Raw genomic sequence first — 288,358 nt, 5'->3', positions numbered from 1 at the left:
TTTGATTATTTCAAATCAAATTTCAAAAGATGTGCAGCAGACCTGAGGCAACACAATATATTCTTCAGAAATAGCTGATATAAAATGAAATAAATGCTACCGCAGAAATGCATGCACAAAATATAGGCCTACACACATTATAAAGGGCATAACAAACAGAAAATATTATATTCATACTATATTCATTATCTTTGAGTTCAGTTGAAAATAAGGAACTTTTCAACATGAGTGCATTGCCATTTTATAGGCGTAGAGTCTATGGTGCACTGTCACTTGCCACACACATCAACGCCGAAGTTTTGGGAACACTGGATGAACAATGGATTTTATGGAGCAGCGTCGACCAAATATAACTGAATCGTGATTTACACGGCGGCAAAGTGTGATGCTGGTGTGCGGAGTTGTATTGAAAAGAATGGAATATAATGTAACTGAATGTCGAAAGCAGCCAAAGAGGAATGTTGATAACAGAACAAGTGACGGTGAAAAAATCTTTGGCGGCACACAACTAATGCGTCAGCCTAGGCTACTACTCTTTGGCCAGCTCGTAAGCCCCACCAAGTGTGTGCAGCATGCCTTTAGCCTACTAACCGCGCATCATCATAAAGATGCATTTAATCTGCATCACGCCCCATTTCAGCGGAAAACATGTTTACATTATATCATGGGAAAGACAGCTAGTAATCACACGTTGACGTTACATCTAGTTATTAATTCACAGGACATTCAATCATTTTACTAACATGGCAGTAATGAAGAATTATGTTTATGGTACTTACTCATGTCGAAACGATGTACATTACCAACCTAATTCGTTTGCAATACCCCATGAATTGTACAAATTTAGCATGTAGGTACACTTACAATAATATCCCAAAATGGTTTAGCTTGCTAGCTAGCTAACTGTGGAACTTCAGTATAACATAGCCAATTATTTCACCTAGTTGTAGGAAATAGGCTACGTTCATATTACAAGTGATTAATGACTGTGTGACTTATGTTTAGTTGATGTTATGACATATAAAGTTAAGCTTGCTGAACTTAATTATAGTCAGCCACGGGCAGTTTGACTGTGCCTATCAATAAATTTGTGACACTCCTGTTAGAAAACTGGAAAGCGCAAAACATAGGAACATGGTCACATTAATCCCATAAACACACAGATAACTCTTACACCAACCTTATTTTGTGCCTTTTATTCATGTTTGTTTCAAGATTTAGTAAGTTTACTATAAGCCCTTTTCACTCCCCACTTTGATGCAGCAGCATAGATTTACTTTATATCAGTCATCTTTCACCTAAAAGGGGGCGTGTACTTGCAGCACATACAACGTTCCATTCCATTCCTCAGTGCATGTTGTTTAGTTTCCGGTCTAGCTAGATCCGGTGTGGTTTTGTAGTTGTTCTAACGTTACTAGTTGTTGCAACAGCATGTGAAAAAACTACAAAGTTTGTTACACCAAAAAGAACGTTAATCTCGCGATAAAAAAATTGACGCCGTTAAAATAGGTTTACGTTAACGCCGTTAATAACGCGTTTAACTGACAGCACTAATTCAATGTATCATTGTTTTGATATCTGATCTATTCAAGGCTTAGTACATTCCCCATTTCCCTTAGCCACATCTCATAACTTTGTACAGAGTCACTTTTCCACATATGCAGATCCCCCTGCATATGTGGAAACTACTTGAGCTTTATTAGCTAAAAGTAGAGCCGTCTTTCAAGTTCTTGTGTGGACCTACAGTATTCCCTACACTACTCTTGGCTGCACTGAATGAACTGTATGATAGGGGACACCATGATCTTGAAACATCAACGCCATGGCAGAGTGAGTGATTTGCACTCTGGGCACCCTACAAAGCCCTGTTTGGAAGTTGGCTACTTTTTTTTTGGTTAGTAGCAGATCCTTTAAAATTTGTAAGCTATAATTACTAGTTCACCTACCACTATTAGGAAGCCCCCCCCCCAAAAAAAAAAAAAAAAAAAAAACTGTCTCAAAGCCCATTAGATTAACGTGAGCCTGTGGTTTAGATTTGTAAGAAAAATATTTGGTTAGACTAGGCTTGCTAACTTTTTATACTGACACAACGTAACAATGCTCTGAAGCATGAACATGAAATCCATGAAATCCATGAAATCCAAAACTTTTTGATCACCAAGTTGAAATTTCCAGCTCAATGACAAATATTTCCGATTCTTTTTAATATCATCCAATAACTAATTCAATGTTGATTTAGGCCTATAGGCCTAACTCGGCCTGCTTAGCAACACCATTGAACACCACTTAAAAGTTCAACGAAGAGTTGCCATTGCTGCTGCTGTGCTGAAGAGGACGGCACAGCAGGGCATGCCCAATGAAAATAAATTAACCAACGCAACACAACACAGACCCCGCTTCTCTCGCGTCAGTCACTGACAGTAGAATAAATGCATGGGGAAAAACACTTTGATGATAAGCGCCGCGCAGCAGCAGTTTGTGACGTTGTTTATTAGTGTAACCTCATGTATGAAAACTAGTATTGGCAGGCAATACTAGCCTACTTTGCAAAGTAGTATTGCCGTAGCAATACTGACGGCAGCCATGTCCTGAAGTAGCCTAAAGAATGTAGGCTAATGATTCCTAAAACATATACGAAGTCCATTCTGTGGCTATTGAAATTTGGGTATATATCGTGTTAACTGTAACTGTGCGCTCCTCCTCCGTCTACTGACAGCCAGGGCGTATACATTTCTTCTACGGCTGCAAACGGGATTCACTCGCAGTTAACCAAATATTTCTTTATTAGGGCAGGGCAGGCATATTTCTGGCTTCTGACTACATTATTTCTAAACCAGTCTGCTAAAGTCTGTAGTGAAGTCTGTGTAGGGTTTTCCAGGCTCCATTTCTTTTTACGAGACACCCTGCTCACCAGAGCCATCTGGCGGTTGTTTGGGTTGTTGCAGTGTCACTGGAGAAATACAAATTAAAGTCGCGTGAGGTCACGTGCGAACCTCGAGGGAAGCTGGCCAATTTGAAGTAATGCCCACTGTAACCATCAACACAAACATTTACAAAGCATGATTATTGCAGTACTTGAACAGTCAAGTCAAGTTTATTTATATAGCGTATTTCACACACAGAGGTCATTCAATGTTCTTTATGGTTATGGTTATGGTTATGGATTTAGCAGACGCCTTTGTCCAAAGCGACACATAAATACAAAACAACATAATAATATTTAAAATTGAACAGGGAACAGATTAAAATGTAGGTCAAATATAGTAAGGAGAATAGTTGTAGTACACAATAATATCAATTCAATCAATAGCCTAATAAAAAAGCAATGTAAAAAAGGGGAAAGGCAATAATAAAACAATAATGTCAATTCAATCAATAATATAAAAACAATGACATGCTAAGACTACATTAAGGAGAATATCAATAATAAACAGCCCAATTAAAATAACACAACATTATATAAACCATAACACATAAGCGCTTAAACAACTAAGTATATGTTGAATAGGAATGTCTTTAGACCCCTCTTAAACGACCCAAAACTACCACAGGAACGGAGAGCACTGGGCAGTTCATTCCACCAACATGGAACCACTGAAGAAAAGAGTCTGGAATTAGACCCAGTTTTCATGACTGGTCGACACAACATACGCTCACCAGAAGACCGCAGTGGGCGGTTGGGGATGTAAGGCTTGATTATTGAATTAAAATAACTAGGAGCATTTACATAAACAAAACCAAACAATAATAACAAATAAAAGCATAGAAGGGCAATATAGTCAAAGAATAGTTAAAAGGTAAAGATCATAATAAAAAGAAAACATAAAACACAATCATTTAAAAATAAAGAATAATTAGTAAGCAAAAACAAAGGCAAAATTTGTAAAAAAGTAATAAAAGACAAGGTAGAATCAGAATTTGTAACTCGGCGCGGTTAGCAGAAAGCATCTGAGAACAGTTTGGTCTTAAAGCGATGGTTCGGAGTAATTTCACCCTAGGGTCCTTTGCACCATGACCCCGATCCAAACACCCTCCCAGAACCTTTTTTCCCTTGGTCGAACCCTGGTCGAGTAGCGCTGTCAGAAACTAATGACGTTCTGCAGTCGTAATGGAACCAACTTTTATCTCGTAAATTACCCCAGTAATAATGCCCTGAATGGTACGAAACTTCTACAGTAGTACAACTATGACCTTTAGTCCAATAACGAGGCATTAGAAAGTTTGTAAGGGCACCAGGAGTTTTAAGGAGTTTATTTAAATAACACTTGCCTCTGCATCTGCTACTATACCACTGTGTCGACGTTTCTTCCGTGATTTGGGAAAAGCCCGTAAAAGTCCTGTCCTGTGAACAGTCCATTGCACTCTGAGTTTGGCAATATTTTTGAGGTGGTAAAAAGCTGATTTAGTTATCGCTTTCATGTGGCTGTTGAAATTTAGATCACTGTCAATTAATACACCAAGATTTTTAACAGTATCCTTTGCCTTCAACCCTTGTGTGTCAAGGAGAGTGGCAACCCTAAGTCTTTCCTCCTTTTTACCAAATATAATTACTTCAGTTTTTTCTTTGTTCAGCTGAAGAAAATTTTGAGACATCCAGGTGTTGATTTGTTCTATACACTGACACATAGATTCAAGAGGACCATAGTCGTTTGGTGACAGAGCTAAGTAAATTTGTGTGTCATCTGCATACGGTAGCTATGATATGAAATCAAATTATTTTGGATGATTTGTCCAAGTGGGAGCATATAGAGGTTGAATAATAGTGGCCCCAAGATCGACCCCTGGGGAACACCACAGGTCAAGGACGTTGAGGTACAGTTTCCGATGGCAACAAAGAAGCTCCTTTCTTGTAGATATTTATTTAGCCAGCTGATAACTATGCCTGTAAATCCAACCCAGTGTTCTAGTCTGTGTAGTAAAATATTGTGATCAACAGTGTCAAATGCTGCACTAAGGTCCAGTAGCACTAGGACTGATGTTTTACCTGAATCTGTGTTGAGGCGTATATGTCATTGGAAACTTTAATGAGAGCTATTTAAGTGCTGTGATTTGCCCGAAAACCAGACTGAAAGTAATCAAAATACCCATTTGATGTTAGGAAGGTGGTTAATTGATTAAAGACTACTTTTTCAATAAAAGGTAGATTGGATATGGGCCTGTAATTGTTTAGCATGGAGGCATCCAGGTTATTCTTCTTGAAGTGGCTTTACAACAGCTTTTTTCAGTGACTTAAGAAAAGTGCCAGACAGCAGTGATACATTTACAATTTGAAGGACATCCGCCGCTATGAGGTGAAAAACAGTTTTGAAGAAATTGGTAGGCAGAGTGTCTAAGACACATGTGGACGAGCTGAGAGAATAACAGGATTATTCATAGTTTTTCTTTCACCTTTTTCATTTACATTATTAGTAATTATTACATTATTATTAGAAATTGAAATGAAACAAAAATGAAATGACACAACAGAAAATTAATTACAAAAAATAAAGCTTAATCACAGGCCACTGTACAAACTGTTACTATTTAGAATGTACAGTGCTAAGTTAAGACATTTATTTATATAATAACAATTATTTATTTACGATACATGATACATTAAAAAAGAATTGATGTCCTTAAAGGTTTGATTTTTCATTTTTTTGAAATTAAGGCATTAAGATCAATTTCCAAAAGATGATTTTTATTCCTCCTTTTAGTCAATTTTAGCATTGGTGTCTTTTGCACAGCACTGTATAAACTATAAAGACTTCTCTTTCATGTCATTACACTGTATTGGTAGCCTAGAAATGTAGACACACCCTAGCGGCAGCAAATTACATTTGCTGCCAGGGTTAGTCTAGCAACTCTACGTTGGCTTGTGAGCTGGATAAATTAAACTTCTATCAGGCCAATCAAATCGTGTATAGAGACGTTGGGCGGGCTTAACATAATGATTGATGGCAGAGTTGCAATGGTTTGGCTTGAATTCCCTGCTACTTGAAAACAAAGAAGATGGATGTTGCTGTTGGCGAACAGCGTGACACGAGTTAAAGGGGTGATAGAATGATGATATAGGGTATTTTGTGCTGGTCCTTAAGGTCTCTGAATATGGTGTGTAACATTGGTTGGGCTGAAAATGGCATATGTGCTGTTCTATGCGCCCTAATGCAAGCCTGGTTAAAAGCCCTAGAATGAAACGAGAGGTGTTCTTCCTTTTATGGTATGCTCATGAATATTTAGATGAACTGCATGCTGATTGGTTGGTTTACAACGAGCGAAGCTCCGGAGCAAAGACGCAAACATGGCCGACAGCACTCACTGAAACAGCCCAGGTGGAAATACTATGGAGACATAGGTGTTGAACAGCATATTTGAGCCTGAATCAGAGGAAGAATCTGAAATAGAGGAGCAATCAGTCGCCCATAGATTGGAAATGACTACTTCAGAGTGGTAAGTTTTGTCATTTACTTGAGTTTGCCACACGTAGCCCAGTTAGCTAGCTGTAATACTAGTGCAATACTCGCACGTTAGTGTCGTAGACTAAGCTAAACATTGTATTAGGTTCGTTTTTAGCATTGTAAGCAACAGAAGTTATTAATTTGCACACAAACAAATGTTTTACAACTTACCCTTGTGCTGTAGTGAGTGCTGCTTGCAAGGAAAGTACTCGTTTTAGTCAGTAAGTATATTCTCCTGCTGAATAGGTCATCTGATTAGGAGTTGCATACATTATTGTAGTGGTAATATGCGATCTTACAACAGGACGTCCAGTTAGCTGGGCAGGAGCTCTGTGCAGTTCGTAGGCTATATGGCTGAAGTGAAACGAGTAGCCTACTGCTCGCGTCAATGAAAATATTGCGTTTGTGTCAGTAGGTCTAATGTACTCGTGTAATTACTATCCTGCTGATTAAGTCATCTGATTATTGAGATTTTTACCTTCTTTCCATGTAGTAATGTATGATCCTACAACGGGACGTCCAGTTAGCTGGGCAGGAGCTCTGTGCAGTTTGTAGCCTATGGCTGAAGTGAAACGAGGTCAACGAAAATATTACTAGGCCTACTCTCTTTTTTGTCAATTCAAAAACACTTATTTATCCCCAAGGGGCAATTTACATAGTACCATGGAGTAGAGTATAATAATCAAAAATCCTATAAATATCACTGTTTAAAATACAGTAGGTACGGTCAGTAGGTCTAATGTAATCTTGTAACTATCCTGCTGACATCTGATTGAGATTATTACCTTCTTTCCATGTAGCCTAATATGTGATCTTACAACTCTGGTAACTAAAACTGGAGACATTTACTTAAGCTACTTTGTGCTTCCTGCTCATTCAAAATTACGAAATAACAGCAGGGAAATTATGTTTGTTTTTACAGGTTATGAAAAGAATGGCCCAGGTTCCTGAGGAGCTGACCTGAATGACCATCATGGCCTCGATCCGTTGTGCCTCTATATTTATTCTTTGCAAAATGCAATGAATATTTACAGAGCTGACCATGGTCGTTTGAGAATCAGAGGGATGGAAAGGTGAGGACAATCTGATACAAGTGTTAGCAGTTACAGTATATAAATAAAATATTTTTAACCAATACACATTCATTATTGGTTCAGCATATTGCAAAAACACAGTTTGATCAACACCTCAAAATGACTATTTTTTTTTTTTTTTCAACAATCGTCCATTTATACTCTAATGTAAAAGATTGAAAAATAAATAGTAAAAAAAATGTGCTTTTCCACCCTGTTCTCGTTGCAGGCAATGAAGTGACTTGGCCTACAGGTCTTTTGTGAGCAGGATCTGGGGTTTCCTTAGAAGAAGCGTCCGTGTCATGATCCCCTCGTGTGTGGTGCTACGCATATGGAGGGAGCGTCCGGATACTTCAGGGCAGTACGTTGGATTCAGACCCCTTGTCGACTGAACCGTGACTCATGTTCAGCAACAGCATCCTCCATGGAAGGTCTGTCAAGCTGAGCACACAAGTTCTGGGGCACAAGGAATCCGCTGGACGGCATCCCAATAAGGATGATCTCGAAGAGGACAAGAAAGAGGACTTATATTGGATACTGTAATACAGTGCATTGTGGGCTGTATACTGTACAATAAACAAATTGTACGGCCCTCAACATTGTGCTTTGTTTACAGTACTGATGATGATTTCGACACCAGTAGCATCAGGTCTAAGACAGCCTGTTGTGTGTGAATCAATAAGTTCTTTTTAGTGCTTTTTAGTTGTTTGTAATAAAAAAGTATATTTTATTAAACTTACAAATTGTTTGGCAAGTCATAGTTTCTCCTTGGCTGTCTTCTGTTGTAGGGACTCCGCATTCTCATTGAAGTGCATGGCTGCAAGATAAAACCTAAACCAAACAACAGAAATGTGGTAACACAAGTGAAAGTCACTTTTGCATGCACACACCAAGCTGTTAACTCACAGCAAAAGCATTTGCTAATATTCTAAGCCCCGCAAGATGCCACACTTGGAGCATCTGTTTGGCATGCTGCGTTTGTCATTTTGTCGTTCTTGTAATGTTCTAAAATAAGAACGTGCAAATAAATCCATTGTATCTAGACAACACGGTTTTCAACATATTGACTAGATATCATTTGAATTGATAACGTGAAGTTGTTTCTACCATAGACTGTATATATAGAACTGGACAGTGTGCCGTCTGTTAAGAGTGATGCGAGCGTTAGTCCAGAGCCCCCTGGTGGCTGGCTGCAGTACAATGTGTAACTCCGCCCATCCCCATGTATTTCAATGGCCAAGTAGCCAACTTTCCGTGTCACTTTTCTCACCTAAAACTATTTTTGTATCTACAACTTTTTATTCGAAAAAATAGTTTTCAAGATGCTTCAATACACACAATTTTTCTTTTCTCGCTGAAATTATTTTTTTTAATGTTATATTCTAAAAAGGGCGTGTTTACACCTATGATTGACAGCTGGCTGGCAGTAGACACGACGCTTTGTCGCTACCTTATTTTAACGACACCTGATATCGACACGTAATCTAACCTAAATAAGTGTTGCTGTTATTATCATTAGGCTATATCTTATCAGAGTCTGACTAAATACATATTGATAGTCATACATTGTGTAGTTGTTTGTAAGAGACATCGTTGTTAGTTGTGACAGATTCTTTGTGAAAAAAAGATATGTGCTGTTCTTTCGTAGATGCTAAGTATATTAGCTCATAGCATGCTAAATCATGCTAGCATTAGCCAGTTAATAGGTAGCCTAAAGTAAAAGGGCTCTGCTATATTGATCCGAAGTTACGTTAGCCATACTCGCCATCATTTACAGTCCTACTTGTTTCAAATGGTTTAACGTAACCAGTGATTGCCGCCATCATCGTTGCAACTTTATTTGAATACACTTAAGTCACTGGGAGAAGGCGATGTTAAGTTTCATTAACGTTAACTCTTGCTTAGTTTTGCACGAATGGCAACAAACGTCACCTAGCCTGCTAGGTTGGCAACCTCGGTTTGACCATTTATTAATTAGCCCGACAAATGACGTTATTTGTTTTTTAGTGAACACATATTAGACCATAGCTTAACGTGAGGAGGGATTCAAAGTTACAAATGGACAATTTGTTTAGAATGCTCAGAACAGCGGTATCTGAAAATGCTGAGTTAAGGTAACGTTGTTACCTGCGATTGCACTGCTGGAGAAGCATTTTGCATTGGTATGATTTGATCAGGTCTTGCCAGTGATGTGTAAATCCTCCCGTAGACAAATAATACGTCTAAATTGAAAACTGTGACAACTCATTGATAGGTTCTCTCAATGTTTGTAATCGTATGCCTCTACCACAGGCTTGCTAGTCTTTCACCAGAGAGGGTGCTCCATTATAAATCAAAAATGTAATATTGCAGCCTTCATGTCAGCTGTAAAAATATGAGAACATGGACCTACTACATCAGGATAAACATTTTACACATAATCAGGAAGCTACTTTGCTGTTCAGTGTGTGATGTGCTAAAGTGGTACTACATTTAAAGAAACTTATTTTTATTCTTTGTTTCAAGTGTACAAGAAAATACCACATTATATGATGATGGTTATGGTTACGCTTTTGTCCAAAGCGACATACAAATACAAAACAATATACAGTAATACTTAAAACAGGGATCAATCAAAAGCCTAATGAAATAATAAACAATGAAAATGAGGGGGGGGGGGGGAAAGCAATAATAAGTAATAATGCCCATTCAATCAATAATATAATAACATGGTAAGACTACATCAAGGAGAATATCAATAATACACAATGTCAAATTAATCAACAGCCTAATGAAAATAAAACAGTACTACTGCATACAAACCATAATGCATAAGTGCTTAAAAGACCAAAAACTATCACAAGAACGAAGAGCACTGGGCAACTCATTCCACCAACATTGAACCACTGAGGAAAAGAGTCTTGAATTTGATCTAGCGTTTAAGACTGGTCTTGATCATTGAATTAAAATAACAAGGAGCAGATCCAGTCAGTGTCCTATAGGCCAAAGTGAGAGATTTAAAGTTAATTCTGGCTACTCTAGGGAGCCAATGGAGAGTAACTAGGAGAGGAGTTACAATGTGTCCTCTTTGGCTGATTGAGGACCAGTCGTGTTGCAGCATTCTGAATGATATATCAAACAAAAGGAAAAAAAAACATTCAATATTGATTTGGTATCAAATAATATTCTTCTAACTTCTACATCTTTGTGAAGGCTACTGTTAAATACTAAGCAATGGCCTCTGACTTTTAAATACCAAAGCAGTTAAATGCAGTGGTATAGTCTACGTGATACACAGGACTACACAGTAAACCCATTTAAAAAGCATCATCATCTCAGTGTACCCATTTAAAATAGGCAAGGATACATATTTAATAACAGTTGTGGTTGCTCACAGTATACCCACTACTACAGCTAACTAGACTACACCACTGATGGCACATTGCAATTTACAATTTATGTGAGTTCAGGGCATACAGAAAGTTGAAGTTTGGGTGACATCAATAAAGAAAACAGAAACAAAGTGATGTGTGTACAGCCTCAAGTATGAATCATGTCACATTAACAGAAGGTTCAGAGCAGCGGCAGACCTTTCTTGGTGCCACGCAAGTTATTGAAAGTCATGTGTTTTCAGAACGTAGTGCTACTGTGCCATGTCCCATGTATAAGGGGCTTCAGGTTGATCCAGTGACAGTGGGTGATGATGTCAGGGAGATGGATGTCAGGGGACTTGGAGAAAGGGGGAGGACATGCCACCTCAGACCACCCCAGCCAAACCACTTCATGTAGGCAGGGTGCGATTTGTAGGGGGGGATGGTGAGGATTTACCCCCCTCTGGTTTTCCTATCCCTACCTCTGCTAAATTATTTTTATCGTCGGGGGGGACAACATTTATCCCCCTCTGCCCCTCATATTGATTAATGCTACTTCATATAAGTAAAGCGCTGCAACGTGAGAACATTCTAGTAGGCTAGCCTACATAATAATCTGACATCAGAAACGCACCGTCACCGTCAGCACTGATGCTGCTGACACAGAGGCTGCGTGATAACTTAATTTGGCCTTGATCGTGCAGGACATTTCAGAATGTCGAGTGTGTAATCCATTATAAATGGCTAGGTTCAATGGAAAAGTTAGCTGGACAAATGAAAGAGAAAACGAGAAGGATTCAGTGAAGCATAATGATGTTTTAGAACCTTCAAAATTAGAAAACTGATGCAACTGAGATGGAGGACAACTGCACGTAGAGTAGAACGTATGCCTATTGTCTGAAGGAACTTACATTAAATGAGGAGATATTTGCTGAATATCACAAAAAGTGTTACAGAAATTGCTTGGCATCGCTTATTCAATGGCTCTCTACCGAAACACCTGTAGTTTGCGGAGGACGAACGAGAAAGCACTCATTTCATAAATCAGCCAGTAGTAGTAGACAAATAACTTTTAGAAATAATCTGTACTGCAAAAACGAATGTTGGTGGGTATTTAAACTATCTAGCGGATGTTTTAAAAGCTGCAAGAAATAGAAGCTTCATGGTCTTTATGTTCTGGTTCGTAAATTATTTTCATAAAACTTCAAGTTGCCCTATAACTTTACTCTCCAAACTCTTCACTGTACTGTAGGCAATTAACTGACAGTAAAAATATTTATTTTCTGTAGGCTACAATAAACACATTTATTTTTTCAACTTTTGCAATATTACGCACTTGGCTACTGAACGCAAATCAGCAGGAGAGAGAATGCGCCTAGCCTACGCAGCGTGTAGCGCAATGTGTAGGCTATTTGGTTACCAACTAACACTGTTAGCCAATTCACTAACTTAAGACTTCAGTGCCATCATATAGGCTACAACGTTTTTTTACACAACAAATACAGAAAGGATGGAGGCAGCAAAAGTAGAGAAGTCATTTCAGATGGGGCAAGAACAAGGTGAATTTGTATGCTTGTCAAAACGTAGTCCTACCCTGCATTAGAGGAGCTGATTATCATACCAAGCACACTCGCTGTTTAAAGTCATACACCACGGTAAACTAAAACTAAAATGTTACAAAGGTGGCAAAAATAATATAGGGTATTATTAGCCATGACATTACTAAGGTCCATGCTTCACATTACGTTAACGTTAACTTACGTTGCTTTATCACATCATAACTGTACTGACTGTCTAGTGTTAGTAATCCCCATGTACAGTCAATGGTTACTCCATGTTGAGATGGCATACATTAAGATTGAGATATTTGAAAACAGCAAAAACTAATAAAACCGAGTAAATCATGCATCGACTGTTACGGGAGCTGTGTGCTAATCTTCACTTCAACGACTAACTTAGCCTACCGTTGACGGTAACGTTAATGTAGCTGCTAACGTTAGCATGTAATTCGCTGTCCGTATTTCTGTTGTTAGCTCATTAGTATTCACCATACTAAATTGTCACAGTCTATAATCAACATAATAAGCTCTCTTAGACGTATTTAAGAACAACAATAGACAAAAAAAACTTCTCAGTTGATACGCAACACTTACCAGACAAGAACAAACCGAAGATTGTTGTTTGTACTGTTTAGCTAACTCACAGCCGCAAAATTCATCCAGCCAGCTAGCCTTCAGCGCCGAGTCGACCTCATTATCGACCTGCGTTGTGGAAAGGAGAAGGGGGCGGATTTCACTTGACAAGGGGCGTGTTTAACTCGCTGAGTGGGCGTGCCTGACCTCGACTCCTCTTCACTGCGCATGCTTCAACTTCTGCTGTGCAGCCGCACTTCAAATTGGCTCCAAATTTTCCAAGATGGCGTCGCCTCGGCGGCTTCAATTCCATAGAACACTGCAGAATGCAGCCACACTGTCCAGTTCTATATGTACAGTCTATGGTTTCTACTTCTGATGTCAAAAACTTATGTGGGTTATATTACAGCTTAGCAACCAAACTATCGTGTTACTCAGCTTCAGTTAGCTATCTTGCTGAGAACATAACCTGTCAGAGATCTCGACAAACATGCATAGTAAAATGTAGGTTAACATGACAACATAGGTTTTATCCGAATGACACACAGGAAAATTAAATAGCCTTGCCAATGAACTGAATCACATTCTACTTGCTAGATACATGTTAGCATGGCTAATAACTGCTTAGCGACAAAATAATACTTACAGCATGCGGTTGTGATGACCTTACGGTCGGAACAGCCCCTCGTTTCAGTAACAGCAGCTTAGCAAATCCTGCTTTAAACTGTCCAAGGTTTTGAAAACTGCCTTCGGTGAAATGTTTTGCTAATTAATAACGGAGTGTCGAACTTTGCAGGGATCTTCTGGTAGAAAAACATTATCCATGCCCCTCGAACTTTTGAATCCTTGGGGAGACTATGGAAAGTCTCCGCTTTCTTTGTAGCCTAAGTTTCAGCCTGGAACACTGCATTTACGACCGTGGCTCATTTTCGATATCCTTGAAGAACTGTCTGCTTTATAATTCCTGTGGAAGTAAACGAGCAGGCAGCTAAACTAGTTTTTGTCTCATCTTCGCTCTCCATTCACTTTCCTGGGCTCAGAGCACCAGTGGGCTGGTCTGTATGTAAATTTTGAGGCGTGACAAATGTACAGGCCAGAGTTTGCGTAAACTCGGAGCTTCGTTGGGATTCGCCCATTTTATGGCGGGAGTTTCGAATTGTGAGATTTGCATAGGAAGGAGGTGTCGATGGGGTTTTGAAGTTCTCTGTATGTCCATTTCACCCACTGAACTATCGCTATTCATCTATGACAAGGTAAACTCGGTTTTGCATTCTATGACCCCTTTAAGCTTTTTTTAAGTTGGCAGAAGTTTGAACTAGCCAACTAGCTCGCATGGGACTCATAGCGCTGTCCTATTGCGTGCAGAGGGAATTTGAAAGACCGATTATCCCGCCCCTCGGACTGAGCACTGCCAACGGTGAGTGCCCAGGCCCTACATTTTAATGTGGGTCTGGCTCGTCAGGCTACTGTATTGGTGCTGTGCAGGTCGAATTGAGTGCCTGTCACTTTAAGGCCGTGACGGCCCATGAGGCTTGCTTGATTCTCACGATTTGAAAGGAATTATCCAGAGTAAAATGCACTTTAGATCAATTTACGGATGATTGGGAGTACATACGTTGAGTTGACATCCAAATCATGTCATTCGGATGGGTTTTGAAAAAGTTCGATGTTACCGTTTTTAGTCAAAACTCGTTAGCCTGGAAGTGACGCGGGCATGTCATTTCGCCGCTACAAAACGCTATTTTTATACCTCTTCTACTCTGGAAATTCACAATTTCGTCGCCGGTTTTTAAAAAAAAAAAAAAATATAGTCCAGTATTTCTTTCGAAATTGAAATGAAGTTGTATGGACTGGACTATGTTTTAAAAAAAAAAAAAAAAAAACGGCGACGAAATTGTGAATTTCGTTACTCCACACTCAGCAATCGACTCCTACGGACTTTCCCCTGAAGATGGCAGCAAAGATGGCAACATTTCCGGAAAGGTACTGGCTTGATGAAATTTATTCTGGACTCTCTATCCGACCACATAAAGACCTCGGGATACTTCGGTTTGGCTTTAGGGACCCTCTATTCACTACCACGTAAGTGTAATGTTGTTTGGAACTGTAGAAGAGGTATAAAAATAGCGTTTTGTAGCGGCGAAATGACATGCCCGCGTCACTTCCAGGCTAACGAGTTTTGACTATAAAACGGTAACATCGAACTTTCTCAAAACACATCCGAATGACATGATTTGGATGTCAACTCAACGTATGTACTCCCAATCATCCGTAAATTGATCTAAAGTGCATTTTACTCCGGATAATTCCTTTAAGCGCTAACTTAGTAGCGTTGTTGTGCATCGGGCATAAGGATATGTGGATAAATTGAATTATGTTTTCAGTGTCATTTGATAAAATAAATACACTAAAAAGCCTAACAACTCGAAGAAAATCTATCCTATTACTCAAATTCAATTATACCCACCAATAGGCTACACCTTAGTTTCACAGCCTAGGTATGTTAGCAACACAGGGCTTGAAAGCATTGACTGTATAACAAACAAAAACAAAACAATGCGTGGAATTTATCTGGGAATAGGCTACTGAAGGTAGGGGCGAGCTACCTCGCTGGTGTGTTTAATTTGGTTCCTTGGTTAACATAATGTAGGCTACGTTTTTTGCACAAAATTGCCTCTGCTAATAAACTTAAACATAAACACAAACAAACAAACGTGATCTCCTGTGGAATCCCTGACTGCGCCTTCAACTACTACTATTTGTTGACATCAAACCTGAAAGAACGGCAGCTGTTCCTGAAGTTCACTTGCGTGTTTTTAAAAAAAAAATTATTAGGATACTTTTTTGCCGCAGCGCTTGAATTCTAGGAGCAGCGCTGCGCCGCTGCTGAATACATTGTAAGGGAAACACTGATCCATCCTGTCTAGTATCATTAAAAAGAAAACATTGATCAAGCTTTACAAAAATATACAGCAGTAGGAGTTTGTCAGACTTGGCCCTTTATGTACAATAGTAGAGGGTCCCAGTGTGTTCATTACAACACTGTTTCCATAATATTATTAATTCCCTTGCTCCGTTAAAAAACAGAACTGTTTCTTTTTCCGTTTCCGCCTCTTGGTTCCCCCCCGATCTTCTGCCAGTAAAGGCAACTCTGAGCCACTGTTCTCTCTACTTAACAATATCACCCAACCCCAGGACTCTGCCCCCTCACTTGTACACAACCTCCTTCTGCAACTCCTTAATGTCCTTTTTTATTGCAAAAATCCAGAATATCCACCAGCACCTTGGAACAATTCCTCACCTCAGCATCTCAGCCGACTCTCACCCATCCACATACTCATTCTTCTCCTTCCAGCTCCCCACTCTCAGAAATCACAGAACTCATTTGGAAATCCAAGCCATCCACTTGTCAACTTGACCCCCTTCCCACACAACTTGTTAAAGCCTGCCTCCCCTCCCTTGTCCCCTTCATCTCTGCTATCATTCACTCCTCTCTCACCACTGGAACTGTACCTACATCCTTCAAAACTGCTGCCATTACCCCAATTTTGAAAAAAACCTGGTGCCGACCCCTCCAACTTCAACAACTTCCGTCCTATATCCAATCTACCCTTCATCTTCAAAATCCTTGAAAAAACAGTTGCCTCCCAACATTCTCACCTATCCCATAATAACCTGTATGAACAGTTCTAGTCCGGTTTCCACCCACTCCACAGCACTGAAACAGCACTTATTAAAATCACCAACAACCTCCTTATGGCAGCTAGATTCTGGACTCGTCACCGTCCTTATCCTCCTCAACCTGAGTGCAGCCTTTGATACCATTTGTCACACCACCCTCCTCAACAGGCTGTCTTCCATTGGCATCACCCACACTCCGTTAGACTGGTTCACATCTTACCTCTCTGGCCGCACTCAGTTCATTCAACTTAAAGGAACACGCCACCCAATGTCAGTATTAATATATGTTCTTACCTTAACTTTCACAAGTTGAGTCATACCTGTACGGTGTCGGTACGTGCACTCAAACGCTCTGGCTTGCGGCGCGAATGTGTTAGCATGTTGCTATGCTAGCGGGCCCAGACGTAGCCGTAGAAGGGAGGAAGATAGCATTAATCAAACACATCCACGTTTTCCCTATTTAAATACAGTTGCACGAGTAGTTGATAAAAATGTGTGAGGTCACACAACATGAAACGTGGCGATTTTCCAAGCGAATAAACAGGAGAACTACAATGTGTGGCGCAATAGCACTTGGGAGTACTTGACCTAGCGTAGTAATATTAATTAACACCTAATTGTAGATCCTATCCACCACAGAGTTTAGAATCCATGCTTGATCGACCCCTCAGCCTCCCCCTCCCCTCTGAGCGAGAGAGAAGCACACACACTAGAAATGCGCTGATGGGCTATTATTTCAACCATAACTGCATAGCAAAACGTATCATCAATCCGCCATCCATCCGCACCAACGTTTTTTTTTACCAATTTTCAAGACTGCACCCGCCCACCATCCGCTGGTTGTTTTAATGTATATGGGTGATGCGGTGCTGCAGACGTGAGGCTAGAAAGCTCTTGCCTGTTCTAGAAAGACTGATCCAATGCAGCAAATATATTAAAAGGCTAAAGTCTTACATTGGCTATGTTGTAGCCTATCCCCAGAATATCAGCAGCAAACTCAGTCTCTGTCTCGCAAAACAGTCTCCAAATAAAACGCACATCGGCCTGTTGCCTATTCTGCCAACTTGTGCCAATATATCGTCCAAAATGCTTGATTGCATTGCATTCTCCACATTTTTAGCTACATTTTCATGTTCCACATCAGCATTTTTGTTCAGTGAATCTTTTGTAAATTGCTTTACAATAGCGTCGGGCCCTTGTCAGCAGCCTTAGGCTTGCCTCTTGCCACTATTCACTCCTTCGTCTTCAACATTCCCTTCTCAATATTTTTGGCCTCAATGTGTCCAGTTACATAGTCTGTCTGTTCTTAGTCTTGGATTTTGTGAAATACATGAAATATCACCTGCTTGCTGCAGCTTCCTTTTAAAACAGCATCTTTTTTTCTCTCGAGCATTTAATCTGCTGCCAGCTTGTCTCTCCACATCGTCCAAAATGCTTGATTGCATTGCATTCTCCAATTTTTAGCTTAATTTTTATGTACCACATCAGCATTTTTGTTCAGTGAATCTTTTGTAAATTGCTTTACAATGACCGTCGGGCCTATAGGCCTGATAAGCCAGGTAATAGGCCTATAGGCCAGACGGTCATTGTAAAGCAATTTACAAAAGATTCACTGAACAAAAATGCTGATGTGGTACATAAAAATTAAGCTAAAAATTGGAGAATGCAATGCAATCAAGCATTTTGGACGATGTGGAGAGTCAAGCCAGCAGCAGATTAAATGCTCGAGAGAGAAAAAGATGCTGTTTTAAAAGGAAGCTGCAGCAAGCAGGTGATATTTAGACATTTATTTCACAAAATCCAAGACTAAGAACAGACAGACTATGTAACTGGACACATTGACGCCAAAAATATTGAGAAGGGAATGTTGAAGACGAAGGAGTGAATAGTGGCAAGAGGCAAGCCGAAGGCTGCTGACAAGGGCCCGACGCTATTGTAAAGCAATTTACAAAAGATTCATTGAACACAAATGCTGATGTGGTACATGAAAATGTAGCTAAAAATGTGGAGAATGCAATGCAATCAAGCATTTTGGACGATATATTGGCACAAGCTGGCCAACAACAGGCAACAGGCCAATGTGCGTTTTATTTGGACTGTTTTGCGAGACAGAGACTGAGTTTGCTGCTGATATTCTGGGGATAGGCTACAACATAGCCAATGTAGGACTTTAGCCTTTTAATATATTTGCTGCATTGGATCAGTCTTTCTAGAACAGGCAAGAGCTTTCTAGCCTCACGTCAGCAGCGCCGCATCACCCATATACATTAAAACAACCAGCGGATGGCGGGCGAGTGCGGTTTTGAAAATTGGTAAAAAAAACTTTGGTGCGGATGGATGGCGGATTGATGATAAGTTTTGCTATGCAGTTATGGTTGAAATAATAGCCCATCAGCGCATCTCTAGTGTGTGTGCCTCTCTCTCGCTCAGAGGGGAGGGGGAGGCTGAGTGGTCGATCAATATAGAGTCTTTATTGTCCTATAAGGATATTCTTTTTCACACATGTGTGAATGATATGTATATCATTATATTCCATGCAGGATATCCACAGCCTCATACATATAACATATAACATAACACACCCCATGACATATAACATATAACACCCCCCCATACCCCCCCCCCCCCAGTATCCCTCCCTCCTCAACACCAAACAAGCAAAAAGGTGGACAGTACAGACAACATAAAACACAAAAGAATAGGGGGGGGGGGGATGATTGTCACAGGAGTTTGTTAAGTGCAGTGATTGCTGAGGGTACAAAACTTTTCTTAAAGTGCGCTTTTTTCCAGTCCAGGGCTCTGTATCTGCGGCCAGATGGGAGTAGTGTGAAGAACCGGTTCAGGGGATGATCAGGGCTGCTTACTATGGTGCGTGCAAGGCGTGTGGTGGCTGTGTCATTTGCATCAGTGAGGCTGGGGGTGGGAAGTTGTATTATCTTGGATGCTAAGTGTGAGATTTTAATGAGTTTGTTCTTGCTGGTGACATTTAGTATGGTGAAGAAACAGGGGGAGCAGTAGAGTAGAAGGGGTTGGATGATGCTTTTGTAGAGTAGCAGAAGGAGATGGGGGGCAACATACAGTGATCTTAGTTTGCGTATTGCATACAGTCTCTGCACGTTTCTGTGTGATGGTGACATGTTCATTGAAGTTAAGCTTATTGTCAATGGTGAGACCAAGATATTTGAAAGTGCTGACTTGTGCAACTGGTTGGCCATGGATGGTGATGTGAGTGAGTCCAGGGGGTGATTTTGATGTATGAATGACCAGTTCTTTTGTCTTGTCAATGTTAAGTTGGAGGTAGTTATCAGAGCACCATATTGCAAAATCTGTGATGGACTGGTGGTAAGCTGTGATGGAACTGTTGTCTGTAAGTAGTCCTACTATGGCTGTGTCATCTGCATATTTGTAGTAAGTGGTGTTGGGTAGTGAACTCTGGCAGTCATTTGTGTAAAGTGTGTACAGGAAGGGACTGAGTACGCAACTTTGGGGGGTTCCAGTGTGATGATGGTTGATGATGATGTTGTCCCTATTTTCACTGTCTGTGGCCGGTTGCTGAGAAAATTGTTTATCCAGTGGATGAGGGGAGGGGTGACATTCAAGTGCTGTAATTTCTTGATGAGTTGATGGCGCTGGATTGTATTGAATGCGGAGCTGAAGTCAACAAACAGAACTGAGGCAAAGTTATGGGGAGTCTGGAGGTGGTGAAGGAGGGAGTGGAGAAGGCATGCCACTGCGTCCTCTGTCCCCCTTTTCGGCCGGTATGAAAATTGGTATGGGTCCAGTTGTGTGCTGACAGTAGGTAAGATGAGTTGTAGTATGATTTTCTCCATGCATTTCATGATTATTGGGGTGAGTGCGACTGGACGGAAGTGGTTAGGCTCTGAGGGGCGTGGCTTCTTGGGTACAGGTGTGATGATTGATGTTTTCCAGAGGGTGGGTATATTGTTGCTGTCCTGTAGGATTCCCAGAAGATGGAGTGGAAGATGGGGGAGAGCTCCATTGCGCAGCACTTCAGCACCTTTGCCGGGATGCCGTCTGGCCCTGGTGCCAGAGTTGGGGTATCTTTTGACAGTTCTGGTGGGGATGGTGGTGTGGATACAGAACTTGATGTAGTCAGTGATGGTGGATACCCTCTCGTCCAGGGTGCCCTGAAAAATACCCCAGTCTGTGCAGGCTAGAGAGCCCTGTAATTGCTCAATAGCGTCCTCCGACCAGAGGGTGACGCTGTGGGTTGTTGGTTTGATCAAGCATGGATTCTAAACTCTGGTGGATAGGATCTACAATTAGGTGTTAATTAATATTACTACGCTAGGTCAAGTACTCCCAAGTGCTATTGCGCCACACATAGTAGTTCTCCTGTTTATTCGCTTGAAAAATCGCCACATTTCATGTTGTGTGATCTTACACATTTTTATCAACTACTCGTGCAACTGTATTTAAGTAGGGAAAACGTGGATGTGTTTGATTAATGCTATCTTCCTCCCTCTACGGCTACGTCTGGGCCCGCTAGCATAGCAACATGCTAACACATTCGCGCCGCAAGCCAGAGCGTTTGAGTGCACGTACCGACACCGGACAGGTATGACTCAAATCGTGAAAGTTAAGGTAAGAACATATATTAATACTGACATTGGGTGGCGTGTTCCTTTAAGTCCTTTAAATCCATCAGAGGCGGACAGAGTACACAGCTTCAGTACTTGAGTAAAAGTACAGATACCCTTTGCTAAATTTTACTCAAGTACAAGTAAAAGTACAACAGTCAGATGTCTACTTAAGTAAAAGTACTGAAGTACTTGTTTTTAAAAGTACTTGAGTATCGAGAGTACAAGAGTACATTTTCTAAATATTGCATTACTACTGCCACAGTGCTTACATTTATGTACAGAAACGTCCTACATGGAGTTATGAAAAATGTTTATGTTAATACCTTGGAGAATGTAAAAGGAATTGAAAGTAAAATCAAGTCATTTTCAACTTTTTTACCATGTTGCCAGGGATGGACAGTATTTCTAATACATGTATTTAAAATACAAAATACTATTTTGTAATTTAAACACTACACTAATTTAAACAAGCGAAAACTATCATTAACTTAGAAAATTGAAATAGGTTGGCACATTCCCGGGATGGACCTGCTGCGTCTTCATCCATTGTTTTGTCCATGGTTTTGTCTCTTATTTAAATCTGACCATGGAGTTGACTTTGGCGGAAAGCTGAAGGTGATTGCTGATAGGCTGTCCCAATCAGTGGCGCCTGCACAATCCAATCACGTTTGAGAGGGAAACAACAAATTGAGGGTTTCTGATATTTTTCTTTTTTTCCTTTTTTTTAGAAGAAGTAACGGGTACTCACGGTTATGGATAGAAATGTAGTGGAGTAAAGAGTACAATATTTGCCTCTTAAATGTACTTGAGTAAAGTCATGAGTACTCCCCAAAAATGATACTCGAGTAAAGTACAGATCCCTCAAAATTGTACTCAAGTACTGTACTCAAGTAAATGTACTCCGTTACTGTCCGGCTCTGAAATCCATCCCCTCCTCCGTCACTTCAGGTGTGCCCCAGGGCTCTGTTTTGGGGCCCCTACTCTTCATCATCCATCTCCTTCCCCTCGGCAATATCTTCCGCAATTTAACATTCATTTCCACTGTTATGCTGATGACACCCAGCTCTACCTCTCCAGCAAACCCTCATCCACTCTCCCGCCCACAAAACCGAGGTTCTCATCATTGGCACCAAATCCATATTATCCAAAACCGACAGGTTTTCTCTCACTATTGATAACTCCTCTGTTTCATCCTCCCCCCAGGTTAAGAGTCTGGGTGTCATCCTTGACAGCACACTATCCTTTCAATCCTACATCAATAACATTACCCGGTCTGCTTACTTTCACCTAAGTAACATCAATCGCCTCCGCCCCTCCCTTACCCGCCACACTGCTGCCATCCTTGTCCACAGTCTTGTCACTTCCCATCTGGATTACTGCAACTCTTTTCTTCGGCCTCCCTCACATATCCCTCCATAAACTTCAACTGGTCCAGAATTCAGCTGCTCGCATCATAACTCGAACCCCCTCCATCCACCACATCACTCCTGTCCTCCAACAGCTCCACTGGCTCTCGGTTCAGTTCCGTATCCAATTCAAAGTCCTCCTGTTTACTTTCAAGGCCATTCACAACCTCGCCACTCCATATTTGTCTGATCTCCTCCATGTTCCCACTCCCTCCCACTCTCTCGCCGCAGAGGTGTCCTGTTATACGGAATTAATGGACGAGGGTGAGGGGCAAAGAACTCCCCGACGCGCAGCAGAGCAAAGGAAACACGCGGTTCCGTTTAAAAAGAAGCTCACTAGTTCAGCTTGTTGTACAACTTTCGATGGCCCTATAACCGCGATAGCATGGACAGTTAGCTTGTTTACAGTTGATTCCATTGTTTTGAAGCCTGCCTCTAGGCTCAACCGTCGTCCTACTATCGTTGTTATAGTTACCATTCATAAGCATTGATATGGAACGGCGATTAAACTTTTTTTTACCAGATCTACTTCGTAGGTGTCCCGTTATTCAGAATTAAAAGCCACCCCGCCAGCCAATCAGAAAATAGTATTTTCTTCTCTCCGGATGATAAATACATATAATCGGTCATTCTATAATTCAGGGTACATTTCCCATCTTCATGATAAAGATTTAGTTATTATCAAAAAAATAAATCTTTATGGAATCAATTTTGAACAATTATTCTAATAAAACACCCTTTCACCAATAACAATGTTTTATATTTATTTTAGACCCAATTTATCCACAACATATTAATTAAATTACTTCTACACCCCATATTATTGACTGTCTCCGACTACAGAGTCATGCATTCAACTTGACTAAACATGATGTTATCAAGTCTAACAATCTATTTTTTGGAGATTCATTTACTAACTAAGGGGTTAAGTGCCTTGCTCAAGGGCACTTCAGCCATGGCCTACCGGTCGGGGTTCGAACCAGCAACCCTCCGGTTACAAGTCCGAAGCGCTAACCAGTAGGCCACGGCTGCTTTTTGCTTTATTGGAGTGAAACTCTCACTCAATTGTTAAAAAACAATAATATGATTAAAAGCCATGAAATTCTGGTTTTATACATATCATGCAGTAACTAGTTTGAGGTTAGGATGTGGACCTAAGCCACAAAATGATGGGAAATGTCAACTCTGTTAATTCTGTGTTGATTCTGTGTTAATTCTGCATAGATTAATGATAACAGAGTTGACAATGATGTGCTGTCAACTCTGTTTTCAGGTATGAAGGTATGAATTGAGTGGATGTTATGGACGCATGTGTGTCTGAACACCATTTCAACATCCATCGTTCCAGCCCTGCACGTCCTGGGGTTTGCCTATTTATTGCTCTTATGGCTGTCGGGACAAAGCTCTTACTGAGACAAACCTTTCTGCATATGGGTAGTTTGTGAAGGGTTAGTGAAGTGGGTGGTCTGGGTCTTGAGTTATTATAGTGGGTGGTCTGGGTCCTGAGTGATTATAGTTGCCTTGCAGATTAGGGATGAGATGACTTGAGGGGGGGAATAGCAATGAATTTACTGGCTTGAATGGTTGTCATGACCTCTTGTCATGCGAATGAAACTTGATGGTTAGTCCACATAGGCTTACCTTTGCACAACATTAGCACTGCAGAGTTTGCATGCCTCCTATAATGTCTGATATTTCCCTATCTGCTATGCGCTTTGGTTTTTTTTTTTTAACGGTAACTTACACTTGAATAACCAGTACTAAATATCAGTGCTGGCATCATAGGAATGTTTAGTCCTGCTATTTAACATGTTGCATTAAACAAGCAATGCAAAGTGTTTAAAACTATTGTACCAACTGGACATTCACAATTTTCTTTCAAGGTCCCTACATTAAATAACCGGCAAAGAGTGGGTCATTCTATGAGCAAAGTGTCTCTTGCATGAACTGTGGAAGCACTGAGCTTATCCATGTGAGCTTAGGATCTTGCATTTTTTTTTAATTAGCAAAATTGATTTAGCCACATTGTGGAATTAGCTTTAGTTAGACTTTAGACTTTGGCTGCCTTTTAAATTAGGGCCCCAAGGCTCACTCAAGTCTCAATCTGATTTTTCCCCCTTGACAAATCAATGTCCTTTGACTTTTGACTTGACTAAAACTACTGCTAAGTCTAATGCAGCTCAAGGACTTATGAATATGGTTTGTGAACACTGTATTTCCTCCTTGCTTACAGTACTGTCTATGTCCTGTCCACTCTGTTCTTAGGCTCTCTAGGCAGAAAAAGAGGATTGTTGCCACTGTGATGGAGTATTGCCCCTTACTTGACTCTTGCAACATGACCACTGATGACTGGGCCACCATTGCAAAAGACATTGAGGTACTTTTTAGGGTAGCATAATGTTGGTATTCTTCGGGAGAGCATAATGGTGGCATTAGTTCAAGTTCAAGTATTCTTCTTGTATTCTTCTAAATTCTTGTGCTCAAGAGCCAGTGTGTGTGTGTGGGGGGGGGGTAATGGGCTGTGTGGGAAGGGGGATGAGGAAATGGTTTGTGTGTGTGTGTGTGTGTGTGGGCGGGGGGGGGTGATGAAATGGTGTGTGTGTGTGTGCGGGGGGGGGGGGGGGGGTTGAGGAAATGGTGTGTGTGTGGGGGGGGGTGAGGAAATGGTGTGTGTGTGTGTGGGGGGGGGGTTGTGTGTGTGGGGGGTGTACCTGTGTGTGTGTGGGGTGGGGGGGTAATGGGGTGTGTGAAGGGGGATGATGAAATGGTTTGTGTTTGTGTGTGTGTGTGTGTGGGGGAGGGGGGTGATGAAATGGTGTGTGTGTGGGGGGGGGGGTAATAGTGTATAGGTGTACCTGTGTGTGTGTGTGTAGGGAAGGGGTATGGTGTGTGTTTGGGGGGGGGATTATTAAGTAAGTTGGGAGTTTATAAGTTGGGAGTTTTTTGTAAGTTTCCATTTGTGATTATTTTTTTAGTGGCAACCAGAGTTTGGTGTAATGCGTTACAAAGTAATCGTTACTGGACTCTCATTACATTTGTCAGTAACGAGTAACGTGTTACTGTTCTAAATTCAGTAATCACACTACAGTTCCTAGCAGTGTGTGAGCAAAGATTACTATATTCTACTATTTGAGAGCAGGGGCGCCGGAACGAGTTTCAAAGTGCAGGGGTCAGATAATGAACCCCCCCCCCCCCAACCAGAGAAATAAAAATAAAAAAATGCAAAATATTCCCGCAGTTACATTACCACATTCTACAGAGTGCCTGCTACAAACCGCTAATAATTTCAGATAGGACCACAGACACGCTTTTGTTAGGGCTTCAGCCCCACATGAAATTTCAAAAGTAGACAGTCAAAGCCTATTTGAAGCTAACACCATGTCCTAACCGGACAGTATGCGAGCGAACATTAGCGATAAAATCCGTTTAATTCCATTGTTTTCAATTGGAGTGTCCTAACTGCAAGCGAAGCGAGCAGCGCGACGTTTTGAGAGAACTTTTGTTGGAGAATAAAAAAAAAAAGATTGATTGGCCAGCCGATAAATCAGGCCGAATCAGGCTATGAAAGTTGAGCATTAGCCTTTTTGCGCAGCCTACACAATTATATTTCTAGGTCGTTTTACAGTAAGATACGCCTATTAGTGATAGATAAGAGGTAAAGGAATGTGTTCTTGGTGAAATTAGAAAATGCATCATTTTGTGATTTTCGACCCCCGCTGCATTCAACTCGCTATATCTCGAAATGGATTTCCGCGACTCAAGACTCATTTCGTCGTGGGACACCCCAAATGTATAATGTTCTACATAAAATGACTAGGGCTTTCAATCGCTTAAAAAATGTATCCTAATTAATTACATACTCTGTGATTAATTCATCTAAATTAATCGCATGCATCCATTTTTGCTATGAACATATCTTAAAAACAAGTTTGGCAGAGGAGTGAATCAATGAACAGCCAAACCAACACTTTAAAGTTCAACATGTCCCTTTGGGTCAGGCATCAGCATAGTTCCTGTTGTCAGATTATTAGCATGATAAATGCAAATGACTGAAGTTACCACTCACTGTCAATGACATACAGTACATGTATGAGTACCTAATGAGTACCTAACACCAAGGTAATGTGTGGAATACCACCTATGATTCATCCTTTTTTTGGCCATTCAAACATGTAGGTTTTTATTCACATAATTTTTAGGTTGTTGCCTTTTCTATCCAGTAGGTGGCAGTCCAGGATAAGAAATAGTAAATAAACTAAATAGTAGGAACAAAGAAATTAAAGCAGCATAGCCTACAAGTGCAAACAGAAATGTAATGTGTGGAGTTATTGGAATGGAAAAAAATGTAACCACCTTCTACATACTTTTGAAGACATTTTGTTTCAAGTGTGCAACAAATGTAGTCAATTTATTAAGGGAGTTTGTCAGTCAGTTAGTCGGTCATAGGGTAGGCTCAACAAAACGTTACCAAAGTTAGCTGGCGTAACTCCGGATTGTTTTGCATTGAGGTGCTACTTGACGAACTCCTATGGTAGGCAACGGAAATTCCTTACTGCAGAAATAGTAGATTGATGCTCCTGTCAACAGTATTGGTCTGGGCGTTCTTTTTTAAAATGTAGGCCTAGGCTAAATGTTTCATTCAAAGCAGTGCTTTCTCGTCTGCCTACTTCAGTCACGATAGCCAGACTGCACTGGGTCAAATGTCACTATGAAATGCGATTAATCAGCGTTACATTTTTAACACGTTATTTCTGTAATTAATTAATCGAAATTAACGCATTATTTTGACAGCCCTAAAAATGACATAACTTACAGTTACACAGAATATTATACAGTGTTCAACATAAGTGAATACACCCATGCTAAAGTTGACTAAAAATAAAAAATCATCTTTTGAAAATTGATCTTAATGCCTTAATTAAAAAAAAATCCAGTAGCTAGCTAGCTCGCTACTCCCTCCCCCTCCCTCCCGTGTAATTGAAACTCTCGCGCATCTCGTAGGTTATTGGTTGGAACACTTTATTTTGCCTTTGAGTGGTTGGCAACACTTGTTGGTAGCAATTGTTTTTGTGTGCAGATCTCAGAGCTTAGGCTGCCTACAGAGACACAGTTTTTTGACGGCCTGCTTATGGGGCGGGCAGCTAGCTTTTTTGGGCCTGTAATCGCTTATACAACCTTTAAAGCAAGGTCTATACAATTACTATGTGTGTGGGGGCGTGGCATCGCAATGATTGCTTCCCATCGTGATGATTGACGAACGTTGATGATATTGTCCATTGGCCCAACCCTAGTTCGGGCATAGTTGCTTCTCAATGGAACAAGCCCAGACTGAATTTCACAACCTTGTGGGCGACAGGGTTAAATTATCGCTGGCTTCCAGGCTACAACTTTCATGCAATTTTGGACAGACGTCCACTTGTTACTCATCCAAGCCACACCTGGGAAAACATAAACACTGACATGGAACTTGTGAAGTGTAGGCTATCAATTAATATACAAGTATGTAAGTAAGTGTATGTAAGTGTAAAGGGGAATTAAAGGGTCATCACTGTTTTTTTGGGGGGGAGGGGGCACATGACGTGCTGACGTCATCGATATGCAAATTAGTGTGTGGCGTCATCTAGCAATTTTTTTGGAGCTGGCTTTAGCTACTTTCCATTTGAAATAGTTGCCAACACTGCGTCCGGGGTGTAGAGATGTGTATGCCATCTGCAAACCTTGCATACGTCCCTCGGTTCCGACACTGCAATATGTGGACGACATTAGCATTCAATTATTAGGCTATTTAAAATTCCATGTGATGTGATGTGTGCATAATAAGCCTTTTGTTTTAGTTAGTTTTGCATTGTTCATTGTTGCCTTTAGCTTGTACTTGTTGAAAACTGATCCCTTTGGCAGGTGAACTCTTATTTAACAGGTCTATACATTGGAGGAAGCTCAGACAAAAATTACTGAAGCATGTCTGATTGGTAATAAGGTCCTGTTCCATTTAATGATAAACAAACAACTGTTTAGAAGTCAGTTTTGTGACTCTTGGTACTGCTTCCTAACAAACAGATGCAAGGGAAAGCTGGCTAGGATAATCAATCAGGTGGGCAAGATCATCAGCATCCCACAAAAATAGCTGTCAGATCTGTACATTCCGGCAGTGGAAAGGAAATCAAATTCCATTCTCCAGGATCCCTCCCACCATCTCCACCGATGTTTTGAGCTGCTACCATCAGGCAGAAGATACAGAGTGCCTCTGGCCAAAAAGTCACTATACACAAAATCCTTCATACCCAAGGCACACAAAACATACATCTTACACAAACATCACACACACATGATTAGCAACATGTTGGACAATAAAGCTTTTTGAATCTTCGAATATGTAAGCAATGGTGCCTAGTCATTCATGTCAACTGAGCTTGCTTCGGTCGGTTTTGTTTACAGCAAACCGCCTGTCGCTAGAGAAGCTAGACCTTTAAATGTTGCTACCCCATCTGTTGTAAAACATTGACAGAACGATTAAGGTATTTGTTGAGAAGCAGGATGTTTTGGCTGTTCTCTCTACATGATTCACGGTAGGCTATTTCATTGTTCTGATTGGTTAAGTCTATCCAATTGTGTGCAGAGGCATTTTTTTCCCTGTATCGGTTGAAATGCATCACGTGCATTTAATCACGTCCCAATGCAAGCTACATTGCTACAATGCTACATTCTGAATAGAATTGACAGGGTTCCCACGGGTCATGGAATTTCTGAAATATCATGGAATTTTGGAAAGTCTATTCCAAAGTCTATAACCTTGCCTAAATACATAATACAAATATTTCCATGCAGAATTGATGTATATCTGGTTATAGCTTTACTGCTTGCTTGAATAGCTTTGTCCATTTATTCATATCCTGCACTAAAAAAAGTAAAAGATTCTTGAACACTACAGTACATGGCTGCTCTGAAATCATTGGTTGGTATATTGTACCATTCATTATATACTAAGTCATGGAAATTCAGTTTTTTTGTCAGGAAAAGTCAGGGAAAAGTCATGGAGTTTTACATTTGACTTAGAGTGGGAACCCTGAATTGAGTGTGGCTACTGTATATCAGGCTAAGAAGCCAGTGCAGTGTTTGAATTAGTTTTGTCAAAATGAATGTTGTGTTGGCATGAATGTGTTTGTTTTGTATTTATATTCTAGAAACACTATGAGAAGTTTGATGGCTTTGTGATCCTGCATGGCACTGACACTATGGCCTATACAGCATCAGCTCTGTCCTTCATGTGTGAGAATTTGGGCAAGCCAGTTATCCTCACAGGCTCACAGGTGACAATTTCTTCTAGACCACACTGACAAGAAGACTCGATTGTGACCCCTTTATGTATGAATTATAACTTTTTAAAATCAAACATACATCATTGTAATATGTTAATATGTTTGTTTTACCCATTGCAACACTATTTATATCCATCTGCACCTATTAAAACATATTCAAATAAAATGTAAAAATATGTAAAATGTATCCTAATATATAATCATTTTCCACTCTTAACTGGGCTTTTAAGGTTCCCATATATGAGATGAGAAATGATGGTAGAGACAACCTGCTGGGAGCACTTTTGATTGCAGGACACTTTGTTATCCCAGAGGTGAGTGACACCACTATAGTGTAAATTTTTCACTAACATGAATTTTAAATTATATTCAGCTTAAGTACTGTAGGAGGAAACTGAGACATACAGCAGAGGGAAACTATTATCTGTTTTGTATACTTTGCTGCATGTTAAAGTCTTGTTGTCAATACATCTGCTTCTACTCAAACTTTCATTGACTATCCTTTTCTTTCCTTCCCATCCCTTTCTTTGCAAGGTTTGTCTATACTTCCATCACAATCTGTACCGAGGAAACCGTGTCACAAAAGTGGATGCTGGGAGTTTTAACGCTTTTAACTCTCCAAATCTTGCTCCATTGGCCACTGAAGAAGTGGACATAAAAAGTAATACTTTAAGCACAGGAACATCTGTTTTCAGACAAAAACATGTAGGCCCACAGTGGTTCTGCAATTCCAAATGAACAATTACAAGTTGTCTGGCAATATTTCTGCATACTCTGTAGGTCTCAAGGTGTTTTGAGGCATTTCCTTGCATTTTTATGGATTGATAAGAACAAAAATCAACTGATGTAACAAATGAAGATTAATACAACCTAGTGGAATATTTTCAAAACTGCATTTTGTGAAAGTTAAATGTTATTCTGTATTTATTCACTGTATTTAAATTTTAATAGCATTCTAAGCCGTTCTTGTAACAAAGCTTACCTGTATAATTTCAATGTGTTATCTCTTTGACAACTACAGTCAACTGGGACACTGTCTGGCGGGCCAACACTACAGCCAAGTTCACTGTCAACACTCAGATGAATCGCAATGTCGGCCTCTTGCGTCTGTTTCCTGGCATTACGGCAGAGACGGTAAAAAAATTTCACTATTCTTTCCCATCCGCTGTTGATCATTGGTTCCATTATTCTTTCTCCTCCACTGTTGATCGTTGATTCTTAAAATGTTAAAAGGTGCTCTAAGCGATGTTACGCGGTTCTAAGCTAAAACATTTTTTGAAACATACAGCAAACATCACCTCGAATTAGTGACTGTACACCAGTTGGGCTGTAGATGGTGGTGTTGATCGAAGGGTTACCAGTACTTACCGTATTTTCCAGACTATAAGTCACACTTTTTTTCATAGTTTGGCCGGTCCTGCGACTCAGGTGCAACATGTATATATTTATATATATGGTTTTTTCCTCTTCATGAAACATTTTTTGACTGGTGCGACTTATACTCCGGTGCGACTTATAGTCCGGAAAATACGGTACTTCATTTCTACAAGTACGCACACACACACACTAGGGAGGTGCATTTCTGGCAAAAATACTATTCGATATTCTCTGAAGTATTCGAATATTATTCGAAAATCTGTCAATCAAGAACTCCCCCACACATGCACGCACACACAAACTGCAAAATCATCTTCAAACTGATAATTTCACAATGTTGCCTCAAGCATTAATGATTTTAGGCTGCAGGAATGACGGTCTTAGACTACAACATGAACTTGACGTCAAACTCATTTCATCACTCAAAATTCAGTATTCAAAATTCGACGCGATTCCGACTATTCGACGACCGTTGCCCATCCCTAACACACACACACACACACATGCACGCACGCAAGAACACACACACACTTACACCCATGCACACAGGACGCAGTGTGCATTCAGCACGCAGGATACTATGCATCCTGATAAAGTTCCCATGGCCTTTGGAATTAAAATAGCCCCACATCATCACATACCCTTCACCATACCTAGAGATTGGCATGGTTTTATTTCAGTTAGCCTATTAGCTGGTTTGATTTGCATTGAGCTCTGGGGCTATGGTGAAGGGTTTTACCATTTATATGACATCATTATGGTCCTCAGACATTAAGTGCAGGATACTTATTGAGCCTCTGAATAAATACTGACACAGTTGCAGTTACCTTGTGATGTGTTAGTATTTGGCTATAGCCTCCTCTCTGGCACCAAAGGAGTAAACTGCCAGTGCCCTCCGCTCTTTTCGATATATGGCCTTAACAAAGTAGCAATACAACATTTATGTACACGCAAAACAGCTAAAATACAACATCAAGATAATATTATTGGCCAACTTACTACAAATGTCCGATGGTTCCGCTCACACACTGCCCCAATGAGGAGGTCATAATCCGAAGGACTGAGCTACAGAAATGGGATCTCTAGTCATGAAATGTGCCCAAAACACATACTTTTAATAAAAGCTGAACAATACTCGCCCTTCCGCAAGCTTCTGTGTATGTCAGGCTTCTCACACAGTGAAAAGTTGATCTGTAATAAAATATAAAAGAACACATCAGTAAGTAACAGTGTTTTAAAATGAAAAGCTTGATGACAGGACTTATTTGCTGAATTTGACAAGAAACACATGTGCAGGAGTTTGCACACTGTCTCATAACTAAGCAATGGTGACAAGCTACTGCACAAACCTTATTAACAAATCCTCTCCTCCAATCCGTTAGGAGCCCTTTGGGTGCTCCAAAGGTATAGAAACCAATTCAAAATGCAGGCAGTCACTTCCCTCACACTTTTAGATGTAAGTGGGTATGCCTGGGCCCACTTAGTAAAGTAGTCCACCATTACACAGATATACCTGTGGCCACTTTAATGGGCTTCAGTCTTCCCACCAAATCTCAAAAGGCTCTAAAACAGGGGTCTCAAACTCAACTTACCTGGGAGCCGCTGGAGTTAGAGTCTAGGTGTGGCTGGGCCGCATCAAGTATTCCATAAAAAAAGGGTTTCAAGTATTAAAAAAAAGTACAACCGATCCAATCATCTCAATCTTTACTAATAACAAGTCAGAACAAGCAGAACATGAACGGTTCTTCAGAACGTAGGTTTCTTTTACTTCTTCCTACTCCTTGCTGCCAGAGACTTGGCAGCGCTTCCTCTCACACAGCTGAGCTAAATTTGGCTTGAGGGAGAAAGCAACTGAGACCCTCAGTATGGCTTTAAGATGCTCATCTTTAAGTTTGGACCTGAACTTTGATTTATTAAAGTTCATTGTGGAGAAGAGCTTTTCACACACATAGGTGCTGCCAAAGAGGCACATGATCCACTTGAACATCCTGGAAAGCTCAGGGAAGGTGGGGGGCAATTCTCTCAAAAATTGTCCAAGCTTGTTTGTTTTTCCACTCACCTCCCTGAACTTGGCTTTAAGTTCAGAATTGCAATGCAGGTCAATTACTGTATTATCCGGACTATAAGTTGCTCCGGAGTATAAGTCGCATCAGTCAAAAAATGCCTCATGAAGAGAAAAAAACATATATAAGTCATACATTTATTTAGACATTTATTTCACAAAATTTCCAAGAACCAACAGACTATGCAACTGGACACATAGAGGCCAAAAAGATTGAGAATTCTACCAGGAATCCTAATGAAGACAAGGAGTGAATGGTGGCAAGCTGAAGGAAGGAGGTGGGCCCGACAGTAATTGTAAAGCAGTTTACAAAAGATTCACTGAACAAAAATGCTGATGTGGTAGGCTACATGAAAAGTTAGCTACAAATGTAGAGAATGCAATGAAATCAAGCATTTTTAGTTGGGTCATCTATAGCAGTTCCGAGACCGTGGAGAGCGAAGGTTCGTTTCTCACTAGAGTTGTCATCTATAAAGGTTAAAGAAAAAAATTAGCCGGGGTGCCCCTTGCAAAAATGTGGGGAGATTTTGTGAGAGCCCTATATCCAAAATGGCTGCCGTAAGCCAATGCTGGAAATTAACTTTTTAATGGTTTTGTCCACAGTGCTGCATTACACATGGTTTCTGAGACTATTTGGGTCAAGAAATTCATAAATGATGTAGATTTATTGATTTGACCTATTTTTGACCTTCAAATTCAAGATGGCCGCCAATTTTTGGCTCTTTAAATGTCAATGTTTCAAAATCGTCATAGAGTTGTAATATTAGGCTCAAATGGAAGCTCTGCTCAAACTAATTCACCCTTCGCTAAGCCACACCCAAAAACCGCCACAGGCCAATCGTGGCTTAGCAACCCGTCACTAGGCACGGGAGGTCTGACAAGCTTTTCGAGTTTTGCCATGTTAACCTGTGGAGACTGAAGGCCTGTGGGTCATGAAGGGCACTTATTTGGATGTGTGGTGCCCTAACCCACGTAAAGACACAGTAAAATAACATGTTACACTATAGAAACATAATATAATTGGGAACACATATTGTTCTAACTATAAAAAATGGCATATTGCATATTTCCATAACCGCGAGATACACGCTTCACGATAACGGCAAGAAGTTGCTAACAGACGTTCACCAAGATGTATAGCCCATCAGCAATCTATTAAAAATAACACCTATTTGAAGTACCATTCATGATATGTAGTCAAATATTGAAGTTGTGGGAAGTACATAGCTTAAATGGTATGTTTCTTTCGTCCCCCATGCCTGTTCCATTCATTCTGGCCAGGAGAGTCGAATGAAACAAAACGCACATTCGACTTCTGCTTAAATAACTCATGAACGGTTTTGTTCAGAGATGAAATTCCAACTGTATTTGACAGAGGACAGATGTAGGTTGCTAGTGACAAAATATTAGCTTTCAGTGTGGTACGATGTCTTTGTAAATTACATTTAATTGAAAAGTCCCGGTTCTCCCCCTATGTAATAGACGTGCAGGGTGCTAAAGCTTGTCAGGCATAGCAACAGTAACTAAGAAGGGCGGGACTTAGCGAAGGGTGAATTATTTATTTGAAATAACTAAAAAGACTCTCCATCTGAATCTGTTGAATCTCCACACTGACTCATTACATTACATTACATTTGGCAGACGCTTTTTTAGCCAAAGCGCTTTTGGACTTGACTCGGATTTGAACACTGGAGACTCGAACCTGGACTCGGACTTAATGCACAGTGACTTGACTACAACACTGGCAATATCCATAATACCATATTAGTCAGTCTGGACTAGCCTAGCTCCCCCCACTTAGCTCTGCCTGAAAGCAGGAGGGCACGCAGCGTTTACACTTGCGTGCATGGCGGGGAGTGTAAGTAGCCAGTTTAACATCCAAAGACAGTCATTCTAGGTCTACTTCTCAATAATTAATAACATAGAGTGACTCGTTAATAACATAGAATGACTCGTCGACTAAATAAATTGCCGTCAACTAATTTTCATGGTTGATTAGGTCGACTAAGTCAACTAATCGCGGCAGCACTACTATCTGGCCTAAATGACACAGACAAAGCTTCCAGTACGGTCAGATATTTAATTTCATGCTCCCACAAATGCGCTAAATCAAGTTAACTGGATCTGTATTTCAGTGCAATGTGATATTCAAAGAAGGTGGTGCATAGACAGGACAAAAGATGTAGTGCAGTGTAGACAGTATTATACAGTTGTTTTCAAAAGGTGGTTAAATATAAATATGTGCAGTGTATTAGCAGTAACCTTATAAGAGCAGAATAAATATGGCTATGTAATATGAACAATGTATGAACAACAGATATGTGCAATGTAGTGGCAGTACCGTTATAGTAGTAATAAGAACAATATAGATACATGCAGTGTATTAACAGAATATATTACAGAAAAAATGAATAAATATGGATATTTAGTATGAACCATATAAACAGATATGTACAGTTATGTGCAGTGTGGTAACAGTACCATTGTAGTTCAGAAACAGTAACATTTATAATAGTATGAAGAGCAGTAGAATATGGCTATGTATAAGTGTAATTACAGTATGTACATATATAAATAAATAGACACTATGGATGGGATAGGGTAGTGCAGTTGTGTGTGTGTGTGTGTGGGGGGGGGGGGGGGGGGGGCTGGGGGATGTCCGCCTCCTTGTTGTCCCTGTCAAGGCTGCCATGGTTGTGGACACCTCAACAGGCACAGGCAAGGAGGCATCAGGCGGGGGCGGGGCATGGGGTGATGTGGGCTTACTTCGTTGGATGTCACCGGCATGCAGAGCTAGAGTTTAGTAGGGTGACAGCCACAGGAAAGAAGCTTCCTCTGAAGCTGCTGGTTTGAGTGCGGAGAGACCTGTAACGCCTCCTGGAGGGGAGTGGGGTGAACAGTCTGTGGTTGGAGAACAGTCTTTGATGATGCTGCGCGCCTTACGCAAACATCGCTTGCCCTGGATGGCCTCGATGGAGGGGAGTGAGGAACCGGTGATGCGTTGGGCAGTTTTCACACCCTCTGCAGTGCTTTTCAGTCATGGGCAGAGCAGTTGCCATACCAAACTGTGACACAGTTGGTGAGGATGCTCTCGATGGTGCAGCGGTGGAAATTCACCAGGATCTGAGGAGACAGATGGACCTTCTTTAGTGTCCTTAGAAAGAAGAGATGCTGATGAGCCTTTTTGATCAGGGTAGATGTGTTGAGGGTCCAAGAGAGGTCTTCAGAGATGTGGACACCCAGAAACTTGAAGCTGGTGACATGCTCCACCTCAGTCCCGTTGATGAGAATCTGTAACAAGATAACACGGCAACCAGATAACATGATGAGCCATATTTACTTGCTACATTCATAATAACATTAGCTGACTTCTTTTAACGGTATAAGTCAAATAAATTTCACTACATACCACCAGCTGGTTCATGGCGCAAGCAGGTATCATGTAAGCAGTTTAATTTAGTAAGCAGTTCACGTGGAGTTAATATTACGCTATTTAGGTATTTTATTTTATTGGTGGCATATTCATGGTCCATTGCATGTAGCCTACTACAGACATGTAAATATGTCATGCATATTTGTATTTGTTTGTCTCCAGTTCATATCAGAAAGTGACAAATCTGCAAACATCACCCGTCTTGTCGCCTTGTTGCACATGCACATGCGTTGTTACGACTACATAAACAAATATTTGTCCGAACCTGACCCAACCCGCTCGGGTCGGGTAGCCACACTCTAGCTGAAACCACTTAGTATGCCTAAGACATGAAGCAAGCAAAAAGTTTGGCATTTTATTTACAATATATTGTATGTTGTTGCATATATTGTCCACATGTGTCTGTGGCTGTGATGCTGTGATTTTTGAAAGAAAATATAAATATGATGTTTACTACTTGCTACTGGACGTGTGCTGAATACTTTGATTTTGCAGTCACTGATTTCAGTCTTCAAATTTCGGAGCACATCAAAAACACAAAAGTACCTAAATCTGGCCCCCAGCTCAAGAGTTTCAGAATGTTTTTCTGCACCAAAACTTGGTTTTGTATTATAGTGATCATAGCCATAGTTACATATGCATTGTTACTTACTGACTGCTTACACTAAATCTTTTGATATGCCTGTTATTTGTTCATAAGGTCAGGGCTTTCCTGCAACCACCTATGGAGGGCATTGTTCTAGAGACCTATGGAAGTGGTAATGCTCCAAACAATCGCATTGACTTGTTGTCAGAGTTCCAGAAAGCCACCGATAGGGGGGTGATCATCATAAATTGCACCCAGTGCCTCAGGGGTTCTGTGACCACATCATATGCAACAGGAAAGGTGAGTATGCATTGAAGATATTGAATTAAGGTTATTTATTCATTTTAGTGGTGCACACACTTTCTTTTTAAATCTGACAGGCATTGAAAATGTAATGAAATTAGGCAATATCAATGGCAGTCACACAAGACCCCCTGTCACTTTTCCCTTCTGCAAAAGTCAGACAGCCCCATAACTCCAATTGCACACTTCTATTTATTTAAAAAAAATACTATTATTCTGGTGAAGCAGCTTAGCATCAGCAAAAAAAAAAAAAATGAAATGGCTGTTATGTATATATCCATTTGTGTTGTGAAAATGATACTCATGCCTTATTGTTGTTGCATCCTGTATGGTCTATACTTTAATCAGTGTTTATCTGCATACACTTTTTACAGTCCCTTAGTGATGCCGGTCTGGTGGCTGGTTGTGACATGACCCCTGAGGCTGCTCTGTCTAAACTTTCGTATGTGCTGGCTAAGGATATTTCTCAACTAGATAAGAAGAAGGTATGCAGGCAGATATCTCTACTTCAGCTTTTTATTAAACTATCAGTATTTCTCCACTAATGTGCTCCACTAATGTATAACTTATTGATTTTCTGTCTGCAGATGTTGAGCCGTAATCTGCGTGGTGAAATGATTGCTGACCTACGTGGAGCCAAGCTTTCTCTTAGAGACAGTCGTTTCATCCAAGTCATTGCTAAGTCCCTTAGAATCAGCTGCAAAGAGGTAAACTTTAAGATTTCTCTTCAACTGTGAACTTAACAAGTTTAGCTGGGTAGATCTCCTACTTATCCCAGAGCTGTGTACGAACAGTTGGTTTCATTTCTTCCCAGTATTGTGACAAATGGTGTAGCTTAAAGGCTTTGAACATTATTAGTCAATGCAATTCTGTTGTCAATACGTACAGTACCCTCCAGAATTATTGGCACCTCTGCTAAAGTTGACTAACAACCGGTATAAAAAATAATCTTTTGGTGATTTATTTTCATCTCACAATGAAAAAAATAGGAAAAATCCAACCTTGAAGGGAAGCAAATGTATTTTGAGAAAAGGGAAAATCTCATAAAGAAATTAATATTTTTAACAAAAACACATCGCTCATAATTATTGGCACCCCTACTTGTAATACCTTCTTAAGCCTCCCTTTGCCAATAAAACAGCTTGTAATATTCTTCTATGACACCCCATTAAGTTGGAGAATACAAAGCAAGGGATTTAAGACCGTTCGTCTTTACAAAATCTCCCCAGATCATCCAGATTCCTAGGTCCACACTTGTGCATTTTCCTCTTTGACTCACCCCACTGTTTTTCTATAGAGTTTAGATCAGGGGACTGAGATGGCAATGTCCGAAGCTTGAATTTGTGTTCAGCAAACCATATTTGTTTTGATCTAGACGTTTGTTTTGGTTCAAGGGTTTGGCCATAATTCTCATTAGGCATGGGGTTCTTTTCAGTATAGTCATTCTTCTATGTATGCCAAACACACCTAAAGTGTTTCTAGCCAAAGAGCGCAATTTTCATTTCATCTGACAATAGACCACACTTCCACAAAGTCACTGTACCATTCAGTAACTCCTGCCGTTTACATTGGTAATGAAATGACTGGACAGGCTTTTACCTGGCATGCCCTCCAAATAATCTATAAGCAGTGAGGTCACTTTTGAAGATTTTTTGGGGTACTTGGTGACCCGAAGATGATATCTGGGGGCAGCCGTGGCCTACTGGTTAGCACTTCGGACTTGTAACCGGAGGGTTGCCGGTTCGAACCCCGACCAGTAGGTACGGCTGAAGTGCCCTTGAGCAAGGCACATAACCCCTCACTGCTCCCTGAGCGCCGCTGTTGTTGCAGGCAGCACACTGCGCCAGGATTAGTGTGTGCTTCACCTCACTGTGTGTTCACTGTGTGCTGAGTGTGTAATTCACGGACTTAGATAAATGCAGAGACCAAATTTCCCTCACGGGATCAAAAGAGTATACTTTATACTTTATACTATATACCTTTGTCTGTATCTCTCCAACAGTGGTTCTTATGGAATTTTTTGCCTATCTTACCATCCTCCATACTGTATGTGGGGGCAAGATGACCACGGGTCTTTGTCCAAGCTTTTGTCACATTTCCAGATGATTAGAACTTTTTAATCATTGTTTTAACTGTAAATATAGGCATTTTCAACAAAGTACCTAGTTTTCATAGACATTCTCTCTGACTGTCAACACACTTTCTTTTTATTTAAGTTTAGTGTATTATCTTGTCTTTCTGATGTTGAAAAATGACTAGAGGATTTAGCCTCTGTGTGCCTTTATTTTCATACCATACTGAAAAAGAAAGTCATGAACTACTTCTGAAAGTTCACAGACACTCTGATTAACTTAAATAAATTGAAATTAGATAGGAAAATGCTTCTGTTTTGTATAAGATTTTTCAGCGGTGCCAATAATTCTGAGCAACATGTTTTTGTTAAAACTATTTATTTATTTATTTATTAATTTGAAATTAGGAAAAATCCAACCTTGAAGGGAAGCAAATTTATTTTAGAAAAAGGAAAGTCTCATAAAGAAATAAATATTTTAGATATTTATTTTATATAATATATTGAGACTTCAAATTGTGGGAAACATTAATAAACTGTATCAGTGTCAATGTATTTGAAGTTGAAATAGTGACTGAGACCAAATGAAAAAAACAAAACTGTTTTTAATACCCTCAATATCACACCTTGTGCACTTTTTTACCGAAATCTAGGGCCCTTTCGAGTCAGGAGTCATTAAGTACAGACTTTAAATTGTTTGCACATGCTTTTTGGTCTTCCACTTTTGAAAATTTGAAGAGGCAAAATTTGAAGAGGGAAAATATTAATGACCAAACATGGCACTTTTTACAAACTGAAAAATTAAAGAATTTCAAGGTCTGAAAAAGATATGAAGACATAAGATTTGCACAGAAATATTTCACAGGCCTTGGTTTTAGGACCCTAGGCCTTGATCTAGACAAGGATTGAACAAAATCTGAGATGGTGCAGCAACAACCTTATCTGATTTGACACAGAATGACCCAATTGATAAGTTTATCTTCAATCCCATCCACCAAAAGTCGTGGTAGTTAAATTGAGGGGGTCAGAAAGAATGTAAAGGGAGGGAAAATATTGAAAGCCAAACCCTTATGCTTGGCAGGAACAATATGTGACAATTCTGGTAGGGCATAGTCCACATTTAACATTATTAAACGCTTGCATTTTGTTACTGCTTGGAGTAGACATGCACCGACGTCCTCAACTTCAACCACCTCTAAAAATAATCCTGTCTTATTAGACCACACAAAACACACCACCTTTTTTAATGCGTTTAGTGGCATGTGACTCACCTAAATGTGGAAAAATGTGTTTCCATTTCATTTTTGTGAAATAGTGCTATTTTGATACGTCTGAAATACCACCTTTGCACATTTTCAATGTTAATGGAAATGAACCTAATGAAAAGGTAGAATTGTTTAAACTTGAAAGTTGAGACCTCACACAGCAAGAGGCTTGTTCACTGAGGGCAGATCTGACATTCTGCCGGTGCTTTGCTCCTTCCACCGTCTTGAATAATTTTGAATCATTCAAATATACTTTATACTTTTTATTGTATGGTGTTCCAACAGTGGGCCAGAAGTGATGGTCCAATATCTGGTAGTCCGATATTGTATCTGCTATGTCTGTTTTCCAAGGAGCTGGAGGGTATTCGTGATGCCCTGAATCCTACCCTGGCCTGTGCAGCTGCCAAGATTGGAGACGTTGAAGCTCTGGATGCCATAAGGGAAATGGTTAGTGATATTTTGGTTTGCATTGAGAACTCTTCCAATCGGAGCAGATTTAAAAGCCTCCGTGGCACATTTGAAAAATCATACCATAACATTTCTAAGGTAGTATTTCTAATGTGGCAAAATATTCTAATGTTCTAACAGCAAAATATTTGTATATGCTTACTTATGTAAATTATATATCTAACCATTTCAGAGTGTTAGATTGGCAGCTTGGCAACTCTAAAAAATATCTTCTGAGGCCGTGCCAATATATTACGTCCTCAAGGAGCCGACAAGCACTTAATAAAATCATACTTTGTTGTGATTTTAAAAAATTATCATTTTGGTTTTCAATGATGATTGGCTGAATCGCATTTGATGGTAAAATTCATTGTAAAACTCAACGCAACCTTCACATTGACTGCATTTAATTCTATATTACTGTGCCACGAATGGATACAAAAGTTAGTTGCTGCATCTCACCATTGCTTGTCTCAGCATTGCTTGCTTCAGCATTGCTTGCTAAAAAGTCCAAATATGGATGTATTCTTTGATTATGTATACCGTAATAAATTTGATAGCATTTCCCATCTTTGCTGAGCAAAATGTTTGTGTGAAAGGAATTAGACGCCTGTCCCAAGCATGAGCAGGTTGAGTACGGCGATTGAAGCAAATAAAAATCCGAGCTATTAATCAAGTTTTTACGGTAAGCTGTTGGTCTGTGTTGATTCACATCCTAGAGACAATCATAGCATAAACAAATTGCCCTGTAGCTGCATGTATGGCTTGAATGAACCTTTTGTGTATTATATGGTTGCACTCAGTTCAAGTACAAGTGAGATGCATCTAATTCTACAGTACCTATTACACTACTGGTATCACATTTTCTCTGACAGACAAACATTCTGGCAATTGATAGTATTGCATAATTCATCCAATGGCATGCCATAATGCCGTTATATAATACAGCAACTATAATACAGAAATACTGGCCACTGCTGGACAAAGTATCCCTCACTATTGCTTGGACAGCAGAATAGAGAAAATAGAGATAATGTTATTGTTACCATTCTGTGTACATATGGCTGAGATTATAGCTGTAAGGTTTTGTTTTTTTTAAACTCCTGGCAGTAGTTAGACTTTATAAACTCTAGTTGATACTTGAAGTTAATATTTGGTCTATGTGTTTCAGGGCAGCAGCCTTAGCATGGAGGACTATGATGGCCGCACACCTTTACACATTGCTTCTTGTGAGGGTCATCTCAAAGTAGTGCAGTATCTTCTTGGTCATGGTGCTACAGTCTATGCCAAGGATCGTTATGGTGATACGCCATTACGCAATGCTATGCGATTCAGGTGATATTGGTGTGTGTTTGTCTGTGTATGGCTTTGTGTGTGTGCTTGTGTGTGTTTGATTTGAGCTTATGTAGGGGATCATTTGTAGTGAAGGTTCATGTGTAAGAAGAACCATCCTTTGTGGCTGAAATAATCTTTCTTGGTTACATGGGTACATACACTCAATCATAAAACACTACAGTATGTGTCAGAGAAGGAAGGCGCTCAGCTGAAATAAAAATGAAGTTGTCTGCAAAAGCTCATTGGGACTTTCCATTATTCATAACAATTAGGGGCTCTGTGTCTATGGATGTCTGTGTGGTTTGCATGAGTGCCTTTGTCTTGAGATTGTTAAGGAGCATGCAGTTTTATGATTTGCTTTATGCTTAATGACCCAGTGAAGGCCCCTGTTGAATTTTTTTGTGCCATAGCAGGCCTGCCAACCTTGAAGAAAGTTTTCGAGTACCATCTCGATCTGGAAAGAAACGTTTTGGATAGCCAACACATTTACTCAGAAATGTCAGAAATCTTAATGCAATATAATATATGAAGTTCAGATGCAAAAGCCTCTAAACCCTAAACGAGATAACGATGGTGAGTGAATGCTCTGCTCTCCACACATAGTACACATTAATCAAAACTTGCTAAATACCACTCTCTTCCTGATCTGAAATATCGATTTGCAGGCAAAAACCTACAGGAGCCTGATTAAAAAAAAAAGGCTCATTTCAAAAGAAAAGTGGTCAGATGGATTTAGAGGGTTTTGCACAGGGCTCGAATTATCTTTTTGTCTTTAAGGGGGTCATAAAAAGTTGGCACATCCTGTGCATAGCCTAAAGGCGATACAAATAGCCTAGGCGCGAGTGGCGCTTTTGCGCAGTATGTGCATGGTAGGCCCTATAACTTGACACACACACACACAACAGACAGATTTTTCATAGAAATCGATTCCTTTTAATTAATTTCAACATATGATTGATTGCAATAGTCCATATTTCATTTCAATTTCACAATACAAAGAAATAGACTAAACGATTTAGTCGGAGTGTCATTCTCAATTTCACAACGTAACTCATGTGAACCAGACCACTGTCTCAGATAGGCTATCCTCAGTGTCAAACATAATAATGCATGTAGTCTTTAACTTATACACAGGGAAAATGCACTAACTGGCAGAAATTAATAAAGCCATTGCAGCCAAACTATGTTCTAGTATTATAGGATAATGTACACATTACTGTACACACCTGGGTGTTCAGTCGTCTCGTGTGTGGAAATAAATAAACGAACAATTTTGGAATTTGCACTGAGATGTTGTCGGGTAGCCATTGAATATTCTGGCATCAGAGATTGCTAACAGATGTTTCAAAATATCTGGGAACTTTCCGGAGCTCTAAATGGCAGAGGATAGCTACAGATCAATTCACACAATCATTGAAGTAGGCTGTATTATGGGCCATAATGTGTCAATAAACATATTTGTCAATAAACATAGAAGAGGCGAAGCGCAAGTTTTATAGCAAACAGGACTTTTTCAGCACATATCAACCCATGTAGGCTAGCCCAATGAACGCCTATGTAAATACACAAAACATTCACATCAAAGCAGGGTGAGTTCTTCGGACTTGCGAGTGCTGTCAATATCGATCGTATGCGGTTTGCACATATACAGTGATGGCCAAAAGTATTGGCACCCATGCTAAAGTTGACTGAAAAGAGGAATATAAAATCATCTTTTGGAAATTGATCTTAATGCCTGAAGTGAAAAATGAGGAAATATCTAACCTTTAAGGACACCAATTTTCTTAGTGAATGAATAATGTATCATAAATAAATAAATGTTCTTCCTTAAAATACAGGGGTCATAAGTATTCCCACCCCTATGTTAAATTCCCATAGAGACAGGCAGATTTTTATTTTTAAAGGCCAGGTATTTCATGGATCCAGAATACTGTGCATCCTGATAAAGTTACCTTGGCCTTTGGAATTAAAATAGCCCCACATCATCACATACCCTTCACCATACCTAGAGATTGGCATGATGTTATTTCAGTTAGCCTATTAGCTGGTTTGATTTGTATTGAGCTCAATGCAAATCAAACCAGCTAATAGGCTAAATAGGCTAAATAACTGGCCTTTAAAAATAAAAATCTGCCTGTCTCTATGGGAATTTAACATAGGGGTGGGAATACTTATGACCCCTGTATTTTAAGGAAGAACATTTATTTATTTATGATACATTATTCATTCACTAAGAAAATTGGTGTCCTTAAAGGTTAGATATTTCCTAATTTTTCACTTAAAGTGCGTATGTCAGGTTAAAAAACATTTTTGACAAATGAAGGGACATGAAGCAAGATAGTAGTGAGTAGTGATTTTTCTTGAAAAATCAACTTTAAATACAATAGAACAATATTTACAGCTATTTTTATAACTGAATTTATGAACATTCCAGGAAACATTCCAGACACAATGATGACCTCATAAGAGGGAGTCCAGCAAAGTTGGTCAATTAAAACACATGGGATAAGGGATCACACAGTAGGTTTTTTTACACTGATGAGGCCAAAAACATGACTTCATTCCAGTATGTCATGCTAGAGTCTACTACCTGCCTGACATAAAAATATCCCGATACCTTTTTTCTTTACTGGCAACCATTATTGATATTAAAATGTGATATGGGTAAGTAGCAATGCTTGCCAGTTGTGTCACTTGCCATCACATATAGGCCATTATATAGCCTAAACTAAGTAGAATCAGTAAGCAACTCATTAGTCTGTGTTCAGCCAACCATGGGCATATATGCTTTTCTTTAGAGACCTGACTATAAAACCATCAGTGTATATGTGCTACCACACATTTGCTCTTTATATATCTGCTTATCAACTAATGTTAGCTATTGACAGACTATTAATTTGCTTACTGATTCTACTTAACTTGTTGTATATGAAAGCCTATGTGATGGCAAATGACACAACTGCCATTTTGAAGCCATGATACATACTAATAGTGATCCGATCCTACTCACATCCCTAATCAATTTCTCACTGATGATTTGATGGCCATGATTTACCTAAATTTTGTAGCCTATCCGTCTTTACTTTGTCCCTGCCAGTCAGGCTTATGCTTATGAACCACTAATATGTCATAGAGAACATTTTTGGCCTTATAAGTGTAAAAGAAAATGCAGTTAAAACCAGACTCTCAAGTTTTGAAGTTTGCAAGGAGTGAGACTTTGTTTCTCGGGGGGGGGGGGTACATGAAAGTCGAAGTACATGAAAGTCCTATGTCTGCTTGTGGCTCGTGGCGCCACGCCCCCTCCCCCGATCAACAGACCCACCCTCCCCATGTCCCATCAACCCAGCTTCATGAGAGAGCACAAATTCCATTATTTCAAACACACTGTTTTATTTATTCTAGAACCCTATAGTAAATAATAATAAATAATAATAACGCATCACTGCAAACCTCAATCTGATGCAGGTTATGTTGACCAGCCTTTCTCAAACTTCTTTGACCTGAGGCCCAGTCATGGCAGACTTTGGGGTCATAGGGCTCATCTACACGTACCCAACCCCACTCCCTCCAAATCAAATTGTCATTATCATTATCACAATCATTATTATGCCTATATTGTTATAAATGCACTTTCACTTAAATGTTTTGTGACATGCACATCAGAGGACTGCTTTACTAATGTAAGATAAAATTAGTTTCATTGCTTTTGCATGGTTGCATGATGCTTGCATAAGAAGAATACTTCTCAAAACAGCAACAATTATATGGGTGCTATTGTTTTGGGATGTTTCCCTCATGCAAGCATCATACATTGGTAGGAAATGGAGAAAAAAATACATGTTTTTTAATGAAGTTTAATTTGAATGCCTGAATGTAAGGATTCAGGAAACACAATACCAGCTTTTTTGGCGAGCAGATAGGCGTAAATCACTGATCTGTTGATCTTTAACAGATAGAAAGAAGGCTACAATAGCTTTTGGCCACTTTATATTCAAATTTGACTATACAATACTCAGTGCTATACAGTGTATTATACAGTCTCTGCTCTGTTTCTATGGAAGTTCCAAAAATCAACGTTGTTCTATTAAGTGTCGTTAAACAATTAAATAGCATGCAACAGGTTGAAGCGGAGCTTTGATACCAACGTTATCGATTAGTTTCAGTTTGCATTGAATGAACGCTCATACCACCACTTTATTGTAGGCTATGGCTCCATGTTTAATGACATCGATAGCAGAAACGTTTGTTTTCTTTTTTTGTCGGTCCGCGGTATCTTGATCAACTGCGCAGCAAATTATCAGACGAAGCACCGGGCCTAATTTCACTCCACGACTCCGCGGACCATCGGTCTCCACGTTGCGGACCCACATCAAAACAAAACTATTTCCTGATTGGTTGAGAAATCCTATTTTCTGATTAGCCGATAGGTTAGTAATTGAACAGCAGCTCTCTGAGCTGAATGAGCGCACAGACAGCAACGTTGTATGACACGTTTGTAAAATATAGACCTTAGAAATTTCTGTGCAAGTTAATAATTTCTCGGAGTGAGAAATGCCATGTGTGGCGTGCGAGCGTGTGAAGTCATTGAAATGCGTGTGTCTCACGCTCAATGCATGAGACTTGAGAGGTCTGGTTAAAACCCATTCTCCCCTATGCTCAACTTTGCTGGACTCCCTCTTATGAGGTCATCACTGTGTCTGGAATGTTCATAAATTCAGTTATAAAAATAACTGTAAATATTGTTCTATTGTATTTAAAGTTGATTTTTCAAGAAAAATCACTACTCACTACTATCATGCTTCATGTCCCTTCATTTGTCAATTTTTTTTTTAACCTGACATATACACTTTAAGGCATTAAGATCAATTTCCAAAAGATGATTTTATATTCCTCTTTTCAGTCAACTTTAGCATGGGTGCCAATACTTTTGGCCATCACTGTAGTCTAGTGGTGTGGTGGTGAAGTGCAGTCATACTGCGTTCAAGAGCGTAGGGTAGGTCTCCAGTAGTAGCCTATATTTTAATTTAACGTCTTTAATGGTAAGAGATCGCACAGGGATGGATAATGAGCGTTGTTTAAGATTAAATTACAATGCCAGACACCTTCAGATAAGAGACCCCCTCAGATTTTTGACTTTGTTGTTTTTAATTCGAGCACTGGTTTTGCATCTGAACTCTTCATATATACAGCTCTGGAAAAAAAATAAGAGACAACTGCATATTTGTCTGATGTCATTCTACCGTCGCTGAGTGACATTCAAATGAGTTGACGGTCATATTCAAAATTAAGAGACCGCTGCAAGTTTGAATATGAGCGTCAACTCATCATATATTTCTCATGCTGAGGCTCAATTTCAATTCTCAAAATATTCTGTGGCCCAAACATTTATTCACAAGTCTGACAGGTAGTCATCGGACTACTTCCAATGAGTCCTGTTCTTCACTGGTTTACTGTGATCTTCTTCACTTGAGACACTAACTTTACTTTTCATTTTTCCACTGCTCCATTATTACACACTTTAGTGTAGTGTTACCCATAATTTGTCAATGACGACCCCATCAAATATGTTCCAGATCAACGTCAAATGAGCGTCAGTTTGAAGTATAGGCTTGTAGTTAAGTTAATTCAAATATCTCTAGCTACTTTTGAACTTGAATTATTTAATAATTTGCTTTTACAGTATTTGAACCTTAATTACAATATTTAAAATACTCCCTCTACTTTTTCATTCATTTATCGTCTATTCTCTTCTCTCTCTTCCCTGCTGTTCTCTTTTCATCAGACATAAAGATGTTGTAAAACTTTTGAGGAAAACTGGTGCCCATCTCTCCCAGAGTGAGCTTGAGGATGCAGGAACAGAGATGTGCAGGTTTTGAAAGCATACAAACATTACTTACACACACACACACACACACTCATACACATTCATACACCTCAAACTCCAGTCTTTTCAGACATACCATAGCAAATAACAAGATAAGATAGCCTTATTTCTCACAAAACACTTCATTGTATATTTAGGATAAATCATACCCATTAGCTAATATGCCAATTCAGAGAATTACAAGACACATACTGTAAGCATTTTACTGTTCAAAACATACAAAACTTGTTTTGGACAGGGTGGACTGATCTTGTCTGTGCTGATGCTAATCTGTATGTTTGTATTTTTCACCTCAGTCTTGCAGCAAGCTCGGATATTGAAGGTCTAGAGATCTGGGCCTTGGCTGGGGTGGATCTAAGCATCCCTAGCTATGATGGACAGACAGCATTTGATGTGGTAAGCTTATTTGAAATAATTTGGTACTTTGATTTTTATTCTGAAGGACCGAAAAAAAAAACAATCAAATACAAATGCACAACAAAAAACTTAACTTACATAGCTACAAGTGTCTAGTATCCAAAAGGCACACATACCAATCCAGTACGTATGTATTTATAACTTTGGGAATTATGACAGTAAAAAGCAGAAAAGACTTGTCGCCCTATTTTACTGTGTGTACGTTATTTAAATAGCAAATATACTAATATACTTGCACCCATATGTGGGTGTGTTGGTCAAAATATGTCCTGGCGCATTTTCGGTGCTTATATCTGAAGGTATGCAACTTTGGTCAGTCCAAAAAATGTGCAGATGTTATTTCACAAGCCCAGTTACAACCCTATAATTACGCTGGAGAATAAAACGGATAGTTTTGGCAGATTTAGAGGCCCCTCATGGTTTTCCGGACATCCACATGAATAATTAATTCATGCAGCCAACGACTACTCAATTTAAGATCTAGTGTAGTAAGTTATGCTCTAATGGCAGTTTAGCCTACTGTAGCAATACACATGGAGTCGTGCATGATTGAGCCAGAATTGGAGAAGGAATCAGATACTGACGAAGAGCCAGTCCCTCAAATATTAGAATGAAATGTTTCTGACTGTCAAGTATTGTTCTTTTGTAGGTTTTCTCTACTGATTCTTCAGCCCAGACACAAAACATCCAGTAGCCTGTAATTATTATACTTATACAATCACTATATGTGCTATGTAACCCCAAAATACGGATGTATATGCCAGTTACCTCAAAGAAGCACGTATCACAAATTGACCACCACATATGAGGAGGAATTTTGTTTGTTCGTTTACTTATAGCATACAAAGTTAGCCTAGGGACTAAACGATAGTTAGATGGCAACCAGACTCACACTTGGAGGATGTTCATTTAGCTGTTTTTTGTTTTTTTTTAGAAAAAACTGGCTTTGTAAAAATGATCCAAAAATTTTTTTAGTAATTGTTGGCAATTTATTTTTTTAGAGATTTTTTTAGAGATTTATAGATTATGTAGAGGAAAAAAATATAGAATCACAAACCTAAAACAACATAATTAGTACATTGTTGCACCTCTTCTGGCTTTTATTACTGATTAAATTCTCTGAGGCATAGACTTCACTAATGTAGGACAGTATTCTTCATCAATCAGGTTTCAACTTTGTCAAACGTCATCTTTATATTTTTTATTTACATTCAGTGGACTAAAGAGAAGAGAAGTTGAAAATTGGATGAGAGTGATATTCATATATTAATCACATATCTGCATTGGGCAAGGAGATGATGCTGGAACTTTTGTTTGGTGCCACTCCAATGACAAAGATGACTGCCTGAAGAAAACAAGAAAGTTTCCACAGTCACTGATGATATGGGGTTGCATGTCAGGTAAAGGACCAGGGGGAGATAGTCATTACTTCTACAGCACCGTTTCCCAACCTTAGGGTTGAAAGATATTGGATATTGGGTATCTTACAATTTATCAATAAAAAAAAATATATATATACATTAAATAAAAAAAACATAAAACCTCCATGCTATACAAGTTAAGTGACTAATCGGATCCTTCATTACAATCAAGCTATGAAAAAATAAACGTAGACATCCTGCATGAGATCATTGTGGGTAATAATGCTTCATCAATGTTCGAAACAAAGTAGCAAAACAACCAGGCAAGTTAGTCAAACAAACAAATGAGCTCGCTAGGACATTTGGGGAAAATACCACTCTCAACTGGATGTTCCATCAGAGGCGATGTGCGCTCTCTCACACAATGTTAATAGAAAGACGTTTTGGTGATAAGGAAGTAATTTTCCAGGATGATGCCTTATCTTGCCATAGAGCAAAGAATGTTAAAACTATTCTTTAGGACAGACATATCAAGTCAATGGCATGGCCAGATCAACAGTCTTGATCTCAATCCCATTGAAAATTTATGGTGGAATCTGAAAAAAATGGTGCATGACAAGGCTCCATCCTGCAAAGCTGATCTGTCAACTGCCATTTTACAAAGAGAATATCTACATTATTGAAGTCTGCCTCAGAGAAATCAAGCTGAGAAGGTGCAAAAACATACTAATTATGATGTTTTAGGTTTGTGATTCCATATTCTTTCCTCAAGATTGAGTGATTCCAAATTTTCTCTATATGATCTGCAAAATAAATTACCTTAAATTACTAGAATTTTTGGCTTTTTTAGCTGGTTTGATTTGCATTGAGCTCAGTGAGCATCAAACCAGCTATTAGGCTAACTGAAATAAAACCATGCCAATCTCTAGGTATGGTGAAGGGTATGTGATCATGTGGGCCTATTTTAATTCCAAAGGCCAAGGAAACTTCATCAGTATTCACAGTATCCTGGATCCATGAAATAACTGAAATAAAAATCTGCCTGCCTCTATGGGAATTTAACATACTGTAGGGGTGCCAATACTTATGACCCCTGTATTTTAAGGAAGAACATTTATTTATTGATGATACATTATTCATTCACAAAGAAAATCGGTGTCCTTAAATGTTGGATATTTCCTCATTTTTTTACTTGGAATCCACTTTGCCATATTAGTTTCAAAATTACCATCCGCCATTGTTGTTACTTTTCAGCTTTCTCCACAAAGCGAGAGCCTAGCCTGTTAGCTTAGTTTAAAAAAAAGATGGCGGCCATATCTTTTAGTTTCTGCAAGTGAATACCCACCCACTGATCGGTCTATAGCGTGAATGGGTCCCACCCCCTGGGAAAATGAGGAAGGAGTGTTTGTAGTCTCACCCCCTCGACAAAGATATGGGACTTCCTGCTTTCAGTGACGCAAAATGACGATTTTTACATCATTGAAAGCAGGAACTGCAACACTGAAAACCATATTTCTCAAAAATGAGGGAACGACCATTCAAAAACATGACTGGGTTTCTAACGATATAAAGCTTAATGCAAATGGGTGAAGTGTCCCTTTAAGTAACATGTCATAATTAGCCCCAACCTGTGGCTTACAGTAAGCAATTTCGTTATAGGCTGTGAAAAAGCATGGAAATGTCATTCAAGGTCTTTTGTCAGTGAAAATGGGTGGGAACCCTGTCTATTGCAACCCTAAAACTAGCAGGGCATTCCAATTATGGGAATTGTACACCCTGTGCAGTGGGTAGGGATTAGGGAATTCAGCGTAGGGACCGTTGTGAATGCAACCTTAGCTAACATACTAGTGGATCACTTATTGGCTTGCTAAATGCTTTCTATTGTTCCAAGACAGTTGGCAGACATCGGAAAAGTTACCAATGTGATGGTTACTCCCTCTACCGTGCCCACACTTTTAGATTAGATTAGATTCAACTTTATTGTCATTGTGCAGAGTACAAGTACAGAAACAACGAAATGCAGTTTGTGTCTAACCAGAAGTGCAAAAAAGCAGAAAAGTGCAATGTGATATACAAAGTAGGTGGTGCATAGACAGGACAAAATATATAGTGCAGTGTATACAGTAGTATGCAGTTGTTTTCAGAAGGTGGCTTAGAGTAGTATAAATTAAGTAATTGCAGTGTATTAGCAGTAACCTTATAAGAGCAGAATCAATATGGCTATGTAATATGAACAATGTATGAACAACATGTACAGATATGTGCAATGTAGTGGCAGTACCATTATAAGAACAATATATATATATGCAGTGTATTAACAGAATATATTACAGAAAAACTGAATAAATATGGATATTTAGTATGAACCATATAAACAGATATGTACAGTATGTACAGCTATGTGCAGTGTGGTAACAGTACCATTGTAGTGCAGAAACAGTAACATTATAATAGTATTAAGAACTAGATGTACCGCATAGCGGTACAAAATATGACTCAGTCCTGTACATCCGTTCCGCGAAAATAAATCACACTTCAATTTGTCTCCATATTTTACTCCATCCCCCACTCTTGAAACTTTTGTGTATGCTTGTTTGGCATGCCTGAGTGTGTGTGTGCGGCTTTATTTATTTATTTATTTATTTATTTATTTACAAAAACATCTCTGTCAGTTCCATGCCGTTTTCAACAGCTATCAAAAACAAAGGTCATTTTTGGATGGATGGATTTTTTTGTGAATGTTTCTTCTTCTACATAAGATTTTAGTCATCTTTAGTTCATGTAATACTTTATAGTCAATGCACAAATTAAGTAACAGTAGTCTGAAACGTTATTGTTAATGCACAAATTAAGTAACAGTAGTCTGAAACGAAATGCTGTTTTACATCTAGTGGGGCCTTGATGAAATGCGTCGCTAGACTGTTCATACACATTTGAAAGTTGAAGAGCTGTTGTCCGTTATTGTTCGTGCAAATATAGGCTGATTCATGTTCCCTTGCATTGTGTAACTGAGGTCCATGGCTAGTCTGGCTTTCACCAGACCAAGCTAAATCTTTTAAGAAATCAAAAAATAAATAGCGGGCAGATCAGGCTGGGTTCACCAAGCCTAGTCCATAGGCACCCGATATTGTTCACGCTCTGGCTATTCTAAATGCAAAAATGCATCAGGGAGTTATGACAAAACTGTAACTAACTAACTAGATCCTAATAGAAAGCTGTTAGCTTCCCTAAGCTACAGGTAGGCTTATAAGGTAGGCCTATTTACAACATAAATTGTCAATAGGCTATGCTGGCGACACAAATAAAATCTCCTTTGGAAACCAATGGCTTACGCCTTACAGTATCAAGCGGACTTAAATTGCCATATCGTGGCGAAAAGTTGTAATAAAATTCACGCAGCTCCATGAGTCAAGGAAAGCGCGAATGAAGTAGCCACTTCTAAATGGGACCCACTACACAGTAGCTTAAGGTGTGTTGCTAAAGCAGCCATAATGAAATGAAGGTGTCATTGTTTGGATACTTCACACACACGTGCTTTTTAATTTCACAGACTACAACTACCAAGCTGGAATCAAAGCACATCGATTCCCCTCTCACACCCTGCACGCACTTAAAACAAAATAAACAGGCGTCTCAGTCTCACGCATATAGGCAAAACTGTATCAGACCGGTGTAACGTTGGTAAATCTTCCATTGCACAGAATGATTTTTGTAGCACGTGCAACAAATGACAGTCGAAAGATACAATTACAGTGCTGCTATGAATTTGCTTGGTATAACCGCATTTATAGTTTTCTACAAATGCAATCAATTAAATTGGCCTCCATCACTCAACCAACGCTAAAGGTAACATTACCTAGGTCCTTATTGATATTATAAGATTAACGTACCTGCAGTAAAAACCAAGCATGTCCGATAAACATCCTCAGATTTATTTCGGCTTCAAGAATAAATGGGAATTACATTTCATGTGAACATCATCCTATCCTTATTAGACGTTCTCTGCGGTAAACTATAGTCCTTGTAGGAAGCGTCCATTGTTATTCCAACCCACGTTTAACTTCCAACAAAATTACGTCTCACTGCAACGATGTGCCATCTAGTGGACAAATGACTACTTATCGGCAATACTGGAAATGCAGCCATGATGATGATGATGAATATTTATTTTGGCTTTCTTTTAATCCTACTGAATTTGTAATTATGTATCGGCCGTTCTAATACCGATAGTATGTGGGTGCCTGTGTGTGTGTGCATGTGTATATGTGTGCACCGCCATCTACAGGCCAATGAGTGTACAGTCACTAAATGTACACATAATCTAATTTTTTTAAGACCCCCCCATGGATGAAATTCTACGAAACTTGGCATACCCCCATGCCAGGGGGGTGCCAGGTCAATCATACACATCAAATTTGCCAGGTCAATCATGCACATAAAATTTGGTGCAGTTCTGAACATCTTAACTGAAGATAGGGGCAATTAAAGCAGAATAATATTGCATTTTCATTTTTTACCGGGGGGGGTGCAAATCACAAATGAGTGATTATGGGCCAGATTGATGTGGGCCCTTGAGACCAACATACCATAAAAGATTCTTCATCCTCGGTGCCACGGTTCAGGTAGTTATTTAGGAAAAACTGCTTTTTTTGCGGTTCGGGGGGCCCAGCACGGGGGGGGAGTGGACCCCGGGGACGAAACAAATTTTTTCCGTAAAAGTGTAGTGGGGCTACATACCCACCAAATTTCATGTGCCCCGGTGGTTCGGTGTCCCGGGTATCGTTGACCAAAAATTCAGGAAGTAGATGACGGGAAGAAAAAAAAAAAAAATAAAACTTTGACAATCCCTATATGACCGCATCGCTAGCTTCGCTAGCGGCGGTCATAATAAGTGTATGTGCAGGATGAAGACCAGTAGAATATGGCTATGTATAAGTGTAATTACAGTATGTTCATTTGTAAATAAATAGACACTATGGATGGGATAGGGTAGTGCAGTTGTGTGTGTGTGGGAGGGGGGATCTCTGCCTCATTGTTGTCCCTGTCAAGGCTGCCATGGTTGTGGACACCTCAACAGGCACAGGCAAGGAGGCATCAGGCGGGGGCGGGGCATGGGGTGATGTGGGCTTAGTTCGTTGGATGTCACTGGGATGCAGAGCTAGAGTTTAGTAGGGTGACAGCCGCAGGAAAGAAGCTTCCTCTGAACCTGCTGGTTCGGGTGCGGAGAGACCTGTAACACCTCCCGGAGGGGAGTGGGGTGAACAGTCTGTGGTTGGGGTGAGAACAGTCTTTGATGATGCTGCACACCTTACGCAAGCATCGCTTGCCCTGGATGGCATCGATCAAGGGGAGTGAGGAACCGTTGATGCGTTGGCCAGTGTTTACCACCCTCTGCAGTGCTTTCCGGTCATGAGCTGAACAGTTGCCATACCAAACTGTGACACATGGTTGACGCATTGAAGATGCTCTCAATGGTGCAGCGATAGAAGTTCACCAGGATCTGAGGAGACAGATGGACCTTCTTTAGTCTACTCAGAAAGAAGAGATGCTGGTGAGCCTTTTTGATCAGGGTAGAGGTGTTGAGGGTCCAAGAGAGGTCCTCAGAGATGTGGACACCCAGAAACTTGAAGCTGGTGACACGCTCCACCTCAGTCCCGTTGATGAGAATGGGTGTGTGTGTGCCAGCTTTAGACTTCCTGAAGTCCACAATGAGCTCTTTGGTCTTCTTGGTTCCAGGTTGTTATCAGTGCACCATGATGTTAGGTGCTGGACCTCCTCCCTGTAGGCCGTCTAATCGTAGTTGCTGATGAGACCAATCACCGTAGTGTCATCTGCAAACTTGACATTGATGTTAGAGCCATGTACAGGTGTGCAGTCGTAGGTGAAGAGGGAGTAGAGGAGAGGGCTTAGCACACATCCCTGTGGAACGTTCAGGGTGATGGTTGAGGAGGTGTGGTTATCTAACCTAACAACTGAGGTCTGTTGTTTTTCAAGAATCAGAATTACGAGTTTTAACCCTTTAGGCGCCAGAGGGTTTTTTTCGAAACGTTCGATTTTGAAACTATCCTATGAGCACTTCGACCTCGTCTAACATACCCAGTGGCATTAGACAAAGGCTCCACCACGTTACTGTCGCCGCGATTGCGGAGAAACACACGGTCAGAAGACAGAGGCTATCGCTACATGGACATTACCTCCAGCCTCGTTCGCCACACCACTAACACCCTGCTAACTTCCTGATGAACGATGAATGATCAACGTTTGTGCTTGGTGTAAGCTAAACTCTCACTTTGTCCAGCTGCATCATTGCAAGGCAGGGACGCATCTGAAGCCTCACTAAACAAATCACCGTCATTTTCTGAAGGCAGATATTCCCCTTCAGAAACAGGGTCCGCGAATAGAAGACCCAACACTTCATTTCGGGTAAACTTTTTTGATGCCATTAGACGATAATCTAATGCAAATACTCGCTGACGTTGACAATATCGCTCTGATAAAGTGGCTCACACGCACACAAGCTCCGGTATTGCACGCACTGATTCAATGCGCTGTACCTAGAAAGTTTTGTTTAAAGCATGACCTTTTTTGGACTCGGGGATGACGTATGACATGTCTGCCATCTAGTGGACGAAATATCGAACGAAATATGACACCCTATTTGACTAAATCGGCCGTTTTATTCAGTACCGCATCTTGTCGAGTAAACTCGACCGTGGCGCCTAGAGGGTTAATCTACAGTCAAACCTAGCAGTTGTGCAGTTATGTGCAGGAACAGTTATGAAGATGGACTTCCTGTAGCTGCTTTATGAAGCTGTGTGTGAGATCAGACCAGCAGCCGGTTGCACCTGTTAAACGAAAGTTCCATCTTAGCTTAGTTCCAATGTAAGTCGAACTACTAAAATTTAATGTGTTGCACCACGCAAATAGTTTCAACGTAACAGTAAGTTATGATTTAAATTTTACACCTCCTTCTCCCTAGGTGTAAAGTCCATTGCAAGTTATTTGTTAACATGGACATCTCACTTAAATGGTGGCAATGTTAAATTTAACAAAGTATAAATTAAGAGGATTACATAAGTGACTGATTACACACAATAAATTCACTTGAACAGTGTTTGAATCCTATTTGTATACCATTTCAGTCCAATAGTGTGTCCAATAGTTCAGTCCAATCTCAAGTATTGGTCAAATGTCATAATTACCTGACAAAATTACTAGGGAATGGCTTAGAAGAGGCTTCTATAAGACTACAGGTGAAGCAGTGCTTCACCAAAAAAAAGTAAAAAACAAAACACAAAAAAAATCTCACAATTATCACAATTTTACTCCTTTGAAACAGAAATACAGTCACTAACACGAGCTGTTTTCCTGAAATCAGTTCTGTGAGTGACAACAGCGCCATCGCACCCGCGGTGAAACAGAGAATTACAGTGAATCAGACTGCTTCACCAACTTTTCGTTTTGCTTCACTACCATCGATATCTTTCCCCATTGACTTCAATGTAAATTGAGTGAAACTCCAGGCGGCTCGTGGATTTTTTCCGTTTCAATTGATCCTTATGGCAGATAAGTCCCACCCGTGAAGCAGTGACCGATTGGGCAGAATTTCACACTTCCTGCCGTTGAATATGATTGACGCAACACTCTGGCCATTCACTGTCTCCATTAGCTTGCCATCACTTTTCAGTTGCCTTCAGTGACCTTACTAGAGTTTCATTATAAATTGTGTAATTCATTCGCATAGTTTGTTTTACATTCATTTTGTAAGGTACATCGGTACGGTAAGGATAAACTTGATAAACTGTAGGCTACAGTAGGCTATGCATTAGAAAGTGCAGTTTCTCAACGTAGCCATCCTGTAAGTTCATTGATGTGTTATGATAACATTAGCCTATGTTATGGATGTGTTATAGGCCTAACGTCTTGGCTTCCCATTTTAAAACCTCAACTTTGTCAAAGACAATTCAGAACAATCTGCTTGAAGCTAAATTTCAACTACCATTTAAAAACGAAATAGACACTGATTGATTTAGAAAAAAATCTAGGATTCTTCAATGTATCAGGAGGCAAATGCCAAGTGGATCTTTACTTTTGTAGAGAAGGAAGGCAGTGACAGAAACAAACTGGTTGTTCAAACATATGCCAGAGCAGCAGTCATGGTATAATTTCTTAATATATCCCAGAGGCAAGAATGTGTCTCTTAATAGGCTACTGAATTTGACATTGCTTATGGGGCATAATTAGTAGCTTAGAATATTGGAAGGTTGTTTCAAGATGTTGTGGACATCAACAACTTGGCATTAATACACTGCAAAAACTTACCTAGTCACTAATAAGTGCTAAAGTGGAGATGCTCTTTTTTGGGGGCATGACCATAGAAAGCCTAGTCTCTGCAAGCAATATGTCTAACAAAAATATGCAAACTTATAATAATAATAATAATAATACATAAACCTTGTTTACCGTCTTGTCCAGGCTTAGGCCTAGGCCTACTACACCCCATTTGTGGCCTGTACTTCGAGATGGTGGTAAACAGGTGTTGATTTCTCAACACATTACTCTGAGCTCTCTGACTGATCAAACAACATAGCTTAAATGCTATTGCAGACAGTTCAATGTCATTATGTGTGTCATACATTCAACCTCACCAACTTTGGCAGATGTGTTAGGCACAATGTTCATTTCCGTGGGGGGGGTCATAATTTCACTAGAAAAAAATACCACCAGCCGCCACTGGTACAGAGGCATGCATTATATCCCCGCATTCGGTAAGGTCTGCTGTTAATTGTGATATACGGTTTGCCTTGTGTTGAGTGGAGTTTGTGAGATATTGCACTGGGAGTAATGGGTATGCAGAGCTATGTGCAGAATGTAAATATGATTCAACATTATTTTTCCCCTGAACCATTTATCACACTGTTTAGCCGCTAACATCTTGGAAGATTAGGTTCCACTCTTTGCACATGTAGCATGCTTTTTGAATATGTAGAACCTGTTTTATGACGAACCAAAAAAATAGTGAAATACCAAATAATTTCCTCCAAAAGGTATCTGTAATTTGAATGAACGACAGAAATTGCCTTTTTTTTTTAATTGTCTCTTTCCCCTTTTGTCAGGCTCTGTCAGTTGGAAATCAGGAGGTGATATTTTTTTTTCAGCAGACTGATAAATTCAGAACTCAGGTAAGTTGCACCTTATGGCACACCCGTGTTGTTTTCTAGTATGCTCTGTAGTGCACTTGATACCAACAGAAGCTAAGGTAACAAAATAACTCAATAACTTAACAAAATTCAGAACCATGTCTAACATAAATTGCTGACCAAAGCAGCAAGGCTGATTTCAGCCTTCATAGTCTGCTCTGAGCATTCCATTGGTCTCATGATAGACACAACTTACTATTCATTCATTCATTCATTCAACCTTTATTTATTCTTGGAGGTTCATTGAGGGTTGTCCTCATTTTTAGTGAAGCCGAGTTACTTTTAATGGGAGTATATCTATGTTTCCAGGAATCTCTGTTCCTCTTATCTCTTCTGTTGGGTTCTTGTGAAATTTGACACGTTCCAAGTTAAACTATATCATAAACATCATTTAGCTTTATTTTTCTCATACAATTTTTTAGGTCATGATTTTTTTTGTCATATTTGCACAGATGAACCTGCAGCAGATCGTAAGTGTGTGTCTGTGTGTGTGTGTATGCGTGCGTGCGTGTGCATGGACTAGGTGGAGTATTTGCTGGAGTAGGTGGAGTGTTCGCTGCCTTTTAAAATTTATTTTATGTAAGACTGTGTTTTCAGGAGTGAACTGAAAGCTGCTGTAATAGATCAATTGTGCCACTAGATGTTACACTAGAGCACTAGCATCTCAGAACAAAATAAATGCTTTGTTGACCACACCTGTGTCTTTAGCCAAACCTCCCCACTCTCTGTTTCCCCCTGACCTCGGCAAAGTGTTGCAAAGCAGTGAATCTGTGAATGCAGCTCAGAATGTAGTCTCATAATGAGTCCCATTAGCAAAATTGAGACCATAGGTCCCTAATTTTAGTGTTGGGCAAAGTCTATCAACAAGCAGAATTCTTGTGCATGAACTGTAGGTTTCGTGTGGCATGTGGTAGCATTGAGCTGACAAAACAATGTTTGTGGTTAAGGTCCTGACACTTAAGACTTGAGACTGCACTTTGCCCGTCATTCAAATTGGGACCTCTAGTGTTCAATTTGGCAGCCATATTTAATTTAGTCTTAGTCTTTAGCCATATTTATCTTTTAGCATCTTTTGTAGTCTAGTCATGACAGTTTTGTCAACTTTTAGTCATTAGTCAAATTGTTTTTTTCTCTTTAAATTGATAGTTAATTGGGAATCTAGGTTGGGAATTGAAATGTGACATGTTCAGGTTGAATTGAGTGCTGAAGGCCATAAAGCACTCAATTTCACTATTAAGGTACCCACTTTGTTTTGAACTGTATTTAACCAAGCTTTAGAGCTTTAAGAGCTTTATGTCCGAAGGAAATTTGATTTCTGATATTTGACAAAAATCTGACAAAATTATATATATATATATTTTTTTTTTTATTTACGGATTTAAAATTGATAAAAAATACTTAGGGTTTTTCAAAACCATCAGTTAAAGGAACACGCCACCCAAAATCAGTAGTGATATATGTTCTTACCGTAACTTTCACGAGTTGAGTCGTACCTCTCCCGCGTCGGTAGGTGCACTCAAACGCTCTGTTCCGCGGCGCAAATGTGTTAGCATGTTGCTATGCTAGCGGGCTCTGCCGTGGCCGTAGAGAGAGGCACATAGCAGTATTCAAACACCTCCACGTTTTACCTACTTAAATACAGTTGCACTAGTAGTTGATGAAAAATGTTAGGGCACACAACATGAAACGTGACGATTTTCCAAGGGAATAAACATGAGAACTACAATGTGTGGCGCAATAGCACTTGGGAGTACTTCGACCTAGCGTGGTAATATTATTAACACCTAATTGTAGATCCTATCCACCACAGAGTTTAGAATCCATGCTGGATCGACCCTCAGCCTCTCCCTCCCCTCTGAGCGAGAGAGGCACACACACTAGAGATGCGCTGATGGGCTATTATTTCAACCATAACTGCATAGCAAAACTTATCATCCATCAGCCATCCATCAGCACTAAAGTTTGTTGACCAATTTTCAAAACTGCACCCGCCATCCGCTGGTTGTTTTAATGTAGGCTATATGGGTGATGCAGCGCTACTGACATGAGGCTAGAAAGCCCTTGCCTGTTCTAGAAAGACTGATCTAATGCAGCAAATATATTAAAAGGCAAAAGTCGTACATTGGCTAGGCCTATCCCCAGAATATCAGCAGCAAACTCAGTCTCTGTCGCGCAAAACAGTCTCCAAATAAAACGCACATCGGCCTGTTGCCTATTCTGCCAGCTTGTGACAATATATCGTCCAAAATGCTTGATTGCATTGCATTCTCCACATTTTTAGCTACATTTTCATGTACCACATCAGCATTTTTGTTCAGTGAATCTTTTGTAAATTGCTTTACAATTACCGTCGGGCCCTTGTCAGCAGACTTCGGCTTGCCTCTTGCCATATTCACTCCTTGTCTTCCGATGTCATTTCTGAGTCTTCTACAGATGTTCACCTCCCTGAATAGAACCAACTTCAACCTGTGTTATATCCTAGATGAGACTGCCTGGGTTATTTTGCTTAGATATTAGCCTATATATAAAACACATAATTGTAGCCTACCATTCAGGGAATAGGCATTTAAAAGAGAGACAGAGAGTGATATGACTAAGAAATGACATCGGGCAATGGCAGTGCGAGATGTTAAGAACGTAAGAGCTAAAACTTCTACAAACTCACTAACATCCACAGCGGAAAAAGAAGGTAAGAAAAATAGTCGGAAAACTTAGATGTGTAAGGCAAGCAAGCAAGTTTGGCGGTTGTTACTAAAAATGTGAACATGCACGTTGCATTGTTGTGCGGTGGACTTTCAGAATGAATGGAGTCGGAGTTTCTTTAATATCGAGGCGTCATATTTGTCCGATGGCCTGCTAGGCTATAAAATGAATTGCGATGTCTGTCTGAAAAAGACGCGCTCGTGCAGTCAAAATGAATGGGAGTCTTCAGAACAGGCTTGTCAGTCAACCTGACATAACAGTGTGTAAAGTAGCCTATAATGTGAATGACTTGTTATTTTATCAAGGATTTCTTTCTTTTTGCAAAAAATAAAGTACAATAGGCATTAATTAGTAGGCCAGGAGCATGCTGAAATTATGTGGCAAATTGCGTTTTTTATTACAATGATAAAATTGTAAAAGGACGTGACCGAAGCTGAGGCAAGCCAGGCCTCAAGCCTATAGGCCCGACGGTAATTGTAAAGCAATTTACAAAAGATTCACTGAACAAAAATGCTGATGTGGTACATGAAAATGTAGCTAAAAATGTGGAGAATGCAATGCAATCAAGCATTTTGGACGATATATTGTCACAAGCTGGCAGAATAGGCAACAGGCCGATGTGCGTTTTATTTGGAGACTGTTTTGCGCGACAGAGACTGAGTTTGCTGCTGATATTCTGTGGATAGGCCTAGCCAATGTACGACTTTTGCCTTTTAATATATTTGCTGCATTAGATCAGTCTTTTCTAGAACAAGCAAGGGCTTTCTAGCCTCACGTCAGCAGCGCTGCATCACCAATATAGCCTACATTAAAACAACCAGCGGATGGTGGGCAGGTGCCGTTTTGAAAATTGGTCAACAAACTTTGGTGCTGATGGATGGCTGATGGATGATAAGTTTTGCTATGCAGTTATGGTTGAAATAATAGCCCATCAGCGCATCTCTAGTGTGTGTGCCTCTCTCGCTCAGAGGGGAGAGAGAGGCTGAGGGTCGATCCAGCATGGATTCTAAACTCTGTGGTGGATAGGATCTACAATTAGGTGTTAATAATATTACCACGCTAGGTCGAAGTACTCCCAAGTGCTATTGCGCCACACATTGTAGTTCTCATGTTTATTCGCTTGGAAAATCGTCACGTTTCATGTTGTGTGCCCTAACATTTTTCATCAACTACTCGTGCAACTGTATTTAAGTAGGTAAAACGTGGAGGTGTTTGAATACTGCTATGTGCCTCTCTCTACGGCCACGGCAGAGCCCGCTAGCATAGCAACATGCTAACACATTCGCGCCGCGCGACAGAGCGTTTGAGTGCACCTACCGACGCGGGAGAGGTACGACTCAACTCGTGAAAGTTACGGTAAGAACATATATCACTACTGCTTTTGGGTGGCGTGTTCCTTTAAGGCGAGACACGGCAGGTGAAAACATCGTTTTTTCATGCACTGGTCAATTTCGAGATTTTGAGCTAGTCTGTTACCTTAGCATGTATTCTATCACACTACTACAACAAAAAAGTCCGATTTACACATTTAGGTGTTTATTTCATTATTTTGTGTCTACTCGCACCTGTATATTTATCCTAAATTCAGCAAAAGTTAGCATTCTAACCTTGCACTCCCGCGACTGTGACCCAAAACATATTGTGTGTAGTACCATTGGAAAGCTGTTTTCCTGTATCACGCTATGTGATCCATATATGGACACTTCCTTTGTATCAGCAACCAATCGCGAAAGTTCAAAGACGAGTCTAGGCTGAGAACGGAATCTCATTGGCTGTCTTTCAAGGCTGTTTTCTCAAAACGAGTTTCCTCTCCCACTCTGAGCAAGGAAACTCCACTTCAGAAGCACTTACGTACACTAAACTTTCTAGACTTATGCCTAACTATATTTCGAAGATATTTACAGAGGGGTTTGTTGATATATTATTCCTAGCCTGACTTACATGACTCATTTTTTAGGGCTATTGACATTATATTCTGATTTACAGGATAACTAAAGTAGATATTCATAAATCCCTCTGTAAATTTTTAAACATCTATTATCTGAACACAATGAAAACATAATTTTGAACCTGGCTGTATCCAATGCTCAGGTTTCTTGTTTTAAAATGTATGCAAATTAGCGCATATTTAATTAGATAATGCCGAATTTGCATATGTAAACATTAAATTACAGAAAACTTGTAATACATTTTTTTCTCATATTAATGTAAGTAATCAACTGGGTAAGTTTCATAGTGATATCTGCTTGTTAAAAATTTTACCCTATTCACCTGTAGTGTCTCGCCTTAAACTCTGTAAATATGTATTTGATAGAAGATAACAATTTCTTGCTAAAATAACACTGCATTCTTTTTGCGATTTCCCAAAACCCCATTCATTCTCTCATGAATTTCCTGAAACCCCATTCATTCTCTCGGAACGTGCAAAAATGCTAATTAAACGCATACAAAATGGTAACTGTCACATTAATGATATTTGTTTTTGATTATTATCATATAAATGGTGGCTGACGATTAATCGCTATAAAGGCTGCATGAATTGATGCATGATCATGTTTGTATGTACAAAGGTTGCTTTGGCTTGTACATTATTACTCAGCTTATAGCCTATGCATGCCATTTCTGACAGATCTTTGTTAACTTTCACTGACATTGACATGTTGCTCCTCATGCACAACTCATGATATGTTGAAGGACAAGACCACTGCTATATAGAAATGTTTCTCTCCATAATGTTTAATGACCATTGCCACTAGTGAACAAACTAACTACGCTAGCTGAGGTATCAAGTAGTGATAAAAATGACGACTTATGCCATCCTTACACCGAAAGACTTTGTAGTCTTTCAAAAATCTTTTCCAAATCTTTGCAGTCTCAGACCCTCTCGCATCTAAAGAGAATTCATAGAGTTTTTCACAGATTCAGTCACAGATTAGTCACAGACTATGATTTTGCCACGATTAGGGATTGCAATTAGATTCCTTTAAATTATTTCCCATCGCGCAAAGACTGATTCGGGCTGACTTAAAACCGCTAAGATTGGCCTCTTAGGGCGCTTTCACACATGGCTCTTTGAATCGGAACGTGGAGCGTTTCCCCTCAAAGATCGGTTCGATTGGGTATACGTGAAAGCAGCAACCGCTCCAGTACGCTTTGGTCTTGCTCAAAAAACACTTTGGACCTGCGGGTTCAAAATGAGTGCGGCTCAGCTCAGGGTTGCATTCTGGATTGGAGTAGCCACAGATATAAAATACGAAAAATTGGTATATGATTTGTCTGGTCTTTACACTACACCTTTCCACCTTTCATGAAAATTGTGGCAGTAGTTTTTGCATAATCCTGCTGTCAAATCAACCAGTCAACACAGTCAACAGAATTGGTGATGTCAAGTGAGGTGGTAGCAAGGCTGTTTTGTTGTCGGAGAACTATTCAACATGATAAAAAGCAGTTATTTCTGAGCCCAGTCATTGATCCATGAAACATTATTACTAACTTCCTAGCTCAACTGCTAATCTCTGTACTATGTGCTCCATATATTTTCTTTTTTACTTTTGCCAATAGCATCCTTGTTGCATAGTTACAACACATAGGCTACAAATACCCATGTTAAATTATACAGCCATTTTCTAAGCATATACAAACTTGGAACAATGTTCTCATTAATGCGAAGCATTGATACTTGGGCGGAAGGATTTGCACGCAGCTCCTGAAAAGCTCTAGTGTTACTTCTGCAAATCCTAAGTACCGTATTTTCCGGACTTTAAGTCGCTCCGGAGTATAAGTCGCATCAGTCAAATAATGTGTCATGAAGAGGAAAAAAACATATAAGTCGCTCTGAACTACAAGTCGCATTTATTTACAAATTTATTTCACAAAATCCAGTCAGCTCTAAACATGTTTTCTAATAGACTACCAAATGCAACAACAAAAACATAACTGTACGATTTTACATGTACAAGGACATCCCTATATGACTACAAGGCGATACAAGTTGTACAACTCACAATGTTTGTTTCCCGTCGATTTCCACTCAAAGACACCTATTTCTTCCAGTCATTTACCACTCTGTGTTGCCCTCAGTAAAATGGCAGAGCCATTGACATACATTTTAGAGTCCAATGTTGCAGCTACATATTCATATCTATGATGCTAACGGTTACTTTTTTCACCCATCTTTTCCTCAGGATGAAGACGAGGTCATTGAGTTTACTGCCAGATCTGAGAAGTCGTAAGGACATTCTCTTCCATCACCTCCTTCAAAGCACAACTTTCTTTATCTCACTTCACTTTCCAGTCTGTCAGTTAACTAAGTACTTTCCGTCCATTCAAGACAGCCTGTACATTTCTGTAGCCATCCACAATGGATGATATTACATGACAATGTAAGACTACCAGCATGTATCTGATTATGAAAATATGGCTATTTGTCACCCACACCTCAATATTATGTATATTAAACAGTTATTTGAAGGGTAGCGATACACTGTTACATGTGCATGTGGCATAGAAGTTTGTTGAATGTTATGTTGTGTTTTCCACTGACTTTTACAAGTTTCAGAAGTGGCAAACTCACACATATGTTTCCTTTAAGTGGTCAACCACCAGATAATCGTTAAGTGATTCATTAGGATATTATTAAGCACAAAATCATGAGACTTGTTCTATAGCTGGCTTGTACCCGTCCACTGTGTATAGCAGTTGTGTGTAAGCATCTTTGCTGTAGTGTGTCCTTGATATCCCAGAATGCTATTTTTTATCAGTATAATGACCATGCTGGTTTCGTAGGAAAGATTTTTTTTTATTTAGTATTAGATTAATAATGTCCTTACAAGCATATTAAATGCTTGCAATAGTGTCAGCAACCGTCAGCAATGAAGTATTATACTTGTGGTATTGACTAGTGAATGGATGTTGCAATAACTTTAGACTCAGGTTTTTCATACAATCTGCAAATATTCAAACTATATTGGGGTATGCTACTTCAAATCAGTTAACCAAATTGAGAAATATTTATCACATTTATGTGGTCGTCTTTTGTCTCAGATTAACAAAAAGAAATGTAACTGTGAAAAGACTTGTTCATCAGTATGACCTTTTTTTAAAAAAAAAAAGCCAGATATTCTAAAAAGCAAATTCTGATAGGGTACTGGGCTATTAATCTATCCCATTCATGAAGTTCCTACACAGCCAATAAACTGTTATAAACTTTGAATACTGTAGTGTAATTTTCTTTTTGTTGAGTCTCAAGCATTCCACAGAATATTTTTAACTATTGGGGTATTTTCACACATGAAAGTTCTAACCTTCATTCATGTTTTTGCCACTGAACGTGTTTCTGTAAATGTAAATCAGGTTTCTTGGCCAAGTATACTTGTGTATACAAGGAATTTGGTCTCTGCATTTATCCCATCCGTGAATAAGTGAACACACAGAGCACACACTAACCTGGAGTGAGCTGCCTTGCTACAGCGGCACTCGGGGAGCAGTGAGGAGTTAGGTACCTTGCTCAAGGGCACTTCAGCCATTCCCACTGGTCGGGGATCAAAGTCATGTATCAGAAACAACGAATTTGGAAGTGATATTTCGGGACCCCAGGGGTGTCATTGCAAGATATATTTTGTGTATATTGAGAATGTGCGCTCATTTTACTGTAGCGTGCTCTCATTTTACTAGATTGTGCATTTAATTTAGTAAATTGTGCGCTCATTTTACTAAACAAAGGCAAATCCTAAACAAAACAACCAATTTGGAGGTGACATTTCAAGTCAAACATTTGGTAAGAGAAATATTGAAACAATACCATTAGGCTGTCCGGCTGTAAAGTTATAGCCTGCCAAATGAATAAATGTAAATGTTAGGGTTTTGTAACTGAAGCATAATCAAGGGGAAAATATGAAGACATTAACAAATATTTTAAAGTCCTTGGTTTTGGAAACCATTCATGATATGGACAAAAGGTTGAACAAAATCTGACATTGTACAGCTACAACCTTGTCCGATTTGACACAAAATGATCCTATAATATTTTAAACTTAACATAGGCTAGGCTACTCATGATGTCCGATGTTTTCGCAGGATTAAGCTGCAGGTTGGGCTGTCGTCCAAGGAAGACAGATATTTGGGGCCTTTCTTACCTTCTTGATGTCAGCATATTGGGATGCTGTAATACATGTTGTAGGTCCTACTTAAACCAACAAATGATACAGAGAAACAATAATGTCAACAAGCACTACAGCAAAGTTGCACAAGCGCATTAGCCTTCTGGAAGCAAAGATACAACTAGTTGACTCGAAACCGGAAAGATGGCATTTTAATGTGAAATAGGCCTATTCGGATCGGGTAAGGTAAATTCCAACCAATTATCACTCCTGGCTCTCCCCTAATTTAAAGCAACACCAAAGAGTTTATTGTACCTTAAAATAATGTTTCCAAAACCGTTTCAGTGGTTCATTAACTCGTAACAGGGTGAACGGCACTTCTGCATTCGCTTCGCGGCCCTCTATCGGCTATAACCGCACTATGTAATTTTGCCAGATCGAGTAGCGGATCTGTAGTTTGATGGAACGAGACATAAGAAACTACAAAATTGACTTGCTTCTGATATCGCAATACATCATACTTTCATTAAATCATGCAACATACTCTACCGTGTCTGTGGACATCGTTATTTGCAAAGCTGGTGCTAGATAAACAAATAGAGTGTGTGTGGCAGAGGAAAAGTGCTTTGGTGTTGCTTTAAATTCTGATTTTGAAATGGCTTACATTGTATTGGCTATTAATATTTTCATATGATGTTAAATACATGCTTAAAATGGTTGTACATTTGTGAGAAACAAAGACAAGTTAAAACAAACTGACTGGGCTGCAAACTGATGAAATGCCTGGCCTACTCTGAGCTGCAAACTAAACTAGAAAATGTAATGTAAAGTATCATACAGATGAAAAACAGATAATGCAGAGATAGTTGCAATGGTGTTGCTAGGGTACAAATGATGGTTGCTATGCCAAATAAAGTGGTTGCTAGGATAATCATGTTGGTTGCTATGGTGGTTGCTAGGTTGCACTGTAATGGTGGTAGCTAGGTTGTTGCTAAGGTAAATCATATAGTTGCTAGAGTGCTGCTAGGATACTTATGGTGTTTGCTATGCAAAATAAAGCGGTTGCTATAATGATTACTAGGGTAATCATGTTGGTTGCTATGGTGGTTGCTAGGTTGACATTGTAGTGGTGGTTGTTAGGTTGTTGCTAGGGTAATCAAGATGGTTGCTAGGGTAGTTGTAGTGGTTGCTATAGTAACTCAAGTGGTTGCTAGGCTGGTTGCTAGGGTGTAACTGTGGAAGTGGTTGCTGGACATGGTTGCTAGGCTGTTGCTAGGGTAGTTATGGTGGTTGCTATGCTGATTGCTAGGTTAATCATGTTGGTTGCTATGTTGCTTGAAAGTTTGCCATCATGGAAGTGGTTGATGGGTTGTTGCTAGGGTACTTGAGGTGGTTGCTATGCTGGTTGTTAGGTTAATCTCATTGGTTGCTAGGTTGTAACTGTGGAAGTGGTTGCTAGGCTGTTACCTGTTATGCTGGTTGCTGGGTTAATCATGTTGGATGCTATGTTGGTTGCTAGGTTTTAACTGTGAAAGTGGTTGCTAGGCTGTTGCTAAGGCAGTTTAACCCATTTACAGGTTGTTACTAGGGTATCCATGGTGGCTAGCCTACTACTAGTCATGTTGGTTGCCTACACGCTTCTGAATGAGGGGAGGCGTCACGTTTGAACGCTTCAGCCGTGCAGCGAATGTGGATCTACCGTTACACTAGCGCTGCAACCGTGATGCTGCCGCTTGGTTTTTATCATCACACCGTTTCTGTAAAACATGGAGGAGGCAGCTGTAGCCTACACGTCTGAGCTTTGCCAAGGCAGAATCTCGACTTCATCGGTTTTCGACGAACGTCGACAGAGATCACCATGAATGACTCTGTTTTCCATTTTTACGGAGGCTGATAAATGAATTCTGTTTTGGACTGAGTGAGTTGCCTAAAAGGATACGACTGTCCAACGACATCACGTCTACAAAGGTTGAGTCACAATTTCCTCGCTGCTCGCAGGTAACAAGATTGTTGTTTAACCCCCTGTGATAGGCTAACCTAAACTGAAGCTGAAGGGGTCTCTATTTTTCCTCTAACAGTTACGGGGAAACAATAACATAACAGCATAGTCAGGTTAGGCACGTTAACGTTAATTCTGATCACCCCTCATGAGCTAACTGGCTACATTTGACATTCAGCAAAGAACCGAAAAGCAGACACGGTGTGTAATGTGGAGATACATGACTGTTAGCTAGCAGACTGTGGATGCGCTTCGGTTATTAATTCTTAGTTGAATAAACACTGCTGCTCAACCAAGCCGTAAAGCTAATGTATAAAATAGTACACCAATTATGCGTGGAAATATTTGTATTAATGTATTTGGCAAGTACATTTTAAACTGCTACCACACAATTCCTTGATAGCCTATTCCATAAGGTGACCAGATTTCTGAGACAAAATCCGGGGACATTTTCAGTTGAGAAGCGTAAAACATGTAATATTTTAATCTTTGTCAACTTAAAACGGGGACACTGTCCCGGGCGTCACTAGAGCTGCACTAGTCCACAAGCCCCCCTAGGGGGGTTCGGGGGCATGCTCCCCCGTAAGAAAATTTGGTATATTTTAACGTTTAAATGCATCAATCTGTTGCACTTTGAAAAGAAATTCAGAGACTTCATTATTCTTATCTATGGATGGAAATATTTGTGCTGTAGCCTAAACTTGCACTTCAGAATTTTAACCATGCACATACAGGTGGAATAATTATAATATTGCAGTAAGTTATGATATTGCCCAACCACAAAGCATATTTTCTTCACAGTTAAAGGTCAAAATAGTATTGGCTACATTTCAGCACACCATGAAATTATATCCTAGTGGCCGTGTTGTTCAGATAGTTAATCTAGCTAGTTATCTTGGTCATTGTAATGCCTATCTTCTTTTTTTCAGGACAGTCTGTGCTATACCCATATCTGAGAATGTATGATAATATTTGTCTTATGTAGCCTAATAGGGCCTATGTGTTGTCAGTCTTATATCAAGAAAAAATAACTCGCGTCTCATGATTTTTTTCCTTTATATTTTTGTCACTAGGAAGCATACCAGTAGAAATATAGGCTACATTGATATTTGTAGGTGATTGTCTGGAATCTGGCAAATGACAACCATTATGGTTGGATAGGCCTACTCTGGCTAAACAATTTACAAAAAAGGTTGTACTGACATTAGGGGTGTAACGGTTCATGTATTCGTATTGAACCGAAACGGTACAGGCGTCACGGTTCGGTGCATGAATTTACATGGAGAATACACGGTGTAAAAATACATAAAACTCGTGTGCGGATTAATTAATGTCATGCGCAATTACTGTTAAGTAGCGAGAGTTACGGGAGTTCTTTAGCGACACCTAACGCTAATCTGTAGCCTCGCCTTAGCTCTGAAGCTCTGATTGGCGCCTATGTTTTTTTTTGTCAGGTCGTCAGTCGAGTCCGTCAGTCATTAGCAGCACTAAGGTTAGACCCACAAGAGTTAGAGGATCCGCTGGTCTATTTAAGATCGCAAGTTTGAGAACTTCAGTTACAGTAACGTTAGTACAGGCGAAAGAGTGGTGGATAAGATGAAACTGTGTGTCAGTGTTGTTCAGCAGTTATTGGGTATGTGAGTGGAATAAATGCTACACATATTCGAAGCCATCACCCAGATGATGTAGGCTACCAATCACTGAAACGAGGGGAAAAAAACTTCCCCTGCGCTTCAGCAGCCTTTGGATACACATACAAATAGGGCCAAAACCTATGGCTTAAATTAAATTATTTCGTAATGACAGAAAGCTATGTAAATCGCATGGTAATTACCTTTATGTTGGGGTAACTTGTAACTTCTCACATGAGGAGCTGGTAGTGTTAAGTGCATAGACAGTATATAAAGTGACAACGCTAACCAGGCTAATAAACAAACCATGCTAGTACGGTGAGTTAACGTCAAAGGGCAAAGTCACGTGACTTCTAGTTGTAGTCTGTTTATGAAATGAAAGGAGCAATTTCGTTTTTAAAAAAAAGGCAAAATAGTGTGATATTTTCACAGTTAGTAGGCTAGATTATTACTTTACACACAATGAAAAATATTGAGGCAAATTGTAGACCCTTCCATATACAACTAAACACAGATGTTGAAGGTCTTGCTTAAGTGGATTTTTAAAAATCATTTTTATGTAATTTGCACTTTCAGAAATAAGAGATGCTGTAGGCCTATTTTCAGTTTTATAGCTGATTGTCTTATTTTGTTTACAAGTTACAGATGGAGTAGTCTGGGTACTTATTGTACTGTTTAGCCTATATCTTACACACTTCAGGCTGTTGCAGATAGCTCAGGGAAGAGACTGTATGACACTAGGTGGTACAGCCTGAGACATGCACAATAAAAAAAATGCTTTCTGCATTTTTGTTTTGCTTTTCCCTCCATTGTACCGAACTCGTACCGAACCGTGATGTCCGAACCGAGGTATGAACCGAACCGTGACTTCTGTGTACCGTTACACCCCTAACTGACATAAATAGTTTACATGAGAATAGGCCTACATTATAACTTTGGCCCAAAGTTGGAGACCATGTAGAAACTTGTTGCAATTTCAAAACCGGACTACTCAGGAACCGCTTGTTGTAGGCCTACGCTAGAGTTGTTACATAAGTTCATAGTTAATTTTCTCGCAAACCATTTGCAACCACAGCAACTTGGTGCTAATATCATTGGAAAGCTTAGATTCCGACCGTTCACGTGATATCTGCGTATGATATGTAGCCTATGCTATCTGTGTGACGAGTACTCTGCAATTTTAGTTTAACCTGGACTTGAGCAGCTGGCACGTTCGTGATGAATAGTTTAATAAGTCCCCCGCACAAGTGGTTTCATTTCAAAGATTCTACCGCGCTGCTATTCCACCAATCGAAATAGCCTACCAGAATTTGAAATATGGGCATTCTAGAACATCTCTGAGGTCTGAGCTGAGCGCTTACTTTGACTGGCTTGAGCCTGTACGTGAAGGGTGCGCAACTGTACGTTTGGTCAGTGTTTTCTTTCTTTTTTTTATTCCAATTTCGGGTCTGTCAGTCACAGTGAAAACCGGGGACTTTTCCAGGTACAGCTCCAGCCGGGGACAGGTCTCCGAAATCGGGGACTGTCCCCGGAAACCGGGGACGTCTGGTCACCATGCTATTCCATGCCTTTCCCCCCAAAAAAATCCCTGAGTTTCCATGTCTGGAATAGACTTTATAAAATTCCATGATATTCCAGAAATTCCATGACCCGTGGGGACACTGTCCAGAGAAAACGCTTAACGTGGCGGCCCCCAAAACAGCAATCAAATAGGGTAGGGTAGGCTATCCACAAATATTCAATCAAACATAACTTGCAATGAATATTTACCACTGAGAAAAAATCCAAACCAATATATTACCTAGGCTACTGATGTTATGATATACCCTTCATTGGGCTAAATGTTTCCCATAGACGCGAATTGCAAGGAAACTGACAATGTCTGAAAACTGGAATCAGATTTTCTCCGGCGGTTTCTTCAGACATTTTGTCACACTTCGGGCAGATAGGGTGAAGCGGAGCCCAGTAATCAGTGACCCTAGTAGATCTAGGCCTAAACCAGGATCTTTGTTTAGGGTGCATCCATCTATATGTCCCCTGCTGTCCTAATCCCTCCTTCTAATTGATTTTGTGAAGGAAAAGAGGAACGATGTAAGGATGAATCAAGGAGAGACACTGAGACAGATATGAGATTGATGATTGTTTAATAGTCTAGCTTACTCTGTAAAGCGCCATGAGACGTTTAATATTTTGGCGCTCTATAGCCTAAGTGAAATTAAATTGAATTGAACATTGAAATGAGATATCTTGCTCACTCAAGCATCACTTTAAGAGGCGTCAATTACTGATGATGCAGCGAGCATCACCTCTAATAAACAGACCGGTGTTACACACTAATTGCAGAGATATACTAAAGCCTAAAATATCATGAACATGGAGTATTCCCACTTACTGTCCCTGATAATGAGTTAATGTTTGATAAATGTTAAATACAAAGTGTAAACAAAATAGGCATTTTTCTTTTTTAAAGTTTGTAGGGTAGTTCATGATAATTCCAGCATACAAAGATCTTTTCTTGTTTTATCTAGCCATTTATTGTCGCTAATAACCCAGATAGCAAAATCAGATTGGCAGATAGTGGACCGCCACTTGTGGTCCGCCGTTGGACCACCAAATTTAGCTTGTCATGAATACTAAGAAAAGCTAATAAAATGATATATGGAGTATAACTGAACAAATGAAAAAGATTTTAGACCATAGGCAATAGGCAAAATATTGGGCAATTTGCCTAGCCTAGCCATTAAAATGTAGGGTCTGGGCACTCACCGTTCGCAGTGCTTAGTCCGAGGGGCGGGATAATCAGTTCAAATTCCCTCTGCACGCAATAGGACAGCGGCAGCGCTATGAGTCCCATGCGTTTCCCACCAGCGGAGCTAGTTGGCTAGTTCAAACGTTTGCCAACTTAATAAAAGCTTAACTCGTGTCACACTGTTCGCCAAAAGCAACATCCAACTTATTTGTTTTCAAGTAGCAGGGAATTCAAGCCAAACCGTTGCAACTCTGCCATCAATCATTATGTTAAGCCCGCCTAACGACTCTATACACGATTTCATTGGCCTGATTGAGTTTCGATTTCTGGAGCTCACAAGCCAACGGAGAGTTGCTAGACGCTAGGGGCGTGTCTAGATTTCTAGGCTACAATTTGCCTGCAACCCACCAGAGAACCGATGAGAAAAATGCCAGCGGACCGCCATATATCCCCAATGGACCGTCAGTGGTCCGCCAGCCTCTTGCTATTTGGGTAAATTGCTATGAATTTGTTTGAAACTGAAAGTTGACATAGCCTACGTGGGAGGGAACTTTTCATCTGGTCAGCCTTTAGAATGCCCCTTTAACATTACTCGCCTTTGACTCAATAACCTACCATGGGTCACTGTTGACTCAGTGTTGAATTAGGCTATGTCAATTTTCGATTTGATTCGATTTTCACCGTTGTAGTTTTCAACGTTTGTGAAGTATGGTCATTGGTCAATGTTGAATTACTTTTTGTTTCGATTTTGAGAAGTGAATCAACATAGAAATTGTAACATTCTTTCAACCATGAACTTCAACATTGATTTAACTAGTCACCTTGCACTCAAATGTTATGGTTTGCCCATTCAGTTGTAGGCCTATCGTAGGTCAACCTTTATAATTGGATCATCAACATAACAATACTGACTTAATCAGTGAATTACTTTAGGTCTATGCATGTTTCCTATGTAACTGTTAGGCCTATGTGTAACCTGCGTTGTGTTGAACCTAAGTGATTCAGCCCTGCTCACGCCCGGACTCAAACCCGTGAATAACAGCACCTCGGATCGGGAGGCGAGCGTGCAGACAGTTGAGCTAAAAGCCCAGGCTACTAGCTCGCATGCCAGCAGCATAGACTAGGCAGGATTTTGGAAAATTTGCTTATTTAAAGTCCCGAAGGCAAATCATGTTAATTTTTGGCATACAACATTTTTAGGGGTTTTGAAGGGTGCTGAATTCAAATATTATGTATGCCAGGCTCAAAAATGTCCCATAATGCCTCAAAATGGAGAAATCCAATATGGCCGCCGCCGCCAGGTCAAAATCTAATTAATCATTTATCTTTTGGACTGTACAAGGTAAAAACCTGAATGTAATGTGCTTTTATAGGTTTTCACATATAGGGAATTCAATGCCATGCTCAGATTTAAGATCAAGACTAGAGAAAATGCTTGAAATTAATGTACATGGTTAAAATTGTTGTCTCGGATAATGAATAATTCATGAAAAAAGAGGACCATGAAACAGGTTGATGGCTTTCTGAAGAATTTACTTGAAACATGTTTAGAAGCAAGGTTGATTACCATATTTTAACTATCTATTTATATTATTTATTTTTATTTATCTATGTATCTGCATTTTAACTATTTGTTACCTACAGCGGGGAAAATAAGTATTGAACACGTCAACATTTTTTTCAGTAAGTATACTTCCAGTGAGGCTATTCGCATGAAATTTTCACCGGACATTAGTATTAACTTAGCTAATCCACACATATAAAAATCCAAACATTAATGTCTAAAAGTAGTGTTATGAGTAAAAAAAGTGGAATGGCACAGGGAATAAGTATTGAACACGCTAAGAAAAAGCAGTACACAAACGCAAGGAATGGCAAGGATCAAACTGGAATCTATAAGTAGTTAGAGAAATTATCCCTCCTATCTGTGCAAATTGATATTTGGTTTAGTACAGTACATACTGGTGGGCTATAAAAAGGTTTTTTGTTAGCAAGGTGTCACACAAGAAACATTTCATGATGGGTAAAAGCAAAGAGCTCTCCCAAGATCTTTGCAACCTTATTGTTGCAAAACATATCAATGGAACTGGTTACAGATGCACTTCAAAACTTCAGAATCATCCAGCAAGCAGTATTGGAGCCATTATCTGCAAGTGGAAGGAATATCACTACATCATCAACTGGCCATGCACAGGATCTCCTTGCATGATTTCTGACCAGGAAGTCAGAAGGATAGTCAGAAGAGTAAGAGCCCAAGAGCCAAGGACCACTCTGAGAAAGCTCCAGAAAGATTTGTAGGCAGCAGGTACAATTGTTACAGAGAAAATCATAGGTAATGCACTCCACCGACATGGCCTCTATGCACGCTCATCCAGCATGATTCTATTGCTGAAGAAAAACATGTCGAAGATCGTTGAAAGTTTGCTACTAGTGCTGTCAAACTTTTAATTTTAATCACGATTAATCGCTGAATTCCTATAGTTAATCACGATTAATCACATATTTTATCATATGATTAAAATTCTATTATTTTGCATTTCTGAACTTTCCATATTAACAATAAAGTAATGATTGTGTATCTTGATTGGGATTCAAATGAAAGCAAAGCAAGTTACTTTATTAACTGAACTTTAAGACGTAGGTCTATTTGATTATTTCAAATCAAATTTCAAAAGATGTGCAGCAGACCTGAGGCAACACAATATATTCTTCAGAAATAGCTGATATAAAATGAAATAAATGCTACCGCAGAAGTGCATGCACAAAATATAGGCCTACACACATTATAAAGGGCATAACAAACAGAAAATATTATATTCATACTATATTCATTATCTTTGAGTTCAGTTGAAAATAAGGAACTTTTCAACATGAGTGCATTGCCATTTTATAGGCGTAGAGTCTATGGTGCACTGTCACTTGCCACACACATCAACGCCGAAGTTTTGGGAACACTGGATAAACAATGGATTTTATGGAGCAGCGTCGACCAAATATAACTGAATCGTGATTTACACGGCGGCAAAGTGTGATGCTGGTGTGCGGAGTTGTATTGAAAAGAATGGAATATAATGTAACTGAATGTCGAAAGCAGCCAAAGAGGAATGTTGATAACAGAACAAGTGACGGTGAAAAAATCTTTGGCGGCACACAACTAATGCGTCAGCCTAGGCTACTACTCTTTGGCCAGCTCGTAAGCCCCACCAAGTGTGTGCAGCATGCCTTTAGCCTACGTTCATATTACAAGTGATTAATGAATGTGTGACTTATGTTTAGTTGATGTTATGACATATAAAGTTAAGCTTGCTGAACTTAATTATAGTCAGCCACGGGCAGTTTGACTGTGCCTATCAATAAATTTGTGACACTCCTGTTAGAAAACTGGAAAGCGCAAAACATAGGAACATGGTCACATTAATCCCATAAACACACAGATAACTCTTACACCAACCTTATTTTGTGCCTTTTATTCATGTTTGTTTCAAGATTTAGTAAGTTTACTATAAGCCCTTTTCGCTCCCCACTTTGATGCAGCAGCATAGATTTACTTTATATCAGTCATCTTTCACCTAAAAGGGGGCGTGTACTTGCAGCACATACAACGTTCCATTCCATTCCTCAGTGCATGTTGTTTAGTTTCCGGTCTAGCTAGATCCGGTGTGGTTTTGTAGTTGTTCTAACGTTACTAGTTGTTGCAACAGCATGTGAAAAAACTACAAAGTTTGTTACACCAAAAAGAATGTTAATCTCGCGATAAAAAAATTGACGCCGTTAAAATAGGTTTACGTTAACGCCGTTAATAACGCGTTTAACTGACAGCACTATTTGCTACACAACATTTGAACAATCCTATGAAATACTGAGAGAATGTATTCTGTCGCCAGTTTTCCTCCCCAACTACTTTTCATAGGTGGTCTGGCCAGGCTAAGGTGCTTTCCAACATGCACGGCGAAGGACTGATAGGTTGTGGCTCGCTCCCCTCAGTGGATCAAGCTTTGGAGACCCTCTTCTCCTCCCCCAACTCCCTCTTTGGTGGTCCCTCCTGCCTCAGTGCCAATGGCAGGACTATGGAGGCTCTGCTGGGTAAGCTGCATAGGCCCATAGCGATGCAAGCCCGCCTGGCTAACACAGCGGCCATTCTGTCCCTGTATGTTCGACACCTCTCTGGTCTCTTGCAAAGCAGTGCCGTGATCCCACTCTTTTGAGAGAGCTCCAGTCAGCCTCTGTGTGCCTCGCTGCAGTGTCTAAGGAGCAGGCAGTGGCATCGGGCCGCTCCTTGGCTCAGTTCTGACTAGCTAGACACCATCTCTGGTTGTCTCAATCTCAGCTCCAGCAGGCAGACAGAGAGCGTCTTTTGAGAGTGCCGGTGGAGCCTGGGTCCATGTTCGGCCCACAGGCAACCACCCTATTGCAGCAGGCGCGTGACAGCCACCGCTGTGCAGAAGAGGTGTTGGGGTCTCTTGGCAGGCGTACCAGGGGCGCTAGGCGCCCTAGAGCATTCACGCCTCAGCCAACACCTACCTTGGGGCATCCGTCTTGGGGGCCGACTGATCTCAGGCAGCGGCTTCAAGCATCCCAGGGGTGGGGTAGCCGCCCTCAACCTGGGTGACGACCCTCGTCGTTCCTGACAATCTCCGAGCCAGCCCACACTCAGACCTTACGTGCAGAGCTGTCCACCCTCCTGGACAAAAGGGCGATAAGGGAAGTCAGGAGTTCAGACCCCCAAGCGGAGTTCTTCTCCCGTTATTTTCCTGTACCCAAGCACACAGAGGACCTTCGTCCCATTTTAGACCTAGGGTTTCAACGTACATCTCAGGTCTCTGAGGTTTGCTACCATCCATCGACCTACAGGATGCTTATTTTCAGATACCCATGGCCAGGGCATTGGCGGTTCCTGAGGTTTGCGTTCGAGGGTCAGGTCTTCGAGTTCCAAGTCCCCCCATTTGGAATCTCTCTGCCCCCCAGAACCTTCATCAGGTGCATGGATGCAGTTCTTGCACCCATGAGGCAGAGGGGGCTCAGGATATTAAACTATCTAGACGACAACTGTGCAACCTCAGAAGTGCAATGCCACCTACACGTGGCCTTGCTGTTGAAGCACATTCAGGACTTGGGCTTGCGCCCCAATCCCAAGTAAAGCAGGCTCCAGCCTTTTCAGGTCACCACCTTCCTGGGCATGGTCCTGGACTCCAGGAGGGCATCCGTGACTCTCTCACCGGCGAGACAGCAGTCGTTCGCCGCATGTCTCAGTCGCTTCACGTTGCACGCCCAGGTGGAGTGGAAACTCTGCCTTCGCCTCTTGGGCCTTATGGCCCTTCACATGCGCCCAGTCCAGAGGTGCCTGTTGAGCCTAGGTCTGTGCCGCCAAGGGCCCTCCCAGGCCAAGGTGACTGTGTCCCGCAGGCTTCACAGGGCCCTATACTGGTGGAGAGATCCCGCCAACACCGAGAAGGGGAGTGCCATGGAACCGGAGATTCGTCACTGGGTCGTATTTACAGACACATCCCAGTAGGCTGGGGCGCCGTTCTCGATGGTCAGGGCATCAATGGTCTCTGGACGGACCCTTGGCTATCCCAGCACATCAATGTCCTGGAGCTGAGGGCCGCTCTCCTCGCCCTCCGGCACTTTCTACCGTGGCTAAGAGGCCAACATGTGATGGTGAGGACCGTCAGCACGGTGACTGCGGCCTACATCAACAGACAGGGGGGCTTGGGGTCTCCAGGTTTTTGCAGCCTGGCGACAGACCTGTGGCTCTGGGCTCATCCCCTGTTCAGCTCTCTAAGAGCAGTTCATGTGCTGGGGGCCTTGAATGCTGTGGCTGACATCTTGTCAAGAGGCGGCCCACATCCCGGAGAGTGGAGGCTCTAGTTAGCTTCTTCCTATTCACAAAGGCTAACTAGCTAACGTTTTTTTAGTTTCTTACAACATATTAATTATTCAGTTAGCCTATACATAATCCTCACATAACAATCTTCACATGCTATTATAGATGTATTACATGGTCCTAAACAAATTGTTGTGATATTATGTTATAGTTTACCTGTTACTGCTGAGCATCATGTGAGGGGAGCGACATAATTGCTAAAAAGCGCCTCCTCAGTGTATAGGTAGAGGGTGTGGCCTCATTCAGGGTTACATATGGGTATTTGTGTGTGTAGGGGTACGGGTAGGGGTGGGATGGGCAAACATGTCATCACAGCACACTGAAATCAAACTATAGGCTCAGGTACAATATTTCATTAGTAGGCAAATCTAGTAGTAATAGCTTAAGAGTTTCAAGCATTTTCTTCAAATACTAAATAAATAGTTAAAATACAGATAAATAATATAAATAAATAGTTAAAATAGGGTATTCAACCTTGCTTCTAAACATGTTTCAAGTAAATTCTTCAGAAAGCCATCAACCTGTTTCATGGTCCTCTTTTTTCATGAATTATTCATTATCCGAGACAACAATTTTAACCATGTACATTAATTTCAAGCATTTTCTCTAGTCTTGATCTTAAATCTAAGCGTGGCATTGAATTCCCTATATGTGAAAACCTATAAAAGCATATTACATTCAGGTTTTTACCTTGTACAGTCCAAAAGATAAGTGATTAATTAGATTTTGACCTGGCGGCGGTGGCCATATTGGATTTCTCCATTTTGAGGCATTATGGGAAATTTTTGAGCCTGGCATACAGAAGATTTGAATTCAGCACCCTTCAAAACCCCTAAAAATGTTGTATGCCAAAAATTAACATGATTTGCTATCAGGGTTAATTTCTTTTAAAAATTGACCTAGACTAGCACTCTTGAGGCGTCGGGGAGTGAGGTTTTACCAACGCTCTACATGCACAGCTAAGCTAGTTGGCTTTCGTTACAACTTGCTGTGCAATAGGCTGGCCTACCACCAGTGCTTAATTTGTAAAGTGGGAGGTGCCGGAGCGCAAAGGCGGGGTGGATCCGGCGACTCAAAACAGGGATTTGAGGTTACGGACCAACAACAAAAAAACCTGCGTACATAGCTCTGACTAAAAAAAAACTAAACAACGCGGTGTGTACACCAGGGCAATGTTTATTAACTTCAGAACTTGCAACACACTGCACTGCATGGTGTAAAATGTAAAAAAAAAAATGCAATGATGACCACCCAGTAATCAATAATCAACTAGATACAGCGTGGAATGATTAGTAATTTCTGATTGACACATCTGAATACCTATCTGAACCCCTATTCCCCCTGGACACCTCCCCCCAATCAAAACACATCGGAACTGACACATAATATGACACAGAGAGGGAGCGGGAGACACAAACACTCACGCGCACACACACAAACACACACAAGCGCGCACACAGACCAGGAAAACAGGAGATACAGGGGAACCAACCAACAAAACAGTCCAACAAGGGGCTAATAGCCTCGGCACTAAAGTATGCTATATATTGCAATGATGACCACCCACACCCAGTAACCAATGATCAACTAGATACAGCGTGGAAGCGCGATTTCTTCCTACCGTAGCCTAGGCCTACTTGTCCAAAATGGCCCATACAGCATCCAGACCCCCGGCCTCCACTACCCTGCTTCTTTCTCTGCACCTATGTCCTTTAGAAATCCATGACCTCACGAAAGGGGTTGAACCGGGCAAGCGGCGGGCCGACAAGGCAAATGGGGAGGAGATGGTAGAGGTGGTATTCCCTGAAAGCCCTGATGACATTCGGCTATCGATGCAAAACTGCTGGCAGAGCGTCTCAACTTCTCTCTCCCCGAACAGCGCGTCACCCTCCTGTGGCCAATATTGTGGATAAAGCACTTTCAAATACTTGATTAGCTTGTTGTATCCTGTTTGGTCTTCCCTATTTCTAAAGACTAATAAGAAAGATACTAACATTGAACACTACACAAACAGTAATTTATTTATTTTTCGTTTAGGCGATTTATTTTTTATATTGACGTAAGAGTTGACGGAGGACGGATCCAATAAAAAAGGTTCCGGATCCAACGTCGGAGGTGCCGGAACATGTTCCGGCATGTTCCGGCTCAAATTAAGCCCTGCCTACCACTATCTACCATATAGCCGATCATAAACAAAAATAACATAAAAAAAATCCTTTACAGTCAGTATAAGATTCAGTTTAGCGAGATGGGAGAGAAAAGGCATTGGAATACCAGAATTAGAGCCCGACCGATTTATCGGCGGGCCGATATTATCGGCCGATATTAGGCATTTTCCAAACTATCGGTATCGGCATTTATAATGGCCGATAAATGAATATTTTAAAAATAAAATAAAAACGGACGAAACACCCTTCAACCATGTCATGACTGTTGGCGTTGTATAGTTTGTCCACCAGAGGGCACTCTACACCGTCCCTGCTGGCAACACTCGTGTATAACGCGCCACACATCCTGCAGCCTGCTGATCCAGCCGAGTCGGGCAGAGAGAACCAGTTATCCGCGAGTGAGATCATCAGTGAAGTGTGTTCATGGTGATTTTTTGCACGAGACATACATTGCTTGAATAACAATTAAAAGAACATCCCCATCAGTTCTCTTAACTCAAATAAGCATGACAAAATTCGTGAAAACAATGTCCAGTTTTGCTGCTGTTAAATAAGTCGAGAGTGAAGCGGAATTAGCTAGTAATTACGTTACGTTGTTACAGTGTAGTTGACTGTCTGTCCTTCCTTTTAACTTTTGACAATGTGACTGAAGATGTATTTCTTTAATAGCGTGACAGTTATAGCAGTGAGACGTATCATCTCTCCCCGGCCTGTTATTTTGAAAGCGCATGTTTTACAATTTGCAGTATGACGTTATCCATTGCTAAATTATGGCTCATCATAGACTAGCTAACCACAAAGCTAGCTAATGCCATGAATATCAGTTGAAGACCGCCATAGATATATACACTAGATGTCGCCTTCTGCTTCTCAGCATGCGTCAACACCGCCGCCATCTTGGTACAGGGATCTGAAGCGCTAAACTAGTTCTCCTGTATTGTCAGCGTTACCTATTTAGCGACGTTTGGCCATCCCCAGCGATAGAAAACATTTTTAGCGATTAGCGACAAATTTGGGAACTTCTCACAATGATGGCAGATCGGCTTCTTTGTTGTTGAAACGTAAGAAAATCACCTTTCTCATGGCTTTGTCATTTATGAATTCAGCTACATCTCGTTTGCCCATGGCACTGACCCATGATTATAAAAGTAACGACTGGCGTAGCCTATGTAGTAGCAGAGGTAAATGTTCTACAGATCTACAGCAACTTCTGGTGAGATTACAACTTACATGAGTAAACGAGACGAGGGGTATGTGGCCTCAACCAGAGCCTGTCTACGAAGAGCCTGTTTACTTTCATTGTATCAAACCTGGTTGCAGTTTACTCATTGTTCCTCTAGGGGCCGCCGCTAGCTAGTGCAGAATGAATGGGAGTCTATGGGGCTAGACGGGTAAAATGTATCTTTATTATCGTCTTAAGCTTAGTTTTCTCTAGACTCAACCATAAATACATGCCTGTCAGTTGGAACAACCCAAAAAACTAGATAATTGCTTGAGATTTTGACGATTTATGCTGATTTTATTTTCGCTAGATCTTTGCCCAGATTGACGCTAATGCATTATAGAGGAGTGGATCACTGAAGCAAGATGGCGTCTCGATTGACGCATTCGTCCCAATGAACAGCAGTAGTCAAGGCGACATCTAGTGTATATATCTATGGCAGACCGCTAACGTTAACATTAATGAGATTGGAAACCACAACGAACTTATTCTGCCTAAATAAAGTAATGATTACTGTATTTATAACTAGTATCTGTAGTTACAATCCCTGCATTGTAAAATGTAAGTTAGACGTGCGAGGAGTGAACATTTAGACATAGAGAAAAAGTATCAAACGTAGCTTGTGCAAAACGTAGCTTGTGCATAAAAGTTAGCTTTTCTTTTACACATGTGTGAAATCCAATGACGCCAAGTGTGCGTTTCAGACTGTCGTTCAGCCGCAGCATTAACGAGTTACATAATGGATTTAGATCACTAAATAGTAGGTTTTAGAAGGCAGGCAGCAACTGATGATTGAAAATGGTTTGATGTAGCTTGATGGAAACAATTTTAAAAGTTCAGGTAAAGGGATAAGCAAGCTGACATTGCAATATAAGGTATAGCTTATAAGGCAATAGGGACTAATTATTACACACGCACACTGAAACATTTCGGAGTGACCTTTATCTTGTTTAATGGTAATACAAATGATGATGATAGTAATAATGTCATCATTATTTTTTGTAATTATTAAGTCTTAGTTCAAAGTTATATTTATGAAGCTTACCAAGTCTTTTAATACTGGTAACTTTGATTTGGTTGTTGTTGTTATTGTGTTTTTGTTCAAAAGACTAAGTTTCATATCTTAAGTTTCTATTTTTATACATTTTATTTATCAGAACTTTAATATATTTCGATGTTCCTCTGTTCCACTGTGACAATATTATTTAAAAATAAACAAGTTTGTTTTTAAAATGCATTATCATATTATTTTTGTCAATACTCATAAATAACTACAAATAACTAATGTAATCTGTTAATGTTTTGTTGCGTTTCTGAATTTTTTTTTTATATCGGCCGATTTATCGGAATATCGGATTCCGTATCGGTACCGATTTGTATCGGTATCGGCCTTCAAAATCCTTTATCGGTCGGGCTCTAACCAGAATAATAAACACAAACCATAATTTAACATAGACATACAGTAGAACACCACAAACGTTAGGCTAGCATTACCACTGTTTAAAGCCATACGTGAATAGGTCGTTGTTAGGCGTTGTTGTTATAAAGATATTGCATGTGGATGTTATTAGCCTACTACAGTATGTAGGCTAATTTTTTACTGAGCAATGCAGGAACCTAACCGGGACAAATATTATCAAAGCGTTGGAAGTTAGGTGGGTGTGTGCGTACCATCGCATTCATTCCTGCAGGTGCCCTGTCCACTTTTTTCAAAACGAGGATCAAAATAGGGATAAGTCCACGTCTAGGCATACTACCCCTGTCCCTGACAACGTTACCGTTATCGGCTGCGACACCGCCCTTGTTTGTATTTGATGTGGTTGGGCTGTGTGTGTGCGCTAGACTGCGTGTTTCAATGTATTTGACGTCGTGGCTGGCTAGGGCTGCGTGTTACAGTGTATTACAGACAGCGTGTTACAATGCATCATGATGTGGCTGTGTGCGTGCGCGCCAAACTCTAGGCTACAATGTTTCATGAGTTCAGAGTTCGGGAGTTGCGCATTTTAGTCTGTCCTGGGTACCACTGGCAGTTTTCAAGCCTAAGTTGAAGTAATTGATGGTAATATTTCATGGTTGATTTTTTTGTGTGCATTGCCCCATATTTGTAGACTTTGTTTTTTGTATGTTGGTACAATTGTATGTTGGTTGTACGGTTCCACAATATAAATGCAAATTTCATTTTTACATTATGTCTGTCATAATTTAATTGCCTCTCTCTCTCTCTCTCTCTCTCTTATGTATAGTGATAATAATAATAATAGTAATATATATTGAAAAAAAGGGGAGGCCTCTGCCCCGGGCCCCAGATGACCTTAACCTGGCCCTGCAACCCCCCCTTAGACCTGCTCCCACAGACAACATGGCAGAATTACTCATCCGCAAATATTACATTACATTTACATTACATTACATTACATTTAGCAGACACTTCTTAACCAAAGTGACTTACATATGTCAGCTATATTACAAGGGATTACATTGTCCCCGGAGCAACTTGGGGTTAAGTGCCTTGCTCAAGGGCACAACGGTGGAAGCCGGGAATTGAACCGACAACTTTCAGGCTACTGCACGCTAGCCCAGCTCCTTAACCACTACACTACCACCGCCCATATTAAGAGTCAAGAGAACATATTTACTGTTTTGTGGCATTCCCTTATCAAGGAGCATAACGCCAATTAGATGCCAAGACATTCCTGACCTGCACACAACAGAATAGGTGAAAACTTACAAGTAATGTACAAGTAGAGGATTAAAATCTTGACAGATGATGACATACTGTACCTCTGCTGACAGATATTTCTACAGTGAAACCCATTTGAGAGAACGTTCCCAACTCCAAAATCTAAAAAACAATCAATATACATTTTGGGAGATGAAGGAATGTGAATAGGCTAATTTTTACATGCTTTAAAGGCGCACTAAGCGATGTTACGTGGTTTCTAAGCTAAAACATTCACATACAGCAAACACGTATTGCTATAACTAAAAAATATCATATTGCATGATATTTCCATAACCACGATACGCGCTTCACGATGACGACAAAAAGTTGCTAACAGACATTCACAAAAACCTATAGCCCATCAGCAATCTATCTAAAATAACACCTATTTGAAGTACCATTTATGATATGCTGTCAAATATTGAAGTTGTGGGAAGTACATAGCTTAACTGCACAGTATGTTTCCCCATGTCTGTTTCATTCGTACTGGCCAGGAGGAACGTATGAAACAACACGCACATAAATAACTCATCATAGGTTTTGTTCAGAGCTGGAAATGCAACTGTATTTGACAGAGGACAGATGTAGGTGGCTAGTGCAAAATATTAGCTTTCAGTGTGGTACGATGTCTTTGTAAATGACATTTCATTAAAAAGCCCCGGTCCTCCCCCTATGGAATAGACGTGCAGGGTGTGAAAGTTTGACAGGCATAGCAACAGTAACTATAAGGAGGGCAGGACTTCTGGAAGGGTCAATTGATTTAATTGAAAAGGATTTCACAACATGTGCTTCTATAATGTTTTCTTAATTGTCTTTTGTGTGTTAATGTCACAGGGTTGGTGATAAGGATGCTGAAACTCAAGCTACTCAACATGTTGGCTCCAGCCTACTTTTTCACGGCAACAGTGATTACTTTTGCCTTGTATTTTTTCTTTTTTATTCCAACAATTTTTCAACCTCCTGCCATTATGATACACACATTTATTTTTCTCTATCTAATGTTGAATTCACTGGGGAATTATGCAATGACTATATGGTACCCATCAGAGACTACCAGTGAAAGCACAATTCCATTATGTCCTCTGGACTGTCTAGACAGGGTGGATGCCCATTACCTCCGTAATGACCATCACTTTTGTAAACTATGTAGAAAACTGATATTGAAAAGGGACCACCACTGCTTCTTCACAGGAAATTGTATAGGAAACAACAACATGCGTTACTTCATCATGTTTTGCATCTACACATCATGTACTTGCTTGTACTCCCTTGTTCTAGGTGTGGCATACCTCACTATGGAATATTCAATTTCATTTGAAAACCCCTTGACATTCCTCACACTACTGCCCCTTTCAACAGGATACTTCTTTATTGGTGAGTTGCTTAAGTAGGCCAGGTAAAAACATTATCCTCCCTTTTATGAACCTCCCTTTTCTGTCTTTTGCTTCTTCATTATGTCTATTGTGACAAATGTTTTTGGCTCTGTCTCTCCATTTAGGTATGATCTCAGGCCTCCAGTTCTTCCTAGTCTTGATGCTTTATGTATGGCTGGGTATAGGGCTGGTATGTGCTGGATTCTGCTGCCAACAAATTCTACTGGTAGCCCGTGGGCAGACATGGTGCCAGCTGCAAAGGGGACGTCTTGTTCAGAGTCATGGGATGTGGCGTACCAATCTGAAAGACGTATTTGGTTCACGATGGGCCCTGGGTCTCTTTCTGCCTGTGCTCACAGTCAAGGTTGTCTCACAAAATGATGGAAACTTAAGTCAGAAGTTTAATTGAGTGTTTTAACATACTGACACCATGCCTAGATTAGTCTGCAGGCCCAATACTAATACAACAATGCTATATGTGCCACTCTATATTTATGGCATGAAGACAATTCAGGTTGTTCCCTGAAAATAATAGATCAATAAATTATCAAACACTGAATATCTAGCTTTGAGCAAATGTGTAGTACTACACATATTTTTGCAAACTATGTTTGCAGTCAGAAGTCCAGTGTTCAAATTTAGGGTACAGTGGTACAGTCAGGCTGTTCTAATCTTTTATGTTTCAAGCGATTGTTGAACATTTCATAAATTACATTAACATGAACAAAAAACAAAAAAATCTGTAGTAGAGCAGTCTACAGTATGTTATTTTAACAAGAAACAAGTGTTAGCAAGATGACTTAATATTTGATGACTATTTGTCCTGGTTTAACATGCATATCACAGTTGGTTCAGTAGGATCTCTTTCTGAGGCACGTTTCCCAAAGCCATAGTTGCTAACTAAGGGCGTTTTCACACCGACAGCGTGTGCGCTTGAGCCCTTGTTTCGGTTCATTTGTGCTGGTCGGAATGCAACAATCCAACAATGTTTCATACATGTATGGTCGGCTGAGTAAATCAGATTATTTTCTAGCTGCAGTCACGACTCGTTTCCAAACTCCACAATTGGTCAAAAGTCACAAATGCAAACATTAAGCCCAGTGTGTAGCCTACAACGAAATAGCTCGAAATAGACAGAAGAAACACCTGAGGGAGCTGTCTGTTCAATTCCTACGTAGTTTGGTCCGCCTAGAAACAATGCGTGTATGAAACTGACCGGACCGAAGTTTGTTTGCAACATTGTACCAATTTATTGCCTGCTGCGGACTAAATAACTGAACTACTGTAGGCCTGTAAACGTCCTAAGTTGCAATGCAATTCCCCATTGCCAACCAACTAAGGTTAGCAACTATGGTTTTGGGAAACGCACCCCTGGCCAGTGGAGCACTGACAGGAGCAGCTAAGGGGAATGGTGAGGAGAGTGTGAAGGATCCTTACTAACGGAATCTGTCTTTATTTCTATTATGTAACTATTAAGATCTGAAAGCTGCCAGTGGTTTTGTGTGGTGAATGATTCCTGCAAGTTTTTTCTTGGTTCTCTCTTGTCAGTTGAAGTTGTACCAGGATGTAATATTGAACGTGTGGACTGACTACTACTGAACATTGAAATGAAATCTGACATCTGACATTCAACCCTAGAAGAAACATGTGCTGTGGTGTTTTTTTTAATACAGAATTTCCAGAGAGTGAGAAGACTGTTTGTTGTAGGGTGTCTGAGGACCCCAAGGACATAAACATACCTAGGCCATTAAAAGGTTAAACCTCATATGGAACAATGCCTTCCACGGTACACCCCCCCCACATCCCCCAACATTCAAAATTAATTGTATGCACTATATTGCTATATAGCATAGTAATATTATACACCATTTGAAAGCTTGGACTCTTGGGAATCCATACATGACGACAATTTCCATGTACAATCTGTATAGTGCTTTACATTGTCAGATTAATCTTACTATGTCTCAATTAATTTGTATAAAAAATGCCCTCCTCCGCCTTTGGTGCTTCCCTACCTTCTAGCTGCAGTGTGTATCCTTACGGCTCTCACACACAGTTGCGTTCCGTCAACGCAAAAATTGAACTTTTCGACACAAGCGACGGGAGCAACGCGACGCAACGGATCCCACAATTCAGTTCGGCAACGGATGACGTAAGCCCATGTAAAGTGGATGGGATGCGTCTCCAGCACTGCACCGCACGCAACTGTGTGTGAGAGCCGTTAAAAAATGAAATATTCACAGGAATCCATAGAAATGCAAAAATAGAGACTTTTGTGTAATTATTCCATATTTTGTGTAGTCATTCTATATCAGAACCTCTGACATACATTCCATATAATCTTCAAGAAACTTCAGTGTGTTACCTTTCATTTGAAACCAGGATTATGTGTCTACACCCAGAGGTTGCCACACAGTAAAGGCTTTTATTGTCAGTATGCATTTTGGGTAACCAAAAGGCCACAATTTTAAAAAAGACATCTGCTACAGTATAACCTTCATACATGATATAATACAGTGTTAGTGGATACATGAACACTAGACTTTTATTTTGAAACACTTAAATGGCTAGGTCACTATTGACATTTCTCCAGTATTTTTGAGTTTAGCCTACACATGCTGTTGCACCCAAATTATATTGTATGTTAAGATGCCTTTATATGTAATTTGTATAATATTGTGTATCTTAAGCCCCCCCCACACACACACACACACACATACAGTGCCACTGAAGTAGGCTATTCTGGTTGTAGCCTGTTCACTTTGGCCTGTAGAAAAAAGAATGGGTGCGAAGTTGGTATTAAATTTAATTCAAAGTGGTATTAAAAAGGTCATAAAAGTCTTGAATTTAAGTTTGGAGGATCCTGGGGGTAACCTGATAAAGCTTGAAGTACTCTAAAATCGACTGCATTCACTCTTGACTTGATAAAGCATAGTGGACCAACACCAGCATACCTCCCGAAATCATCACTGACTGTGGAAACATCACACCTGACTTTAAGCAACTTGTTTTCTGTGGCTCTCCATTCTTCCTCCAAACTCTTGGTACCTTGACTGGACCTTGATTTCCAAATTAAATGCCAAATTTATTTTCATCTGAAAAGACAACCCCGGAGCAACAGTCCAGTTCTTTTTCTCCTCAGCCCAGGTAAGACACTTCTAACGCCTCAGGTGTGGCTCTCGGAATGTAACACTTGACCAATTTCCTGGACAAGTCTGCATAGTGGCTCTTGATGCACCAACTCCAGCCTCAGTCCTCTCCTTGTCCCTAATTTCTTGAATCGGCTTTGCTTAACAATTCTCTCAATGCTGTGGTCATCCCTGTTGCTTGTGCACCTTTTCCTACCACACTTTTCACTTCCAGTCAACTTTCCCTGAATATCTGATACAGCACTCTAGCATCAATGACCTGTGGCTTACCCTCAACAACACATTGAATTTATATAGCGCTTTTCATTCAAAGCGCTTCACAGTGGAGGGAGAACCTCACTAACCACCACCAGTGTAGCACCTACCTGGGTGATGCTCAGTATAGCCATTATGCGCCAGAATGCTCACCAGCTTGATGTGGAGAGTGAGGGAGTGAATGAAAAAGCCAGTTACAATGGGAGATGATTGGGGAGCCAGATTGAATGAGCCAAGTTGGAGATTTAGCTAAGACAATGGGGAACACCCTACTCTTTGCGATAAGTGCTATATGGGATCTTCGATGACGTGAGTCAGGATCTCAGTTTAACGTCTCATAGCCTATATGATACAGAGCACTATGTTAAGCAGCGCCTAAGTGGCACTATTGAGAAGACGCTGATGTGCAGAGCACATTAAGAATTGTGCCAGTAGCATCGCCGGTTCGAATCCGGCCTGATGCTTCGGCTGCCGTTGCGGCCGTGGTCATGCGGTCTCCCGTTATATAATGCCACGCCGTCCGGTGGTCAGCGCGAGTGCGGGCACGCAAAATCTGATGAAGCCAAGTGCGTAACTGTTTGTATAACTGCTTTTTTACTGAGGGCATTCATATTAATCATTGATATCAATTGCAACAGCCAGAGAAATAAAAATCAATTTTACGAAAAAGGAGGACGCTGCTGCGCGGTGGACCTACACGAACGGTTCGAATCCGCCTTGATGCATCGGCTGCCGTTGCTGCTTGTGTCACACGGTCTACCGTTTTACGCCACGCAAAATCTTATGAAGCCAAGTGCGTGACTGTAACTGTTTGCTTTCTGTTTGGTGTGCTGTTTACTGAGGGCATTCATATTAATCATTGATATCAATTGCAACAGCCATAGAAATAAAAATCAATTTTACGAAAAGGAGGACCTTTGACCTACACGCAATAGCAAGCGTCACGAGACTCTAATAATGTATAACACCGAGCACTACGTTAAGCAGCGCTGCCGTAGCACTATTGACAAGACGTCGCTGTGTGAAGCACACTAGGAATTGTGCTAGTAGCATCGCCGGTTCGAATCCGGCATGATGCCGTGTCCGCAGCTGTTACCCGTTAATTTTACGCTATGCTGTCCGGTGTCCAGCTGGGTCAGCGCAATCGCGATCTCTTATGAAGCAAAGTGTGTGACTGTTTGTAACTGCTTTCTGTTTGGTGTGTTGTTTACTGAGGGCATTCATATCAATCAGTGATATCAATTGCAACAGCCAGAGAAATAAAAATAAATTTTTTGATAGCAATAGCCATCGTCACGAGACTCTAATAATGTAGGCCTATGGCTCCTTGTGGAGGGTGTCAATGAGTGTCTTCTACACCAAGTCAAATCAGCAGTCTTTCCTGTGGTGTATTGACACATTAGTTTGATCTGATAGTCTTACCGTAGTTTGAGTTAATGTGTACTGCGCAAGCTCAAGATCACACATTGTATGGAACATACATGTATGAATACATTCTTAGAGATTCTTTTTCTTGAACTTTCTTGTGCCAAGATTAATGGCGCTACTCCTCGGACAATACAAACTTGGAGAAATGGAATTGCCAGAGTTCAAGACATTTTACTGGAGAGAAACTAAGTGGACTGTTCTATACTGACTGTGCTACACTGATAGATGTGTTGTATCCCATGTGGGAGGGAGGTGGGGAGTATGATTGGGTTTGTGTATCTGTATTGTAACAATGCCTTTCATATATGTTGTTACCCACCAAATACAATAAAGAATGAGTACAAAAAAAAAGAACATACATGTATGTGCTGTGACCGTCATTTATTAGTAAAGCCTTTTGAACGTGTGCAGCCGTCTCGTTAATGGAAGTACACCACAGTTCCCATCTCTGATTGTGTGTACTGAACCAGACTCTGAGATTAAAGGCTTAGGCAACTGACAAAACAAAAAGGCTTTTAAATATTTCACTTTGTGTGCAATTGAATCTCCAAAATAGGAAAGTTTCACTTAATAAATTATGGGGGGAAATTTCCACAGTATTCTAATGTTTTGAGATTTATTACAGACTCCCGTAGATCCCATCAGCATGTTGTGTGAAAAACAGATTGTTGTCGATCTCTGTGCCCTGGTACTTAAAGATATCTGCCTTTTCCACTACCTGGCCCAGTCTGAGTGGTTTGGAGTGATATAGGCTATTTGTTTAATTGGGATCCTGGTTAGAATGGCGAGACTATTCCATGAATGTTTCAGTTTCACCGACAGGCCACTCATTGCCTGTGTTTAGCTTTATCACATTAGCGGTAATGTGTAACGTGAGACTCAAGCAAGCCCTCCAGTCCACTCAGAAATCTAATTATTTAAAGTGACAGGCAACTCACCTACACACCACCAATACAATGTTAAGGCATTAAACACAAGTGTAAGAGTTTGAAAATCACTATGAAATATTCAATGTTGAACAATTAGTAGTTATGCAATCATAAAATGCTAGGCCTATACTTACTATGTTCCAATTTACAAATAAACTGCTCCAAAATAAGGGAACAATTCAATCACACATTGGACACTGACATTGTTTGGTGTTGAGGTGAAACTGTTATGAGGTGAATGTTTGATTTTGCAAGAAAAAGACGTTCTGTGAATATAGTTTGAGAAAGAAGAAAAAAATGTGTTTTAGCAATTATGAAGAACTGTAAGTTTTTTTAACAGTGTATATGAAATAGGGGGCAGGGGGTCAAGCAGAGTCTAGAATCGCCACTGGTGTTAATGATCATACAATAGTTCATACTAATGGTGCCAAGTGGACAGGACCCCAAAAGAGCTTGGGCTGGCACTGTATGAGATGCATGAAATGGGTACAAACTACTGAAGGGCATCTGTTGGCCCACTCCCATCAAACCTTGACCGTATTAATCTCAAAACAGTAACATGCTACAGCGGCTGGAGCACAGGTAATTGTATGACACATTTGATATGAATACTATGGCCGTGATGAAGGAGCCTAGGCCATTTCCTTCATCTTAGGTTTTGTAGTTTAGCTAATCTTTCTGTTGATAATGCTAAAATCACAGCTTATATTGCAATTATATAATAGCCTAATATTAGGCCAACTAAACATTTCAAAATATAACTGCAAGCAATGATGGATCCAAACACCTCTGCCTCTGTGACCCATGACATATCACAGTACACTCATATATGATGTGACCCATGACATATCACAGTACGCTCATATATGATGTGACCCATGACATATCACAGTACACTCATATATGATGTGACCCATGATATATATCACAGACAGCACACTCATATATGATGTGACCCATGACATCACAGTACGCTCTTATATGTTGTGTCCAGCAAATGCACAAATTGTGTGTCTATGTTATCTGTTGTGTTTTACAAAATATATCATGAGCACAATAAGCATGTCATAGCTAAAGGATTTTTGCAAATTGATCGATGGCAGACTAACTGGCTCAGTATAGACATAGACATTATTATTTTTCAGGCAGCATCATCAGATATGGAAATTATCCTGAAAACCTGGCAGTAGGGCGACATAAGACACATTAGAATGTGTGTGTGTGTTTCTGTGAGCGAGCTTGTGTGTGTTTATGTGTATGAGTGTGTTTTTGTTTATGTTTAAAGCCCCTGCCAAAATGATGTTGCCCCATCCAAAACACTGGCACCCTGCACACACAATACAAACACAAACACACTGTTTCCAGTTTAAAGTTACAGGGTGTGAGTTCGTCGGACGCATGAATTGGGCAGGGTCAGGCAGAAGTGAATTAATACAAGATAGATAGATCAGAATTGAACTCTGGTTGTAATTGGTTTATTCAATTTCACCTCAGAGAAGTCTCGTCCATTTCAGAGTCTTGACGTGGCTTTCCACTACCTATATTGCCGCCAAATTCAGACCCACAAACTGTGGAAAGGGTGTACATACTTTTTTTCTGGTGGTGTAACATTTTTACAAAATCTGCATGCATTGTCATTGCATTGTGTTGTTTTATTTACACAGTCTTTTACAATAGAACAGTATATATCAGTATATCATAGCTTAGATCCCTTGATAAGTAAAGCCATTCATGTAACAGGATTCCTAAGGATCTGGAAATATTCAGTCACCTATACCGCAGTTCCTGTTTTGGATTTCAAATTTGTCTTGAAGTTCCATAAAGATGACATGGTAAAATAAGTTCCTCTCCTGTATAAGACAAACTGGAATTCTGGTCCTTTTGCATGCATGGCAACAATACATATACTGTACAGTACAAATGCATTGTTAAATCAGTATATCCAATACAACAGAGGAAATTACTATATTAACTTATACATAATATAAATATTTTTTATTATGGTATGACCATTAGCTTAACATTTTTAAGTTCTTCCTTTTTGATAAACAACAAAACAAAAAAATAAAATTGGGGATGTGTCTGTTAACAGGCCAAGATACTGGCTAATGATTTGCAGCACCATATATCGCGTGATGACCCTCTCCCATTAATACCATTTGCAGTGGGACACATTCCAATTCTGTCATGTGGTTGGGAACAACTTACCTATTTGTGGCCTGTAATCACATTTTCTGCAGTATCTGAATTGGTATGCACTTATTGAATTTCCTCCTCCCTCTAGTACAACTTGGAAATACATCTCAACCACAGTCAGATTGTTGGGCCATCCTAGGAGTGTCTATGTTTTCAGAGGCAATGATGAAGCCTGTGTTTGTGGTGATTTTCTTAATACTGGTAATGTTCTCAGTTCAAGGTGAGTTTAATTTTCTATACAACATAGTACATTTACTTTCAGAGTATATTTTTGCATACTGAGTGAATTTGTTGAATTTCACTTTGGCTTTTGTATGTTTAAGCATAATTTATCATGTTAATGAAAGAAACTCGACACATGGAGTCAACATCAGTGATATTTTACTTGTGGTAGGTGAAGGGAGAGCATTTCCATGGAACTGTGCATCTCTTAATGGAGTTTGTCGTCAAGGAGTGTGCCTTCCACACGAACTCTACTTTGGACCTTTGGGATGTGGCAAAGGATTCCTGTGAGTTTGAACGTAAAATGACAACTCTATTATAATCAGGTAGTCAATGACGCTAACAACTAATACTCTCTTCACAGATGCTGTGTTTCACACTTCTTATGAAACCTCGACACACAACAATAATTCTGAGAGCTTGCACTCGACGTGGACCCTGTCATAAATTCGATCATCTGCTTGTTTATTTGCTCTTAACAGTCTGCCTTCATGCATGTTTAATTTAAAATCTTTGAAAATAAGTTCAGAGTTTGATATTGAACTTAAGATTGACTGATCTTAAGTTCAGGATAGGAGATACTTTGTAACATTTGTGAAGCTATAAAATGTTCCTCTTTGTGTTGCCTTTTTGTGTTGCCTAATTAAAAGACCCAAGTCTGTAGTGTGAAAAGACAATAAAAGATTATGGATGCCAATCAATTGTTACAGTTTTTTAAAGTAATGATTTTATGTAGAATGTTCAATTGATGTGTTGAGATAGCTTCTCTTTGCATGTTGCAAACAATGGTGTACACAGATGTTTATTTCTTTACACGGTTCTATAATTCACTGGGACCATTCTTAAGAAGTTTTGTTGACCGTGTTTTTGCTTCCTGTTCATCTCCTCTCTCTCCTGGAGCTCTAAAAACATAGCCCCAGCAGTGCAGCAACTCTGTAAATTGAGGACAGTCTACAATTTGCTGGCACAAGAACACACACAACAGACAATTTAGCCAATCAGTGTAATCAAATTGTAGGGTCAATTCCATAAACCGACAGTAAGAGGCAGCCATGGGCCACAGACGCCTCTAACCTGCCTGAAATATAAAGAAGAAGAACGTCCTCGATTACGTCATGCGCAAAGTAACCCCTGTCCTGTGTTTATAGTTTGGCTGTTGGGCAGTTGAAGGTGAAAGCCATCCAAGTGTGCGAAAAGTCGAAAGTGAACCTTGCATCACGATTATGTCATCTTGTGGACTTTTTACTGCGCATACACAGCTGTGCAGACGGCTGGTAAGTTGTGACACTGAACATTAACCGGCTTTTATGTTGTTGGTAGCAGAGCTCAGACAGATGTGGCTATTTAGCTTAACCTGCGATTAGCTTGCTAGCTTCCACAAATAACAACATGCACTGTTGAGTGTGTGTACGCCAGCCCAACTCAATAACTCAATTTTACAGTAGCATAGGCCTACTTACTAACACAGGCCTAAAAAACAAATGACTGCGTGTCCGTGCACAAATCTTCACTGGTCGGTGGAATTTCTCCTGCTAAAACTTGTCGTGTATTTCTATTATTTTCTACTTGGTCAAAATGTTGCCAAATGATGCCAAAGGGGACATTCAAGCCAAGGTGAAATTCAATATTATATTAAAACATGCTCATATAGCCTATACCAGACTAACTAGTGCATCTGCTTCAAAATTTGCCCTTTGCCCATGATACACATTCACCAATTTGAATGAGAATCAGGCTAGTTTTTACCTAAACATACAGACAGACAAACCGCACCAAAACCGCTGATTAGGTCATCATTGGGGAACCCATAGCGAAGTGGTAGGCTAGTATTGACGTCTCATACGAACAAGCTAGATATCTACATACCAGTCAGGTTAATTTCCGACTAAGTGCAGAATCCACTCTCAATGCTACCCTCGTTGATAAAGGCTGAAAAGCCCAACATAATGCATTATGTTTGTATTAACACAATATATCATAGTGAAGTTGAGTGTTTTTTTCTACTGATCAGGTCACCTCTACCCAAATAAGACCATTAGAAATCAAGTTAAGAGGCTCAGAATTATGAATTTGGTCACATTCACTTGTTATAATGTTCAAGTCGAAGTCTAGCAAGTGAATGTTTAGCATGTTGCTGTCCTTGAATACAAATTAAATTAAAATGTTGGGTTATGGTGGCTTCCTTTGCAGGTAACTTCGCGCCAATGTCTATCAAGAACCTACTCATCAAATCCAGCTCTGAATGTGAGTGGTGAGGGTATTTTCAACTGGTTTAATGATGCTAATCAGTATGGGAGACTGGGGACTGTTGTAACATGTCTTCCTTTTTTGTACTTTTCTTAGTGCTCAAAACTGGCACAAGTTTCACTCTTGTTTTAAAATGGATACCAAATTCATTCTCATTTTTTTTATTAATTCAAGCAGATATTTCTTACTTTTTTTTGTGAAAGTGATTTAAATGCAAGTGTCACAGTTGTGACATGTCGGGGGCAGTTCTAATGGTGCATTCATGGCACTTGGGAATGACAAGGAGCGCCCCCGTGGCTACTTTGTTTTTCCGACAGCAAGTGTTCATGTGCTTTGCCGTCGGAATGTGTGACAAACACGGATGCCACAACAAAGGTTAAAACATACACTCACTAATCCTAAATAAACAACTGTATTTGCTTAAAATATAGTGTAAGACACTTGTGAAAGAAAGATATGCAGCTTTCAAGTGACAAAAACGGCAAATTCCCAAGTTCACATTAAAACTGACATGAAAGGCCACATGGACTACAAACGAGCTACAACGTGACGACAAAAGTGATGACGAGCCCCTAACTGGGCAACTCTGTTAGCAAAATTTCAAATTTTCCAGTTTCCGACCTCTGACTCACACATTACATGACGTAAATGATGCAGAATGATGATGTTTTCACTGGGAAAAAGGTTTTTCTAAAGCCCATGAACGCTAAGTATAACATTTCAAGTTTCCCCTCCCTTTATATTGATTTTAGGGAGGTCCATATCTTTACCAACTTGTGTGTGTGGGTGAAACTATTTGCTGACCACAAGACTCAATGCCATAAGGGGCTCTGTGGAGTCCCTGGGCCACACCTGGGGCTAAATCTCTGTCCCTGAGTAGACTGTGAGGGATGATATGGGTCATTCCACGCCAACTCAGCCACCCATGTACATGACACCTCTCAGATTTTGCTGAAAAGCGGTGAAAATATGCCGTATGTTACCAAACAAAGGAATCTGAAGTTTCAGGTCAATATCTCAAACGGTTTGCCCGTGGCGTCCATTTGAAATTCGGGTGCCACGGCCCTAATTGACACATTGAAATTTCACATTTCACCCTTTGCCATTTTTGGAAGCCCATAACATCTGTTATAATAGTGGTAGAGGGCTGGAAACTGGCTTGTTAGTTCATTGTAGCCTGTACTGAAAGTAATTGTGGTGAATAATTACTTAATATTAACTTAGACTGGCAAACTTCAGGAACACTCAGGAATCAGGTTTATTCTGTTACAAGCAGAGAGGGTAAAAATGGTCTATGGTAGGCCATGGCACAGAGGCCATGGCCTCTGGATCAACCTCTCTCTCTCTTCTTCAGTTCTCCATGTTCTAATCTAGTTCTTACAATGCAAGTTAATCACTTTTGTATGGGTTAAACAAAGAAAGAAATGGCGGCAAAACAATCCCACGGGGTTGGTTCTCCACTTGGCATCAGACACACCTACTCACACCTACTTCACACCTATCTGAAAAGAGGAGAGATATATTATATATCAGAAATATCACTTATAGAATGTTCCAAACATTCTCACAATCAAATCATTACAATCCTTGTACTGAGACTATTACAATGATACCAAACATGAATATATTTACATTTCATGACACATGGATACATTATAGCAAGGTAACATCCTTTGTCTTGTGGATCTGATAGCCCTTGGAACCAGTACATTAGTATTTCATTGGGGCCCACATGGCCACCAAAACCAGTCTTGAAACTCCAAAATAATTCCCATCAGTACTACACAATTCTGGAGGCAGAATCAACATTCCTTACTGTTTGTGTGAGAGGTGGGTCACCAAAGTCCTAAAAAATGTTGACGGCATGTGTGATTTTTCACTTTTTGGGTGGCCGTAGCACCACAATTAATGATCATATTTATTCTAAACAGGATTATTTGTTATACAGCGGGGAAAATAAGTATTGAACGCGTCAACATTTTTTTCAGTAAGTATACTTCCAGTGAGGCTATTCACATGAAATTTTCACTGGACATTAGTATTAACTTAGGTAATCCACACATATATAAAAACCCAAACATTAATGTCCAAAAGTAGTGTTATTAGTAAAAAAGTGGAATGGCACAGGGAAAAAGTATTGAACACGCTAAGAAAAAGCAGTACACAAAGGCGAGGAATGACAAGGAACAAACTGGAATCTATTAGGGATGTCCGATATTGGCTTTTTTGCCGATATCCGATATGCCGATATTGTCCAACTCTCAAATTTCGATTCCGATATCAGCCGATACCGATGTCGATATGTGGGTTATTTTTCCTCAAAACTAATTTAGGTAACATCACATATCTCCTGTTGTGGAATTAACACAACATGCTTAATGTTATTGTGATGCCCCACTGGATGCATTCTTGAATGCAACAAGGCTTTCCAAATGTTAACATTGTCTGTGCAAAATAAGAAAAATACTTCAACTTAATTTAGGGAAAAAGTGCCATGTTTATTTTTTATTTTTTAATTGTCTCAAACAACAGTTTGGATTACACTCTCCCTGAGATAATCTTGACAATGCCCACAACAAATAGGGCAAATTTGACTTCTTCACAAATGATAAAACATTGTACCTGAACAACTATGTGCAACATAGCAGAATGTAAAGCCAACTAAAATAACAGGCATAGTGTATGACAGGCTACCCTTTTTCTGTGTTAAATGAGCCTGCATTTGTAGGATGCTTCATTAACTGTTTCTTTAACTAAAACTCAATCACCTTAATTGAATGAATGCACAAATATGAGTCAATTACAATGTGGCAAGCAACTATACTGCACAATTTTGAGCTACAAAAAATACTTCAGGCTTGAGGTGAAGTACATAACGGGCCATACCCACAATCAGGCTTGGAATTTCACCATTTTAGGGGCAAGGCCACTTGGCCTTCAGTTGGGCATATTTGGTGGGGGGCACAAAGGCCACATGTCAGGGCACCAAGGCCAAAGTTAACTATACAGTAGTAGGCTATAAAAATGATCAAAGTTGTATTCACTGCAGTAGACCTGCATCACTGTATACAAAAACATAAAACATGACATATTACATATAACTGTAAATCATCTGATCATCTAATATTTTCAGATATCTAGGCTATATTTAACATTTATTTTATATTTGGCCTGTTATGAAATCATGTATTGAACAATTTAAGCACAGCTCAGCTTTAAGAAACTCAAATAGCCTAGATGTATGCTTAGCATTTTGTGATCATTAAGGCTACTTTCACAAACTCTTACAGTCAGCTGTCCTCTGATTTACCGATATCTAGGCGACATTTGTAATTAGGGCCCGAGCACCGAAGGGCGCAAGGCCCTATTGTTTTTGTAAGGATTATTATTATTATTATTAGGGCCCGAGCACCGAAGGGCGCAAGGCCCTATTGTTTTTGCAAGGATTATTATTATTATTATTATTGTTATTCCACTTTTTTGCTTTCCTGTTTTTGAGGTGGTTAACATGGTCGAAATTTCTTGAAATTTGGCACACACGTCAGGTGTCACGCAACGCAGTTAGGTACAAGAGCTTGACCTCGGGTGTGGCCCAGAGACTCGCTAGCGCCCCCTTAGGTGACTGATCCCGTGGTTGGCATATATTTTGAGGTGGTTAACATGGTCGAAAACGCATGAAATTTGGCACACACATCAAGTGGTACAGTGAATAGACAGGGATAAAAGCTTGGCACCGGGCGTTGCCCAGGAACTCCATAGCGCCCCCTTATGTCACAGTGACTTGTGGTTGGCATATAGTTTTAGATACACACACCAAATTTGGTGGGTGTATGCAACTCCCAAAACCAAACGACTTTTGTATTAACATGCCATTAGCCACGCCCACAGGAAGTGAGGTAACTGAGAATTTGTGCGATGTGGACATGATCAATTTTAACGTACTCCTCCTAGACGGTTGATCCGATTCATGTCAAAGTTGGTATACATGACGCCGAGATGTTCCTGATTCTAAATTGTGAAGCCTTTTTTTGATATGTTGTAATTTGACGAAATGGCGAATTTATTAATTTTAGTACCCTTCCATATAAACAATAAATGTGTTATAATTCACCATGCATGGCTTGAAATTTTTTAAATTTCACAGGTCATTGAAGACCATGTTGATGATAATATTCACATGCCCATAATGCATGTTTGGCATAGCGCCACCAACTGGCAACAGAAAGAATGACAATTATACTGATGTAACATGATCAATTTGAACATACTCCTCCTAGACGGTTTGTCAGATTCATTTGAAATTTGGCAAACATTATGCCAAGATGTCGCTGATGTTAAATTGTGAATGGATTTTTTAATGTTGTAATATATTTGATATGATTTTAATATCTCACCACATAAACAGGAAATGTGTCATAAATCACAGTACATTGAATGAATGGTCTGAAACTTCTCAGGTTAATAGATATCATGATTATGATGATATCCAGACACCCAATGGGCCTGCCTGGCATAGCGCCACCACCTGGCCAAGCAGGAAATGTGCCAGAAATGGACAATGCCTTAAGTGATTGATCTGAAACTTTATAAAATATCGGATATCATTATTGTGATGATATTCACATGCGTAAATTCACAGGCCTAGCATAGCGCCACCTTCTGGCCAAGCAGGAAACGTGCCAGAAATGCTCTATGCTTTGAATAAATGGTCTGAAACTTTTCAGGTTAATAGATATTAATATTATGATGATATCCAGACACCCAATGGGCCTGCCTGGCATAGCGCCACCACCTGGTCAAGCAGTAAATGTGTCAGAAATGGACAATGCCTTAAGTGATTGATCTGAATGTTTACAAACATTTTGGATATCATTATTGTGATGATATTCACATGTGTAATTTTCATTCCTAACATAGCGCCACCATCTGGCCAACCAAAAACTGTATCAGAAATGTTCTTCGTTTAAAATGAATGGTCTGAAATTTCTCAGGTTAATATATATTATGATTATGATGACACCCAATGGGCCTGCCTTGCATTACGCCCCCACCTGGCCAAGCGAGTAAATGTGGCAGAAAATAAAATACAAAAACAACTAGCACACGCATTAAAAATGTACATTTCACAAATGCACCACGTCGGTGCTTTGTTGGATTCCGACATGTCACGGGTTGCGGCCCGCAGGTGCTCGGGCCCGCCATTGCCGCTTGCGGCTATATTTATTATTATTATTATTATTATATTAACTTTGTCTCAGAGCGTTTTCCTTTTTTGAGGTGGTTAACATGGTCGAAAACGCTTGAAATTTGGCACACATATCAGGTGTCACGCAAAGCAGTTAGGTACAAGAGCTTGGCCCTGGGCGTGGCCCAGGGACTCAGTAGCGCCCCCTTAGGTGATTGAGGCAGTGGTTGGCACATACTTTCAGCTAGACGCATCAAATTCGGTAGGTATGTGTATCTCCCCAAGATGAACAACTTTCGTATGTACAATGCATTAGCCACGCCCAACAGGAAGTGAGGTATTTGGGATTTTGTGCGGACTAAAATGTGATGAATTGTGATGCCAGAAGACGTTCTTCCCATCGGTGAAAACGCATGAAATTTGGCACACACGTCAAGAGGTACCATGAATACACAGGGGAAAAGCCTTGGCACTGGGCTTGGCCCAGGAACTCCATAGCGCCCCCTTATGTCACTGTGACTTGTGGTTGGAATATAGTTTTAGATACACACACTAAATTTGGTGGGTGTGTGTAACTCCCAAAAACAATCAACTTTTGTATTAACATGCCATTAGCCACGCCCACAGGAAGTGAGGTAATTGGGATTTTGTGCATTGTGGACATGATCAATTTTAACGTACTCCTCCTAGACGATTGATCCGATTCATGTGAAAGTTGGTATACATGATGCCAATATGCTTCTGATTCTAAATTGTGAAGCTTTTTTTGATATGTTGTAATTTGACGAAATGGCGAAACTATGAATTTTAATACCCTTCCACGTTAACAATAAATGTGTCTTAATTCACCATGCATGGCTTGAAATGTTTTAAATTTCACAGGTCTTTGAATACCATGGTAGTGATGATATTCACATGCCCATAATGTATATTTGGCATAGCGCCACCACCTGGCAACAGAAAGAATGGCAATTACATTGATGTTACATGATCAATTTTAACATACTCCTCCTAGACGGTTTGCCGGATTCATGTGAAATTTGGCTAACATTATGCCAAGATGTTGCTGATGTTAAATTGCGAAGGGATTTTTGATATGTTGTAATATGTCATGATTTTAATATCTCACCATATAATTTGGATATTTTGAATATAAACTGGAAATGTGTCATATAATCACAGTGCATTGAATGAATGGTCTGAAACTTCTCAGGTTAATAGATATTATGATTATGATGATATCCAGACACCCAATGGGCCTGCCTGACATAGCGCCACCCCCTGGCCAAGTAGGAAATGTGCCAGAAATGGACAATGCCTTAAGTGATTGATCTGAAACTTTATAAAATATTGGATATCATTATTGTGATGATATTCACACATATAATTCATATGCCTAGCATAGCGCCACCATCTGGCCAAACAGGAAATATGCAAGAAATGCTCTATGCTTTAAATGAATGGTCTGAAACTTCTCAGGTTAATACATATTATAATTATGATGATATCCAGAGACCCTATGGGCCTGCCTGGCATAGCGCCACCACCTGGCCAAGCAGGAAAATGTGCCAGAAATTGGTAATGCCTTTATTGGTTGATCGGAAACTTTACAAAATATTGGATGTCATTATTGTGATGATATTCACATGTGTAATTCACATGTCTAATATAGCGCCACCATCTGGCCAAAAAGTGTATCAGAAATGTTCTTTGCTTAAAATTAATAATCTGAAATTCCTCAGGTTAATATATATTATGATTATGATGACACACAATGGGCCTGCCTTGCATTGCGCCCCCACATGGCCAAGCAAGTAAATGTGCCAGAAAATAACATGCAAAAACAAATAGCACACACATCAAATATGTACATTTTATAAATGCACCACGTCCGTGCTTTGTTGGATTCTGAAATGTCACGGGTTGTGGCCCGCAGGTGCTCGGGCCCGCCATTGCCACTTGCGGCTATATTATTTGTTTTGTATTTGGCCCGTTATGAAATAATGTGGAACAATTTAAACACAGTGTAAAACTTAATCCCAAATTTGGAGACATCCATGTATGTTGAAATTTACTGCAAATTCAAAACGGGATTAGTCTGGAACGGCTAACTGTACAGGGGACTGATTTACACCTTTCTGTTCGGTACGGTCTGCTGTTTATTCTGATATATGGTTTGTCATGTTAAACGAAGGGTTCTGAAGTATTCCACCGAGATGAATGGGTAGGGAGATGGACGCAAAACCTTCAGTAGAATTTATGATTGAATGATATTATTTACTTTTCTCGCGAACCGTTCACTACAGCAATTAGCGGCTAACATCGTTTAAAAGCTGAGAAAAAGCTCTTTCATGTGATACTTGTGATGTCTGTGTGATGAGTAGGCTACTTCGCGAGTAGTTCAACTGAGAAGAATGGGTTAATTTGGACGCACTTTCTTGCGCTGTCACTTTCTCCACTGCGTAATTTGGCCATAGGCTAAATATATATCGCTATTAGTAGGACGCAAAGCAGAATATTTAAAGAAGGGGGCACCAAGGCCACCGTGGCCTGCTGTAAACATCTGATTTTCAAAGGGGCGTCACGGCCAACTCAAGGGGCTACGACGGCCATGGCCAATTCCAAACCACAGACATAATGTTGAAACAGAGCGAGCAAGTTTGTTACTGCAGCCATCCAAGCTTGTTTGTATGCTTCAAGACGCAGCTTGATGAGGTCATCATCTGTGCGCCGGTAAACGCTTCAGGAGCGCATAGGCACTATTTGGGTGTAACGCAAGCATTATTTTATCGGTTTTAAGGCAAAAAAAATCCGATAACGATATTAACAGATATTACATTTTTATGCTAATATCGGGCCGATAATATCGGTGGGCCGATATTATCGGACATCTCTAGAATCTATAAGTAGTTAGAGAAATTATCCCTCCTGTCTGTGCAAATTGATATAAGCTGGGTTAGTACATACTGGTGGGCTATAAAAAGGTTTTTTGTTACCAAGGTGTCACACAATCATGCATCATCAACTGGCCATGCACAGAATGCATCATCAATGCATCATCAACTGGCCATGCACAGAATCTCCTTGCAAGATTTCTGACCAGGAAGTCAGAAGGATAGTCAGAAGAGCCAAGGACCACTCTGAGAAAGCTCCAGAAAGATTTGGAGGCAGCAGGTACAATTGTTACAGAGAAAATCATAGCTAATGCACTCCACCGCCATGGCCTCTATGCACGCTCATCCCGCATGACTCTATTGCTGAAGAAAAATATGTCAAAGCTCGTTGAAAGTTTGCTATACAACATTTGAACAATCCTATGAAATACTGAGAGAATGTATTCTGGTCAGGCAAGAGCAAAATTAAACTTTTCAGATGTCATACTACACACCATATTTGGAGGAGAAATGGCACTATGCATCACCCTAAAAATACCATACCAACAGTGAGGTTTGGAGGTGGTGGCATCATGGTGTGGGCTGTTTTGCATCTCATGGTACTAAGAGATTTCATACAGTTGAAGGAATGATGAATGGAGTCATTTTGTTCTGGGAGAATCTTTACATCCACCAGGATGATGAGGATGAGACATGGCTAGACCTTCCAGCAGGACAATGATCCAAACCATTCAGCAAAGGAAGCTCTCAATTGGTTTCAGAATAAAGGAAATCAAGGCCCTGACTTCAATTCAATTAAAAAAAAAACAGTTTTGGTAGTTAACTAAAGATGAGGATTCACAAGAGGGACCCCTGAAATCTTCAATATTAAAGGACTATCTGTAGGGGTGGGTGATATCGTCTGCGATAATATGTGATTGTTGTTTTAACGATGTGCAAATTTACATTATCTAGTATTTAAATTACTTATGCTGAAAAAACACTCGAAATCACGCATTGAAACCCCATACATTATCTAAATCTAGGAGGTGTATGCAAGAGAAGCCCCATTGCAGCAGAGCAAGTGTCACATGATCGCTAGTGGGTCCACGTTGTCACACGCAGGCCTAATGTTTATTTTGTGTAGCGAGATCAAGACGAGCCTACTTGGGATTTTGTGCAGCTACTTCTGTTCACGTAGCATTGTCACATTTTTTCCTACATGGTATTATATGGAGAGAAAACATTTGCCTTTGAGTATTTTAATAGTGAGTTGTAAACAAAGAACTCTTCTCATGTAACCCTTTTGTAAATGGACTGAAGTTCGCTCTAAATATCTACGTGTATCGATTATGCTAACCGTTAGCATCTCTATGGGATTTCTCATATACATTAGCCATAAGCTAACGCATTAGTTTCTATTCTGTAACTTGGAATGCTAGCCTACATGATTTCTCTTAAACAAAACATCGAAGGAAATAACTGAGACGTACTCTGTTGGTCTGCTTAGTTTTACAGTGAATCCTATGTAAAGGTTTTTGAAAGGAGCTTCAGACTTTCTCTTGGGAAACTGTTAGGCCTAGTCGATCATCTTCTCTAATGTAGCTGGCTAGACCATGTCATTGCCACACACACAAGTGGGGGCAAAATTGGAAATGTGTCAAAGTGAATGCATTGTTTATTTGGTTAAAAAGTTAATGGTTATTATTGTATTGATGCTATTCATAAATAATGAGCTGTAAAGTAACTCAGACTTTTACCATTTTTTTTAAAGGATATCGACTAATTATCGTTATCGTGAAAATCACAAAAAATATCGAGATATTATTTTTTGTCCATATCGCCCACCCCTAACTATCTGTTTTAAAAAATGGGCCAAACTTACACCAGAATACTGTGACTGATTAGTTTCGTCATACAGGAAATGCCTTGAAGCTGTCATTACGAATAAAGGCTTTTCCACAAAGTATTTAAGAAATTTCAGCAGGCGTGTTCAATACTTTTTTCCTGTGTCATTCCACTTTATTACACATAACTCTACCTATGGACATTAATGTTTGGATTTTTTTATATGAGTGGATTATCTAAGTTAATAATAGTAATACTAGTCTGGTGAAAATGTCATGCAAATAGCCTCATTGGAAGTATATTTACTGAAAAAAATGTTGACGTGTCCAATACTTATTTTCCCCGCTGCATGTGGGAACCTTGCTCTTGCCAAAATGAATTTGAAGGGTATGGTACCACTGGTGGGGGTTTCATGGGGGTCCAAAAACCCTCTCCGGCAGAGGTGACTCTTTTGGAACCCCATATTTGGACCCCCAAATGACCATGTGGACACTTGATGATCCTACTGGGATTTATACCAGATAAAGATACATTTGTTCTTTCTTTTAATGAAATAAAACCTTTGACTATGATGCTCCATAATATGAATTTTATCCTTCATAATGCACCATTTTGGACATTGTTTCCAGAAGTCTGGAATGTAGATCAGGGAAAATTTAGTGATGATAAAGCATGAAAATAGTGGAAATAACTTAGCATTATGCTCAGTGATGGCAAACAGAAACTTCAGATTCCCTCGTTTGGTAACAAGGCATATTTTCACCGCTTTTCAGCTAAATCTGAGAGGTACCATGTACATGATACCCCGATATTGGCTGTTTTCACATGGAATGACCCATATGGGTGCCAAATTTCATTAGTTTTCACCCATGGGAACCATTGACCATGGAACAACACCGAAAATTATTATTTACAATTAAAGCTTAATAGCAGGCCACATTCCCCCTGGGCATAAAAAAAAAAAAGGTTTGGTTCCTGTTGGTTGTCAGTTGAGGCCATGGGTCGGTAGGGAATTTATTTATTTTATTTTTTTTATTTTTTTTTCCAGTGGCAGTAAGGGATAGGTAGAAAATCAATCCCACCAGGATTTCGCGAGGTTTTATGAGACTGTTGCGACCTAAAATGCCTGGATGGAAGTTGCGGTGATTTTAGCTGTTTCTTGTGGAGAAATTGCGGGAGGAAGTGAAAATTGCAAAAATAGTTTAAATTTAGGGCAATTAAGGTTAGTAAGACCAAAATCACACTGATAATCTTGATGCTTATTAAAAAGGATAATCAAAGGTAAACAGTAAGGATTACAGAAAATCAAAGTAGGCCTACTTTATTTGTGAAAATGCTTTGACTGAGGTAATTCACAAAGCATTATAGTAGAACTGTCCAAAAAAGACAGTCACCTAAAGAGATGGCATCATGTCATATGTTTCAATACATTCATATATTTTGTAATTCATATTAAGTTAATATCTTTTTAATAATTCATAGTCTGTGGCCTGCATAATTACTAATATCCAAGTAAGTATCTAGTAATTTCATATTGATTTAAACTATTTGACTACACTTCTGTTTAATGTCATTACATTGGTGGTGTACGTCTAATTGACTGCCTGCCCCTTTAAGGACGTGAGAGTAGCCTAATTACATTTCTGAGTGGATTGGAAGGCTTGCATCTCACTGTGTTCGGCTACGAGTGTAAATCACTTTTTGCATAGTGCATTACCATATGTGGATGCAAGTGGGAATGTCTTCTATGTCATTAGTTAAAATAAATGTTAAAAAAAAACAACTCGAATGAAATCATTCTTGGATCATAGAAGAGGTAAATGTCTTGCAATTTTATTAATTTTTATGATTTTGGTAGCACTACTCAAACTAAGCCCACAAGCTAGCAAACATAAGCTTGACATAAACATGACATAAGCTAAAAGGACATATCCAGGTAAACGTTTGCCAATGGGTTGCATAGCCTACTCAAATGTCAGTAAAACAAGTAGGCCTTAATTAACTTACTTTCATAGCCTAGGTAGGTTAGCAACACCAGGTTGAGAGATGCAAGTAAGCAGATCGTTAACGTTAGCCTTCTATTTATTGTCATCAAAACTGCAGAGGAACGAACACTTAGGGCAGTCTTTGGTGTCATATGCAGAAGGTGCAGAAGTAAGTGTGCCATCTGGCTCAATATTCTGCGCGAGGGACTGTTGCGGTAGGTGACATTTCACAGTGAAACTACGATGACAAATTTGCGAAAAAGTTGCGGTGTTTGGACAAAATTGCGAGTGCCTTCGACGAAAACAATCGTCTTCGTGAACTGTGCATAGGCTACTTTGTAACAGAGAGAATATGCTCATCCCTATACATAACGCAAGGGGTAATTAATGTAATTATAGTTCGCCTTTTATTTGTGGATTTATTTAATGTAGCCTAGACTATTTAGTGTTATTTCTTCCCCAAGCTCATAAAATAAATTTGGGTCGCACATAAATTGACAGGGTCGGTCGGAAACCGGAACCCAAGAATTGTTTTTTGTATGCCCTGTGAGCTAAGCTATTACACTTATCTTTGATGTCAATACATTGTAGGTCTAATTGAGTTCCTGTCACTTTAAGGGTGTTTTAAAAGGACCGAACTCGGTCTACTAAAATGAAAGTGGACCAAAACAAAAGGAACTCAGTTCATTTTGTATTCACATTGTGAGTTCATTTGAAAGATGACTGAGATCTCTTTCTGGTGCACTTCAGCTCTGATAGGTTTCAGTTTTCTTCATGTTCACACTATACTTCTCTGCGGGTCTCAGATCTGTTTTGGACTATGGGCTATAGTTGCTCTGGGTTAGTTGTGTATTTTCATCATCATTCATTATCAGGTTGAAATGATCATAACCCATAATTGGTGTGGTGATATTGTTTCATATTTTATATTTTTCTTCTGAAATATAAGTAGCCTATTATAATATATTTTCAGAATGTATTCTGATCTGAAGTTATTCAGATTACTAGTATGTCAACGATTGGTGTGCTATCTCAGCTTAATTTGGGGCAGCCGTGGCCTACTGGTTAGCGCTTCGGACTTGTAACCGGAGGGTTGCCGGTTCGAACCCCAACCAGTAGGCACGGCTGAAGTGCCCTTGAGCAAGGCACCTAACCCCTCACTGCTCCCCGAGCGCCACTGTTGTTGCAGGCAGCTCACTTCGCCGGGATTAGTGTGTGCTTCACCTCACTGTGTGTTCACTGTGTGCGGAGTGTGTTTCACTAATTCACGGATTGGGTTAAATGCAGAGACCAAATTTCCCTCACAGGATCAAAAGAGTATATATACTTATACTTAATGTCAAAATACGGTCTAAGATCACACTTTATTTTGGCAGTCCACTAGAGGTGCAACGATGCATCGCGATACGGACATAGACGATGCTGCATCGATGCAGTGGCTGACCGTAATCAATTATAACGCAATGATGTCGCTTGTTAATTTTCCAGCCGCGCCATAAACATTCCAATGAAAAATAACATTCTCAATAGCCTGCGACAAGAATGACAAGGGTCAGCGACACCATCTTCTCGAGCAACTTACTGACCGGATGTTTTAGAGTTGGAACAGTGTCGATATCTCAAAAGGCCTAGGGGCAGGAGCTGGCCAAATACAAATGTGTGCTTGCTGACGGATAACAATAAGTGTGCTACTCTCAGCAAGCACATTTAACAATTCTTACAGAAACAACAGGGCTTTTGCACCATCCACTGCTCGGGCCCTAATGAAGCCTCCAGCTATATTGGAAATCAGTGATCAAAATAATATCTAGCTTATGTTCCTATCAAATGTCTGTGTAGTCTAGTGTCTACTAAAATCTGGTGAAAATATAAAGTTTTGTATTTACCTCAGGAACTAACTTCCATCTATAATTTCAGATAGGGATGGAAAACAATGACACTTTAAATATAGTTTTGTCAATGAAATACACATGATGATGAAATCGCCTTTGCAATTTTACATTATATTGTTGCTTTATTTTCCCACACATCACAGAGTGATGAATGTATCTGTATCTTTGCCTCTGAGAGACTAGCTTCTCTGGTCCAATCATGGTGGCAGTTAACGTGATGAGTCGTGAAATGTTGTTTTCTTTAGCATTACACAACTCCTACAGCCTTTTGTTGACCTTGTCCCATCTTTTTTGACACCTTGCTGGTATCATAAAATTTAATAAAATTGTACAATTAGTCAGTTTCAACATTTGATATGTAGTCTTTGTTCGTTTTGCAACTAAATGTGGGTTTTCCTTGATTTACAGATGATCACATTCTATGTTTATTTACATTTTACACAGTGTCCCAGCTATTTTGGAAATGGAGTTGTAAGATAATGGGAAGCCTAACCTGTCAAGACGAGCGAAACATAAATATAGATTTTAATTTTATAACACAAAAGGCTTATACAATCTTACATCAGTATATGGCATTAGTGCTATTATTGTTGCCTGCACATGTTTCATTGTTCAGTTTTTTACATGAATTCTGTTGAGGTCAAATTTATATGTCACTAATGTAATGTTCACCTTTCTTGACAATAGGAAGTTGTCATCGTCAGTGCTGCGCGAACTCCTATGGGGTCTTTCAGAGGAAGCCTCTCATCTGTTCCAGCTACTAAATTAGGTTCAGTAGCAATCAAAGCGGCCGTTGAGCAAGCAGGTAAGCAAGAGAGATTGTTTGCTTTGGTCTCTAGCCAATATTGGGAACAGAACAGTGCCCCAGGGCATCAGACTGAGAGGCCTTGAAAGTCTCATTGAGCATTTATTTAGTGCACCGTATTTTCCGGACTATAAGTCACACTTTTTTTCATGGTTTGACTGGTCCTGCTTATAGTCTATAGTAATTACAGCGGGGAAAATAAGTATTGAACACGTCAATATTTTTTTCAGTAACTATACTTCCAGTGAGGCTATTCGCATGAAATCTTCACCGGACATTAGTATTAACTTAGGTAATCCACACATATATAAAAATCCAAACATTAATGTCTAAAAGTAGAGTTATGAGTAAAAAAGTGGAATGGCACAGGGAAAAAGTATTGAACACACTAAGAAAAAGCAGTACACAGAGGCAAGAAATGGCAAGGAACAAACTGGAATCTATAAGTAGTTAGAGAAATTATCCCTCCTATCTGTGCAAATTGATATAAGCTGGGTTAATACATACTGGTGGGCTATAAAAAGGTTTTTTCTTACCAAGGTGTCAAACAAGAAGCATTTCATAATTGGTAAAAGCAAAGAGCTCTCCCAAGACCTTTGCAACCTTATTGTTGCAAAACATATCAATGGAACTGGTTACAGATGCACATCAAAACTTCCGAAGCATCCAGCAGTATTGGAGCCATTATCTGCAAGTGGAAGGAACATCACTGCATCATCACTGGCCATGCACAGGATCTCCTTGCAAGATTTCTGACCAGGAAGTCAGAAGGATAGTCAGAAGAGTAGTCCAAGAGCCAAGGACCACTCGGAGAAAACTCCAAAAAGACTTGGTGCAGTTGTTACAGAGAAAATCATAGGTAATGCACTCCACCGCCATGGCCTCTATGCACACTCAATACTCATCGCATGACTCTATTGCTGAAGAAAAACATGTCAAAGCTCGTTGAAAGTTTGCTACACAACATTTGGACAATCCTATGAAATACTGAGAGAATGTATTCTGGTCAGGCGAGAGCAAAATTGAACTTTTTGGATGTCATACTACACACCATATTTGGAGGAGAAATGGCACTGTGCATCACTCTAAAAATACCCTACCAACAGTGAGGTTTGGAGGTGGTGGCATCATGGTATGGGCTGTTTTTCATCTCATGGTACTAGCAGACTTCATACAGTTGAAGGAATGATGAATTGAGTCATTTTGTTCCGGGAGAATCTTGACCATCCACCAGGATGATGAGGATGAGACATGGCTAGACCTTCCAGCAGGACAATGATCCAAACCATTCAGCAAAGTGTTGGATTCACGATCGTTTTGCGTTGTGTTTTAGTTCTGATGTCTGTATTGAAGATGGTCAATAAAGCTTGACGGCTGGATCAGGATCGGTGATCAAAATAATTTATTGTAGATGGTACATCACTCACTAACCGAGCACAGGCTAAGTCTCAAACAGTAAAACTGCACAGAGTCTAACAGGTGTGGTAGTTAGTAGAAGCGGGCTGCTGCTGAGCGTCTTGGCATAAGATGCTCCCCGAGTCGCTTCCTCGATCGATCCGTCTCGAAGTCCAAACCTGAGACAAAGCCTGTTATACTAAAATCATATCAACGTAAATCATGCCAACGTGGAAGGTACCAACCACTGTACAAAACCCGGCCCTGGCCAGATGGAGATACTAGCCCGAATAGGCAGACATGCTGTCTCCCTCGGCCCATGTTATCACTGATGTTCCTCAGATGTTCCTAAACATCGGCCTGTATGACCTTCCTGCTGGTACACAGGCCTAAGGCACAGTTATGTACAATAATATGAACCTCTCCCTGTTGTATACTACACACAGTAACACAAAAGTAACACAGATGAACACATCAGAATACATACAGAAATACCCCAGATTTCTACAGTCCCCCCTCTTGATCAATTAAAAAACACAGATTTTTATAGATCATACAAAACAAATAAAAGGAGTCTGATGTGGTCTAAAGAACAGAGGACAAACCAAGACAAGATTACTTCTCTAGCACTTTGAAAAAGGAAAAAGTGCCGGTGTCTTAAAAGAAAACATAATAACTGATTTTGTTCCGGAGGATTGTCTCACACATAAAAAGAAATTAAAAAGGAAAGGAATCAAACCCACATCCCCGGTTCATCCTGAGGCTGGGCAGGAGGTACTCTAACAGGGGCCAATCTTGGAGTGGTAGTGGTGGCACGCTTGATGATACACAACACCACTTGGATAGCTAAGTAGATGACAAAGATGGGAATGAGCAGGGGCAAAATTAACTGGACAATCTGAGCAAACAGGGAGCCACCCCAGCTACTCAACCAACCTCCCAGGGACCAGCTACCATTATCCCGCTTAAGCTGCTGCACGTTGGCGTAAATATCTTTGATGTAATTGGAGACATTAACGGTCGAGTCAGGCACATAAGTACAGCATTCCTGTCCAATCAGAGCACAAGCACCTCCCTTACTGGCCAAAACCACGTCCAGGCAGAGCCTATTCTGAAGGGCAACCTGTCTTACTGCATACAGTTCCCGTTCAATGTCTGAAAGAGCGCGTGCAGTGTCATTAGCTACTACATCAACAATGTGTACCAGATCTCTAATCTCATCAAGCGCCACAGTTAGGCCATAAGTTGGAATTAAAGCGGCAAAGAATCTCTGTGTCGGGGTTGCAACAATACTGTGACCCCCAGGAGCGTCACGCTTAGTCCTAGGGTGTATAGATGTTGACTCACCCACCAAATGTTCCCTCTCCACAATCCTCACAGCTGGAACAACATAAGCTAAATAACAGGAGCCTTGCCAATTAGGGGGAAGATAGGAATATGCATACTGTCCACACACAACATATGGGCAGATGCTCTGACCTACCACCGACCGTCCACTCTTGTCGGCCACCCAACAGATCACACCACGTGGGGCATAACTCAATTTAAGCTTAGTAGGGGGCCCTCCGACCCATGGAGGATTTGGAAAAATGTCATCAGGGGAACCATTTGTAGTACTGTTAAAGGCTGCTACATACTCTGGGATGGTAAAGGGGATGGCTATGTAAGGATACACTTCAGAGGCAGATGGCATTAACCCGCATACCCAACACGAATGCTTACGCTTGGCCTGGGCCAACCCATGAGCCGTCTTCAGGAAAGTGTTGTCCTTGTGCACATCATGATGGCTGTCATACAGAGTATCAGTAACAATAACCAGGTGACACAGGATAACAGCACAACAAAACAACATTTTCGGTGACATTTTCAGATGATAAAGGAGACACACAAGAACAGTTACACAACACAGAATTCAGTGAGCTGATCGCTGTTAGAGAATGATGGAGTTGAGGATTCCTTCGGGAAACAGTCTTTTTGGGGAGAAGTGCAGGAGACCGGCAGGCAACAGTTCAGTTCAGAGGCAAAGTCTCTGTCCCAGATGTTGTCGGTGGCTCCCGGCAACCTCATAGGCACATGTGGAGTGAAAAGAAAGAGCAGTATCAGTTGAAGGATAGTCATGAAAACAATAGTATATATAATCATCTATTATAGGGGTGTAGCAACCTCCCAACCCTGGTCCCCCAGTGAGTCCCCGGTTAACCCGTTGCTGCGTGTTCAGCTCCCTTACGGGTGTCCCCAGAAACCAACCTCTAGAACCAGGACTACAGGATTACTCCCCCCTCTTGATCTAGCTTAACTGTAATCATTCTCAAAAATCGGCAATTGTAATTGTATCCTCAGATTAAACATTTCATATATCAGTAATCACACATATTTAATCATCAAAATCAATTATAAGACTTATCTAAGTCTATAACTTTTCATAACATGAGTTTGTGTCAAGAAGAGTCCACTACCACAACACTCTGAGCATGTTCGGATTCTCAAAGGAAAGATTCTACCCTCGGATCCCTAACCTTTCATTTCTCCTGACGTCATAAATTCCCTATCATAATGAAAGTCTCCCGTGAATCTTCCCCCCTCTAGTTCACACCTCACCCCTAAAAGAAGATTGGCGAAAACTCAGATAGAATTCGTACCCTCCCCAAGTGCGTCATGTTTCAGGCGGTTCTATTAGTTTGCAATGGCTCGCATGTATCCACTTTTCTCTCACCCTGGACCTTCACTGCCAACTGTGTTATCAACAAAATCTGATATGGCCCATCGTACTTTGCCCCTAGCGCTAACCTTTGGGGCTTGTGAACCATCACCCACTGACCTGGCACTAGAGAGTGCCCACCTTCCGGAGGGTCTCCCCACGCCTCTTTCACTTGATTAGCCGCTGTCTGGACCGCTTCTGTCAATTGCACACAGTAGTTCAGCATTGCATCTGATGTCAGGTGGATGTCGGCTTTCCTCAGATCAATCGTGCCTGGTGCAGAGAAAGGCCTGCCAGTCACGATCTCAAATGGGCTGAGTCCTGTGTCTCTGTTGCTTGTAGCACGCATGCTACACAGGGCTGTTGGTAAGGCGTCCACCCAAGGAATGCCTTCTTGATGTTTCTTGGCCAGTCGTTCCTTCAACGTCCGGTTGGCTCTCTCCACCTGCCCAGAGGATTCTGGGTGGTAAGGGCAGTTCAGGGACCATTGCACATTCAGCATGCGGGCCACCTCGGCGCAGACTGCTCCAGTGAAGTGTGTTCCGTTGTCTGAGCAGATCTGTTCTGGCAAACCGTATCGGGGAATGATGTCTTTCACAAGGACTTTGGCAGTGTGTAGTGCAGTTCCGGATCGTGCAGGGAACGCCTCGATCCACCTAGAGAACTTGCACAGAACAATCAGAACGTCGCGATAGCCTTTGCACTTTGGAAGAGTGATGTAATCTATCTGAAGAACTCTGAAAGGCCCTGGTGGAGCAGGTGTTTTCAATGTTGGCAGCTTGACCTTTCTGTCGTGGTTGTTTTGCCGACAGGTGGCACACCGCTTGACGATGTCCCTGTCCGTTGCTGTGAACTTTGGGGCCCACCAGACCTGTATGAATCTGTTCCTCATCTTTTCCACTCCCACGTGTCCAAGTGAATGAATTTGCGTCGCCAGGTATGGCAGAAGACTTTCTGGAGCCACTGTTCGTGTTCCAAACCTCCACAGGTTGTCGTCATGGAGCTTCGCCGCATTTTCAATCCAAGTCCACTTCTCTTCTCGGCTAGCGCTGTTCTGCATGTCTTTGATGTTGGCCAAACTTTCCCGTTTTCCCTCTTCAGATGTTTCCTTGACCTTCTTTGTCATTCTCATCATGCATTTCTCGTCGTCATTTTCAAAAATGTTCCTGTTACCGTTAGATCCGTCCGTGTTTCCATTTCCGTGTCCATTCTCGTTAGTCGTTTCGTTATCCCCCCCCTCTCTTTTTCTTGCGGCTGTTCTTGACACCGCATCCGCCATTGCATTGCCTCTTGCTTCAATGGTGTCTTGCCTTGTATGTGACTTTACTTTGATCACTGCCAGGTCTTTTGGCAGCTGCATTGCATCCAACAATTCTGCCACAAGCTGTCCATTCTTGATGGGACTTTGTTTCACACACGGAGGTGGTTTTCCAGTCAGTCTGACGGGTTCCATTTCCAACAGTCCACAGTCATTCTTTCCCCTAGCCCATGCTGGATGTTCCAGGAGATCCTCTCTTTTTAGCCTTCTCAGGTTCCACAAGACTTCTCCATCTCCTTCTCCAATGGCTATGGTGACTGGGGCTGTCTGCTTCAGACTGCATTTTTCTCCGGTTGGTCCACCAGCTGTCTTGATGATGCCTGACAGAGGTATTTCGTGTTTCTTCAATAGGTCGGAAATGTTGGATGAAAAGACTGTAAGTTCAGCACCAGTCAATCAAGAATTCAATTTCGATGTGTTCTTCACGCAAGGCAGTAGCATAGAGGGTGTTATCGGTTCTCGCTGGTTGGTAAAGCACAGACACGCCGTCGGTGGTGGCTACTGTGCGCACAGGGCATATGAGTGCCTCGTCAGCTGACTCATCCCCGGCATCCCAGTCCTCCATCGCTGGCCTGGTTTTCATTGTCTTAGGCCTTGTTACCGGAGCAGTCGCTCCCTGGGCAGCATTGGATGTAGATGCCCCATCATTCACTGGTGCAGGTGGGGGTGGGGGAGGTGGGGGTGGGGGTGGGTGAGGTAAAGAGTTGACAGGTGGGGGCGGGGGTGGTGGTTGTGGTCGGGTAGGGAAAGAGTTGACAGGTGGGTGAGGTGGGTATGGGCTTGTAGCCAGTGGCATTGGTAACAACAATAGAGGAGGAGGTACTGAAGCTATGGCTAGTGGCTGTTGATAGCCATACTGGAGTGGAGCAGTTTGATGATGGTTGGTTGCAGACGTTCTTCCTTGTCTTTGTGGATTGTAGAAAGCAGTGGCTGCTGATGGGGCCAGAATGATTTGTTTCGTGTCACCTGCTGGCTGTTGATCAGGTGGGGTTCCCATAACAGCAGCATTCTGTCCAATGAAGCTGTCTTTATCAATGTCCACTGCACTTCTAGATGTCTCCACCATGGCATATGGCGCTGTTGAGTCCAAGTCAGGCAGAGTCGGTTTGAGGCGGGTGCTTGGTTGCCTGTTGCGACCCCCGCCCACAATAGGTGCCGGGGTGTATGGGAGGAGTTGGCTCCTCCCCATTGAGTGGGCCTCTGAGACCACTCCTCTTCGCCTCATTTCACTCTGTTCTGGCAACACATCTGCTTCCATGAGTTGCTCCTCCAAATCACGTCTTTCAGTCTCTGTTCTCCAAATCCTGTCTCGGATCTCTAATTCCAACTTCTCTAATGTCCTTTGTAATTTTTTCTCAAATTTGCCAAATTGTAATTTCACTGCCATCCAATCTGACACATAGGCCTGCAACTTAGTTTTCCTACCAAGACCCATATCTGGATTGTGCTAATATCAATTAATATTAAATTGTACTATGTGTTTCGTGCAGTGACGTGATCCTTTATTTAAACTTTTAACTTAAATTTGTCAGTAGTGTGTGATGTTTTAGTGCCAACTTTTGCGATTCTGCTTTGGCCAAAGAAAAAAAAGAACCTCTCTCTCTCTCTGTCCTTCTCCTTTTTTTCCACACACACTCACACACACACGCTCGCTGCTCCCGCCAGGGAAAAGAAAACACTCTCTCTTTATCTCTCTCGTTCAGTAAACTGGCACTTGGTGAATTATTTTACTCACAGCATGAAGCCACAACAATAAATTTCACCAGTGTCAGTTCCACTTAACTCAGACTATTTCCTTTCTCCCAAAAACCGGCTGGACAACGACAACAATTAATGTCTCACTCACACCTTTAACAATCTCTCGTTAAATTCACAGTTGACCAAGTCAACAAAAACATAGGTTGGAAACCCTATCCCACTTTTCAATTACTGCACAACCAAAACACCCCCCTCTGGTGATTTCGTCTCCTCTCTGTATCACTGTAACGCTAAGTTTAGTCCTAGGCCATTAAACTAAACAAAGACCTTGAGAAACAACCACACAGTTCACTTCAGCAACAATGACTGTAGCAACAGTAACTCCTTCTATTTTCTCTTCGGCACCCGCACAGCATTTATCACAAAACCCACACAGCTTAGCATGTAATGGCAGTACAGAAAAAGAAAAGCTTTAATCCCCCAAGCTTGTCCGTAGTTAATCGATTACTTCTTTTAATTCGTTCACGAATCTATTCCAATTACCCAAAATATGTGTACACTTTAACCGTTTACTTTTTATCAGAAAACTTCTTATATCCAATGACATCTAGAGCTCATCAATCATTGATATAGGTATATAGGTATGTTACTTGTCAAAACACTTAATGACACAAACTTCAATACTCTCATTAATGTGCAGCTTTAAATCAAAAAAATTCTAATTTACTCCCTAAATTATGTCTATTTTTTAACTTTACTCTTGGTTCTTTTCACGCACAGAGGAGAAAAAACTCTTTGCTTTCACCTGGTCAGAGTTTCTTCACTGCGGCGGGTGCACACGCACACAGCGTCCTCCCTCTTGGTAGGCTTCCAGCTGGGGTTGGTCACGTCAGCCTGGGGCCCAAAATAGACTCTTCTAACAGATGTGAAGTTTCAAAATCTGCCCTCGAAGTCTGTTTGAACCCGAAGTCTGTTTGAACCCGAAGACTCAATCTGACCTCGCCGAATGGATGTCCTCGTCTTCCCCCTCCTCTTGCGTTCGGGTCACGGAAACCAAATGTTGGATTCACGATCGTTTTGCGTTGTGTTTTAGTTCTGATGTCTGTATTGAAGATGGTCAATAAAGCTTGACGGCTGGATCAGGATCGGTGATCAAAATAATTTATTGTAGATGGTACATCACTCACTAACCGAGCACAGGCTAAGTCTCAAACAGTAAAACTGCACAGAGTCTAACAGGTGTGGTAGTTAGTAGAAGCGGGCTGCTGCTGAGCGTCTTGGCATAAGATGCTCCCCGAGTCGCTTCCTCGATCCGTCTCGAAGTCCAAACCTGAGACAAAGCCTGTTATACTAAAATCATATCAACGTAAATCATGCCAACGTGGAAGGTACCAACCACTGTACAAAACCCGGCCCTGGCCAGATGGAGATACTAGCCCGAATAGGCAGACATGCTGTCTCCCTCGGCCCATGTTATCACTGATGTTCCTCAGATGTTCCTAAACATCGGCCTGTATGACCTTCCTGCTGGTACACAGGCCTAAGGCACAGTTATGTACAATAATATGAACCTCTCCCTGTTGTATACTACACACAGTAACACAAAAGTAACACAGATGAACACATCAGAATACATACAGAAATACCCCAGATTTCTACAAAAGGAAACTCTCAATTGGTTTCAGAGAAAGGAAATCAAGGCCCTGACTTCAATCCAATTGAACAGTTTTAGAAGTAAACTAAAGATCAGGATTCACAAGAGGGACCCCTGGAATCTTCAATATTAAAGGACTATCTGTTGAAAAGAATGGGCCAAAATCACACCAGAATACTGTAACTGGTTAGTTTCATCATACAGGAAATGCCTTGAAGCTGTCATTACGAATAAAGGCTTTTCCACAAAGTATTTAAGACATTTCAGCAGGCGTGTTCAATACTTTTTTCCTGTGTCATTCCACTTTATTACACATAACTCTACCTATGGACTTTAATGTTTGGATTTTTTTATATGGGTGGATTATCTGAGTTAATACTAGTGTCTGGTGAAAATGTCATGCAAGTAGCCTCATTGGAAGTATACTTACTGAAAAAAATGTTGACGTGTTCAATACTTATTTTCCCCGCTGTATATATATGAAAATATATATAATTGAACATGTTTTTTAAATGTTAACTTAATTCATATTAACTGACATGAACCCTACATGAAACATTACCGTCAACAGCCGCAAGAGATCGCTCTCAAATGCACAAGTTCTGCACACTTTCAGTCAGAGATTAGTGCTTGCACTATGCCTGAAACACACGTGCATACCTAAATCCTCAAATTATGGCCGGGATTCTATTTATTATTTATTCTATCCCAGTTCCTTTTAGCACACATGGACCATTTCTCTCTCTCTTTTTTTGTACATATAACATCAAGAAATATGAATAAAACTATTTATATTTTACCACATTATTTCAGTACATTGCTTAAAAGCATAAATGCCATGGTTTTCATTGCTAACAGGTATCCCTGTGGATGCGGTCAAAGAGGTATACATGGGAAATGTACTCCAGGCAGGTGAAGGGCAAGCACCGACAAGACAAGCTCTCCTTGGTGCAGGTAATCATAATTGCACAGTAATACTTAAATTAATAGAACACAACAGTAAGAGCCACTGATTCTTTATTTTTATATATTTTTGCAGGTTTGCCCATTTCCACACCAGCTACAACAATTAATAAAGTTTGTGCCTCTGGCATGAAGTCCATTATGATGGCAGCACAAAGTTTGATGTGTGGACACCAGGTAATCTGCACACATGGTGCTGATTTTATCTTTAAAAAGGGGGAAAATATATTCTGAAGCTGCTGTGAAGTTTCAATATGAAATATGTTAAATTCATCTATGTATGAAAGCTATTTTGTGTCATTAGAATACATAGGCCTAGCATTAAAACAGAAGTGACTCCTGCAATATCACTTACACATAATTATTAAAATTGGGCATCTTTGAACCAGTTTTTTTTTTTTAACTCCCTATCCTAAAACTCCCCTCTGATGCGTTCATGTACAGGATGTTATGGTGGCAGGAGGTATGGAAAGCATGTCCTGTGTACCATATGTAATGAACCGACAGACACCTGCCTATGGTGGATTACATGTGGAGGACCTCATTGTGAAAGATGGTCTCACGGACGTCTATAATAAGTTTCACATGGTATTCACAGAATTATTACTATTACTTTTCTCAGCCAAATATGTGTATGTTTAGTAACAATGTATTGACAACATGTGAATGCATTTTGTGATTATATCTTCATTGAAATAAAGGGAAATTGTGCAGAAAACACGGCCAAAAACTGCAGCATTTCAAGGGAAGAGCAGGATGCCTATGCCATCAAGTCATACAGCCAAAGCAAAGCTGCATGGGAGTCAGGGGTTTTTGCTAAGGAGATTGTTCCTGTTAGCATTCCTCAAAGAGGTTACCTTTTACTTATCAATTATCTCTACCTAAAATTGCTTACATTTCCTTACTAGTGTGTGCTTTGGATTATAAAATTTACATAACATTTTTGTCACAGGCAAGCCTGACATTATTGTAAAGGAAGATGAAGAATGGCGAAGAGTCGACTTCAGCAAAGTTCCCAAACTGAAAGCGGTATTTCAGCGAGAAAATGGTATTCATCACATTAGTATTGGAGAATGTTGAAACATTTTTAAATATAAACATAATTTATATTTAATGAGCCTGTGAATGCACTATTTTGAATCCTTTTCTGTATTTGTCACATCTAATCTGCATGCTTAGATTTTCATTTCAACTGACTTTGTTTAAATAAAATTGGATCTTAATATCACTGAAGTGCAACTGTGTGGTGTGAGGAAGCATGTCACTGATGCACCCATGTTTGTGCAGAGTATCTTATTCATGGTTTAAAATTGGCAAATTTGCCAAACTTTGAGTTTCAGTCAATACTACAGCAGATTTTGCTAGTTGCAAGCCAGTTGTTCATTGTAATACATCAATAATGTGTTCTCAAACTAGAAAAAGCCAGTCAGTAAAAATGTTTTGCTTGAGGACAACATAGTGAAACCAATACATTTAGTAAATTATCAAGGGTCAGATTATTGTACTTAGAAGAAGACCATGGAAAACAGTGGAGAATGTGTTGCTTTACAGGTACAGTGACAGCTGCAAATGCCAGCACTTTGAATGATGGTGCTGCTGCTTTGGTTTTGATGACTGCAGATGCTGCGAAAAAGCTAAATGTCAATCCACTCGCCAGGATTGTTGGTATGGAATTTTACTTTCTTGTTTAGCCAATAGCCATATTTAATGTCTCATGTTGTTATTAAGTCATGATTTTGTGACATGAAAGTATTTCTCCCTCATCTTTTAGCTTTTGCTGATGCTGCAACTAATCCAATTGATTTCCCGATCGCTCCAGCTTTTGCGGTCCCTAAAGTAAGCAGTTATTTTCTTTTCATTCACTAATCATTGTTTCAGCCCATTTCAGTGTTGAGTTTTTAAAAATATGGCCAACTGTTCCGCTTATGCTTGCTGCAGTGCAAAACCGAGAAGTGGGAAATGGTTAATTTTATTACCCTTTTTTTCCTGCAAATCAACCTCAACCTGTACCGTCTTCAATTTATTAACATCATTTGACTGGTTTTCTTTGGGGGAACAGACAGAGGGTTGTTAGCCTAGGTCCTATAACTAGCAATCAGATAAGGGTTTATCAATGTCTGTTAATAATAATAGCCTACTAACTAGAAAAGCAATTCCAAGGAATTACCAGTGCATGAAAATGCAAAATCTATGTAGGGCAGCAGCTCAATTCTTTTTGGAATAGAGTATTCTACCGATTATTTCATTGTAGTGTTGCACGGTGCACCGATACTACAAAAGTATCGCAATACCCTGAAATTAAAAATGTCACGATGCCTAATTTTATTAGTATCGATACTTTTGAGAATGACCATGTTCTTTTGAAGTAACATGCATGTGCACAAGGCATGCTTCTAGTGCCTCCTCCCCTAACCTGTCACTGTGCGTCTTTTCTCCTCACACACACGTAAGCGCAGCTGTCGTGCTATAAACAGCGAGACATGGCTGCTAGTTCAAGTGATGCTATGGTAACACATAATAATAGGCTAATATCAAGTTGATTTGCTCACTTGCATCTCTCAAGTTTGTGTTGCTAACCTACCTAGGCTGTGGGATTTTGGTCATTTAGGCCTACTATTTGGGTTCAGTATAATTTAGAAATAGGCTAAGCAACCATCGCAAACTTTTACATCTGAAGAGAGATCCTTGCTAACTATCCCGCTAGCTCAGGTCACGTTTTACAATAGTGCTCGCTAAAATCATTAATGAACATTGCAAGCCACTTATCTCTTCTATGATCCCAGAAAGATTTTCTTCGACTTGTACATTTTTTGAACATTTATTTTATCTAATGACATACAAAACCTAATTAATTGCATCCACATATCCTTATGCGCTATGTGCAACTTTTATTCACTAGACTAAAACTGTGAGACAAGGCCAATTACTCTCACGTATCTCTTAAAGTGACAGGCACTCAATTACACCGACACATCACCAATGTGCACTCAATTAGACCTAGAACACCACATTAAAGATATGCCTAAGTGTAATAGTTTAAAAATAGTTATAGTTTTAGAATAGTTTTCAAATTGCTAAATATCTTTACTAGTAATTATGCAGAATATATGAAATATGACATACTGTAAGCCATCATTTTCCATGTGTGTTTGTGTGGAGAGAATCAAGCAGAATCTGGGATGGCCACTGGTGTGAATGATCACACTACAGTATATTCAATATTACTGATGATGATGTTAAGGTGGTGGGGCCCCCAAATCAAATACATTTTTAAAAAGTATCGAAGAAGTATCGAAATGGCAATTCTTGACTCGAGTAATCGGATAAAAAATAATTTTGCATTATTAAGTGCAATTAATATGCACAACAAATGTCATGCTGTAAACTAGCCCTAATCACTTCAAAGTAAATTAATATATCTGTTTTATGTAGATTTGTGCATCTGCAGCATCTACCAATACTACCAAATAACCTCCCTTACAAAAAACTGCAGTTTTTAAAGTGTTTTTACTACAATACAGTGCAGTACCTTAGTAATTTCATGTCCAAAATACTGAATTTCTGCACTAAACCTACAGTAGGCTACTATGCAGTACAATACAGTTTCCAGTGTCCCAGTTTTCAGTGTCCTAAATACTGTATTTCCTGCATAATAACTGCAAATATTTCCTCAAAAACTGCAAAACTGTTTTGATACTCAGAAAACTGCAGTTTTGACACTTGAAGTAATGCAGTTATTTTGGGCTATAATAATTATGTCTGGGATGGGCGATAGGTGAAGTAGTCTAACCTAACACAGGGTGTGTGTGCGTGCGTGCGCGCATAAGAGAGAGGAAGATAAAGACGAGATGAGTGTGTGTGATGAGTGTTTTTGGCTCACTTGTAATTTTACATAAATTAGTTTACTACTTAAAATTTAAAGCAACACTAAAGCACTTTTCCTCTGTTGCATGCATGCTATTTGTTTATCTGTCACCGCCATTGCAAATAACATGTCCACGGACACGGCAGAGTATGTTGCATGACATCAGAAGCAAGTAAAATTTGTAGTTTCTTATGTCTCATTCCATCGAACTACAGATCCGCTACCCGATCTGGCAAACTTAGGCTACATAGTGTGGTTATAGCAGATAGAGGACCGCAAAGCGAATGCAGAAGTGCCATGAATCAGAAATGATTTTGGAAACATTATGGTGGTTTCTAGGTTTTTGCTAGGGTAATTAAGATGGTTGCTAGGGTACATATGGTGGTTGCTATATCAAATAAAATGGTTGCTATGCTGGTCACACCAAATTCACACCATGCCAGTACTGTGATTGCCTGTTGGCCCTGAACCGGTCAGTAGTACTTATGTGAACGCCTCAGACTGGTGTGGCCTTCCTGCACCTTGAGGTGAGCAACCTGAGATGGATCATTTTTTTGTGTTGCTCTTCACCTCAACCAGGTCAAAAGGAGGCAACTCTGAAGGGTCATACACCCGACCATCTGGACTGGTCCCAAGATGCGGTGCGTCAGGGTGAATGACGAATCCTGCTGGTAGCAGATTAATTCGCATCAGTTCAGCATAGTTTGGCAGCACTTCAGGCTCCACCAGCAGACCACACTTTATTGCAGATGTTTGCTTTGTGGAGCCTCTGATCATCTGAATAGCTGCAGACTTCTGCAGCCAATTGCAGTGATTGAGTCAGATCTCACAGCCCTGCTCTGATTGGACCAGCAGAACCAGGAGCTGTGGATTTTTGCAAAACAAATAACAGGCTCTAGGTGGAGATAGAAGTGCTGGGTTTTTTTCTAAAACCTGCTGATTTATGTTGTTCTGTCGGTGCATAGTGTTGGTTTCAGTGAATATGATTAAAAAAATCTTGCCAACTGCAACTTAAAAATGGTTGAGAGCTGGGAGGACAGAATGGCAGACAGACGAGTGGCAGACAGAGCGTGATGTCACTTATTGGCTACCAGAGATTGTTGAGTCACATTGTTGCAAATTTCAAACGATGATGCATCATTCCACAAAATGGTTTGTCTTCTCTATCAGGGAGTTATTCAGTAAGCTTAACAATAAACATAAAGCCTTAACTCAAAACAGCTGTTAGGCTTATGTCATTTTGATCTGTAAAAATGCCACATGCAGCCATTCCTAAATTCTGCTTACTGCACATTAATTATAGGCTAATATATTATTATATTCAATATTCATTATTGAATGCTTAGCTGGAATGATGTTTTTCCCCCATCATCCTATAAAGGCTACAGGGTACCATCTGCTGGACTGAGGTGTAATGGCAAGTGTACCCTGTAGCCTTGTTTTGGCCACCAGGTGAATAAAGCGAATTGGGCTACAGGCTTTCTACAGGAATGGCATGTTTGAACAGGCACTGCACTAGTACTGACCAAACACGGCACATAAGACCAGACCTGTACATTGAGTACTTTTTTTCTCTCCAAATGGTGAAGTACGCTACAGTTTTCTTCCACGGCTTACACACAAAATCTTTGCATATCACACAATTTCTAAACATGTCCTCAAACAACATAACCCCAAACAAAATCTGCGAAACCATACTCATTTTTAGCATTTGACTCAGTTTTCAATTTTATAAAACACTTTTTGTAGTGTCTTATCCTTCTCCTCTTCCTTTCAGTGCTACATTTCTTTCAATTTCTGTTGTTGACAAGGGCTGATCTGTTGCCCAGTTATTAGGACTGATTGTTGAGTTTACAGTTATACACCTACAGTAAGTGTCATTACACCCAATAGTTGTGTTTGATCAGTTGGTTCATGGGTGTGTATTTTGGAAGGTAGTGCCATGAAATTGCAGAGGAAACATTATTTGAGATTTCTGTGTTTAAAGTAGAGAAATGTGTGTAGTGTTTTGCTAAAAATGTTAGGCTGACAATGTGCTTATAGTTGTACAAATCTGGCCTGACATTTTGCTATTTGAATGTAAGGTTTCACTAACTGTGGAGTATTTTTTATTTTAGTGTTTAATCAATCGTAACAAACTGTTATGCATATGGCCACGTGCATCACATGTAGCCCACATGTAACGGTGACAGATAATCCAAAACGTAGTTGTATGTCACAAGCATAACTTAAAAGTAAAACAAATCTAGAAATCAATCACAAAGTCTCTGCATTTTCGGAGTGAGTGGAAATGTATGGGAAAATGGGCTGCATGAGTGTGTGAAAATAGTAGCTCTTTCCACACCGTGACAGAAACATTCAAGGCTAATTATGTTCAAAAGCTAATGATGGTATGGAGTGCATGACTGTGTAAATCAGCCCTTTCCCTACATAGTAAATAGCATCCAAATAGAAAGACATGTAAAATGTGTCAATGTTTGAATGTTAGTTAATGTTAATGAATATTAGTCATATGCAGATGAATGCACACATGAATGCTGTCTGTGCTATATTTTCAGGTTCTTGAGATGAGTGGTGTGAAGAAAGATGATATTGCAATGTGGGAGATAAATGAAGCCTTCAGTGTTGTGGTTTTGGCCAACATCAAAATGCTTGATATTGACCCAAATAAGGTTAATGTCAATGGAGGAGCAGTGTCACTTGGTCATCCAATTGGGTAAGAAACTTTTCAGAGTAAAACAAATCAACACAACTCTACCTATTCTACAGATCATTTTGTACATATTTATTTTGAAAACACTAATGGTATTGGTCTCCGATAGTAAAATGATGAGCTCTTCTGATGGATTGAGAATATTTTAATTTGGTGCCTGAGCATTGCCCAGATCAAAACTCAATACTGTTTGAACAGACCCTGTATACCTTTGGAATTGTATCAGTTCTGCTACTGTCACTTTAACTTTGAATTGTTTGCCTCTTTTTAGCATGTCTGGAACTAGAATTGTGGGCCACATGGTGCACAGTCTCCAGTCAGGGCAGTACGGACTCGCAGGGATCTGTAATGGAGGTGGTGGTGCATCTGCTATCCTTATTCAGAAATGCTAGCATGTGTGCTGTCTTATGGTCCTTCTGGTAAGATTGCAGCCTTGATGCTTGCTGTGTACATGTTACTAAACAGCATCACAAAGATACCTTAACAGTGAAAGCCTTATGACTGTTTTTGAAACCGATCACTTTTGAAATATCACTCCCATTTGCTGACTTTTTACTCCATGTTGTATAAATTAACTGCCATAGGAATACTGTCAGGAATCTATAGTCAGTTACTATGTATTGCATTTACTTCCTTTGATAGTGAAATTATTGAAAGATTACTGTACTAATCGTTGAACTGTAACACAACATATCTGGAAATTGGAATCAGTGAAGGAATCAGTGAAGACATAGGAATGGGAGGCTACACTTGTGTTCATCTGTACTAAAGGAAGGTTTTTGTAATACAAATTGTACACTCCTGAGGGAATATTGTGAATGTAGAGCAAAGCTGATCCCCTGTAGTTTGGGCCTTTTTGTTTCCTTTGTTGACAGGTTTGCACTGTACAGGATATAAGCTCAAACACTCATTTTCTTTAGTTTCAAAATAAATCTGAGGTGTTTGTTAAAGTGGTATGACTCTGAATATAATTTAAAATGTTCATTTTGTAGAATTGAACTGGTGAATAAGAATATTGCTGACAAATGACTGTGTAAAGTCTGCCAGAGATTGACTTGCAGATTTAAATTCGGGTCTTGGGACCCCTAACAAGGTACAGTAGAATGACCCTAATAACAGAGTAAAGTTAGATAAGATAACATAAGAGATTCTTCTCATGTCTACACAGAGACAAGGTAAAAAAGCTTTGTAGCAAGGACAAGACAGTTAAAGGGATATTCCACCCTTTGGGGAATTGCACTCATTTTCCACCTCTCCTTGAGTTAAACAACTGATTTTTACCTTTCTCCAGTTCATCCAGCCATTCTCTGAGTCTGGCGATACCACTTTTAGCTCCAGCCTAGCATAGATCATTGAATCAAATTAGACCATTAGCATCTCGCCTGCTAGCATCACGTTTAAAAGTGACTAAAATGTCTGGTAATGTTCCTATTTAAAACTTGTCTCCTCCCAAGTTAGAAAGTGTAATAAGACCAACGGAATATCAAATGTAGCAATTTTCTAGGTTGATTTGACATGGAACTATACTCAGAATAAACCATGATGCCCAACTAATGTTTTATTATCCTTGAGTCATTTTAGGTGGCCATCTTGGATTTTCCCTTAAATTACCTTAATGAACCAGAAATTTTGGACACCCCTTCTGAAATGATGATACACACAATCATGTTTACCACTGTCACCTCCAGCTATGTTGGACGAATGGTCGAAATAAACATTGTATGATTAGTGGACACTGTCGTGCAAATGTAAAGATGCACCTCCATTCACAGACGTCGTGTGACTATCACTGTCAAAATCGATCGTCATCTCAAAAAGTCAGATATTCTCCTTCAGAATCAGAATAGGTGAATAGCAGATCCAAGACTTCATCACACATGAAGGTTTTATTCACCATTTCGTGTATTTCTGCTGCAATTTGTGCAAAACTATGGACGGAACTACTTCCATGTCAATACAAACATGCACATCTTCACGTGTTCACTTGTAAGTTGCTAACAGGTTAACAACTTTGGTTTTGGGAAACGCACCCCAGGGCTGCATGTCTAAAAATGGTTGTAAGTGTAAATAGTTGTTTGGAAAAAATGCTTTCAAGTAGGCCTTATTAACAGAGCTGCTCTTGATTAGGTCAAGGGCTCAGATTTCACTGCACTTTCAACTTCTGGACTCAAACCTTTGTTCAATAACATGTCACTTGTAATGGCAGATCAGCTGAACTCTTTTTTTTTATTTTTAGTTATATAATAGCTCATGAATTGAATACATTTTTTCATAAAATTAAATTCATGAAGTTAAAGTCTCCATCAACAAAAATGTAACAGCAGAGGACATTTTATTTTGAATTTGTTTTGTTAAACAACAATTGATTTAACAATTAATATAATCAGTAAGCAAAACTAAGGTCAGATGAAGTAATTCTATATTTAGATGTAGAAACTAGCTGGTTGGTACAGTATAAATGGGTTGATATTATGATCAGCCACTGTAGCTGTTCTCTCAGGTATGTGTTTGCGATAGTATCTCCGCAAGGCCGAACTGCCAGGATGATGCTCACGAACATGTATGAAATATTCATCTGGTCTTCCAGAAGTGAAGCCACAGTCCTCACACACAAATATCTTGGAGCGGCGCTGGCGATAGGCGTACTGCTGTCGCACGCCGTGAATCTTTCTCAGGTGGGATTCCAGAGAACAGCGTTGGGTGAAAGCTTTTTCACAGAGTTCACACCTATATGGCCGAATGCCTTGCAACAAGGCACACAAGACAGTCATCAAACTGTGGCTCTCAGAACATGTTAGTACACATTGGCATCATGAGGAAGCACTTGGTTAATTGACTTAAGAGGAACACTGGTGAAGTTTAAAGCTTGGGAAATGTCAGGATCACATTTGTGCTGGTTAGAAAGCTTTTGAAACATGGATAACTACACAAATCTAGCCGTGTTTACTTTCTGCATTATGTCACATTGAACAAAAATAGATCAGATTTAAAAGTGGGCACAACTTCAAAAAAGACTTCTGGTGTTCCAATGTGGTAAATGGCTATTAGTCATATGTGTATACGTTCAAATAATGCCTCTATTTTTGTGCTGTTCAGAATGTTGCCGCATTTGTCATCTGTGTTTTTGTGTTGTGTGTTCACCTGTATGGGTACGCATATGCCTCTTCAGGTCAAAAGTGTCATTGAAACCCTTTCCACAGTATCTGCAGGGGTGCCTCTTCACGAGACTGTGGCATTTTAGGTGACGAGTTAGCATCCGCTGAAGAGGGAAAACCTTGTTGCAAACTGGGCATAAGAAATCACTAGTGCTGGAGGGAGCATGGACCTATGAATAACATTGGAAAAGTTATTGTCATAAGATTGGAATCCATATTAATTTCTAGTAATCCACAGCAATAAATTGGATACCTTAATAGGTGGTGCTGCTGCAACACTATTATAAAGAGGACTTTGAATATGATGCTGAACTGGCAGAGAATAGCTCCTCTGTAGATCCTCTATTGTGGTCTTATTGGTTGGTTGTGGCTGCTGTTGTGGTCCAGGATCAGGAATTACATGAGGAGTTTGTGCTTCGATGTTGTGATTGTCTTCAAGTATGTGATCTGATTAATTTTTTTATAAAGCATAACAAAAAAATGAAATGTGACTTGGTGCAATGCTTTAATAACTGTTATTTGTACAAAACTGAAATATTGATATAATGACTGACTTGCCCTTGATGTAATTAAGACAAAGCAAGGGGATTTGGGGTCACCTTGAACCTTACTTATTAATACTAGGATTTACTGTCATCTTAGATCTGTTGTGTTGTGCTCACATCAGCGGTAATAAGTTTAAGGTAAAAAAAATATCACAACTCTGTCCTTGCCTCTATGGCAGAATCATAGTCTGACCATTTGTTTATTATTATTATTTATAATTATTTATTGCAGTTTTAGAGAACTTCCTACATAACTTATCAGTACCGTCAAGCATTATTAATTTCTCTAAAGTAGACTAGTGTAAAGTAAAAAGTGTGATTTGTCAAATATCTATTAATGTAGGCAAGAACTCAATTTTTTTAAGATAAGTTTCCAGAACTATATTAATAATTAGTTAATTAATGAAAAACATTCATTGAAATCTTTGAATGAAAAACTTTGAAATGTACCTTGTTGTGTTGGTTGTCTCCATCCAAAAGTAATTCCCTGTTTCCGTTTCACCAAAAATGACCGAGGCATTCTCCTGTTATATTTCACACCGTTTTAAAAGAAATACGGAGCTGAAGAACTGGACTTCTCTGCCAGTATAATTCAGTACCTCTTCAGTGTCTCCTCTTGTACTCTCCAGTATTGACATAGAGAAAATCACTGTCCTCATTTTCATAACTCTTTCTAGATGCACTGACTGAGGAGCACACACCTGTGTGAATATGCATTTGCACAGCTTTAACTGGTCCCCCACTGGTTTTGCATGCCAGGTAAGGACAATCTGGTCTCCTCATTCAACTAGACCAGATGCAAATGGTAATCTGCCTGGCCGAGCAGAGGCCTTGGCCGAGTAACAGAAGCATGCGTAGCACATGCAAGTAGAAGCATGTTTTTATTTATTTTAGTCAATTGTCTGATGGATTTGAGTTACTATGGTTCTCAGACAAAAGCCATTCAAATGTCTTTTACTGTTTACTGACTGTTCACCATGGGTAGGAGATTATTGTTTTTCAAGAGCTCTTAAATACTCCTCCTGAGTGTCCGTTAACACAACAATAACTTTAACTTAACCATGAACAATATTTGTTAATGTTATATACAACTAGCAAAGATTTTTTAACCAATCTTTAAAAGTCTAGAGAATGGAGAATGTTGGGAAGAATGGTGTAAATCTCCCTCTTGATCTTGTAGGCTGGATACAACATTGAGCTTACTAATAAAGCAAAATTGGAATGAAACTTTAGCCGTTTCCTCACTAATTTATGAAACACAAATCTGAAGCTTGGGTTGTAAACAGTGCGTGAGGTTAATTTCTTTGAATACTGACTGAGATGCAAATTAATTTGCCAGGACACACCACTCACTATGCAAATGATCTCAAGGTCACACCATTACTGAAAACCCTTTTTATTTGTAATTCTGATTGATCACAGGATACTTGGTGACTTTTGACAAATAAATTGTTCTCCTAAAATTGCACCGTAATTACATACAAATGTAGTGCTGATTGTTAGAGTTCAAATGTCATAACATGAAATGCAGACATAAAGCAAGGCCTGGGGGAGATGACAAATAGCTCAAGTCATCAAGTGCTGAAATAATACTTAATGCATTCAACAGAAAACAAGGTAAGTGTGAGTCATATTTGGCAACACTATGAAAGACCTCCGGAGAGAAAGACTGTCTTTGGGCATGCACTGTTCTCATTTCATTTGCATAGTAACTTGAGCTATGACCAGGTAAAGGAACAAAGTTTGACTGTTAAATATTGCATAGTGTAATGTGAGCTGTACCCGAATAACTTTCAGGATTAATAGTGATTCTAGTATGTATCCCACAAGGAACATCAGACACATCAATGCCCATTTAATTCATTCAAAGCATTTAATAAATAGATGGAAAGTTGAATGGTAAAGGATTTGGGATGTTGCTATTTGAAATTGTTGTAGAGAACTCATGGCTTTTTATTTCAGTACCCATGACCTTTGAAATGTTAGCCTACTCTTAAATACTTTGTTGAAGTCTAACTGCATTCAGGCTTTATGCACTCTGGTACCCTGCATTCAGGGTTAGGATTGGTGGTAAAGGACCCAAAAATACGGCATCAGGAGACCAAAATATTTATTTGATCACAACAAATAAGTAATTCTATGACAGCCACCAGCACATAATATCCCAGATGTGGGCCTACTGTACAATCTGCTCGTGTTGTGACTTTCCCTTCGTTCTAGTCGTGTAGCACAGCCGTAACCAAAGCAAATGAATGGTGTGGGCATCAATCGGCACAAAGTTACAGTGACCTTGTGATGCGAACAAAATGCTTTTTATATTGTTCACGTCACTATTTGCATGAGCCACGACTTGCAATAATAATATCTAACATGTTTGATATTGTCTTAACGCCATGACTAGAAAAAGACTGATCTCAACACTACCTGCTTGCCTTACATTTAGTGGAAGGCCTTTTCAAAGGTATGGCGCATGGACCAGCTGATTTTTTATTAACAGATAGAATGACCAACAGACCGGCATTAAGAGAGCAAAGAGTTTGTGCCAATGTATAAAGGCTCAGTTAAATAAAGTGGTGTAAGTCCATATAAAGCAGTGTTTCTCAAAGTGTGGTCAGGGGACCACTGGTGGTTCACAAGTTATCCCAAGTGGTCCGCGAGCAGACGTGGTAAAATATGCCAGTTTAAATGATATGAATCCTCTGACACAATAAGAAAGGTGCAAAGACAACTAGAAATGTAATGCCAGAGGAATTACAATAGTGGATGGAAAGCTGCTGGGTTAATGTTGGTGGGGAGATTCCTGAAAAAAAACATTGAATCACTTAATCTTTGAGTTCATACAAACCCTTGTACCAAAAAACCTTGTGCGTCAGGCATTCTTGAGATATCACACTCAAGGTAGGTTTGGCCTTGACATTTGACTTCATCATTGAGTCCATACAAATGTTCACACCAGTGGCGGACCGTGCGTTCAGTGGTTAGGCCTTCAATTATGACTATTTTTTGACAAAAATAATAATAGGGTGCGTTACAGGGGAGATTTTTTTTTTACATTTCAGCGTTAAAATGTGTGCAATTTCCCAGCATTTCATGGTGGTGGTGGGGGGGGGGGGTTTCTCTCTCTTACGCGAGTCTGTGTAGCACTAGAATCTTCGTTACAGAAACAATTAATGCTCCGATTGCTTTTTGGTTAACAGATCATCCTCAGCAGCAAAGTAGGCTGCTAGGCTATTTATTTACCACCCATATTCACAAGTACATTGTAAACTGCTGCCTTCTGCTGTCCAGTAAAGCTGTGCAATTTAGTCCATGTCATATTGAAAGTGAACACCAAGTGTACTCAAGTATGGGTTTGTGCAGACAACTTTGAAATATTTAGGCTATCGGTTGCCTAATTTATGTTCATGACTCGCACGCTCGTATAGCACTACCACCGGTCTACAAAGATGTGTCCAAACCATTTAGTAGTTTAATCTGACATCCGCAAACTTGCTTCAGACTGTGGCTCTCCTATTTAGCTGTAGCTTTAACGTTAACGTTACAGTGCAACTGTTCTAGGTGCCGCGCTGCTCTGATTACTCATGTGGAACTACAATAGGCTATCCTACAGTGTTTGCCAAACATAGGCTATTTCGTGGTAGGCCTACACTATGAGAAAATGTCTCAACAGAAAATTATAAAAAAAATGTCACAGCAAACCACCATGCTATTAAACTTAAAAGTCACCAGATGTATTGCCGTATAGCCTATCTACACTATGTGTATTGCCCTAATGCTGCTACTGCTTGTTGCCTATTTTAGAATGTCTGATAGCCTGGTCTGATTTCACCAATAATTTCCACAAAACTCAGAGAGATAAAAAGTCCGACTAAACTAGCAGGGCAGGGAACCAAAGACAAATGACAGTTTTCACATAGATCCCGATCCAGACATCTTCACCAAAGCCACCAACTCAAACACAACTTCAAGCTAGCATACAGTAGAGTAACCAAGCAGACACTGCAGTCTGCAAGCACCACAAAAACAGTTTTTTTTAATATAGAAAAGGGCCAGATAACAAGCATCTATAGTACTACTGTACTACAAGTCTATGTTATCAAATAAACATGAAACAAAACTTACCAATTCCTGTATAGGTTACCAGCTACGTGCAGAGCTAGCTGACGTTATGTACATTTTGCTAACATGTAGTCCAGCTGACACTGTAACGTTACATTAGCCTATATTATTTTGCTTAATGAAGGCTTATCAATATATATGTTTTAGACAAAAACGGTCAATTTACTGTTCATAACTATAACCATAGTCATGTCAGTGTGACATCATATGTACTTTTCCAGTGAATGTCTGTCTGTCTGACTGACAGAAGTTGCTCACGAAGTTAATCACGTAAAACAGACTGTCAAAATTCGTGATTAACGGTTACGGGTATTCTTTTCGAACATTGCAGGCCCAACTGAAGTCAGACCTGCCTACCTCGCCATAACAGGTCGATTTGATTGGCTAATCAGTCAGATGTAGCCATCAATCAAGCCGAATCCAAACATATGATTTCTAATGGTTGCTTAGGTACCGAAAACGCAGTGATTCCTTGTGAACATAGACAGTAAAAGAAATGGATGAACAGACTCCGTCGTTCTCAATGGGAGGGTACTGAGTCATTTTTCAGTTGGTCCCCCCAGTACTGCGCAGACTCGCACTTAACTTCGTGACGTTAGCCATCGAACTGAATCTTGTAACTCATATGATAGATACACAGAAATTCTTCTCACACTTCCTTCGCCTTCAAAGTCATCAAAGTTAAACATTTATTTATGTATTATTATTAATATCATCCTCACAAGTGATATCAAGTCGTGTTAATGTTGAAACTACCACACATGATCATCTTTAAAAACAGTCATGGTAAAACAAAACAAAAAAGTTATAGCCTTGAGGCTAATCTTCTTTCCACTTTTCTGACCTACGTCAATCCATCGAAAACCTCTGAAATGATTATCGTTAGACTACCTAACGGTAAAACTACTGTTTTTCCATTAGGTTTACTTGCCTCTATGCTTTACCTTAACATAGGCTACAATGCTATTGTAGGCTACATAGCTTGTTCACGAGTTTCCGTGCTGGCTGGACTAGCAGCTACGCTTCTTATCCAAACAATACGGTTATCTCCCTTCAGTGCGTTAGCTTCCCTTCAACCCGACATGCTAAACATTCTTCTTACGGGAACCTAACGTTACGTACGAGGTAGTCGAGTCTTGTTTTGCCTTTTATTGTTTATGTAGATAACACAGAAGCTAAAATATCGGCACATGATATATGTTATATGAAGTTATGGGAGTTCAAAAAAAATCCTAAATGACTGGGCGTTCTATGGGGTTAGCAGAGAGTTGATAACCACCGCTACATCGATGCTTCTACTTCCGGGAATTCGCCTGCCCCCTTGCTTGTGAAGGCCTTATGCGGGACTTAATAAGAGAAGACGTGCGATTGGATACAAATGTATCACACCCCCTCACTATTTGTTCACACAATCTGCCAATCAAATCACATATCGGACAGCGGTAGGATATCAGTAGTCAAGAACGATCGGGGAAGGAGAAGCAGAAGCAAATAATAAATGCTAAAGTACAATGTTATTAAAGACGCTGTTATTTTTCATTCGTTTGAAAATAATTCGGTCCGCCACTGGTTCACACCAAATTTGAAGCATGTGCGTCAAGCCGTTCTTAACTTGTGACACAAGCATGAAAGCTGACCTTTGTCATTCAGAGTATGCAATGCAAGACTACTGTAGCCTACTGCAAAACGGGGCTTTCAGTTGGTGTTGATGACTGCTCATTCTGCAATACTTTGTCAACGTTAAAATAATTGAATCAACGTAGCACTTGTCGCGACCGAACAAGGCCGGTTTGATTTTGGGGGGGGTTCTCAGTCTGAACACAACCCAATTTTCGGTTCCCCTAACAGGGACTTCTTAGGACCTCCTGACCACAAGCAACATGGACACACAAGTGCAGATTATCAATATTTATTAAGGATAACCTCCCCACAGTCTCTTCCCACCATACGTTCTGCAGCAGTAAGCAATTACAACACCAGGAACAATACACAGCATTCAAGTGAGCCACAAAGTATGCATAAATCACAGTTGCATAAATCACACCACAAGGTTAGGCTAAACTACAAGAACAGCCACTCAATATAGAGAACACCACAAGGCTAGCTACATCAGCACAGCAAATCCCCATACGGTCTACTGCTGCAGCCATCAGACCACCTCCTGCAGGGAGGCTAAATCTCACATCAAAAATAGACAGACAAAACAGAAAATTAAATCTTACACATGGGGGAATCCATTGGCCCTGCCACAGCCAACCCATGGAATCCCCCAAAATCAAATAACAGTAAATACCAAACACAACCAAAAATCCACTAACAACCCACCACCACAATTATACAGTCATGTCCATATTAAATGTCCATTGCACATCCCTGCACTTAACTGGCGGCCAGCAGTCCTCCCTATGCGCCGAGTGAACCGCTCACTGGCAGGCTCAGTCCGAACGTTCCCACGTCCTCTTCTGCTCGCTGATAGGCTGGGGCGCGCCCTCGCACGCAACAGGAGGCTCCTCCCACTCGCTGCAGCCTAGAGGGAGAGGAATGCACAGGCTCAGCACCTGAGGCCGACAATGCTGCTAAACCCACTCATACAGTCACTGCTAGGCATAATTACGTTCCTTTGGAATCAGATTGAGTACGTTGTGTCCATTTCCAAGTGTGACCTCCTCCGCCGCCGCTGATCTCCCTCAACGAACCACCGCCTGAGGACGATGTAAACAGATCGCTAAGCCAATCGCCAGCTCAGTAGCCGGTGTTCCAGTTTAGATGGTGAGCAGTTTAACTGGTGATATTTGCATAAAATCAGTGAATATTCAACAAGACTCTGCCTACTTCTTAATCTGCTCTGCCTCCGATAGTGCAGGTTTATATTAGGCTACATTTTCACGAAGTGTTTGCAAGTGAGACAATATAACGGATATCGCTGAAAACATCACCAGTGTATGTCTAATACATGTCCGTTTAAGCATTATCCACAAATATGACACATACTGAATGAATGGAAAAAAATAAAACTAGCGATCTAGCTGGGATTCGAACCACGCATGGACAAGAAAGTTGATTGGATTAGCTTCTACATCGTCTATACCACTACACTACGAGCCGCTGAAACTGATGCCAGATTTCTATGTATATATTGAACTGTTAGTCAAAGTTAACACAGGTTAACATAAGTGAGAAATATACGCCCATGTTAACTGGTGCCATCACAATTTAACTGGCATGTCCCACTAACACTTTATTCCGTTTTGGGGGTTAATAATATGAAATACGTCAGTCATGTGCAAAAATTATCATAACTTAGTGTCAAGTCTCGGTGAAGTTATGCAGTGAGCTGTCTAATGATTTGAAGTGAACACATGAAACTTATTTTCTCCGAGTTAAATATTATTTAATTTGTTGGTCCTAATTTGACGACACAAAATGGTTATCATGGTAGCATATATTACAAAACTTTGATGAGAGAGTTTTATGACAGATGTTGCTGTTTCAGATTCCCACGTAGCCTAAATTAGAAAATAGTTTAGCCTACTTACTGCTCGTTCAGCAGCCTGTTGCAAAACATTCACTTAGCCTAGATGTTTGCTATAATGAATATCTTGATCGATTGACAAATAAGCTGTCACAAGACAACATAGACCTACATTCATTTAATAGGAACACCATGCTATTGCATAGATACAAAATAACCAGTGGTGCAATTGGTTAGCAGGGTGGACTATTGCTGCTAGCTTGCTATTTTAGTGAGCAGTTCGAGGCCTAAGTGATCTTCATAATTTTTGCTTTCTGCACAAAAAACGAGCAACGTCTGATAGGGTCATTTGTTACTGTTTGTGATGCAAAATTACTGAGGCAAAATTAATCTGCATTATTCAAGGCATGCATTCGCTGTGTTTGCTCATGTTATAGGCTATCACCAGTTAACATGGACATCAGGATAGTTAGTAAGCTAGTAGACTAGTCTAATAGACTAACAACAAGTGTTGCTCTCTGTGGCATAGTGGTGATAGTGCTTACTGCTTAGAACATTTTGCCTCAGTGAGACTCATGTTCGAAACCCAACAAAACCTTCGCTGATTTACTTTGACACATTTCCTGTTTGCACAACATTTTGTGTGGATGCTTAAGCAGACATGCATTATACATAGCGATTCCCACATGTTTTCGGCAAGATCTTGCTTCATATTCTGACGCACTGTAGGCTTGTGAAAATGTGAATCTCCAGCACTGGAAGGGCGGAGGCAGAGCAAAGTGTTGTTAACAAGTAGGCAGGGTCTTGTTGAATATTCACGGATTTTATGCAAATATCACAAGTTAACCTGCTCACCATCTAAACTGGAACACCGGCCTCAGTCACTCACTCAAAACTCTTACATCCCTCCACTATGGATCGTCTTGGCACATCAGCTCCTCAGCTCTCAGCTCCCAGCTCCAGCACAGTCCAGTCCCGTCGACACCGGCAACATAAAACAAACAGGGACAGGGGAGAGAACACAGACAGGGCCAAACACCACAGCAATACGATAACACGCTAACAGTCCATAAACGAAACTTCTCTCCCGCAGTGGCGCGTCTCGTAGCCCTGCCCGACCTCTTCACTAGAGTCATACCTGGGATTTTATACCACAGTCAGCCAATGCACACATCCCTCGCCGATCAGCTGGTTGTTCAGTCCTGATTACTTGCGTCTGGCCGCCAGTTAACTCATCGGCAGTATTACGAAGCACAAAACATACAATCACAAACACAGGTGAGACAGATCAAAACAAACACGTGTAACATTAACCCGTAGGGACGTGACACACTGCAACATTTATTCTACATCACTTTTGCACCCTTCATTAATATTAAAGCAACGTTGAAATTCTAACTACAGATCAATGGGATTTCAATGGTATTTCCACTAAAATTAATATTGAAACAATGTTGAAATTACAACCAAACTAAAGATCAACGTGATTTCAGTGGTATTTCAATTGATATTAAACCTCAGTAAACCACTAGCCTAATCTGGCAATATTGGGAAATTCATATCCTGCTTTATCTACAGCCAGGATAAATTTGGCTAGGCCTAGGTATGTCTTGTTTAGGCTACACAAGCTTGCATAAATAACCATTGACAACTTGTTATCAGTTAAGCAAGTGCATTTATTCACTCTTCATCTAGAAATTCACGTGTACTGTGTTTTCCTGCCATCCATAGCAGTTGCAGTCAGCCTGATCCTTCAGTAGCAGAGTGAAGCGGCACCTAACAGAAATAGAAGGGGGGGGGGGGTTAGATAAATATGTTCAACTGAGCAACAAACTAACAGCTTAGCCTACAATCAAGTTATTTTATGCCAGTGGTTCTCAAACTTTTTCTTTCATTCCCCTTAGATCAAGGGGGCATTTTTAAACCCCACCTGTCCCTCATCGCTCTTAGAAAGTGGTAGGTCAAGCTTAAAATTGTCAAATTTATTGAAATAAAGACAAGTTCCAAATATATCCTCGGCAGCAGAGTTAAAATCAGCTGGTGCTGCAGATATAATAATAAATAAATACATAATGTGCTATTGTAAATTAAACACACATATTTCTGTTTTCCAGCAACATATTAGGAAGCATAGGCCAATATTTTACAGCATTGTACAATATTCAATGAAATACCAACATGCTGCATTAAATGGATCCATAATCCAGTCATACTGAGCACTGCTGGTTGGGAAATATTTTTGAAATAAACTTTGCAGGGATGTGATGTAGGCCTACTGTTTAATACACTGGATCACAAGAGTGGCTCCCGAATCAGACGTTTCAGCGATTTCACTCAGATTCTCAAAGGCATAATACTGTCGCGATCGAGGCGCCTGTCCCATACCTCAAGTTTTTTGGTGAATGCAGTAATCTTAGATCTGCTAGGTGAGGTATGTGCTTGTCTTTGCCTTGTAACTGGAGATTTAACTCATTGAGCCACTCATACAAACCTAGTTCAAAACGAAGGCTAAGTTTCAGCCAGTGATTGTTTGCCATTTCCCTCGTCAGGCCAGCTATCGCTACGAAAGGCTAACCTGACCCTCGCCAGATGAATTTCGCTCTGCCTAGCTCCACTCATCCATCTGGAACCGATCCATTGAAGTGTTGCTTCAGAAGGCTGGGCCTAATCAAAAAATGCTTGCATATGATTGAATAAGCCACTTGTCCGTCATCGTTTGTTGGACGAACCAGACAACAAGAACGTAAACTTTCTTCAAGAGGATGCTTAACAGCAGCAGTGCCTGTAGAATCGGTAGGAATCAATGAGGCAAGGAGAACGCTACTGTGCATGCGCACAAGTTAATTACGGGATGTGTAGTTTTAGGGAGCACCAGATTGTATGCATTAGAAGCTGAGACGATTCACAGGTGACACCTGTGCCAGTGTTCTAATTAGCCCGGGAACTACTCTGGGAGCTTAACAAGTGCAGCTGCCTTTAGGCCATTATGACATCACAGCCTTTGAAGTCTATGGGGGAAAAATGAGTTTTTTAACATTTTTAATCCCTTATTTCTCAAAAAAGTATAAACTTTTTAAAAAATCTGAAAAAATACATCTCTTGCCCCACTCCAGACCTTCAGAAAGGTTGTTTCAACATGTCTGTACGTTAAGCGGTTAGAGTCGCATTAATTCTTGAAAAGGTAAAAAGAAAAAAAGGTTATAACTAGAAAAGCATTTCCTGAAGGAAATACAGTGCATGAAAATGCAAAAATATGATGTAAAATATCATACAGAGTAAAAACAAACTATATTGGTTTCTAGGTAGATGAGTTTTAATATAGTTGGAATGACTGAACAGTTAAATAGGTGGATAGTTTATATGGTTAAATTATTTGCTAGGTAGATGAGGTTTAATATATGCTAGTTGGAATGACTGAACAGTTAAATAGGTGGATAGTTTAAATGGTTAAATTATTTAGGTAGATAGTTGACGATAACTGACAGTTGGAATGGCTCTAATGTTTGCTAGCAGTTGTGCTAACTATGTTAACAAAGATAATAATGTTAACCAAGTTACTTAACTTACCCTTTATTGCATGAATTATCACCTATACTTTAAAAAAAATGTTTTAAAGTATTTTTCTTACTTAAAATGGTTTAAATAAAGGACATTTTGAAAAAAAGTTAAAAAAAATGTTTTAAAGGGGTTGTTGGTAATTTGTTGCCATATGGCAACAACGCGCAATCGTGGAAAATGCTGTAAAATCCAAATTTTATTTAAAAACTTATTTTTATTTCATTACAAATCTTTTAGAAATGAACTAAATTAATCTTATTAGTTATGATGGGTGGGGGTTGGGCTTTGTTTGGTTTGTGTGGGTGGGGGGTGGGGGAGGTTGTTTACTTGTATTCAGTTTGATATTACATTGTGATATTGTGTATGTTTCTGAGTGTGTGATTTGTCCATACAATTCTCAATAAACATTTGATCACAAAAAAATCTTATTAGTTATGCTCTAATACATCTAATTATAAACCTAACATAATACAAATTCAACTGTATTTTGGGCAATAAAGTGATAATATCATGGTAATATTGTCATAGTGTAGTCCGCCTGGGAAAATAAATAGCCTTCCTGTAAGGACATAAAGTAATTATTTTTGATCAAAACCAATGTTTATATTAAACAATGTCATAATTTAGATTACTTTAATTCATTTAGATGACTTTCATTTCCCAAATTCATTGGGTTATATTGCAGTCAGAGGACATATTCAACTGTGAGACCATATAGTCACAGAGCCCTGCACCTCAGAAAGTGTGCCGATCCATGCCGTACACACAGAGAGACATAGGCATCCTTCACATATCCCCCTGACAACCTTTCCTACCTGTAAAGCAATGCCTCATCCATATTTGGGGTCACACACACAAGGGTCAACCTAACATAGGGGTCTCTGGTGTGGGTGATACTACAGGCTCACACTGGGCATGTCTTGGATGGCTCCACAGCAAGCCAGCCCACTTCTTACACCATTTATAGTGAGGAGAGAAGAGTCACCCCATTTGCCCTTGAACTTTGGGCCTCTGAGGTGCTAAAGCTGTAGCCAAAGAGACAGGATGGGTGACTGCAGCCTCTATCTGCTACACATATCAATGTTTTCCTCCTTATTGCTGGATTACAGCTAATCCTGACAGTTCTTTGGTGGAAGAGCAAACAATGTGCTTTTATCTTTCCCAAAATCCCAAACAAAAATGGTGAAAACAGCATGTCTAGTTGACTGTGTAGTGAACAATAACACAAAATACATCTTTACCGCTCCAATCACTATACTGTCTGAACCTCATTCCATAGATAATTTGCAAATTGGTAAACATGTACAATATCCTAAAAGACTCCAAAATGTCTGAAATTACAAATAAAAGTGTAAATGTTTTTTTTACTTCAAAATATTGTCAAAAGTTGTATATATTCCCAGAGTATCCTAGTGCAATGCAATCCTATTGTAATTCTATGATACCATTCATTTGAATGGACACAAAAAGGTCCGTATTTGCATACTGTTGCCATATGGCAACAATTATATTTTGCCAATTTACAAAAAACTCATTAAATATAAACTTGTTTTAATGATACATTGTTCATGTTTACATAGTCCAGATAGTGTTTTCATTTTTTTCTTAAAAGAAATTATGCATAAATTCTGAATTTTGACCATCCACAGGTAGCGGACAGGTGGTGATGGTCACAGAGGTAGGGGAGAGCCGGGACGATTGAAACACGGGACGAATGAAACAATCCAGTTTTCTCCGAGTGTAATGATGATAGACAGACGTCCTTTGGTCAAAACATAGAGCATGTTAACCTCCTTCTATCAGCCAAATATCTTCCTGCTATGTCATTTTATCACGGAGTTACAGGCAATAAACGAGTTTTGACTCGTTTGACTAAACTTCATTAGCGGTTAAATTTTTTCGATTATTAATCAGTGTTTTTCATTTAAAGTTTCGACTTAATGCTTATTCAGTACACCATTTAGTGTTCTCCACAATCCCAGACTTTCATATCGCATGCTTGTTTACATATAAAGCAAAACAAGCTAGCCTATATAGTCTAGGTCCTGGGAAAGATTTGTATGCACTTCATTTAGCGGAGAATATCTCAACTGTTATAGACTAATATGACCCCATTGAACAACGTGGGATGTGTGCCAAAATCGCTACCCGGGACGAAAGTCCTGAAAATGACCACAATAGGTGACACTATTATCACATTATAGGTGAATGGGACTTTTTTTCCCTTTATAGATATTCTCATAAACTTCTACCAGTTTAATCTTCATAATAAGAGAAATACTTTTTGCATTACACTTTGTCTTAAAAATAAAATAAAATATGCAAATTAGCCAATATCTCATTACATATGCGTACATAAACTCTTCAAGTTTATTCCCTGTGTTGCAAGGTAAAACTTTCAACTTTTTCTCAACAGAGTCCAGGTATGGGGATTATAATGAGAACTCATTCAGTGATAGGATTTTTACAACTATTGCCTCCCTTACATTTGCAGTACTTGCAGCAATGGATACCAGCTACCCGACAGGGACAGCCATTCTTGTGTGTACACTTGCCACACGAGCAGGGATCTGGCAAACCTTCAGGTTTTGAGATTACAATCTCAGGGACTAATAAACTCCCCTTTCTTACAAAACCATAAGCATCTGCATTTAAGATCGAGGTGGCATCTGTAAATGGTGCTTGGACCCAAAGCTGCTGTTAGGCTCTTTGTATACAGTATGTTTTCTTGCATTAGTTGAGGTGCAAGCGGTCCTCTCAAAGTCCATCTTAACTCATTGAGTGCCAAAAACGTAATATTAAGTTTTTCCTTCCCATGCGTTGAGTACCAGAAACATAATATTACGTTTTTAGTTTTTTTTTTTAATTACGAAACTAGACACTCTAACACACCTTATATGTTATTTTAAGGACTTTCGTCCCGGGTAGCGATTTTGGCACACATCCCACGTTGTTCAATGGGGTCATATTAGTCTATAACAGTTGAGATATTCTCCGCTAAATGAAGTGCATACAAATCTTTCCCAGGACCTCTACTAATAGTGTCATATGTCTGTGAACAAGTGTTTCAATCATCCCGAACAGTCTGTACCTCCATGTATTTTAATTAAATGCACAAATATCTGTGTTTAAACAATCATCTATGGAGGTGAGACATGGAAAAACAGTTTTAGGAAGATGAAAATACATTTGGGCCCACCAGGTAGGGGGTTGAGTTTTCCCATGTTATCCTATGGAGACTGACGGCCGATGGGTCGTTAAGCCTACTTATTTGGATGTGCAGTGGCCTAACCCACGTAAAAACCTAGTGAAATGACATTTTCAACAATATAAACATGATATAAATGGGAAAGCTTACCATTTTAGCTATAAACATGGCAGAATCATCCACAGGACATGATATTTCAAAAAACGCTTCATACACGCTTCACGATGATGGCAATGAATTGTTAACAGACATGCACGAAGACGTATAGCCCTGCAACAATCTATCTAAAATAACACCTTTTGGGAGTACCATTCATGATATGTAGTAACATTTTGAAGTTGTGGGACGTTTATATGGCTTAAACTGTGGGATCACGCGGGTATCACGCGACTTTAATTTGTATTTTCCCAGCGAGACGCTGCAACAACCCAAACAACCGGTAGACAGGGATGGATTACTGAACGGGCCTACTGGGCCCAGGCCCAGGGGCCCAAGGGGTCAGGGGGCCCTGAAGCCCAAGCCTTTGCATGGAATCATTGCCTCAATATCAACAAATCAGGATGTAGGCTATGAATCTGATTGAATTTAGTATTGGCCATCTCCAAAATGCACCAGAATACAGGAAATCACATCAAACAAATTAAAAAAATTCTGGGGGAGGACCCCCAAACCCCCCCTCCCACATATACGACAATAAGTGGGGGGCCCTTAATACATCTGGGCCCAGGGGCCCGAAAGTTCATAATCCGCCCATGCCGGTAGATGGCTCAAGTGAGCAGGGTGTCTCGTAAAAAGAAATGGAGCCTGGAAAACCCTACACAGACTTCACTACAGACTTTAGCAGACTGGTTTAGAAATAATTTAATAGCCAGAAATATGCCTGCCCTGCCCTAATAAAGAAATATTTGGTTAACTGCGAGTGAATCCCGTTTGCAGCCGTAGAAGAAACGCAGGAGAAATTAAACATTCTGGTGATAGATGATAGACAGACATAATTTGGACAAAAAATAGAGCATATTAACCTCCGTTGCTCTGCCAAATGCCTTCCTGTTACGTCCGGTTATCACGGAGTTACAGGCGATAAACGATTTTTTAAGGTCACAAGTTTACTTCATTAGCGGTTTATTTTTTTGATTATTAAAGAGTGTTTTTACTTTTAAAGGTTTGACTTCGTGCTTATTCAGTAGAGCATTTAGTGCTCTTCCCAATCCCAGACGTTCACATTGCATGTTTGTTTGTAATGGATGCAACCGCGAGATAGGCTACGCGTTTGACGGCAATGAGTTGTGAAAGGACATGAACCAAGACATAGCCTATAGCCCAGCAGCAATAGGGACTGTTCATTATTTATTGAAGGGGCCACCGGAGGAATTTTGAGTGCTTCAGTCAAAAGTTGCATGACCCTCCCTTGCCTGCTAGAAATTGTTCAATGACCCTCCGACAGAATTGTTAAAAAAAGACATGACCCTCCCCTTGCCAATTGTCGCATGTCTTCCGCCCGCGCTGCTTTGCGCCACAGCCACACACTGTGATAACGTTCTTAAATCAATCTTTCGTGAGCTTTCATGCTACCAGTCCTTCCTTTTCAAATGTGTTGCGCCTGTTTGCACAATTTCACAAATAATCATATGTGATTAATAATATGACAAATAGCCCCTGTGCATGGGGACCGAAACAATGCATGCCAACTTGTTCCGTGTTTATCACGTATTTTAACTTTCCCCCGCTGTCTTGCCGTAGAATAGGCTATCCCATATTTTAATACTCTCATAACAACCCTGCCATCGGGCCTGTCTCTGTGTTGCCCTGTTGCTACCCCTTGCCCTTCCAATGAAACAGATGTCTTCCAATCATCGTTTTCCTTGCTTGAATGTCATAAACATACAACTTTATGCAGCAGTAGGCTATTACGCATAGGCTACTTGGAACATAACACATTTGACAAAGGACAGATGTATCGTAACACCCCCAATTATCACCACTTTTGTTCAGAAATTCTAAAACAACGATGTTTTTTAACACTTCAAAATAACATTTGCTAAATTAACCTTACATTTTTCAGTAGCCATAGGTGTGTAGATTTGAACAAAATCTGGTTTGGTTCTTAACGGCACATGGACGGTTAGACCGAGAATTCTTGTCGTGAAATTAAAATTCCACTGGAGCTCCAAGCGGTTGTGTACACGCAGCCTTACAACACTGTTTACAGCTCTTTGAGTCACGGTAAAATGTCATTTTTGGTACATAGCTAATTTAGATACACCTATGGTGACGAAGCTGAAGTTGGCCGCACATTCAGAATGCGGTGTAGTCAAGTTTCCGTTCCACCTTAAATATTGCAATTTTCTACCGACAGGGGGCAGTGCTGACTGCAAATACGCGATGACACTGGCATTTGCCTAGTAGCAGACGAACATAGGCTACTCCTCACAGACGAATAAAAGCCTTTTTTTCTGGTGACTCCATTGTCGACCAATCTTTAAGTAAATGATACATGCTTTCTGTCAAATAAATCGGTTCATATTGCACTTGTTTTGGGGGGGCTTTTCTGTTTCTTCTTTACATGAGCTATATTTCATATTTTACAATTTATGCACTAGATTTGATACCCATTGCTCACACATGATTTGCCGTGAGATATTACACCACATCCCGATACAACAGTCTCTGAGCTTTCATTTGACACCATGTATGGCCAATTTCGTCGTGAAAATTCACCCTTTTATTACAATTGAAATTCCATGAGCTGTTTTTCATATTCCACTATGTATGCACTAGACTTGATACCTATTGCCCACACAACATTTGCCGTGAAATATTACACCACATCCCGATACTACCGTCTCACAGCGTTCATATGACACCCAGCATGCCAAACTTCGTCGTGGAAAATTGCCATTTTTGTTACATTTAAATTACATGAACTATATTTCATATTCCACAGTATATGCACTAGATTTGATACCTATGGTCCATACATCATTTGCCGTGAAATATTACACCACATCCCGAGACTACAGTCTCTGAGCTTTCATATGACACCTTGCATGCCAAATTCCATCGTGGAAAATGGCAATTTTCCTTACATTTAAGTTACATGAGCTATATTTCATATTTTACAATTTATGCACTAGATTTGATACCCATTGCCCACACATCATTTGCCGTGAAAAATTACACCACATCCCGATACTACAGTCTCTGAGCTTTCATTTGACACCATGCATGGCCAATTTCGTAGTGGAAAATGGGCCTATTTCATAGATTTAATTTACATGAGCTATATTTCATATTCCACAATTTATGCACTAGATTTGATACCTATTGCTCACACATCATTTGCCGTGAGATATTACACCACATCCCGATACTACAGTCTCTGAGCTTTCATTTGACACCATGCATGGCCAATTTTGTCGTGGAAATTTACCCTTTTATTACAATTGAAATTACATGAGCTGTTTTTCATATTCCACAATGTATGCACTGGACTTGATACCTATTGCCCACACAACATTTGCCGTAAAATATTACACCACATCCCGATACTACCGTCTCACAGCGTTCATATGACACCCTGCATGCCAAACTTCGTCGTGGAAAATGGCCATTTTTCTTACATTTTAATTACATGAACTATATTTCATATTCCACAGTATATGCACTAGATTTGATACCTATGGCCCATACATCATTTGCCGTGAAATATTACACCACATCCCGAAACTACAGTCTCTGAGCTTTCATATGACACCTTGCATGCCAAATTCCATCGTGGAAAATGGCCATTTTCCTTACATTTAAGTTACATGAGCTATATTTCATATTTTACAATTTATGCACTAGATTTGATACCCATTGCCCACACATCATTTGCCGTGAACAATTACACCACATCCCGATACTACAGTCTCTGAGCTTTCATTTGACACCATGCATGGCCAATTTTGTCGTGGAAATTTACCCTTTTATTACAATGGAAATTACATGAGCTGTTTTTCATATTCCACAATGTATGCACTGGACTTGATACCTATTGCCCACACAACATTTGCCGTAAAATATTACACCACATCCCGATACTACCGTCTCACAGCGTTCATATGACACCCTGCATGCCAAACTTCGTCGTGGAAAATGGCCATTTTTCTTACATTTTAATTACATGAACTATATTTCATATTCCACAGTATCTGCACTAGATTTGATACCTATGGCCCATACATCATTTGCCGTGAAATATTACACCACATCCCGAAACTACAGTCTCTGAGCTTTCATATGACACCTTGCATGCCAAATTCCATCGTGGAAAATGGCCATTTTCCTTACATTTAAGTTACATGAGCTATATTTCATATTCCACAATTTATGCACTAGATTTGATACCTATTGCCCACACATCATTTGCCGTGAAATATTACACCACATCCCGATACTACAGTCTCTGAGCTTTCATTTGACACCATGCATGGCCAATTTTGTCGTGGAAATTTACCCTTTTATTACAATTGAAACTACATGAGCTGTTTTTCATATTCCACAAATGTATGCACTAGATTTGATGCCTATTGCCCAAATATCATTTGCCGTAAAATATTACACCACATCCCGATACTACCGTCTCACAGCGTTCATATGACACCAAGCATGCCAAACTTCGTCGTGGAAAATGGCCATTTTTCTTACATTTAAATTACATGAACTATATTTCATATTCCACAGTATATGCACTAGATTTGATACCTATGGTCCATACATCATTTGCCGTGAAATATTACACAACATCCCGAAACTACAGTCTCTGTGCTTTCATATGACACCTTGCATGCCAAATTCCATCGTGGAAAATGGCCCTTTTTCATAGATTTAATTTACATGAGCTATATTTCATATTTTACAATTTATGCACTAGATTTGATACCTATGGCCCATACATCATTTGCCGTGAAATATTACACCACATCCCGATACTACAGTCTCTGAGCTTTAATTTGACACCATGCATGGCCAATTTCGTCGTGGAAAATGGGCATATTTCATAGATTTAATTTACATGAGCTATATTTCATATTCCACAGTTTATGCACTAGATTTGATACCTATTGCCCACACATCATTTGCCGTGAAATATTACACCACATCCCGATACTACAGTCTCTGAGCTTTCATATGACACCCTGCATGCCAACTTTCGTTGTGGAAAATGGCCATATTTTATAGATTTACTTATTTCATATTTTACCATTTGTGCACTTGATTTGATGCCTATTGCCCAAACATCATTTGCCGTAAAATATTACACCACATCCCGAAACTACAGTCTCTGAGCTTTCATATGACACCCTGCATGCCAACTTTCGTCGTGGAAAATGGCCATATTTTATAGATTTACTTATTTCATATTTTACCATTTGTGCACTTGATTTGATGCCTATTACCCAAACATCATTTGCCGTAAAATATTACACCACATCCCGAAACTACAGTCTCTGAGCTTTCATATGACACCCTGCATGCCAACTTTCGTCGTGGAAAATGGCCATATTTTATAAATTTACTTATTTCATATTTTACCATTTGTGCACTTGATTTGATGCCTATTGCCCAAACATCATTTGCCGTAAAATATTACGCCACATCCCGAAACTACAGTCTCTGAGCTTTCATATGACACCTTGCATGCCAAATTCCATCGTGGAAAATGGCCATTTTCCTTACATTTAAGTTACATGAGCTATATTTCAGAAAAAAAGAATAACTGCACAATGGATGTAATTACACGCTCCTCGTGATCATTGTCAGATTTCAACAGTTATGACTGACAGTAGAAGTGTGAAATAAGAGAGCAATTCTCATTTATGCTATACATGAGCACACATAGAATTTGTGAGATTTTTTAAGTAGTGCAAAGTCTGTTGTATCTGGATGTGCTGTATGTCACGCCAAATAGGGATCAAATCTGCATAAATCGTAAAACATGAAATATAGCTCATAGAATTTCAATTGTAATGAAATGGGGATTTTCCATGACAAAATTGGCCATGCATGGTGGCAAATGAAAGCTGAGAGACTGTAGTATCGGGATATGGTGTAATTGATGTATGGGCAATAGGTATCAAATCTAGTGAATAAATTGTAAAATATGAAATATAGCTCATATAAATTACATGTATGAAAAATGGCCATTTTCCACGATAGAATTTGGCATGCAGGGTGTCATATGAAAGCTCAAAGACTGTATCGGGATGAGGTGTAATATTTCAGGGCAAATGATGTGTGGGCAATAGGTATTAAGTATGGTAAAATATGAAATATAGCTCATGTAAATTAAATCTATGAAATATGTCCATTTTCCACAACGAAATTGGCCATGCATGGTGTCATATAAAAGCTCAGAGACTGCAGTATCGGGATGTGGTGTAATATTTCACGGCAAATTATGTTTGGGCCATAGGTATCAAATCTAGTGCATAAATTGTGGAATATGAAATATAGCTCATGTAAATTAAATCTATGAAAAAGGGCCATTTTCCACGATGGAATTTGGCATGCAGGGTGTAGGAACGCTGTGAGACATTAGTATCGGGATAGGGTGTAATGTTTCACGGCAAATGATGTGTGGGCAATAGGCATCAAATCTAGTGCATCATTTGTCAAATATGAAATATAGCTCATGTAACTTAAATGTAAGGAAAATGGCCATTTTCCACGACGAAATTTGGCATGCAGGGTGTCATAGGAACGCTGTGAGATGGTAGTATCGGGATGTGGTGTAATATTTTACGGCAAATGATGTTTGGGCAATAGGCATCATATCTAGTGCATACATTTGTGGAATATGAAAAACAGCTCATGTAATTTCAATTGTAATAAAAGGGTGAATTTCCACGACGAAATTGGCCATGCATGGTGTCAAATGAAAGCTCAGAGACTGTAGTTTCGGGATGTGGTGTAATATTTCACGGCAAATGATGTGTGGGCAATAGGTATCAAATCTAGTGCATAAATTGTAAAATATGAAATATAGCTCATTTAACTTAAATGTAAGGAAAATGGCCATTTTCCACGATGGAATTTGGCATGCAAGGTGTCATATGAAAGCTCAGAGACTGTAGTTTCGGGATAGGGTGTAATATTTCACGGCAAATGATGTGTGGGCAATAGGCATCAAATCTAGTGCATAATTTGTCAAATATGAAATATAGCTCATGTAAATTAAATCTATGAAAAAGGGTCATTTTCCACGATGGAATTTGGCATGCAGGGTGTCATAGGAACGCTGTGAGACGGTAGTATCGGGATAGGGTGTAATATTTCACGGCAAATGATGTGTGGGCAATAGGCATCAAATCTAGTGCATAATTTGTCAAATATGAAATATAGCTCATGTAACTTAAATGTAAGGAAAATGGCCATTTTCCACGACGAAATTTGGCATGCAGGGTGTCATAGGAACGCTGTGAGATGGTAGTATCGGGATGTGGTGTAATATTTTACGGCAAATGATGTTTGGGCAATAGGCATCATATCTAGTGCATACATTTGTGGAATATGAAAAACAGCTCATGTAATTTCAATTGTAATAAAAGGGTGAATTTCCACGACGAAATTGGCCATGCATGGTGTCAAATGAAAGCTCAGAGACTGTAGTTTCGGGATGTGGTGTAATATTTCACGGCAAATGATGTGTGGGCAATAGGTATCAAATCTAGTGCATACATTGTAAAATATGAAATATAGCTCATTTAACTTAAATGTAAGGAAAATGGCCATTTTCCACGATGGAATTTGGCATGCAAGGTGTCATATGAAAGCTCAGAGACTGTAGTTTCGGGATAGGGTGTAATATTTCACGGCAAATGATGTGTGGGCAATAGGCATCAAATCTAGTGCATAATTTGTCAAATATGAAATATAGCTCATTTAAATTAAATCTATGAAAAAGGGTCATTTTCCACGATGGAATTTGGCATGCAGGGTGTCATAGGAACGCTGTGAGACGGTAGTATCGGGATAGGGTGTAATATTTCACGGCAAATGATGTGTGGGCAATAGGCATCAAATCTAGTGCATAATTTGTCAAATATGAAATATAGCTCATGTAACTTAAATGTAAGGAAAATGGCCATTTTCCACGACGAAATTTGGCATGCAGGGTGTCATAGGAACGCTGTGAGATGGTAGTATCGGGATGTGGTGTAATATTTTACGGCAAATGATGTTTGGGCAATAGGCATCATATCTAGTGCATACATTTGTGGAATATGAAAAAAAGCTCATGTAATTTCAATTGTAATAAAAGGTGAAATTTCCACGACGAAATTGGCCATGCATGGTGTCAAATGAAAGCTCAGAGACTGTAGTTTCGGGATGTGGTGTAATATTTCACGGCAAATGATGTGTGGGCAATAGGTATCAAATCTAGTGCATAAATTGTAAAATATGAAATATAGCTCATTTAACTTAAATGTAAGGAAAATGGCCATTTTCCACGATGGAATTTGGCATGCAAGGTGTCATATGAAAGCTCAGAGACTGTAGTTTCGGGATAGTGTGTAATATTTCACGGCAAATGATGTGTGGGCAATAGGCATCAAATCTAGTGCATAATTTGTCAAATATGAAATATAGCTCATGTAAATTAAATCTATGAAAAAGGGTCATTTTCCACGATGGAATTTGGCATGCAGGGTGTCATAGGAACGCTGTGAGACGGTAGTATCGGGATAGGGTGTAATATTTCACGGCAAATGATGTGTGGGCAATAGGCATCAAATCTAGTGCATAATTTGTCAAATATGAAATATAGCTCATGTAACTTAAATGTAAGGAAAATGGCCATTTTCCACGACGAAATTTGGCATGCAGGGTGTCATAGGAACGATGTGAGATGGTAGTATCGGGATGTGGTGTAATATTTTACGGCAAATGATGTTTGGGCAATAGGCATCAATAGTGCATACATTTGTGGAATATGAAAAACAGCTCATGTAATTTCAATTGTAATAAAAGGGTGAATTTCCACGACGAAATTGGCCACGCATGGTGTCAAATGAAAGCTCAGAGACTGTAGTTTCGGGATGTGGTGTAATATTTCACGGCAAATGATGTGTGAGCAATAGGTATCAAATCTAGTGCATAAATTGTAAAATATGAAATATAGCTCATTTAACTTAAATGTAAGGAAAATGGCCATTTTCCACGATGGAATTTGGCATGCAAGGTGTCATATGAAAGCTCAGAGACTGTAGTTTCGGGATGTGGTGTAATATTTCACGGCAAATGATGTATGGGCCATAGGTATCAAATCTAGTGCATATACTGTGGAATATGAAATATAGTTCATGTAATTAAAATGTAAGAAAAATGGCCATTTTCCACGACGAAGTTTGGCATGCAGGGTGGCATATGAACGCTGTGAGACGGTAGTATCGGGATGTGGTGTAATATTTTACGGCAAATGTTGTGTGGGCAATAGGTATCAAGTCCAGTGCATACATTGTGGAATATGAAATATAGCTCATGTAAATTAAATCTATGAAATATGGCCATTTTCCACGACGAAATTGGCCATGCATGGTGTCAAATGAAAGCACAGAGACTGTAGTTTCGGGATGTGGTGTAATATTTCACGGCAAATGATGTATGGACCATAGGTATCATATCTAGTGCATATACTGTGGAATATGAAATATAGTCATTTAAATGTAAAAAAATGGGCATTTTCCACGACGAAATTTGGCATGCTGGGTGTCATATGAACGCTGTGAGACGGTAGTATCGGGATGTGGTGTAATATCTCACGGCAAATCATGTGTGAGCAATGGGTATCAAATCTAGTGCATAAATTGTAAAATATGAAATATAGCTCATGTAAAGAAAGAACAGAAAAGCCCCCCCAAAACAAGTGCAATATGAACCGATTTATTTGACAGAAAGCATGTTGTATCATTTACTTAAAGATTGGTCGACAATGGAGTCACCAGAAAAAAGGCTTTTATTCGTCTGTGAGGAGTAGCCTATGTTCGTCTGCTACTAGGCAAATGCCAGTGTCATCGCGTATTTGCAGTCAGCGCTGCCCCCTGTCGGTAGAAAATTGCAATATTTAAGGTGGAATCGAAACTTAACTACACCGCATTCTGAATGTGCGGCCAACTTCAGCTTCGTAACAAAAATGGCGTACCACTAAATTGGAAGTTTTTCGCCAAGCATGGAAAGATAGCCTTATCACCTACAAAAAAGTACTCAACGAAGCCAAGTCAACTTACTACTCCTCGCTGATCGAAGAAAACAAAAACAATACAAAATTTCTCTTTACCACAATCTCCCGCCTGACGAAGAGCCACACCGAAGTAACCGAATCTATCCCTATTTGCCTAAACAGTAATGACTTCATGAACTTTTTCAATGACAAAATTGAAACAATTAGAGATAAGATTAATATCCAGTCAGTCTCACCAAATATTCATACTCCATTGCTGAGCGGTAGCGAAAACATAATTGAATCACAGATGAGACGAACAACGTTGAATTCATTTACACCTATTGACATATTAGACCTCACTTCCACAATCTCTTCATCAAAATCTACAACTAGTCTACTAGATCCTATTCCTACTCATCTTCTGAAGACTGCTCTTCCTTTGTTGGATAATGCTTTGCTCCAGATTATAAATAACTCACTGCTATCAGGCCATGTACCACAGTCGTTTAAGTTATCTGTCATTAAGCCATCCCTCAAAAAGCCTACCCTTGACCCTAACAACCTGGCCAACTATAGGCCTATATCTAATCTCCCTGTTTTGTCAAAAATACTAGAAAAAATAGTGTCGAAACAAATTGGTACCTTCTTGCATATGAATAAAATCCAAGAATTATATCAGTCTGGTTTCAGAGCTCACCACAGTACTGAATCAGCCTTAGTTAAAGTTTTTAATGACCTCCTCATCGCTGCCGATAATGGACATATATCAATATTGGTCCTCCTGGACCTCAGTGCTGCCTTTGACACCATAGACCACAACATACTACTCCACAGGCTTGAACATTCGATAGGCATTAAAGACTCAGCACTCGCTTGGTTTAGATCATACCTTTCCAACCGCAGACAATTTGTACAGGTTCACAATGAACCATCTACCCAGACTATGGTAAAATATGGGGTGCCTCAAGGCTCAGTACTAGGGCCCCTGTTATTTTCTCTCTATATGCTTCCTCTAGGCTCAGAAATTAGGAAACATGGCATTAAATTTCATTCTTATGCAGACGATACACAACTATACCTTTCCTTAAAACCTGACGAATTGACTCCGTTAGCCAAACTTGACACATGTATACGAGACATAAAGACATGGATGACAAACAATTTCCTGCTTTTGAACTCCGATAAAACAGAAGTCATGGTTTTAGGTCCTAAAAAGATGAGGGATATCCTATCCTCATCGCAGGCTACATTTACTGATCTCCGACTATCCTCATCCACATGTGTTAAAAATCTAGGAGTTACAATTGACCAAGACCTATCACTAAGTAATCACATAAAACAGATTACCAAAGTTTCATTCTATCATTTAAGGAACATTTCAAAGATAAGGAAGTCTTTATCCCTATCAGACGCTGAGAAATTAATCCATGCTTTTGTCACCTCAAGGATTGATTATTGCAATGCTCTATACGCTGACTGCAATAACACCTGTCTAAAGAGCTTACAGCTTATACAAAATGCAGCTGCTCGCACACTCACTAGAACTAAAAAATATGAACATATTTACCCTATCCTGGCATCTCTACACTGGCTGCCTGTTAGAAGTCGCATTGACTTCAAAATATTACTTCTAACATACAAAGCCATTAATGGCCAGGCACCAGAATATATTAAAGATCTCCTAGTCCCATATAACCCACCCAGACCGCTACGATCACAGAATACTGGCCTTCTTGTAATTCCAAGAATCTCAAAAACTTTCAGCTATCGCGCACCCCTCCTCTGGAATAATCTTCCTACCTCAATTCGACTAGCAGACACCCTCCCTATTTTTAAGTCTAGACATACCTCTTTACTGCCTCCCATAGTTAGGTATGGTGCGTGGAAATTCACCCACCTCAGGGTTTTTGGAATGGACCACCCTGCTGAGTCCTCGTGTGACTGGCACCCCAGTCGCGCGTGCGATGGTGGTCACTGACCATACCTGCGCTGGTGTCGACTACCCCTCACCATGCCTTAGTTATGCTGCTATAGCATAGTGCTGTCATGGACTTTTCATGTGTCGCGCCGTACAACCCCCCCCCCCCCCCTCTCCTCTCCCCCCTTCTCTCCCTCTCTTGCCTATTCCCACCATGGTATACTGTAACAATATATAGTACTACTGATTACTTATTGACATTAACCATTTTGATTTTCAGTAATACTAACCCACTCTACATCTCTCTTTCTTCCCCCTTACTGTACCTCACTTGTGAGGTATATCATCACCAGTCATCAACCATCCGTGTGTTGGCCCTCCTCTCACCCATCTCACCTGAAGTCCCATCCTCGACTGCCCTATTACTGCCCCCTATCTGGACTCCTGGCCCGTACAGCCTAGCGACCCACCACCAGCCTATGACAACTCTGCCCGGATTACTGGCCCGTCTGCCAACCCACCACATGCCCCTCGACCACTCCCTTCCCCTGGACAATTCCAACGCTGGACTATTGAACTTTCTGTCACTAAATCAGGAATAATGAATTACCATAACGGATACGTAATCATCCCACCTCTTGTAACTTTCAGCTCAAGTGCTTAACACCATGTCTTATTCTCTACACCCGACTATCATATGCATTTGTCATGTATACAGACCTTACTGTCATGTACTGACCCTAGGCAGATGGGTCAGGCCCTTGAGTCGTGGATCTGCTCGAGGTTTCTTCCTATATATCTCCAATTCTAGTGAGTTTTTCCTCGCCCCTGTTACCCATGGGCCTCTCTCTTGCTTTTCTTTTCTTCCTTTCTTTCCTTCTTTCTCTGATTGCCTACATTCTGTAAAGCGCCATGATACATGTGTTATGTTTTGGCGCTCTATAAGCACAATAAATTAGTAGGCCAGGAGCATGTTGAAATTAGGCCTATGTGGCAAATTGCATTTTTTATTACAATGATAAAATTGTAAAAGGACGTGACCGAAGCTGCGGCAAGCCATGCAATAGGCCTATAGGCCCAACAGTAATTGTAAAGCAATTTACAAAACAATTACAGAACAAAAATGCCGATGTGGTACATTAAAAATTTTTTTTTAAAAAAAATTAGCTAAATATGTGGAGAATGCAATGCAATCAAGCATTTTGGACGATATATTGTCACAAGCTAGCAGAATAGGCAACAGGCCGATGTGCGTTTTACAGATATCCCAACCTGCAAAAAGTCTTTTCAGGGAGGTATCAATCACGAAGCCCCCCCCCCCCCCCCCCCCCAAAAAAAAAAAAAAAAAAACTTTAGCCAACTTAATTACAGATTAATATGCTCAATAATGTCTAGTCAGTACACCAAATAAGGAAGGCCTAGATAGACATTGTGAAAATAAAATATGTAGATTTTGGTAGTTTGGTCTTTTCATGTAGCCTTGGCAACTAGTAGGCTATAGGCCTAAATAATATGCACATGAATTGACACTTGTTAAACTCACCTCAACATGTCTTTTGCAATCATTTAACCCGCCATGGGAAATGCTAAAGTCACTGTTACAAACAGTGCAGCATGCAAGACTAGGCATATCATTATTTTTTACTCTTATGAGACAAGGGTAGCCTACACTTTGAAATGGGTCTTACATTTTCCTTTTTTTGAGGCACTGACTCTGCCATGAGTCTCCTGTTCCTATACACTGAACTGATTAATTAAGTTTGGGAGAAAAGAGATAAAAGCCTGCCTACACTGAAAACTGATTGGTTGATTTAGCGAAACAGGCCAATCAGGATGCTCTCTGTCTTGGATGCGCTCAGGCACACACGCACCACCCCTCTCTCTCTCCCGTCGTGTGCGCGCTACACACAGATGCACACACAGTCTCGCATGCGCGCTTCTGATGGCTCACTATAGATTCCGGCAGATTTTATCTAATTTGCGGGCGTCAGGGAGCCGCTATCAATATGTGGGAGACTCCCGGAACTTCCGGGAGACTTGGGATATCTGGTTTTATTTGGAGACTGTTTTGAGACAGAGACTGAGTTTGCTGCTGATATTCTGGGGATAGGCTACAACAATGTACGACTTTAGCCTTTTAATATATTTGCTGCATTGGATCAGTCTTTCTAGAACAGGCAAGGGCTTTCTAGCCTCACGTCAGCAGCGCTGCATCACCCATATAGCCTACATTAAAACAACCAGCGGATGGTGGGAGGGTGCGGTTTTGTAAATTGGTCAAAAAACTTTGGTGCTGATGGATGATAAGTTTTGCTATGCAGTTATGGTTGAAATAATAGCCCATCAGCGCATCTCTAGTGTGTGTGCATCTCTCTCGCTCAGAGGGAGGGGGAGGCTGAGAGGTCGATCAAGCATGGATTCTAATGTGGTGGATAGGATCTACAATTAGGTGTTAATTAATATTAAGCTAGGTCGAAGTACTCCCAGTGCTATTGCGCCACACATTGTAGTTCTCCTGTTTATTCGCTTGGAAAATTGCCACGTTTCATGTTGTGTGACCGTAGACATTTTTATCAACTACTCGTTTTAAAGTTTAAATGACGGCCATCTTGGAAAACAGGCCATCATTAAAAAATACCATAGAAATGGATTTGTTGCACAGAATTGATCAAGCAAGTTATTATACAAGCATGAATTTTGGCATGAAAAACAAAACAATCAAATCTACCTGACTCGCCACTTGAAATGGAAGCCATTTTACAATATGGCCACCAAAAGACTAATTATAGCCCAGAAGTGAGCAAGAAAATGATGATACAAGTATGTAATTTTGTGTGTTTGTGCTAAAGAGCAATATAATCAAATCCACCTCATTTGCAACTTGAAAATGTAATATGGCAGCCATTTTTAAAGATGGCCACCAAATAAGACACTAGAACATTAATTGCAATTAATTTAGCAGATGTGGCCCAAATCAATGTTAACATTCACTACATTTCTGTTTCCTTCTGATGAAGTCATTGGAAATTCAATCAAGCAAAAATCATCTTCAGGGGAAAGTCCGTAGGAGTCGATTGCTGAGTGTGGAGTAACACGCTTGTTGTGTTTGCATATGACATTTGTGCATATGCTCCACCACCAGTAGGTGGCACTGTGAGTGGTGTTATCGAGGAATGTGCGTATCTGAGATAGGAGAATGAGTGTGTACAACGCGAGTAAAAAGAACTGTTACCAGTGTAAGTGATGCTGAAGTTTAAGTAAATTCTCTAAAGAAATATACGTCTAAGAACACTCTGGAAATTCACAATTTCGTCGCAGTTTTTTTTTTAAACATAGTCCAGTATTTTTTTCGAAATTGAAATGAAGTTGTATGGACTGTTTTTTTAAACGGCGACGAAATTGTTAATTTCCAGAGCGTGTTACTCCACACTCAGCAATCGACTCCTACGGACTTTCCCCTGAAGATGGCAGCAAAGATGGCAACATTTCCGGAAAGGTACTGGCTTGATGAAATTCATTCTGGACTCTCTATCCGACCACATAAAGACCTCGGGATACTTCGGTTTGGCTTTAGGGACCCTCTACTCACTACCACGTAAGTGTAATGTTGTTTGGAACTGTAGAAGAGGTATAAAAATAGCGTTTTGTAGCGGCGAAATGACATGCCCGCGTCACTTCCAGGCTAACGAGTTTTGACTAAAAACGGTAACATCGAACTTTCTCAAAACACATCCGAATGACATGATTTGGATGTCAACTCAACGTATGTACTCCCAATCATCCGCAAATTGATCTGAAGTGCATTTTACTCCGGATAATTCCTTTAAGGAGAGTGAACAATTATTTACAACACATTTGCAATTTGCACATTTGAAATTTGCAAATTTCTCGGGTCTTTTTGGACACCATCTTGGAAAATGGCCAACATTTCAAGTAGCAAATCAAGTGGATTTGATTGTATTGGTCTTGATCACATCCATGCCAAATTTCATGCGTCCATCATAATTTGCTTTGACAATTCTGTGCAATAAATCAATTTCTAGGGTCTTTTTTGGCAGCCATCTTGGAAAATGGCCACCATTTCAAGTGGCCAATCAGGTAGATTTGATTGTATTGGTCATAAGCACATACCTACCAAGTTTCATGCTTGTATCATAATTTGCACGATTCTTGCCAAATTGGCCTTGTAGCCGCTCTACTATATCGCTCGTTTCAATTTAGGACCTTGCAGTTGGAATTGTCATTTGCTTATTCAAAGTCTATGGGCTATTTGAAATGTCCGTTTATTGCACATCATTTTTTACATCATTTTGAAGTGCCACTGCATACCTGTGTTAGCATGTTGTTGCAAAATCCGCAGTCATTTTATGCAAGCAAACCGCATACAGGGGGTCTTTATTGTTGAGGTCAGACATACACATCTTGCACTCGCTTAATTTTTACCCGTGTAACCTACACTGATCCAGTTCTGCCAAAGCCCTGCTTCTATCCTCACTGGTAGCTTACAGTACAGTGCTGTGTGGGAGGGGGAGGGACTAGCGGCGAAAGCCAATGTGTGCTTCTTTTACCGATATATTTAACAATATCTTTTGCATTTCTTATTCAAACAACGTCAAATTTGGCACTGCACTTACTCATGCCCGTAGCAAGACACCTGCCAAGTTTGAAATCAGTCTGACAAACGGTCAGCTTCTTGCTTTATAGATAGATAGATAGATAGATAGATGGTACCGTCGTCGGAATTGTTCGGCGTTGTATCTTCTAAAAGGGTCACAAAGTAGCCTAGCCTGTACCATCTGCTTATAATGTGTGCTGCTTGCACTCTGCACACCATCACAGCGTTGTTTAGGGCATCCATGGCTGTTAAAGACTGCTACTACCACAATGACCATTTAAAGGCCACACCCAAGGCCTTAAGATGATTGCAATGATCATCTTACGACCATAGGCTAATTACAACCATATGCCAATGTAGACTAGTGTGATAAAGTACTTTTTAAGTAAGCTGTGAGAGAGAATTAGCAATGTCCCAACTCCTGTAGGCTACTACAGAGACTATCAAGATTAAAAACCCAGTTGAATACTTTTTTATGCATCAATTTCATTTGATATTGCTTTTCAGGCTATGCATATATGAACAAATGTTGTTTGAATTATTCATATTGTCATCTTTGGTGCAGAAAGTAATATGCATGAAGTTGTCGGTTTTCAAGACGAAGCTTAGTCACTTAGTCATGGTATAGGCCAGGGTTATATGGTTACACATCCTGCCCAGGCTGTGCTAGAAAGTTTAATTGTCTCAGGTAATGACAATGTAATAACTCACTACTACAGCTGAAGAAATAAACTCACTTAAGCTCTACACATTTGAAAAACGAACCTTCACCAAGGCGCCTCCAAACACAACAAGGAATTTTGGGTGCAATGTATTTTTATTCAACATTCAACAAACAAAAAATGTAAAGAGGGTAAAAACTCACTACAGACATTTGTCTGTCTGTCTAGATCGGAGGGAAGATCAACTACCCTATTCTTTTGGGAGCTTTGTCAAATTGAAATTAAGGCTCTTTTTAAATGACAGTTCTTGTAACATATAAGAACTTCAATTGACCACAACGGATCTATAACAATTTAGATTCTATCTATAAATACACTTGTAATTATCAGACAGATTTCCGTATCCTCGCTTGGGTGTGTGATGTGCATTTAGACCACAACGGGTCCTAGACTTTAGCTTCACAAACAATTTGTCGTGCCAAATAAATTTGCTAACAAAGCCTTTTTGGTTTTTTGTCTGCCCTGGAGCATAGGACTTTCCTTCCCAAATGCCTGGCTGAGTTCGCTACTCCTGTGTATGTCAGTGCAGTATGTTTTTGCCCATATACAGTGTCTTAGAAAGTAGCCCTCAAACGGACGCCCTACTTACCCGGAGCGAAGTCAAGTCTTTGGAGCAGGAGGCCCTGTTGCAAGGCATCCGGGTTCTCAGCAACACAGGAGAGGCAGAAAAATACGAGAAAACGCTAGACGGTCTTTTTACAAACCCCTAATCAAAGGTTAGGATTTTGACTTTTATTAAATACAAATTAAAAAATACAAAGAAAGAAAACTGTCTAAGTCTAAAGGCTAAATGCTCGGTCCAAAGAAAAATGAAAAAGAAAAAGAAGAACCCTGATGAAGGGGCCGTTCTCTTTTTATACCCCTCTCGGTCAGGCAGGACATGTCCTAGTTTGGTATTATGTCTCACCATGAAATATTGGTTCTGCTTTTTGGTTTTGCTTAGTTGCCATTCAGCTTTTTGTTTTGCTGACAAACAGTTTCTTACAGCTGGTACATTATGTTCTTACATTCTGCCTTTACATTTTGTTCAAAGCACATCTCATTTAGCATAACACACTTTAATTCTAACACAAACTTTTTATATCTAAGCAAACACATTTTATGTAAAAATTAGCAAAACACTTTAAGTTTTATAAGCAAACTTTCTTATATGTTCAAGAAAAACACTCTCTCAAATCATAGCAGGTTATTCTAGCAAAAATGTATGCTTTTAATTAAGAAAACACACTTCAATTCTAAGCTTTTAAACATTATAAGTCTAACTTTGTTTCACACTGGTCGTCTATCATTATCTTGCCATATTTGCACATTTTTATTTGTTTTAGAGCAAGCTGGATTTAAGCAGTAATATAACTAAAAATATTTTAATAGCAAATTATGACTCACTCTCACACACACACACACACACACACACACACACACACACACACACACACACACACACACACACACACACACACACACACAGGACTTTGACTAGACAAAACAGACAGACAATCCAACAAGGAACAGAGAAACAGGAGGGTAGAAATACACATAACAGATTAACAGAAAGACAGAGGACTGGACGAAACCAACGAGACAATAACAGGGAACAGGTGAGGAGGCAGGAATGGAGGGAAAACTAACAAGACAGGAAGCCCAGACCAAATAAGGAGATGGGGCGGAGACAAAGACAGGTGACAGGCAGGTAACACAAAGCACATGGGGAACAGGCAAAAACAAACACAGGACAATACACAAAATGGCCACCAGGGTTGCACAAACTCAACAGTCCAGGCCAGATCCTGACAAAACTCAAACTAAATTAAATTCAAATTAAGTTGATGTCTAAGACCAACATTTATAAGGTAGGCTACACAGCACAATAATTACCTCCTTTGGTTGCAAATAGTGACGGGGGACACATTTAATTTTACGGTTAACTTTAAAGAGACAGTTCACAGTTCACTGACATGCGCAAACTCTGCACCAGTTATCAAGGAGAACCTATTTTAATCATTATAACAATAAAAGAACGAAAAAATAACTTTTCTTTTTTTATTTTTTATTTACCGGTTACTATTATTTCAAATACACTTTTCTGTTCTAGAACATTAAAAAAATAAGTCTCCGGTTTCGTTTTTGTTCCTAGCAATCTATCAGGTTTTCATTTTCGGCCCATGAACCGGTTCAAAGCCTTGGTTATAACCTTTTTGTACACTTTAAAAGTCGGTTGTACTTAGGGACCTCACCACACTACCACTGAAGCACTTTTTTTCTTAGCCAAAGTGTACCCAAGCAATTTTAGCAAGGTGGGAACATACAAAATTACATGCACCAGTTGTCGAAATCATAGAACCAACTGCATGACCGTAGCCTCTGTCTCACTGAGCCTGTGAAGACACTCCCTGATTCTTTACTGATTGCAATGAACGGTAGCCTGGCAGGCCATCCTATATCATTGAAATGTATAGTCTGGAATCGAACCATTCACTTCGCTTAATCCAAGGGGCGGGCAGAGAATTGTCTTTCAAACTGCCTAGGCATGCAATAGGCCAGCGCTACGACCAATCAGAACAAAGAGCAGGATGACGTGGCCAGAGCGATGAAAACAGTGAACGGGGAAGTAAACTTTTACCGTATCCGGTCGGCAAAACGGCAAATACATCCTTCTTCCAAAGGAATGACTTAAGTGCATTGTGTTGCTCAACTTTCAAAGAAAAGCACAAGTCCAACTCCTCCAAAGTTGACGCCAACGCCGATTCAAACAACCGCTCTTCGTTCGCCATAGCCACCTTCCTTGTTGCTACCATCGCATGACTGTCGTCTTTCTGTTAAGCCCGCCTTAAGACTCTCTAACAAAATAGAGCGCTGTGATTGGATGACGTCCACGGCGTCAGCCAATAGAAATCCCTATGGTTTTATACTAGACGTACAGGCTGAGCAAATTAATTTGCCGCCGCTAGGGTGCGTCTAGATTTCTAGGCTAAATGAACGGGGCTGATCTTAGCAGTTTCTAAAATGTTTCTTAATTCCTTTTTATTTAATCTCTTCATTGGTGCTGAAACCTTTCTGTGAACTGTAAATAACAGATGCTGTTGATGAACCCATTGACACTGTACAAGTGACAAGTCACCTTTTTGTCTTGAATTGATGAACTGTTACACTTACTATGCCAAACCAATGTCTGTTTTTTAAGGATCACCTACAAACTTGCACTTTACAATATTTAAGGAACTTGTCTAACAAATGCTGTTGATATTGAACCCAGTTACTCCATTTCCTTTACTTATGCCACACCAATGTCTGTTCATCAAACTTTATTTTTGATGGCACTGAACTGAAAATGTTAATGGATTTTTTTTCTGTCAATTTAACTCATTAAAACTTCAACATCAAACCAGTTTCTGTCTATGCTGTCAAACATGGATTAGTTATGTTCCCAGTGTTTATATTGGATGTCATCACTTTAGAATATATCATACATCAGAATATTCTATTACTATTAAGCCCACTATGAATATTAAAATACACACAACCATGTTTCCTGTATCATACAGCTTTTCTACTGGGAGGTTTACAACTTATTCTGTCAATTTACCCAAGTTTGTCACTAAACCACATAGGCCTACTTGGAATACCCCTCAGATGTCTGAATGGCACTGATCTCACTTAAATGTTTATGGAACCTTTCTGTGAATAATGCTGTTGATGGAACTTTTCTGTCAACTGTGAACTATATTTAACTCATTAAACTTGTATCAAACTAGTTTTGTCTATGCTGTCAAACATGTATTATTTTCCCAGTTTTGATATCGGACGTCAGGTCACTTTATATCATATATCAGAATATTCTATTACTGTTAAACCACTATGAATATTAAAATACGTTAAATCATGTGTCCTGTATCATAGCTACATGTATGACCTTTGCAGCAAAAAAACCCACGTGAGAATCTGTTCAGTATTCAGTGAGATATGATTAATTAAGTGCGCTGACAGCTCATCGCACCGGCCAAACAGATTACACTGAGTGGAGTGGATGACCGGTCCAAGATGGCGGCTCCAAATCTCGTCAGCGCTAGTAGGGAGTAGCGGTCGATGCAGCGTAGGCCTATATTTTTATGTCTCTACCTGGAGGAAAACTTGTCTGGTTGGGTCTGTCCATTTCACTGGTCAGGGTTAAATTCAGTCCAGGCCATATGAGGTCAAGGACAGGTCAAGGTTAAATTCAGTCCAGGTCATAAGGTGACACCAGACAGACATACCAGAGGCATACCAACCAATGCTGTGTGAAGTTCATTTTATTCTGAGCATGACATAGTGCTGAATGGAAGAGTCACCATACTATGTGCTGACATTCTGTTGATCATTTTTGATCTTTGACAGACTTAAGATGACCACTGCTACATCAAGTATTGGAAAGGGATCCATGGCAACAAGCCTTGCTGCCCAAGCCCTCAGTGCTTTTGTAAATAAATCTTTATAAATATATGTTTAGGTGTAACTAAATAAAAAGTTCTGGACGTGCAATACAATTATTTTGACTTGTGGTCATTCAGTATTTTATTAGATTTATTAGATTTAATTACATTCAGGAAGTTTTTAGCATGCATTCTCTATTATCGTCTTCTGTAACTACAGTTGGTGGTGCAGGTCACATTAATAGCTTTCACAGTCACAAGGCATTTTGGAGCACCACCATATGTTTTACAGGATATTGCTGTAAGTGGTTTTGGATAAAGGCATCTGGCAAATTAATAAATGTGAAATTTCATAGGATTGCTAAAGCCTGCTTCACAAAGCAGTTATTAATGTATATTATGTCTATGGGCCTACTCCTTTTGCTTTTGTTTGAAGTACTTATCTCACTGCCTGTAAGGCTTTGCTGATGTCTTTCCTGTGTGTTTTTCTTCAGGACCCACTGTCAAGACCCCCTTTATCCTAAACACCCCCATGCATTTCTGGTGGTTTGTTGCACTGTTGTTATTACATGCAATTAAAGCCTGGCTGATTGATTGATTTGTTAGTTGGTTGCGACTCTAATTCTGTTTGGAGTTAACACGACCTATTATCACCGCTAGGCTATATTCTAATTGTTTTTAGTGCCTTCAGCTAAAGTGTCTTCATGCTGCAGAACATGGATGGAAGTTGAAGGTGGTCGCTGACAGTTGCTCTCTCGTGATTTGGTAAGTCATTTCTATCGCCCTCTCAAGGCTACAGAAAGTCTTCTTCACCACCAACCCAGGAAATGGGTTACCGAGCCTCTGTGAACTTAAACACGGCGAAGACTAAGCTACGTGTTTGCTGTGTTAGCCTCCTGTAACTTGTAATTCCCAAAGATCTTTTGGTAACCTTTTTTCACTAGAATACTTCATCATCAAAAAGTTGGCTGCGTGATCTGAAAATCAGATTCGCCTCTTCGCCATAATGAGGTAAGTAGCCAAAAGACGAAATTATTCTGATTCGAATTAAAATGGTTATAGTTTTGATTTCCGTCAATATGACACTTTTGATTTAGGGATGACGACAGGTTAGTGGCTTTCTCTCCCATTGAGATGTTAGCAAATTTTGACAAAAAAAAACAAACTTTTGACAGGTCTATGACCGCTCATCTTCTATACCACAGAGGAGGGATATTGGCATTCAGTCCAAGCAGTAGCCTATACATTAGTTTCCTAAACCATTGTGAATCAGCAACATTTCATTATAAATAAATGACAAATTGACTAAATTAAAGTGGCACAATTTAGGTTACAAATTGCATTGTAAACCAAACACCACCACCTGAAATATTTCCCATGTCTATAGCAGGTTATATACATTATTTCACTAAGCTTAAATGTACCTCATCTGTTTTATATCAGATTTTGAAAGGAATCAAAGGAAATATTAACAATTTATTGTTATAGACTTGATGTAGGCCACTTTTCCCAACCTATGGTGATTGCATTGCCATACAATATCAAATATCAATAGAACTGAGATCAGCTAACTGTGTAAAGAAGTCTCCTGGTATATCATGTAGTTAGCTAAGCTTCCTTTGGTTGTCTAGAAAAGCCATTATGCTACACCTCCTCTCATAGGCTACATGTGTGCTAGGTTCTTATAGAGGACAAGAGTTCATGTTCCAAAAGCAAGTAAGTTGTGATAATGTAAGAGTGCTATCATTGTTGTGCATGTCAAGTTCCTTTTTAATTCAGCAAAAGGGAACTACTTACCATAGGCTCTTATCAAAACATCACAGACTTCCACATATTAAATGCACTTTCGATCCATTTGTCTTTTACAGTAGGCTGCACTTCATTTCCAGTGTACGTCTACATACATTGCTCATATTATGAGCAAGCAGAAGCGCTAAATGAGCATTTTTGCAAGATATGAGCAATGCACATGAAAGATGGTTTGCTGCACATGGGAGGTGCAAATGACAGATAGATAAAGGGTATATTAGTGACAGCTTTGGACATTGGTTAGTTAGTGGGGTGCATGTTGGTGAATAATGAGGATGGGAACATGGCGATTTGCTATATGCAACAGCAAACTATTGCATGACCCTGACAATTCTGAAGTGTGCAATGGACCACAATTTCCTGTTTACCCTGACATCTGTTGAGCTGTGTTACAAAATGTTAAGCCTACAATTTACCTGCTATCAGATTGCGCATTCACGCCAGTGCTGACATGTTGAGCTTTCACAGCAACAACAAGCTAAAAGACTTAGCCAAAAGACTGGCCCGTCCTTATTTGGTAGCTGTGAGAAAGTACAGTGACTGAAACTAGTGGTCAGAGAGTCAGTACTGTCACAGGAAGTATCACAGCAGATTCAGTGTTAACACTGCAGGGGTAAGAGGAAGCCACTTACACACATGCACATCCTGTCTTCAGCTCAGACGGTTAGATGAACTGTCTGAGTATTTTTACACCAGCCACTGCTATGCATTGAGCTTGAATATGTATTCTATTAAAGCAAGAGGCATTTCAAGCATTTAAATCATTCTGCACATTTTAACCTTATGATTATTGGCTATTATTTTAGTTCAACTATATTCAACTCATTTTATTTCTCTCCAAGCCCAATATCCGATGGCAAAATGCAACACTTATCATGTAATTCTGATTCACATTAAGTATACTCTGGACATTCCTGTTCTTTGATACTCTTAGATTTGAGGGACTTTAGGAACTGGTTTTATGGGGGCATAAAATGGTGTGTTGCCTTCTTAGTTCAGAAACGTGTTCTCTTTGTTGAGCTTGAGGGAAAGTGTATGCACCCACCTTGTTCTGACAGTCGCTATAGGGCAAACTCAGGTGAAGCTGTGCAGTAACTTTTCTTTTTTTATTCGACCGCAGTATGAGCTGCATAGAGCATCTCCACTAGACATGACAGCCTCGCACACAAAATCTTTATCCTTTGCACCCCATTCTGCACAGAAATATGCAGAAATATGTTCGATGAACCATCTTTTGATAACTATTATACCTAATACCTTAGGCCTGTGCTTTTTTTTTCAAGTCTCAGTCAAAAGCTAAAAAACTGAGTTGTTTTTTGAAATCAACTGGCTTAAATGATTACCTCTACCATCTTAGCAACACAACCACGGGTAAGGGTACCAGATATATGAGACAAGAAAGCATTACCGGTACTAGCTTCTGAGGTTTTGTCTTGCCTACACTTACTTTTACACTGAGATTCACTCCATAGAAAACACAGACACGGTTTCTTTGAATAATCTGTGTTGTTTCTTGGTCTGCTAAATCGAGATGTTGTTGGAAACTGATGGTGGAGTTCAGTGTTGTAGAACTGAAAGCAGTGGTTTAGCATCAGTCAGTTAAATAGGTGATGTAGAACGGCATGCTGTCTACGTGCTCATGACCCCAAGAAGGCAGAAGAAACATTTGAAATGGCCATAGAAACGTCTGTAACTGGAATCTGTATCCAACCAGGTCTGATAAGTCAGCAGGATCACTGGTTTCATTGGTTATCCATTTCAGCATTATCAAGTATTATTTATGTTATTATGTTATGTGTAAATATTTTTTATCTGGTACAGATTTGTATATCTGTTTAAACAATAAACATGGACATATGTTTCTAAATCCTATCTGCCCTTTTCCCATGTCTGTGTCTCATGACAGTGAGTCCAGTATCTGCCAGGCTCGGGCTACTGTTATGATGTATGATGATGCCAGCAAACGATGGATACCTGCAGGATCAGGTGCTCAAAGTGTTAGCCGGCTACACATATACCACAATACCAGCAACAACTCCTTCAGAGTCGTGGGTCGCAAAATACAAGCTGACCAACAGGTATGATAACAGTATGCTGTTATTGTGTATGTGTTGTTGTGAAATGTAATCAATGTGTTTGGCGAGGACTACAAAATATGTTTTCATATTTTCCAATCTACCTAGAGCAGTATAAAACGAGAGTAAAGTAAACTAGTATGTGCTGTGTATACTCTACGTCCATGAGTGGAAATCTTATTGCAATTTACCAGTATCAACTTTAGTCCTTCCGACCATGCTTAGACAGCCTGTGTAAAGTACTGTATATCACAAACCTCTTACTCAATCAGCAGACTAAGCTACTATTCTCTTTCCCTTATTCCACCATTAAAGGTGCTCTAAGCCAGCGGTCCCCAACCACCGGGCCGCGGACCGGTACCGGGCCGCGGGACATTCCTAACCGGGCCATAGCCTACGACATGAGTTTTAAAAAAAAATGCATGCAAACTAAATTAAATTTAATTCGCAATAATGTCACGTTTTTACATGACATAGGCCTATATGCAGTTGTTTGATTGCACGCATGTTTGCATTTTGCAAGGTCTAATTTCTTAAGTCTGTCTGTCCCGCCTTCAACACTTTTACATATTGCCTTCAGCGCTGCGCAGCCTCAGGTCAGTTCACTTCACCTTCTTAGCGAACGGTAGTGTCACACGAAGTTAGCTAAACTGCTAGAATGAGCAACAAAAAACAAGCATCTTTAGCAGGTCACTGGCCAGAGTGTTTAAGTTGCGAGAGCCGCTGCAGAGATTTCTTACAGAAAAAAAGTCACCGTTAGCTGCACATTTTAGTGATGAGGACTGGGTGTCAAAACTCGCTTACCTGTCTGACATATTCGGGTTGCTTAATGACCTCAACCTGTCACTCCAGGGGAGAATGACGACTGTCTTTAAACTGGCAGATAAAGTCGCTGCATTTAAAGCCAAGCTTGATTTGTGGGGACGACGAGTGGACCGGGGTGTATTTTTTTTTATTATTATTTTTTTATTATACCTTTATTTAACCAGGGAAGAAAATCACATTGAGATGGGTATCTCATTTACAAGTGAGCCCTGGCCAAGGTAGCAGCACACAGTGAACATAATAGAGACAGACAAAGTAAAAATAAGTACATAAACAACAGTCACAACACGCACATACACTAACACGCTCACACACACACACACACACAACAATACGACAATGAAACAAAATTAAAAGTTAGGAACAGGTGCAGACAGTTTGGAATGTTTGGTTGAGATATGACTTAAATTCATTGATTGAAATAAATACTGTAAGTTTCAACGATCTTTGAATGTCATTCCAAGCAGTTGATGCACTATAAATAAAAGCAGTTTTTCCAAACTCAGTCTTCATTGAAGGAACTTTTAAAAGAATATATCTACTTGTACGCAGATTATACCCTTGACTATTGACAGTTAAAAGACTAGTCATATACAGAGGAAGCTGGCCAACTATGGCCTTGTACACAAATGTAAGCCAATGCTTGTACCTTCTTAAGTGAAGTGAGGGCCAACCTACCCTTTCGTACAGTGCACAGTGATGAGTGAAGTAATGTGTACGAGTTATGAATCTTAGAGCAGAGTGATAAACAGAATCTAATGAATGTAAAAGAGCCTTAGTGGTGTTTCTGTAAAAAACATCTCCATAATCTAAGACAGGTAGGAAGGTAGCTTCCACCAACTTTCTCTTGGCTGACTGTGAAAAACAGGCACTATTCCGAAAGTAAAACCCCAGCTTTAGCCTTAACTTAGATAGTAATTGTCTAACATGTAACTTGAATGATAAGTCCTCCTCCCAACACAAAGCCTAGGTATTTGTAGAAGGAGACCAGTTCTATAGCTTTGCCCTGCAAAGTGTAAAGAGGTGGTAGAGAAGATTTACATTTATGTTTCCTAGAAAAGACCATGCATTTTGTTTACTTATCATTCAGAACTAGATTTAAAGAGAGGAGATTGCGCTGAACTATTGTAAATGCTTCCTGCAGCTTTGAAATGCAACTGTCAATAGACGATGCAGGGCAATAAATGATGGCGTCGTCTGCATATAAATGAATACTTGCGTCTGATAGGTTATCACCAAGATTGTTGATATATAATGTAAATAACAGTGGACCCAAAATGGACCCCTGTGGCACACCAGATTCAATACTGAGACTATCAGAAAGACACCCCTTAATTTGCACCCTTTGGCACCTATTCTTTAAGTAGTTCCTAACCCAACCTAATACTGTATAGACGCGATAGAAGAATACGATGATTGACAGTATCAAAAGCTTTAGTCAAATCAATAAACACTGCAACACATGAACTTCCATTGTCTAGGGAGCAGGTAATGTCATTTAGAACTTTCATAGTGGCAGTTACTGTACTGTGATTCTTTCTAAAACCGGACTGAAACCTAGACAAAATGTTGTTGCTAACCAAATATTCCTTCAGTTGTTCGCTGACAATCGATTCTAAGATTTTGGCTATAACTGATAGCTTAGAAATTGGTCTGTAATTATCTAAGCTGGTTGGATCACCACCTTTCAGTAGGGGTACAACTAAAGCAGATTTCCAGACATCAGGGACAACATTCTGTTCTAAAGATAAGTTAAAAATATAAGTTAGTGGCCCAGCATTTGATATGTTCCAAACAGTAGTGAGGGTTTTGGGAGAGACTGAGGCAGGGCGCTTTCTCTCGCAGCTGGTGCGCGATCACCTTGTTGCGCTTTCAAATGAGTTTGAGCGTTAGCCTACTTCCCATCCTCCAAAGATCCACGGCAAACCAATGAGTGGGTCCGCAACCCATTTGTGAATATCCCGAATAGTCCTAACTTGTCAGCGCAGGAGGAAGAGCAGTTGATCGAAATTGCAAATGACGGTGGTCTTATAAGAGTGTGTATAAGGAAACCTCCCTGGCGGGTTTTTGGATCAAAACAAAAGCAGAATATACCGAGATAGCCGTAAAAGCGCTGAAAACCTTGCTACCATTTCCCACCACGTATCTATGCGAGGCCGGGTTTTCAGCAATGGCTGCAACTAAGACCAAATTGCGCAATCGACTGGACATTTCAAACACACTGAGGGTGTCACTGTCTTCCATCACCCCCAGATGGAACCTTCTTGTTGCAGGGAAACAAGCACAGGGCTCCCACTGATTATATTCGTAATGCACGTTTAGTTCCCATGTTTTGTTCCCATATTTTGTTAAGCATGTTCACACTTATAGATGTAGCTTCGAGTTGTTCAATATTCATAGTTCATATTGTTCAATTTTCACTTCTTCAAGTTCACGTTTTTCACATGTTTAAGAGATTGTTACCTTCACTGTTCATACATAACTGGAGCTAGTTCTGCATGCACAACACATATGGAACATGGAACCCCCCCCGCCGGTCCGTGAAAAAAAAATAGGAAACAAACCGGTCCATGGTACATAACAGGTTGGGGACCCCTGCTCTAAGCGATGCTGGGTAACGTCACTTCTGTTGACTTTCATACAAAACAGAGAGCTTGCTACTTCCTCTCCCTCCCTCCCGTGCAGCTCCCGTTCAATTGAAACTCTCCTAAACGCGCATCTCGTCTGTGATTTGCTGGAACAGTTTGTTATGTTTCTATGGGCTAGGTTTGCCCAGGTTGTTTTTGTTGCCGTTTTTGGAGCCTGGGCTGTCCACAGAGATCGCGTTTTTTTACAGTGTATTCAGGCGGTTGGTTATGTGATGTTTGCAGTAAGTGACATAAAATCTTTTAGCCTAAAAAACGAGTGGCATCGCTTAGAGCACCTTTAAGTTAAAAAAAAATTTGTCACATACAGCAAACATCACCTCACCATCCGCTAGCTGCCTGTAACCCACAATCCACTGTAAAAAATGCGGTCTCTGTGGATAGCCAAGGCTCCAAAAACAGCAACAAAAACAACCTGTTCCAGCCTTGACCATAAAAACATAACAAACTGTTCCAGCCAATCACCAAGGAGATGCGTTTTTAGGACAGTTTCAGTTGCACGGGAGGGAGGGGGAGGGAGTAGCGAGCTAGCCCTCTATTTTGTTTGAATTTCAACAGAAATGACGTTACCCAACATCGCTTACAGCACCTTTAAAGGAGAAATGTGGCCGATTTTTACCGAGTAGTGTTGATAGGAAAAAACATGACCAAAATCGGTGCTACCGAACTGGAGTAGCTGCAGCTAATGGCCAGTGCTCTAGTGAGCTACAATGCTAGGTCTGGGGGCATCATCTAAACGTGCCTTTTTGCCTCTTAACCCTTAGAACCCGATTGACGCAAAGTGCGTCAAAAAACACACCCTCTCTTCTCTGTTACATTGCTCCGCAACTGTTCATCGCAGCAAGATGAAACCTTTATTGCGTGACAGAGGATAAGTGGGGCTTTCCAACGAGACCACGCACTTGTCTGTACGTTAAAGTATGAACATTTTAAAAAATCTTGCATCAAATTGCATCATATTTACAGTCTATACTTCTCTGCGTTCACCTGCACACCCATTACTCTCGTTTGAATTACTTGCGAACCCGTGATCGCATAGATATGGCAAGCATATCAGATGAAAGAGGAGACTCCGGGCTATCCATTGGTACCATGTACAGCGGGGAAAATAAGTATTGAACACGTCAACCTTTTTTTCAGTAAGTATACTTCCAATGAGGCTATTTGCATGAAATTTTCACCAGACATTAGTAGGGATGTCCGATATTGGCTTTTTTGCCGATATCCGATATGCCGATATTGTCCAACTCTCAATTTTCGATTCCGATATCAGCCGATACCGATGTCGATATGTGGGTTATTTTTCCTCAAAACTAATTTAGGTAACATCACATATCTCCTGTTGTGGAATTAACACAACATGCTTAATGTTATTGTGATGCCCCACTGGATGCATTCTTGAATGCAACAAGGGATACCTTCTTATACGTGATTTCTGCAACAATGGTAGGCTAGCCTACTGAAAACATTTGGATATTCTGTTGTTTTCTGCTGTAGGTTAAATAGATAGACACACATATAGGGAAAACACTTGATATTGAATTTATGTGCTACAATGCAGGCCTGTTAACTGTATGACAACAGTGGTTTATTTAAACTACATCATAAGGATTTATTTCGTCAGTCATCATGCTCATTTTAATGAGTAAGAATGAAAGTTCTGCTGTATTTATTGCCAACAAAATTCCGCGATATCTCCCGCGAGTCACGTCAGGCAGACTGTAGCCTGTCTGTCCGGGATGAGCTGCCCTCTGTTGTAGCTCCTCCCGGCTAGCCTCTGAAGATCACGTTTACGCATAGCGTTTACTTAGTAAGCCAGACTCAGTCCATCTCAAACAAGCCTATTGCAAATCGCAAGTTTAACGTCAGAAGGAGACACTTGAAAATAATTCCAAACCACAGACATAATGTTGAAACAGAGCGAGCAAGTTTGTTACTGCAGCCATCCACGCTTGTTTGTATGCTTCAAGACGCAGCTTGATGAGGTCATCATCTGTGCGCCGGTAAACACTTCAGGAGCGCATAGGCACTAACGCAAACATTATTTTATCGGTTTTAAGGCAAAAAAAATCCGATAACGATATTAACAGATATTACATTTTTATGCTAATATCGGGCCGATAATATCGGTGGGCCGATATTATCGGACATCTCTAGACATTAGTATTAACTCAGATAATCCACCCATATAAAAAAATCCAAACATTAAAGTCCATAGGTAGAGTTATGTGCAATAAAGTGGAATGACACAGGAAAAAAGTATTGAACACGCCTGCTGAAATTTCTTAAATACTTTGTGGAAAAGCCTTTATTCGTAATGACAGCTTCAAGGTATTTCCTGTATGATGAAACTAATCAGTCAGAGTATTCTGGTGTGAGTTTGGCCCATTCTTTTAAACAGATAGTCCTTTAATATTGAAGATTTCAGGGGTCCCTCTTGTAAATTCTGATCTTTAGTTAACTTCCAAAACTGTTCAATTGAATTGAAGTCAGGGCCTTGATTTCCTTTCTCTGAAACCAATTGAGAGTTTCCTTTGCTGAATGGTTTGGATCATTGTCCTACTGGAAGGTCTAGCCATGTCTCATCCTCATCATCCTGGTGGATGTAAAGATTCTCCCAGAAAAAAATGACTCCATTCATCATTCCTTCAACTGTATGAAGTCTGCTAGTACCATGAGATGAAAAACAGCCCACACCATGATGCCACCACCTCCAAACCTCACTGTTGGTAGGGTATTTTTAGGGTGATGCACAGTGCCATTTCTCCTCCAAATATGGTGTGTAGTATGACATCCGAAAAGTTACATTTTTAACCAGAATACATTCTCTCAGTATTTCATAGGATTGTTTAAATGTTGTGTAGCAAACTTTCAACGAGCTTCGACATGTTTTTCTTCAGCAATAGAATCATGCTGGATGAGCGTGCATAGAGGCCATGGCGGTGGAGTGCATTACCTATGATTTTCTCTGTAACAATTGTACCTGCTGCCTCCAAATCTTTCTGGAGCTTTCTCAGAGTGGTCCTTGGCTCTTGGGCTACTCTTCTGACTATCCTTCTGACTTCCTGGTCAGAAATCATGCAAGGAGATCCTGTGCATGGCCAGTTGATGATGTAGTGATGTTCCTTCCACTTGCAAATAATGGCTCCAATACTGCTTGCTGGATGATTCTGAAGTTTTGAAGTGCATCTGTAACCAGTTCCATTAATATATTTGGCAACAATAAGGTTGCAAAGATCTTGGGAGAGCTCTTTGCTTTTACCCATCATGAAATGTTTCTTGTGTGACACCTTGTTAACAAAAAAACTTTTTATAGCCCACCAGTATGTACTAACCCAGCTTATATCAATTTGCACAGATAGGAGGGATAATTTCTCTAACTACTTATAGATTCCAGTTTGTTCCTTGCCATTCCTTGCGTTTGTGTACTGCTTTATCTTAGCGTGTTCAATACTTTTTCCCTGTGCCATTCCACTTTTTTACTCATAACACTACTTTTAGACATTAGATTTTTATATATGTGTGGATTACCTAAGTTAATACTAATGTCCGGTGAAAATTTCATGCGAATAGCCTCACTGGAAGTATACTTACTGAAAAAAATGTTGACGTGTTCAATACTTATTTTCCCCGCTGTATATCGATCCTTCTGGCTTATGAAAACAGACGAAGTGACTGCAAAATAATAACGTCAGGTACACAAACCAACGCTGCACACCCATTACTCTCGTTTGAATTACTCGCGGACCCGTGATCGGATAGATATGCTACGCATGTCAAATGAAAGAGGAGACACAGAGCTATCATTTGATACCAAGTACATCCTTCTGGGTTATAAAACAGACGAAGTGACAGCAAAATAATAACTTCATATAGCTGGACTTACCCCACGTTTTTGTCTGTTTTTGTGGCAATAGCATGTTTATAATCCAGCGCTATCGTGTGTTTCTCTATGGCAAAGCATGTTCATTATCCGGTTTTGAGATCCTAGCAAATTCCTGCATGGCATCCAATTCAAGGCTCACATTGCATCCCAATTTGTTTAACAAAGAAACACCTTTTTTGCCTTTACTTTGTTCATGGCAATCCAGTAAAAAGTTGGCAACCTCGGGTCAAGTCAGGTCAGATCAGTTCGTGTCACAGATATGGAGCGCAGAAAAGTCATTTTTCATCACTAAATAAAAAATGGCATTTATTTCCTTAAATCACACACCACATATTTCTGTAAATTGCTCAGCCCCAGAGTATCCCTCCAACATGGCAATTATATTGCCCGATTCAGGACAGAGCCCTACACAAACATGAAATGCATGTAGAGCTATGAGCTTGCTGTGGTGAGATACATGTCGAAATATAAGAATTTTTATAATACACTTTTTATATTTTAATTCTTTAAAAATAAAAATAAAATCAATGCTAGTACTAATACATAAAATGATGCAGATCTGGATAGCCTAGACTCTGCTGAAAAAACAATAAATAATATGTGTGTGGCACTTACAATGACCAGAATAAATCCTTATGAATAAAGGTAGTGAAAATGCCCTAAAAACAGCTTAGGGTTCTAAGGGTTAACAGACTCAAAATGTCAAGGTCTGTGCAACATGGATAGGGTCCTTATGTGGCAAAACAATGTGTTTTCTACACATTAGTTGTGAAGAAACCATTTAAATTCAAAGTTTGTACTGTCACATCTGCACACTACTCTGTTTACCTTTTTTCCTGCAACAACTGAATTCCTACGACACTTCAGCGCGAGAATAGAGCTTGCTTTCAGTAACGTGCAAGCTCAGGCATCATTTGGACTGTAGTTACTAGTTACTCAGTCATTCAAATGGTCATAACCATTATAGGCTCAATTTACAAACACTTCAAAGGATAGAATGCAAATTTCAATAAGACGATACCATAGACTGTATAGTTCTATATATACAGTCTATGGACGATACACTCATGATAAGGAAATATGCATAATGTAGGGGTAGGCAGGCTATGTGAAATTATTTTATATGGCACTATATGATGCTATGCTATTTGTGTAATTATACATTTTGCCTACTTTTAGGTGGTCATGAATTGCCCAGTTTTGAAAGGGCAGAAGTACAACGAGGCAACACCCAATTTCCACCAATGGAGAGATTCTCGCCAAGTGTGGGGTCTCAACTTCAGCACTAAAGAGGATGCATCCCTTTTTGCTGATAGCATCATGTATGCCCTTGATGTAATGAGTGGACAGTCAAACACAAGTAGGAAATATTCTCGACAAGTGCATTTATGTTATTTTCCTGTTTTTGTTTAGTTGTAAAGTTGTTTATTGTTTTGTCGTGTCATTCTTTCAGTGCCACCGCCTGTACAGAACGAGCCCTCTCTAGAGGAGCAGGAGGAGCAGAAGAGGTGCTCAGTCCAAGACATTCTATACATACAGATCAAATCTTTTCCTTCTGTGCAATATGCTGCCCAGTTTCTTCAAATTGAAAAGACATCTGTGCACACTTGTTGGTCTCTTTTTCATGAAGATAATTGTAATAAAAATGGAATGTTTGCCTCCGTATGACTAGACTGGAGAGGCAAAGGCAAGAGCAGCTGGCAAAGGAGAATCTGGAGAGAGAAAGACAGGCTGCTGCATCAGCAGCACCTCCTGCTCCCCCCTCTGCTTCTGCAGCACCTCCTCCACCTCCTCCACCTCCTCCACCACCCGGACCTCCACCTCCAACATCAGCAGCAGCACCACCTACCCCGCCTGGCCCTCCACCACCTCCTGGATCAGGTCCACCTCCTCCACCTGCACCTCCACCTCCCTCTGGTGGAGGTGGGGGAGGTAGTGGTGGTGGGCTTGCAGAAGCCCTCGCTGGAGCTAAACTACGTAAAGCAGCTAGGGTGAGAAAGAACTGCTATAGACCACATGCTCTTGTTTTTCTTGTCAAAACTGGTGTGTTCATCTGAAGTTCATGATCCGTTAAATTAGGCAATAAGACACAAGTGAGAGTAAGGGCAGTAGGTGATTTCTCCATGTATATATCCTTATTCTCTATAGGTTCTTAAACACATAAATAAATAATGATGTTTCATGAAGGTTTAATTTTAGGCCATGTACAACTAGGCGTTTAACTTGATTGTGAACCCACCCATTTGTCAAATATTATGGTTTGTTTTTCTTTGTTTGTTTGTCTTTCTTTTCTATTGAAATGCAGGTCTAAACCTCTACATGGTGACAATATGATATGTTGTGTCAACATTGCACCTTTTATGGGAATGTACATAGAGCCTGAAGCACAACACCTAGATTAACAAAGAACGTTGATAACCCCTGTTCTAGTACTAGTTATCTCTGATTGTGCGTTTAGGGTTTGTCGAGCTGGTTTACTGGGTATATTGCATTTGCTTTATACACTCCTCTGGAGCATTACAAATTAATATTTACAGTGTGTCTGGAATCAAACAGTACTCAGCAGTAAGCTAGAAAATTCTAACTGAAGATGAACTCTGTCCGATTTCGGTGCTCTTTCGTGTCAAATGCTGTTAGGACACAATGTGATGAAATGCATCTTACTCTGACTACAGATCCTAGATCAAGTCTCCAATGCCAATGTTAATTTTATCAGTCACACAGCCCACCTATTTACCAACTCGGTCTATTTGCAGTTTTCATATAGCCAACAGTATAATCATATTTCATGTAATATAAAGTGATGTCATTTCAGTTTAATTGAAGTGAGGAGATGGACCACTGGCAGCTGAGAGCAGCTATAAGGGGAAAAAAAGTTACTTAATCGCTGTTTCTACTACTGTACTGGCATGTCTGTGAAACATCATGCGGACAGATTGCAGTGATAAACCTGATAATCATTTTATAATGCAGGAGGAAAGTGAATCCAAAGCATCAGACAGCAAAAGTAGTGGAAGCTCAGGAGGCGGTGGTGGTGGTGGTGGTGGAGGTGGCGGTGGTGGTGGAGGACTCATGGGAGAAATGAGTGCCATGCTAGCAAGACGGTTGGTTCCCTACAAGTTCTTCTGTTCACATTATTTACTACTTCTGTCTCTAAACAAACTGTTAGATGTGATGAGTTGCAGTAACAAATCCTCCCTCCTGTCTCTGTTATTCCTTCACCTGTGTTTTTAAGGAGAAAAGCTACTGATGCCCCTACTCCCCAAAAAGTGGATCCTCAAAGTGTAAGTTCCTGTGAACTCCAATCTGACCTGATCACAATGGCCTTGTTTTGATCCTCAAAGCTGTGCTCAAGTTAGAGCATTACAGATAAATATACAACACATTCGTTTTAAGAGTGCATATATTCTCAAATGTATGAGATCAAAATATTTAACATGAATACTGAATTTGGCCCAAGTCTAGTCAATCCATGAAATTCTATACTTAATTGAGCGGATGTCACAATAGTAGTAGTAATAGTAAGAAAAAGTGTTCTAAAACCTTGCAACTGTGACATGGTGAATGCTTTGTGACGGTTTGCAGCAGCTGGCAACGACGTGCAACATTTAATTCACACCGCTACAAGTCCTTTCTGCAACGGTTTCGTCTTGTCGCGAATCTTTGGTGTGAATTGGGCGATTGAGTACAAGATAGAAAAAGAGCATTGCATTTGTGGAGTGTACAACTAAAAATAAATTGGTTTCATTTTCTCTCACTTCTGGTGTAGCCAGCTCCATTGTCAGTTAAAGGCCCAGTCAGGGATTCATGTTTGTCTGTGTTTGTGTTTACATTCATTAGCAGACGCTTTTGTGCATAAAAACGTACATTATATTTTAACCAAGGACCAAACGAAACACTCCAGAGAGGTAGCTCACCCCTACCTTCAGTATTCCCAGAGAAATTCCTTGCAGGGTTTTGTTTTTGTTTTGGGGACAGGCTGCCCCCACTTTGTTTGTTTCCAGTTTTCGGAGCCCGAGCTCCCTACAGAGACTGTTTTTTTAACACTGTACTCATGGAATGGGCAGCTAGCGGTCGTGATGAGATGATTGCTGAATGTGACAAAAAATGTTATGGGCTTGAAATCGTGTAAAATCCCTGACCTTTAATTGTTGCAGCATACACTTCGCTAAAGGAACAATTGCAGTTGCATGCAGTTGCAATAACAGTTGATGTAGACTTACATTATTATTGTAAATATTACTATAAACATCAAATGTTAGTATATAATATACAATTATACTATTATATCATCATTACAGTTAAACATTTTCAGAATAATGTTGCCTTAAGGGTAATAATAGAAATTAATGATGACTTTGTTGTTCTGTTGTAGGGTAATAGCACTCAGGAGTCCTCAGCTTCAAAAGTGTCTGTCCAAACTGGTGAGTTCAGTGACCATGACTATTTTTTAATCTATCTCTATATCTATCAATCTATTTGTTTACCTGTCTGTGTAACACAGTATGTCACCAAAATGATAAACAACAAGAATAATTTTGAACCTGACTTTATCTAGTGTTGTAGGAGAATACCAGTGATTTTTCACATAGATCTCTGTTTCTAGAGGTCACCAAGTACTGTCGGTACAAAACCTGAAAACAATCGGTTGTACCTAGCTCGAGTTGCTGCAGCCAACAGCCAGAGCTCCCAAGCAGCTACAGTGCTACTACCAATGCAGTTCTAGAGTTGTATACCTTACTAAATATCACTGTGAGACTTATTCCCCTCAATTGGTACCAATGGACCAAAATTTGGGGGAGAGGCTCAAGGACCCCAACAAATCACTTCAGCTATATCAAGCATTTCATCATGACCACCGTGCTAGCGAAGCGGCGGTCATATAGGTTTAGTCAGAGTTTTTTTTCTTTCAGATTTTTTTTCTTCTTCGGTGAATTTCTGTCGATTCCTGGGACACTGAAAGACCATGCTGCACAAAACTTGTAGCCCACAAGGATGACACGGAACCATTGATTTTCGTTTTGGTTGGCCCCCCACACTGGGCCTTCCAAACGAGGGTAGGCCAGACCTAGGATGACCAAATTGTTTTTGCTTGTTGGTCTCCATATCTACACATCCCATATCCACTCATTTGAGGTATAGCGCCACCTAGTTAAAAATGAAAAGGCAAAAACGAGGCATTGTAATCGCTGGTATCTTTGGCTGACAGGTTCAAAACTGCACGCAATTTGTGGAAAGTGTAGAATAAGTATGACACCCTCTGAATGCCAAGTTTCAAGTAATTCCGTTCAGGGGGGCCATATCAGCTACACACATACACACATGCATGCACACACACAAACACACATAAAGACATACACACACACACACACAGTACATGTGCACGCACAAGCACGCACGCACATGCACACACAAGCAGGCACACACTCACAAGCACGCACACACACACAGGCACGCACACACACAGTGCACATGCACGCACAAGCACATATGCACATGCACACACAGGCAAGCACACACACACACGCATGCATGCACACACACACACACACACAAGCACTCACACACACAGACAGATAAACACACACACATAATCATCCAATTACCCCCCCACACACACTCACAAGCGACCACCCCCACACACACTCCACACACCCACACAGAAACACATAAAAACAAACACACACTATGTACAAACTAATTTACATACATAAAATTAGGGGATGGAGTATATGGAAACAAATTGACAAGCGTGATTTTTTTTGTGGAGAGAATGTGCAGGACTGGGCGCTGGTCATATTTTTTACATCTAACGTAACATTGCATGTGCAGACTATCTGTTATTGCACTTCTCCAGCTTCAACTTGATTTATCTTATATTTCCACTTAGTATTGTCTAATCTTTTTTGTCATTTATTTTAGATGTCAAAAAACCCTGGGAGAAGACTTCTACTCTGCCAAAGTAAGAATTGGCCTGTTATAGCAAGATGCTGTCTTGTAATCAGGTGGTCTGTGACTCTTCTGTGAACTGATTACACTCAATGCTAATTTTCAAACAGAACTTCATCCAGCCCTCGACCTCAGGAGAGCAGCAGCCCTATCCCATCCTCCCCTTCCTCTGCAGCGGTGTCAAGGTATTCTTTACTGGCTCTCTGGGGGGATAGAGCAGTCTGCTATGCCCTCAACAACTAAGCTACAAAGTGTTGGTTGGGTTTACATACTCTATGTGCCTTGCAGTGTACTCTTGATATTAGCATGCACATAGGCAATGATTGCTACTGAATTATTAAACTTAATTCTATACATTTTGATAATATATATTATGGGGGGAGCAGGGTATTGAGGTTTATAGGGTATGAACTAACATATATTTTACATATCAGGGGTAATTAATAGAATGCAATTCTCTCAAATTCAAATTGGAGAAATCCATGTCCTTAAAATAGAAACATCTGAAAAACAGATAACAGAAATCCTGTCTTTGCTATAAAGGTAGTAATATGTCTCTATACTGGTGTATTTTGCTTGGAGTATTGAGTGTGGTAGACACCACATACAGTCAATCATATGCGCTCGATTAGCATTTTCAAGGTTTAATAAAAGTTTAAAAAAATCCGCCATGCACTGACTGGGTGTAAGACATAGGAATAAGCTTTGTGTTGCGCTTTGCGCCAACTTGCGCCAGGTCCCAGATAGGGGCCATAGACTTACAAATACATCAAAAAAGACAGCATTTACCGTTCTCTTTGACCATTCATTGACTGCAAATTCTTTATTCTTTTAAATGTCTGACAACACAACAAAAAAGGATCAAGCCATCAAACAACAACAGTGAAGTAGGCTCATGTAGTGAGTCTCAGTTGGAGAAATTTAAAGAGGTAAGTAGGCATATTATGCATGAATTAATGGATACTAAGCAGCCCTAGTCTTTCAGAAACAGATATATTATTATTTTGGTTTCCATTTTGGTTTCTGATGGTCTGAGCAATAGATGAAATTAATGAAATTGTATTCCAGTCACTCTGATTTCTGTGTATTTAGGACATCCTTGAGGAAATGCGCAAAGAACTGCAGAAAATAAAGGATGAAATAATTCAAGGTAATCATTTTTTTCTGCATTAATGGATAATTAAATATTCAGCATAACAGCACCAAAATGGTGTTTTTTGCTGACAAAAGTCCAGTTGTCCCATTTGCATAGCATGTATCCCATTTGCATTGTTTCACAAGGGAATGCAAATCTAATAGGCAGAACTCAAATTTTTTAAAATAATCTCTGATTTTTTAAAAACATTTTTATTTTGGTTCTGCCTATCGATTCCTGAACACGGTGACGAGTCTCGGTTTTGATTCTTTCTACTTGATTCTAATGTTTTGGTTCCCAACCCATTGCACTAAGTAGGGCAAATCGTTTATCAATAGTATCTGTAGTCACAATATCTTCATGTTTTATTTCAGCTGTCATTCAGGAGCTGCAGAAGAATGTTGCTACACAAGATGAACAGTGAACTATCTGGCTGTTTTGAGAAAATAGCAATAGTTCATTTTTAATTCCAGAATTAATACTTTTTGAATTTCCAGAAGAAACTAAAGGTTCTGGATGTACTGGTGTAATATTTATCCTTGCTTACTTCATGGGATGGCAAATTATAAACAATTCTGCTTTCTTTGATAAACATGGTGATAAAATGCAATTTTTGTAGTCTGTATCGTGATGTAGCCTGAAACATCAGTTGTTTAAAACCAGATCCTAAATGACCATTCATGCTTGCTTTCATGCCTTTTAAAACTCAGGGTTTTGATACAAAAATATTTTTTATTTCCAGCATCTTTGTTGTCTCTTATTTAGATACATTATTTAGAACCACATCTGTCACAACAGAAGTCATAGTTTGACTAGATGTTTTTGTAATAAAATACAAAATTAAAGGTACAGTCCTTGATTATGGTGTAAAATTCAACAGCAAATTAAATTATATCCCTCCGCTCAATAATCCTGTAATGTGTTAATTGACTATAACAAAAATGGAGGCTACAATGCACACCATGAACTGGCTTCACCATTGTGAGAACCAGGGAAGTGGTGATACCAGTATTTGCTAATATTGATGCAGCACTGGGTGCAATCAAACAATTGGTCGAGTAAGTCATTTTTACCATCTAGAGCAGGGATTCCCAAACTGTGGTACGCGTAGGCCTACCCCCGGTGGTACGCGAGCTGCTTCTAGGGGGTACGCGAGGGCTATGGCGGACAGGTATAAAATGAAAATTTTAAATCTTTTGTAATTAATTCATGAATAAATACATACTTTCGAATCAGGTCATAATGATATGGAAACATGAAATTAAAGGATATCATTTATAAACTCTGTATGTGTTAATCAAAAAAAGGGCAGCTTATTAAACATGACGCCTGGAATAGCTAATAGAATGCGTTACTTTTGAATGCGTTGGATGGTCCGTGGGGGGAAAGTTTCGCGGATATAACAGGTTTTTGAAAACAACAAAAACAGAAAGGAGGGAAGGAGCAAAGCTAGGAGTTATTTCAGATGGGCAAGAAAGGTAACATTAAGCTAGACTTTACATTTAACAAACTAAAGGTAGCCTAAGTTTAGCCTTTCTAGGCTGTATAGCCTAATGTTGTCCAAACAAATACATCCTTGTCATGCGTTGTTGTAGGCCTATTGTATGTGGATGAAGTTACTATGCAGTCTAATTTTCATAACTTTTTAACTGACCAAATGCACGCACCTAAAACCGGGAAACGGACAAATATTGTCAACGCGGGGGGGGGGGGGAGGGGGGTTATATAGAATGCGTTACGTTTTTATGTATGTGTTGGATGGTGCGGGTACGCGAGCCGAGTCGGAATGTAGGCGGTGGTACGCGGGGGAAAAGTTTGGGAACCGCTGATCTAGAGGAACATGACCGAGGTTAACTTTAAATGAGAGTTGGTCATCTTTATTTTTTAGAAGTTTCACAAAAATAGTGTTGCTTCTTTGTTCGTTATGGCCACACCCAAGCACAGAGCTGATCTGTGGGTTTCCATGGACACTCTTATTAGGGCCCGAGCACCGAAGGGCGCAAGGCCCTATTGTTTTTGTAAGGATTATTATTATTATTATTTTTCACTATTATTATTGTTATTCCACTTTTTTGCTTTCCTGTTTTTGAGATGGTTAACATGGTTGAAAATTCTTGAAATTCAGGAGTCACGCATCGCTGTTAGGTACAAGAGCTTGACCCCGGGCGTGGCCCAGGGACTCGCTAGCGCCCCCTTAGGTGACTGATCCCATGGTTGGCAAATATTTTGAGGTGGTTAACATGGTCGAAAACGCATGAAATTTAGCACACACATCAAGTGGTACAGTGAATAGACAGGGATAAAAGCTTGGCACCGGACGTTGCCCAGGAACTCCATAGCGCCCCCTTACGTCACAGTGACTTGTGGTTGGCATATAGTTTTAGATACACACACCAAATTTGGTGGGTGTATGTAACTCCCAAAAACAAACAACTTTTGTATTAACATGCCATTAGCCACGCCCACAGGAAGTGAGGTAATTGAGATTTTGTGCGTTGTGGACATGATCAATTTTAACATACTCCTCCTAGACGGTTGATCCGATTCATGTCAAAGTTGGTATACATGACGCCGAGATGTTCCTGATTATAAATTGTGAAGGTTTTTTTTGATATGTTGTAATTTGACGAAATGGCGAAATTATTAATTTTAATACCCTTCCACATGAACAATAAATGTGTCATAATTCACCATGCATGGCTTGAAATGTTTTACATTTCACAGGTCATTAAAGACCATGTTAATGATAATATTCACATGCCCATAATGCATGTTTGTCATAGCGCCACCAACTGGCAACAGAAAGAATGGCAATTATGCTGATTTCACATGATCAATTTGAACATACTCCTCCTAGACGGTTTGTCAGATTCATTTGAAATTTGGCAAACATTATGCCAAGATGTCGCTGATGTTAAATTGTGAAGGGATTTTTGAATGTTGTAATATATTTGATATGATTTTAATATCTCACCACATAAACAGGAAATGTGTCACAAATCACAGTGCATTGAATGAATGGTCTGAAACTTCTCAGGTTAATAGATATCATGATTATGATGATATCCAGACACCCAATGGGCCTGCCTGGCATAGCGCCACCACCTGGCCAAGCAGGAAATGTGCCAGAAATGGAAAATGCCTTAAGTGATTGATCTGAAACTTTATAAAATATTGGATATCATTATTGTGATGATATTCACATGTGTAATTCACAGGCCTAGCATAGCGCCACCCTCTGGCCAAGCAGGAAATGTGCCAGAAATGCTCTATGCTTTGAATAAATGGTCTGAAACTTCTCAGGTTAATAGATATTATGATTATGATGATATCCAGACACCCAATGGGCCTGCCTGGCATAGCGCCACCACCTGGTCAAGCAGGAAATGTGCCAGAAATGGACAATGCCTTAAGTGATTGATCTGAAAGTGTACAAACATTTTAGATATCATTATTGTGATGATATTTACATGTGTAATTTCAATGCCTAACATAGCGCCACCATCTGGCCAACCAAAAAGTGTATCAGAAATGTTCTTTGCTTAAAATGAATGGTCTGAAATTTCTCAGGTTAATATATATTATGATTATGATGACACCCAAGGGGCCTGCCTTGCATTGCGCCCCCACCTGGCTAAGCAAGTACATGTGGCAGAAAATCAAATACAAAAACAAATAGCACACGCATCAAATATGTACATTTCACAAACGCACCACGTCGGTGCTTTGTTGGATTCTGACATGTCACGGGTTGCGGCCCGCAGGTGCTCGGGCCCGCCATTGCCGCTTGCGGCTATATTTACGATTAGAATTGAACAAATGGCTCAATCGGAATAAAAATGACACATTTAAACACCTTGATCAGAATAAAACTGTGGATACGATTAGATTTTAATCGGAATGAAAGGGGTGGTGTACTTCCGATTGAATAGCCATGTATACGGTCAATCGGATTGCCTGCTGCATCTTCTCAAGGAGAAGTAAAGCAACAACGGCTATTCCGGTCAAAGATTCCAGTGTGCTGACACCCTTAGGACATTGCCTGCCATGTTGTGTGTCATACAGATTAGAGTCCCAGAGTAGGCTACACATGCACACAAGACAGATAGCTCAAGGAAAATGTCACTGAATTTGATGAAAAGTGTATAATCTATTATAATCAAGGACTACACCTGCTTCAGGCAATTACGTTCATTTGAAATTATCTAAATAGTTTTGTGTCCATTCTTTTATGTTAGCTTTTGTCTTGAGAAACGATATGCACTAGCATTGGAAAGTGCATTGAAGTAATCTGTTGCTCATTCATGTTATATGCAAGTCTTATAAAAATTCATATTTTTGTAATAATCTTCTTTCTGTTGTCGACACAGAGAAACAGGAATTCAGTTTTGTTAAACAAAAGCATTATGCTATGTGTGGGTATGTGCATGTGTGCTACTGAGTGAGTGTGTGTATATGTGTGTGTGTGTGTGTGTGTGTGAAGGGGGGTGCGTGGTGTGTGTAGCTGCTTTCAGACATAGGTGGCTGATATCAAGTGGTGGGGTCTTATATCTGAACAACATAACATTTGGAAATCTGAACTTAGCTGGCTCTTACACTACTCCCCTCCTAGTATTTCAGACGGACATTATTTCGCACGTCCGCATGTAACCATCATATCTGAATCACCCGAAGGGTCGGACATCTGTTTGACAAAGACCCTCATATAGTGCGGAGGACATGTCTGAAAACAGTTTGTGTGTGTACTACTGTGTGTGTGTGTGTGTGTGGAGGGGGGGCGGGGATTATTGTGTGTGTGTGTGGGGGGGGGGGTATGGTGTAATGGTATGTGTGTATTTTTGACATCAACATCTTAATTTCTCAATATCACCTACTGGCAACCCTTCACTCAACACCACCATCTACAGTGCCTATAAAAAGTATTCACTTCCCTTGAATACTTCCCATTTTATTGCAATAAATGGAATCTTTGTCTATTTAATTTCACCTTTTTTACAATAATTTTCAAAAATCACCTCTTTAATGTCAAAGTGAAAGAAAATTTCTACAAAGAAATGTCTTAAAAATATAAAATGCAAAATAAGTGATTGCATATACACCCCCCTTAAAGGGACACCAGGCAACGTTTTTGTGTTAATTACTCATCTTCGTAAATCGGTATATGGTTAAATGACTCATTACAGGGTGAATGAAGACTCTCTCGCCCGCCCCTACTGCCTGTAGGAAGAATATCCCGCTTGCAAGTTCAGTGTATCCTACCCGCCGACCGAAGCAGGATCAATTACATCCTCAGAGGCAGGCTACTAAACGCTAGCGATTGTTGCAAACGTGTGTATAATGGCAGAGCCGACTAAAAAGCAGCGAAAACCCTTGACGGAAGATGCAAAGAAAAGGGAAAGAGCTTCAGACCGAGCGAGGGAGAGTTTCGTAGAGAAAAAGCATCAGGCTTGCCTGGTGTCCCTTTAAAATGGCTGACCTAAATCAACAGCGGACCAGCCAATTGGTGCTAATAGTCTCACAATTAGTGAAATGGAGATGATAGATAGATAGATAGATAGATAGATAGATAGATAGATAGATACTTTATTGATCCCTAGGGGAAATTCAAGGTCACAGTACAGTAGCATACAGACAACACACACACACATTCACTAACAGCAGAAAAAGTAATTAAAAGTATATAATATAAAAAAACACAACTAAGCAATAAGGACTGTAGAAGATAAAGAATATACTAAATATACTAAAATACAAATTATACTAAATAACACTTAATCTAAATCAATTCTAAAAAACAGTATCCACATAGTGGGTGATTAATCAATCAGGTGCGCTTGCAATGACTGAAGCAGGGACTGAGCCTGTGGTTCTCTGTGCATAAGGTAAGGTAAGGTGCTCTGTGTGAATGAGTGTCATGGTGATGGTGCAGATGAGTAAGTCAAACAGTGCAACAGTGCAAGAATAAAGTCTATATATCTATAAATAAATAACTATATTAAGAAAGGTATAAGTGTGGTCACAGTTCGGCTGTGGCATGGAGGGAGGGGTTATGCATATGTGCTAATATAGCACGCAAGCAGTGAGGCAGAAGCCAGTGGTAAAAAGTGGCTAGTGGACAGACAGTTCAAGACATGGAGGTGGTGAAGAGGCAGAAAGACTATGCAGAGAAGTCTATTTCTCCTCTTCCCTTAAGTGAAGCATTGAACAGTTCAATGGCCCTGGGGATGAATGACTTGCTCAGTCTGTCTGTTGTGCAAGGCAGTGAGCGAAGTCTCCAGCTGAAGTCTCCAGCTCTTCTGCTTAACAATAGTGCTGTGGAGTGGATGACACTCATTGTCCAAGATGTTGATCAGTTTGTTCAGGGTCCTTTTATCAGATATTGAAGTGATGCACTCCAGTTCAGCTCCCACTACAGAGCCAGCTTTCCTTACCAGCCTGTCAAGTCGCCCAGCATCCTTCTTCGGCTTCCTCCCCAACATACCACTGCATAGAAGAGGACGCTGGCAACAACAGACTGGTAGAACATCCTGAGGAGCTTGCTGCACACATTGAAGGAGTGCACCCTCTTCAGGAAGTACAGCCTGCTCTGCCCTTTCTTGTAGAGTGCATCAGTGTTGGCTGACCAGTCCAGTTTATTGTCCAGGTGGAGACCCGGGTACTTGTAGGTGCTTACCACCTCGACATTGACCCCATCAATGGAGACTGGTAGCAGAGTGGGCTTAGACCTGCGGAAATCCACCACCATCTCCTTGGTCTTTGAAGTGTTGACTTGGAGATAATTGAGTTTGTACCATTGCACAAAGTCCTCCACCAGGCTCCTATACTCCTCCTGCCCGTTCCTGATACACCCCACAATTGCAGTGTCGTCAGAAAACTTCTGCATGTGGCATGACTCAGTGTTGTAGCAGAAGTCAGATGTGTACAGGGTGAACAGGACTGGAGAGAGCACAGTTCCCTGTGGCGCTCCGGTGCTGCTGACCACAGAGTCAGAGAGACAGTTCTTCAGTCTGACGAACTGTGGTCGCTCAGTCTGGTAATCTGTGATCCAGGTCCGAGGGGTTGGATGGTGTTAAAAGCACTTGAGAAATCAAAGAACATGATTCTCACAGAGATCGCCTGAGTGCAGTGAATGTATATACACCGTGTTCCAAATTATTATGCAAATTGGATTTAAGTGGCATAAACATGCTACAGATTTAGTGGTTGGTGCTACAAATCTTTCAACCTCTGTAGGACCACTGCTACATGCCAAAAAAGTGAACGTACAGCCCTGATACTGTGGGAGGTCCTCAGACTGACACATGCCAACTTGTGATGTCATCATAATCATGCTGTGGGGATACTTCTCAACAACCAGGCCCTCGTAGGCTTGTAAAAGTAGAATTAATTCAGGAAAATATATGGAAATCCTGGAGGACAATCTGAATCAGTCTGCAAGAGAACTACAACTTGGGAGAAGATTTACTATCCAGCAAGACAACGAGCAAAAGCATACAGCGAAAACTACACAGAAATGTTCCGAAAACAACCAAAATGTTCCGTGTCATCCTTGCAGCCCGGTTTTTAGTGTCCCAGAAACACTAAATTACTAGGGGGGAAATACAGAAGAAAAAAAACTGCCTATTCCTATACGACCGCGTAGAGGTAGGAAAGAAGTACAACAAAACAGTGGGTAGTCGCCTACAGAGCTTCACCACTTGGCCCCCAATAAATCACACTCACTCAGTAGCACACATGCACATACCCACACACACACACACCCCATCCCCCACAACCCACACACAGGTACGGCCTGTACTTTTGCATTCATTCATGCACCTTACTGCCCTGTAACTGACCCTAGGCAGATGGGTCAGGCCCTTGAGTGGTGGATCTGCTCGAGGTTTCTCCATATGTATCGCCAATTCTAGGGGTTTTTTTCCTCGCCCCTGTTACTCATGGGCTCTCTCTGAATGTTTTAACGATCTGTAAAGCGTCATGAGACATGTGTAATGTTTTGGCGCTCTAAGTGAAATTAAATTGAAATTTAAAATTGAATTGAAATTGAAATTCATTATTCTATCTTGGAAGTGAAATTTAAAATGGAAAAACAAGTGGTAGGCTATAACTGTTTGAAGTTCTATAGTCCCTTGCTAAATGAAAATGATGCCGTATTTCCACCTATTTCAGGTATTAGGCTACAAAGACAATGTTGACTTAATGATTGTATAATGTAAAATGCAATAAAGAAAAATAAATGTAATTCTAAGTGTTATTTGGACAGTAGGCTATAGACCTACCTAAAAGATCTCAACTAGATTATCTGATCAATGTTCCTTTGGTAGCGGTCATAAATTTTCACCAGGTTGGACCAGTCTCTACAGAAGTGTAAACACTGATGCGCGCAGGGATGGCCATAGGCTAATAGCCTAAGTTACTTCTGTATGCTGATGAAACGTCAACCAACTGCCAACTGCGCATCACGATAGCCTATAGCCTACCCCTGGCTTGAGTCTCATCACAGAGCATCCACGCCCTGCGCCGATGTCTGTAAGGCGCGGTGAAATGTCTGCAGGCATCGCATGCTTTGGCCACAGGTCACAGATGTTATAGCGTTTATGCCTCAACAGATGCCATATCATTCAGATGGCCACGATTAATTTTCCATTTCACTTCCAAAACAGAATAATGATTAATGAATGAACACAAAAGTACACGGACCACCAAGGTGCTAGCTAGTGTATTTTGTCATTTAAGTTCTGCTTAGTTTCAGAAAACTGTAAGGTTGTGTCATACTTGTTTCTTCTCACATCTGAACAGGACAAAATAACATAACAGCAGTCACACATCTAAACCAGGGAGTCATTTTTAAATAAGATTGTCTCCCCTTGTGTTTGGAACATCCACTCGTACAGCATGGAGCACTATAGTGGATAATTAACCACCATATTGTGATTCACTACATGTATATAGTGCATTATGCTGTGAAGGAGAAGGCCTGTCTACCAACAATGCTGCAGGGCTTTTTTAGTCTAGGGCAGTGGTTCCCAACCTGGGGTCCGCGGACCCCACTAGGGGTCGTCAGAGATTGCAGGGGGTCCGCACAATGTTGCCTGGGCTGTGAGGTTGTGAGGTTGCCAAAGTTATATTTGCGCACATTAAATGTATAAAATCCCAATAACACACCCAATTGGATAATCAAAATTCTGTATAATTTAAATGAAAACATATTTTGTTCCACATTTAAATTCATGTACCGGTAGCTATTTATTATCTCTGAACTTATAATTTTGTAATTAATCACTTCATTCTTTTTGTGTATGTGGGTAGGAGTTCGGGTAGGGGGCCCTGGCTTGTCTTAGACACAGGCAAGGGGGCCCACAAGGAAAAAAGGTTGGGAAACATTGGTCTACGGCATCTACGATCGCAGGTGCAGCAGCTTGAGAATATTATATCTACCTGCATCTATGTCCATGGCCCAATAAAGTTCTAATTTCTTCATTCCTGATAGATAAATAAATGGCACACCGCAAAACAATGAAATCTTAAGTCAGATTTATAAAAAGTACATTTAATTACTGTGAAAAGGAAATAAAGTTGACATATGGGTTCACAACAGCTTCACTGCTGTCGTCTAGGAGACCATCTGAGTGTCCACTCCGGCAAAGAAGAAAGCCAAAGATCAGTGCAAAGGCTACAGGGCTGAGTTCTACAACCCAGCAGCATAGTGTCCAGTCGAGCGTTATGGTGGTGGCGAGGGGGCCACAGGCCCTGTTGGTCCTTGGTGGATATCTACATGTCCTCCACACTCCACTTGTAAGCCATGTCTTGCACTGCTTTCTTGTCAGCCATCCTATTGTAGCGCTTCTGCTCAAAACCGTTGGACCTGCCAGGGAGAGAGATTTACAATAAGCTCAACACGCAGTACTTCAGATAATCTTTCTTTATTCCTACTATCAAAAGATGCATGTTGATACAGGCGCTGCTTGTACCTGTCCACACCATCCCAGCGGAATCCGGGCATGATGTTAAAGCGGTTTGGAGGCGGGGCTGGTCCTCTATACCGTGGTTTCTCTGAAAAAAAACACACAGGTGCATGAAGTATATGATGGCACTACGTAAAACAAGGCAAAGTTCCTCAGAGTAGGCTCCATCACGTATGAAATTACTTAAGCCTGAGGTGCTGACGTCTAACACACCTTTAATGCCTTTCAGCTTGTTCTCCTTGGCTTTCTTCTTGCGCAGCAGGGCAGCCATGGGATCTCCATCCCTCTCCTGCTCCCTCAGCATGCGGTCCAGATCCTCGTCGTCTCGGTGCCGGGCCAGAGGCTTCTGGGCCTCCCTCAGGGCGTCCTCCACATTCTGCTGCTGCATCTGGCCCTGAGCCAGCCTACAGAACAGAGAGAAGTTGAAGTAAATATGTTTCATTTCCGCACTAGCACATTTAAAGCAACACCAAAGAACTTTCCCTCTGTCGCACGCACGCTATTTGTTTATCCAGCACCGGCTTTGCAAATAACGATGTCCACAGACAAGGTAGAATATTTTGCATGACTTATAAAAGTACGATGTATTGCGACATCAGATGCAAGTCAAATTTGTAGTTTCTTATATCTTATTATTCCATCTAACTACAGATCTGCTACCCGATCTGGCAAACTTACATAGTGCGGTTATAGCCGATAGAGGGCCGCAAAGCGAATGCAGAATTGCCGTTCACCCTGTTACGAGTTGATGAACCACTGAAACGATTTTGGAAACATTATTTTAAGGTATAAAAAACTCTTTGGTGTTGCTTTAAGAACAAAGTGACAGTGAATAAAAGAATAAAAGAAAAATAAATAAAAGGAAAATACCAAATATGGAGTATTTACAAAGAAATAACAATAACAGATCAGAGGGGATGGAGAGAGTTGTATTGTGCAAAAGTTCAAAGCAACTCAAAGAAGAATATAAGAATATATTTAATGAACAACCACTTAAGGAATCAATTAATACACTCATATCTACCTCCTGAACCAACATCACCACCTTAATGCCTTTTCCAGATGTCAACCGCCGCTGTGGTGTTGTAGCCAGTGTAACTATACCCATCACTGTAGTAGTTTTAAGCACCCCCACTCAAGAAAAGAGATCCCATTAAGGGGGTTCTCATGCAACACCAAATCGGTGATCTATATGATCACATGCCGCTGTGGCCTGTCTTATATGGGTACAACTAGTAGAGCCCTAAAAACTCGCATTGCGGAACACAGACTAGACATTAGCAGGGCTTAAATCAATACAAATATCTGTGCCTGAAGTTATCAGACATTTATGAGGACGTCATATATACTGTAGTTTCATTGCCTATTTTCCAATCTTACACATACCAGCTCACGCCTGAATTCAGGCATGGTGCCTGAACACTTTAAGCCCTGCATTAGGTGCAAAAATATTACTTTATTCAGTGGCGGCCCATTTGGCTGAATTTAACCATCCAATCTTCTCACTAAAATACATAGATATTGAAAAAGTCTCTACCTCCAAGAGGGGGAGACCTGAAAAATTTACTCTCAAAAAGAGAAAATCTCTGGATAAGTAATTTAAAAATATTATCTCCCCATGGTTTGAATATTGACTATGATCTAAGGCAGCGGTTCCCAAACTTTTTTCCCCGCGGACCACCTTCTACATCCTGACTCAGCTCGCGTACCCCCACCATCCAACACATCAAAAAGTAACTAATTCTATTGACGCATTCCAGGCATCGTTGTTTAATTAGCCGCCCTACATAATAACAAATTACAAAATCAAAATGTGCAACTGGTCTATGAGCTCTCACGTTAAAAAAAAACAGTGTGGAGAACCACATTAGAATGGTTAGGTAGCATCTCACTGCAGACCACGCACTGTGGCTTTGGGCAGTCTGTCTCCCAATCCACGTGAAGCCTAGGGCTATATGCCTCATCATACTTTCGTTTTCTTCACGCAGTCTTTTCTGTCTCATTCTTTCTTTTATCCCCCTGCGCTCCATCTCCACCTTCATTAGTCCGCCCCCCATCCCTTTCCATCGTTACCCGTGTCCTGCTCTGTTTCTCTCGCTTCTCCTCTTCGATCGCTTTAATTAGGCCTTTTGGACAGTGTCCCTGTTTTTTAGCCAGTTTTCCATGTTTACACAGCCTTCTACCTAGCCTATACTTCAACGAAACTAACGCGCCAGATATTCTGGCTGCCCGCAGGAAATCACGTGTAGCCTATTGTGTGTAGCTTATTTTTTAATGAAAACATACCCCATTATAGAGTTTAGGGCTACAAATGATTTCCTTTAATTTCACATTTCCATATCATTATAACCTGATTCGAAATTATGTATTATTTATTAATTAATTAATTAATTAATCATTTTTAACTCCTTTCCGCCATTGCCCTTTTCATCTCGCGTACCCCCTAGTGGCAGTGGCACCGGGGGTACGCGTACCACAGTTTGGGAATCCCTGATCTAAGGTGTTCCATGTAATGTCTGTTTATTGGAAATGCAAAAGTTCTTTATGATGCTCATTAGAGCTGATGTTTTTAACTTGTTTTTGTAGACCTATTGGTCAAATTGTATGTATTTTCACTTGTATTTTATAGTGAATGTATAGCCTATATGAAATGCTTCCTTTTGGGACCACACCCATTTTGGTGACTCCAATGGGGGAGCCCTGTTGCCAGGTGCGCTAAATGAGAGTTACATATAATGGGTTGTGTGTCTTATGTTTTGTCTTCTGTGTTTTTTATGATCTGATGAAGGCCCTATAGGCCAAAACATCATTGCCTAATAAGCCTTTCCATATGGAGCCAGAGTGAGTGGCACATCTTTATCATTGATTGTAATGTACAGCAACATAATGACATAACACATCATCCTCAGAAAAATCTAAAGTACTATCATCTGGCACATGTCAGTTGTATGGGGCTTTCAAAAATGGCCATTTGGACAAGTCTATATCCTGTGGAACTATAATAATTGAGAAGCACTACAGACTGAAAATAAATAGTTAAATAAATAATGAATTTTAATATAGGCCTAGAAATATTAATGGTTAATCGATAGTCGATCATTAATTCTCCCGACGATCGACTAAGAAAATTTAATCGAATACCCATCCCTATTGAGAAGCACTACAGACTCACCCTTTGCCCCACTGAGCGTATTTCTCATCCTTCTCCGCCTTCTCCCCTGCCTTCCTGCTCTGTTCCTGCCGCTCAGCGTCGATGTCCCGCTTTCTCCCCGACTTGTCTCGGAAAACAGTCTGCGCATTACGGGATTCCTCTGAATATGAAATAACCAAAATAATTATATTAAATAAATATATAACTTTACAAAAATATACACATGACCAACAACAGGAAGACAGATGTCATGAATGGAGACCTTCAAGAGGTTTGTTGTGCTTTTCCCTCCGTCGAATCTCTTCTTGCTCCTTTCTTAGGGTTTCCACGGATACGAGACCTGCGGCTCCGCCTGACAGCATCCGTGGAGCCTGGACAACATTAACAGGTCAATCAAAGTGAATCCATGCCATTCAAATCCCTTGCAATATTATTCCCATGTGATGCATTCAATTTTGTCCTGTTATTTGGTTGTCGGTTAAGCTTTTTGTGTGTCTTGACCGTCCATCTGTTATATGACCTTTGCTTAGGGCTTCAAGTAACAATTATTTTTACCGTCAATTAATCTGACAAATATTTTCTTGATTATTCGATTAATTGTTAAATCGAAACAATGTCCTACTAGCTGCACAACAATTTCTCCTCAGGGACAATAGAGTCATTCGACTTTTAACTTGTCACGCAATCACTTAAAGGTGCAGTCAGCGACCTTCTGGCTGCTATTTCCGTGAGTACACTGCAAAAAACTCAGGGCCCTATCATGACATTCTAAAGTGCATCGTCACTCGTCAAAAGTCTATTCAAATTTAGTAGGATGTCCAGTTCACATTGGGAGGGGTTTCATTCTCAAAAGTGGAGCGCATGGCGTAACAAGGTGTTCCTAGGTCTTTTAATCAGTCATATGGGTGTGTTTGACATCTGTCATTCCCTTTAACGGCGCAATGCGCGATATGTCAAATAAATGCATCGGTATTTTGGCATTCAACGGCGCATTTGAAGGAGGCTGCTTGCGAGACCGTATGGAATAGTCATTCTTAAACCATGCTTTACTAAAACCTAGCATAGCCTTCACGCATTTGCACTCGTCTATTATTTGAACTCATTGGCAAAGTGAAACTAACTTCACCAAGGAGTCAGTCAACGACAAGACAGTTATATGCAGTTACTTTCACTATTGACTGACAATGGGTTACCATCGAAAACATAGGCTGGAAAAAGCAACACTTACCCTAATGTTGCTCAAATGACTGAATAAAACAACATTTATCCTGCAGAGGAGTTGCTTATATCTCGTGACAGTGCGTCTTCAGCTGTGCTCCATACGTGTCTCTCGCCTCTCCCCTAATCACTTTTAACCGTCATTACCAATTGGCAAATGATTGTGAATAACTACTCATCATGAGATGTACAGTATTTCGTAATATCTTTATTCTAATTATGTTTCCCATTGTAATCGTGCAATTTGTAATGCTTTGCATGGACGTGCGCTGGTGTGCGTTCAAGAATGATAGAAGGATGGTGCGTGCACCTGCCAATATGACTGTTGACATGCGCTCTTAAAATAGCATATGAACAACTCGCCATTGACTTCAGACCAGGTTTAGGTGGTGTATGATAGCGATTTTTAGACAATGCGCCAGGTCCCTCCCTAGGTTGTTAATTGCCACACCCCTGGGCGCAATGCTTAAAAAATAAACGTGCAAAATAACGAATTCAACTTCGTGCCGGTGAATAACGAACTTTACGCCATGCGCTGGTGACCCAAAATATAGCCCTCAGTCTCTGTAGGCTACACAGGCTCCAAAAACTGGAAGCAAACAAAGTGAGAGCAGCCTATCCCCCAAACAAAAATGAAACCTTGTGTGGAGTTTCTCTGAAAATACTGAAGGGAAGGCATCTCTGGTGTGTTTCGTTTGGTCCTTGGTGAAAATATAATGCATGTTATTTTGGACAAGAGTGTCTGCTAATAATTTTACATATAGATATAAAACATAGACTTCCAGCAGAATCGCAAACCGCATCTTTAAAAAACAACTTTGTTCAGAACTAGGGGTGTCACGATTTCGATTTTAAGTCGAAATCGATCGAAATTACATCTCAATCTGGAACTCAAAGGTAGAATCGATGATGTAGTCCTTCTAGTTGCAGAGTTTGCAGGTGCTAGGCTAGTTTGATGCTAGAGTAGTTTTATTTCTAACACTATTCTATCAACACAGACATTTACATCGATAGTCTGCCGGTATAATTTATATGCCTCGGGTGTACTGTGGAGTGGGTAAGACTGTTTTTAGTGGCAGGCTAACACATACCGTTGACTTGCGCTAGCCTAGCACCTGCAAACTCTGCAACTAGAAGGACTGGATGAAACATGTTGAAAAGGTCTCCACTGATAAATATCACACTTCCTAACTTGGAAACGAGGTCCTTTGTCCAAAATCCTGAACTACCCTTTTAAGGCAAAAAAAGCACATTGACAAGTAGTGCATATTCCATGAACACTCTTCGGAGTGTGCTGACACAATCAAATTATCATTCTGTGTTTAATGTTTGTTTCAAAATAAAAGCCCCAAAATCAGAATAGGAAAAGGCCCAAAAAAGTAAAAAACATAAGGAAAGCATTGATAGTAGATCGAAAATTAAATTGGATCGTATCTTTTAAAATCGAAAATGAAATGGAATCGAGGATTTTGAGAATTGTGACACCCCTATTCAGAACACTAGTACTTCTTTGGGAAGAGCTAGCCGCCTGTGACTTGCTAGTGTACCTGTGCGTCAGGGGAGGCGCGTCGGCGAGGGGGAGAGAGGTCAGAGTCAGACCCTCCTCCACCCTGCGGTCGCCTCCGAGGAGGGGAGAGGTCAGAATCAGAGTTTCGGCCACCCTGCCTCTTCTTTCGCGGGGGGGATAGATCGGAGTCTGACCCTCGTCCGGTTTGAGGACGTCTCCTCGGTGGTGACTGGTCCGAGTCGGAACCCCTCCTGTTTGGACCCTTCCTGCGTGGCGGTGATAGGTCAGGATCTCTGGAACTGCCTTTGGACTTTTTGGAGTGTGAGGACCCTTCTGTAAATAATAAGTGAAAAATGGTTTGAACCTTAATCCGCATAATATAGTCACACATGTAAATGAAAGGCCATACTGCATATTGTGATATCAAGCAGACATATCATATTATGGGTGGACATTCCATAACCATTAAGTGTGAGTAAACAAAATACTGTGCCATTGTGTTTGTAACGGTCATGTAAAATCTCATGTGCCATTTGGAGACAACAAAAGAAATCTTAACAACCAACAGCTACCCACAAGGCAAAAATGTAAGAGAGTAGAGTGCAAGAGAGTAATTCAAAGTGTTTGCACATATACGATTCATGAAAGCGCATATGAGATATCTTTTGCTTTATGTAATATATAACTTTTAGTTACATTATTACTGTATATAAGTATATCTAAACAAACAACTGCACCTTTGTTGTTTCTGTTCGTCCTCCTCAAGGGGGAACCCTTTGAAATCTTCCTTGGGGGTGAAGGTGAGGAAGAGTCATGCCGTCCACTTCGGACATTTGATCTTGGAGGTGAAACATCTGGTGATTCGTGACGTGCTCTTCGCTGCGGTGAGAGGTCTGGTGAATCATGACGTGCCCTTCTCTGTGGTGAGATGTCTGGGGAATCATGACGTGCTCCTCTAGGTATGGAGTCTTCAGGAGAATCATGTCGTTGACGATTCACTGAGGATGTTCGCTTCTGGTTGCTATTGTCAAAACTGTCTTGACTTTCCTGGGATTCGCCAACCGAAACTGAAAGATCATGGATATTCATAAACATAGCTTCACATGTGTGAAAATAATAGAAACTGACAGTCAGTATTATAGCCTACAGTAAGTAAGCACGATGCATCTCTCACCTGACTCGTCATCACCCAGCGTCCTCCACTTGTTGCTTGTCCTGAATGCTTCTAGTAGCCTCACCTCTTCTGGACGCTCGTCTATGAATTCCGCAACCTAAGAGAGAAATGTTACGTTACAGCCTTTACATAAAGGTCTGACAGATGATTGCCAAAGCAAGTTCTTTTGACTGTTTGACAACAACAAAAAAAAACAGTTTTCAACCTGGACCTACGTTGCGCTAGGTTTCCAAATTAAGCAGCTAAACTTACTCCAGGAAGACACTTCTACCCTAACAGAACGCAACTTCTAAAGTCGATAGGCTTACCACGGGGGCTTCGTCGTCTTCGTCTTCGTTCTCCTTCTGCTTCTCTTCATTGTTGGTATCCAATTGCATCCAGTCCACATCGTCATCCACAATTTTCATCCTACAGTTATGCCAGGTAATCGTCATCATTACATTTGACTTCTGCCATACACCCACACAAATACAACCACTTACTGTTTGATGTAGAACCACAATTAGTAAGTTTGTAAGTAATGATTTGAACGGCAATTTCAGTGAGTAGCTGGCCTGCAAACTTAAGTAGTGAAACATGCAACGCCATTTGTGTGTTTTACTGACCCTTTTCCAGGCTGTAGAATTCGTTTCTTTTTAACTTTATTTGCTTTAGATTTCTTCGAATCTTCATTTCTTGACAAATAACGTTTCAGATAGTCCGCTTTAGAGAGAGCAGCGCCTTTACTACTGCCCGTGGAGGCAGCCATTTTCCCTAATACACAATCGCATTACGTCACCGTACATAATGCCTTGAGGGACAAAAAGGAAGAACGTGAAGAATGAAGACGCACAGAGGCAACATGGGCCTAAACCAGTTAAGTCAGCGAGTTTTTTTTATTTATTTTTTTATCTGGGCCCAGGTAGCACCCGATGCGCAATGGACGCACTGTGTTATTCACAGGGAAGCGCTTGTGTCAAGGCAGCTTAGTTAGTCCCGACCTACATGAGATTTTGAACGTTGTTGTGAGAGTGGTGAATTTCATCAAAACCCGGCCCTTAAAAGCGCGTCTATTCTCCGCACTTTGCGAAGAGATGGTAGCTGAACAAAAGGCTGTAGGCTACTGTTTCACAGCGAGGCAAGGTGGCTTTCCCGAGGTAAAGTGCTGTCGCGCGTGTTTGAGCTCCGAGTCGCCTCTTCTTGGAAGAAGGGCGCATGTTTGAATCTGCAAGCACATTTCATTGAATATATTGTACAATGCTGTAAAATGGCCTATGCTTCCTAATATGTTGCTGGAAAACAGAAATATGTGTGTTATGTATTTATTTATTATTATATCTGCAGCACCAGCTGATTTTAACTCTGTTGAAGAGGATATATTTAGAACTTGTCATTATTTCAATACATTTGACCATTTTAAGCTTGACCTACCACTTTCTTAGAGCGATGAGGGACAGGTGGGGCTCGAGAATGCACCCTTGATCAAAGTGGGGAATGAAAAAAAAAGTTTGAGAACCACTGAGTTAAGTGGTTCTCAAACGTTTTCTGTCATTCCTCACATTGGAAGTGGGGAATTTTCAAGCCCCACCTGACCCCATCAACTCGGCAAAATGGTAATGTTAAAAAAAATGGTTCCACGTTGCATTTCCTGTCCACTGGATCAGATGGTATTTTAATCTGCTGTCTGTTTGACTCCTTTGTTTGTGTGTGGCTATTTTGTTTTGAATCTCAAAAAAATTATTAAAGATTAACAAAAAAACAAAACAAATGTCCTCCTGTTCCTCGCGCCCCACCTGACATGTCTCTATTCCCCACTAGTGGGGCCCGCCCCACACTTTGAGAACCACTGGCCTAAACCCTCATCAAAAGGAATTACAAGATTTATATAATGCTTTTTAAAATGGTTGCTTATTTCAGAAAGTGACACATTGGATTTGTCCTATTATTTGGACTGAGACAAAGAAACTGAACTGCACAGAGAAAACAACACCCGTGAAGCAGATGTAGGCTAAGTAGGCCTACACTGGGCATGACATTTATTCAGAGTGCTGCATGACCGTCCATAGTCAGTTTGTGGTCCGTCTGAAATTAAGAATTACAGTGCTTACACTATTACACCTTGATCCTGAGACAAATAAACCAACTTATCAGAAAACCTGTCAATCACCGTAAACATAGGCCTATTTTCATAATTAATTGTTGCTGAATTATTATTTCCCAATATTAACTTGATGGGTTACAATATAATACAAGAAATAAAGAAATATTTAGGGAAATAACAGGGAGGGGATCAACCTATTGATGGGAAGACATCTTGAATCAACCACGTTTGTGGCAAACATGCTTGTCCATAAATGGACAAATTGCAGCCTTGCATTCCCAACACTTTTCTATAGTGTGGTTTAACTCTGTCTGATTTCCACAGACCTGACATTTGGCACTTTTCTGTGTGTTTTGGCCCCCTTGCGGTTCCTTTTGTTGTTTCTTTATAAGTGTCTCAAGAGACGTCTTTGTAGCTGGGTCTGTGCAGTGTGCTATGCCAACCACGGTGAGTCGCTTAGGATCCCAAACACAGTCCTCTTCCAACCCAGCAGTGGGAGGCAGCCAGGCTGTGTCGTAACCATGCTGATGCCAGGTGTGTGACATGCCTGTGGCCTGGCCGTCTATCTTCTTCACCTTCCCAACCCTCACACTGAGCTTCAGGACCACTCTTTCATTGGGCGGGCAAAATGCGGGATAACCCATGGCCTTGTTGATGTTTCTGCTGCAGTAGACTCCAGGTCCCAGCCTCCCCCCTGCAGAGGGCCTGAACCCGGAGGATATGATGGCCGTGACGTTGGTCTTGTGTGTTCCGTGGTACATAGTGTAGCCACGGCTTGACTTTGGCGCCTGGCCTGGTTTCAAGTCCCGTGATTTCTCACAGAACACTTCCCAGCCACTGAATTTGATGGACATTGTAATCCCTAGGGAGAGGGATTGCATCATAATCAGCATGATTTTACACTAAGTGGGCTAACTTTTTCTTCATTTTATGTGGTGTATGAAGTTGGGCACTTTTTAATAATTAAATGTCATTAACCTCTTTGGAATCTATAAAACTGATCAACCTATTTTATTGGTTAAACATCAACCATTTCATGAATCATGACTATATTGAATGTTGTTGATATACAGCCTTATTCATCTTTTATCAGTCAATCTTTAACTGTTGAATTAAGCTTTATTGTCAATAATTAGTTCCTGTGGAAGTCAAATCATAAAAGTAAGCAGAGTATCTAAATGTACAGTCCCATGATTAGCATACCATGCACTTTTTCCAATTTTCCAAAAATTGTCTGTCTGTCTGTCTGTCTGTCTGTCTGTCTGTTCATTTTTTGTTGCTCATACACAGTCCAATTCAGTCGTTCCTTTAAACTTCTTTAATGGCCCCATGGACCTTTTGGGCCAGAGGCCCGTCTTCAGAGCATTATCCCTGTTTTTTTATGATTGATGGAAGACAACCCATCATGGTGGCTCAGACCAAGCCATAAATAACCCCAGCCAATACACATGCTTCAGGAGCACTCAGGAAAATTAATGCTAGCTGTAAAATGACAGCTAGTTGAGCTCACATATCAACAACCTTTCGAGACGCCTCAACAAAACCGTCGACTACATCTTTAAAATTCCTCTTGGCCTGCAGACCTGTCAAGTGAAATCAACTTGAGATATCTCTGTGCTTATGCTGTTCTGCTCTTGCTTTTCTGGTGATACCCTTTTTAATATCATGTTTTATCCAGTGCTTTTGTTATGATTGTGAAAAGTAGCAGTTCAACCAGCTCAAAAAGTCCTACACCTGATTGAATAAGTGTGTGTTTTTATATGGTTTGTAAATAGGAAATATTGGCCTACCTTCTGGCGTCTACACTGCTGTTCTGTCTCGCTTCAAGTTTCAGTTTCACTTTATTTGCTCCTCCTCTCTTCTCTTCATTGGATGATTTCTAGAGAAGTCATCACATCAACAGCACACCCTCTCCTGCTTGAACTCTTTCACACTTTCATTTCTCACAAATTAATCACAATAACCTTTCATACATTACAGTATGATTTCAATACATTATGGAGCTGATTAAACCATAATAGCTGGCTAGCATGCAGCTGTGAATGTCAGTACAACACACACAGTAGTAACCATTAGGATAATTACAGTTACTGACTACATACATTTTTTTTGTTTGTTTTGAAGGAAAGAGAAAACAGGGATTTATTTTCTAATTTTGTGGATTTATTTGTTTGGGGTGTGTATTACCATGTTGAGTAGCATGAAGCAGCTGAGATCAGTCAGGATTAGTGGCAACAACCATTTGCACATTTAGCACAATTCCCAGAAGTGCAACAAAGCAAATAATAATAACAAAAAATAAACAAAACAAACCTACAACAGTTGACTTGTGTGACTGGTGTGTTGTGTCTATGCACAATAGTGAGTTTCCCTAGACTACCATTCTGCAGTATTGTCCTACTCGTAGTGCGCTGTGGATTCATTCAGTGGGTTCAGTGGGACGTCAGGCCCAAAGGCAGGAGTAAGTAGAGGGAGCTCAGCAGAGAAAGCATCAGAGCACCATTAGACAGAAATGCACTGAGGGCAGAGCATGGCACTAGTTGATCTGCAAGGCAAAAGGAACAATCAAATATTAGCTATTGAGGAATTGTAGTTAACGTTATGAGATAACTTAGTCGATAGCATTTTCCCATCTTACCAGGTTCAATGTTAACAGATTCCAAATGTCCAGATATTTTGCACATGAAAGTTGTGTTTTCCGACAAGATGAAATCTTTGATTGTTAGCCGTAGAATGTCGTCCAGAAGTTCAGCGTAGGCCTGATCTCGTCTGAATTTGTCGTCCGCCATGACGCCAGAGACATTGGTGTTTATAAGGGTCTCTTTGCCTCCTGTGGCCATGGAGAACTCATATTCCATGCGGACTTGGTTTGGCGTAGGGTCAACTGGACAGTCCACCCGAAGGTCATTGTCCTCTTCTTGGCACACGGTAATTTTCTCACTCAGAACAGGCCCCACAAAAACTGGAAAGCAGAATGCAATACAGCGAGTTAAATGTCTATGCAATTCTGCAAAGCTCAGCGCAGTACCACCACCTACATCCTGACTCAGCTCGCGTACCCCCACCATCCAACACATACAAACGTATTGATGCATTCCAGGCACCATGGTTAATTAGCCTCCCTACATGATAACAAATAACAAAATCAAAATGTGCAACTGGTCTATGAGCTCTCACACTAAAAACAGCATGGAGAACAACATTATGAAACACAAAGAACAAAGAGAACATAGGCTTAGCATAAAAAAACAAACATTTTAACACCTTTCTGACATTGCCCTTTTCTTCTCCAATGGAACCTAATGGAAGCTTGCGTACAGTTTGGGAATCCAAGTTATAATGTAACGTTATAATGTAATGTTTGTCTGTCAGTGCTGGCAGGACATATGGCTTTATTCAGCTGGTGCACTTCCTGGGTCATTCCTCCTCTGACACACCAACCTTGCTGAGTGCCTCTGTCTGTCCCACTACATCCCTGCCGTGTGTATTTGCCTGGCACATTTATAACCCAAGCTGACTGTAGAAACCAAGACCCAGTGTGTTACACAGTCACAGTCCCTGCACAAAATGTGTGTGTGTAAAGTGGGCCTTACCTCCCAGTATGATCCCATTAACGAGCACAGCGGTCCACATGACTTTCAATCAGTCTGCAAACTGACATATCAGACATGGTAAGAGCCCATTCATATTGATTTCACATAGACATTACAAAACAAATTTAATATAGAAGATTATTGAAATTATTGACACAATCCATAGAAACATGATGTAGGTCCTACATCATAAAGTACCTGTGATTATAGTTAGCTACAAAAACAGACATATCCAGACAGACTTCATCCCTTGCAGACTGGAGATAAGGGTATTTGCCAGGTAAACTGTTCCTGTAATATTTTATTTGAAATTGATGTTAAAGGTAGTACAAATAATGTTTATCTCTTATTATAACTATTCATTCCATAGCCCTATGTTGCATTGATGTGGAGCAAAAAATTTTTTTGGCAAACTTCATGCAAACCATATAATGTAACATAAATATTACATGTGCCCCAGTTTTGGAGACATATGGGCTGACTGTGTCACTAAAGAGGAAATGCCTAAACCATAAGTTCACAACAGTATTATAGTGTAAACAAGCATAATATACAAGTAAGTGAAAACATACGCATATATCCTGGATCATACTGTATGCATCCAATTGTATATCAACATATACAACATATCATTTCAAGAGACGGTGTGCTCTTGGACTGACACACACAATACTGCTGCTTCCACATGACCACACAAGGTCAAGTAAGGTAAAGCCGGCTACAAGGTGATAAATTCCTTCAGAAGGTGATATTATCACGGGAGGATATTAAAACAAATTGATCAAATATTAAAGTACTTGTTGTAGTACTTGAGTGCTGCTTAGATGCAATATGAATAGATACTGCCTCAATAGTTTCCCCTCAGCTCTTCAAATTTAGCCCCCATGAAAGGTCTTTTCTTAAAACTCTCAGGGGTCAATGTGAATTATTAGGACACAAATGCAACAGAGAACACAATATCCCTGTACAACCCAAGAGTCTTTTGTATCCTTCCTGTGTCAGGTCAGCAGTCTGCAGGCATCCCTGTACTGGTGAGTGGAGAGTTCTAGATGCATCTGTCCCTCAACAACAGTGACCAGAGATTCCCAGGGCTGCACAGCTCCACCCACGTCCCTCCTTGGGTACTGCACGGATGTGAGGTGGAGTGCCTCGTCCAGGCAGCCACCCCTCCCGTCCTGCCTACACACATCGCTGCAGTGGAGGAGGGGGAAATCCTCCACCCCCCCTCCCAGCAATTTGGCTCCGGCCCATCAGTTAGACATGTACAGAAGGTTGTTTTTCCATGCCTCAGGCAAACACCTACATACTGTGTGAAGCATGCAGATGACCTTCTGGTTACTGTGCTAGCAATGCGTGAGCTCCATCATGCTCCTAATGAGTAAGGGGCACTCAAGCACTCCAGAATAACATTTCCTCAGACATCACAAGTACCAGCGCTCACGTCAACAGACACTCAGATCACTCAGCATCCCTTAAATAAATAACAAACGAATAACCAATGACCTCCACACACACCCTAGCTTAAGACATCCAGAGAGCTCTGGAGCCATCATTAAGGTGCACCATGAGAAAGCAGTTTTAGACGGGCTTACCTCGGACGTGGAGTGCGCGCGTGTGTGTGTGTGTGTGTGTGTGTGTGTGTGTGTGTGTGCTGCTGTCGTGGCTTCCGTGTGCTGCTGCGGAGACCAGGCACGCTGGCTCAGCCTTGCAGAGGCTTCTCTCCTCGCTCTGTCCTGCTCAAGGAGAACGCACAGCTATAAGGGAGCGGAAGAGAGAAGCAGGAGAGGGAGGGGTGGGTGGGGTGGGCGGGATGCTGGAGAGACCTTGCTGGGATGTCCATGCTGTAAGATGCGACTGTAAATGTAATGTTAAAAAAAGGGAAATGTAAGTGAATTTGGCTAATGAAGACACATTGTCAAACAAGCATGTTTTAAGGGATAGTGCTTGTGCAGACAACTTCAGCATTCCTCTCCCTCATCCGCTCAACTGCAATGGTTTGATCCTGTAACAAGCAAGTTTGGTTTGAACTGGAGCTGAAATACAACAACATTTATGTTTACAGTTCAATGTTTTCATAAAAAAGAACAGCAACATTGGAGTTCAAAACACTTCAAACAGTATTGCCCTTGTTTTCTGAGATTATATTGTGCAATCTAAGTTATCTTCAAGGTGAAATTGAATACATTTGGTCAATACATTTTTGCATGTAAATTCAGACTCTGTTCACACGAATACTATGCCTCATTAAATTAGAAAAAGCCTTATTTCTTCCAAACACTTGGAACTCCTCCAAAGGCTGATGGGGTGTGGAATGGAAGATCAAACTATAGAACTGCAGTATAGACTTCTGGTCAAACACTGACCATCTAACTTCTGAAAAGATATACAGAAACCTTGCAAACACCACAAACAGCATAGCTGGCACTTTGTTGGTTCTGTGTGACATTTCAACTTATGTCTTTTGGCAGTATTTCCATTTAGCCATTTAGCTGCTGTTTTTATCCAAAGTGGCTTACAACAATCAAGGTACAATAAAGGTACAGTGCGACTTGGATGTTGTTAGTGCCACAATAAATACTACTCAATATAGTTGGTGATTTATTTTGTTTTATTTTATTTTATATATTTTTTTTAAATTTCCATTGGATGATCCAAGCCAGACCACAGAGCTGCATAGTGCATAGCCTAGGCAGCTAGTTTGAATGACAAGTGTTTCTGTGCCCTTAATATGATCATCTGAAAAATCATTTGAAAACGACAACAGTGCCAGATCACCTAAGCATGCTTCAAAACAGTGCTGTTGCTTGTTATCTTGTCACTGAGCATACACTGATGCGCTGGCATGTCACTGGCTCCAAGTCACTCTCACCTTCTTGTGTATGCTAAACTGTTCTGACATTGGGAAAGGATGATCTAATATTAATGCATAATGCACACTATATTTATTTGGCATATGAATGTGTCTATTTTGTGCATATCTTCTGTTTGAAGTACTTGCGATCTTTTCTACTGTTGTGAGACGTTTAGGTATTTATGGTTTAACAACATTTGCAAACTGTTGGACCACTCACAAGGAGCCTATAGAAAAGTGAGCTGAATTGTATTCAGAGTAGTCTATTGTGTATCCGAAACAGCAAGCTTCTTAAAGAAGCATTATATTTGGTTCCAATGCACTGCAAACAATGGCAACATAGTGAAGTGATATTGTGTGTTGATTTTGCAGGCTATTACCACCTACTGATGACCTCCTACTTACTTTGTGCTTACTTAAATGCTATACAGAAAAGATAAGCCGAAACCAGACTTTTAGCAGGACAAATTTTTTTTGTGTAACAGTCAGTAAACATGTTTTAAAACCACTTAGCCTTAATGTATTAATAATGTTGTGATGACCAGAGAGGTGTCATTAAAAAATGAAGGCTCTGGACATTTCTTTAGTAGAATTTTTGCAAATATGTAGGCCTACATATAGGGGACGTATAGAAATTTTTACAATCTCAGTAGCTTATGTAAAGACATACGTTTCAGTACGTTAAAACTAAATAAAAGTTTAACGCAAAATTCATGAGTGCAAATGAGCTTAATGGATGCCTTTGTGTTATTTGTGTGACCACAAGGTGGAGCTATAAGCATTCTATAAATCTGGCGTCAGACGTGACTACCAACCAGTCATTGCAGCCAAAGGGGTTAAAAACGCAACGCGTGTTGTTCCAGTGCATTGATAGTGCATAAGTAAATAGTAATTTAGATGTGGATGTTGTGAATCTCAAACATACTGTATTGAATTACTGATCTTTTTAAGTGACCTCACATTTTACCATCGTTTTTGACATACAGGTGTGCCTGGATTTTGATCAAATCTGACATGGCTTTGAGAACCAAATTAACCATGAATCACTGTATATCTCCGTTACATTTAAATGGCTGTCTCTAAAGCTGTCATAATAGCTTCAGAGCTACCACACTGCAGTTACTTGGGTTAACACCGCAGACACAGGGAGTAGCTCCTCCTGCAGACTGAATAGGTGAACGAGTAGGGTGGTTACGGCTAGAAATGCTCGAATGTGACATTTAAACCGATGGACCAGTTCCGTGCTGTATAAAAGCAGCCAAACGCCAAGCGTGCAAGGCTACACCCTCAACAAGACAATTCATTGCTGCTAATCTACACCCAGCGGATTTGCCATCATGGAGACATCGCCACAGCATCCTATAGGTTGCGTCACTGCTGTAATCATGAGTGTCTTAAGCTGATTTCTGTTCGATCCCGCGTCTGGGTTGTAGAGGAAAGTTCATACGACGCGTGAAGCAGCATCGCAGGCTCCTATGCGCGCAATATGATGACCGCGGAGACACCATTGGACTGCGCGCCTGAATGTGCCATAAGCCTGGGGAGACACTGAACTTTAAACATAAGCAAAGCCCACTGGTTTCTTTCTCTCCCAAATGAGAGGAAACAATGGACTATTATCTGTAAACTAGGTTTAATCTTTTTCTCAAGGGACATTTTCTTCTCGTGAACATATCGCGCCAGAAGCAAGACTATGATGGTGGTCAAAACCTTCATGTACTTTTCGGCTGTCATCATTTCAGGTAGACCTGTTTTTGTATAATCTTTCATGGTGAAGTTATCTATCGCCTCAAGTAGGATTAGCCCTCAGCTGAGAGTAGATCTTGTCCCCATATTAAACTCCAGATCAATTTTAAACGCGCATCAAGGGTTTATACATCTCAACAACACCCATGTTTTAACACCCAGGCTGCTGGTAATATCCATTTAATCGATTCGGCTCCATGAGTATTGACATCTGGTAAAATATATTTGGCAAAAAGTCTGTTCCCTTCCTTTGGCGTAATCAATGCATATTGTCTCGTCACCTAGTCAAGATATTGTCATCGAACTTAATTCTTAACTCAATGCAAGAAAACTTCAAGGCTAGCCTGTCTTGCAGACGGTACTCTAAAGCCTGCTAAAGTCCTTGCCTTAGATTGAGTGAAAATGCCATTCCCAAACATCTGGTGTGTTAGATTGCTTTTTTGTTGGAAATTGAAGCAATCAGCGAGAGTGATAAGCAAAAGCAACTATTTAAGCCTTGTATTTAATTTATTTTATTTAATTCAGTGAGTGGTTTAGTGTAGCTTGTCTAAATACGTCTGCATTTTCTTTTACCAGATGACTTTTCTTCTGTGTTGTCATCATCTCTCTCTGCTGGTTTAAACAGTTAAACATTGCCCATACTTGAATGATTATCTCATGACTTAGTACATTAGATGAATATTGTTGTTTTATATGTCATGACAATCAGATTCATTGTTGTTAGCTTGTAGTCCCTGCCTCTCATTCTAATTCATATGTGGAAGGAATATTTTGCACCATGATGGAACTATAGTTGTATCACATTTCGCCGGTTGCACAGGACCTCACAGATGTGCTGCTGGGATTCCTTGCATCCATTTGAAATCCACTGCACCTGCACAGATTTCCTCCACTTATAGTTTGAGTGGGTATGTGTCCCATGCATATTCCACAGAGTAAACAGAAGATGGCCTTTTTTCTATGTGTAATACTACACCCGCTTATCGATGCCCTGTTGTGGCTTGACAGTGATTTCCCCAGTGTCTCTATGTTTGGGTTAGCAGGAGCAGCAGCTGCATCTCTAGTTCTCTCAGATCAGCATCTGGACCGACTGCATCTCTCTGCTCCTGACTATTTATTATCCTCTATAGAAGGAGTCTAAAGTGCCTCTCCAGCAATCACTAGTAGATTACAGCCAAAAGAGTGCCTTTAGCAATCCCAGTAAGATGCTGATGTTAGAATACATGTGACTTTAAAGTCCCTGGAGGTCACACTAGGAAAGGAAACAAAATTACTTTTGTTTCGATTTTGTTGAAATCGCAGGGTCTACTTTTATTGTTTGATATGATGTTTATCTATCTACCCTATTGCTATTATTCATGAATTTTGTGAGTAGCCTCTAGCATAACAATAAGTTAGTGTCAGACATTGCATAAAATTATGAATTATACAAATGATTTGGAAATTATTTTGTTAATTTGCAAGAGAGCTTTGGATATACCAAGTCTACAGTTACTGTGGCATGTACATTTTGTGTTTATATGCATCTCTCTCTCTCTCTCTCTCTCTCTCTCTCTCAGTGTCTCTGTCTCTCGCTCTCTCTCTCTCTCTGTGTCTCTGTCTCTGTCTCTCTCTGTTTGCTGTGTGCGTGTGTGTAACATTCTCCTTTTAGAGAGCTTTAGAAGATTTTCGCACTACAAATCCATATTTTAGAGAGGAGATTATCACCACAAATGAATGCTCTGCCCAGTGGATGCAGATCAGCTGTGAAAATGTAGTTACTCAAAACGCGCATTAAGTTCTACACAGATATGTAATCCCAAATGGCTAATGTCAAAGCAATATGTTCATGTTATAGATATGGTACAGTATGTTGCATCTCTTGCTCACCCAGTCCCATGTACAGTATGTTAGCATCAATCGGATAAAAAAGGATGCATGTTTTTTTTTTTTTTGGTTAATATTCAACAACTGTCACTGATATTCGGTTAGTATTATTTCTTGAAAAACAGACTAATATTATGGGCCTTATTTTGAATGGTGGGTGACGTGGTGGCCCACCCATGTTTGGGCTCAGGATCATGCTCATCGTGGTATCAAATTAGCAAAATGCTTTTGCCAAGTTATTAAATTAGCTTTAGATAATTTGTTTCTCTGCCGGACTTCCCATTTTCCCTGTCATTTAAATTAGGGCCTAAGATTTCTGCTCAATCTTAATTTGTGATGACTACTTGTGCTGTCTGTTTTCACTGAACATCCAACACTAAAGCAGTTGAGCTATGCAGATTGGTCCCTGTCTCTGCTGTGGCCTGCTAAAGGCTGCTTGTTTATCGAGGTCTGGAGTAAACTATGGAAGGCCGTGGAGGCGCAGTGAAGGCTTCTGCAGTGAAAAGTCATCTTCCATTTCTTGGTGGAACCGATACGTCAGTCACACATCATTGATGTTTAAATGAAATTCTAAATCTCTCTGGCTGGCTGTTTAAGCCAGGAGTCTTAAGGTCTATAGTTCTCATATTTTCTCTGCATTAGACTCAAAAAATGTAACCTCTGTGTGTCAGGGTTGCAGGTAAGGTTCGGACCCAAATGCAGGACAAGACTCGAAGGTTAAACTCAAATCGATTTTACTCAAGAAAAACACAATAAAACAACCATGACAAAACACACACAATGACAAAGCAAGGAACAGACAGGGACTTAAATACATCAGGAAGGTAATCAAAGGACACAGACGATAGGGCAAAACCAAGGGGACACAGGTGAACATGGAACAAGGCACTAATCAGACTAATAACTTAACAAGACAGGTGAGGGGCGGAGACAAGAGACAGGGAACAAAAGGGCAATTCGATTTCATGTAGCCACCTGCAGCAGTCTTAAGCTGGCTCCATAACGTGATTATTTCTGAGATTCTGACACGTTTTTAACCATGACATATGCACAATTCCGGTTTGAAAACGTATCAGAATCTCAGAAATAATCATGTTAAGCAGGTGGCTACATGAAGTCGAATCCCCCTAAAGACACATGGAAACAGGAAGTACAAAGGCTACAGGAAGTAAAGGGAACACCTACAAACTAAAAGTCCCAAAAGCAAAACACAAACTTCAAACTGTGAAAGTGTGAAAAACAGAGGTATTTATCATGCAGTCATCCACAGAATATATTTTTTTTTTTCTGATATCGAGGTATGACCCTCGCGAGTCAGATGTGACCAAATAGTCCTAAATAGGAAAGGCCATGTGAATGTTTGTCGATTTTCTTCAGGCCATCATATCCGTTATGACTAGCTTGTGTGTATAGATACAGCTTTGTGTATCTATAGTTCATTGTACATAACAAAATGGTACGAGTGAAGAAATCATAGTCCCATCCACACTAAGTGTTTGGCAGCTGCAGCATATAGAAGAAGGGTAAATAATAATCTAATAATCATTAATTAAATCATTAATCAAATTAATCAAATATAATGTAATAATCAACAGAACATGATTTACAGTATTTTACTTTCTTCCCTTTTCACTTGGATTAAAGTTTTGAGGAATAAAACTCTGATCACCCACTTGTAATTGCAGCGCCTAGATGAGATGTGGCCACAGGTTGGGCGAGGACAGGGGCACTTCTTCATGTGCCAAAATAACTCATTTGGCTTCATTACTTCTGTCAGAATTAGTGCTTTATCAAATAGTGGACCCGTGGACACATTTGTAACTTCTCAGTTGGTCTTTCGCCACATAGGAATGGCATTATAGAGATCATATGTGTGATAGGGGTCAGAAAGTCATCCGGATGCTTTTCTAAATGCAATTATAATACGTCTGGATTGGTTGGGGAATTACATAATTTGCTTTAACGTTAATCTGGTGAAAGTTAAAATAATTTATTTGAAGGTTCCCCTTTTAACGTGCAGAAAGATAGATCTATCTATCTATCTATCTATCTTATCTATCTAGGCAACACTAGCTTGTTTTGAAATGACACAGAAGGAACATAGTAGTACCCAAAACGGCTCTCCCGCAAATGTTTATTTAAAGAGCACACAGTTGGCATTGAAAAGATCAAGTAGTTTAGCTGATGAAGGGAGTGTGTGTGTATATGTGTGTGTGTTTGTGTGTGTGTGTGTGTGTGTGTGTGTAGCGTGTGTGTGTCTGTGTGGTGTGTGTTTATGCGTGCTGTCCAGTTGTGTCTGGCCGCACTCTGCCTGATCCTGACCCACTTTCCTGTTGCTCCCTCTTTGCCACCACTGAGCACACGATGGCCATCTGTTACGTGCTGGACTCCCGCCACGGAGATATTGGTTTGGGACCTTACTGGGCAGTGATAGGGATGTTAGGGAACTCTGAACCCTGAGCTTTATTGTTTAGACCTAGCACATTCACCTACATAGGCATATGTGAAAATACCTCTGATAAACATATCATTAAAAGTAAAAGACACTCCTAGCTAATCAGGGCAGAGAAGGGGGTGAATTTGGAAGTACAGAGAGGCAAGGCCAGAAAGATGCATATCAGGACCACACCTGTTTTGACTGAAGTGAAGTCTGAGACTCTTCTAATGTAGTTGTGTTCCGCACATTTGGAGCTATGCCAAAAACCATTGGCATTAACCGAGCCATTAACGTCTTAAAGTGGAAATCATGAAGTTGATGTTAGAGGGAGTTAGCAGGGAGAAATCACCAAGGTGGTAAGACAGACTGGCAGCAAGAGCAGCTCACATGGGGCACTGCTGGGGAATGAATGGGCTGCTTCAGTATAGTGCATGTTGTTGCCCAGTTTGTTGTATATTTACAAACTACACAGGTACAGAGACATGTGGATGCTAATAGGTAAAGTCTGGGTGGCCTTATAAATCAGAATAACAAGTTGTGTTTCAGGTGAGCAGCCTTGACTGGTCGAGTGCACAGGTAGCATGTAGGACATGATGGTGAAGACATATCGTAGTTACCTGGTATTGTCGGATCGTTCAGGTTTTGTCGGTTGGAGGTTGAGCGATGTTTGCATGGTCCAGTTCTGTCTGATGGTATGGAGTGGGGAGGATGGCTCAGCAGGGCAGGTGGACATGGCAGAGGGTCACCAGGGGAGCACTGCAGCTGCTGCAGCTTTGCGGCTGGAGAGGACAGGCTAGCAGCAGCAGAGACACCTACAGACAGTGGACGCTGTGCTGAGGGACATCAAAAAAGCGTGCATTGACTTAAAAATCTTCTTTTATACAGAGTTTTTAGGTTTTGTGAGCTCTCAACTAGTGTTCAACACTACAAATTTATTTCCCATATATTGTATGTCACTAGCAATGTTTGATTTACATTTATCTCTAAATTTAATGCATAGATACCGTCATTCAGGATTTTAGGTAAGGAGCTGAAGATAATTGTGACGGAGATAGCACTGATTAATAATGTAGGCATCTTTTTCAAAACTTAGTACCGCCAGAACACAAAACCCACCACAAAGTACTGAAATCACTTCATTATAATAAATGTACTGTTTAGTTCTTCACCCAAACTTACTCCACATGGTTGAGAAAGGCTTTTTCTGAACTGTCTCAGGGAACAAATTTTTTTTTTTTAAAGAAATAGAGGTCTCTTCTGGCAACCATCCTTCTCTGCATGATGTACAACTACAGGCAAAACTCATTTAAATCAGCATCACCGATTCAGATTGTATACAATCAGAAGAGCTGACACCTGTTGTGGGGTAACCCATGGTTAATCCAGACCCTACAAGCCTGGTGTGCTTTGGCCAAGAGTGAATGGCAGACACAGATAATTGGCTTGGCTATCGCCAGGCTCCTTTCTGGAAATAACAGTGTCCTCTTGCCTTGTGTACAGTGTTGTCGGATTAGTTGTAGCTCCACCACCGAGTTACTATCCTCGACTATATAAAGCTCCTCCATGCGTCTTCCTTTCAAAAAGCCACATAGGGGGACTAAATCTTCTCTGCCGAGCCGCGTTTACAGTGCGGCTGATAAGGTAGATTAGAAGAAGGAGAAGCAGGGATTACTGTTGCAGTTGCAGAATGGATGAGTGGCAGCACATGAACAAGAGAGGCGAGGAGGAGGAAGTGGAGATGGACGAGCCCATGATGGCACTGCCTTAGTCCACGGCTCCCCGTTTGGCAGGTGTGGGCTACACCTTTTGACCTGCTAATCAGCTCAACCGCAGAGATCCTCCATTGAAACGCGGGCATGTCTATCGAACTGTAAAACAGTGTGTAACAACAGTGTACATTGGACTCTGACAAAATGGTGTTTTGCTGGTGTTTATGCCTTTTTTTTCTCACACACGATGACATGCAAATGTTGTATATGTAAGATCAAATGGTATTGAATTAGAATATTTAAAATGTTTTATAACTTAACAATATTGGACTGGTAGCTTACTATCATTTCATTCAGAAATGCATCCACTGTGGCAGTGATTCTGTTTGTACATGTGAGGTTGATGCTCACAAACGGATGTACAAAGTGACTCAGTTGCTGATCTGCATCCTCAGCCTCAGTCTGCTTCATCCGCACTGATTGACATCAGTGGACATTCATTTCTCATCAGTTTAGTAAGTGCCTCTCTGTCCACAACAACTAACAGACCACAGTCAAGCAGTCTGTTTCAAAGAGAGAGAATTTTTCAAAAATAATAATTTCACGACTCCACATTTTGAAAGAAAAATACTCACAAAGCTATAAAAACACACAATTTGCCCTAGAATGGATATTGTATGTGGGCATCTGCCAAGTACGGAAATGGAAAATATAATCCATTGAAGAGAATCCAATATCAGATTTGAGTGTTACTATTTCTCTTTGTATAGATTGCTGGGGTCCTGATAATCTGTAATCCTCAGATGTAAACAGTTGTATAGATTAGGGGGTGGAGGGATAGGATCGTGGGTTGGGGGGAGGAATTGGACTGAGAGCAGCGCAGGGGCCAGAGGCCAGTTGTGATGGCCTCCGCAGTTATCACCCTTTTGTGAACAGGTTGTCGCATCTGTGCAGCTTGGCTGCAGTGGTCGCTCTGTATGTGTGTGTGTGTGTGTGTGTGTGTGTGTGTGCTTTTTTCATTTCTTTTGCTGTTTTTTGCTAGAGATTTGGGCGGTGGGTCAGTCTGAATGCAGGTATTACATGTGGTCACGTAGTAGGAGGATGTTCTCACACTGTTGGACTCCATCCTGGACTTCAATATCCTGAGTGCTGTAAGCTGCTCCCCTATCATTCCCAACCTGCCATGTGTTGCCTGCCCGCCCCGCTTTGCATGGCTTTGAAATATTTGTGTAGTCTCGCAGGGACAGCCCAAAGCCAGGCAAAGCCAGGCTGTGTTCCTACTGTCATCGCTAATCCTAGTTGTCCCTCCAAATGCCTGTTGCGCTCTGCCATTTATTTAGACTGTGTGTGTGTGTGTGTGTGTGTTATTACTATTTGTATTTATTTATTTGATTATTGCAAAGGCGTTTGGTAGTGAACACAGATTTTAAGGACATCGTTTAGTATTATTAAATGACCTTTCCAAAAGAAATAAATGTGTGTTGAAGAGAATTTGACCGCTATGTCAGGGATCCTGCATTTGGTAATAGCTCCCAGAAATTGTTATTATTGAACATCATTGGGAAAGAATTCTACTCAGGTATTTGTGTAGACCAGGGTAGCTTATTTAGCACATAATGCGTTTGCATCCATTACCCTTTATTAGTCACTCAGCCTGATTAGTTTCTCTCTTAAACAGGGACCCAAACATTGAGTGATCAGCAATTCATTTTAGTCTTGTTACACTGATATGTGTTAGTGGACATTAAACCCAACATAGCTCTTCAATCAACGCTTGTGCTAGTGACCACTGTGGTAGTGGCTCATCAACGCTCGTGGTAGTGACACTGATTACAAATCTTTGATCCAATGGCCTCATCCACCGCTGTACTGAAAATGACACAGAATGACACTGTACCTTTTAAACACTAGACATCAAGGGACCTTATTTTGACAATCATGAACGCAGTGCATAGCGTATTTTTATCACGACGCAAAGTTTATTCCTATCTTACACTCAAATTTGTCACAATGCGCCTAGAGGTGTGGCAATTAATGACCTAAGGTGGGGTCTGGCGCATTATCTAAAAATCTCTATCTCACACCATCTAAAAAGCATTACGCCACTGACCAAAAAAACCTGGTCTATAGCGAAAGGCGCATATGAAACACAGCTGAAGACGCACTGTCACGAGATGTAAGCAGCAACTCCTCTGCAGGATAAATGTCCTTGGGTTTTTTATTCAGTCATTCGAGCATTATTGGGGTAAGTGTTGCTTTTTTCAGGCTATGTTTCGATGGTAACCCATTGTCAGTCAATAGTAAAAGTAATTAACTATGTATAACTGTTTTGTCATTGACTATGACACCACTGTGAAGTTTCACTTTGCCTATGAGTTCAAATAATAGACGAGTGCAGATACGTGTAGGCTATACTCTGCTAGGTTTTAGCAAAGCAATAGGAACAGGTGGAATACCTGTTCCATACGGTCTCGCGAACAAGCAGATTCTTTCAAATGCGCCACTGACTATCAAAATGCGCTGTTTGAAGTTGCATTGCTTGCTGACAGATGTCATTCTCATTGGTTTAAATTATGTTATGCCCATAACACACCCATGACTGATTAAGAAACATAAGAACTGCCTTTTTTGCGCCAAGCGCCCGACGTATGATAACAGAACCACCCGAATATGGACTGGACAAACCCCTAAATTGAAGCTATTCACCAGTGACCATGTAGTGCAGGGCGATATGTAGCAAAAAAAAGGTGTTTGGAACATTTCATATAGATTTTAGCAAATTATGTTTTTTCACTTCTTCAGACCGTATAGTTTGCAAAACTACCTGTTTCCAATTTTTTCCCGGACTGCACTGGTCCAAAATCCAAGATGGCGGATATATCACCAAAAATGGCAAATAATCGCCTTTTTAAACATTTTAAATGGATATATGTTAGGTATTATCATTATATACATACTATATACATAAATATGACCATGGGTGACATGAGATGTCATGATTATCAACCAGTGATGGGTGTAACCACCATTATGCTATTTATTGGCATACCCTGAAAAACACATTGACTGATTAAAAGTTTCCTTCACATAACCTAATAATCATTTGAATTAAAGTAATGTTCTGCACTCACCACAATAGATTAGATTAGATTAGATTAAACTTCATTGACATTGCAGAGTACAAGTATGAAGACAATGAAATGTGGTTTGCGTCTAACCAGAAGTGCAAAAAAGGAGAAAAGTGCAATGTGATATACAAAGTATAGACAGGTGGTGCATAGACAGGTCAAGAAATGTAGTGCAGTGTAGACAGTAGTATACAGTTGATTTATATAAGGTAGAGAGGTTTAGACTAATATAAATATGTGCAGTGTATATTAGCAGTTACTTTATAAGAGCAGAATAAATATGGCTATGTAATGTGAACAATGTATAAACAACATACATGGGGGGGGTGGGGGTGGGGGTGTTATGGTTGCTATGGTCGTGGACACCTCAACAGGCAAGGAGGCATTGGGCGGGGGTGGGGGTGGCTTTGTAGGTTGGTTGTCACCAGGATGCAGAGCTAGAGTTCAGCTGCAGGAAAGCTTCCTCTGAACCTGCTGTGCCCTGGATGGCCTCAATGGAGGGGAGTGAGGAACCAGTGATGCGTTGGGCAGTTTTCACCACCCTCTGCAATGCTTTTCGGTCGTGGGCAGAGCAGTTGCCATACCAAACTGTGACACAGTTGGTAAGGATACGCTTGATGGTGCAGGGGTAGAAGTTCACCAGGATCTGAGGAGGCGGTGGACCTTCTTTAGCCTCCTCAGATAGAAGAGACGCTGGTAAGCCTTCTTGATCAGGGTAGAGGTGTTGAGGGTCCAAGAGAGGTCCTCAGAGATGTGGACACCCAGACATCTGAAGCTGGTGATACACTCCACTTCAGTCCCATTGATGAGAATGGGGGTGTGTGCTAGCTTTAGACTTCCTGAAGTCCACAATGAGCTCTTTGGTCTTCAATAATTCTGTTAACAGGACTTGCAGGAAATTGTGGGAACATATGAATTTGTTGATTATATGCAAGCCTAATGCTGCCCACTACAGCTAAGTCTGCCTTCATCCATGAATTGTGACTGGTTTCAGAAACAGCATCATCTGAACAATCTACAGAGAGTAGCTCAGTGCAATTAACACACACATTGGATAGCATCTTAATAGATGGCATGGCTGTTGTACAGGAGATGGTTGTCAGGAAAAGTGACATACACTTTTGCTAAGATCTGGCAGAATGCTTCTTTGAAAATGTTGAAAGTGAGGCACAAGGCTACAATGACATATAGGCTACTTATTATTTAACAACTTTACCATCACAAACTCCATGAAAGACATGTGTATATTTATCAAAAAATGTACCACTTTAAGCCTTTATATTATTTTTCTGCATATTGTCCACCATCTTGAATTTTGGCACTGAAAATAAAGAAACAAATTGGAAACAGGTTGTTTTGTATTCAATGGGGTCCTAGCAAGTAAAAAATCACCAGTTGCAAAAATGTATATGAACCGTTCCTAAAACTGCACGATTCCCTATACTAATGTGTTTTAGATTGCCAAAATAGGGCCCTTGGAGTGTCAGGCTTTCATTTTGGAAAATCGCCACAGTGTTGGCTTATTTACACTTAAATAATGGCACACAAAGTGGCACCAACTGGTGTCCTTTACCTGTGGATCAGGGGACATTTTGCATGTGTGTGTGTTCATCTCCCTAAAAGCAGCGGAATCTGTGTTTACCATAATAGCCCCTCAGTCAGATCTCATGTCCCTGATTGGCTTTGAGGGCCCATTTCTACTCCCAGTCAGTGTCCTACAGTACCCAGAGCTCTTAAGCCCTCCTATTTTTAGCCCAGGCTCCTTAAGCTGCAGTCTTTCAGAGACGGTGCAGTGTGGGGCTCCGCAGTTGCCTAGAGATGAGCAGCCAGCGACTCCCAACCTGTGCGGCTATAAATATTCATTCGTGAGGTTTGGGGCTCTTCCTCTGGAGCTATATTTGGATTTCTTTTTCTTACATTGCGTTTATTGCCACCAATGTGGCACGTTAAAAGACGTGCCATTTTCTAATTGGATTAGGGTTACTATTAATAAACTTTTTTTGCTCAGGGGGTATGATGTTTTAAGAATGTGTTGTAACTGTGCTCATAGTCAAAATGCAGCTTTTACAAAGCTAATTGTTCCAAGTCTAAGCACTGAGCTGATGGCTGAGGAAAATTGCTATAGAATTAAATCTTCATTACTGAAGGAAAAGTAGGCTAAGTGATTATTAGCGGGGTTGGTAAATTCTACTGTAGATACAAGTGAGACAGTGTCTTCTTTAAGGACTGTGAATACTCTTAGCATGCACCCAGAGGGAAAAACAAAGCAACATCTAAGAACATCACAATATGTTATCCTCAGCGCGACGTGCAGCCTTCATTTCTCCGACAGCGCAGATGAAAAGATAATGCGAGTTTCTCTGTGTGTGCACTTCACAAGATGCAGACGGCAAGACAGTTTGAGGCCAGCCATCGTCTGAATAATTGTTCTGGCGTTGCCATCTCAAACGGGTCCTCTCAGAGAAGAATAAGCATCACTTCATATTGTTTTCTGAACGTCGTGTCATGACATGTGTAAGAAACTGTATTGTGTGACAGCCTCTATTGTACAAGAGGCCTGCACTGCTGACGCTGGTGCAGTTGACCGACTCTGAGTCCTAATAGGGGCTTTGACTAAGGACACCTACTGTTGGGGCCACTTACCCATATAGTCAATAAAGAGTGTTACACTGGACTGGTGATGTTAACACAATCATAAACAATGTCTTTGGCACATTGTCTCACTGTTTCTGTAGTAGTAAAGGTCTGTTTACAATGACATTGATTTGATTAGATTTGTTTGTATAGCAGCATTGACTATTTCCATAGTCTCAAAGCCCTTTACAAAGCCCAAAGCCTGTATCCCCCTTTAGTAAGCACACGAAGAATGATTCTATTAATGTATTTGTATGCAATTTTTTCATTAAAGGTTGTATAAAGTGAGACAAATTTGCTGCATACTCTGTGACTCAGACGTCCAATTTCTCATTGACTGGTTAGTGAACTGGAGCACTAATTGAGTTCAATATGAGATCTGCACAGAGCAGATGTGCGCAGCTGCATGTTCTACTGATCTTATGTAAATGTATCGTGAGGTGTTGTATTCTCACCCTCCCCTCTCTCTGCTTTTCTCAGGTTATTCTCAGATGGTCCAGGTGGAGGACAGTCGCTCAGGTTATGCTGGCTCTCAGGTGGACCTCAGCTGCCAGTTTGTGAACAGTGACCCCCCGGTCAAGATCTCCCAGGTCACCTGGCAGAAGTTCGTCAACGGCACCAAGCAGAATGTGGCCATCGCCAACCCTGCTCTGGGCGTGTCCGTGCTGCCGCCCTTCAAGGAGCGCGTGCGCTTCAAGAGTCCGGCCGTGCGCCGGCCGACGCCCTCCCTGGAGGACACCACCATCACCTTCTCCAACCTGCGGCTGACTGACGAGGCCGCCTACATCTGCGAGTACACCACCTTCCCAGCTGGCAACCGCGAGAACACCGTCAACCTCACCGTTTATGGTGAGTGGGGATTAAAAAAAAAAAACTCTCACACTTACACATGCAGCAAACACTTTTCTCCAGCGTGACGTGGGCGTTGTTAGCGCCTTGCTCTGGCTGTTGAGCTGAAGGAGCTGTTTTAGCCCAATTTTAACCTCACATCAACATGGAATATCAGCCCCTAGGTTTTAATATTTTACATAATGTTTAGTATGGCCTAGATACGGCAGTATGTATCTGAATATGTAGATATGATAAACACATTTAAGACTTACATACTTCAAATCTAAACTAGCTGGTCTATTACATTTTCATTTAATTTCATCCATTTTGTGAAAGCTCGCCCTATGATCCAAATGAGCCTATCTACTCCAACCATCGTGGCTGGACCAGCCAATCTGAAGATGACCGTGGCCACTTGTTTGTCTGCCAACGGAAAACCTCCTGGTGTGATCACATGGGACACTGGTCTGGATGGCGAGGTCAGTAACCAGGAGATCCGGAACCCTGACGGAACGTTCACAGTGCGCAGTGATTACATGATGGTTCCCACGCGGCAGACCCACAACCAGAAGCTCACGTGCATCACATCTTACCACAGCGAGACATACAGCGACAGTGTGACCCTCAACATTCAGTGTAAGGGAATTGATGTTATTGTTCTGCCTTATTTAGCATTATCAATTATATATACTGTGTATATATATATATATATATTTTTTTTTTTTATTATTTTTTTTTTTTTATTTTTTTTTTTTTTTTTGTTTTTGGAAATTGTATATTTAATTCATGAAGGACATTAAAAAGAAACATCAATGCATTGAAGGGATTTGATCTTGCAGTCAATTTGATGTTTTGCTTTTTTGCAGATGAGCCAGAGGTAACTATTGAGGGATATGATGGCAACTGGTATCTGAACCGAGAAAGTGTTCAGCTAATCTGTCAGACTGATGCGAACCCACCCGTGTCTTTGTATCAGTGGAGATTGTAAGTATTTCTCAGTGCTCCCTGAAATAAAAGCTATAATAAAGTTCAAGGTTTGCATTTTAAACTATTCAGCATTATTAGTATCATACTATTCCCCATGCCATGCTGGATGTGTAAGGATACATCTGATCATACCCTTTTCACCTGACGGGATCTCTCTTGCCTCCGCTGCAGTTTAAATGGCTCCATTCCTGATAATGTGGAGGTCCGTGACAACATTTTGCTCTTTAAAGGGCCGGTCACCTACGACCTGGCCGGCACATACATGTGTGACGCCACCAACAGCATCGGAACCCGCTCAGCCGCTATGGAGGTCAACGTCACTGGTAGGGCACTGCGCTTGAAGTTGGTCTGTAAATGTGCTGTGTGCCTGCCTGGTATGCATGTGCTGCTGAAACAGTGTGCATGTGCTATTAAGAGAGTATGTGCTGCTGAAACAGTGTGCATGTGCTATTAAGAGAGTATGTGCTGCTGAAACAGTGTGCATGTGCTATTAAGAGAGTATGTGCTGCTGAAACAGTGTGCATGTGCTATTACTGTAAGAGAGTATGTGCTGCTGAAACAGTGTGCATGTGCTATTGAGAGAGTATGTGCTATTGAGAGAGTATGCATGAGTGTGTGAGCATGTGCTGCTGTGAGTGTGTATGCTGCTGCTGTGAGTGTGTATGTGCTGTGAGTGTGTATGCTGCTGCTGTGAGTGTGTATGTGCTGTGAGTGTGTATGCTGCTGCTGTGAGTGTGTATGTGCTGCTGTGAGTGTGTATGTGCTGTGAGTGTGTATGTGCTGCTGTGAGTGTGTATGTGCTGTGAGTGTGTATGCTGCTGCTGTGAGTGTGTATGTGCTGCTGTGAGTGTGTATGTGCTGTGAGTGTGTATGTGCTGCTGTGAGTGTGTATGTGCTGTGAGTGTGTATGCTGCTGCTGTGAGTGTGTATGTGCTGCTGTGAGTGTGTATGTGCTGTGAGTGTGTATGTGCTGCTGTGATTGTGTATGTGCTGCTCTGAGTGTGTATGCTGCTGTGAGTGTGTATGCTGCTGCTGTGAGTGTGTATGTGCTGCTCTGAGTGTGTATGCTGCTGTGAGTGTGTATGCTGCTGCTGTGAGTGTGTATGTGCTGCTCTGAGTGTGTATGTGCTGTGAGTGTGTATGCTGCTGCTGTGAGTGTGTATGAGTGTGTATGCTGCTGCTGCTGCATGCTTGTTCTGTGTCCTGCGTCCTCAGTGAATGTTGCTGACGTGGTAGATTATTGCAACTGAACACATTGCTTTCTGCTATATGTTAACCTTAATATATTAACCTAAAATTATTAACACAAGTAAACACAGAAAAAATCTGTTTGATCTTTTATGCTAAATGCAATAAGGGTAACCCTGTATTGTTGCTTAATACTTTTTTTTTCTGGGCCATTACATCAAAGCATTTCATAAAATTGTATTGTATCATTTTAATGTCAGACACAAAACCAAGAATATGTTTCAAGTGACAGTAGACAGCATTGTTGTTTTGCATGGGGTATAGGTGGCATGGACATTATTGTTGTGGTCTTGACATCTTGTCACCTTTTCTGCCCTTTTTTTGTTTGAATGTTTTGTTTGTTTTTGTCTGTATCACATGCTACTATATACTTTCCACTTCATGACTATGGCGATGTAGTCTTTGTTGATGGCTTTGTGTGGTTAGAGTCTCCTTGCTCCATGTGTCTGTGTTGATGTTGGCAGGGCCGAGCTGAGCTTCAACTGGACAGGGCCGTCTAGTCCCGCATGTCATGGACTGGTAAACTAATGCTGTCACCGAATGACCGTGTCGCAGGGGTGAGAGGGGATAGCCCTGTATGAATGTCACATCTGGCCGTCTTCTCTCTCTTCTAAATGGCTGATGTAACAGAGAAGTAGTGAAGTAGTTTTTTTCAATGTTTCCCCATACAAACACTTTGAAGAGTTGTTTTGGTATGTTTTATTTTATTTTTGGTGTTTGCAGTCCTCAGGGACCTTCCTGGTTAAATGATATCCCGCAGGATAAATAGGCGAATAAATGAAATAAATAACATAGTATCAGCAGTATGCTTCTTGTTGGCCCCAGAGGTTTCCCCCTTAACTAAATAACAGCGTTATTGCAGCCACTGCTGTGTATGATGGGTGTGAAGTCTGCAGTGGTTGACCTCCGCAGAATCTGAGCCAGAGTCTCCATGCTCTTCATAGCATCACACATTTTCTGCATTGCAGTGGCATTTGCATCTTGCCCTATCGGAATGACGGGCTCGTGTTCCATGATTGCGCAGAGCCATACATCTAATTCCCCTTTGTTCCCGGCAAACGTACCACAGTGTTACGTTTCACAAGAACTGAAGTGGCTTTCTTTTACACAGCCCCTCTCCCTTTTCTGGGACTCTGGTTTGCCCCCACGTGTCGGCTGTATTCTGGCACACACACACACACACACACTGTGTGCCTTCCTCTTGAGATGCCTGCCTGCGTTCCCAGCCTCCGGACAGGCACTGAGCAGCAATAAGCTCCCACAAAACATCCATTGTCTCTCATATCAATATCTGAGGCCACTCAAAGTCAGCACAACTGCTTTGGATGGGCTGTGCTTTATAGCCGTGGCAGATGCCCATCTCCTGTCATTAAAGCTGTTTACATCTCGGGTAGATACCGAGGAGGAGCTCATTATCGTCCCTCCAGGAATCTGCCAACATTCTCATGTGTAGTGCAAATCGTTGGGAAATCATTATGTCCGAACGACGTGCAAAGATAAAGGTCTTGTCTCAGCACAATGATCTGGCTTTGATGTTCTGTTGAGTGTGCTGACAGCGGGGAGATCTCTCGCCGGCGCTCTCAAGTGTGCGCGCGTTGCTCTCTAGCGGGCTGCTCGGCGCTAAGCCACTGGGAGAGCAGAGCAGAGCAGAGCAGAGGTGAGGTGAGAGACGCATGCATTAGCAGCCCAGCCCCAGCGCTGCACGGGACTCCTGCACACTCTCTTTGCGTCCATGCGCCCAGCGTTGCTTCATCTCCGTCCTGCGTTGGCCAGATAGCGCTTGGGCTCTTTGTTTTTGCGCTAGTATGTGCTGCTCTTTATGCGCCAGCTGCTGAATCCTGGCATCCTCAAAGGGCAGCCTGCTGGGGTGCTTTTCTGTAGAGAAAAAAGACGGAAGAGTTCTATATATGAGAAATAAAAGATCATCCTGCTAAGTAATCAAATCCTCACTGATCAATCGTGCATCAGTAAGGATTTTGGCTGCCTTTGCTGATTAAATATAACTCCGGCCTCTTTGACCCATAGGACAGGACACCGTGCCAACACAAACTGTCAAACTCCAGAGCATAAATATTTGGATGTTAGCGCTGCTTGCTACTGTCTCTGGCATGCACATCAGATTGTTAAGTGATTTGTGTGTTAATACCTGCGTGTTGGATTTTCTTCAGACTATCATGTTTAGTTTTGCAGTAACCTAGGCTTTCAACTCTTACAAAGGGGTTTAGTGTGTATGTGTGTGTGATATTTTGGCATTTGAGTTCTTCTGTGTTTCCACAACAATCCACATGGGTCCTGCTCATGTTCCGTAAATAGCCATATTAGGGCTCTGTCCTGCTCATGCCATTCTGTTATTTGCACAGCAGTCTTTGAGTACATGTATGTCTTCACATTCACTGGATGCACATTATGGGCCCCAGGTTTGGCGGCACAAACTCTGTCTATTCTGCCCATGCAGGCAGTTTGTGTAGAACGTCAGGCCTGTGGAGAGTGCTGCATTATGCTACTTATTTCTTGCACTAGCAAAGTAGCAGAGCAAACTTGTTATGAATCTCGGAAGAGGAAATGTCATTTGTGGGCCTTAAATTGAATAATAATAATAATAATAATAATAACTTCAATTTATATAGCGCCTTTCAAGATACCCAAGGTCGCTTTACAAGAGTGGAGTAGGGGGGTAGGGGCAGGGTGGGGGTTTAGGGTGGGTAGGCAAGAGAGAAGAGGTGTGTTTTGAGGTGCTTTTGGAACTGTGTCAGAGAAGTGGCGGAACGGATAGGAGGGGGCAGGGTGTTCCAAAGGGTAGGGGCAATTGCACAGAAAGCCCTGTCACCAAAGGTCTTGAGTCTGGTGCGGGGAGTGGAGAGTAAGTCCTTGCTGGTGGAGTGCAGGGACCGTGACTGGGTGTGCGGGTGGAGGAGGTCAGTGATGTACTTGGGTGCCAGTGAGTGAAGTGATTTGTAGGTGAGGAGGAGGATTTTGTAGCTGATGCGTTGTTTGATTGGCAGCCAGTGGAGTTTCTTGAGGATGGGGGTGATGTGCTGAATACTCAACCAGCAGCAAACAAATGTCACCCATGATGTAAATATGCAACAATGACAAAAACATTGTTTCTGTTCAAATATTATAGTCTTATTAGGCCCAGGCAGAGACATTTCATACCACACCATTGTCTTCAAAAGTTGTAGGCAGCTGCAGATTGCAGAAAGAGATTGCTTTCAGATTGTTCCAGGTGTTCAAATTCATCAACATAAACATAGTTCGCACCCCCCCATACCTCCTCTCTCTCTCTCCATCCCTCTCTCTCTCTTTCTATCTCTCTCTCTCTTTCTCTCTCTCTTTCTCATTTAAGCTTCCAGTCACTACTGCTGTTGTGTTTAATGCATCAGGTTCTTTCCTTGTCACTGGGATGTCTTTTATCATCATATATCTACACATAGTCACCAGTAGCCTCACATTATGCAAATATGTTATTCCAACACCTACTTTCTGTAGAAGATGATATTGCCATAATCTGAAGATGATATTGCCATAATCAGAAGATGATATTGTTTACATTCTGATCTTGTCTGTCACATTCAGCTCAAGCAAATTGTTTGCCAATCCTGTTGCTCAGCTTCAACAATACTTTTCACTATTTTCAACTTGGCTCTGCCTACTTAGAGCTTTGAACCACACCTTTGCCTCTCTCTCTGAAACATCGATTTTATGTGTGCATGTGCTGTTGTTTCCACTAACATTCTTGCTTAGGCCTATAAATATCCCGTTGAAGCAAAGGTTCAGTGTGTTGTATGAATATGATTGAAATCCACATACACAGTTTTATATATCACCCACAGCTTAAAGTATTGTAAATGAATGTATTTGTCAAATCATATGTTACAGTATAATTTTACCTTATTTGTTATGCATATACGTACATCATATGCGTAGGTTGACACTGTTGCCATCTGACAGATTGTTCAATGTGCTTTAATGCAAAGACAGTCAAACACCAGATTATAACACTTGTCAGTTCTCACACCACAGTTGTGTACATGTAACAGACCTGTGTGTGCAGCCCTTTGAAATCCTGTGAAATGCTGAGATTAAGAGACTCTGAAAAGAGCTTCTGTGCACAATATTTGCAGGACATGTAAGCACAATACATGTTTTGGCAGCAAGCCTCCAGAGTTTGCATGAGGCATGCAGGATTCGCCAGTCCCAGCCCAAACCAAATCCATCAATTCTCATTTGATCTTTGTTTGGTTTCACTTATATGTCTGCAGGACAGATCCTGTCTGAAGCAATGAAGTGTCATTTTCATAGGCTCTGTTCTCACTGCTGCACAGTACAGTGGAGCTTAACTCACCCAAAGGGGAAATGAGCCATAGCAGCCTGTCCTTTGGTGCAGCAAGGTGACTTTATTCACTTTCTCACAACTTCATTATCCATGCACATATGGATAGGATGGATGGTTCATATTTTCTCTGATATGGTTTGATTTCAAATCAAGGAGCCACCTCTTTCTGGTGCAGGAACATCACCACTTTTTTAGTGCACACACCATCAATCCTGTCAGTGGAACGGGAAGATAATTTAACTGAATCTGAGGAAAACTATACTCTATTATAATCAAGGACTTTACCTTTAAGCCACTCATTATCATGTCCTCTCCCTCAAAGTGGTGAAGATCAGTGCATTTAGTTTATCATTGTCATATCATTGTCTTGTCATATCATTGTCATACCATTGTCATATCATTATCATATCATTATCATATCATTATCATATCATATCATATCATATCATATCATTATCATATCATTATCATATCATTATCATATCATGGCAACAAGGGATGAGCTGCACATGTCCATGCAGGACACAGGGCAACAGACAGAGGGTGACACACAGAGCCACAGATTTGTGACCTCTTAGAGAGCCGCTAGGTAGTCACTTGGTGGGTGGACTTACAGTAACAGGAAGATGTGACGTCACATGGTCATTAGATGATGCTGCTATACCAGCTCTCAGCTGGGTCCAGACTGCCTCATCCAGTCCCAAACTTAGCATCGTCTCTTTGCTGCTTCAAAGTCAAAGTCAAAGTCAAAGTCAGCTTTATTGTCAATTTCTTCACATGTTCCAGACATACAAAGAGATCGAAATTACGTTTCTCACTATCCCACGGTGGAGACAAGACATATTTTACCAATTTTAAGTCCACAGACAAACATAACATTCAAGTAAACAAAAAAGTAAGTAAATAAGTAAATAAGAGGGCACATATAATGAAAAAATAAGAGCAGCAAAATTTGGTTGAAATTGTGCATAGACAGTCAATAAAATAAAATACTAGTGCAAAGTCAGGCCAATAAGAGGCTGAGGTAGTTCTGTTTGACCTAAGTAAGAAATAAAGTGGCATAGTGGTGCAAGTTATGTAAGAGCAGCAGAAGTGTTGTGTTTCCAGGACAACAACAACAAGTTGCAAAGTGTACAAGTGTGCAAGTGGAGTGGTGCAGGCGGCCATTGTGGGTCCAATGTCCAGGATGTTATGTAGCTGAGGGTGGAGGGGGGAGAGGAGGGAGAGAGTTCAGCATCCTAACAGCTTGGTGTATGAAGCTGTTGGTGAGTCTGGTAGTGCGGGAGCGCAGGCTTCTGTACCTCTTCCCAGAGGGCAGTAGATCAAACAGATTGTGAGCGGGGTGACTTGCATCACTCACAATTTTGGTCGCCTTGCGGGTGAGGTGGGTGGTGTAAATGTCCTTCAGGGAGGGGAGTGAAGCACCAATAATCCTTCCAGCTGTGTTCACTATGCGCTGCAGGGCTTTCCTGTTGTATTCAGTGCAGCTTCCGCCCCACACAGTGATACAGCTGGAGAGGATGCTCTCAATGGTGCCTCGGTAGAATGTGGTCATGATGGCTGGTGGAGCACTTGCTCGCCTGAGTTTCCGCAGGAAGTACAGGCGGCGCTGAGCTCTCTTCGCCAGTGATGCTGTGTTGGTGGTCCAGGAGAGGTCTTCACTGATGTGCACCCCCAGGAATTTGGTGCTGCTCGCTCTCTCCACCACAGCACCGTCGATGGTCAGTGGCAGGTGTTGGGTGTGACCTCTCCGGAAGTCAACAACAATCTCTTTGGTCTTGCTGACGTTCAGCAGGAGGTTGTTGTCCCTGCACCACGTGGTCAGATGGTCGACCTCCAACCTGTATTGAGTCTCGTCGCCCTTGGTGATGAGACCCACCAGAGTTGTGTCGTCAGCAAATTTCACTATGTGATTGTTGCTGTAGGTTGCAGTGCAGTCATGCGTCAGCAGGGTGAAGAGCAGCGGACTGAGCACGCAGCCTTGGGGGGCCCCTGTGCTCAGTGTGATGCTGCTTGAGGTATTGTTGCCAACACGTACTACTTGAGGCCTCTGACAGAGGAAGTCCAGTAGCCAGTTGCAGAGGTAGGTACTGAGTCCCAGTTTGTCAAGTTTGCAGATGAGTTGTTGTGGTATTATGGTGTTGAATGCAGAACTGAAGTCTATAAACAGCAATCTCACATATGAGTCTCTTTTTTCCAGGTGGGTGAGGGCTGGGTGGAGGGCAGAGCAGATTGCTCTGAAGGTGCGCCTACTACAGACCTGACTATTTTTGCTACCACCCAAAATTCTGGCACAAGGTGTAATTGTTCTTAACATTTCAGTGGATGTCATGGTGTTCAGTGGATCTTATGGTGTTCAGTGGATGTCATGGTGTTCAGTGGATGTCATGGTGCACGTGTTGCATGTTTGGCTGCTGTTGGTATTGCATGTTTGGTTTTCTGTGGAGCATATGTGTGAAAATCAGAATCCGTACTGAAGTGGTTGTTGAGATCCCAAAGCTTCCACCTCATATCCCTGTTTACCCCGATATCGCTTTCTTAACTCCTTAGAGTTTTTATTTCATTTTGAAGTTCCTTCCTGTAGTTGAACATTGACACCCTGCTCCCCATCCATATGTCTCTCCTACCCAGAATTCCCTGTAATTCCTCACGAGATCACCCAAGGGCAGCAGGGACTGGGCACTGCCATCGGAATGGTGGCCCTGGGCGGCTCTCTGCTGGTGGTGGCCCTCACTCTCCTCGGAGTTTTGTTCCATCGACGACAGCGCACCTTCAAGGGCGATTACAGCACCAAGAAGCATGTGTTAGGGAGCAGCTACCGAAAGGGCGGCAGCTTGCAGCCCTATCCCCCCATACCTCAGGTCCTCATTTGCCCAGATGACTTTGATGACGAGAAAAAGGCAGAGATGTATGGAAGCCCTATTAGTCTCACTGAAAACATCCACCATTGCCAAGACAACACCCAACAAATGAACCGCCCGTTCAGTGTAGAGAGCGAGGTGGAGGCTTGCGGGTACGGCGAACAGTGTTTTGCCTTTTATGATGAAACTGAACTGGAAATGTCTGTTGACATGGTGCCGCAAACGGATGGCTCTGTCATCTCAAAAGAGGAGTGGTACGTCTAAAATAAGCAAGTGATTCCCTAGGCTGTAATCTCATCAACTCACAGTCACTGGTGCTGCTCTTCATGCGCCTACCTCCTCCTCCTTCACTGACAAATAGATACACTCACAATGGCAATTAATGCAACATGAACCAAATTAAATGACTGAAAATAAATGTTATTGTTTTTTTTATATATATCATATATTGATTTTCACTTCAACTGCCTTCATTAATTCCAGTCATTTGAAGTGTTGCATATTTTAAGCCTAGGGTAATCATGAATTTTGCACAAAGTTAATGTCTCAGCAAATTGATGTGCTCCTTTGCTACATTTGAAGCCTCTAAGAAAGTGAACACAAACAAGCCCCGACTGTGGCCTCTTTACATGCAACAGGTGTTCAACTAATTTCTAATCAAACCCGTTTTTCAGTTTCTATTGATGTGATAGTACAGATAGTCAGACATGTAGTCAGATAGTCAGACATGTAGTCTGCCTTAAATCAGTCAAATGTCTTCAGGGTGATGTACTGCTTTCAGTACTGGTTGCACTGCTATTTCGTGATGTTATGATTCATGTTGTATTTTCGCATTAATTATACAGTGCATAACTGTAAATAATAATGTAAAATTGTATCCTCCCAAGCACACTCACTGTTTAATTTTTTCATTCGAATGTGAAAGGTTCTGTAATGAATTGTGCATTTAGTTATTTCAGCCCTCTTCCATAAGACGTTTGTGGACATTTTCAAGGTTATTCACGAAATAAGTTGTGTTGATAAGAGTTTGTTGTAATGACAGGTAATTTCTAGGAATTTGACAATCAAAACTTTTTACAAAGTACTTCATACCCAAGATGTTTACATAATTAACTGGACAACGTTATGGACACAAATGGACAAGGGTGCATGTGTTTTTCTGTTCACGTCATAGTAAAATGTTGCAGTTGATTGACATCAGTCCCCCCAGTCAGTTCACCAGATTATTCAGTGAAGAAAAAAAACAAATTTATGAGTTTTTAGAATGTGTGGTAATCCAATTTGCATTCCATAAATGATTCACTGTTCACAAAATGCCAGCATGAAATGCAATGGACTATATAATTTGTACAAATGTTTATATGTGGTAATATTATACATCAAAGTTAATGCACTACAAACTAAATCTTACTCCTGGATAACAGAAAGTAGGTGTGTTGTACAGTGGCTTATGCAGAACAGGGTTATATATGATGTTATCTATCATTTATTTTACACAATCTAGGCTACAGCTCTCAAGTCCATGTTTTAAGTGTCTCTGGCTCTGACAGTAATTTTGCAGTTATGTTATCACTTGAATATCTAAACCATTAATATGTGTCTCTTGAATGATGCATAATCTGGTAGCACATGCCTCCTACAACATACCAGTTTTCCTTTTCATTAGTGCTTCTGCCATAAGAGCTTGGGGCTTAGCATTTGCCACAATGTAATATATTTTATGAAGACATCCAGAGATCAGTAATATGTATGGAACTTGACTGTGAATTAGCATGTGTTTGCCAGCAGAACTATTTACCATGGTTATGTGCACATTTTTTCCCCAGACGAACTGCACTGTCAATGCAAATAAAACTTGTCATGGAAAGTCACTATTTTTCAGTTTTACTCACATAGAGACCTTATCTCAGCTATACACAGAAGAGGTGTTTCATTGCTGTAGGGGTTTCCCAACAGTGGCCAATCAGCGACTCCGACATTACACAACATGCAGGACACAACAACAATGCTCAGTTGGCTGGCGGCAGTCGTAACCACGCCGCATGTTGTACCCAGGATCCGTAAAGGCCCTCCTGTACTACATGCGCTGCCAATATCCTGAATGCCCAACCAAAAACCAAGGCAACAAAACCAAATTACCAACAAAGCAATCTTTGTGTGCAAAAAATATCACCAACAGAGCAGCTTTCGGGAGCATTTCACTGGGGTTATCAAGCAGGCAACCTCCTTCATCTGTGTTTCATTGAATTAGGCCCAAGACACCTCCAGAAGACTCAGCAGTAGTGCCTGGCATCCTATACCCACCCCCTCCAAACTCATTATGGGCTCTACCAACAAGTCCCAAATTCTTCAGTCATCTTCGTTGCAGTTGCCATTTAGGATCTCAACAGGCAGATCACACCATTTTTTTCATTGTAGTCACGCATTTGGATCTTAGACAACAGTGCAGAATATATTAGATAATTTGTATACATGCGTTACAAGCTGCAAAGATGCTATACTACTGCATTGTAGTTGTAACTTTTCTCACATATAATGAAATCTGTTGTCCTCACACATCCATGTGCCTGTTCACCATGGCAACACCACTATGGTAGAGTTGTGAAGTCTTAAGCTCTGTTACAAACAATCAGCCAAAGAGGGCAAAGGCATTCTCAGGCATGAAGAAACGTCTCAGTAACACTTCCAGTAAAGATATTTTGTCACAAAAACCCATGTATGGCTGTACCTTCACTTATGTAATCCTGTAATTAGGGGCTGTAATGTAAGTGCCAAGTAAGTAGATCTTGCCACACATTACTAAGCCTGGGCATAAACACATCCTGTAACATCCACTCATACACATGTTGTTACAAGAGGCCCATTGCACAACTGATAATGTAGGTCCAATCTTTCCCCTCTGTCCACTGCTTTCTGTTCGGGGTCAGTGAGTTGGCCTTTGGGGAAGTGGCCGCTGAGCCTCTTTCATACTTTTCTGCTGTGATTGCAAACGTCCAGAACATACTTGTAAAGCGATTCTCAGAAAAGCCAGCCCTAAATGAAAGATGTCAAAGCAGATTTCCGCCAGACGTGCTTTGTAAAGGGAGCCTGGTATTTACTCTGAAACAGACTATTGTCTGGCTGGAATCATTTTTGCTCTCAACAGTTGCCTTTCAAACAAACAAACAAACAATAGCACTTCTACGCCAACAGATTAAGAAGGATTTCTTTATTCGCTGGCACTGCCATTGCTGTTTTACATTATGTACATAATGACCTCGGGCAAGGATTACATAAATGCCATTTCTAAGGGGTGACATGGCAGACAGTTACAATAAATACTTGTGGTTTGAATTATCCCTGTCAAAAGTGATAATGGACAGAGTATCTGCACAAAATAGGTACAATTATATTATGCAATCATATACGCTTTTGATCTTATGTCCTCAAGTGCCTGGGTGAGTGTGTGTGTGTGTGTGTGTGTGTGTGTGTGTGTGTGTCTGTACGTGTGTATGTGTGTCTGTGTGTGCATACATATTTGGGTGAAGGAACATGACTACATACTTTTGATTAACCACAACACCAGCAACACAGCCTGTAACTGAACTATGGTGCCACATCTCCACACAGCTCTTGGAGCGCGCAGGAGCCCATGCCGAGCTGACCGCTCTTCTGTCTCCCCCGCACAGAGAACCCGCTGCCCCTCAGTGCCTCCGAGAGGATGATGAGCGTCCTCGGCTGGGTGGTGGCTCTGGGCATCATCCTCGCTGTGGTCTTGGCCATTTTCATGGCCAACCGGCAGCAGAAACGGAGCTCCAACACTGATAGTAACCAGTAAGTTCTGTGGAAATAATGGCTAAGATGTGGTGGGTTTTTTAGCCATGTGTTTATAATTTCTCTCCTTCCTCTATACAAACCTCTTTGTTCAGTATATTATACTAGTGTACTCCTAGAGTGTGACTGTTAGAGTCCTTACTCTTTTAATGAGAATGCCCACATGCGTGGACATAGGATATACTTTATTTCTTCAAGCACATTAAGTAAACATATGTGAGCTATAAGACATTGACACAAAAATAGTGTTACCTGTAACATTCAAGTTACTTCATACATTGTGGTGGCATAGTGTCACCTGAAGTTTTGCCCATTTTATATACCTACTGTATGCCTGGTTTCAACTCATTTGTCAGGAAAAGGCCAGTTCAAATTGTTCATAAGAATGAATGTGAAGAGCTTTGGGAACACAGTTGTGACCCAGAACACTTCATCTAGTTCATGTTTTGTTCGACTCATATTATGATGCTAAAAGCGATCCGATGTGAAGAGCGGCGCCCCCCCTACAGCTCTCTAGATATGCTGTCTTTGTTGTCAACAGGAACAGCTCATCGCCTGCTCACAAGAAGGCCTCAAAAAAGAGAGGAAATGATGACTTCCAGGTATGTTACCACACACTCACCCCCATCTCATTTCAGTAAGCCTGCTGCTAAGTGAATGGGCATTCTGCACTAATGCACCACTGCCCAGTGGCTCACTCACTGCTGAAAAGGACTACTCATGCCTCAGTAATGGATAATACACAGGCTTTACCCCCATGGCCCTAACATGCAATGACCAAACACTGCCCCCTAATGGTGATGTGGTCTTCAATAACTAAGATGGAAATATTTCAGTGTTAGATTTTCATACTTCAGTCTGCAAATTGTAAGCCACTTGTCATCAAGTCACTCCAAAAGTTTATTAAACCAAAATGTATAAAATAGCATCCAACATGTATTTGTGATTTTGAGATTAAAATTGCAATTAATCGGTCATATACTTACTGAGAATAGCTCTGTGTAGTTTCAACACAGAGATAAGTTAATGATAAAATAAAATAAAAAATATCCCTGATGTAATATTAAATACTTATGATTATTACTTTTCTTGTGCAGAGTTCTGTAAAATTCTTTGACGATCTTCCGAACACGGCTGACTATGTGAGTTATCGTTTGGCGTGTCACAAAGAGGACTTTCTGGAGCAGCATTCTCCCCCCATCCACCCACCCCTCTCCTTCCTCCCCCAGAACCCCTGTGCCCAGCACGCCAGCGAGAGCTCTGTCTTTAAGTACCCCACCCCGGGCAACATCCCCCCCTACACCTTCCCTAAGGAGCAGTATGTGTAACAGGGACGCTACGCCAGACGCAGCGGCAACGCGGCGCTTCAGTTACCCGCCTGGTGTAGCTTCCCTGTAAGTGTACAAGAAGTATCCCTTCCTTTCACTCTCTTTTATCTGCTCTCTGCATCCCTCTCTTTTTCTCTCCCTCCCCCACATATATACAGACAGACAGATGTAAACAGGTGCGCACATGCTTGTTCTATTTCTATTTCATTTTTGATATTTTACTACCTGTTTTGTTTTTCATACTTTTGTACACATTGTTCATATTGGGAATTTAACAGAGATAATCTGTCGTTTATTTTTGGTCATTTAAATTTTTTAAGAAACCCCAGCAATTTTGTGGTGATTTTGACTTCTTGTGATATTTTCATTGTGATCCATTATATATGGAATTTCCATGTGAAAGTAGCTTAAGCTTTTTCTAAGACATATTGAGGGTGAAAGTACAAGTTGTTTTGTCTCATGACCTACTGGTATTGCAAGTATGCAGACATGCTTTTCTCAGTCATGCTTGTTTGAGTACTTTATCCATTACAGCAGGTAATGTGTAAACAATTTTCTATTCTTAAGCACAAACTCTTTTACACATTATGTTAGCAAATGTACTTTTATGTATTCTATAAATATATAATATTTATGACCTAATTTGCAGAATTCCTCAAACCTACAGTACACTTAAACCTACCAGTGGAGCATTCCAAGGAAAACATAGTGAAGGCCATAATTTCAACATGAGGATGTCTTTTGTCAATACTACTTATATCTTATTTAGATAATATACTATTTATATTATATTTGTATGTGTATATCAAAGAATGTACAGAAATTGTACCCATATAATCTGTAGTGTTGTTATAGTATTGTTTTTGTAGGTTTTTGTTTGGGGTTTTTTCTACCATCAGATGTGAAAAGATAAGTATGGCTGAGAGAAATCAGTGCTTATTAATAGTGTGACTTTAATAGTGTGGGAGGTGACATAAGTAGATATATATGTCAGAACTGTGCCAATATTTCAGGCCTGGCACCGTTAAGCTGAAATGACCATGAAGGAGGTGTCCAGTCATCACTGATCAATGCATTTAGTCCTCTGGTGGAAGTTTGTCTAATGATTAACCAATTGTAAAATTCTAAAAGGGAAAAAAGACATGAATACATATAAATATGCACTCTGTAAACCCAGAGAAGGCAATACTATTCATCATTACACTGAAACATTCACATTGGATATTTCTTGTTTTCTGTTTTCTACATGAAACACTATTGGAGGTTGTAAAGTATTTCTGCAGTTTTTATAAGAGAGTGTAAGGATTGTGTGAACCTACAAACTTTTTTAATTGATAAAAAAAATCATAATTTTGTCCTCTGGCCAAGGATGCAAAATTAATAACTAATTAATGTCTTGAGGGAAATATAGAAAAATATGTTCTTTTCAGTACTGCAGGGCAATTTCTTTTAAAAGAGTGTATGTTAATATATCTTTAAATGCCCTGAGCATTTTTTGATGAGCGTTTTGGATAAGAGCTCAATACATTGTTTAAAAATTCTACTTCTTTCAGAATCGACATCTAAGAAAATGAGAAACTATATTCATGGTGTACTACTTGAAATTATTATGCATTTTTATAAATAAATATTTTTCTCAGCTTTTTGTCATTTGCCTTGTAGTAACCTTTATTGTTTGTGGATGAGCACATATTTTAGACAGTATCAGATGGGCTTACTTCATAGCAAATACTTGTATAATCTTTACCAGCTCTATCTGTGAATGAAGCCTGTTTGTTTTTTTCGTATGGTAAATTATAATGTGTGCATCGTCCTGTGTGAAGACATGGTCAAGGATGGAGTAAACATTCCATAGTTTCTCTGAAATCAGTAAACATTGCGTAGTTTCTCTGAAATCAGTCTGCCCATGTCTTATCTAACGTGTGCAAGTGTTTCCTAGTGTGTGTGTGTGTGTGTGTGTGTGTGTGTGTGTGTGTGCATAGACTCAGTACACTGGAGCGTAACGTGAGATACTCATGAATGAATGTAGATGGCCGATCAGCTTTCCTCACTTCACCTCACAGTGTGGCTCTGTGCAGGAAACTAAACCATAACACCACAAAACAAAACAAATCCACAATAATGCATGTAGTATGTGTGTATAAATCTTTATTTCAATCTGTGAGGATACATCAAAGGCATACATCAGAGGCAGGTAGTCTGGATGGCACAAAAAAAGCCAGAGCATTCATTTAAATTCTGAAATACTGACATTGTGACTACTGATATATGAAAACCATATCGCAATAGGTTTCAGGAAGTTTTATTGCTTATGCTTAAGATACAACATGAGTGTCAAGTTAACCAATACATTTAGAATAATAATTTCTTACAAGTCTAGACAAAAGTAATCTAGATATTCTCCTCTAGGATTTTAGAAGGAGATGTTGGATGTTAGATGTTGGGGGATATTCATTTGTCTCCATCAAGCTATGAAACAAGATGGCGAACGTGTTGTACAAGTAATCACCAGGCAAATCTTTGACCCTGTTTTGCTGTGGCAATCAGTATGCATTTCCTGCTGTTTCTGTGATGGAATGTTAGAATACCCTTTCCCCCATCATGCTCAATAATAGATGACGTCACGTCATCTAAAACCAAGTATCTCTAGCGCCACACATTCAAGTGAGGGGAGGGTGTGTATGAATTATTCAGGCCAAATCAGTTGTGAGAAATGCCACAAGTCCCACAACCTAGTTCACTCTGTTTCATCAAAGCCGTAGGCAGTGTTCTTCTAAAGCGGTCAAGGGCCTTCATCTTCAGAGATCCCATATTCTCTCCTTCATCCTGACGTGCTCAGCGCTGCATATTTTCTCTTGGGCTCAGTATTGGACACATGAGCGTCATGGGACCATGGTGCGAAGACTTATAGGGCAAATTGATTTCTGCCTTATTTTGACTCTTCTTCCACTCTTGCAAGGTAAAGTTTTTCCCTTCATATCCAGTGAGACTGTATTTGGTTACGTCTAGTGTTAATTCACATGTAGCATCGATGACCTTTTTCACGACTTTTAACTGCAGATGAAGTGAGAATATAGAAGACTTTCCAGCTAAATGCAGTCAAATGTGGCTCTATAAAACTTTTCTGCTCCAAGATGACCTACCGTTGGGCTTTCTGTTAAAGCTTTCTTTCAATTTACTCAATATACGTATATAACAGAGTACTATTCATGTTAACGCATGGGAATCCTTTTAAAGCCTTTCTGTCTTGATTTTGATGTTAGATATGTTTTATATTATTTTGATATTATAAAAGACTGGTACAGGCATCCAGTATTTGTTATGAACAGTCCATCATCCTTGATTGCGTAAAAGCTCTGACTGACCTCTGTAAGATTCCAAGAAGAACTCTATCCGTGGTGATTACCTTTAATGTGGCCCCGTAATTCAAGACACCGCGCCGATGGCTGGACGCAGTGATACCCTAATCCTCGTGAGCGCTCATGACCACTGCACCCTATGTGAGGTAGCAGGCAGGGAGGTTACATGCATCCATACTTCTATCAACAGCAAATGTACTAATTTTTCAAGAATGACGAATGATGCTGCAGAGACTAGTTTATGCCAGATTCCCAAATGTTTCCAGACATACCGTATCCACCTTCGACAACAGACCATATTTCAGGGCCAAGGAAGAATGCTTAATCATTCTCCCCCCTGTTAAATAAGTCTTTGACCTAATGTAAACTACAGCTGGAAGAGAAGCTTACCAGTTTCTCTACTTACATATGAGGCCTCCTGCAGTGGTCGAGATGTTTTTATTATAGTGTTAGAAATTACAGCATGTTCAACTGTATATTGATGTCCTCTGGCTATTGCCTTACAACATGAAATGTGTCTTGCGCCAAATATTGAAGGGTTGTATGTGTTGGTTCTACATACTTATGAGTGAAATATGAAAAGACAATTAGAGAAATTGAGATTAAACTACATCACACTTAGAATGAATGTGTTGAAAACAACACAACGTGTTGTTTTTAACACATGCTTGTGTCCAGATAGGGACAACATAGTTTGTGTTGTTTCCTTTTTTTATTTGCTACACAATATTTGTTGAAAATAACACAACTTGCGTTGTTTTTTAACACATCTCTGTGTCCAGATAGGGACAACACATTCATTTTAAGAGTGTAGAGGGCATTTGACTATTTGACTCTTCTCTCAGGCTCAGAGGTCCTGGACCCCGGGGAAGACACAGTGTACAAGGAAGCCAAGAATAATGGTAAGAGTAAGTACACAACCGGATATTTGTGTCACACAAATATAAACACAAACACAACAAATATCAACACAAACCCTAATGTGTTTGTGCTTAGTATGAGCACAAACATGTATTTGTGTGAGAGAAAAAGAAAAGAGAAACTCCAGTGTATGTGGACTTCCAACGTGCTCTCCGTTCCTCAGGTCTGGAGATCCTGGACCCAGGGGAGGTGGTGTACATGGAGACGAGGACCAATGGCGTGGTGGAAAAGGGAGTGATCCTCGAGTGTGGCTCCTTGCTCCCAGACGTCTTCATCTGGGGCTTCACCATGCCAGGAACCGCAACCATCCGTGCAGTGGCCTACAACTTTGGCAAGGGCCCCAAGCTGCAGAAACTAGCCAAAACGCTGGGAGAGCTGAGTATCATTCAGAAGAGTGCCTCTATCTCCATTGCCAAGCTTCCCCTTGCTGCACAAGGGCTGTACACGTGTCAGGCTCTGTACGACACTGCCCAAGGAGCCAAACTGTACTATTATTACATTCACCTGCATGTATTAGGTCAGTGACGAGTAGCCTTTCTCTCTTGTTATATATGAATTGACTGTGGTATGCTATGTGAGGTTTTTGTTAACGGTTTGTTAACGTAATTTAATTCTTCTAAACCTTTTACCGCCCTGAAAAAGAAGCTGCACACTTTGGTTTCTCCTTTTTGAGTGTTTTTTTTAAAAGAAAAATAATAATATTTCAAACTGACAGACAAAACCATGGTGACCCTTGTGACCTTTAGGTCACAGAGTACCTGATGAAGACCTAAGTGAGCCAAATATAGACCAAAAAGTTTGCAGGTGCTTTTTCAGAAAGGGCTTTTGACTCATCCTGTTTCGCCCACTTTGAAGTGTGTAGTGACCTCTTTCTTCTGTGCCCTAACGTTCCAGTGCCAGTGACAAGGCCATACATTGTCCTGAGTGATTCCTCTCCATCAGAAGGCAAATCCATGTGGATGCGATGTGGCCTTGAGAATGGCACTGGACCCGTTAACTACATTTGGGAGCAAACCACACTAGACAACACCACCCGTATCATGGCACAGAGCAACAGCCTGGTCAACATCACCTGGGTTAGCCGCAACCACACCGGATGGTACAGGTGCCTGGCGCGTAATGAGGTGAACCAGGCCCAGAGTGAGCGCACCTGGCTTGATATTATCTGTAAGTGGCAGCTCTGACAGTTCTCTTCATCTCCCATTCCAATACAGTAATTTCCGGTGTATTAGCTGTATTGTGTATAAGCCGCAGGACACTGTTTTATGCGAATTAAAAAAACAAAACCATGTATTAACTGCACCCGTGTATTAACCAGAGGCCCCAATAGCCCAACGAATCTGAATCAAATCGTGCTTTAGTCATAAAGAAGAATGAAATAAATACATTCCCATGGATAGCCTGCTCCTGTGTATTAACCTCATAGCTGAAAAAGTTTTGCCAAATCAATGTATAAACTTCGGTTAATAATTGGGAAATTACGGTATGATTCTGCTAGTTCTAACTGTTCAGACTTATTTTTACAGTGGACATAGACTTACATGATTCATTTTCCCTCTGCAGTCGGCCCCGATGTGCCTAGCATCGAGGTCACCCCGTACTCTGTCACGGAACGAGGCTACTCAGCTCTGGAGAGGGAAACAGTCTCCCTCCTGTGTCAAGCCCCTTCCAACCCTCCCAGCCAGTACATCTGGTTCTACAACAACTCCCAGGTTTACATGGGTCCCACCTTCACCATCACCAGGATCCTGCGCATGCACACGGGTCACTACGCTTGCCTGGCCCAGAACTCTTACCTCAACACCCGCTCCAAGAAGACCATCACCCTCACGGTCTACTGTAAGTCACCCTTCCAATACATTGTCTACTTTCTGTTTCTTACTTTGAGTTTCTGTTGTTCATTCTTCATTTCTGTGTTCTGTGTTCTGTCTTTCTTTTCCTTAATGGTTGTCTATGTTGTCTCTATCAGGGCTTCTTTCTCTCAAAGCCATTAAGCTCTTTCTGTCGTAATCCCACATAACACACACACACAAACACACACACACACAAACAGAAATCCCACACAAAGCAGTCAGACATCTGGCTAAACTGCGGAAGTGCAGGAAAAGCTCACTCATTCTCCCGCCCCCCCACAATGGATCATCTGGAGGATGTGACTGAAACTTAACAGCAGAGACTTTAAGGTATAGAGCCAGTGTGCCTGTGACTCTGTCATGACAAACACTGAAAGGCCAAGAGGCCCTCTCTTGTCCTAACTCTTCTCTTGTCTTGTCTGATGGGTGGATTACAACTGTATAGGAACAAAATGACTATTTCTTTTCAGAGAAAGAATGTTTTGTCCTTAACTTGGTCCAGTGCAGTAGACCTGCTATTAAAATGAGGTTAAATACAATGGAAATATTTGCATGGCCTCTACACACACATATACATTGGCTGCTCTACACATAACACAATGCAGGCTTCCATGCGGAATTGGGCAATTAGTTTTGTTTTTTATATGCACATTTGTGATGCTATTTTGTTACCTCAAGCATCAAGAGGGAATATATCCTTCCAAAAATAACAACTTTTATGGGCTTAGCAATCAGAGTGATATGTCAATAACACTAGTTTTGTGTGTATGTGTATTTATTCATCCTGTGGTGTACAAATGCCTAATCCAGTTTTAGAATGCTTAATAATAAACTAAATCCCTTTCTGGATCCATTCTGGCTTGCCAATTACCAATGTTCCAACTGTTTCTATGGTAACTAGCATGACCTCTCACCAAACCATCTTCTCAGAGGCTCACAGCACCTTCATTCTGTTGTCTTCAATAAATGGCAAAGATTTAACCAAGCAGTGTTAGACAATGATTTTATTCCCACAGATCCCCCTGATGGATCTCCATCCTGTACAGTTCGTCCTACCAACAACTACACAGATCTGACCCTCTGGTGTTCATGGGAAGGGGGATACCCTCACGCCTCTCTACACTGGAGCCCGTTCCTGCCAGGGGCAAATGGGCAGGGCTACGCTAATGCCACTCTCACCCAGAGAGGGCCGGGCACTGCAAACAACTCTGTGTTTGAGTGTCATGGCTCCCATGTTGCCCTGACCGGATCAACAAGCTGCAGCACCAGGACATGTGAGTGATTCAATTTATAACTGATGCAATGTGTCACATTCTACTTAGTAAAGATTGTTACCATTTTCTTTACCTTGTTGAGTTATCATATTGTACTAAATTACACACAACTTCCTGATCTAATCTTGTACTATAACCTTGTATCTAATTCGTTGCTTGGTTAGGGCATCCTCCAGGGGAACCCCAGTGTTACGCCTACGCCACCCGCAACAACGAGTACCTGATGTTCTCATGCTCCTGGGAGGGGGGGTTTCCCAGAGCGTTGCTATGGTGGGCCTCCAGCATGGGAGAAGCCCAGGGCAAATCTGAGGAGAACTCCAATATTCTAGTGCTGCACTCCAGTGCCACCTACAGTGGCAAGTCCTTTGTGTGTCACGCTCAGCATCCACTGTTCTCAGAGAGGAAGCAGTGTGTCCTGAAGCTAGGTAAGCCCTGCAGCACAGACAAACCAGGGCAATAATTAGAAAGAGAAATGTAAAAACAGCACACAACAAACCTATTACACAACCCCAAGGTTGTTTTCCAAGATCTTAAAAAAGAGAACATTCCAGTTGACCATTTCTGTTACAATTGTCATTATTTAATGTGCGCTGTTCTCTTTTGTCCAGAGGCTCCAGTGCTGGTGACCCAGCGCAGCATGGTCTCTGTGTATGAGGGGAGTGACGTGCAGCTCACCTGCATACTGAAGGCAAACTATCCAGCCACCGAGATCACCTGGTACAACAACCTGAAGCAGCACGTCATAGAAACCCCCTCCAAGTACGTCCTGCAGCATGCAGCGGCCTGGTCCAACCTCACGGTGAGGGAGACAGACGGCCTGAGAGACAGTGGACAGTACTGGTGCTCAGCTACCAACGCAGTGGGGGGGACAGAGATTCCCATTCACCTGCTGGTCAAGAGTAAGGAGGCCATAACATGGTTTTGTTATTCTTCTTCTTCTTATTATTATTATTATTATTATTATTATTATTATTATTATTATTATTATTATGTATTTCAGTATAGTAAGCATAATGTCTAATTAAAAGGTCTAAAAGTCTAAACAATTACACTATTACACTTTGTAAGAGCACATACTGAAGAGTAAGAATGCTGCTGTCGATTCTTACACTGGAACACACAATAATTTAATCCAAGCTATCAGGATACCTCAAATACTGCTTGTTTTCCATTTTCTTTGATTGAATCAGGATACCCAATGCCACCCAACGTCACCATCAACAAGATTGTCTACAGCACCCATCAGCAGACGGAGGTTGACATAGATTGGCTGATAAAGACAGAAGGAGACATCACTGGCTTCATCATCGAGCGCCGGCGGGTACCAACGACCGAGGGAAAGAGGGACGTCGATCCCCCCTGGCTCAAAGTGGCAGTTAACCTAGATCCCAGCATTCGCACCTATAAGATGGGAGGCTTCGATCCGACTGGCCTTTATGCAGTCCGAATCATGGCTGTCAATCACCGCACTGTAGGCCATCCATCAGAGGAAAAAAGACCAGGTGAGCAGGTTCGGAAGGTGACAGATGACATGTTATAAGAAATAACTGCATGCTTGGGTTGAAACTAGTCACTATGTGGTAAAATAGACCATATAGAAAATAAGTTGAAAGGGCTGTATATCAAAGTGTGACGAAAGTGTGACAGTAAATAAATCACTTTGGAACATAACAATTCTAAATAACATGCATATATGGTGAGATCTGATGATATCTGATAATAAAAGCTGTAATGTCTCTTTTTGTTTTTTTATCCATTCAGGTGAACAGCATAACATTTCCATAAGCACACATCTTGTCACACACACTCCGCTCTATCCAAAACTCACCTCTCTCATCTGTTCTGTCTGTCGCCTGATATGACACTAGCCTTTCAACTCTTCTGGTGTCCCTATCAACCTTTCAAGTTTAATCTCTTTGTCCATAAACCATGTACAAGAACATTGGTACAATTAGTATTTGTTTACACATGATTGTTAATAACTAATAACAAATGGCTGTATTAATGTAAGACTACCCAGTACCTAATCTTCACTGTATTTTGGTGAACTAGTTTAAAGATGATACAGTAGGCCTTCACTGAATGATGAGATCAGGAGAGCATGGACATGAACAGCAGTATGATCATGTATCATCTGCAGCAGGCAGTTATACGGGATGTTGGGGGGATTCAGAGAGGGATAAAGCGGAGATCGTAATCAAGGATCTTTGGGCTATTCCTCTAAGGATCTCTGGCCTTTGATGTTCTGTGTTTAGCTGATGAACCTGTTATGTCTTCCAGCTATGCCATCTTTCAATGCTTACCCTGCTGTGATTGGTGCAGCCATTGGAGGCATGATTATAGCCGCGATAATAACAGTTCTACTCTTCATGTATATTGTGAGGAATCGTAACAACAACCCACGTAAGTGTGAAATGATGGTGCAGTATAATGCAATTCCCATGAATATACATGCAATTTCCGTAACTGCTGTCAATTACATGACGTGAAAGTTAACAGCTCAGATAAATTAAACTGCTGAGGTGTAACTTTAACTAAATCCATTATGATTTCCTCCAATAGGCCTACATGACATGCTTTTTGGCATGTAAGTATGCTTTTCAGAAAACTGGTTATTTACTGGTTTTTTACTGTAAACTAGTTGAATGGAGTATATACATCTGAAAGGTTTCCATGTGCTATAGAGATGTAATGTGCATTTTCCTTTCATAGTCGAAACAGTCAGTCAAGGGAAAATATCAACTATCCCGAGGATGAGTCTGTTGGTGGAGCAGAGGGGGATGTGAGCAGAGAAGAACATGGCAGTCCAGGTAAGAACAGACGCCCTGAGGATACGGGCCAGTGCATTAGATGATAGGCTACATGGTCTTTAGGGCTCCCACCGTCGACTTCAAGGCAGCGCTACCTGAGAGGCATTAGGGTCAGAGTTTGGCAAGACAGCGCTGCCTTGAAGTCAACGGTGGGGGTCCAAAACACCATCAAGCACATTAAATGGCAAAATCTAAAAAATGAATCAATAAACGATGTGTATATTTACCTAGTAATGGTGCCTGTGTTTGAGAAGTTACACTCAAGACTATATATTTGCTCTACATCATGACATAAGTGCACCATACTATGACTGGTACAAGTTCTAAATAATAGTTGGAGGACATTATCTTTGCCAGGACCAGCCATGACAAGCCCAAGAGCCACTGTTTCACCACCAGACCTGCCGCCGAGGGATGACAATGAGCCTGTCAGTGTAACAATTACCGTCATGGCGACCAGTTAACAACATGATAGCCTACACGCTGGAGCAGGAAATAAAACCAGCTAGCCAATTTCAGAAAGTGTTAGGCCTACAGCAAGGAGTATTAATCCTTCTTTATTGGACTGACAACTTACAACACTGTCATATTCAGTACACAAAGATTTGATCACCTATTCAATATTGACCATTCAATTTTGTCATCAATCACATCAATCATATATTACAGTAGATCTCCATATTGGTTTGTGTTGTAAGGTCTATTTTGTGTTTTAGGAGTTGTGACATCATGTATGAATGAATAATTTTCTTAAGCACACATTTAATCTTCCAGAGTTACTGATTTCACAACTCTTTTGTTTTGGTATTCTGTATTCTGGTATTCTGAAAGTCTGACATTTTTTACACATTGTTTGTATCATGACAGCACTAAGAATTTGTTACTGTGGCTATAGCCCATATTTATTGGCAAGTTTGATGACGATTATGTCAGCTTTTGAGTGTGTAAGATGAAGCAAGTTGGTGTGTGGCATTGTTGAGCAAAGCTGTTTTGTTCTTATTCCACTGATTTGATATATTTAGGTAAACAATATGTATATATTGTACATACATCTTATCTGGTGGCAAGTTTATCTTTTTTTCCTGGGTTAGTATTGTCTTCTCTCTACTGTGAATAAATGGCACTAGTTGAAATGCTCTCAAGACTACTTCTGTCACAACTAGTAAAACCTTCAGCCATTTTAGATGTCAGATGACAGACCACATCGCAATCTGAATTCAGTAACACCAGGGGAAGACAGAGAAGACTGACTCATCCATTTCTGAATTAGCAAACTTTGTCAGAGATGTCAAAGCAGGTCATGCAAGGTCAGGTTGTCTGAGACATATAGCTATACAGAGGTGAAAAGTCTCCTGCATTACATGTTTTACAAGGCTATTAGCTACCTGTTTTAAGAGAACCACCATACCACCTCAATTAGAAGAGCATTGTAGATTATATGGGTAAAATGTATTAAGTTGTCAAAGTTTAGGATAAACGTGTCAGCAACATAACAGTACATCATCAATCACACTGACTGTCTAGAGACGAAATACATTTTCAAATCATTTTCTATTTTCTCATTGCCTGTGTTCTCTATTGACAATAAATTCTCTTTCACTAAAAAAGCAGTTGCTGCTTTTGTTGATATGTTCCGGAAGCAGAGTATCTTTCACAGCACGGCACAGTGATATCCTAATCATTCATAATATAAGGTGGGTTCATCTGCCTCTCACAATCAAGTGAAATCAAACATTACATTTATTAACAAAAGCATAGTTTTATACTTTTATTGTGAAACTTCTATTATCTATTCCCTCCCTAAATCTTTATTTAATTCATGCCTGTTGGTGTTCTTACCCTGCAAATGAATAGGCTATGTTCCTTTAACAAAATAATGTTTTGAAATAATGTTCAAAGAGGTCTTTGACCCTGTCTCTACAGTAGGTGTGAGTGATCATGCATTACCTGCCGTTAGTGTGCTGGCATGTTAGAGAAGTCTCTGCCGCCATGTTCTATAATAGATGGCATACAGGTATCACAGTGTCACCCAAAACCAGGCCATTCTGCTCCAGTGCATCTTTGCATTAATTATTAAAGCCAGATAAATTGTGAGACATGCCAGTATCCCTCACTCAGCCTAATTTATGCTCGCTCTCTCACTAAGGCAACAGGCACACTAGAGAGTGTGTTTGAATGAGAAAAGCCACTTCTCTCTTTTATCCGTACACACTTTGTACAAGACAGTTTCTCTTAGGCTCAGCGTTGGACACAGGAGCGTCATGGGACAATGGTGCGGAAACCTATAGGGCAAATAGACATCTGCCTCTTTGTGATACTGCTTCCACTCTTACACGGTAAAATCTTTTTCTAATCTATGGGTTAAGGGCATGTACTGTAATGGGTGTCATAGTCTGATAAATATCTATTGTATTCATGGTTCTGGTTTTGAACTACAATAAAACTTAACTTTAGCAACCACCACTTATCTGTTGCTATGAAAACATTGTTACCAGGCAAAGTGATGGCATTCTGTAAAAAATACACAAGACAGTTCACAGTAGTATCGGACAGTCTTTCATATTTTAAACCAAACTGCATCCAAACACTCTGTGATGGAGTAATGGCTTTGGCCATCATAATGCTTTCAGTTACATCAATTTTATAGGGGTTCAAACATCAAAGCTATCAATGTATTTGTTACGGTTTTTGTATTATTGTTATTATTGTCTGTGTGTTTTAATGAAATTCTATAATGCATTTATAGATCCAACTAAACCACAAAATAATCTGCAAAATGTCCAATCCACATAAATACCTATATAGTGTCATTGCAGCAAGTTGCTGATACATAATGTTTTTGAATGTATGTCTAATACAGCTATGTTGTACATCATAAAGGTATAATAAGCAACATTAGCACTACTTGTTGACTTGTGACTTGTTGACTCCTGCCACAAGTGATTCGGCCTATTGGAGCACTCCCTACAGTAGTTCCTTGTGTGAGATATTTGGACGACACTATCATACCATCACACCTCTGTTCAAACATTCTGTAGCCATTACTAAAGACAATTAACAATACATACATACTTTCGTAGCAATTCTGTATTTTTAAAAATGTACAACGTTGTGCAATCAATTTCCACTTAATTTTTATTCATGATTGCTATTCATCATGAATTTATTTGTACTGTTTTTCATAGCACAAATACAGAGATTAATAAAGAAAAAATGAATAATAAATGATTGTATTTTCCTCGGCACTTAATGAAAAATTTGACCTGTTCTCTGTGTTCAGGGTTGAATGGCACACACAGTGATGAAGAACCTGTGTACAGAGAAGCAAAGAATTATGGTAACCATGACAATAAACTCTCTGAGGTTTAACATTTGTGTTTGCCAGCCAGACTAATGGTCAAAATCTCAACTCTTTGCCTTTAGGGTTGGAGGTCCACGACCCTTGGGAAGTGGTGTACACAGAGGTCAAGAAAAGCGGTGTTGTGGAAAAGGAAGTGATCCTCGAGTGTGGTCCCTCCCTTCCAGATGTCTACATCTGGGGTTTCACCAAGCCAGGCACGGAGACCCTCCGAGCAGTGGTCTACAACTTTGGCAGAGGCCCTAAGATACAGCGGCTGACCAGATCACTGGGAGAGCTGAGTGTCAACGACAGCAGTGCCTCCATATCCATTGCCAAGCTGCCCCTGGCTGCACAGGGACTCTACACATGCCAGGCACTTTATGACACTGCCCAAGGAGCCAAACTTTACTATTACTACATATATCTACATGTATTAGGTTAGTGCTAGAGAGTGTGTCTCCTCTGTAGACCTCTGAAGTTCGCCTACAAAAGGACCCAAAGCTTCCCATGTAAGGGAAAAGATGATCCGGATATCCTTATATGGGCAAAGACGGTACCCGGATCTCCTTATACAGGCAAAGATGGCAGCTTTGGGTCTTTTTTGCAGGTGAACTTCAGAGCTCTATGTATCTTGTATACACTATTGTGTGTTGTCCTATGTTAGCCCTGAACTTGCTCTGTACCCTGCAGTGCCAGTAACGAGGCCGTCCGTCGTCCCTAGCGATTCCTCTCCAGCAGAGGGTTCATCCACACGGATGCGCTGTGGTCTTGAAAATGGCACTGAACCCATTGACTACATCTGGCAGCACGAAAATAAGGAGGGCGCCATCAGTGTCTTGGCACAGAGCAACAACAGCGTGCTTGACCTTGCTTACGTCACCCGCAACCACACTGGGTGGTACAGGTGCTTGGCACGTAATGAAGTGAACCAAGTGCTTAGTGAGCGTTTCTGGCTGGATGTCTTCTGTAGGTGTCAACTCATTATTTTGTCATTCATTGTTTCGAGTTTTTGTCATTTTAAAGCTTTATGAAGGTTGTTATGTATTTTTGTCGGTTTCAGTATATATGTGTGTTTGCATATGTGGAGAAAAAGACATAAATTGAGAAGGTGAGGGGCAGATTCATAAAATATGTTTTTCCTCTACAGTTGGACCAGATTTGCCTCGAATTGACATACGCCCTTACTCTGTCACGGAAAAAGGTTACTCTGTCTTGGAGAGGGAAACAGTGTCCCTCACATGTCAAGCATCCTCTCATCCTCTAAGCCAGTATGTCTGGTTATACAACAGCTCCCAGGTGGACAGTGGACCAATGCTCAGTCTCCCCAGCATCTCGCGTGGGCAGACAGGTCTCTACACTTGCCTCTCTAAGAACAAGTACATCAACACCAGCTCTGAGAAAACCGTCTCTCTCTTGGTCTATTGTGAGTTACACTGACTTCATTTCTCATATTTACCAACATCATGTTTTGTTAATGTTCTATAGAAAATGCCAAAAATTGTATCAAACATCAATTTATCAATATGTCAGTGTTATCATACCATGTTCCCCTCACAGATGAGGATGTATTTTATAGTTAGTCTAAAAGGCTTATGCTAATTTCTCTTTAGAGTGTAAAGAAAATTGACACACAATATAACGTAGGGTTATTGTTCCTACAGATCCCCCTGATGGATCTCCATCCTGTACAGTTCGTCCTACCAACAACTACACAGATCTGACCCTCTGGTGTTCATGGGAAGGGGGATACCCTCACGCCTCTCTACACTGGAGCCCGTTCCTGCCAGGGGCAAATGGGCAGGGCTACGCTAATGCCACTCTCACCCAGAGAGGGCCGGGCACTGCAAACAACTCTGTGTTTGAGTGTCATGGCTCCCATGTTGCCCTGAACGGATCAACAAGCTGCAGCACCAGGACATGTGAGGGATCAGTTTACTCTTTAGACAATATTCTTAAATTACTCCAAAATATCAAGTGATGTCACTCAATATGAGACGTTGACCTTAAAATATCATGCACATTTGATGTATCCAGAAAACGCACAGAAAGAATATTTGACTGCCATATTAAACTCATGACTGTGAGTATAGTGTGAGTAGTCCACATGCAATGGGTCTTAGCGCTGTAGTGTTTCACAATCATTACCATTGTCATGGCTATATGCTATGAGTCATCGGTGTGTAGAGCTGCCCTAATGGCCAGAAGAATAGGACAGAGAATTCAGATTATGAATCTTGATTTGGCCCTGGTTCTGGGGCTTTTATGAAGGCTGCTAATGGGATGCCTGGACACATGAGTCAGTTCCTACAAGGGATGATGGTACACATCAAACATGTCCTGTGGTTAGGGTGACCCCACTGGAATACCAGAGAGACAAGGGCCCTTTCTCCCATCTAAGAGTAGCACCTCTCAAGTGGTTTTCTGGCAGATTATTGAACTAGGGCTGCATGCATTGATAACCATCAATCATTGACCAATGGCAGGCCTCATGGCATATTCCATTCTCTATTATTCTCAGGGCACCCTCCAGGAGAACCCCAATGCTATGCTAACGCTACTCTGGACAGTGAGCACCTGGTACTGTCCTGCTCCTGGGAGGGTGGATTTCCCAGAGCGCTGATCTGGTGGTCGTCCAGTAATGGAGACACCAGGGGGACATATGAGGAGAGCAGCAATACTCTAGTGCTGCCCTCTAATGTTACTCACGACAGCAAGCCCTTTACATGCCTCGCTCAGCACCCCTTATTTGCAGAGAGGAGAGAGTGTGTCCTGGAGTTAGGTAAGAATTGCAGTCCACACACACACACACACACACACACACACACACACACAAGCACTGCAGTGAACAAAGTGCAGTTAGTGGTCTTTGTAGCATTACGATGACGTGATTGATGGGCAACCAAGAAAGCCAGGAGCAGGAACAACAGACAGACAATTAGCCATATAATATTGGGGTGGTGTTATTCCCACAGATCCCCCAGGCGGAATTCCATCATGCACCATTATTCCTACCAACAACTACACAGATCTGACCCTCTGGTGTTCATGGGAAGGGGGATACCCTCACGCCTCTCTACACTGGAGCCCGTTCCTGCCAGGGGCAAATGGGCAGGGCTACGCTAATGCCACTCTCACCCAGAGAGGGCCGGGCACTGCAAACAACTCTGTGTTTGAGTGTCATGGCTCCCATGTTGCCCTGAAGACATCCAGGAGCTGCAGCACCAGGACATGTGAGTAATTTGCTTTATTAATGGAGAGCAGAAATATATTGGACCCTTACAATAACTTGCAATGGCATGGCAGGAGTTAGCAAGAACAGTAATGTTTACATCAAGTATTAAGGTGCAATTGGGCAACAGAGGTAAAAACACGGAACAAGCAGGACTTGTAAACAGTGTGACTGATGGAAAATTCCTTTTTCATGCACAGGAAGAGTTTGAAGTTTGAACATATTTACAAGTTGACATTGCTATTCTGAAGATGTGTTAGCATGTTGTTTAGGAAGTTAATTCATGTATTCTACAATGTCTGTTGCAAGTTGCAACTTGCACTGTTAAATCAAATTTAGAATCTGACCATAAAGGCAACATGATGTTTTACCTTAGAGAAAGGTTTATCTTGTTACTTAACTACTAGGCCTTGACTGTGACAATTCTGACACTACCTTTGATTCTCAGGGCATCCACAAGGAGATCCCCAATGTTATGCTAATGCTACTCTCAACAATGAGCACCTGATCTTATCCTGTTGGTGGGAGGGAGGCTTTCCCAAAGCGCTGCTCTGGTGGTCCTCTGGTGCTGGAGAACAGCTGGGAGCATCGGCGGAGAGCACCAATACTCTAGTGCTGCCCTCCAGTGTCACCTACAGCAGCAGGTCCCTCACATGCCATGCTCAACACCCATTATTTTCAGAGAGGAAAGACTGTGCTCTAAAAATAGGTAAGAATCTACTGCCTAGACAAGCCTATTGAAATGAACCAAGCCTACAAAGAAAAGATAGTAGGGGCCAAAAAAATGAGGATGTATTTTATAGTTCGTCTAAAAAACTTTTTTGCTAATTTCTCTTCGGAAAATAAAGAAAATTGACACACAATTACACATATAACGTAGGGTTATTGTTCCCACAGATCCCCCTGATGGATCTCCATCCTGTACAGTTCGTCCTACCAACAACTACACAGATCTGACCCTCTGGTGTTCATGGGAAGGGGGATACCCTCACGCCTCTCTACACTGGAGCCCGTTCCTGCCAGGGGCAAATGGGCAGGGCTACGCTAATGCCACTCTCACCCAGAGAGGGCCGGGCACTGCAAACAACTCTGTGTTTGAGTGTCATGGCTCCCATGTTGCCCTGAAGACATCCAGAAGCTGCAGAATCAGCACATGTGAGGGATCAGTTTACTCTTTAGACAATATTCTTAAATTACTCCGAAATATCAAGTGATGTCACTCAATTTGAGACGTTGACCTTAAAATATCATGCACATTTGATGTATCCAGAAAACGCACAGAAAGAATATTTGACTGCCATATTAAACCACAGGACATCAAACATGTCCTGTGGTTAGGGTGACCCCACTGGAATACCAGAGAGACAAGGGCCCTTTCTCCCATCTAAGAGTAGCACCTCTCAAGTGGTTTTCTGGCAGATTATTGAACTAGGGCTGCATGCATTGATAACCATCAATCATTGACCAATGGCAGGCCTCATGGCATCTTCCATTCTCTATTATTCTCAGGGCACCCTCCAGGAGAACCCCAATGCTATGCTAACGCTACTCTGGACAGTGAGCACCTGGTACTGTCCTGCTCCTGGGAGGGTGGATTTCCCAGAGCGCTGATCTGGTGGTCGTCCAGTAATGGAGACACCAGGGGGACATATGAGGAGAGCAGCAATACTCTAGTGCTGCCCTCTAATGTTACTCACGACAGCAAGCCCTTTACATGCCTCGCTCAGCACCCCTTATTTGCAGAGAGGAGAGAGTGTGTCCTGGAGTTAGGTAAGAATTGCAGTCCACACACACACACACACACACACACACACTGCAGTGAACAAAGTGCAGTTAGTGGTCTTTGTAGCATTACGATGACGTGATTGATGGGCAACCAAGAAAGCCAGGAGCAGGAACAATGCTGTCTTGCCTACTTGTTTAGTTCTGCAACCTGGTCACTTACTGTCTAGAAATGCCCATAGGGAACAACAGACAGACAATTAGCCATATAATATTGGGGTGGTGTTATTCCCACAGATCCCCCAGGCGGAATTCCATCATGCACCATTATTCCTACCAACAACTACACAGATCTGACCCTCTGGTGTTCATGGGAAGGGGGATACCCTCACGCCTCTCTACACTGGAGCCCGTTCCTGCCAGGGGCAAATGGGCAGGGCTACGCTAATGCCACTCTCACCCAGAGAGGGCCGGGCACTGCAAACAACTCTGTGTTTGAGTGTCATGGCTTCCATGTTGCCCTGAAGACATCCAGGAGCTGCAGCACCAGGACATGTGAGTAATTTGCTTTACTAATGGAGAGCAGAAATATATTGGACCCTTACAATAACTTGGAATGGCATGGCAGGAGTTAGCAAGAACAGTAATGTTTACATCAAGTATTAAGGTGCAATTGGGCAACAGAGGTAAAAACATGGAACAAGCAGGACTTGTAAACAGTGTGACTGATGGAAAATTCCTTTTTCATGCACAGGAAGAGTTTGAAGTTTGAACATATTTACAAGTTGACATTGCTATTCTGAAGATGTGTTAGCATGTTGTTTAGGAAGTTAATTCATGTCACTTAATGTTTCATGTATTCTACAATGTCTGTTGCAAGTTGCAACTTGCACTGTTAAATCAAATTTAGAATCTGACCATAAAGGCAACATGATGTTTTACCTTAGAGAAAAGTTTATCTTGTTACTTAACTACTAGGCCTTGACTGTGACAATTCTGACACTACCTTTGATTCTCAGGGCATCCACAAGGAGATCCCCAATGTTATGCTAATGCTACTCTCAACAATGAGCACCTGATCTTATCCTGTTGGTGGGAGGGAGGCTTTCCCAAAGCGCTGCTCTGGTGGTCCTCTGGTGCTGGAGAACAGCTGGGAGCATCGGCGGAGAGCACCAATACTCTAGTGCTGCCCTCCAGTGTCACCTACAGCAGCAGGTCCCTCACATGCCATGCTCAACACCCATTATTTTCAGAGAGGAAAGACTGTGCTCTAAAAATAGGTAAGAATCTACTGCCTAGACAAGCCTATTGAAATGAACCAAGTCTACAAAGAAAAGATAGTAGGGGCCAAAAAAATGAGGATGTATTTTATAGTTCGTCTAAAAAACTTTTTTGCTAATTTCTCTTCGGAAAATAAAGAAAATTGACACACAATTACACATATAACGTAGGGTTATTGTTCCCACAGATCCCCCTGATGGATCTCCATCCTGTACAGTTCGTCCTACCAACAACTACACAGATCTGACCCTCTGGTGTTCATGGGAAGGGGGATACCCTCACGCCTCTCTACACTGGAGCCCGTTCCTGCCAGGGGCAAATGGGCAGGGCTACGCTAATGCCACTCTCACCCAGAGAGGGCCGGGCACTGCAAACAACTCTGTGTTTGAGTGTCATGGCTCCCATGTTGCCCTGAAGACATCCAGGAGCTGCAGAATCAGCACATGTGAGGGATCAGTTTACTCTTTAGACAATAGTCTTAAATTACTCCGAAATATCAAGTGATGTCACTGAAAATGAGATGTTGACCTTAAAATATCACACATATTAGATGTATTCAGTTAACCCACTGAAAGAATATTTGACCGTCATATTATACTTTAAACTTTTAGGGTATCCACCTGGTGAAGCTCAATGTTCTGCCATGGCTACGCAAAACAATGAGAAGCTGGTATTAACCTGTTCCTGGGAGGGAGGTTTGCCCAGAGCATTGCTCTGGTGGCTGTCCAGTAGTGGAGACACTCTAGGGAAATCCGAGGAGAGCAGCAATACTCTAGTGCTGCCCCCCAGTGCTGCCCACAGTGGCCAGTCCTTTGTGTGTCATGCTAAACACCCATTACTTGCCCAGCAGAAATCGTGTGTTTTGAAACTAGGTAAGAATGGCTGTAGTCAGGGGCTGTTACAGTAACTTTGATTAGTGCATGTGTGTGTGTGTGTGTGTGTGTGTGTGTGTGTGTGTGTGTGTGTGTGTGTGTGTGTGCGCACCGTAAGATAAATCAACAAGAATGAAGAAAAAACAAAATTGTGGGTCTAAAATGATTTCATCTCAGCTGGTGAAATTGTGAAAAAACATTAAAAAGTAAATAATGAATGGGTAATTAAACAAATTGAAATGAATCTGAAAGACCACTGTCCATCATATTGTTTGTATGACTTCTCTGGTGACAATATGTTCCAATGTTAAAATCTCCTCTTCCCTTAGAGGCTCCAGTCCTTGAGACACAGTGCAGCACAGTCTCTGTCTACGAGGGGGGCGATGTTGAGATCACCTGCACAGCAAGGGACAACTATTTTCCCTCAAACATCACCTGGTACAACCACCTGAAACAACATGTAATAGAGTCACCCTCCAAGTATGTTCTGAAGCACGCAGGAGGCTGGACCAATCTCACCGTGAAAGCAACTGATAGCCAGACCGACAGCGGGAAGTACTGGTGCTCAGCAACCAACGCAGTGGGGGAAACAGAGATTCCCATTCACCTGCTGGTGAACAGTAAGAATGTTAATATTTAATTTTTTACATTTCTCCATACGTACAGTAAGATGTATTTAAGTGTGCTTTGAATGTTATTTGCAGGTTTTACACTCTTAAAATTGTTGATTAGCCTCTGTCATGAATACAATACTTCTCTCATGCCAATCAATTAGGCTACTCATAGAAAGATGTTTCATGCTAACATGGATTCCAATGCATGAGCTTATTTTGAATTCAGTATCCAAAACTAACACCTGTTATATTTGATCTTAGGACATCCAGTGCCTCCCAATGTGACCATCAGCAAAATAATCTTCAGTGGCCATGGGCGGACAGAAGCCAATCTGAATTGGGACACAACAGCTCAGGGTGAAATTACTGAGTTCATCATTGAGCGCCGGCAGCTCCCTCTATCCAGCGGGAAAACAAAAACTGAGCCTCCCTGGCAAGAGGTGGCATCCAAACTGGCACCTGGCACTCGAAGCTACAAGATGAGAGGCCTCGACCCGACCAGACTCTACGCCGTCAGAATCAGAGCAGTTAATCATCTCACCCTGGGGAATCCCTCTGAGGAGAAAGTGCCTGAAGCGGTGCCTGTGACAAAACCATCCATCGTCCTGAGCCATTCCTCTCCAGCCGAGGGCTCATCCATATGGATGCGCTGCGACCTAGAAAATGGCACTGAACCCATTAGATACCTCTGGGAGCAGGAAAGTAAAGAGGGCACAACCAGTATCCTGGCACAGGGCACCAACAACAACCTGGTCAATGTTACCATGGTTACACGTAACCATGCGGGTTGGCACAGGTGCATTGTGGGAAACGAGGTCAGCCAAGAACAAAGTAAACGCATATCACTCAATGTTGTCTGTAAGTGACCATAGCAACTATAACATTCCTTTACCTTTTGCAAGTGACCTTGTGCTATTGTGCTATTCTAACCCTACCATCACCCTATGGGCTCTGCTGTATACATGTGTTATTTTGTCTGTGTGAAAATCAGAGGGAGAGACAGTTGAATGTTTTTCATTCTACAGTTGGGCCAGATGTGCCTCACATCGAGGTCACCCCACGCTCCGTCACAGAACAGGGCTACTCTGCCTTGGAGAAGGAAACGGTCTCCCTCGTGTGTCAAGCGTCCTCCAACCCTCCTAGTCAGTATGTCTGGTTCTACAACAACTCCCAGGTTCACGCGGGACAAATGCTGACCGTCCGCAACATCCCCAGGACCAGCTCAGGCCACTACACCTGCCTGGCTCAGAACACAAACCTCAACACTCGCTCCAAGAAAAGCATCACCCTCACTGTTTACTGTGAGTCTCTAGTCTCTATGGGCTTTGGTTATGCAGTTGATAATTAACAAGGTCCAAGAGCTCTTTTGAGGAAAGCATGATTGCAAGACATACTGTCAGCAGCCTGGGAGCTGAATTCCTCTGCAGGTATTAAACAAACTATAATTTCACAGCCCAGTTCCTGTTCTCATAATAGAACAAATTAGAACAAACCTACACACTGGCCCTATGGGACGTGAGGTCATGAAGGTGGGCATACCCTACCCTTTTTCGCTTAGGTCAGCCCTGGTTTTCTGAAGTTAAAAATATAGTTTTAAATAGAAATACATAATTCTAAAGATGCATGAAACTACAGAACTCATCAACCATGTATTAACAATGTCTATCTGACATTTGAGAGTTTTTTACACCAAATAATATGTTAAACTGTTTCATAACCCAGTAGGTTATGAAACCACCTCTGAGTCTCATGTCAGTTCAGCTGACAAAAAAAGAACATTTTGCCCTTCCCGTTAACAGTGCCTTGTGCAGCTCTACCTCCTGTTTTTAGGAGTCTTGAAAGCTCCAACATGGTGCCCCCTGCCCCCATGACATTCTTATAAATGTCCATGACCTACAGTGCCATAAAATAGATTTCTTATCTATGGGTCGAAGGATGGTATTGTTAGCCCTCGAGTGGGAAATGTGAAGCACCTTTATTGGCAGCAAAGTTGGAATAGCTAACTTGTAAAATAGCAACAAAAAAAACACCAAGCACCCATTTACGTAACACACACACTTTTGCCAATCTTACAGATCCCCCAGATGGAACTCCATTGTGCACCATCCTTCCAACCAACAACTACACAGATCTGACCCTCTGGTGTTCATGGGAAGGGGGGTACCCTCACGCCTTGCTGCGCTGGAGTCCATTCCTGCAAGGCATGTCCAGACAGGGTTATGCCAATGTCAGCTTCATCCAGAGAGGGCCGGCCACTGCAAACAACTCTGTGTTTGTGTGTCATGGGTCACATGTTGCCCTGAATGTATCAACAAGCTGCAGCACCAGGACATGTGAGTCGTGAGTTTTACTTACATGCATTTACTTACTTGAATTTCCCCTTGAGGATCAATAAAGTATCTATCTATCTATCTATCTATCTATCTATCTATCTATTTAATTTAGAGATAGAGATTAGATCGTGTTACAGGCTATGGGTGATATGCTGCTTTTCATAGGACTAGCAGCTCTACTGATAATCATGGTAATAGCATGACATTTAAAATGTACATACAATAATCAAAGTACAATAATCAAAGAATGGAAGGTTTCTTTAAAAAATAAAAAAAATATTGACTGTAACATCCTACATTTCCTGTGGTTCTAAGGGCATCCTCCAGGGGAACCCCAGTGTTACGCCTACGCCACCCGCAACAACGAGTACCTGATGTTCTCATGCTCCTGGGAGGGGGGGTTTCCCAGAGCGTTGCTATGGTGGGCCTCCAGCATGGGAGAAGCCCAGGGCAAATCTGAGGAGAACTCCAATATTCTAGTGCTGCACTCCAGTGCCACCTACAGTGGCAAGTCCTTTGTGTGTCACGCTCAGCATCCACTGTTCTCAGAGAGGAAGCAGTGTGTCCTGAAGCTAGGTAAGCCCTGCAGCACAGACAAACCAGGGCAATAATTAGAAAGAGAAATTTAAAAACAGCACACAACAAACCTATTACACAACCCCAAGGTTGTTTTCCAAGATCTTAAAAAAGAGCACATTCCAGTTGACCATTTCTGTTACAATTGTCATTATTTAATGTGCACTGTTCTCTTTTGTCCAGAGGCTCCAGTGCTGGTGACCCAGCGCAGCATGGTCTCTGTGTATGAGGGGAGTGACGTGCAGCTCACCTGCATACTGAAGGCAAACTATCCAGCCACCGAGATCACCTGGTACAACAACCTGAAGCAGCACGTCATAGAAACCCCCTCCAAGTACGTCCTGCAGCATGCAGCGGCCTGGTCCAACCTCACGGTGAGGGAGACAGACGGCCTGAGAGACAGTGGACAGTACTGGTGCTCAGCTACCAACGCAGTGGGGGGGACAGAGATTCCCATTCACCTGCTGGTCAAGAGTAAGGAGGCCATAACATGGTTTTGTTATTCTTCTTCTTATTATTATTATTATTATTATGTATTTCAGTAAAAGTATAGTAAGCATAATGTCTAATTAAAAGGTCTAAAAGTCTTAACAATTACACTATTACACTTTGTAAGAGCACATACTGAAGAGTAAGAATGCTGCTGTCGATTCTTACACTGGAACACACAATAATTTAATCCAAGCTATCAGGATACCTCAAATACTGCTTGTTTTCCATTTTCTTTGATTGAATCAGGATACCCAATGCCACCCAACGTCACCATCAACAAGATTGTCTACAGCACCCATCAGCAGACGGAGGTTGACATAGATTGGCTGATAAAGACAGAAGGAGACATCACTGGCTTCATCATCGAGCGCCGACGGGTACCAACGACCGAGGGAAAGAGGGACGTCGATCCCCCCTGGCTCAAAGTGGCAGTTAACCTAGATCACAGCATTCGCACCTATAAGATGGGAGGCTTCGATCCGACTGGCCTTTATGCAGTCCGAATCATGGCTGTCAATCACCGCACTGTAGGCCATCCATCAGAGGAAAAGAGACCAGGTGAGCAGGTTTAGAAGGTGACAGATGACATTTTATAAGAAATAACTGCATGCTTGGGTTGAAACTAGTCACTATGTGGTAAAATAGACCATATAGAAAATAAGTTGAAAGGGCTGTATATTCCAAAAATAATTCAGTGGAAATGCATGGATTCCAGTTGCTGCTACTGGAAGAATCTGGAATCCATGCATTTCCACTGAATTATTTTTGGAATCTGATCCCTTATCATACCTGTTTATTCTTACTCGTCGCTCAACTTATCGTGACTAAATTCAAGATGGCTGCAAACGCTAAACTTCGTGAAGATACTGTCTGTATAAATCGTCTTGTAAGTAAACTACCAGTGCTTTTTCAAAGTTCTCAATGTCTCATTTTAAATGTCAGGTCCCTCGGAAGTCTACCAATGAAGTGTGGAGATACATTGAGCCTCATAAATGGTGTAAAACAGTGATTTATTTGCATGGCTAGCCCGATGCCGAAGTACCACCATTGAAAAAGCTTTATTATTTTATTTTATTATTTTATTTTATTATTTTAAGCTATATTATTTATTAATTAAAATGGCAGACATGTTGGATTTTAAGGAAGTAGCCATACATTCTGACACTGAGTCAAAAACTGGGGTGCGTTTAGGCTATGTATGAAGTTTCGACTGTGTGACTAAACCCTGCACTTGCCTGGGCTCAATCCTTCTAATTTGCCCCCTAGAGGCTGGCATGCTAGCAAGGAGGCTAAAACCCATGGATGCTAGCGTCTGTCAAATCTCTTAAAGAAACATATGCTGCCTTTTGGGAAATTAGCTATTTTGTCTTCTATCCTAGAGTTAGATAAATTAGTACATACAGCCAGTCATAGTTAGATAAATTAGTATATAACCCAGTCCAACACATCCTACTGTTAGCTTAATTCAATTGAGGTGGGTGGGGCCAATTAGCATATGCCAATTTAAGGCTTATAGTGATTGTTTGAAAAGGTCCATTTTGTTTTATTGTAGTTTAACATTTTGCATCCCATAAAATGATTATGCCTGTCAATGAAGCTAATAATACCTTATGAGTTTAGCTCCCTCCTGACACATTAGGGCTCATGCTAGTCAGTGAACCAGCACTTTTAGGACACTTGCTAGTGCGTTCAGCGCCCAGTCCTTGGGTGTGCTTGGTAGTGGAAACACCAAAAGCTCAATACAAGTTGAGGTTGTTCTGATATAGTAAGTCCAAGACTTGCTTGAGGACCACTTTCTCCAAAACAAGAAAAGAAGAAGGGAAATAGGTCTGTAAAAACAGGAATGGTTTTAGAGGTGGTGGCAAATTATAACTTTTTCCATCTTTATCCTCCTTGACTGATTTTTCACTAATTTCACATTTGGCTACGGTCAGTGTCACTACTGGTAGCATAAGCCAGTACCTGGAGCCTACAAATGTTGCACAGGTAGTCCAACTCCTCCAGAATGGCACACCAAACATTCCATTGCTAGAAGGATTGCTGTGTCTCCCAGCGCAGTCTCAAGAGCATGTTGGAGATTCCAGGAGACAGTTGCTCTAGAAGAGCTGGGCAGGATGGTAGAGGGTCCTTAACCCAGCAGCAGGACCAGTATCTGCTCCTTTGTGCAACAACAAACAGTGAGCCCTGCCAGAGCCCTACAAAATGACCTCCTCCTGGCCGCTGGTGTGAATGTCTCTGACCTGTCAGACTTCATGAAAGTGGCCTGAGGGCCCGATGGCCTCTGGAAGGACCTTTGCTCACTGCCCAGCACCGTGCAGCTCAATTGGCATTTGCCATAGAATACAAAATTGGCAGTTTCGCCATTGACGCCCTGTGCTTTTCACTAATGATACCAGGTTCACCCTGAGCACATGTGAGGTCTAAAGATGTCTTGGAGAATGTAATGTTGCCTGCAACATCATTCAGCATGACTGGTTTGGTGGTGGGCCAGTGATGGTCTGAGGAGGGATATCCTTGGAAGGACGTACACACCTCTACGGGCAAGACAACTGAAAACTTCAGACCCATTGTCTGACCCTGTATTGGGGCAGTGGGCCCTGGGTTCCTCCTGGTGCACAACAATGGCTAGACACATGTAGCGAGAATGTGCAGGCAGTTCCTGGAGGATGAAGGCATTGATACCATTGACTGTACCCCCACACTCCCCTGATTTAAATCCGATTGAACACCTCTGGGACATTATATTTTGGTCCATCCAACACCGCCAGGTTGCAACATTGACTGTCAAGGAGCTCAGTGATGGCCATGTCCACATCTGGGATAAGATACCCCAGGACACCATCTGCTGTTTCATTAAGAGCATGTCCCGATGCCATCAAGCATGTCGGGGCTATACGAACTACTGAGTACCATCATGAGTTGCTGCGCTGAAATTCAAGCAAAATGGACTAGCTTGCCACGTCATTTTTTCCACTTTGATTTTCGGGGGGTCTTTTAATTCAGTCCTCTGTGGATTGATCATTTTCAATCCCAAATAACGAAGTGGCATCCTTTTCTTCCTAACATATTACCCAGTCCATATCAGTTTGAATCCTACCTCACAGGATGCTCATTTAACAAATCATGGCTTGGAGAGCTGTCCGCACCTCACCATCCCACCACAGGGGTCTCCCAGGGCTCAGTACTGGGCCCCCTTCTCTTTTAGCCTGGAAAATCCAGACCCTGATAATCTAGAAAGATTAAGGGTCTGGCAAAGAACAATGTAATGGCCCAACCCGAGGGGCGGCAACAAGCATGCATTTAAAAATCTCACTGCACGCAATTGGATAACACTAGACCATGTTTACTCTGAATTATTTCGGACTTCGACGCAATCGGATAACACTACGACCAATGTGTACTGTCCGCCAACGTTGCAGCGCTGTCTTCATCAGTTTAGCTGGTTTCCCGGAATGTTGGGGTAAAAGTAACATGCATCATTGCTCTTTGCCAGAGTGTCTCGCAGAGACAATTCCATTGTGCTCTCACGAGAACTCTGGATTTCCACGGTACTTCTCTTTGCTATCCACACCACTTCTTTGGGACAGATTATTAATTCGCACAGCTTCTCATACCACTGCTATGCAGATGACACACAGCTTTATCTGTTCTTTCCACCTGATGACCCCTTGGTCTCGGCACGGACCTCGGATTGCCTCTCAGACATATCTACATGGATGAAGGCACACCACCTCCTGCTAAACCACTCATAAACCAAACTGCTGGTCCTCCCAGCTAAACCTATTGCTCCCACCTACACGATTGCCCTCATACAGGGCATGCTACCCCCCGACCATTGCGCTCTTCAGACAAACATCGTCTAGCTCTGCCACCGCTACGCTCAGGTCAATCCAAACTTTGTTCATCTGTTATTCCACGTTGGTAGAACGCGCTACCAGTTCCTACTAGAGCAGGGACATCCCTCTCCACCTTCAAAAAACTCCTGAAGACCCAGCTCTTCAGAGAATATCTCCTCTCGTAGCACTACTACTAGCTAATTCTAGCACTTACCACCTGACTTGACTGTATAAAAACAACACTCACTGATGCACTTTTCCCTATTGTACTGTACCTTTTTGAATTGTTTTAAATTGTTCTAGAATTGTTGAGAGAATTGCGTTAAACTGTTTACCAGGTTGTAAGTCGCTTTGGCTAAAAATGCGTCAGCCAAATGTAATGTAATGTAGATATCCAGTATGATGTTTTTTCCCGATTGAGATATGATGTGTTTTATTTTTTAAAGTGTATAATTTTTTTGAGCAGTGTATAGTAAGAGTTAAGGTTTGCTCAGAAAGAGAAGAAGGTAGAATAAGAATGTATTGATGATGTAGGTAGTTACTTCAATTAACCAAGATATAGAATAATTGGCTTATTTTCTTACACATAGTGGCCATATTGGAATCTTACCAAATTATACTTGATGCCTTGTATATTATTGAGGTTGTCATGTGATAAAATGACTGTTCAAACTTTGAAATTATATCATGAATAACAATAGAGATGGTCTATATTTTCACATTTGGTATCCGCCATATTGGATTTCAAAATGGCCAACATCAAGTTTGTTTGGAAATAATGTCAATAGCTTCCTTGACCCTACAAATTGAGTGTAAGAACTTAAAATACTTTTTTTATCTTGTTTAATTTTGAAGTTGTATCAACAATTCTATTAAGAATGGTAGCCATATTTGAATTCAAGGTAGCAGCCACTAGGGGGCGCTATGTGTTGGGGTCCATTTCAATTTTTGATCACTAGGGGTAGTAGTATAACTGTGCCAAGTTTCATGCTTTCTGCGAAAACTGAACGATTCCGGTGCTTAGCCGCTGTACTATAACAGTTAAATAGTTGGATAGTTAAAATGGTTAAATTATTTAAAATGGAATTATTGTAGTGAGGAGTTTTACTTTGAAACAGTTGTGGGCAGAGGAAACAGTTGACGGGAGTCAAAGTTGATGACAGCTGACTGTTGCTAGAGTAGTTATGGTGGTTGCTATGCTGGTTGCTAAGTTAATGTTGGTTGCTAGGTTTTAACTGTGAATGTGGTTGCTAGGCTGTTGCTAGGGTACTTGAAGTCATTGCTAGGTTGTTGCTAGGGTGTCCATGGTAGCTAGCCTACTATCAGAAATAAAGGAGTTACTACAGTGGTTTGCTAGTATAATCATGTTGGTTGCTATGGAAACTGACATAGATGCTTAACCCTTAAAGGTGTAGGTTTTTGAACGTTCTAAGTTCCGCAACAATTGAAGGTTCTAAAATTCTATGTTGAATTCAATGAACCCAGATATTCTTTAGAACGTTCATTTCTCAACATTCCCGTCACACTGGTGTGACGGTACTCCTTTAAGGGTTAATAGAGTGTGCCAGTGACTTACGTTTTACTTCCGCTACAAGGGACCTGTCTTTCAAAAAAATATGAACGGGAGTTAATGGAGAGATAACAATTATTTTTTGGTCCAGTTTGAATTGTGCCACGAATTTCACATACGATATGTGTGAATTTAAAAGATAATTTTTCACGTCAAGAAAGTACTGTTGTTCGATAGACTTCAAAAGTTATGTTGGTTTTGTACGAATCCGCTCAGTGGACTACATCTCTCGTCTCGAACGATGTACGTCACCAACGAAACGATAAGATTAGAAGCTAGCTGATAGCTGTTATGCTAGTTAACGGTTGCATCTTGCTGCCTGCTATGTCACTTAACAGTATCTAATGTACAGTCTATGGACGAATACAACTTACCTGATGTGTTTAATCCTCTGACTCATGGTATTTTCATCGGCAAGGAAAGCCCAATTAAGACCTGTTGCTGGTATGCTTGTACAATCTAGTGTGGCTGTGAATGAGCTAACGTCACTAGCGCGACTGATGGGTTTGTAGTCGTTGGAATTACGATCTTTCACAATGTTGTAATTCAATAGTTACGAAACAAACTGCAAATGTCTTTACATAGACAAACATCATATGGGTAATTCAAGGCACAAGTCAACCGGGACCAGAAAATCATTTCTTTTTCGCCATAGACTGGCGTTCAAATTTTTTTTAAAGATAGGTCCCATTGTTGTGTAGTTGTGTAAATGGTTAAATTATTTAATAGGGAATTATTGTAGTGGAGACTTTTATTTTGAAACAGTTGTGGGCAGAGGAAGCAGTTGAACAGGATCTGTAGTCTTAAGAGAGCCAGATTGTGTGCTTAAAGCCTGAGACAGACAGTTGCTGGAGGTGGCCGGAACACTTGGCATAGGATTCTAAGTGCCCTACTGTGATGTCATAATCACCAATGTTAAGTCTATGAGGAATTTTTTAGTAGTTTTTAATTAATAGTTCAAAAAGTATAAAAGTTACAAAGTTAAAAAATACATAGCTGAAGTCACCTAAGTAAGACCTACGCAACGCAGTTTGAACAAAGTTTCTACGTCAAACGGTTGAAGCTGAATTAAACGCACAAATACGTAGAAGAAAAATAACTAGAGAATGTAATTCCAGGGAATTACGAGTGCATGAAAATGCAAAAATGGCTGCTGAATAAAATATTGTTGAATATTGTCTAAAATATAATCTAAGTAAAAAGATGGAAGTCAGATAGAGAAAAAAGCTGGCGGGTAGTCATAGTTGATGACATCTGACAGTTGGAATGGCCGAACAGTTAAATAGTTGAGTAGTTTAAATAGTTACATTATTTTATAGTGAATTATTGTATTGAGGACTTATTTTGAAATTGTTGAGGACAGAGGAAACAGTTGGCGGGAGTTGTAGTTGATGACGACTGACAGTTGGAATGGCTGAACAGTTAAATAGTTGGAGAGTGAAAAGTCAAAGTTGATGACAACTGACTGTTGCTAGAGTAATTATGGTGGTTGCTATGCTGGTTGCTAGGTTAATGATGTTGGTTGCTAGGTTTTAACTGTGAATGTGGTTGCTAGGCTGTTGCTAGGGTCCTTGAAGTCTTTGCTAGGTTGTTGCTAGGGTGTCCATGGTGGCTACTATCAGAAATAAAGGAGTTACTACAGTGGTTTGGTAGTATAATCATGTTGGTTGCTATTGAAACTGACATAGATGCTTAATTTCAATGGTTGCTAAATTGGTTGCTAGGTAGGTGGTGGTTTAATATAGTAGGCTAGAGGTATAGTTGATGATAACTGACAGTTGGGATAGTAAAATAAAGTGAACAGTTAAATAGTTGGATAGTTTAAATGGTTAAATTATTTAATATAGAATTATTGTAACTAGGAATGCTAACATGCTAACTATGTTAACCATGTTACTTAGTTAACTTGGCTAATCATTTTTAGCAGTTATGTTAACTATGCTAACTAGCATGCTAACATGCTAACTATGCTAACCATGTTACTTAGCTAACTTAGCTAATCAGTTTTAGCAGTTTTGCTAAAAATGCTAACAATGTTAGCAATGTTAACATGCTAACTATGCTAACCATGCTAACTAGCTACAGTGGGTAGGAGTGATAGTTGATGACAAGTGACAGTTACAATGGCTGAACAGTTAAAAAGTTCAGTAGTTTGAAGTGTTAAATTGTTTTACAGTGAAATATTGTAGTGAGGACTTTTATTAAGTGTGCTTGCAAGCACACTTATTGTTCTTCTTACGTTTTATTATTAAGTGTGCTTGCAAAGCAGCACACTTATTGTTCTTCTTAAGTTTTATTATTATTTTTCCCGTCTCCCTAATTTTTTGTCAGCCCTAGCGCCTAGGCCCTTTGAGACAGAGACACCGTTCCAACTTTAAAACGTCCGGTCAGTACCGGTGTAAGTTGGTCGCTATAGATGACGTCAGGTGGGCGTGCCGTTCGTCCGCCATATTGGATTGAACAGAAAGCGAAACTAAATTTTCACAGGTCACAAATTTGGTCTGAACGCCACGAAACTTGACGTACATTATCCTTGGACCAAGCCTCACAAATGTTAGCGGAAGGATTTTTGATTTTCGAAAGCGTTTGCCCGTCACAGCCAAACGAAATTGGCGGCGAAGCTCCGAAACAGGAAGTCGTCCATATCTCAGGAACACTGTCACATATCGATACCAAATTGTGTATATGAACTGGGGACTCCAGTGTGAGGGTGCATAAGCTAAAAAAAAAAAAGAAATATTCCAAAAGTTTCCATCATTTGGCAAACCACCCACAGGTATTTGGTAACTCTCACCATTCACCTTTTCACCATTCACCTTCTATCACAATGCCATCCAAGTATGCTCAATGTCTCTGGCCAGCCACAACGTCTCCGGGCAACCTTGCCCAATCATGAAATCCTTGCTCTGCCATGGGATAGTATGGACTTACGAACTGAAATAGCAAGGAGAACAGTAGCTATATATAGCTTACATAATAGAGTTGTTTTCACATTGACGGTATTCAAATTACATTTTTCATTATTGTTACATATCATGATGGGAGAGCATTATTAAAAATGTTACAAGTATGCAAATGCATATGTTTACGGGCATTTAGGTTTTACTGTGTTGTTTTGTTGTAAAGACATGCAAGGCATTCTGGGCCATGTAATAGACAAAGCAGTGGTCGGCAGCGTTAACTTGATTTCCTGTATTAATATGAATAGGTGTTTCTGTAAACCTAGGGACAATAAACAACTATCTCTGTTACAAAAACGAGCTGGTAATCGCCATTGAAGAGGGAACTATGATAAAAAGATTGTTTTCCTAAAAGCATGGAGTTGACGAAAGAATAAACAAGCGTCACGTTAATGTTAAATAGCCTACCTATCTGAACGCTAGGTGGCAGCGTTGTATTACATTTCACTAGTGTAGCCTACTTGAAATACGGTGTGAGATTCACAAGTAAGGAAGGTGCAAATATTATGTCATTTATCATGGGAAATTATTGGAAATGTTATTTCTTGTTTATTATAATTGCAAACCACACACATCCATTCGGAATCACACGTACACATTTAATACTGAAAGACTATAATTTTGTTTATTTGATGTTGCCTTAGCAACACAGCCTTCAGAGCAAAGATTCTAGAACAGGGCTTCAGAGAGACACGTTTTGAGTTTGTGGCCAAGAACCTAAAATATCGGTTTCCATGTGCTGGATGGTGTGCGTCCTTTATGAAAGTAAGTGTTTTATACAGTTAACGTTACAGACATAATGAGTCATGTTGTAGTGGTCAACATAAATGTGCCCCTTCTGTTATTAGAATGCTAAGCGGAGAAGCATGCTAAGCAGAGATTTAGTATCATTAATTTTTGTGTGGCTAGCTACAGGGAGGAGGAGATGTAGTGCTATGTTGCTAATTGGGATTTATGTTGTTTAGCGTAATGCCATGGTCATTTGATATGAGATGCTTGCACTCGTAACTTCGTCACGTGTAACTTTAGGACTGGTATTTTTTTTTTACTAACAGTAATTCACGAAGCACTTTAGCCCTAAAAGTAGCACCTACGTCTGTGACTGCTTAAAAGAAGTGGCAAGGACTCCTAACGCGATGTTTTGAAATGCGTCTACTATTGTCTACAGGAGCTTCCAATCGCGAGGGAACTTGCATTGTAGGCATAACTAAGGGATGCAATAACACCACCAACAACCAAAACTAGCCTACTCATTGTCAACATGTACATGAAATGTAACGTTTCATGTGAATCAAATTAAAATGTTTTCTTTGCAAACGTAGGCATAGGCGTATGGTGACAGATTAATTTAATAATGCTGCTGTGTGAATCACGGTAATCACAGTGAATGAAGTGGCCACTTCTTAATGGGACCCACTGTATGGAAGTGGGCTAAGTAAAATAGAGATGTTTTAAGATAAGGTTAATCAGAATTCTACGATATGCCCGCTTGACAACGGCAGAGATAGAACTGGCCTTTGGCCAAAGCAACCATCCATTTAGAACGACTGGCCTTCATAGCAACCAAAGATCTGAGCTGTGTTGCAATGTGAGGCAAAGTATAGAAAGGTGATAAAACATACAGAGACAGGTCAAGAAATATAGTGCAATGTAGACAGTAGTATACAGTTGATTTACAGACGGTGGTTTAGAGTAATATGAAGTATTCCTTTATTCTGAGATAGGCTACATCAATAGGCTCTCAAAACAACCCCAGGCTCACAAAACAATCCCAAACAGACATAAGGTCTTTATAGAGCAAATCTATATAGATTATTTGTCAAATAAACCAGTAAAACATAATTTGTGGGATGGAATATATAACATTCACACTCATAGCTCATATTTTTTTTTTAAATAAATCAGTGAAAAAGTATCCTGACAAACAAGCAGCTTTTTAATGCCTTGGTCATATTTCATAATTTCAATTCCTCTGTAGGTTACCTGATAGCCCAGTTTGAGAGGCGCAAGACGCGTGACATTATTTATTTTTTGCAGCCAATCACTGCTGTCATTTTATTTTATTGATTTGATCTCAGTCATAGAAGCTAAATTCGAAGGCAGGCCAAAGGTAAAATCCAACAAATCGCATTCAACCCGCAAGCCAATAGTTGAATAGCCCTCTCCTAGAGCTTTTGAGATATTGCCACTGCTCCAACATTGAAAGGCACTGTTACAATGCCTGGATCAAGCCAGGTTCAGCATTGCGTATGCCACTGTCCGCTCACGTTGCTGACCGGACCAGGGCCGGAAATGCAGTCTAGTTTTGAAACAGTTTTTGGCAGAGGAAGCAGTTGAATAGGGTGTGTAGTCTTAATAGGGCCAGTTTGTATGCTTAAAGCCTGAGAATGGCAGTTGGGACAGGTGGCCTGAACACCTGCTATAGGATTCTAATTGCTGTGATGTCATAAAGGGCCATGTTAAGTCAATGGGGAAATTTTGATAGTTTTTAATTAATAGTTTAAAAAGTATAAAAGTTACAAAGTTGAATGTTACTTAGCTAACTTAGCTAATCATTTTTAGCAGTTTTGTAAAAAATGCTAACAATGCTAATAATGTTAGCAATGCTAACTATGCTAACCATGCTAACTAGCTACAGTGGGTAGGAGTCATAGTTGATGACAAGTAACAGTTACAATGGCTGAACAGTTAAAAAGTTCAGTAAGTTTAAAGGGTTAAATTGTTTAACAGTGAAATATTGTAGTGAGGACTTTTATTTTGAAACAGTTTTTGGCAGAGGAAGCAGTTGAACAGGATGTGTAGTCTTAATAGGGCCAGTTTGTATGCTTAAAGCCTGAGACTGGCAGTTGATCCAGGTGGCCTGAACACCTGCCATAGGATTCTAATTGCTTAACGGCCGTATTGTGATGTCATAATCATAATGTTAAGTCTATGGGGAAATTTTGAGTAGTTTTTAATTAATAGTTTAAAAAGTATAAAAGTTACAAAGCTGAAAAATACATAGCACCCATGTCCTAAGTAAGACCTACGCAACGCAGTTTGAATGAAGTTTCTACATTAAACGGTTGAAGCTGCATTAAATGCGTTAGAAGAAGAAGAAGAAGAAGAAGAAGAAGAAGCAGAAGAAAAAGCCTTGGAAGAACAGTACAGTGCATTTTCATGCACTGTAATAAGAAGAAGCCTAAGAATAAGAAGCCTAGGAAGAACAGTACAGTGCTTTTTCATGCACTGTAATAAGAAGATGACTAGGAAGAACAGTACAGTGCATTTTCATGCACTGTAATAATAATAAGAAAAGTTGGAAGAACAGTACAGTGCATTTTCATGCACTCTAAAAAGCCTTGGAAGAACAGTACAGTGCATTTTCATGCACTGTAATAAATCGGGTAACAGTAGAGTGCATTTTCATGCCCTCTAATAACATACATATATGGTGAGACCTGATGATATCTGATAATAAAAGCTGAAATGTCTCTTTTTGTTTTTTTTATCCATTCAGGTGAACAGCATAACATTTCCATAAGCACACATCTTGTCACACACACTCCGCTCTATCCAAAACTCACCTCTCTGTTCGGTCTGTCGCCTGATATGACACTAGCCTTTCAACTCTTCTGGTGTCCCTATCAACCTTTCAAGTTTAATCTCTTTGTCCATAAACCATGTACAAGAACATTGGTACAATTAGTAGGCTATTTGTTTACACATGATTGTTAATAACTAATAACAAATCGCTGTATTAATGTAAGACTACCCAGTACCTAATCTTCACTGTATTTTGGTGAACTAGTTTAAAGATGATACAGTAGGCCTACACTGAATGATGAGATCAGGAGAGCATGGACATGAACAGCAGTATGATCATGTATCATCTGCAGCAGGCAGTTATACGGGATGTTGGGGGGATTCAGAGAGGGATAAAGCGGAGATCGTAATTAATGATCTCTGGCCTTTGATGTTCTGTGTTTAGCTGATGAACCTGTTATGTCTTCCAGCTATGCCATCTTTCAATGCTTACCCTGCTGTGATTGGTGCAGCCATTGGAGGCATGATTATAGCCACGATAATAACAGTTCTACTCTTCATGTATATTGTGAGGAATCGTAACAACAACCCACGTAAGTGTGAAATGATGGTGCAGTATAATGCAATTCCCATGAATATACATGCAATTTCCGTAACTGCTGTCAATTACCTGACGTGAAAGTTAACAGCTAAGATAAATTAAACAGCTGAGGTGTAACTTTAACTAAATCCATTATGATTTCCTCCAATAGGCCTAGGCTAGCCTACATGACATGCTATTTGGCATGTAAGTATGCTTTTCAGAAAACTGGTTATTTACTGTAACCTAGTTGAATGGAGTACATCTGAAAGGTTTCGTGCTATAGAGATTTATTACACGGCTCTTCAGAATGCTGCAGAAAGTTCAATTCACATGAATGGGCCTTCCCAACGTTCGGGCCTATGTTAAATCTATATAAATCACCGGCAAAGTATATAGGCTACCGCTGTCAATGGCAACGGGTTGATTAACGTCTTTCCCTCCGCAAGAATTCCGTTCGCTTATTGCAATGGAATTTCATTGAAAGGGAAAGTAAGCTAGTAAGACGTTGCCACGCAACACCTGAAACTGTCAAGTTCTGTGTGGCGAACTATTTATTTTGTCAGCGGAAGACACGAAGCGGTAGCAAAATCATTTTTAAAGATTTATTGTGTTAGGTTTCTTTTCTCGTTTTGGCAAGTAGCCGTATAATCAGCGGGATAATGTATTGTCCGCTGCGCGTCGGGGTTCTGTTCTCCCTGTCGGGACATATTTTCTAATAATTACCGGCGGACAATACATTATCCCTTAGGCCTACGTAATGTGCATTTTCCTTTCATAGTCGAAACAGTCAGTCAAGGGAAAATATCAACTATCCCGAGGATGAGTCTGTTGGTGGAGCAGAGGGGGATGTGAGCAGAGAAGAACATGGCAGTCCAGGTAAGAACAGACACCCTGAGGATACGGCTCAGGGCCCACTTCCCCGATAACGACGGAGACACGCTCTTAAGAGGGTTACGATTCATCTTACGATCGTTCGTTTGATTTTTCCGACTGTTTCCCGAACATGCTCGTAGCGTGAACCCGCGTGCACTGCTCTTAAGATGCTCTTAAGGGGAGCTGTCCACGTTAATAGTTCTGAAATATCCTCTGATTTGACGGTGATGTCAGGTGACTGCACGTCACAGCTATAGGCCTACCATTTAAACTTCGGATCTACACATTAATTCACATCAATACGAAATTAAAACACTTTGACATCTGCATGTAAGCATCCCAAGTAGGTTATATACCACACAGAGACATAAATAATTGTAATTATTTTAAGATTAGATTGTTGCACCATGCAATAATTTTTCGCAGTGCCACTTATGAACACGTTTGAAGATAAGAAAGAAGTCGAGTAAGAAAGAGAGGAAATGTGTAGGCTTAGATTTTGATGCAGTAGGCTACAGACTAAACTACATGTTGCTTTCTCTGCTTTTTACCTCATAGGCCTAATAAAATATTCACTTAGCAAAGATAAGGTCAAACTATTCTGGCAACGTCTCGTTTCATAACTTGATTGCATTTTTGTCCGCTTTTCATCACATTATTATGACCATTAAATGTAGGCTATTTTGCACGCTAAAATCTGATTCATCACAGGTAAACACAATAAAGAATGGGAACGTAAGTTGGATTATGTATTCTAAGTTGTAATTCCTCTGTATGTCCTGTTGGTGACCTCAGTGAGAAGTACTGTTAAGACGCTCTTAGCCGGTAACGAGTACTCTGGAGCACTCGTAGATCGATCTACGAGTGTTTTCACGACGCTCTTAAGCTACGATGGTTTCGGGAAACAGTCGGCAAATCTTAAGACGTTCGTAAGAGGGACTTTACGACGCTCTTAGGCTTAAGATGCTTTCGGGGAAGTGGGCCCAGTGCATTAGATGATACATGGTCTTTAGGGCTCCCACCGTCGACTTCAAGGCAGCGCTACCTGACCCTCTCTCTCCACTCCTCTTTATTATCTACATTGAAGTTCTTGCAATAGCCATAAGACAAAATAAAAACATTACAGGGATAGCAATAGGGAAGGAAATACATAAATTAGCACTTTACGCAGATGACATAATACTTTATGACCTCGCCAGAAAAATCAATACAACATTTGATGGGAGTGATTGAAGAATATAGTAAAACCTCAGGATATAGAATAAATAAAAGTAAATGTGAAGCTTTAACTATTGGAATGCAAATGAATGCATGGTTGAAAGATAGCTATAACATTAAATGGGAAGTATTTTTATATTACTTATACTTATATTACCTAAAGTATTTAGGTATTTATATAAGTAATGATTTGAATGATTTATATAAAAACAACTATGCTTCTTTGGAATTAAAGATAAGACAGGACCATGGAAATTAATTCCTGGTGGAATATACAGTAGAGTTGAGACAATTAAGATGATGGTACTCCCACAATTACTTTTTTTATTTCAAGCACTACCAATCTAGCCTAGAAATCTAGACGCGCCCCTAGCGGCAGCAAATTACATTTGCTGCCAGGGCTAGTCTGGCAACTCTCCGTTGGCTTGTGAGCTCCAGAAATCGAAACTCAATCAGGCCAATGAAATCGTGTATAGAGTCGTTAGGTGGGCTTAACATAATGATTGATGGCAGAGTTGCAACGGTTTGGCTTGAATTTCCTGCTACTTGAAAACTAATTAAATGGATGTTGCTGTTGGCGAACAGTGTGACACGAGTTAAGCTTTTATTAAGTTGGCAAACGTTTGAACTAGCCAACTAGCTCCGCTGGTGGGAAACGCATGGGACTCATAGCGCTGCCGCTGTCCTATTGCGTGCAGAGGGAATTTGAAAGAAAACTGATTATCCCGCCCCTCGGACTGAGCATTGCGAACGGTGAGTGCCCAGACCCTACATTTTAATGTGGGTCTGGCTCGTCAGGCTACTACCAATCACACTCCCACCAACATTCTTCACTACATGGACTAAGATGATTGCAAATTTAATTTGGAATGATAAAAAACATAGAATCAACTTTAAGCTATTAACACAACCAAAAGAGAAAGGAGGTTTAGGGACTCCACATATACAAAACTACTTGTTTGCGACACAAATTTTAACAATAATGAAATGGATGAGCAGTAGCACTGAAACAAGATGGATTAATATCGAGAAAGAGCTGACAAATGGAGTAATTGGAACTCTGTCTTTTCTAGGAAAAGAGACACAAAAACAATACATACAGTCATTCTGCATTGGAAATACCATAAGGAATTGGAAACAAATGAGCAAACGTTTAAAATTTCAGACTGAAAGTAGACAAATGACACAAGATCCAGACTTCATAGCACATAAAACAGATAACATTTTAGAATCATGGGCCAATAAAGGACTAACATTATTTGCACAGCTTTTTGAAAAAAATACATTTGAAGCTCTATCGGCAAAATATAGCTTACAGTAAAAACATTTCTTTAAATACTTACAAGTTAGAAGTTATATTAAACAAAATGCAGAAAAGGAAACCAGAAATGAGGTATTAACTTTTTTATTAGAAACCAGAAACAAAAGTAGTGATGGACTCGCAAGTGCTTATAAGATATTGCAAAAAATGACAAACGTAGAATATAAAGCAAAAGAAAAATGGGGAAAAGAGCTATCTAGATAGATAGATAGATAGATAGATAGATACTTTATTGATCCCCAGGGGAAATTCAAGAAATCTATCTGTAAATCTATCTGTAAACATATCAGATGAGGCCTGGAGTGACTCTTTAAAAGAAAACTTTAAAACAACACAGTCAAAACACTGGAAAGAGTTTGCATGGAAAATAAGCCAGAGGTACTTCACTACACCTGACCAATGTGGAAAACACAGTTTAGGAACAGCTTGTTGGAGAGGATGTGGTGAAGGTAAGGCAAATCACACTCACATTTCCGGTAATAAGGTCCTTTTGGGAAGAGGTAGGAAGAGCCGTTTCACACATCTTTGATTTAAAAGAACCCCTTACACTAAAGAACTTTTTAGGCATTGGCATAAAATCTAAGATTAAAGCAAAGTACTGCAAACTCTTTAATATCCTGAGACTAACGGCACTTAAGCAACTCACAAGGCTATGGAAACAACTAAAACAACCTGTAATACTTACATGGTACAATACAATAGAAAAAGTTTTGGAAATGGAGAAAATGATACTAAAAACTAGAAACCGCTCAGAAATACCGAATAAAACTTATCCAGAACTTATACTTAACAAAATAAATAACTACTTTGAAAATATATGTGTATAACAGACCTGCCTCTACAATGACACTCATACATACTGACACTCTACTATACTGACACTCATACAGGCGCACACTCATGCACACATGCATACACTTATATACATACATACATGAACATAGGTAAGCCAATTCATTTATGTCTATTATTTAATTACTTATGTTTTGTATTTATGTCTTTGTCTCTGTCATTTGTTTTGGATGCTTTTCTTTTGTTGTGATGTTCCTTCTGTTTTGTTCCTTGTTTTTTTTTTTCTCTGTCAATGTAATGTCTGTCAATGATTGTCTGTCAATGCTATGTTTTTTGTGTTTTGTTTCTGTTGGTGATTGTCTATTTTTTGAAGGGCAAAATGTAAAAATGTTAAATAGTAGTGCAATAGAAGAAGACCTGTCATAATGATTTGATTGTAAATGAAAGCACTACATTTAAATAAAGTAATAAAAAAGCATACATCCAAAAAGCTATATTACTGTTAATAAAATAAAGCCCTCATCTTTGAAAAAAAAAAGACTATATATTTGCTCTACATCATGACATAAGTGCACCATACTATGACTGGTACAAGTTCTAAATAATAGTTGGAGGACATTTTCTTTGCCAGGACCAGCCATGACAAGCCCAAGAGTCACTGTTTCACCACCAGACCTGCCGCCGAGGGATGACAATGAGCCTGTCAGTGTAACAATTACCGTCATGGCGACCAGTTAACAAGCAGGAAATAAAACCAGCTAGCCAATTCCAGAAAGTGTTAGGCCTACTGCAAGGAGTATTAATCCTTCTTTATTGGACTGAGAACTTACAACACTGTCATATTCAGTACACAAAGATTTGATCACCTATTCAATATTGACCATTCAATTTTGTCATCAATCACATCAATCATATATTACAGTAGATCTCCATATTGGTTTGTGTTGTAAGGTCTATTTTGTGTTTTAGGAGTTGTGACATCATGTATGAATGAATCATTTTCTTAAGCACACATTTGATCTTCCAGAGTTACTGATTTCACAACTCTTTTGTTTTGGTATTCTGGTATTCTGAAAGTTTTTTACACATTGTTTGTATCATGACAGCACTAAGAATTTGTATACTGTGGCTATAGCCCATATTTATTGGCAAGTTTGATGACGATTATGTCAGCTTTTGAGTGTGTAAGATGAAGCAAGTTGGTGTGTTGCATTGTTGAGCAAAGCTGTTTTGTTCTTATTCCACTGATTTGATATATTTAGGTGAACAATATGTATATATTGTACATACATCTTATCTGGTGGCAAGTTTATCTTTTTTTCCTGGGTTAGTATTGTCTTCTCTCTACTGTGAATAAATGGCACTAGTGGAAATGCTCTCAAGACTACTTCTGTAACAACTGGTAAAACCTTCAGCCATTTTAGATGTCAGATGTCAGACTACATTGCAATCTGAATTCCAGTAACACCAGGGGAAGACAGAGAAGACTGACTCATCCATTTCTGAATTAGCAAACTTTGTCAGAGATGTCAAAGCAGGTCATGCAAGGTCAGGTTGTCTGAGACATATAACTATACAGAGGTGAAAAGTCTCCTGCATTACATGTTTTACAAGGCTATTAGCTACCTGTTTTAAGAGAACCACCATACCACCTCAATTAGAAGAGCATTGTAGATTATATAGGTAAAATGTATTAAGTTGTCAAAGTTTAGGATAAACGTGTCAGCAACATAACAGTACATCATCAATCACACTGACTGTCTAGCAGGGCCGGAGTGGGGCCACTTTTCAGCCCGGGAGTTACAGGCCCAAGACCGGACCACTTTTTTAGTGGTGGTGGAAATTGGATAAATAAGGCAACATTTCAGCTCTTACTATCCTGTAGTTTTTATTATAGGCTAATATTCCACTATTCCACAAGGATAGGTTGATAAGTTAACAAAAACAGGATGGAAGTAATAAAGCATTTGAAATGTATCCCACAATTCCACTAAGAGGCATATTGAACTACTGTATTGTTTACATGTTTTTTTCTGCATGGGTCAGCTATCATGTTGTTGTTTGGTAATTTGCTCCTTTACTACATCCACTTCTGAGCAAACAAGCCATATAGGTTGATCATGTAGCCTACTGCTGTCATAGCCTACTGTTCTTTCTTCCATAAAATAACTTTAATTCATATGGTTAACTCTATTATCCTTTCTACTTGTCCCTATAGTCATAGTTAATTTTGGGCTTTGGGCTCATCATTTTCAGCGGGGGACTGGCTGATCTGCTGCTCAGGCTACTTTTGTTTTTAGGCCTAGGCCTATAGGCTACTGCATACACAGATCAAGCTTGAGTTTTGTTATCAATATTTGCATAATATTTGCAAAGTTTATGAATAGCCATATTGGATACCAAAATGCTAATATTTTAATTCATTTAATATGTTACTTGCGAATAGGTTGACAACGCTACAACGTCCAGTGGGTTATTAGCCCAATTACGCCGTTATAATCATTGCTATCTCTCTTTACCAGTTGCCACTTATGTCTGTCCTCTTCAAAAAAAATTGGAAGCATGGCACATTTGGCAGCATTTCCCTCCAATACTTTTCGTCTTTTTTACCTGGCCTTTTCAGTCCCTCATGGCATCTTTCTACCATCCATCCTCCCTGACGCTTATCACTAGGGGCGCCTGCAGGAATTAATGCTATGGTAGGCTACGCACACCGTGCTCACATTTAGTAATTCCCGACATTTTCTCACCGCTCGCTGTGCTGTGGTGGCAACTTCGTGTTACCTTGACATGGACTACCGTAAAACTCCAAATAATAGCCCGGGCTTTTATTTTCCCAAATCGCCAAATTTCACCGGCTAGTATTAGAGACAGGCGTCTATATGAGACAGGCCTTTAATTCCCTTTACACAAAACTTTTCCTCTGCAAAGATGGAAAATATTACCAAATTAATTATTTCAAACACACTGAATGTCTACCTATATGACTAGGCTATCTAATGACAATTACGGATCATCATGCATTTAGTGTTGAGGTGTTGTTCATTGAGTGAGATACAGTAAGATCCAAATAGCGGGGATAGCCAGAACAGATTAAACACTTTTTAATCAAACGTAATTTACAAAGAGATCGTATCACACTGAAAGCATATATTTTGTCACTAGCAACCTAGCCTATATCGTCCTTTGTCAAATGCAGTTCCATTATCAGCCCTGACCAAAACCATTCAGTAATTATTTATGCAAAAATGGAACGTGCGTAATGTTGCATTCTCCCTCCTTTTCAGCACGAATGAAACAGCATGAGAGAACATGAACCATATGCTTTCTCCCGTATTTTATTTGGCAAATTTGGCAACAGTCAGCTTACATTTCAAATCATAGCCTACTTCTTTCTCTTTATCGCCACGGCAGTACATTTAGAACAAAGAATAACGTTAGCGAACCTTTTTGTTTTGTTGCCAGCATAAAAACAAGCTTACCATAGGCCTATCCGCAAATTTTAAACACAAGGGATGAATTGAACGATGACGAAGTCGGACATATAGGCATAGCTCATATTGAAAAAAGTTATAGAATTTGGAACCCTAGCTTTTTTCCCACCGCAGTCTTTTAATGGCATCTAATCATAACGTTAGCGTGCGCAGTCTGCACCATACTCAAGCCCAAATCACACCAAAGATTAGCAACGAGATGAGCACCCAATAAGACGTTCTAAATGGAACGCGATCATAATTAAGACAAGAAGATCTCCAGTAGATGTAAAACTACGACACGCATTGACAGTGAGATGCCGCCGCTGTTTGTAAGATCAAAATAAGACGTTCTAAATGGAACGCGATGTAATTAAGCTGTTCAGTTATTTTCCATGCGTCTTGGAGAGGTATGTGTGCTGACTGGGAACTCCTTTCTGCAACGGGCTTTAAACAGACGATCTGACGGGTTTTAATACAACCCGGAACTAAAAAACAGACCAGGCGTCTATTGGAGACCGGCCTTTAACCCAAACCTATACCCACGCCAGGCGTTTAAAAGAGACAGGCGTCCATTTGGGACTATTATTTGAAGTTTTACGGTAGGCCTACAGCTGTCTGTAACAGTTCATATTGGTAATGTGATGATAACCGTAGGCAGCTAATTAAAGACTTTAGGTGGTCATGGTTTATAGCGGACTTCTACTCTTTGTAGTCTGTGGTGTCAACCGCCAGCTATGGAGACCCATAATGGGGAAATTCTACTAGGCTACAAAGGCTACTCGGGCTCTGTTGTAATGAAGTTTCCACTATCTCCTGGATTGTTGACTTAACTGTGAGGTCTAGAAGGCAATCGAAGCACATCACAGCGACAAGCTCCCAAACAATTACAACACGTAGTACTGTACTGTTGGTAGGCTACAAATAGTCCAGTCATTTTAGGAGAAAGGGTTGAACAAATTGCAACACAAGCAAACTTAACTGATTTTGTATCCTCAATATGTCCTGAGTAAGGGAAAAAAATCACCGAAGAATCCCAATAGGGGAAAGTTTAGAAAAAGACCTAAATATACCCTATTCATGCGCCTATACAGTATTTTTCTCACGCGAATAGGGGGAAAAAATTAATCTTCACATATCACCATAAAAATTACTGAGTTGATTACTTACATCAAGACAAACAAAAAATGTATTATAAGTTTTTTGAAATTG

The 288,358-nt window shown here is 40.5% G+C and overlaps 11 protein-coding genes across 13 annotated transcripts in view; 7 read left to right on the top strand and 4 right to left on the bottom strand.

The window, feature by feature from the left end:
* aspg (asparaginase homolog (S. cerevisiae)) overlaps positions 1-67,655 on the top strand; it is a 72,304-nt gene extending 4,649 nt beyond the window's left edge. For 2 of the 3 annotated variants that reach the window (XM_076275212.1, XM_076275209.1), the window contains 15 exons: positions 24,949-25,060; positions 29,865-29,990; positions 30,230-30,313; positions 30,534-30,660; positions 31,021-31,133; positions 37,572-37,757; positions 38,135-38,245; positions 38,348-38,467; positions 41,448-41,543; positions 42,715-42,878; positions 48,661-48,747; positions 49,059-49,158; positions 59,657-59,722; positions 60,193-60,210; positions 66,628-67,655. In XM_076275212.1, coding sequence (XP_076131327.1) covers positions 24,949-25,060; positions 29,865-29,990; positions 30,230-30,313; positions 30,534-30,660; positions 31,021-31,133; positions 37,572-37,757; positions 38,135-38,245; positions 38,348-38,467; positions 41,448-41,543; positions 42,715-42,878; positions 48,661-48,747; positions 49,059-49,158; positions 59,657-59,722; positions 60,193-60,210; positions 66,628-66,675 — 1,558 coding nt within the window. In that variant the 3' untranslated portion in view covers positions 66,676-67,655. The remainder of the gene's footprint in view (positions 1-24,948; positions 25,061-29,864; positions 29,991-30,229; positions 30,314-30,533; positions 30,661-31,020; positions 31,134-37,571; positions 37,758-38,134; positions 38,246-38,347; positions 38,468-41,447; positions 41,544-42,714; positions 42,879-48,660; positions 48,748-49,058; positions 49,159-59,656; positions 59,723-60,192; positions 60,211-66,627) is intronic. The other variant, XM_076275211.1, reaches the window with a different exon arrangement.
* A 2,720-nt stretch (positions 67,656-70,375) lies between these two features.
* Positions 70,376-89,980, top strand: zdhhc22 (zDHHC palmitoyltransferase 22). The gene is made up of 3 exons (XM_076275213.1): positions 70,376-70,539; positions 87,751-88,290; positions 88,415-89,980. Exons 2-3 carry the CDS (start codon positions 87,765-87,767, stop codon positions 88,696-88,698), a joined length of 810 nt encoding a protein of 269 aa, XP_076131328.1. The 5' UTR covers positions 70,376-70,539; positions 87,751-87,764; the 3' UTR covers positions 88,699-89,980.
* Positions 89,981-97,585: 7,605 nt separating this feature from the next.
* On the top strand, positions 97,586-130,557 carry acat1 (acetyl-CoA acetyltransferase 1). The gene is made up of 12 exons (XM_076275038.1): positions 97,586-97,742; positions 98,659-98,712; positions 113,186-113,303; positions 122,925-123,020; positions 123,106-123,206; positions 123,474-123,617; positions 123,731-123,881; positions 123,982-124,077; positions 124,581-124,694; positions 124,801-124,865; positions 129,453-129,610; positions 129,879-130,557. Exons 1-12 carry the CDS (start codon positions 97,692-97,694, stop codon positions 129,997-129,999), a joined length of 1,269 nt encoding a protein of 422 aa, XP_076131153.1. The 5' UTR covers positions 97,586-97,691; the 3' UTR covers positions 130,000-130,557.
* A 1,446-nt stretch (positions 130,558-132,003) lies between these two features.
* LOC143112741 (putative transcription factor ovo-like protein 3) lies at positions 132,004-140,076 on the bottom strand. Its single transcript, XM_076275006.1, has 4 exons — positions 140,066-140,076; positions 139,854-139,953; positions 132,749-132,932; positions 132,004-132,350 (listed from the first exon to the last, which is right to left on the bottom strand). The coding sequence occupies exons 1-4, from the start codon at positions 140,074-140,076 to the stop codon at positions 132,031-132,033; spliced, it is 615 nt and encodes a 204-aa protein (XP_076131121.1). The 3' UTR covers positions 132,004-132,030.
* A 30,227-nt stretch (positions 140,077-170,303) lies between these two features.
* LOC143112923 (vasodilator-stimulated phosphoprotein-like) lies at positions 170,304-188,766 on the top strand. Its single transcript, XM_076275351.1, has 13 exons — positions 170,304-170,543; positions 173,248-173,419; positions 181,952-182,132; positions 182,226-182,280; positions 182,445-182,763; positions 183,746-183,876; positions 184,008-184,056; positions 185,148-185,196; positions 186,695-186,734; positions 186,832-186,906; positions 187,581-187,650; positions 187,814-187,871; positions 188,231-188,766. The coding sequence occupies exons 1-13, from the start codon at positions 170,539-170,541 to the stop codon at positions 188,278-188,280; spliced, it is 1,254 nt and encodes a 417-aa protein (XP_076131466.1). The 5' UTR covers positions 170,304-170,538; the 3' UTR covers positions 188,281-188,766.
* Positions 188,767-197,385: 8,619 nt separating this feature from the next.
* bud13 (BUD13 homolog) lies at positions 197,386-206,720 on the bottom strand. The gene is made up of 10 exons (XM_076273862.1): positions 205,477-206,720; positions 205,180-205,279; positions 204,872-204,968; positions 204,435-204,764; positions 203,738-204,030; positions 201,235-201,343; positions 200,994-201,132; positions 198,035-198,225; positions 197,828-197,909; positions 197,386-197,721 (listed from the first exon to the last, which is right to left on the bottom strand). The coding sequence occupies exons 1-10, from the start codon at positions 205,617-205,619 to the stop codon at positions 197,628-197,630; spliced, it is 1,578 nt and encodes a 525-aa protein (XP_076129977.1). The 5' UTR covers positions 205,620-206,720; the 3' UTR covers positions 197,386-197,627.
* A 134-nt stretch (positions 206,721-206,854) lies between these two features.
* On the bottom strand, positions 206,855-208,791 carry LOC143111621 (uncharacterized). The gene is made up of 2 exons (XM_076273871.1): positions 208,742-208,791; positions 206,855-207,813 (listed from the first exon to the last, which is right to left on the bottom strand). Exon 2 carries the CDS (start codon positions 207,803-207,805, stop codon positions 207,170-207,172), a length of 636 nt encoding a protein of 211 aa, XP_076129986.1. The 5' UTR covers positions 207,806-207,813; positions 208,742-208,791; the 3' UTR covers positions 206,855-207,169.
* Positions 208,792-209,371: 580 nt separating this feature from the next.
* On the bottom strand, positions 209,372-210,591 carry LOC143111626 (uncharacterized). The gene is made up of 3 exons (XM_076273876.1): positions 210,545-210,591; positions 209,590-209,913; positions 209,372-209,496 (listed from the first exon to the last, which is right to left on the bottom strand). The coding sequence occupies exons 1-3, from the start codon at positions 210,582-210,584 to the stop codon at positions 209,384-209,386; spliced, it is 477 nt and encodes a 158-aa protein (XP_076129991.1). The 5' UTR covers positions 210,585-210,591; the 3' UTR covers positions 209,372-209,383.
* A 16,791-nt stretch (positions 210,592-227,382) lies between these two features.
* Positions 227,383-237,442, top strand: nectin1a (nectin cell adhesion molecule 1a). The gene is made up of 5 exons (XM_076273869.1): positions 227,383-227,764; positions 228,083-228,382; positions 228,613-228,730; positions 228,905-229,056; positions 236,949-237,442. The coding sequence occupies exons 1-5, from the start codon at positions 227,407-227,409 to the stop codon at positions 237,440-237,442; spliced, it is 1,422 nt and encodes a 473-aa protein (XP_076129984.1). The 5' UTR covers positions 227,383-227,406.
* Positions 237,443-245,761: 8,319 nt separating this feature from the next.
* LOC143112739 (V-set and immunoglobulin domain-containing protein 10-like 2) lies at positions 245,762-253,000 on the top strand. The gene is made up of 13 exons (XM_076275005.1): positions 245,762-245,819; positions 246,524-246,580; positions 246,763-247,116; positions 247,494-247,766; positions 248,163-248,438; positions 249,469-249,726; positions 249,891-250,151; positions 250,335-250,625; positions 250,917-251,228; positions 252,007-252,129; positions 252,289-252,313; positions 252,439-252,557; positions 252,897-253,000. The coding sequence occupies exons 1-13, from the start codon at positions 245,762-245,764 to the stop codon at positions 252,998-253,000; spliced, it is 2,511 nt and encodes an 836-aa protein (XP_076131120.1).
* A 1,805-nt stretch (positions 253,001-254,805) lies between these two features.
* Positions 254,806-284,411, top strand: LOC143112738 (hemicentin-1-like). Its single transcript, XM_076275004.1, has 18 exons — positions 254,806-254,872; positions 255,817-255,873; positions 255,960-256,313; positions 256,567-256,842; positions 257,024-257,299; positions 257,538-257,795; positions 262,720-262,980; positions 263,310-263,600; positions 263,856-264,452; positions 264,620-264,895; positions 265,670-265,927; positions 266,243-266,503; positions 266,687-266,977; positions 267,242-267,553; positions 279,357-279,483; positions 279,650-279,673; positions 280,248-280,345; positions 284,305-284,411. Exons 1-18 carry the CDS (start codon positions 254,806-254,808, stop codon positions 284,409-284,411), a joined length of 4,191 nt encoding a protein of 1,396 aa, XP_076131119.1.
* Positions 284,412-288,358: the final 3,947 nt, after the last annotated feature.

Source organism: Alosa pseudoharengus, unplaced genomic scaffold (genome assembly GCF_046254945.1).
Source record: "Alosa pseudoharengus isolate Yale_2024_CS ecotype anadromous, Long Island Sound unplaced genomic scaffold, YU_APseudo_1.1 YU_APseudo_1.1_scf_8, whole genome shotgun sequence".
NCBI classification, from domain to species: Eukaryota; Metazoa; Chordata; class Actinopteri; order Clupeiformes; family Clupeidae; genus Alosa; species Alosa pseudoharengus.
This window is presented reverse-complemented; position numbering and strand designations above follow the sequence as displayed.

Bases quoted from the DNA above. Each gene is read 5' to 3' on its own strand.
- LOC143112738 (XM_076275004.1), top strand. From the start codon at position 254,806: ATGGTGCGGAAACCTATAGGGCAAATAGACATCTGCCTCTTTGTGATA. The intron at 266,978-267,241 runs GTAAGGAGGCCA...TGATTGAATCAG, and splicing joins CATTCACCTGCTGGTCAAGA to GATACCCAATGCCACCCAAC. The intron at 279,674-280,247 runs GTAAGTATGCTT...TTCCTTTCATAG, and splicing joins CATGACATGCTATTTGGCAT to TCGAAACAGTCAGTCAAGGG.
- LOC143111626 (XM_076273876.1), bottom strand. From the start codon at position 210,584: ATGTGGACCGCTGTGCTCGTTAATGGGATCATACTGGGAG. The intron at 209,914-210,544 runs GTAAGGCCCACT...TCTGCTTTCCAG, and splicing joins TAATGGGATCATACTGGGAG to TTTTTGTGGGGCCTGTTCTG. The intron at 209,497-209,589 runs GTAAGATGGGAA...TTTGCCTTGCAG, and splicing joins ATCTGTTAACATTGAACCTG to ATCAACTAGTGCCATGCTCT.
- bud13 (XM_076273862.1), bottom strand. From the start codon at position 205,619: ATGGCTGCCTCCACGGGCAGTAGTAAAGGCGCTGCTCTCTCTAAAGCG. The intron at 201,344-203,737 runs GTACACTAGCAA...AATGTTGTCCAG, and splicing joins GCGCCTCCCCTGACGCACAG to GCTCCACGGATGCTGTCAGG. The intron at 198,226-200,993 runs GTGAGTCTGTAG...TCTGTTCTGTAG, and splicing joins TACGCTCAGTGGGGCAAAGG to GCTGGCTCAGGGCCAGATGC.
- nectin1a (XM_076273869.1), top strand. From the start codon at position 227,407: ATGGTCCAGGTGGAGGACAGTCGCTCAGGTTATGCTGGCTCTCAGGTG. The intron at 228,383-228,612 runs GTAAGGGAATTG...GCTTTTTTGCAG, and splicing joins TGTGACCCTCAACATTCAGT to ATGAGCCAGAGGTAACTATT. The intron at 228,731-228,904 runs GTAAGTATTTCT...CCTCCGCTGCAG, and splicing joins TCTTTGTATCAGTGGAGATT to TTTAAATGGCTCCATTCCTG.
- LOC143111621 (XM_076273871.1), bottom strand. From the start codon at position 207,805: ATGTCCATCAAATTCAGTGGCTGGGAAGTGTTCTGTGAGAAATCACGG.
- zdhhc22 (XM_076275213.1), top strand. From the start codon at position 87,765: ATGCTGAAACTCAAGCTACTCAACATGTTGGCTCCAGCCTACTTTTTC. The intron at 88,291-88,414 runs GTGAGTTGCTTA...CTCTCCATTTAG, and splicing joins AACAGGATACTTCTTTATTG to GTATGATCTCAGGCCTCCAG.
- LOC143112923 (XM_076275351.1), top strand. The intron at 183,877-184,007 runs GTTGGTTCCCTA...TGTGTTTTTAAG, and splicing joins AGTGCCATGCTAGCAAGACG to GAGAAAAGCTACTGATGCCC. The intron at 186,907-187,580 runs GTATTCTTTACT...ACAACAAAAAAG, and splicing joins TCCTCTGCAGCGGTGTCAAG to GATCAAGCCATCAAACAACA.
- acat1 (XM_076275038.1), top strand. From the start codon at position 97,692: ATGTCATCTTGTGGACTTTTTACTGCGCATACACAGCTGTGCAGACGG. The intron at 97,743-98,658 runs GTAAGTTGTGAC...CTTCCTTTGCAG, and splicing joins CACAGCTGTGCAGACGGCTG to GTAACTTCGCGCCAATGTCT. The intron at 123,021-123,105 runs GTAATCATAATT...ATATTTTTGCAG, and splicing joins ACAAGCTCTCCTTGGTGCAG to GTTTGCCCATTTCCACACCA.
- LOC143112739 (XM_076275005.1), top strand. From the start codon at position 245,762: ATGGCTGGACGCAGTGATACCCTAATCCTCGTGAGCGCTCATGACCAC. The intron at 246,581-246,762 runs GTAAGAGTAAGT...TCCGTTCCTCAG, and splicing joins CAAGGAAGCCAAGAATAATG to GTCTGGAGATCCTGGACCCA. The intron at 250,152-250,334 runs GTAAGCCCTGCA...TCTTTTGTCCAG, and splicing joins GCAGTGTGTCCTGAAGCTAG to AGGCTCCAGTGCTGGTGACC.
- LOC143112741 (XM_076275006.1), bottom strand. The intron at 132,933-139,853 runs GTGAGCGGTTCA...TGTTATTCATAG, and splicing joins CGTTCGGACTGAGCCTGCCA to GTCCATGCTCCCTCCAGCAC. The intron at 132,351-132,748 runs GTGAACACACAA...CCTTGTTGCAAG, and splicing joins GCATATGCGTACCCATACAG to GCATTCGGCCATATAGGTGT.